Source organism: Salvelinus alpinus, chromosome 12, assembly GCF_045679555.1.
Source record: "Salvelinus alpinus chromosome 12, SLU_Salpinus.1, whole genome shotgun sequence".
NCBI lineage: Eukaryota > Metazoa > Chordata > Actinopteri > Salmoniformes > Salmonidae > Salvelinus > Salvelinus alpinus.
The window spans coordinates 14,793,524-15,054,110 of record NC_092097.1 but is presented as its reverse complement, the minus strand read 5'-3'; the positions used below and the strand labels follow the sequence as shown (position 1 = coordinate 15,054,110).

General features: G+C 41.4%; 9 protein-coding genes, 1 long non-coding RNA gene and 2 pseudogenes across 38 annotated transcripts; 10 read left to right on the top strand and 2 right to left on the bottom strand.

The window, feature by feature from the left end:
* Positions 1-28,588: 28,588 nt before the first annotated feature.
* On the top strand, positions 28,589-31,090 carry LOC139536551 (red-sensitive opsin-1-like; annotated as a pseudogene).
* Positions 31,091-44,479: 13,389 nt separating this feature from the next.
* On the top strand, positions 44,480-54,940 carry LOC139535583 (transcription factor E3-like). 5 transcript variants are annotated; one of them, XM_071335141.1, is made up of 10 exons: positions 44,481-44,788; positions 45,882-46,145; positions 46,351-46,562; positions 46,721-46,945; positions 47,587-47,682; positions 49,289-49,400; positions 49,625-49,675; positions 49,811-49,886; positions 50,074-50,221; positions 52,640-54,940. In XM_071335141.1, the coding sequence occupies exons 3-10, from the start codon at positions 46,371-46,373 to the stop codon at positions 53,084-53,086; spliced, it is 1,347 nt and encodes a 448-aa protein (XP_071191242.1). In that variant the 5' UTR covers positions 44,481-44,788; positions 45,882-46,145; positions 46,351-46,370; the 3' UTR covers positions 53,087-54,940. The 5 variants fall into 5 exon arrangements, with proteins under 5 accessions (XP_071191244.1, XP_071191242.1, XP_071191241.1 ...); XM_071335140.1 differs by having other exon boundaries at positions 44,482-44,788; positions 45,882-46,003; XM_071335142.1 differs by lacking the exon at positions 45,882-46,145 and having other exon boundaries at positions 44,482-44,753.
* Positions 54,941-68,307: 13,367 nt separating this feature from the next.
* LOC139536547 (CXXC-type zinc finger protein 1-like) lies at positions 68,308-84,610 on the top strand. 9 transcript variants are annotated; one of them, XM_071337151.1, is made up of 14 exons: positions 68,308-68,374; positions 77,694-77,806; positions 77,900-78,000; positions 78,094-78,236; positions 81,179-81,334; positions 81,456-81,602; positions 81,756-81,863; positions 82,073-82,248; positions 82,335-82,542; positions 82,684-82,794; positions 83,143-83,192; positions 83,289-83,385; positions 83,507-83,659; positions 84,181-84,610. In XM_071337151.1, the coding sequence occupies exons 2-14, from the start codon at positions 77,742-77,744 to the stop codon at positions 84,325-84,327; spliced, it is 1,662 nt and encodes a 553-aa protein (XP_071193252.1). In that variant the 5' UTR covers positions 68,308-68,374; positions 77,694-77,741; the 3' UTR covers positions 84,328-84,610. The 9 variants fall into 9 exon arrangements, 8 of the variants coding, with proteins under 8 accessions (XP_071193252.1, XP_071193247.1, XP_071193245.1 ...); XM_071337146.1 differs by lacking the exon at positions 68,308-68,374 and adding an exon at positions 70,433-70,552; XM_071337144.1 differs by lacking the exon at positions 68,308-68,374 and adding an exon at positions 70,433-70,552 and having other exon boundaries at positions 77,876-78,000.
* Positions 84,611-84,871: 261 nt separating this feature from the next.
* LOC139536538 (uncharacterized) lies at positions 84,872-103,098 on the top strand. Of its 12 annotated transcripts, none has more exons than XM_071337126.1 (19): positions 84,872-85,891; positions 87,304-87,479; positions 87,566-88,844; positions 90,222-90,938; positions 91,467-91,610; positions 91,905-92,043; positions 92,163-92,485; positions 95,000-95,082; positions 95,259-95,308; positions 95,506-95,646; positions 95,730-95,783; positions 96,003-96,023; positions 99,392-99,490; positions 99,772-99,936; positions 100,135-100,344; positions 100,497-100,568; positions 100,878-100,964; positions 101,120-101,296; positions 101,538-103,098. In XM_071337126.1, the coding sequence occupies exons 4-19, from the start codon at positions 90,454-90,456 to the stop codon at positions 102,012-102,014; spliced, it is 2,727 nt and encodes a 908-aa protein (XP_071193227.1). In that variant the 5' UTR covers positions 84,872-85,891; positions 87,304-87,479; positions 87,566-88,844; positions 90,222-90,453; the 3' UTR covers positions 102,015-103,098. The 12 variants fall into 12 exon arrangements, with proteins under 12 accessions (XP_071193227.1, XP_071193231.1, XP_071193222.1 ...); XM_071337130.1 differs by lacking the exon at positions 84,872-85,891 and adding an exon at positions 85,898-86,027 and having other exon boundaries at positions 100,156-100,344; XM_071337121.1 differs by lacking the exon at positions 84,872-85,891 and adding an exon at positions 85,898-86,027.
* A 149-nt stretch (positions 103,099-103,247) lies between these two features.
* On the top strand, positions 103,248-129,976 carry LOC139536540 (coiled-coil domain-containing protein 120-like). 2 transcript variants are annotated; one of them, XM_071337136.1, is made up of 11 exons: positions 103,248-104,534; positions 121,724-121,887; positions 121,979-122,081; positions 122,549-122,667; positions 123,506-123,610; positions 123,715-123,835; positions 124,390-124,449; positions 124,881-125,037; positions 125,149-125,250; positions 125,606-126,634; positions 126,737-129,976. In XM_071337136.1, the coding sequence occupies exons 3-11, from the start codon at positions 122,033-122,035 to the stop codon at positions 126,831-126,833; spliced, it is 1,839 nt and encodes a 612-aa protein (XP_071193237.1). In that variant the 5' UTR covers positions 103,248-104,534; positions 121,724-121,887; positions 121,979-122,032; the 3' UTR covers positions 126,834-129,976. The 2 variants fall into 2 exon arrangements, with proteins under 2 accessions (XP_071193237.1, XP_071193238.1); XM_071337137.1 differs by lacking the exon at positions 121,724-121,887.
* On the bottom strand, positions 117,490-120,601 carry LOC139536546 (uncharacterized). The gene is made up of 3 exons (XR_011667322.1): positions 120,409-120,601; positions 118,033-118,086; positions 117,490-117,857 (listed from the first exon to the last, which is right to left on the bottom strand). It is a non-coding gene; the product is annotated as an uncharacterized lncRNA (long non-coding RNA).
* Positions 129,977-131,416: 1,440 nt separating the features above from the next.
* Positions 131,417-142,555, top strand: LOC139536541 (SRSF protein kinase 3-like). The gene is made up of 15 exons (XM_071337138.1): positions 131,417-131,869; positions 135,085-135,445; positions 135,555-135,663; positions 135,784-135,871; positions 136,059-136,146; positions 136,273-136,379; positions 136,523-136,688; positions 136,945-136,970; positions 137,117-137,173; positions 137,780-138,152; positions 138,883-138,980; positions 140,772-140,879; positions 140,960-141,029; positions 141,156-141,248; positions 141,443-142,555. Exons 2-15 carry the CDS (start codon positions 135,196-135,198, stop codon positions 141,625-141,627), a joined length of 1,818 nt encoding a protein of 605 aa, XP_071193239.1. The 5' UTR covers positions 131,417-131,869; positions 135,085-135,195; the 3' UTR covers positions 141,628-142,555.
* Positions 142,556-142,751: 196 nt separating this feature from the next.
* LOC139536543 (catechol O-methyltransferase B-like) lies at positions 142,752-151,369 on the top strand. Of its 3 annotated transcripts, none has more exons than XM_071337142.1 (6): positions 142,752-142,885; positions 144,819-144,990; positions 147,646-147,763; positions 149,816-150,009; positions 150,159-150,290; positions 150,634-151,369. In XM_071337142.1, the coding sequence occupies exons 2-6, from the start codon at positions 144,820-144,822 to the stop codon at positions 150,814-150,816; spliced, it is 798 nt and encodes a 265-aa protein (XP_071193243.1). In that variant the 5' UTR covers positions 142,752-142,885; position 144,819; the 3' UTR covers positions 150,817-151,369. The 3 variants fall into 3 exon arrangements, with proteins under 3 accessions (XP_071193243.1, XP_071193242.1, XP_071193244.1); XM_071337141.1 differs by lacking the exon at positions 142,752-142,885 and adding an exon at positions 142,893-143,353; XM_071337143.1 differs by lacking the exon at positions 142,752-142,885 and adding an exon at positions 145,150-145,175 and having other exon boundaries at positions 144,853-144,990.
* A 302-nt stretch (positions 151,370-151,671) lies between these two features.
* LOC139536539 (metabotropic glutamate receptor 6-like) lies at positions 151,672-189,235 on the top strand. The gene is made up of 11 exons (XM_071337135.1): positions 151,672-152,208; positions 153,358-153,968; positions 180,016-180,232; positions 180,389-180,524; positions 180,673-180,827; positions 180,972-181,112; positions 181,227-181,427; positions 182,201-182,340; positions 182,596-183,219; positions 183,393-183,704; positions 188,996-189,235. Exons 2-11 carry the CDS (start codon positions 153,426-153,428, stop codon positions 189,233-189,235), a joined length of 2,709 nt encoding a protein of 902 aa, XP_071193236.1. The 5' UTR covers positions 151,672-152,208; positions 153,358-153,425.
* A 2,131-nt stretch (positions 189,236-191,366) lies between these two features.
* Positions 191,367-196,975, bottom strand: traip (TRAF-interacting protein). Of its 2 annotated transcripts, none has more exons than XM_071337140.1 (16): positions 196,865-196,975; positions 195,685-195,796; positions 195,477-195,534; positions 195,248-195,334; positions 195,073-195,112; positions 194,828-194,955; positions 194,636-194,730; positions 194,402-194,515; positions 193,720-193,807; positions 193,523-193,612; positions 193,294-193,382; positions 193,023-193,178; positions 192,859-192,910; positions 192,599-192,706; positions 192,318-192,368; positions 191,367-192,092 (listed from the first exon to the last, which is right to left on the bottom strand). In XM_071337140.1, exons 2-16 carry the CDS (start codon positions 195,780-195,782, stop codon positions 191,979-191,981), a joined length of 1,368 nt encoding a protein of 455 aa, XP_071193241.1. In that variant the 5' UTR covers positions 195,783-195,796; positions 196,865-196,975; the 3' UTR covers positions 191,367-191,978. The 2 variants fall into 2 exon arrangements, with proteins under 2 accessions (XP_071193241.1, XP_071193240.1); XM_071337139.1 differs by lacking the exon at positions 196,865-196,975 and adding an exon at positions 196,047-196,784.
* A 3,534-nt stretch (positions 196,976-200,509) lies between these two features.
* Positions 200,510-206,301, top strand: LOC139536545 (protein SAND-like; annotated as a pseudogene).
* Positions 206,302-212,521: 6,220 nt separating this feature from the next.
* LOC139535582 (macrophage-stimulating protein receptor-like) lies at positions 212,522-245,825 on the top strand. Of its 2 annotated transcripts, XM_071335138.1 has the most exons (22): positions 212,522-212,726; positions 214,825-216,145; positions 226,173-226,349; positions 226,494-226,616; positions 226,722-226,892; positions 227,214-227,374; positions 229,004-229,139; positions 229,371-229,507; positions 230,836-231,015; positions 231,153-231,252; positions 231,365-231,583; positions 231,742-231,885; positions 232,156-232,309; positions 236,084-236,173; positions 236,411-236,629; positions 236,834-236,914; positions 237,180-237,361; positions 237,504-237,613; positions 237,808-237,973; positions 238,154-238,290; positions 241,041-241,288; positions 241,647-245,825. In XM_071335138.1, the coding sequence occupies exons 2-21, from the start codon at positions 214,928-214,930 to the stop codon at positions 241,270-241,272; spliced, it is 4,137 nt and encodes a 1,378-aa protein (XP_071191239.1). In that variant the 5' UTR covers positions 212,522-212,726; positions 214,825-214,927; the 3' UTR covers positions 241,273-241,288; positions 241,647-245,825. The 2 variants fall into 2 exon arrangements, with proteins under 2 accessions (XP_071191239.1, XP_071191238.1); XM_071335137.1 differs by having other exon boundaries at positions 241,041-245,825.
* The last annotated feature ends 14,762 nt before the right edge of the window (positions 245,826-260,587 follow it).

The following is a 260,587-nucleotide window of genomic DNA, read 5'->3' as shown; positions in this document are numbered from 1 at the left end:
GAATTTTGGGAGAAATACGGATCCATACATGATCAGGTAATGACTACAGATATAAATATCTGAAAGTACAGTACCAGTCAGAAGTTGACACCAACTCATTCAAGGGTTTTTCTTTAAGACATCAAAACTATGAAATAACACATGTAGTAACCAAAAAAGTGTAAAACAAATCAAAATATATTTCATATTTGAGATTCTTTAAAGTAGCCACCCTTTGCCTTTATGATAGCTTTACACACCCTTGGCATTCTCTCAACCAGCTTCACCTGGATTGCTTTTCCAACAGTCTTGAAGGCGTTAACACATGCTGAGCACTTGTTTGCTGCTTTTCCTTCACTCTGCTGTCCAACTTATCCCAAACCATCTCAATTGGGTTGAGGTCAGGAGATTGTGGAGGCCAGGTCATCTGATGCTGCACTCCATCACTCTCCTACTTGGTCAAATAGCCCTTACACAGCCTGGAGGTGTGTTGGGTCATTGTCCTGTTGAAAAACAAATGATTGTCCCACTAAGCGCAAACCAGATCGGATGGCGTATCGCTGCAGAATGCTGTGGTAGCCATGCTGGTTAAGTTTGACTTGAATTCTAAATAAATCACAACAGTGTCACCAGCAAAGCACCATCACACCTCCTCCTCCATGCTTCATGGTGGGAACCACACATGCAGAGATAATCTGTTCACCTACTTTGCGTCTCACAAAGACATGGCGGTTAGAACCAAAAAATCTCAAGTTCAGACTCATCAGACCGAAGGACAGCTTTCCGCTGGTCTAATGTCCATTGCTCGTGTTTCTTGGCCAAAGCAAGTCTCTTCTTCTTATTGGTGTCCCTTAGTAGTGATTTCTTTGCAGCAATTTGACCATGAAGGCCTGATTCATGCAGTCTCCTCTGAACAGTTGATGTTGAGATGTGTCTGTTATTTGAACTCGGTGAAGAATTTATTTGGTCTGCAATCTGAGGTGCAATTAACTCTAATGAACCTATCCTCTGCAGCAGAGGTAACTTGATGGTTTTTGTGACTACACTTGAATTTTTTTTTTAAGTTCTTGCAATTTTCCGGATTGACTGACCTTCATGTCTTAAAGTAATGATGTACTGTCATTTCTCTTTGCTTATTTGAGCTGTTCTTGCCATAATACGGACTTAGCCCTATTTGGTAAAAGACCATCTTCTGTATACCACCCCTACCTTGTCAACACAACTGATTGGCTCAAACGCATTAAGAACAAAAGAAATTCCACTATTGAACTTTTAACAAGGTTAATTGAAATGCATTCCAAGTGACTACGTCTTGAAGCTGGTTGAGAGAATGCCAAGAGTGTGCAAAGCTGTCATCAAAGCAAAGGATGGTTACTTTGAAGAATCTAAAATCAAAATGTATTTTATCTATGAGATTCTTCAAAGTAGCCACCCTTTGCCTTGATGACAGCTTTGCACACTCTTGGCAGTCTCTCAACCAGCTTCAGCTGAAATGTTTTTCCAACAGTCTTGAAGGAAATTAGATTTTAATATCTATAACTTTTTGGGTTACAACATGATTCCATATGTCTTATTTCTTAGTTGATGTCTTCACTATTATTCTACAATGTAGTTAATAGTACACATAAATAAAAACTTTTGAGAGGTACTGTATATGTTTAAAAATATATAAATAACATTTAATAAAAGTTATGTCCCCCCCAGTTCCCTAGACTTAAACAGATCATTGTAATTCAATAAGCTTGTGTTTGTGTCAACATACACTGAGTATACCAAATATTAGGAAACCTTGTCTCAATGCTTAAACATCATTCTTCAATGCCTAGGTTTACCTCCACTGTACTTACATCCTACCATACACTTGTCTGTACATTGTGCCTTGAATCTATTCTTACACGCCCAGAAATCTGCTTCTTTTACTCTGTTTCGAACGCACTAGACAACCAGTTCTTAGTCTTTAGCCTTATCCTACTCCTCCTCTGTTCCTCTGGTGATGTAGAGGTTAACCCAGGCCCTGCAGCACCACTCCCATTCCCCAAGCGATCTCATCTGTTGACTTCTGTAACAGTAAAAGCCTTGGTTTCATACATGTTAACATTAGAATCGTCCTCCCTAAGTTTGTTTTATTCACTGCTTTAGCACACTCCGCCAACCCGGATGTCCTAGCCGTGTCTTAATCCTGGCTTAGGAAGGCCACCAAAAAGCCAGAAATTTCCATCCCCAACTACAACATTTTCCGGCAAGATAGAACTGCCAAAGGGGGCGGAGTTAGCCTGCAGAGTTCTGTCATACTATCCAGGTCTGTGCCCAAACAATTCGAGCTTCTACTTTTAAAAATCCACCTTTCCAGAAACAAGCCTCTCACCGTTGCCTCTTGTTATAGACCCCCCTCAGCCCCCAGTTGTGCCCTGGACACCATATGTGAATTGATTGCCCCCCATCTATCTTCAGAGTTTGTACTGTTAGGTGACCTAAACTGGAATATGCTTAACAGCCCGGCCATCCTACAATCTAAGCTAGATGCCCTCAATCTCACACAAATTATCAAGGAACCTACCAGGTACAACCCTAAATCTGTAACCATGGGCACCCTCTTAGATATCATCCTGACCAACTTGCCCTCTAAATACACCTCTGCTGTCTTCAACCAGGATCTCAGCGATCACTGCCTCATTGCCTGCGTGCTTAATCAGTCCGCGGTCAAACGACCACCCCTCGTGAATATCAAACCGTCCCTAAAACACTCGAGCGAGCAGGCCTTTCTAATCAACCTGGCCCGGGTATCCTGGAAGAATATTGACCTCATCCCGTCAGAGGATGCCTGGTGGCTCTTTTAAAAGTGCTTTCCTCACCATCTAAATTAAGCATGCCCCATTCAAAAAATGTAGAACTAAGACCAGATATAACCCTTGGTTCACCCCAGACTTGACTGCCCTTGACCAGCACAAAAACATCCTGTGGCGTTCTGCATTAGCATCGAATAGCCCCCGCGATATGTGACTTTTCAGGGAGGAAGTCAGGAACCAATATACATTACACAGTCAGTTATGAAAGGTAAGGCTAGCTTTTTCAAACAGAAATGTGCATGCTGTAGCACTAATTCCAAAGAGTTTTGGGACACTGTAAAGTCCATGGAGAATAAGAGCACCTCATAAAAGCTGCCCACTACACTGAGGCTAGGAAACACTGTCACCACCGATTTTAAATCTGCGTTAATCGCTAATTTCAATATGCATTTTTCTACGGCTGGCCATGCTTTCCACCTGGCTACCCCTACCCTGGCCAACAGCTCTGCACCCCCTGCAACAACTTGCCCAAGCCCCCCTCACTTCTCCTTCACCCAAATCCAGACAGCTAATGCTCTTAGAGCTGCAAAATCTGGATCGCTACAAATCAGCTGGGCTAGACAATCTGGACCCTCTTTCTAAAATGATCCGCCGAAATTGTTGCAACCCCTATTACTAGCCTGTTCAACTTCTTTTGTATCGTCTGAGATCCCTAAAGATTGGAAAGCTGCCGCAGTCATACCCCTCTTCAAAGGGGGAGACACTCTCGACCTAAACTGTTATAGACCTATATCCATCCTGCCCTGCCTTTCTAAATTCTTCGAAAGCCAAGTTAACAAACAGATCACCGACCATTTCGAATCCCACCGTACCTTCTCCACTATGCAATCTAGTTTCCGAGCTGGTCATGGCTGCCCCTCACCGTATTCTTATCGGCAGACTCAACAGCCTTGGCTTCTCAAATGACTGCCTCGCCTGGTTCACCAACTACTTCTCAGATAGAGTTCAGTGTGTCAAATCGGAGGGCCTGTTGTCCGGACCTCTGGCAGTCTCTATGGGGGTGCCACAGGCTTAAATTCTCGGGCCAACTCATTTCTCTGTATATATCAATGATGTCGCTCTTGCTGATGGTGATTCTCTGATCCACCTCTACGCAGACAACACCATTCTGTATACATCTGTCCCTTCTTTGGACACTGTTAACAAACCTCCAAACGAGCTTCAATGCCATACAACACTCCTTCTGTGGCCTCCAACTGCTTTTAAATGCTAGTAAAACTAAATGCATGCTCTTCAACCGATTGCTGCCCGCACCCGCCAGCCCGCCCAGCATCACTACTCTGGACGGTTCTGACTTAGAATATGTGGACAACTACAAATACCTAGGTGTCTGGTTAGACTGTAAACTCTCCTTCCAGACTCACATTAAGCATCTCCAATCCAAAATGTAATCTAGAATCGGCTTCCTATTTCGCAACAATGCCTCCTTCACTCATACTGCCAAACATACCCTCGTAAAACTGACTATCCTACCGATCCTTGACCTTGGCGATGCCATTTATAAAATAGCCTCCAACACTCTACTCAGCAAACTGGATGTAGTCTATCACAGTGCCATCCATTTTGTCACCAAAGCCCCATATACTACCCACCACTGCGACCTGTATGCTCTCGTTGGCTGGCACTCACTACATATTCGTCGCCAAACCCACTGGCTCCAGGTCATCTATAAGTCTTTGCTAGGTAAAGCCCCGCCTTATCTCAGCTCACTGTTCACCATAGCATCACCCATCTGTAGCACGCGCTCCAGCAGTTATATTTCACTGGTCATCCCTAAAGCCAACACTTACTTTGGCCGCCTGTCCTTCCAGTTCTCTGCTGCCAATGACTGGAATGAATTGCAAAAATCACTGAAGCTGGAGACTTATTTCTCCCTCTCGAAGTTTAAGCATCAGCTGTCAGAGCAGCTTACCGATCACTGTACCTGTACACAGCCAATCTGTACATAGCCCACCCAACTACCTCATCCCCATAGTGTTATTTATCTTCTTGCTCTTTTGCACCCCAAATTCTCTACTTGCACATCATCATCTGCACATCTATCACTCCAGTGTTAATGCTAAATTGTAATTATTTTGTCTCTATGGCCTATTTATTGACTTACCTCCCTACTCTTCTACATTTGCACACACTGTACATATATTTTTCTATTGTGTTATTGACTGTATGTTTGTTTATGCGTAACTCTGTTGTTTTTGTCGCACTGCTTTGCTTTATCTTGGCCAGGTCGCAGTTGTAAATGATAACTTGTTCTCAACTGGCCTACCTGGTTAAATAAAGGTGGAATGAAAAAATTCTTTAACCCGTCTCCTTCCCTTCATCTACACTGATTGAAGTGGATTTAACAAGTGACATCAATAAGGGATCAGAGTTTTCACCTGGTCAGTACATGTCATGGAAAGAGTAGGTGTTCTTAATGTTTTTGTACACTCATTGTATATACCCATACAAAAAATATTAAATATAAATAATAATTTCAAGACAGAAAATACATTCATAACAACAAAATGAATGGAACAATTATTATAATAAGTCAGGCTGGTATTAAACACCCACAAAGCAGACAAGTGGAGTAGAGGGAAAAGAAAGGATGCCACATTCGGCAGAATTTGTCAAAGGAACCCTGTACGTAGGGTAGTATGTGTTTAGTCCAGTGAGTGTAGTGGAGGATTTTACATCTATACATAGAACAGGAGTGGACACAGTACAGAAAATCTTTCCATGTGTCATTAGTAAACTCATCAACTAGATATTTTTTACAATTTAAGTTTGAATAGCTGTTAATGAACGATTGTGAAGAGAGTAGGTTTTATCATAGCTATAAAAATGATTACCTTTTATAGTTGGGGATGGTGTCAAAAATGCATCAGTGGAAGGGCCCACAGGAAGACTGGGGAATTGAGAGGTCATGTCACGGACAAAGCTGCTCACCTGTAAATAACTAAATGACTATTTTGAAGGTAGAATTTTGCTGAGAGTTGTTGGAAAGATGCAAATGTGCCGTCACAATGCATCAAATCATTCAATGATTTGTAAAAGTTAAACCACATGGAGAAGGCTCCATCTACTACGGAAAATGTGATTTCTGAGTAGAGGGGCCCTTAATGATGAGGTTTGTAATCCAAAGTTTTACGTCTAAACTGGTTCCAGCTCTTGAGGGTGGTTCTTACATAAATGTTTTTGGCTTGGTTATAACCTGAAGTAGCAGAGTTAATAGAGGAGTGGCCAAAGTATTGCCTTTAAATTGTTTAACATGGGTCAAACGTTTCGAGTATCCTTCCACAAGCTTCACACAATAAGTTGGGTGAATCTTTGCCCATTCCTTCTGAGAGAGCTGGTATAACTGAGTCAGGTTTGTAGGCCTCCTTGCTCGCACACACTTTTTCAGTACTGCCCACAAATTTCAGGGCTTTCAGAGGTCAGGGCTTTATGATGGCCACTAATACCTTTACTTTGTTGTCCTTAAGCCATTTTTCCACAACTTCGGTAGTATGCTTGGGGTCATTGTCCATTTGGAAGACCCATTTGCGACCAAGCTTTAACTTCCTGACTGATGTCTTAAGATGTTTCTTCAATATATCCACATACTTTCCTCCCTCATGTTGCCATCTATTTTGTGAAGTGCACCAGTCCCTCCTGCAGCAAAGCATCCCCACAACATGATGCTGCCACCCCCGTGCTTCACGGTTGGGATGGTGTTATTCGGCTTGCAAGCCTCCCCCTTTTTTTCTCCTAACATAATGATGGTCATTATGGCCAAACATTTATATTTTTGTTTCATCAGACGAGAGGACATTTCTCTAAAAAGTATGATCTTTGTCCCATGTGGAGTTGCAAACCACCGTAGTCTGGCTTTTATATGGCAGTTTTGAAGCAGTGGGTTCTTCCTTGCTGAGCGGCCTTTCAGGTTATCTCGATATAGGACTCGTTTTACTGTGGATATAGATACTTTTGTACCGGTTTCCTCCAGCATCTTCACAAGGTCCTTTGCTGTTGTTCTGGGATTGATTTGCACTTTTCACACCAAAGTACGTTCATCTCCAGGAGAGACAACGCGTCTCCTTCCTGAGCGGTATGATGGCTGCGTGGTCCCATGGTGTTTATACTTGCGTACTATTGTTTGTACAGATGAACGTGGTACCTTCAGGCATTTGGAAATTGCTCCCAAGGATGTACCAGACTTGTGGAGGTCTACCATTTTTTTCTGATGTCTTTGGCTGTTTTCTTTTGATTGTCCCATGATGTCAAGCAAAGTGGCACTGAGTTAGAAGGTAGGCCTTGAAATACATCCACAGGTACACCTCCAATTGACTCAAATAATGTAAATTAGCCTATCAGAAGCTTCTAAAGCCATGACATCATTTTCTGGAATTTTCCGAGCTGTTTAAAGGCACAGTCAACTTAGTGTATGTAAATGTCTGACCCACTGTAATTGTGATACAGTGAAATAATCTGTCTGTAAACAATTGTTGGAAAAATTACTTGTGTCATGCACAAAGTAGATGTCCTAACCGACTTGCCAAAACTATAGTTTGTTAACAAGAAATTTGGAGTGGTTGAAAAACGAGTTTTAATGACTCCAACTTAACTGTATGTAAACTTCAGACTTCAACTGTACTTCAGCCAATCATGTTGCAGCAGTCTGTTGTTTACCCTTGGTTGAACGCTGTATGCAATGTCAGGAAGTAGCAGTAGCCACTGTAGTATGGTGGTGAAAAATTGTGTTTTATAAAGCAAGTATGCATTTTTTTTTTCGCCTCCTTGCCATTGAAATCAAGGTAAGGAGGAATTTGATGCCTTTGCACCCTGAATGGAGAATGTTTTATGTACCAACGGGTCCACGGGGACTGCGAATGTATAGATGGCTCCATGCATTCCCTTTGGATTGTAAAATGAAACGACTCAATATCACCATTTACCGGCCTTTTGGCTACAAGTACACCTTGCGGATCCTTGAATTTTGTTTATTCCAAGGGAACCCTGAGATAATCCCATCGAGTTTGCATAATAAATGTTTTTTTTATATACATTGAAAAAAGTAGGAGAATTTTGGAAGGGTATTCATTTTTACAGAGTTAATTCGACCAGCTAATGATAGGGGGAGTAGTGGTAAGTATATAGTTTAGGTGACATCAGATAACTTGGAAACTCTCCCACTCTGTCCCCTCTCATATGTCTCCCCGCTTTCTCATACCTTTGTCTATTCTTATAAAACCATATAAAATACAAAAGTGGAATTTCACTCTCCTGGGCGGCAGGTAGCCTTGCGGTTAGAGAGACAAGCCAGCAACCGGAGGGTTGCCAGTTTGAATCCCAGGTCTGACTGAAAAAAATCTGGTGAGAATTTATCTGGCAACGGGAGGGTTGCTGGTATCAAATCCTAGATGCCATTGCCTGTCGGTGAGCCATTGAGCAAGGCACTAAACCCCTCACAACAACTGCTCCACATGCACCCAGTGTGGCAGCCTCCTGCTCCAACCTCTCCGACCTGTATGTGTGTCTTTCGGAGCGGTTAGGATGAAGTGAAAGTAACATTTTGGTTGGACCTTCAGTGTACAACTGACAAATATAGTGATCTTAATCTCTTAATCTTAAAAAAAGACAGCCTGAGGTCATTGTGGTCATGATGTTTTTCCTTCATTAAAAGGCTTTTGTTCCCACCTTCTGAAAGAAAAGCGATTTATTTCAATAAGTATTAAAATCAAAAGGCTAAACAGATTAAAGCATTATCTTCATGCCTCCTTTACAGTAAAAAGCAATTGGCAACGTCTGCACCGTAATTACTCTTAGTCCTTAATTACTTAATTAGTCCGTAACGGCTCTGTCCTTAATTCAGCTATGCAGCCACAGGTGCATACAGACGCATGCCCCCTCAGATTTATCATGTTTAAAGAATACAGTATATATACAAAGGTATGTGGACATCCCTTCAAATGAGTGGATTCCGCTATTTCAACCACCCCATTGCTGATGTATAAAATAAATCACACAGCCACGCAGTCTCCATAGACAAACATTGACAGTAAAATGGCCTCATTGTAGAGCTCAGTGACTTTCACTGTGATGGTGCCATGTTCCAACAAGTCAGTTCGTCAAATGCCCTGTTAGAGCTGGCCCGGTCAACTGTAAATGTTGTTATTTTGAAGTGGAAATGTCTAGGAGCAACAGCGGCTCAGCCACGAAGTGGTAGGCCACACAAGCTCACAGAACGGGACCGCTGAGTGTGGAAGTGCGTAGCGCGTCTGTCCTTGGCTGCAACACTCACTACCGAGTTCCAAACTGCCTCTGGACGCAACGTCAGCACAATAACTCTTTGTCAGGAGATTCATGAAATTGGTTCCCATGGTTTCAATATTAATGTCCATGATTTTGGAATGAGATGTTTGACGTGCAGGTGTCCACATACTTTTGTTCATATAATGTATATCTAGTTGTTGTTTCTCTGTAATGCTACTAGCCAACAAGGAATTTTATGAATTTGGCTTCAGCTAGCACAGATAGGTTCCCAATCTCCCAACCTCATAACTAGCTATGAAGAAGCAATTTCTGACTATCAATCAAGTTAGAGTAGCTAGCTTTGTCTATCTCTTTTAGCTGGCATTCCTGCTGGCAAAGTTGGTAGACTTTAGAAAAGCAAGCAATAACTAAATGTACTGAATAAGGCTCAAATTCCTTTCAATCTTTTACCCAGATTTTAACAGAGAAGAATATTTAGTTTCTTTAAAAGAAAATAACAACAGTCAGGCGGATACAGACAGCTATAGATAGGTATGCTTACATAAGCAGAAAAATATGCTTCTTTTTTTTATACATAGAATGAATCATAATTATGTCCCCATATAACAGGAAAAAGTTGTTTCAGGTGTTTGAAAAATGCTAAATTCTTAAATTTATGGTCGGTGGCCTAGCCCCCCTTCGGATCATCCCCCAACCATCCTCAGTACTTTGTGCCCCCTCATAGACTACAGTATTTAAAACATAGAATCATAGATCCTTTATAAGGTATACATTGTTGGGATAAAATTGCCTAATAAATAAGGATATTTAAATGATAGTATGATGAAATTAAAAAAAAAAACTACCTGGTTTTCCCCATGTACTGTAGGCTACTGCAAAATCTGTCAAAGAATTTACCCTAGAAAAATATTGATTGTAATGGAGGATATTTCTTCCAGAACAACAGCAAAAACAACACAATTCTTCCAGAACAACAGCAAAAACAACAACACAAATATTATCAATAAGTATTCACACATTATAAAGTAATATGCTAAAAAAAACAATACCAACAAATTAGGCTAATTAATGACAGCAATACTAGTAATACCACCAATAGAAGGCTAATAATAATAATTTTTAAAATAATTAGAAGTAGTGGTAGTATTGTTACTATTAGTATTATTATAAAAATACCGAAGTAATATGATTGAAATTAAATCATGAAATGATGTAAAACGAACACAAGGCCACACAAATACAATTTGCAACCCATGTTCAGATCACACCACGTTTACATGATTAAAAGTCCATTCTATCCCTGTAGACCTACATTAGTCTTTCATAAACAACAAAGACAATTCCAAAATCACAATTTACACAAGAGCATTATTTTCGCCTCTGGTCAGATTTCTTGAAGAATGTCGGGGGCAAATCCGAGTTCTGCTAGTAGTGAACTTTTACCAATCACGAATAGTTCAGAACTAGCGGAATTCCAGACTTACCCTCGAAGCGATGCAGCATCTTATGGAGGAGCTCGATGAGGAGGAGATGGCAGGTAGGCTTTACAAGACGTTCCTTCAATTTAATGGTTTAGTTGTGCTATAGGCCCCCCAAAAAAATTATTTGCGTAACAGGATAAAGGAGCACAACGTAACACAGCTAAGAATAGTGAAAGTAGAACAAAAAGACACAAAAGAAAACACAGAGGTAACACTTTAACAGACTGTTCTTGCGTGTCATCGTGTTTACTGCTTCCATCCTCTCCCATTCTTGGAGGTCTTCTGAAGTCTGTTAGTTAAACGTCTCATTTAACAACTCTAGAAAACGGAAAATGATACCAGGATTTAAATAAAACCCTTCACCATGCGTGTGTTCTACGGCGAGGGATTCTGTTTTTTGGATAAACACCGCATCGACAAAATTAACCATCAATCAGAGAGATTAAGACGTTTCTAGCTGGATTCCTGTCAATACTAATTAGACTTTTATTGGTAGTCTAAATCCTGCAGAACCCCATTTGTCCAAATAAGCTGCTTTAGTCCGAAGACAAATCCCTCCATGCTTACATCTGTCTAACCCACATACAGTGCCTTCAGAAAGTATTCATACCCCTTGACTTATTTCACATTTTGTTGTTACAGCCTGAATTCAAAATGTATAAATATATTTTTTTCTCTCACCCATCTACACACAATACCCCATAATAACAAAGTGAAAACATGTTTTTAGAACTTGTTGCTAATTGGTTGAAAATTAAATGAACAGAAAATCTAATTTACATAAGTATTCACACACCTTTGGCTATGACATTCCAAATTAAACTATACCATGAAGTCCAAGGAACTCTCCATAGATCTCTGAGATATAATTGTGATGAGGCATATACGGTCTCTGGGGAAGGGTATAAAACAATTTCTAGATTGTTGAAAGTTTCCAAGAGTACAGTGGTCTCCATCGTTGGTAAACTGTAAAAATATGTAACTACCCAGACTCTGCCTAGAGCTGGCTGTCCGACCAAACTGAACAACTGGGCAAGAAGGACCTTGGCCAGGTAGGTGACCAAGAACCCAATGACCACTCTGATAGAACTACAGAGTTCCTTGGCTGAGATATGAGAACCTGCCAGAAGGACAACGGTCTCTACAGCACTTCACTAATCTGGGCTTTATGGAAGAGTGGCCAGACAGAAGCCACTCCTGAGAAAAAGGCAAACGAAAGCACGTCTGGAGTTTGCAAAGGCACAGCTCATCACCTGTCTTACACCATCCCTACCGTGAGGCATGGTGGTGTCAGGATCACGCTATGGGGATGTTTTTCAGCGGGAGGGACTGGGAGACTGGTAGAGGGAACAATGAATGGAGCCAAATATAGGTCAATCCTTGATGAGAACCTGTTTCAGGGTGCAAACAACCTTAGACCGAGGTAAAGTTTTCCGTTCCAACAGGACAATGACCCCAAGCATACAGCCAAAGTAACGCTGGAATGGCTTCATAACAAGAATGCGAAAGTAATTGAGTGGCCCAGCCAAAGCCATTAATTGAACCCTATTGATAAATATGTGGAAATACTTGAATATTGCTGTTCACAGCTGCTCACCATCTAGTTTAAGAGTTTGGAAAAATCTGCAGGGGAAAAATGGGAGAAAATCCCCAAATCCAGATGTGCAAAGCTGATACAGACATACTCAGTAGTATAAACTACTTAAGTAAAAATACTTTCAAGTATTAAGTCATTTTTGGGGGGTATCTGTACTTAGCTATACATTTTTTTGACTACTTTACTTTTTACTCCATACATTTTCACTGACACCCAAAAGTACTCGTTACATTTTGAATGCTTAGCAGGACATGAAAATGGTCCAATTCACATACTCATCAAGAGAACACATGGTCATCCCTACTGCCTCTGATCTGGCGGACTCACTCTGAGTGTTGGAGTGTGCCCGGGGCTAGCCATACATTTTTTAAATAATAAAATGGTGCTGTCTGCTTTGCTTAACATAAGGAATTGGAAGTGATTTATACTTTCACTTTTGATACTTAAGTGTATTTCAGCAATTACATTTACTGTTGAAACTTGAGTATATTTAGAACCAAATACTTACAGTAGTATTTTACTGGGTGACTTTAACTTTTACTTGAGTAACTTTCTGTTAAGGTATCAATACTTTAAGTATGACAATTGGGTACTTTTTCCACCACTGGACATACTGTACATACCCAAGACGACTCAAAGCTGTAATCGCTGCCAAAGGTGTTTCTACAAAGTATTGACTCAGATGTGTGAATACTTAAACTACCGGTCAAAAGTTTTAGAACACCTACTCATTCAAGGGTTTTTCTTCATTTTTACTATTTCTACATTGCAGAATAATAGTGAAGGAATCAAAACTATGGAATAACCACATATGGAATCATGTAGTAACCAAAAAAGTGTTAAACAAATCAAAATATATTTTATATTTCAGATTCTTCAAATAGCCACCCTTTGACTTGATGACAGCTTTGCACACTCTTGGCATTCTCTCAACCAGCTTCATGTGGTAGTCACCTGGAATGCATTTCAATTAACAGGTGTGCCTTCTTAAAAGTACATTTGTGGAATTTCTTTCCTTCTTTATGCGTTTGAGCCAATCAGTTGTGTTGTGACAAGATAGGGGTGGTATACAGAAGATAGCCCTATTTGGTAAAAGACCAAGTCCATATTATGGCAAGAAAAGCTGAAATAAGCAAAGAGAAACGAAAGTCCATCATTACTTTAAGACATGGAGGTCAGTCAATGCGGAAAATGTCAAGAACTTTGAAAGTTTCTTCAAGTACAGTCGCAAAATCCATCAAGCATTATTATGAAACTAGCTCTCATGAGGATCGCCACAGGAATGGAAGACCCAGAGTTACCTCTGCTGTTCATTAGAGTTACGAGCCTCAGAAATTGCAGCCCAAATAAATGCTCCACAGAGTTCAAGTAACAGACACATCTCAACATCAACTGTTCAGAGGAGAATGTGTGAATCAGGCCTTCATCGTCGAATTGCTGCAAAGAAACCACTACTAAAGGACACCAATAAGAAGAGACTTGCTTGGGCCAAGAAACACAAGCAATGGACATTAGACCGGTGGAAATGTGTCCTTTGGTCTGGAGTCCAAATTTGAGATTTTTGATTCCAACCGCTGTTTCTTTGTGAGACATGGTGTGGGGGAACGGATGATCTCCGCATGTGTATTTCCCACTGTAAAGCATGGAGGAGGAGGTGTTATGATGTGGGGGTGCTTTACTGGTGACACTGTCTGTGCTGTATTTAGAATTCAAGGCACACTTAAACAGCATGGCTACCACAGCATTCTTCAGCGATACAGTCCCACTAAGCCCAATCCAGATGGGATGGTATCATTTGTTTTTCAACAGGACAATGACTCAACACACCTCCAGGCTGTGTTAGGTCTATTTGACCAAAAAGGAGAGTGATGGAGGGGTGCATCAGACCTGGCCTCCACAATCCCCCGACATTAACCAAATTGAGATGGTTTGGGATGAGTCGGACTGCAGAGTGAAGGAAAAGTAGCCCTCAAGTGCTCAGCATATGTGGGAACTACTTCAAGACTGTTGGAAAAGCCTTCCAGGTGAAGCTGGTTGAGAGAATGCCAAGAGTGTGCAAAGCTGTCATCAAGGCAAAGGGTGGCTATTTGAAGAATCTCAAATATAAAATACAATGTAGAAAATAGTAAAAATAAAGAAAAACCCTTGAATGAGTAGGTGTTCTAAAACTTTTGACCGGTAGTGTATGTAAATGAGATATTTCTGAATAAAATTTTCATTAAATTAGAAAACCTTTCTAAAAACATGTTTCCACTTTGTCATTATGGGGTATTGTGTGTGTATATGGGTGCAAATTTTTAATTCAGACTGTAACCACCCCTGTCTATATAAGGTCCCACAGTTGACAGTGCATGTCAGAGCAACAACCAAGCCATGAGGTCGAAGGAATTGTCCATAGAGCTTCGAGACAGGATTGTGTAGAGGCACGGATCTGGGGAAGGGTATCAAAAATGTCTGCAGTATTGAAGAACCCAAGAACACAGTGACCTTCGTCATTCATAAATGGAAGAAGTTCAGAAACACCAAGACTCACGTCTGGAGGAAACGTGGCACCATCCCTACTGTGAAGCATGGTGGTGGCAGCATTATGCTGTGGGGATGTTTTTCAGCGGCAGGGACTGGGAGATTAGTCAGGATAGAGGGACAGATGAACATAGCAAAGTACAGAGAGATCCTTGATGAAAACCTTCTCCAGAGTGCTCATTACCTCAGACTGGGGCAAAGGTTCACTTTCCAACAGGACAACGACCCTAAGCACACAGCCAAGACGACGCAGGAGTGGCTTCGGGACAAGTCTCTGAATGTATTTTAGTTGCCCAGCCAGAGCCCGGACTTGAACCTGATCAAACATCTCTTGGAGAGACCTGAAAATAGCTGTGCAGCAACGCTCCCCATCCAACCTGACAGAGCTTGAGAGGATCTGCAAAGTAGAATGGGAGAAACTCCCCAAATACAGGTGTGCCAAGCTTATAGCGTCATACCCAAGAAGACTCGAGGCTGTAATCGCTGCCAAAGGTGCTTCAACAAAGTACTGATTTAAAGGGTCTGAATACTTATATAAATGTGATATTTCAGTTTTGCAGGTCTTGTACAGGTCAGTACAGTGCCAGCACTGTTATTCCAATGTGCAGGGGTACTGGAGAGATTGTACATGTAAACAGAGGTAAAAGTGTCTGGTAGCAGGATAAATACTAATGATAATAATAATCGTAATAAACAATATAGTAGCAATGAATGGTAATATTAATCACTATATTAAATACATTTATTTTGGCAGTAGGGTATGTGGTGCGTGCATGGTAATGAGTGAGTGTGAGTTTATCAATGGAGGCTCCTCAGAAGAGGAATAGGAGGATCATCCTCCTCAGTGAATTTCATAAAAATAAAAATTGTAAAACATTGAAAAAGTTATACTTTTTATCTAAAACTATACTAAATATATTCACGTCACCAAATAATTGTTTAAAATACACTGTTTTGCAATGAAGTTCTACAGTAGCCTCAACAGCACTCTGTAGGGCATCACCATGGTGTAGCCGGAGAACAGCTTGCTTCCGTCCTTCTCTTGGTACATTGACTTCAGTACAAAACCTAGGAGGCTCTTGGTTTTCACCCACTTCCATTGACTTACACAGTAATTATGACAACGTCCGGAGGACGTCCTTCAACCTATCAGAGCTTTTGCAGCTTGAACTGACAAGTTGTCAACCCGTTCAGAGAATGAATCTAGTACTGAAAGCATAAGCTACAGCTAGCTAGCACTGCAGTGCATAGAATGTGGTGAGTAGTTGACTCAAAGAGAGAGAAAGACAATAGTTGAACAGTTTTCAACAAATTAGTTTCTTCAAAAATGAAGAAGAATCGAGTAAGAGACAGAGAGAGAGAGATTTTGTCTTCTTTTTTTCACTTTCTTAGCTAGCAAATGCAGCTGGTTAGTTACTTAAACACACGGCTCAAACAGAGGGATGCTATGTTAGCTAGCTGGCTATGACTATCCAACACAACTGGAACTCTTCCAAGTCAAGGTAAGCTTTTTTATTTATTTTTATTTATTGCCACTGGGGCCCGCCGGTGTAACTGCTTACTGACTATACACTGTAACGTTACTGCATGATTGTAGCAGGTTTACTAACGCATTAGTTGTATTAGCTATGTTGACTAGGACGTTAATTTAGCTAATATGGGGATAACGATGAAGTCTGTGTGTAGCGGTTATGACAAGGTTTGGCTTGGAAAGTTTTTTTTCACCTGGTCACATACAGCTGATGTGTTGTTCATTGAAGTCCATAAACAAAGGGAAAAGGTGAGAGGAGGAGAGTGCATAGAGGCGGGAAGGAATAAAACATGGCTGCTATGAAAGTGAACTGTGTTTATGCGTGATTATGAGTGTTTCCATTCCGCCGATTCTGTTTGAAAACGGCTTCTTAAACGGAAGCAAACGAAACGGGGATCAAAATACCTGAATTTGTCCAATGGAAACTCTCGTTTGCAACTGTTGGACTAATGATTACACCCTAGATAAGTTAGATGCATACAAGAGTGTGCAATGCGTTATTGAATGTGTCAATGTCTGTCCACGTGTCACTGTCATCTCAAATGTTTGTCTCGACCTGTCTGCACCTACGTTGTGAACTTCATTCATAGGTGATAGGAGAATTTTGTTCTCCGGGTTCGTAACCCAATTTAATGATAATACTCAGTCTGCAAACCAGAATTTGTAAGATCCTGGTCAAATGAAACAGACGGAGGCCCAGCTGAAATAGTCAAAAAGGTTTATTCACGGGAACGTTCGAAAGTCAAGAATACAAAACAATTAATTTTATACTGACTTCTCACGCCCACACATTCACACAACCATACGCACACACACACACACACACACACACACACACACACACACACACACACACACACACACACACACACACACACACACACACACACACACACACACACACATGCACACACACACAAACAGACGCACACACATGTCCTGCTACCCAGCCGACAGAGATTAGTGACCTTGTTCTTGACACGTATCCCTGTTCTCTCCCAAATCTCTAGTCAGGTCGGCACCAAGCTCAGACAGTCTGTGTTTATAATACCATAAAGACATATTGTCTTTACCCTAATCCTGACTAGGACTACACATTTATTGATTATGATTTTATACATTCTAATCACTTCCATACAATTATATGTTTCAGGGCGGAATATTCTAATCATTCAATTAACAGATAATTCTCACCTAACAATAGGTGAGGTTGTAGCAACCCCATGATGGGTATAGGGAACATTTGAGTATCATGTAGTATCCTAAACCTATCGATGTTACATTGAAATGGGTGAACGGAATATGAATGACAGTCATCCAACATGCTGTAATAGAAATAAGGCCATGCTCATGAAGAAAGAAATTGTCCTCCCTCATCATAAACGACAATGACCACCACTGGTGTATATGTAAGGTGTCAGTAGTGAATGTGTGAGAATGATTGAATGTAATTAGTGTCAATGTAGGTGTGTGTGGTTGAGTGGTAGAGACCTGAGGATGGGCATAGGGTTCGTGCAGATAGTCTGTGGGACAGAGGGATGACATGGGTAGTTAGCTATTAAACAGTTTTATACTATTCAACGGTCTTATGGCCTGGGGAAATAAGCTCTTTCGGGAGCCTGCCGGACAGGAGAAGAGAGAACAGTCCATGGTTCGGGTGGCAGGAGTCCTTTGCAGTTTTTTTGGCTTTTCTCAGACACTGCCATGCATGAATGTCTTGGATGGCTGGGAGGTCGCCCACTTTTGCAGTGTTTTAAGTACATTTGCTGCAATTCTACACATTTTGCCATGAGGTGTAGAGAAAGTGTTGCAGTTTTAAAGCACATTTTCTGTCATTTCTTCACATTTTGCATTGGGTGGAGAAACATTTTCAGTTTTAAAGCTAATTTCCTGCAATTCTTCACATTTTTCCATGAACTGGTGAGAAACTTTGGCAGTTTAAAAGCGAATTTCCTGCCATTCTAGACATTTTGTCATGGCTTGTACCATGTTCATACAGTGGCGATTTTAGCATGTAAGTCTTGGTGCTGAAAAAAAAAGTGTGATGCATGCCAGCAATGCCACTATACAACACAACAATAAACAATAAATTCATTGCTCTATAACGGTGACAAACGGTGCCCACAAACTGTTAGAGCCTACATAAAGCTGTCCCAACAGGAGAGTCCCAACATCAGTCCCAACACCTTACCACTGCTACACCTGGCTATCACTGGAACCTTGTCTGGCAGCGAAACAGTTCATTCAGCCTCATTTACAGCCTTTAAAAAAACATAGCTGATATGGCCGACTTGCTGAAACAAATGTGGTTTCTACTGACAATTAAGATGTACAAACTACGGCACAAGGGGATGACAAGCGGATAAGAGGCAATCCGTAATTGAGATTAAGACATTAATGAGTGAGCTAGGACGGATGTAGCCAATATAACTATTTGTTCAGCACTTTTGAAATGTACAGCGACAGAATTCAGAACAGCCGTTCTTACAGTGTTCTCCCTGTACACCAAGTCAGAACTGTAGGATAAATAAAGGGGGCATATAAGCAGACAATGAAAGCTCTTACAATATTCAATGATTACATTTCTCAAAAACAGGTTATAGGCTACATGTGCACCACCAAGTCAGAACAGTAGGTGAAATTAAGAGGTGAAAATATACCAAATTATTAGGGTGAGGCAAATGGGCTACTAACAGCTTACTACACAACATAAACTTAATATTAATTTCTTAGCTGCAGTATACATATCCCCCTGGCATATTACATAATTTATGCAGCAGCATACAAGACATTTTTGGACTCACCTTGTGGTGCTGTGCTCACTTGAACAGGAAGGTAGCACGGCAGTCCTTTGTGGGCAATTTTTTTAATCAAATTTTGTCATCAAAGTCTGGCATTCTCTGGACTTATAGTGCTTTCAAGACAACTGGAAACTCGAAGATTTTTTTTTTTATCCTTATGACATCAGGGCTCTTCAGGTCATAGCTCTAGAAAGAGGCCTGAGTTCCCGATTTTACAATTCCGAGTTGGATGAAAGTTCAAAAGGTATTTTCCCAATCGTAGCTAATTTTTCCAGAGTTCCCAGCTGTCTTGAACTCACTCAAGTCAGATTTTGCAGTTCAGAGTTAACAGTTGTTTTGAGCGCGGCACAAATCATGCTTCATTGACAGCATGGCCAATGTTGAATGTTTATCATTTTTAACTAGGAAAATAGACCCTTAATCTTAGACTTGGGACTACACAGCCACTCCACCGAATAGCAGGCTAATGATTGCTTTGCAATACTTGCAGTTAGCCACTGATTCCTTCCAAACCACTCACTGTTGAATTTGCGATTTCAAGCTTGTTGTGTAATGTTTGTCCAATGGCCGATGAGCACCGATATCTGTAATTTCTCTTCATATGATAAGGATTAAAAAGGATTTGCCAGTAGATTGTCGACTTGATTCATGATGATGACTGCTAGCTAAGATTTTGAAAGTATGATGTTGACATGATCAGTCCAATCAAACCTACTGTAGATATAATGTGATTTGATGTCATTTTATCTGTGGCCAATTACCTTGAGCCTTCTTGAATGGGCACTTCTAATGTAAATCTATGGCAGCACCCAAGGGGCTTGAATTTTCAAGCTCTACCCTTAGACTTGGAGGTGACGTAGTGTCCCCATGAATGACAGAACACTGAGCCAATCACAGCGCAATACTTCCTATTTTCTGCTGGCTTGCCCTGCATTTTGGAGCTGCCTTACTCAAGAAAACAAAAAAGAGACCATGTTTGTATGTAGCTTTATTAACTCAATGATATATATACAGTGGGGAGAACAAGTATTTGATACACTGCCGATTTTGCAGGTTTTCCTACTTACAAAGCATGTAGAGGTCTGTAATTTTTATCATAGGTACACTTCAACTATGAGAGACGGAATCTAAAACAAAAATCCAGAAAATCACATTGTATGATTTTTAAGTAATTAATTTGCATTTTATTGCATGACAAGTATTTGATACATCAGAAAAGCAGAACTTAATATTTGGTACAGAAACCTTTGTTTGCAATTACAGAGATCATACGTTTCCTGTAGTTCTTGACTAGGTTTGCACACACTGCAGCAGGGATTTTGGCCCACTCCTCCCTACAGATCTTCTCCAGATCCTTCAGGTTTCGGGGCTGTCGCTGGGCAATACGGACTTTCAGCTCCCTCCAAAGATTTTCTATTGGGTTCAGGTCTGGAGACTGGCTAGGCCACTCCAGGACCTTGAGATGCTTCTTACGGAGCCACTCCTTAGTTGCCATGGCTGTGTGCTTCGTGTCGTTGTCATGCTGGAAGACCCAGCCACGACCCATCTTCAATGCTCTTACTGAGGGAAGGAGGTTGTTGGCCAAGATCTCGCGATACATGGCCCCATCCATCCTCCCCTCAATACGGTGCAGTCGTCCTGTCCCCTTTGCAGAAAAGCATCCCCAAAGAATGATGTTTCCACCTCCATGCTTCACGGTTGGGATGGTGTTCTTGGGGTTGTACTCATCCTTCTTCTTCCTCCAAACACGGCGAGTGGAGTTTAGACCAAAAAGCTCTATTTTTGAATCATCAGACCACATGACCTTCTCCCATTCCTCCTCTGGATCATCCAGATGGTCATTGGCAAACTTCAGACGGGCCTGGACATGCGCCTGCTTGAGCAGGGGGACCTTGTGTGCGCTGCAGGATTTTAATCCATGACGGCGTAGTGTGTTACTAATGGTTTTCTTTGAGACTGTGGTCCCAGCTCTCTTCAGGTCATTGACCAGGTCCTGCCGTGTAGTTCTGGGCTGATCCCTCACCTTCCTCATGATCATTGATGCCCCACGAGGTGAGATCTTGCATGGAGCCCCAGACCGAGGGTGATTGACCATCATCTTGAACTTCTTCCATTTTCTAATAATTGTGCCAACAGTTGTTGCCTTCTCACCAAGCTGCTTGGCTATTGTCCTGTAGCCCATCCCAGCCTTGTACAGGTCTACAATTTATCCCTGATGTCCTTACACAGCTCTCTGGTCTTGGCCATTGTGGAGAGGTTGGAGTCTGTTTGATTGAGTGTGTGGACAGGTGTCTTTTATACAGGTAACGAGTTCAAACAGGTGCAGTTAATACAGGTAATGAGTGGAGAACAGGAGGGCTTCTTAAAGAAAAACTAACAGGTCTGTGAGAGCCGGAATTCTTACTGGTTGGTAGGTGATCAAATACTTATGTCATGCAATAAAATGCAAATGAATTACTTAAAAATCATACAATGTGATTTTCTGGATTTTTGTTTTAGATTCCGTCTCTCACAGTTGAAGTGTACCTATGATAAAAATGACAGACCTCTACATGCTTTGTAAGTAGGAAAACCTGCAAAATCGGCAGTGTATCAAATACTTGTTCTCCCCACTGTATATTGTTTTACCCCTGTTTGCAAACTGATATGTGACACGTATTAATGCCAAAATAACATGCAAAACATGCACGCCCATTTGCTAAAAATGTGGGGCTCTGCACCAGCAACTCTGAATGACGGGTCGCCCACTGTGTTCATATGATATCTATGTGAGAGTGACTAACAAAATCAATGGGGGCCTCCTGGAGGTCAGGTCCCCTGAGCACATGCCCTGCATGCCCGGTTGGTAATTTGCTACTGGCAAGATTTAGATAGCTGGCTAGACTACCTTACCAAGCAATCAACAACAAAAAAATTGCTGACATGAGCTAATTTTGTGACTGACATAACAAGTGGAAAATGGTTAAGAAAAGACAATCAAGTCCATTCCATTACACAAATTATTACATGGCCCTTGTGCCAACTCTGCACTAATTCCTCCAATGCCATAATCCTTTCAAAGACCCAAAGGATGGTATATAAGCCCTAGGTTAATTGAGAAGAATGGATAGGGCTTCAGCAGTCCACTTCAGGAACTCCTGTTAACCAGTCCAGGAAGGCAGAGCTAGAAGTGTTTGCTGCCAGGGGGCACGATGATACAATGAGAGAATCAGGCTTCGCCTACACTAACAGCAATCACACCGAAGGTACAGTACATTTTGTACAGTTTAGTGCCTTGGTTGATATAATTTGGGAGTATTGAAAGAGCCTAATTCTGTGCATTCCCCAAAATATTGTAGTTATTGTAGATTTACAGAGGGTAATGGTCAGAGGTGGGACCAAGTCATTGTTTTACAAGTCTCAAGTCTTAGCACTAGAGTCCCAAGTCAAGTATTTATTACTTTCCAAATAAACTCTATATTCCCATGGAAATACATTGGTAGCCATGAGAAAGACCCCCCCCCCCCCCCATAGCGATCGACTATTGAGGATCGCTATGGGGGCGCAATCGGGCGATGTAGGCTTGTACACAATCGCCCAATCTTAACAAACACACACACACACACCCTTTCTGTGTGTGGTTACAGTAGGCTAACGTATGTCAATTGTTTTAGGAACAGAAGTAACATCAGTCAGGATTTAGGCTACTAACTGCCTAGCCAGTTGTAGCTCAATCTTGGGTGCAATAATCACGTTCCCGCACTGACTGACTTGTTGGAGGCTCATTGATTTAATATTACGTTAGCCTACATGCTACACTAGCAAAGTTATAAATTATATACAGTGGGGAGAACAAGTATTTGATACACTGCCGATTTTGCAGGTTTTCCTACTTACAAAGCATGTAGAGGTCTGTCATTTTTATCATAGGTACACTTCAACTGTGAGAGACGGAATCTAAAACAAAAATCCAGAAAATCACATTGTATGATTTTTAAATAATTAATTTGCATTTTATTGCATGACATAAGTATTTGATCACCTACCAACCAGTAAGAATTCCGGCTCTCACAGACCTGTTAGTTTTTCTTTAAGAAGCCCTCCTGTTCTCCACTCATTACCTGTATTAACTTCACCTGTTTGAACTCGTTACCTGTATAAAAGACACCTGTCCACACACTCAATCAAACAGACTCCAACCTCTCCACAATGGCCAAGACCAGAGAGCTGTGTAAGGACATCAGGGATAAAATTGTAGACCTGCACAAGGCTGGGATGGGCTACAGGACAATAGGCAAGCAGCTTGGTGAGAAGGCAACAACTGTTGGCGCAATTATTAGAAAATGGTAGAAGTTCAAGATGACGGTCAATCACCCTCGGTCTGGGGCTCCATGCAAGATCTCACCTCGTGGGGCATCAATGATCATGAGGAAGGTGAGGGATCAGCCCAGAACTACACTGCAGGACCTGGTCAATGACCTGAAGAGAGCTGGGACCACAGTCTCAAAGAAAACCATTAGTAACACACTACGCCGTCACAGATTAAAATCCTGCAGCGCACGCAAGGTCCCCCTGCTCAAGCCAGCGCATGTCCAGGCCCATCTGAAGTTTGCCAATGACCATCTGGATGATCCAGAGGAGGAATGGGAGAAGGTCATGTGGTCTGATGAGACAAAAATAGAGCCTTTTGGTCTAAACTCCACTCGCCGTGTTTGGAGGAAGAAGAAGGATGAGGACAACCAAGAACACCATCCCAACCGTGAAGCATGGAGGTGGAAACATCATTCTTTGGGGATGCTTTTCTGCAAAGGGGACAGGGCGACTTCACCGTATTGAGGGGAGGATGGATGGGGCCATGTATCGCGAGATCTTGGCCAACAACCTCCTTCCCTCAGTAAGAGCATTGAAGATGGGTCGTGGCTGAGTCTTCCAGCATGACAACAACCCGAAACACACAGCCAGGGAAACTAAGGAGTGGCTCCGTAAGAAGCATCTCAAGGTCCTGGAGTGGCCTAGCCAGTCTCCAGACCTGAACCCAATAGAAAATCTTTGGAGGGAGCTGAAAGTCCGTATTGCCCAGCGACAGCCCCGAAACCTGAAGGATCTAGAGAAGGTCTGTATGGAGGAGTGGGCCAAAATCCCTGCTGCAGTGTGTGCAAACCTGGTCAAGAACTACAGGAAACGTATGATCTCTGTAATTGCAAACAAAGGTTTCTGTACCAAATATTAAGGTCTGCTTTTCTGATGTATCAAATACTTATGTCATGCAATAAAATGCAAATTAATTACTTAAAAATCATACAATGTGATTTTCTGGATTTTTGTTTTAGATTCCGTCTCTCACAGTTGAAGTGTACCTATGATAAAAATGACAGACCTCCACATGCTTTGTAAGTAGGAAAACCTGCAAAATCGGCAGTGTATCAAATACTTGTTCTCCCCACTGTAGCTGTCGGCTACCGACTTACCGTTCTTTGTGCAGCTTCAAATGTCGGACAAAGTTGGAAGTTGTTGCGCCTCCATCTGTCATTTTCTTCACACATGTTTTGCAAGTTCAGCCACGTCTCAGCCAAGCTCAAGGTCCTAAATGACATCATAACCGCCATCGATAAGAGATATTACTGCGCAGCCGTATTCATCGACCTGGCCAAGGCTTTCGACTCTGTCAATCACCACATTCCTAATGGCATACTCGACAGCCTTCGTTTCTCAAATGATTGCCTCGCCTGGTTTACCAACTACTTCTCTGATAGAGTTCAGTGTGTCAAAACGGAGGGCCTGTTGTCTGGACCTCTGGCAGTCTCTATGGGGGTGCCACATGGTTCAATCCTCAGGCCGACTCTCTTCTCTGTATACATCAATGATGTTGCTCTTGCTGCTGGTGATTCTCTGATACACCTCTACGCAGACGACACCATTCTGTATACTTCTGGCCCCTCTTTGGACACTGTGTTAACTAACCTCCAGACGAGCTTCAATGCCAGACAACTCTCCTTCCGTGGCCTCCAACTGCTCTTAAACGCAAGTAAAACTAAATGCATGCTATTCAATCGATCACTGCCCGCACCTGCTCGCCCGTCCAGCATCACTACTCTGGATGGCTCTGACTTAGAATACGTTTACAACTACAAATACCTAGGTGTCTGGTTAAACTGTAAACTCTCCTTCAGGACTCACATTAAGCATCTCCAATCCAGAATTAAATCTAGAATCGGCTTCCTATATCGCAACAAAGCATCCTTCACTCATGCTGCCAAACATACCCTCGTAAAACTGACCATCCTACCGATCCTCGACTTCGGTGATGTCATCTATAAAATAGCCTCCAACACTCTACTCAACAAACTGGATGCAGTCTATCACAGTGCCATCCGTTTTGTCACCAAAGCCCCATACACTACCCACCATTGTGACCTGTACGCTCTCGTTGGTTGGCCCTCGCTTGATACTCGTCGCCAAACCCACTGTCTACAGGTTATCTACAAGTTTCTGCTAGGTAAAGCCCCGCCTTATCTCAGCTCACTGGTCACCATAGCAGCACCCACTCGTAGCACACGCTCCAGCAGGTATATCTCACTGGTCACCCCGAAAGCCAATTCCTCCTTTGGTCGTCTTTCCTTCCAGTTCTCTGCTGCCAATGACTGGAACGAACTGGAAAAATCTCTGAAGCTGGAAACACTTATCTCCCTCACTAGCTTTAAGCACCAGCTGTCAGAGCAGCTCACAGATTACTGCACCTGTACGTAGCCTAAATCTATAATTTAGCGCAACTACCTACCTCATCCCCTACTGTATTTATTTATTTATTTTGCTCCTTTGCACCCCATTATTCTACTTTGCACATTCTTCCACTGCAAATCTACCATTCCAGTGTTTTACTTGCTATATTGTATTTACCTCGCCACCAAGGCCTTTTTTTGCCTTTTACCTCCCTTATCTCACCTCATTTGCTCACATTGTAAATAGACTTATTTTTCTACTGTATTATTGACTGTAAGTTTTGTTTATTCCATGTGTAACTCTGTGTTGTTGTATGTGTCAAATTGCTATGCTTTATCTTGGCCAAGTCGCAGTTGCAAATGAGAACTTGTTCTCAACTAGCCTACCTGGTTAAAAAAAGGTGGGGGAAAAAGAGTTGCAATCCGTTTTTTTTTGATACAGCGTAGTCTTTATATCTGAAAATAATAATTCTGGGTATCATCTTTCCAAGGGCTCCATCTGAATTCACCCGCCGACGTTCCTCTGCACTGCCAGGCGCAACTTTTTCTCAGCTGGCACAATTTGATTGGCTGCTGCCCAATTCAAACTGTAATCCTTTAAATGAAGAGTTGATGCGCTGCACACATTTTAAAATAGCATAATTTTTTATATTTGGCCTTGGGGAGGGTATCAAGTCAGTTCGAGTCAAAAGGCTCAAGTCCAAGTTAAGTCACGAGTCATTGGTGTTAAAGTCAAAGTTGAGTTGCAAGTCATCATATTTGTTACTCGAGTCTGACTCGAGTCCAAGTCATGTGACTCGAGTCCACACCTCTGGTAATGGTTTCCTTTTTAAACTAAATTGATGCTGCTAAAGGATCTTTTGTTGCAGTGTAGTCTTGTATAAGTTATTTCACAATCAGCAGACCTGCCATTTGTAACTGGCACTGGCAATAAGCACAATACATTTGGTTGTATAATATTTCAAGACTTTGAATGATCTTCGTGGTCATTGCCTTAGTCTTCACCAATGGCCTGGAAACAAGTCCTACATGATTACTCTCATGATTACATGCTGCTTCCTCCTCCTGGCCGTGGTAATTTTCTGCTACATTTCCGTGTGGCTGTCCATCTGTGATATTTAAAATATACTATACTGTAGCAAGCAACTATGTTGTTCAATACAGCAATGGTCAAGTGTACCTTTTGGAAATGCATATTACAGGGAAAAATCTAACCATTTGCTATTCCTTCTGAATGGCCACAGGTTACCGCGCAGCAGAAAGGCTGAAAATGAAAAATTAAGCATCCAGGATGGTTGTTGTCATGATTATCACTTACTGTGTATGCTGGGGACCTTATACCTGCTTTGCCTGCTTTGCTGCGGCTAACCCTGGGTATGCTTTCCACCCTCTGGCTGCCACAATCCCTGCCTACTTTGCCAAGAGCGCCACCATCTACAATCCAGTTATATATGTCTTCTTTTTTTTCTTACTGATTTCATGTTACAAAGCTTTAACAATACAAATTTTTCTAAATGTTTCACAAATGCCTTTCTTGTGTGCATTTATTTTATTTTAAAAAGCATCAGATGACGATGTGTTCGCTCACTTTGTAAATAGACATTCAATTTCAAAGTCTTCTTATGTTTAATTATTCCTCTCTCTCCAGTTCCGTACTTGCACCATGCAGCTCTTTGGCAAGGCAGAAGATGATGGCTCTGAAGTGTCTACATTAAAAACAGAGGTTCCCTCTGTGGCACATGCATAAACCCCAGACAACCTCTTGGAAACAAATGTACAGTATATCCTCTTGTGTTTCTTAAACAAATCATTTCCCACAACTTTTAGGAGATTATTAAGCTTTAACTCATGTGCAATGTGTGTAAAAAACCTTACCCACAAAACCTAAATTGCTATGGACCACCCCTTGGAGTTTTTTTTAATCCATGGTCTTCGAAACAACCAGAGTCATACTATAGCTATTGTAGTGGTACATTATGGGAATATGTGTATATATAGTATAGTATCAATGTCTCTTCAAGTGGCAAAGAAAAAGTTGCCATCTTGGAAGGCATTCCCTTCACTCTTCAGTGGCTAAACTAGACAGCATCACTGCTAAGGAGAACTGAAATGAACTGCCATTGGAAATCTGATAATTTCAAAACTATGTGAACAATTTATGGTTTCAAAACCTCCCACTTTCAAAGTAACTTGTGAGGTAAACATTTTGTTTGCCCTCTTGCAAAAACAAACAAAAAAAGAATACATGTAAATAGATAATTGTGTATATATACAATGTATTTAACAATGTTTTTTTCTGCTTAAAATAAACGTCATGCATGCAGCAAAATGAAAATACCTTCTGGTCTCACTTTCTATGTTTTTCAACTGTATATTCAATGTTTATTCACTGCTACCTGTTATGAATGATTGTTTAAAGACCAAACTCACATGACACACACCATATGAACTCTCTTGTAAAGCGGATAGGATAGAGATTAACTCTCCAATCAGCCTAAAGAACCAAAGTGATCCACTTTCCTCATTATTGGTTTGTATTTACAGCAGGAAAAGCTTGAGCATAGAATGAAGTAAATGTAATCAGCGTTTGATTCTCAAAGACTACTTCCCTTTTTACTTCTTTATAGTAAAACCATTTGTATTGTCAAAATACGTTTTCTCTAAGAATAATTGTTAAGTCAACTATTTTCTTGCATGAAGAGGATAAGCAATTTCGCCTGAATGCTGAGGAACGCGACACCAAAAGCACTTCTTATCCAAGAAGGATTAACCTTAAATTCAAACCTTGGTCTTCAGTTCTTCCGGGTCAGCATACAGTAATTCAACTTTGTGTGTGTGTGTGTGTGTGTGTGTGTGTGTGTGTGTGTGTGAAACCATTTCTGATTTAGATCTTAATCTCGATGAGGACATGGCTGGTATAAAACCCCACAGATTGGGGTACACCATTTTGTTGGTTGCTAACACCACAACAGGTGAAGAGCAAGAGAAGCAAGCCAGAAGACAGAAAAAGCTGCCAACAGGTAAAGGCAAAAAACACGACTGTGGCAACAAACAACTGGCAAGGTGAACATTTTAGAACAATTTAATGACTGAAAGGGATATAATATATTGTCTTCTTGATTTGCATATTCTTCAGATTCCTTCTCAGAAATGGCAGAGGGTTGGGGAAATGCAGCTTATGCAGCCAGGCGCCATAACGAAGAGACAACGAGAGAATCGTCCTTCACCTAGACCAATAGCAATAACACCAAAGGTGGGAGAGAACAAGCAACTGCTTCTGCCTTCCAATTCATATATTTTATTTTATTTAAATCATGAGGTTATGTTTCCTGTATGTATTTATGTTATATACAACATAGATGGCATAAGTGAAATTGTGCTTCATACATAATCATTTTAATGAATTAATATTATTGATGTAATTTGCATTGCTTTTGCATCTTCACTGATCATTTAAAAGCATGTAGCTCATCTAACCAGGCACTTGCACCTGTCATTCTCTTCTTCTGACAAAATTATTTTCAATTTTTTTCTCTCAGATCCCTTTGAGGGCCCCAACTACCACATTGCTCCAAGATGGGTGTACAATGTTTCAACACTTTGGATGATCATAGTGGTCATTCTCAGTCTTCACCAATGGCCTGGTACTGGTGGCCACTGCAAAATTCAAGAAGCTCCAACACCCTCTCAACTGGATCTTGGTCAACCTTGCTATTGCTGACATTGGGGAGACACTTTTGGCTAGCACCATCAGCGTTATCAACCAGGTTTTTGGCTACTTCATTCTGGGACACCCAATGTGTGTCTTTGAGGGATTCACTGTCTCCACTTGTGGTAAAATGCAGTTTTACATGGACAACAATTTGATCTAATATTTAACAAGGAAATTCTACATTTCTACATAGTGCTGAGAAATAGTATTTGGCAGTTGCTAGAGCACCATAGCATAGTGACAGTAATCAGAATGTCTCTTTTGTCTAATGTATATGTAAATCTTATAAAGGTATTGCTGCTCTGTGGTCTCTGGCTGTCATCTCCTGGGAGAGATGGGTGGTGGTGTGTAAGCCCTTTGGAAGTGTAAAGTTTTATGCCAAATGGGCCATGGGAGGCATTATCTTCTCCTGGGTCTGGGCTGCTTTCTGGTGTTCTCCCCCCATCTTTGGCTGGAGCAGGTGGGGATTTCTCTTCTTATTGCACAGAGGATTCAAGTTCAAAACATGTAATTATTTAACCAAGTTCTCTATCTCTCTCCCTCCACCAGGTACTGGCCTCATGGCCTGAAGACTTCATGTGGACCTGATGTCTTCGGAGGCAATGAGGATCCTGGAGTCAAGTCCTACATGATTGTTCTCATGATTACATGCTGCTTCTTCCCCCTGTTTGTGATCATCTTCTGCTACATCTTTGTTTGGCTCGCCATCCGTGCTGTAAGTGATATTTTAAATATATTATAATGTAGCAAGCAGCTATGTTGGTAAATACAGTAATGGTCAAGTGTACCTTTTGAAAAGGCATATTAGAGGGATAAATCTAACCATTTGATATTCCTTCTGAATGACCACAGGTTGCTGCACAGCAGAAAGACTCTGAGTCAACACAGAAAGCTGAGAAGGAAGTGTCCAGGATGGTTGTTGTCATGATTATAGCTTACTGTGTATGCTGGGGACCTTATACCTGCTTTGCTGCGGCTAACCCTGGGTATGCTTTCCACCCTCTGGCTGCCGCAATCCCTGCCTTCTTTGCCAAGAGCGCCACCATCTACAATCCAGTTATATATGTCTTCATGAACAAACAGGTAAATCGTAACAAGATTCTCAGACAGTTTTTTTTCTTACCGATTTCATGTTACAAAACTTTAACAATACACATTTTTCTAAACGTTTCACAAATGCCTTTCTTGTGTACATATATTTTATTTTAAAAAGCATCAGATCACGATGTGTTCGCTCACTTTGTAGATAGACATTCAATTTCAAAGTCTTCTAATGTTTAATTATTCCTCTCTCTCCAGTTCCGTACTTGCATCATGCAACTCTTTGGCAAGGCAGAAGATGATGGCACTGAAGTGTCTACATCCAAAACAGAGGTTTCCTCTGTGGCACCCGCATAAACTTTCCCTATTCATCAAACCGATCTGGAAACAGACATGTATGAAAGGAAACAAAAAGGAACTTCTCTACATTGAACTTGTATGTATGTTTTGCTGCCATGTGTTTAATCTATTTCCAAAGCTAGTACAGGCTCAAAACATCCTTTGAATCAATGTTGATCTGGGGAGAATTGTACATATTAATTTGTAGATTATTTATACCACACTGAGAATTAAGCATGCATAAATTTGTTTGTTCATTTATAAAATTTCTGCCATGAAGCAAACCTTTAATTTTAGACAGACTTGCAAATACACAACATTTATAAAAAAATTATATTTGTATGTTATGTTTTCATTTGACTGTTTTATGATGAAAATAAAATATGCAGCAAACTGGAAATGACAATTTTGTTTTATGTCGTTTATATTACAATACGATAACCAATGATAACCCCCATATGCTACCTTCTCATAGTAAGCCCCTGGAAATGATATCATACATACAGTATACAGTATATAGGATTTTTATGTACATCAAAAACATAAATGTGAATCAGAGACGGACTCTGGTACAATTAGGATAATTTCATATCTCACAAACAAGCACACGTCCTTTTTCAATTCAATATCAATACTGAGATGGTACAAGATGAGTTAGAATTTAAAGTGAATGCGTGATTTCTAAATAACTGATTTGGTATGGAGTCTGTAAATGTAAAGGATTATACAGTGACATTGGATTGGTCATACCAATTGAAGTGGCCATAATCTTGACCTTAGAAACTAAAGTGGATGGAAAGGTGACCCGTACTGGCCGGTTAAGTCACTCCTTATGCAAGTATGCTTGATCTGAAAAGTCATTAGGTTAATTCCCCTTTCAAAGAACAAAGTTCTCAAGCTTCAGACAAAAAATGGTCTGGTCTGTTTACCAGGCAGTGATCATCCTAACTCTCCTCAACAGCTGCAAGACCTGGACCGTCTACAGTCGCCACATCCATAGCCGCGGGAAGTAGAGGGGCTGAGTTGCAGCACTCCCCTGAAAAACCTGGATAAAAAATAAAATAAAAGTTTTTCACAAAAGTAGTGCACTGGACCTTTAATAGTCCTTTTCTTTGTATGGTCGACTGCACCGGGGCCACTGCTCTACAATGTGCTACAATGATCAAATAAAGACTGTAATGAAAAAGTACAGCATTAACCCTACTCAGATAGAGGACACACGTAGCAGTCAGACGTCTTTGTCTTGTCCCGTCCCAGGTATATATCGTTTTTCTTCGTGTATATATTTTTAATATTTTTTATCTCAATTTCAACATACTCTCCTGCAACCCTCCTCACCCAATGTGGTATGGATCTGCTATTTTTTATACTTTAGAACCGGAACCCCTGACAGAAGCTAGCCAGCTAACTAGCTACTAGCTAGTAGTCAGTTAGCCACTGCTAGTGGTCATCACCGTTAACTCGGACATCAGCCAGCCTCAGCACGGTCAATTCCTGCCAGTCTGCACAGCGCGATATCAACCCAGAGCATATCGGACTGCTTTTTCTCTACCACATCTCCGGATTCCTACCCCAAGCTCTGAACCTTTACACCGGATCATCGCAGCTAGCTTGCTGCTATCCGAGTGGCTACTCCTGGCTAACGTCTCTGTCCCGAAGCAAGCACCAGTTAGCCTTGAGCTAGCCTGGAGCTAGGCCAATCTCCCTGCTAGCCGAAGAGATCAATCAGACAATTCCTGGGCTTCAATACCTCTTTTGCCAATTGGCCTGGACCCTTTGCTGCTGACACGGAGTCCTGCCGATCCATCACGAATGGTCTGCCGACGAAACCGTTCGAGGGGGTTTCAACAGGCTCTTCCGTTGCGACGTCCCCCTGAGGCCCATCTGCTAGCCTGCTAGCCCCGGCCTGCTAGCTGTCTGAATCGCCATGTCTCCAGCTCCCTAGCTACTCACTGGACCATATGATCCCTCGGCTACACATGCCTCTCCCTAACGTCAATATGCATCGTCTATTGCTGTTTGGTTAGTGATTATTGTCTTATTTCACTGTAGAGCCTCCAGCCCTGCTCAATATGCCTTAGCTATCCCTTTTGTTCCAACCCCCACACATGCGGTGAACTCACTTGGCTTAAATGGTGCCTCTAGAGACAAAACGTCTCTCATCGTCACTCAATGCCTAGGTTTACCCCCACTGTACTCACATCCTACCATACCCTTGTCTGTACATTATGCCTTGAATCTATTCTTCCGCGCCCAGAAATCTGCTCCTTTTACTCTCTGTTCCGAACGCACGAGACAGCCAGTTCTTATAGCCTTTAGCCGTACCCTTATCTTACTCCTCCTCTGTTCCTCTAGTGATGTAGAGGTCAGCCCAGGCCCTGCAGCCCCCAGCACCACTCCCGTTCCCCAGGCGCTCTCATTTGTTGACTTCTGTAACCGTGAAAGCCTTAGTTTCATGCATGTTGACATTAGAAGCCTCCTCCCTAAGTTTGTTTTATTCACTGCTTTAGCACACTCCGCCAACTGAGATGTCCTAGTCGTGTCTGAATCCTGGCTTAGGGAGGCCACCAAAAATTCTGAAATTTCCATCCCCAATTACAACATTTTCCGACAAGATAGAACTGCCAAAGAGGGCAGAGTTGCAATCTACTGCAGAGACATCCTGCAGAGTTCTGTCATACTATCCAGGTCGGTGCCCAAACAATTCGAGCTTCTACTTTAAAAAATCCACCTTCCCAGAAACAAGTCTCTCACCATTGCTGCTTGTTATAGACCCCCCTCAGCCCCCAGCTGTGCCCTGGACACCATATGTGTTACGTACTGTTAATATGCTGTTACGTGTTTAGAGTTTGCTATAACCAATTTATTGATGTGATCATGATATGCTATAGGTCAGGCCATATTGTACCCTATTCAGACGGGATTAGTTTTACTGGGTCAGGTCGGGTAATGCAATTGTGTACACGAGCACAAAACCTCACATCTGTAATTTTAGTCCCGTCCTCTGATAATACTGTGAATCGACATCCCTGTGTTTTGAGGGAACGAGTTTGACAGGTGATTCGCTGGGCGTAAGCTATATGAAAGGCCTACATGTAGCCTGTCAACTTTCAAAGTGAATGCTTTTGTGTATATGTTTTCTGCATAAGAATTGAATATTGCCAAATGCCTCAGTAAAAAATATTGAGCATATTTAATGCAACCCTTGCTGTTAATAGATTGCAAAGCCGCATACAACTGAAATAATGGAAATTATAAATGTACTTTCTCATCCATAGACTTAACGCGTCTCAAGTGCAATGTTTATCATCTGAAGACTGGAGGGCATTAAGGACGCACTGCAGATCACTAAAATATCCTAATGATTATGATCACACTTCCTCAATTCAAATATTATGGCGACACTAGACCAAAGATGGTTTGGTATGGTTTAGAAACTTGGGAACCAAGCTCGAATTATCACCTGTACATGTTGAAATACTGTATCTTCACGACTATAATAAAAACCTCCAGGATTCGATCATAACTGTCAATTTATATACATATATTTAATAAAAAATGATTACAGGGGGCAGTTTGGAGAAAGTTGATCCCATCTGAATTGTCCTCTGGAATAATGGGAATTCTGGAGTAATAATTACGTAACCAACGTTCTCTAGTAATACTAGTCCTGTGCAAATAGGTCTTTGGTCACGCGTATGCGATGCGTACATGGGTCACGTAAAGAGAGCAAGGGTTGAGGGAATATGGAGGGATTTCGGTAACAGAACTTTTGAGTCAGAAATGGCTGTAATTTATGTTCCGTGAAAAACGATTTGATGTTCTGTGGTGGTTGCTGCAGTAGGGAGGTGAGCGAGAACGGGTGCTAGTTAGTCACTCGCTGTCTTTTTTTACATTTCTTATTTTTTTTACACAGCTCAAAGTCTGAGCCTGACCTGGCAAAATCAATTGCTGGTCGGACTCCCTCTAGTCATTTGTTTGTCTTAATTATTTAATCAAACTGTGCTTAAAGCATCAGACAAGTTCAGTGAATACACATTTAAAATGTCAACCATTCGATTGGTCAGGAGTTATTTTTTGTCGGACAACCCTGCACTGAACACAACCCAGATGATCATGTATTGTTTCATTTTTACAGTAGTATTATGACTTGGGCTGGGGCCTACTTCAATGTCCTTTGATGAATTGAATCTTAATATATCTTTATTTTTCTGTCACACAAGTTCAGATCTATGACTGTGGAGATAAAAGTGCAAAGGGCAAAGACGGGTGGTTCAGCTGATGCTGCTGCCTCCAGGGCCGTGGATTTAAAGGATATTTTGAATGTTATATTTTGCCTTACCTCTCTTATCCTACCTCATTTGCACATGCTGTATATAGATGTTTCTACTGTATTATTGATAGTATGTTTGTTTATTCCATGTGTAACTCTGTGTTGTTGTATGTGTCGAACTGCTTTGCTTTATCTTGGCCAGGTCGCAGTTGCAAATGAGAACTTGTTCTCAACTAGCCTACCTGGTTAAATAAAGGTGAAATAAAATAAATAAATAAATTCAGCAGGGCCAAGCACTCATGGCTGCTGGGAAGAAAAGGAAAAAACAGCAGAAAAGAGCAGGTATGTCTTATGTTCTAACATTTTGTTGGGCAAATCCTTGGTTTGTAGATCACATGACAATCCTATTTTGTTACTTTGAAGTTCGTTTTTTTGTTTGTTATTCTACTGTTAGTACTGTAATTGATAGGTTGATCTGTGAGTTTATCCAATTTCCCATTTCTCACCATTTTCTTTTCAGACAAAATTGCTACCGAACTCTGACAGCCTGACAACAGGAATGAACTTTGCATTTTCTGATGGATGAAAAATAAAAGGTCATCTAAGACAGGGTGTTTAAAAAAATATATAATAATAATGATATCTGTTCAGTCGATATTGTTATACCCTTTTCACAACATCCCCTAGTGGTAGCATGACGTGCAATTCAGTCAACATTTTACATATCAAAACTTGAGTACAGATAAAGACTTGTTGGTATATCAAAGGCAAAAATGACATTAGTAGCCATGTGAACTTGAACCTCACCGGCATATCTAAAGCGTGTGTCAGGCCGTGCATACGGAATATATGATCCTAATATTTTTGACCAACCTTTACTTGGCGATACTTAATTCACTCTCGATTTGGAAGGAACCTGTGTCAAACAAACTGTTTCTTACAGGTGGAACTCGGATAACTACAGAAATTACAGGCTAAGACTAGACAGAGAGAGAGGCCTATGCATTAATCTTATATTTCTCCAATGCCAAATCAGGAAGTGCCAACATTTTGTCTTCTCACCGTGGTCCCAGTTCCATTGATTTCTTTACAAATGTCAATGTGAGGGATTAATTTGTGCACCCAATGATTACAGTAGAACAAGCTAATCAATTCAAGTCTTGAGTGACCACCTGTTAAATATTGGTGCGTGAGCAGTTTACTAATACATAAAAAGACCCCCTGAGGCGCCACCACACCTTTGAATCGCCACCACAGGATGCAGTTAGCAAACCTTAGAGCTATGAAGGACCAGAGCTTTCCCTATTGTTGTCAGTCTTTGTGGCCTGCGGTTAGTACTGAACCTACAGATGACTCAAATGTTGGTGAAACAAAGGGGCCTACAACCAAACGTAAACAAGGGATGTTTTGGGGAAACGAACTTGTGTGAGAAAACATATTAGACCAAAAAAATTGTCTACCATGTCATTATTATACTTTTGGAATGGTTTTAGATTTATTTTCTGAACTGTATTATACTCCTGAAGGTTTTCACTCCAAACGAGCAGACCTGCATGAGGGTAAATATCCATTACATTTACATTACATTTAAGTCATTTAGCAGACGCTCTTATCCAGAGCGACTTACAAATTGGTGCATTCACCTTATGATATCCAGTGGAACAACCACTTTACAATAGTACATCTAACTCTTTTAAGGGGGGGGGGGGGTTAGAAGGATTACTTTATCCTATCCTAGGTATTCCTTAAAGAGGTGGGGTTTCAGGTGTCTCCGGAAGGTGGTGATTGACTCCGCTGACCTGGCGTCGTGAGGGAGTTTGTTCCACCATTGGGGTGCCAGAGCAGCGAACAGTTTTGACTGGGCTGAGCGGGAACTGTACTTCCTCAGAGGTAGGGAGGCGAGCAGGCCAGAGGTGGATGAACGCAGTGCCCTTGTTTGGGTGTAGGGCCTGATCAGAGCCTGAAGGTACGGAGGTGCCGTTCCCCTCACAGCTCCGTAGGCAAGCACCATGGTCTTGTAGCGGATGCGAGCTTCAACTGGAAGCCAGTGGAGAGAGCGGAGGAGCGGGGTGACGTGAGAGAACTTGGGAAAGTTGAACACCAGACGGGCTGCGGCGTTCTGGATGAGTTGTAGGGGTTTAATGGCACAGGCAGGGAGCCCAGCCAACAGCGAGTTGCAGTAATCCAGACGGGAGATGACAAGTGCCTGGATTAGGACCTGCGCCGCTTCCTGCGTGAGGCAGGGTCGTACTCTGCGAATGTTGTAGAGCATGAACCTACAGGAACGGGTCACCGCCTTGATGTTAGTTGAGAACGACAGGGTGTTGTCCAGGATCACGCCAAGGTTCTTAGCACTCTGGGAGGAGGACACAATGGAGTTGTCAACCGTGATGGCGAGATCATGGAACGGGCAGTCCTTCCCCGGGAGGAAGAGCAGCTCCGTCTTGCCGAGGTTCAGCTTGAGGTGGTGATCCGTCATCCACACTGATATGTCTGCCAGACATGCAGAGATGCGATTCACCACCTGGTTATCAGAGGGGGGAAAGGAGAAGATTAATTGTGTGTCGTCTGCATAGCAATGATAGGAGAGACCATGTGAGGATATGACAGAGCCAAGTGACTTGGTGTATAGCGAGAATAGGAGAGGGCCTAGAACAGAGCCCTGGGGGACACCAGTGGTGAGAGCACGTGGTGCGGAGACAGATTCTCGCCACGCCACCTGGTAGGAGCGACCTGTCAGGTAGGACGCAATCCAAGCGTGGACCTTGCCGGAGATGCCCAGCTCGGAGAGGGTGGAAACATCCAGAAACATGTATGGACTACCCTGGTGTAAATAGTTTATCAAGTCATTCCGATTACACAGACAAGGTAAATTAAAGGTTTATTGTGAGAAACAAGTCTCGTGACTTTCATTAATCTGATGACTATTTATTTAATCCACTAACTATGTTTAATTGTTACCTGATTTAAATTAATCATGTAAAAAAATTCTCATTAGGATTTGGGGCACCAAGGAAGAGGTTGTTTAGAGTTATCATCTCCCGAATTAAACACTATAACGTGTATATATCTATTTCATCGATAAACAGTCATCTTATTAATCATTATCTCTTGTCATAGCATCATTCTGACCAGTTGTTGTCACGGTTGTCGTAAGAACGGGACCAAGGCGCAGCGGAGGTTGAGTTCCACATATTTATTTCCAAAGTGAAACTTAAAGCAAAATCAATAAATCAATAAACGAACAACGAAACGTGACTACGTGGTGCACAGGCACAAACACAAAACAATATCCCACAAACACAGGTGGGAAGAATAGCTACTTAAATATGATCCCCAATTAGAGACAACGATTACCAGCTGCCTCTAATTGGGAATCATACAAAACACCAACATAGAAAATATAAACTAGAACACAACATAGAAATTATAAACTAGAATACCCCCTAGTCCCGCCCTGACCTACTACACCATAGAGAAACAAGGGCTCTCTATGGTCAGGGCGTGACAGTCGTAACCTTCTTGGATCTGCAAAAACCCCAGCCTTGCTCATGATTCAGTACTACACCAAATTGTTTAATTATTTATTTACTAGCTAACTACATAATAACACAGAATAAACATACACCCTTCACATGAGATAAAGGTCCCTAGTGGACGGACAAGATATGTCTTGCTCCCCCGAGATGGAGAGGGGAAAAAAAAGAGAGACAGAGAAAAGGGGACACTTAACTTGGACACATTCTATTTTGGGTAACTATTCTGATACCCGTTTGGAATAAGAAGTCATGAATGTACAGTTGAAGTCGGAAGTTTACATACACTTAGGTTGGAGTCATTAAAACTCGTTTTTCAACCACTCCACTAATTTCTTGTTTACAAACTATAGTTGGTTAGTCGGTTAGGACATCTACTTTGTGCATGACACAAGTAATTTTTACAACAATTCTTTACAGACAGCTTATTTCACATATAATTCACTGTATCACAATTCCAGTGGGTCAGAAATTTACATACACTAAGTTGACTGTGCCTTTAAACAGCTTGGAAAACTCCAGAAAATGATGTCATGGCTTTAGAAGCTTCTGATAGGCTAATTGACATAATTTGAGTCAATTGGAGGTGTACCTGTGTATGTATTTCAAGGTCTACCTTCAAAGTCAGTGCCTCTTTGCTTAACATCATGGGAAAATCAAAAGAAATCAGCCAAGACCTCAGAAATAAATTGTAGACCTCCACAAGTCTGGTTCATCCTTGGGAGCAATTTCCAAATCAATCAATCAATCAATCCATTTTATTTTATATAGCCCTTCGTACATCAGCTAATATCTCGAAGTGCTGTACAGACACCCAGCCTAAAACCCCAAACAGCTAGTAATGCAGGTGTAGAAGCACGGTGGCTAGGAAAAACTCCCTAGAAAGGCCAAAACCTAGGAAGAAACCTAGAGAGGAACCAGGCTATGAGGGGTGGCCAGTCCTCTTCTGGCTGTGCCGGGTGGAGATTATAACAGAACTATGCCAAGATGTTCAAAAATGTTCATAAGTGACAAGCATGGTCAAATAATAATCATGAATAATTTTCAGTTGGCTTTTCATAGCCGATCATCAAGAGTTGAAAAACAACAGGTCTGGGACAGGTGGCGGTTCCATAACCGCAGGCAGAACAGCTGAAACTGGAATAGCAGCAAGGCCAGGCGGACTGGGGACAGCAAGGAGTCACCACGGGCGGCAGTCCCGACGCATGGTCCTAGGGCCCAGGTCCTCCGAGAGAAAGAAAGAGAGAAGGAGAAAATTAGAGAGAGACAAGATTTTCAAAATTTCCATAAATGACAAGCATGGTCAAATAATAATCAGGAATAAATCTCAGTTGGCTTTTCATAGCCGATCATTAAGAGTTGAAAACAGCAGGTCTGGGACAGGTAGGGGTTCCATAACCGCAGGCAGAACAGTTGAAACTGGAATAGCAGCAAGGCCAGGCGGACTGGGGACAGCAAGGTGTCATCATGCCCGGTAGTCCTGACGTATGGTCCTAGGGCTCAGGTTCTCAGAGAGAAAGAGAGAACGAGAGAATTAGAGAGAGCATACTTAAATTCACACAGGACACTGGATAAGACAGGAGAAGTACTCCAGGTAACCAACTGACCCTAGCCCCCCGACACAAACTACTGCAGCATAAATACTGGAGGCTGAGACAGGAGCGGTCAGGAGACACTGTGGCCCCATCCGAAGAAACCCCCGGACAGGGCCAAATAGGAAGGATATAAAAGGATATAAATGCCTGAAGGTACCACGTTCATCTGTACAAACAATAGTACGCAAGTATGAACACCATGGGACCGGCAGCCGTCATACCGCTTAGGAAGGAGACGCGTTCTGTCTCCTAGAGATGAACGTACTTTGGTGCGAAAAGTGCAAATCAATCCCAGAACAACAGCAAAGGACCTTGTGAAGATGCTGGAGGAAACAGGTACAATAGTATCTATATATACAGTAAAACGAGTCCTATATCGACATAACCTGAAAGGCCGCTCAGCAAGGAAGAAGTCACTGCTCCAAAACCGCCATAAAGACAGACTACAGTTTGCAACTGCACATGGGGACAAAGATCGTACTTTTTGCAGAAATGTTCTCTGGTCTGATGAAACAAAAATAGAACTGTTAGGACATAATGACCATCGTTATGTTTGGAGGAAAAAGGGGGAGGCTTGCAAGCCGAAGAACACCATCCCAACCGTGACGCACGGGGGTGGCAGCATCATGTTGTGGGTGTGCTTTGCTGCAGGAGGGTCTGGTGCACTTCACAAAATAGATGGCATCATGAGGCAGAAAAATGATGTGGATATATTGAAGCAACATCTCAAGACATCAGTCAGGAAGTTAAAGCTTGATCGTAAATGGGTCTTCAAATTGGACAGTGACCCCAAGCATACTTCCAAAGTTGTGGCAAAATGGCTTAAAACCTCTTGGCGCACAGATCCCTTTAGCGGGATCATGTTCGTCAACATCTGCTGAATTGCAGAGCGCCAAATTCAAATTAAATTACAAAAAATATTTCATTTCATGAAATCACAAGTGCAATATACCAAAACACAGCTTAGCTTGTTGTTAATCCACCTGTCATGTCAGATTTTGAAAAGAAGCTTTACAGCGAAAGCAAACCAAGCGTTTGTGTGAGGACATCGATCAGTAGACAAAACATTACAAACAGCTAGCAGCAAAGTAGCTTGGTCACGAAAGTCAGAAAAGCAATCAAATTAATCGCTTACCTTTGATGATCTTCGGATGTTTGCACTCACGAGACTCCCAGTTACACAATAAATGTTTGTTTTGTTCGATAAAGATTATTTTTATATCCAAAAAAACTCCATTTGGTTGGCGCGTTTTGTTGAGTAATCCGCAGGCTCGTGCAGATCATGACGGGCAGACGAAAATTCCAAATAGTATCCGTAAAGTTCGTAGAAACATGTCAAACAATTTTTATAATCAATCCTCAGGTTGTTTTTAACATAAATAATCGATAATATTTCAACCGGACGATAAACTATTCAATACAAGAGAGAAAGAAAATGTCGAGCTACCACTGTCGAGCACATGAACTAATCGAAGTATATCTGGCAGTCCACTGACGCGATGTGATAAATCTCGCTCATTTATCAGAATAAAAGCTTGAAACTATGTCTAAAGACTGTTCACACCCTGTGGAAGCAATAGGAAAAGGAATCTGGTTGATATCCCTTTAAATGGAGGAAAGGCAGGCAATGGAACAGGGATTTTTCAAAATAAGAGGCACTTCCTGGTTGGATTTCCTCAGGTTTTCGCCTGCAAAATCAGTCCTGTTATACTCACAGACAATATTTGGACAGTTTTGGAAACTTTAGAGTGTTTTCTATCCTAATCTGCCAATTATATGCATATTCTAGCGTCTGGGCCTGAGAAATAGGCTGTTTACTTTGGGAACGTTATTTTTCCAAACATAAAAATACTGCCCCCTAGCTTCAAGAGGTTATTAAGGACAACAAAGTAAATGTATTGGAGTGGCCATCACAAAGCCCTGACCTCAATCCTATAGAAAATTTGTGGGCAGAACTGAAAAAGCATGTGCGAGCAAGGAGGCCTACAAACCTGACTCAGTTACACCAGCTCTGTCAGGAGGAATGGGCCAAAATTCATCCAACTTATTGTGGGAAGCTTGTGGAAGGCTACCCAAAACGTTTGACCCAGTTAATCAATTTAAAGGCAATGCTACCAAATACTAATTGAGTATATGTAAACTTCTGACCCACTGAGAATGTAATGAAAGAAATAAAAGCTGAAATAAATCATTCTCTCTACAATTATTCTGACATTTCACATTCTTAAAATAAAGTGGTGATCCTAACTGACCTAAGACAAGGAATTTTTACTAGATTTAAATGTCAGGAATTGTGAAAAACTAAGTTTAAATGTATTTGGCTAAGGTACTGTACATGTAAACTTCCGACTTCAACTGTATTTACGTATGGGTGTCTTTGTCCTGAACAGAACTACAGAGTTCACTCTTCCATTCCCTTCTGAAGCTGCTTATTTGAAGATAAGCCAGCCGTGCCGATGATTCCAGTGGGTTGATTTGAGACTCGTAGTAGGATGGGATGGTTTGAAGAGTTCAAGATATTTGACTCAGGACAGCTAATCAGCTGTACCAGTGATTGTCTGAGAGGGGAGTTTGTCCTTTCTCCCTCGTGGATTATTCAGGGTTAAGGATTCAGACCACTATGGACATGAGCTGCAGCTCTTCGTCTCTCTGGTCTAAAGGAAGGTGAGTTTATTTCTTCACCTTGTGTTGAGGTTTAAAGTTTCAACCATTTCAAACATGTAGCTAATGCCTCGTTTCCTGGTCTAATGTTAATTTCGTTACCAAGGCTTTTTATGCAATCTGGCCAAAGGGGACGGCTCCGTTCGCCTGACATGCTCTCCGACCTCACTTGGGCCGTGGCTACAGTTTTTATCGGAGAGAGTTTCTCTTATACTTACTAAAATCACATCTGATCTTAACAAAAATACTTTCATTATTTTCATATGCAGAACGTATTGGATGGAAACTTGATAAAGGGGATGTACTTTCCAAGTTACAGTATTTCATCCATACAGTGTTTAATGACATCACAATATGAAAAACAATATTACATTATTTTTTCCATAGTTTCCCATTGACCATATCCCACATTATGTTAGAAATATTGTTCCGGTATTCACTTCCTCCACCAAACTTTTCAGTTGGTACTATGCATTGGGGCAGGTAGAGTCCAATGGCGGGAAGCCTTACACTCCAGCCGATGGTTGCCATTGCGCATGTTGATCTTAGGCTTCTGTGCGGCTGCTTGGCCATGGAAACCCATTTCAATAAGCTCCTAACAGGTATTGTGTGGCCTACCACTTCATGGCTGAGCTGTTGTTGCTCCTAGAGATTTCCACTTCACAATAACAGCACTTACAGTTGACTGGAGCAGTTCTAGCAGGGCAGAAATTTCACGAACTGACTTGTTGGAAGGGTGGCATCCTACACTATATTAAACTGATGCATTTGGCAAAGTTCAACTTCAATTCACTGGCACTATGAAGAATAGCTTAACCATACTCATTGATAACCTATTATACTTTAGTTGAATTTACGAGGCATTGCTAGATTACCAGACTACCAAGATATAGCCTATGCGCACGGTTCTGATCCCTCGCCTGCTCCTCTTTCTCTTCGCTATAAAAAAACACTAGTGTGTTTGGTCTGTTGCGTGTCAAATAGCTCAGCCTACTCATTGATAACCCCTACTTTAGTGAACTTGCTCAAGACATTGTAGGCCAAGAAATAGCTAAACTTATCATTGCTATAGCTTACATCTGTTGATTACTGATGCACAGTTCTGACTCTGCCTTGCCATCACTAGCACATTAGAGGCTGCTGCCTATAGGCATAGACTAGGAATCACTGATCACTTTAAGGAATGGAACATTAGTCACTTTAGTAATGTTTACATATCTGGTATTACTCATCTCATATGCACCTACTGTATTCTATACTATTCTACGGTATCTTAGTCCGTTCTGCTCTGATATCGCTTGACCTTATGTGTATATAGTCTTAATCCATTCCTACTTACATTTGTGTGTATTGGGTATATTGTCGTGTAATTTGTTAGATATTACTGCATTGTCGGAGCTAGAAGCACAAGCATTTCGCTACGCCCGCAATAACATCTGCCAATAACGTGTATGTGACCAACACTATTTTATTAGTGTCCGACATCCCAGGCTGTGCCCCTCCCATCTCTCTTTATTTGCTGTGAAAGATTCGAGAGCTTGGGTTTTCGAAGGAGATTACGGAAAATAGTTTAGTCGTTGCAAAAAATACTGAATCGTAGGAGTCGATTGAAGCTTGACACCGGGAAATGGGAGTAGACGGGCAAGAACTCGAGGAATCGATTGTTTTTGAAGCGACTCCCCACCACTACTAGTTGCTGGCATTTTCCGCAATTGGCACATTATTAGTTAGATACTGTATCTAGCTCGCCAGAATTCAAAATGTCACGCTAAATGCAGACATGACAGGGAACGCGAATTCTCCAGTTGTTATTTTGACAAACTAATTGTCAAGTTTGACAACTTCCTGCCCCCCCTCCAAAGAAAACTCCCAGCTAACGTTGGCTAATGCTGCTCACACACAGGTGCCTCATTCTGAATTATTTGAACTGAAGTAAAGGTATGTTTTGTCTTGTTTATAAAAGTGTTGAAGTGGTAACACAATTGTATTATAGTGGCCACACTGACCCAACTTGTCTTGTTTGTTGTCGAACACTTTGGAAGCGTAGCTGTTTTCTCCGTAACGTTAGCAGTTAGCTAACAAGCTAATATGTCCACACATCTTTACATAAGTCGTCATTATTGTGTAACTTTAGCTAGCTAGCCAGCCAACGTCGTTATGGTCTAGCTGTCCACTGCCTTTAATAGAAAAGGAGTAAGCAAACTGAAATGTACAGGCTTTAATCTGATTAACAGTTGGGGTGAATTCCATTTAAATTCAGTCAATGCAAGAGCTTTCCAATACAGATCGTTAAATTCTTGAACTGGACTCAACATGTTGGTAAACAGCAGAGAGGAAGCGAGAGGCCCAACTCGTCGGAAAATCTGTCTCCCTCCTTTCGCCCACCAAGGAAGTTGTTTTTGTATGGAGGTCAATGGGTGTCGAATTTGGTCAACAAAAAATAAATGGCTTATTTGTTACGTGAGGTTTATTTGATCGAATAAAAGTTTTGTAATGTTTAAGTTGTTACGAGTGTGCTGATATATGCAACTTTGAGGAAAAAAGGTTTATCGGAGATGGCGAGGCATATTGATGTCATGAGGATAGTAGCATAGTGTCTTCTCTCGCCATTGAATACTGGCGGTTGACGCCAACAACCCTCATCGAATATTTTTTTAAAGTATTACAATGAGATGTATCCACTAATCTTAAGAACTAGACAGCCCACCGCGCAGCTGTGTGGACAACGTCTCCCATTGTTAGGGCGGAGAGACGTGTATCTTGTCAGTATATCCATACTCTAAGTTATTGGCATGGCTGTTTTGACCTTTTGCTTCTGGGGCAGTGGTATTCAAAGTCGTGATCGCGGGGAACTTCAGAGGGGACGTAAAATATATATTTTTTGTAACAAAATTAAGAGTACAGATTATTTAATGGGACAATATACAAACGTTTTTGAGAAAGATAATTTGAAAAATAAAATGTTATGTATTTATTGGTTTCTTTGATTAACATGTAATGAATTGAAGGTTATTTGTTGATGTGTCATTAGATTTGGGGTGGAAAAAATGCTGTCCCCAGAAACTGACTGGAAAAAAATGGGGTCCCCACTGAACAAGTTTGAATACCACAGCTCTGGGGACATGTATCTGTAGCCAAAAGGGGTTGACGGAAGTAAGGCCCATAAGTTAAGTCATTGGTCAGGAAGAACTAGAGTAAGCAAACTAACCATATGAGACCCTGCACCAATGACTGCATTACCTACACAGAGGGGTAGTTATACCACAACGCAGGATCAATGAAAGGAGCCCAGCAAGTGAGAATGTTGAACAAAATCCCATTTCAATTTATTCTGCTGGTTCATCTGGGTGTTGGAAATATAATCTTGTTCAGTAGTCTGACTTCCAGGGCTTGCTATCTGAGGATGAAGTAGGCCTATGCAGCCAAGCCATATAAAAGCCAGAGCATATCGTACATGTATATATTGTTACCTCTCTCTTCCCTCTCCTGTTTGAATGGAGGCGTACAACCCAACTGAGCCATGTCGTCGCGTGTGCTGCTTCGGCAGCAGCTGATGCGGGAACAAGCCCAGGAACAAGAGAGACGGGAGGCCCAGCAGCAGGACTCTGTGGCTCAGCTCAGGGCAACTGACTCCACCCCTGCCATCTATGTCACTCTGCCCCCAATGGCTGCTCGCCCTCCACCCGCACAGGTGCCCGTGGAGGTGTTGAAGGTGAGACTCCACTTCTAATGGCTTCTCTCCAGAGGAACTACACTTGCATGGCATTCCACACCATGAAATGGTAGCTTATAACCTCCATATTAAATTGGCATGTTACAAGTTGCATTCTTAGTTGGCTGTTTGACTGACATGTTCTTTAAATCTATTAGGTGCAGACCCATCTGGAGAACCCCACCAAGTATCACATCCAGCAGTCTCAGAGGCAGCAGGTGAAGGAGTATCTCTCCACCACCCTCGGCAATAAGGTGGCACCTCAAATCCTAGGTGTATCTCCCTTGACACTGTCTAGCTCTGCCCCTGAGATGGCTCCCACAGCCCTCAGTGCTCCAAACAGCCCAATGGCTTTACTCAACCTGGGATCCAACAAAGAGGAGGTATGTGGTATGACTGAAGACCGCATTATACTGCAATACACCACTCACATTGGCTTGATGTCTTAAGTGGGATGGTATCATGCTACAGTTTGTATGGACCTACTGCCTTTTGCGGCAGGCATCAAATTAGTTACAAATCTGAACTCCCACAATTTACAGACGTTTTGTTTAGTCTAAGTGGAATAAAGCTATGGGAAGTCCATGGATAAAGCTCACAATTGAACGGCTTCTCATTGTCTATTCCCAGACATATTTTCCATGAAAGTTTAGGTTGAAGGCCTAACCTACTGATCACTTAATTACTTTTTTGTTTGTTCTGTAATGCCTCTTGTCATGTTGCCATTGTTGGCTTAGTTGCACAGTCTGCTGTTAAATACTACACTGGCAGATTAATGATATCTGCACCTCTCTTAGACACATGCCTTTTCTTTTGAAATCATTCTTCATTAGGGCAAGATAATTACTTACTTTGTGTCATTGTACCTTCTATATATATATATATATATATATATATATACATTTCAAGTAAGTAATGTAATACAGTTAAATTCAAGCTGTCCTTTAACTTTCCACATTAAAAAATATTTTATTAGCTGTTCTATTAATGTAAAGCTAAGTTGGGTGTCTGTGTGTCTTTCCAGATAGATGGCGTAATTGACGACATCATCAGCCTTGAATCAAGTTTCAATGATGACTTCATGACGTTAATTGACTTGGGTCTACAGCTGCCTAGTACAGTATGTGGAAATCTGGAAATGTGTATTTGTCAATTGCAATTGGGCTAATCCGAAAACACAAGTATGGACAAATGTATGGATCTGTCAAATTAGTGACAATTATGCAGTGAAATTCAATTAACAACTAGCCTATCATTTTTGGAATTATCTTGCTATATCTGTTTTGTCTTGGTTGAATTTCTCAAACTGGAATTCAGTGGTGCTGTAGGAGTAAACATACTCTTCTGGAACTTAACTAAGACTCGTCAGGCCAGTGTTGTCTGGGTGGGGTAGCAACCAGGAGAAATGGGAGAGGAGGACAAGGCATGCAGGGCATGGCAGTATGTGAAATTGGAATGGTGGACAATTCAGAGGGTGCTCAAAATACGTTTTTAACAGTTGAGTTGTTAGAGGGAAAGAGATTGAAGAGATTACGTCCCGCATCAGAAAATTGGGATTTTGGTTTTGCTTCAGGAGCATGAAAAGAAAAGAAAGAACATTGAGGTAAATCAATCGGGTTGTTCGGCAGCACATGGCAGAGTGGCCTTGTTAAAACTTCTTCAGGATTGGTGGGTCCCCTGAGGAACGGTTGAGCTAATGTAGGCTAATGCAATTAGCATGACGTTGTAAGTAACAAGAACATTTCCCAGGACATAGACATATCTGATATAGGCAGAAAGCTTAAATTCTTGTTAATCTAACGACACTGTGCAATTTACAGTAGCTATTACAGTGAAATAATACAATGCTATTGTTTTAGGAGAGTGCACTGTTTTGAACATGAAAAGTTATTAATTAACAAATTAGGCACATTTGGGCAGTCTTGATACCACATTTTGAACATAAATGCAATGGTTCCTTGGATCAGTCTAAAACTTTGCACATACACTGCTGCCATCTAGTGGCCAAAATCTAAATTGCACCTGTGCTGGAATAATACATTCTCTTGCATTTCAAAGATGATGGTACAATTTTTTTTTTTCCTTTGTATTATCTTTTACCAGATCTAATGTGTTATATTCTCCTACATTCCTTTCACATTTCCACAAACTTCAAAGTGTTTCCTTTCAAGTGGTACCTAGAATATGCATATCCTTGCTTCATGGCCGGCGCTACAGGCAGTTAGATTTGGCTGTCATTTTAGGTTGAAAATTTAAAAAAGGGGGAATAGACATTTGGCAATATTTCTCACATTTATAAGGATTTATAGCCTACCGCAACACATGTCAGATTTGTTTCAAATGCGTTAATGCTTTTGGATAACTTTTCCTTAATTGAAGGTTCAACAAGGTATTAGGCTTATAATAAATTGTGATGACTTGCTTGAAATTATATTCCATATAAGCCAGCCAACCTGTCGTATGGTAATTTAGTATCCTTGTGTACAATCATTGAAGGTCAAATATAGTACAGTATGCTACGAGGCTACGAGACAGCCTGTTTTGAAAGTTATGACAGTTAAATGAGTATTCTGATACATGTAGAACAAGAAAATGTATGACAATAGAAAATATATTGAGTTGAATTTTTATGTTTCATTAGTTTCTCCTGGAAGCTTGTCCAGGTTGTCAGTGTTAAACTTTGCTTGCTTTGATGTTAATGCAGTGGTTTCCCTTGCCTCTTACAGCTCCCTGGGAACCTCCTGGATATATACCATAGTCCTGGAATGGCAGCACCTACCCTCACTGTCAGCAACTCCTGCCCTGCGGATCTGACCAATATTAAAAGGGAATACTCTGGTATGGCCTTGTTCCTTTCCTCCTGTACTAGGTCCATGATCCTCACTGTCCAGTTCCTCCTTATTTTATATAGCTCTGGAGATAAGAATGTTTTTGGGGGGGATTATAAACTTCTTATGTTATGTCCTATGTAACTTTCCATTTTGTTAAATTGTAAATTGTAAAAATGGATTTTTAGATTGCACAGCAGCACCTCTAAAGTATATGTTATGTTCAATATGCAGATACCAAAGTGCTGGTGAAAGAGAGACAGAAGAAGGACAACCATAACCTCAGTGAGTCATACCTTTTTTATTTATTTTTTTCACTTCTGTATTGTTCTTTACCCTCTATGATGCTAGACAGCTCTTGTTCCTCTTGGAGTGTGAGTTTCATTTCTAAATCTCTTTCCCCATTGTTTCTCTTGACAGTTGAGAGGAGGCGGAGGTTTAACATCAATGACCGCATAACGGAGCTGGGGGCCATAATACCCAAGTCAAGTGACCCGTGAGTTTGTGTCGTTATTCTTCTCTTATTCAGGGCATTTTACTTTGGATGACTTGATCAGTGGTGGTATTGACACAAATTAAATCTCAATCAGATTTTACATTTTGGGAATGAAAAGCAATATTACATTTGTATCAGATTTGATATTCCTCTCTAACAACCTTCTCTCTTTTTCTCATGGCTGTAGGGAGACGCGCTGGAATAAGGGCACCATTCTGAAGGCCTCGGTGGACTACATCAGGAAGCTGCAGAAGGAGCAGCAGAGAGCCAAGGAGGTAGAGATGCGTCAGAAGAAGCTGGAACATGCTAACCACAGCTTGATGCTGCGCATCCAGGTCAGTTATTGGACATACAGTGCCTTCAGAAAGCATTCACACCTCTTGACTTTTTCCACATTTTGTTGTTACAGCCTGAATTTAAAATGGATTACATTTAGATTTTTTTGTCACTGGCCTACACACAATACCCCATAATGTCAAAGTGGAATTATGTTTTTCAAAATTAACTAATTAATTAAAAATTAAAAGCTGAAATGTCTTGAGTCAATAATTATTCAACCCCTTTGTTATGGCAACAAATTTGCTGAACAAGTCACATAATAAGTTGCATGGACTCACTCTGTGCAATAATAGTGTTTAACATGATTTCTGAATGACTACCTCATCTCTGTACCCCACACATACAATTATCTGTAAGGTCCCTCAGTCGAGCAATGTATTTCAAACACAAAGACCAGTGAGATTTTCCAATGCCTCACAAAGAAGGGCACCTATTGGTGGATGGGTAAAAATAAAAAAGCAGACATTGATGATCCCTTTGAGAAAGGTGAAGTTATTAATTACACTTTGGATGGTATATCATTACACCCAGTCACAACAAAGATACAGATGTCCTTCCTAACTCAGTTGCTGGAGAGGAAGGAAATCGCTCAGTGGTTTCACCATGAAGCCAATGGTGACTTTAAAACCATTACAAAGTTTAATGGCTGTGATAGAACTGAGGATGGATCAACAACGTTGTTACTCCACAATACTAACCTAATTGACAGAGTGAAAAGAAGAATAAAAATGTTCAGAATAAAAATATTCCAAAACAAGCATCATGTTTGCAATAAGGCTCTAAAATAAATTAACTTTATGTCCTGAATATAAAGCGTTATGTTTGTGGCAAATCCAACACAATAAATCACGCAGAACCACTCTTCATATTTTCAAGCATGGTGGTGGCTGCATCATGTTATGGGTGTGCTTGCCATCGGCAAGGACATTTGTTAGAATAAGAAGAAACGGAATAAAGCTAAGCACAGGCAAAATCCTAGAGGAAAACCTGGTTCAGTCTGCTTTCCAACAGACACTGGGAGACATTCACCAAATCTACCCTGGAGTTGCTTACTAAGACAACATTGAATGTTCCTGAGTGGCCTAGTTACAGTTTTGACTAAAAGCGGCTTGAAAATCTATGGCATGCCTTGAAAATAGCTGTTAAGCAGCAATGATCAACAACCAACTAGCTTGAAGAATTATAAAAAGGATAATGTGCAAATATTGTGCAAAGCTCTTAGACTTACCCAGAAAGACTCACATCTGTAATCACTGCCAACGGTGATTCTTAAAAAAAATATTTTAATCACACTTTTTCAATCCACACCATTCACAAAAAGCGATCGCTCCTACAGACCGTGAGTCACGTGGCCTTGGCTTGCCATATAACGCAGGCAGATAGGCATCGAAGCATTCATTTACTGTTCGATTGATTGTTAGAATGGGCAAAACTAGTGATCTAAGCGACTAAGCGTGGTATGATCGTCGGTGCCATGCACGCCGGATCCAGTATCTCAGAAACAGCTACCCTCCTGGGTTTTTCACACACGACAGTGTCTAGGGTTTACCGAGAATGGTGCGACAAACAAAAAAAACATCCAGTCAGCGGCAGTCCTGTGGGAGAAAACATATTGTTGATGAGAGAAGTTGGAGAACAATGACAAGAATCGTGCAAGCTAACAGGGGGGCCACAAACAGACAAATAACGGCGCAGTACAACAGTGGTGTGCAGAACGCATCTTGGAACGCACAACTCGTTGATCGTTGTCACGGATGGGCTATTGCAGCAGACGACGACATCGGGTTACACTCCTATCAGCTAAAAACAAGAAGAAGTGGCTCCAGTGGGCATGCGATCACCAACACTGGACAATTGAGGAGTGGAAAACATTGCCTGGTCCAACGAATGCCGGTTCCTGTTGCGTCATGCGGATAGTCAGGATTTGGCGTCAACAGTATTAGTCCATGGACCCATCCTGCCTGGTGTCAACGGGACAGGCTTGTGGTGTACTGGTGTGGGGAATGTTTTCCTGGCACACTTCAGGTCCCTTGATACCAATTGAGCAACGATTGAATGCCATGCCCTGACGAATTCAGGCTGTTTTGGAGGCAAAGGGTCCAACCCGGTACTAGATGGGTGTACCTAATAAACTGGTCACTGAGTTTATATATTTTATTTTTTATATTTTTATTTTTACAAATGTAAAAATGTTTCTTCCACTTTGACAGAGTGTTTTGTGTAGATCGTTGGCAAAATAATTGAATTAAATCTATATAAATCCAGCTTTGTAACAACAAAATATGGAAAAGGTCGAGGGGTGTGAATACTTTCTGAAGGTACTATAGTTATCATGACTATAAGGAGAGAAAAAATCTAGAAATGTTATCATAAAAATAATAATCTCTAAATATATTGTTTGTTCTTATGTGAAGGAGTTGGAGATGCAGGCTCAGCTCCATGGCCTCTCCAGCCTGATGTCCCCTGGCCTGAGTTCAGACCCCTCCCTCCGTCAGCAGCAGCACCTTCAGCAGGGAGACCATAAACTGGGGCCCAGCTCTGGAGAGGCCTGCTCCCAAACCTTTCTCAGCCTGGGGGCAGCAGCCATGGCGCAGCCTGTCCTTACCTCCTCCCCACCTTCCTCTGACTCCCCTGTTGTTGTGACCATAAGCAGCCCCCTGGACCTGGGCAGTGTCAGCTTCACCGAGCTGGATGACCCCTCCAATGCTGGGATGTACCTAGACGTGGGGTTAGGGGACATCATCATGGATGAGGGGTACACACTGTCCCCAGAGAGGGTGGACCCACTGTTTTTCGTGTCACCAGGTGCCTCAAAGACCAGCAGTCGTAGGAGCAGCTTCAGTATGGAGGAGGACTTGTAGCAGAGACATACTGGGGTCAAACTAGTAGAGAGCGACCAGGGAGTTGGGTAATGAGAGGGTTGGGGAAAGAAGGAGGAGCACTGGAAAATAAGAGCTAGAACACTGCATATGGCACTGGACAAACAGCCAACGGTTTCACAAAAAATGACTTTGATCTGAATCAGTCCAAAATAAATGGCTACCCTTTCCTCCCTTACCAAGTTAATATTGGTCCCTGAACTTAGAACCCCCCCCCCCCTTTTCAGCACACCATCAATGATAAATGCAATCATTTTCAAGTGGAACATAGTAAAATTAGGATATGGACATTTGATTAAAAAAAAAAGCCTCAACTCAACCAAGATTTCCCTGCACAGACATTAAAGAGGAAATAGAGTGGTGGTTTAGTTATGTACAGTATATTATTGCTTCATTGTAGAGTATATACTTTGTGCACTTTGTAACTTTTGTGGGAAGGTTCTTGTCTATTTTGTGAAATTGGCATGAACAACATAACAGGTGCTTTATTGAATTTAGGTATTTTTTTAACTGAGTTGAAAATCAGGATTTCTATAGCTTAAAGTACATAAGTGAATGCATTTTACAGATCTCCTGTTTGTCTAACAAAAATGTACCAAAGGGATATTTTATTAAATATATAAGGCACATAGTTTGTGGTATAAAAAAATGATTTGATAACCTCTAAAAACAAAAAATATATATTTACTGTATCTTACATTTTTTTTAAATATTTGTGAACTTTCAAAACATGTTTGTTGCACCTTTTCCTGTTGTCTATGCATTTTTAAAAAGCTTTTGTCTGTTGAATGGCTATACAGCCGGTATGTAACTGAACTTACAATGAACAAAATAAATATAGAAGTAAAGCAAAAGATGCTGCAGCTAGTCAGCCAAAGCAGGCCACCTTTCACAGAATGATCATAGATTTAAGTCTTTATACGGGTGCATTATATATATATTTTTTATAGTCAATGGAAGTATAGCTTTAACGTTTGGCACTAATCTCTGAAACACTGCATGCTGTGTGTGTTGCAGAAACGTACTGGGCTATGCAGTATATTTCTTAGACGGTCATATGGTAATTTGTGATGATAATAATATGATTATGTTGACTAAGATTTCTATAGCGATTTTCCAAGGCTTTGTCACATAGACTTGACTTCTAGCTCTAGACATACAGTTACCTTTTTCTGAGTCATCTAATCTGAAAATGTGTAACATTCCACATGTTTTTCCAAGAGACTGAAGTCCGTGCATGGTTAGTGCGTATCACTCCTCTAGCCCTCAGTCTTTCTTTAATTTGTATTGACAAGCTTTTCAAAGAAAAGTACGTTCGTTAGCAGTATATGTTAGGGATCTGTTTTTCCTATGTATTGTCAATTGATGCTTCCCAGATGCTGTTGAAACATTTGTGCCTTTCCTCCATGTCAAGGAAGATGGATGCAGAGTCTACTCTCCTAACAGGCTTTTATTTAAAAAACATAAAAAGAGATGAAAATGTTTGACACATGAACTCAAAAAACAATGCAATATGTCTGATTATCTGAATGTTTTTTTTAAATGCAGTTTAGTGTTACTTGAACTGCGGCTGTGGTTTGATATGACATCCTCTATTTTGAATCATTTAGAAACATATATATTGCTGTTCTGATTTTCACTTATGGTTCTGCGTTTACTGGAACACAAACCTTTAACGGCTTTAAAGGGAATATATTGTTGGCCACTTTGAATTATATTTGAAAGTGTATTGAATTACTTGCTTTTTCTATACTCAGCAATATTAAGCAATCTGTCACTCTTTACTGTTTTCTGGTATGTTTTATTTTAACCAAAATAAAAATGTAGAAAACATTTGCTCATGTTTTATGCTTTTCACTGCAGTGATGAAATTTCAATTCCATGCTTTGTCTTGTTGATCATGATATTTCACAATGGACAAAGTAAAGGGTTTTCAGAGTGCAATGTGTCTCAATGGTTGGGCTTCATTGTTCCAAACACCCTTTCCTTGCATACCCACTGCTTTCTCAGACTGGTATTTGATATTTTATTAGGATCCCCATTAGCTACTGCTAAAGCAGCAGCTACTCTTCCTGGGGTCCACATAAAACATGAGGTAATGCATAACATTAACAGACAAGTACATCACAAGGACAATATATTTGAAAATGTCTTTTAAATTCTGTCATGGAAATTATTGTACAGTTGAAGTCGGAAGTTTACATACACTTAAGTTGGAGTCATTAAAACTTGTTTTTCAACCACTCCACAAATTTCTTGTTAGCAAACTATAGTTTTAGTAAGTCGGTTAGGACATCTACTTTGTGCATGACACAAGTCATTTTTCCAACAAATGTTTACAGACCGATTATTTCACTTATAATTCACTGTATGACAATTCCAGTGGGTCAGAAGTTTACATATACTAAGTTGACTGTGCCTTTAAACAGCTTGGAAAATTCCAGAAAATGATGTCATGGCTTTAGAAGCTTCTGATAGGCTAATTGACATCATTTGAGTTAATTGGAGGTGTACCTGTGGATGTATTTCAAGGCCTATCTTCAAACTCAGTGCCTCTTTGCTTAACATCATGGGGAAAGGAAACCTGTACAAAAGTATCTATATCCAGAGTAAAACGAGTCCTATATCGACAGAACCTGAAAGGCCGCTCAGCAAGGAAGAAGCCACTGCTCCAAACCCGCCATAAAAAAGCCAGACTAAGGTTTGCAACTGCACATGGGGACAAAGATTGTACTTTTGGAGAACTGTCCTCTGGTCTGATGAAACAAAAATAGAACTGTTTGGCCATAATGACCATCGTTATGTTTGGAGGAAAAAGGGGGAGGCTTGCAAGCCGAAGAACACCATCCCAACCGTGAAGCACGGGGGTGGCAGCATCATGTTGTGGGTGTGCTTTGCTGCAGGAGGGACTGTGGTGCACTTCACAAAATAGATGGCATCATGAGAAAGGAAAATGATGTGTATATATTGAAGCAACATCTGAAGACATCAGTCAGAAGGTTAAAGCTTGGTCGCAAATGGGTCTTCCAAATGGACAATGACCCCAAGCATACTTCCAAAGTTGTGGCAAAATGGCTTAAGGACAACAAGGTATTGGAGTGGCCATCACAAAGCCCTGACCTCAATCCCATAGAAAATTTGTGGGCAGAACTGAAAAAGCGTGTGCGAGCAAGGAGGCCTACAAACCTGACTCAGTTATACCAGCTCTGTCAGAATGAATGGGCCAAAATTCACCCAACTTATTGTGGGAAGCTTGTGGAAGGCTACCCGAAACGTTTGACCCAAGTTAAACAATTTAAAGGCAATGCTACCAAATACTAATTGAGTGTATGTAAACTTCTGACCCACTGAGAATGTGGTGAAAGAAATAAAAGCTGAAATAAATCACTCTCTCTACTATTATTCTGACATTTCACATTCTTAAAATGAAGTGGTGATCCTAACTGACCTAAGACAGATAATTTTTCTTAGTATTAAATTTCAGGAATTGTGAAAAACAGAGTTTAAATATATTTGGCTAAGGTGTATGTAAACTTCCGACTTCAACTGTATATCCTATTACCACGTTACGGTTTCTATTTCTTCCGTTTTCCATGTGGGCCAATTCATCAGTGATATTGGTTCTTGTAGAATCCATGACATTTTCTTCCATGTTGTTATAGTGTTCTTAATTATGAAGTTGTTAATGTTCTTAGCTTCATCCTTTGAAAACCGACACGTGAAAAGATTCTAAGGATGACTTTGTGTCTCTTCATTATGTACCCATTTTTCCTCTTTAGTGCATTTAACAATATGTCGCTAGTAAAAGGGTGACTTGGGTGGCGAGTTGATACAATTCCAAATCTGGAAGGTTAAAACCACCCTCAGATGTAAGAACATGTACCATGTTTAAGAACATGAACTTTCCTATTTGTTCTATGAGTTTTATTTTCCCATATGAAGTCTGTTATGGCAGGGTATACTTTTTTAAAGCATGTTTTCAGTGGGTTAATTGGTATTACTGAAAATAAATATATTAACCTTTGGAGAAATGCCATTCTAACGAGGTTCAAAATATACACAAGATTTACCTGAACGATTTATGGGGAGATTGTTCCATTTAGTTAGATCTGTTTTCATGTTGTTGAGTAACGGGATAAAGTTATCTTTATATATTTGTTGTCACTTATCAAGCATTCTAAGTATTTAATATTTGTTGTGGTCTACTTAAAGGATTGCTGTAGATCATGAGTTATTAAATTTTTCTTATTGCAATTATTTCAGTTTTTTTTCACGTAACTTTTATATCCTGATATTTTAGAGTATTTTGATAATATATATTTTTTGTACAATATATATATATATATATATATATATATATATATATATATATATATATATATTATTTTTTTTACAATTTAACAATCATCAAAATATGACACAGATAATGCCCCGTTATTCCTTCCATCTACACAAAACACCATGCTACATGGGGGCACATCGTGCAAAACCCTTCCCTCCCTAACACAGGAACACCCCCCTACCTCCCCTCTACCGGTATTAGCTTAACTTATTATCAACAAAAAAAGAAACAGAATGACCTTCACATTCCATGCTAGAAAATAAATTTTTCAACACAAAAACAAATAATAATAATACATTAATGAAGAAAGTAGTAATGAGGCAGCTAAAGTGACGTCTTTAGAAACTGCTGAAAGTCCCCCCAGACATCAGTAAATTCAAAGGGTTTATTACGTAAATTGTATGTTATTCTTTCAGATGGAATATAGGAAGATCTTTTAGCCACATCTGCTTGCTTGGCGGAGTGCCACTCTTCCATATAGTAGCTGTGCATTTATTGGCTGCAATGACTGACAATTTAATGAATCTGGTTTTGCTACAAATATTAACTGGTAGAACAGAATCATCTCCAAGAAGTATAAGGGAGAGATCTAGTGGTACTGTCATATTAGTAACCTGTGATAAGATCTGAATAATGTCTTTCCAATAATTGCTTAGTTCAGGGCAGGACAAGAACATATGCATAAGTGTGCCCACTCCCGTTTTACACCTTGGGCAAAATGTTGAATATTTAGAATTGATCTTATACAGTCTCTCTGGTGTAAAGTAGATCCTATGTAAAATATTGAATTGCATCAACTTGTGCCTTGTGTTAAATGGTAGATGCTGAGCATCTAAAAAGAGCTTTCCCCAATTCTCATCCTCAAAAATGAGACCAAGTTCATCATGCCACTACATGTAAGCTTTCAGAGGTTCATCATTCCCCAACAGAGCTTGACCAGAGTACATGTAGGAAATGAAACCTTTTACCCCTTTCCTTTCCTTGTTAATATTTTTAACAAGGAGTTGCATTGAGTTTTCAATATTAGTCAGGTATATCAGGAGATCGTCAGCAAATAAGTTTAGTTTATATACATGTTTATCAATACTGATACCCGTTACGTTTGGGTCCTGTCTAACTCTATAAGAGGTTCAATTGCCAGTGCAAACAGCAGGGGGGAGAGAGGACATCCCTGTCTTGTGCAATGTAATCAAATCATGTATTAAATCATGTATTATTTGTGTATATTTTTGCTTTAGGTGATTAAGATAATATTTTTATGACATTTATTATTTCAGCTGTTAAGTTTAATGCTTCCAAAGTTTTGAATAGAAAAGGCCACTCAAAGGGCCTCCTGAGTGGCACAGTGGTCTACGGCACTGCATCGCAGTGTTGCGGCGTCACTACAGCCTGGGGTCCGAACCCAGGCTGTGTCAAAACCGGCCGTGACCGGGAGTCCCATAGGGCGGCGCACAATTGGCTCATCACGCTCTAGCGACTCCTTGTGGCGGGCCGGTCGCCTGCATGTTGTCTTCGGTCATCAGTTGAACGGTGTTTCCTCCGACACATTGGTGCAGCTGGCGACTGGGTTAAGCGAGCGGGTGTTAAGAAGTGCGTTTTGGCGGGTCATGTTTCGGAGGATTCTTCCGAGCCTGTTGGAGAATTTGCAGCAATGAGATAAGATCGTATTCAGAGAATTGGGGATAAAAAGGGGGTAAAAATTAAAAAGAAATGCAATAAAAAAAGTCCAATCAAGACTTTTGCCATTCTGTTGCTTATGAGTTTTGTTACTATTTTATTGTTGTAATTTATTAAATGTATTGGTCTGTAATCTGCAGGGGACTCTCCAGATTTTCCTAGTTTTAATATAACTTAAATAACTGTTAGATACATGGAACTTGGAAGCACTGAATTGAGTGACGTGTGTTGTAATTTGAGTAAATAGGGGAGATACATAATATTAAATAAAATTCTATGGGAAAGCTGTCCATCCATGGTGCTTTTCTCCACACAAATGTTTTAACAGTGTCCAATATTTATTTTTGAGTGATTTCCGTGTTTAGTGATTAAGATTTTTATCTGCTTCAGGGTTATTGAGTCTAAGAAGGCTGTAAGATCAGTCCAATTCTGGTTTATATAGATTTTCATAGAATCTTTTAAAATTGTTATTAATTGCGTTGCTATTTCTAATTAAAGCATTTGTATCCTTATCTTTTATAACTGGTTTGGTGTGTATTCGTTTTGTGAGGTCTGCGAAAGGATTTGCAAGGTTTATTTGCCATTAAATTGTATGCTTTATTTGAGTTTAACCTGTAGTTGTTGGCTCTCTTCAAAAGTAAAAGGCCATATTCCTGCCTAAGTTCAGAAATTGTATTATCATCTTTTCCTTGTAAAGATTTTTATGGGCTTTTTCTAAGATAGTGATTTCTTTTTCATTTTAAACTCAGATTTAACTTTAGCTGAATATGATATTATCATTCCCCTAATGTACGCCTTAAAAACATCCCAAATGAAGTCAGAGGTCAGCTATTCTCTGTCCTCTATGTCTACATTTGTAATGGTAAAGGTCTTTATTTTTTCATTTACCTATTTAATAAATTTCAAGTCTTGAAGATGTGCTCTGTTCATTATCCATATTCTGTCACTAAGTGTATTTACTGTTGGTGTAATTAAGCATGATACAGGAGAAAGATCTGATATCACTATATCATGGATTTTAGATGTTTGTTAATTGTGTTTTTTTTTAAATAAAAATGCAGTCAATTCTTGAGTAGGTTTTCTTACTTTGAGAAAAAAAGGAGTAGTCTTATGTAGTTTGGAATAATAATCTCCAGGTGTCCTGTATAAAATTTGTAGAATTAAAATGTTGAGGCTCTTTGAAGACTCCTTAAATTTCCCTTTTTTTATTGCTATGTCTGTCTAACTTGCTGAATGCTTGATTTAGGTCACCTGCTAAAATAATAGTTCCTGTCTGGGGTGGATCTAATATAGCTTGAATTCTATCTAAAAACACCAGGTTTGCCCCTGGGATATAAAATGAAATCAATGTGTATTTTTCGCCATGTAAGGTATAATTCAAAATTAGAAAAGGTCTTTCTTGGTTTGTGTGCTGAAATAAAGGTAAAATTAAATTAAATATAAGGGGAAAGGGTGTATTCATATTTATCAGAATGCCTACACCTCTGTTGTTACTACAGTAGGTGGCAGCACAGGCCTCTCCAACCCAGCTTCTCTTTAAATAATACATTTCTCCTCTTGTAGCTCTTGCAGGAAAACCACATCGGCTGACAATCTCTTTAAATGTTCAAGAACCATGCTTTTTTTTGCCATCATGAAGCCTGTGCACATTCCATATAATAAGTTGGATTTGATTAACTTGTATAGAATAGAATCAAAGCTAACATGTACTGTTCCATCTGTTATTGTAGAACCAGATAAAACATTTTAGCAGACATGTCACATGACCTCCGAAACATGACCCGCCTAACCGCGCTCCTTTATACCCGCCACCTTAACCTGGAAGCCTGCCGCACCAATGTGTCAGAGGAAACACCGTTCAACTGGCAACTGGGGTAAGACCGCAGTCACCCAGACCACCACAAGGAGTCGCTAGAGCGTGATGAGCCAAGTAAAGCACCACCGGCCAAACCCTCCCCTAACCCGTACGACGCTAGGCCAATTGTGTGCCATCCTATGGGACTCCCTGCCAAGGCCGGTTGGAAATAAATCTGGTCTATAGTAACGCCTCCCGCTGATCCACTCGGTAGGCCACACCCGCTGGCTTTCTGTCCAACTCCCATCTCCTACCGCAACTGGTCCCGAACCCAACCGCAGTCTACCAATGTTATTTTAGGCGTATGTGACGACGCAGCTCACTTGCCAGCCATGGGGCATTTTTTTTTTTAAATAGCCACAGATTCCTTCCAAACCACTCGTTGTTGAATTTGCGATTTCCAACTTGTTCTGTAATGTTTATGTCCAATGACGGATGAACACCGATATGTTCTATTTATAATTTCCCTTCATATGACAAAGATTGAAAAGGATTTGCCAGTAGATTGTCGACGTGGTTCATGACGATGACTGCTTGCTAGCTAAGATTTTGAAAGTATGATGTTGACATGATCAGTCCAATCAAAGCTACGGTAGATATAACGGGATGTGACGTCATTTTATCTGTGGCTAATGACCTTGAGCCTTCTTGGATGGGCACTTCTAATGTAGCTCTATGGCAGCGCCCAAGGCGCATGAATATTTGAGCTCTCCCCGTAGATTTTGCGGCGATGTAGTGTTGCCATGACTAACCGAACACTGAGCCAATCACGGCCCAACTAGAGAACATTACCGAGCCCTACGCTCCGTATTTTCCGCTGGCCTACCTACCCTGAATGACGGGTTGCTATTGCAGTGGTGTCAAACTCATTCCAAACTCATTTCAAAGTCATTCCAGGTTTTTGTTTTTTCCTTTCAATTAAGACCCAGACAACCAGGTGAGGGGAGTTCCTTACTAATTAGCGACCTTAATTCGTTAATCAAGAACAAGGGTGGAGTGAAAACCTGCAGACGCTCAGCCCTTTGTGGAATGAGTTTGACACGTGATCTACACTGATTGAAGTAGATTTAACAAGTGACATCAATAAGGGATCATAGCTTTCACCTGGATTCACCTGGTCAGTCTATGTCCCTCAAACTCCACTCTGGACCTCGAAGCCAGTGCCACTGCTTGTTTTCATTGTTCCCCTATAATCGGGGACTGATTTAGACCTGGCACATCAGGTGGGTGCAATGAATTATCAGGTAGAACAGAAAACCAGCAGGCTCTAGACCTCTTAGGGTAAGAGTTGAATACCCCTGGTCTATGTTGTGGAAAGAGCAGGTTTTCCTAATGTTTTGTACACTCAGTGTAGGTTAGATTACAAAAATTCTCATGTGGCCCATTATATTAGGCTATCAGTACTGGGCTATATTGACGAATAAGTTAGAGAGCTGAGTTGGAGAGACTTGCATTTTCTCTTGAGCCATGTTTTATAGCCTACCTTTTAGGAGTGGGACAATTTTCTGATGGAGGCAAATATGGGTGATCAATATAATTTTTGCCCTCAGAACAGCCTCAGTTTGTTGCGGGCATGGACTCTACAAGGTGTCGAAAGCTTTCCATAGGGATACTGGCCCATGTTGACTCCCAATGTTTTATCAAGTTGGCTGGATGTCCTTTGGATGGAGGACTATTCTTAATACACACAGGAAACTGTTGAGCGTGAAAAACCCAGCAGTGTTGCAGTTCTTGACACAAACCAGTGTGCCTGGCACCTAGTACCATACCCCGTTCAAAGGCACTTAAATATTTTGTCTTGCCCATTCACCCTCTGAATGGCACACATACACAATCCATGTCTCAAGGCTTAAAAATCCTTCCTTAACCTGTCTCCTCACCTTCATCTACACTGATTGAAGTGGATTTAACAAGTGACATCAATAAGGGATCATGACTTTCACCTGGTCAGTATATGTCAATGAAAGTGCAGGTGTTCTTAATGTTTTGTAAACTCAGTGTACTAGGCACACTTGATCTTGCATGCCCAACTAGGAGAGGTAGGCTACTTCACTTGAAGCAGCAAATTCTGAGAGCGTGAATAATACGACAAAGATGTGTTCTTAATAAAATAGGTAGGCTAATGTATACAAAGCCATTTCTAAATAATCTGCTGGACATCCCAACCGCAGCATGAAATATGCTGACCGCACCATAATGATCTCTGTTGTGGCTGCAGCCCTCTATCTTGAGCCTTGTTACAGTCTATCACCCTTAACGGGCTTTAGCTGTGGTATAGTGTAACGTGTTACAGTTACCACCCATAATGGTTGTATGAGGTATTGTGCTGGGCTTTTGAACAAGGTCCTACTGCTCACGTCAAATGAACCAGAATCAGATGGGAGTTTCAACTATGGTCCTTGGCTCCCGCTGAAGCTACGTAGTTTTTTAAATTTTTGAATTTAAGGGTTTTCACCGCCATTCCGCTACACCACATTCACACCAGGAGCGTCCACCAGTCACAAACATACACACATATCAGTACATACTTAGGCATCAACTGGCACATGGATTTGGAATGTATTCAATATAGTAGTGTTGTGGATCCCCTTAACTTTGCAGGAAATTATACTGGATTTTCACAGATCGCATGAGAGTGCAAGGAGGTTTACAGCTTTATTTTCCCAAACGACTGTAATTAAATTGCTGAAGTGTCGGAAGTTATTGTGTCAAGATGGAGAGTATACTTAGTGCAATCTCCAAAAATACAGATATTCAATACATGAGTGCAATTGTCTAGAGATACTGTTTCTGTGTAAGTGGGTTAATTTTAATAACTTTAATTCCATTATGAATATTTTTTCTTGAACACTAAGAATATCAACACTAATTTTCTATAAATGTATACAGTGTACCTAAGAAACTTCTGAATATCAAGTCATACTGAAAATGTGCCCTATACTACAAATATATTACATTTGTAGAATTCATACTCTTTACTGTCCATAATAATATTACCATGCTGTTGTTAACTTTTCATTCTCAGTTGTCTTTCTAAATGCTGATGCCTTCCTTGCAGTTAAGAATTCCAGATATTTTACCCCACCCCCACCTCACTCCCCACTTAGGGCCACTTTGCTCTGAATTAAATGTACATTTGTATATGAGCAGATGTATGATTTAGTTCATCATTAATCTCAATGAATTTCAAGTGCAGTGGTACCCTCTCAATAGTCACACTCACTTCCTATCCTTTCTCTCTGCTGCCAATATCGAGACAGCTATAAACAGCAATAAATGATCACAGAGTTGTCTGTATGTGGTTACAGTGAGCTCTCTTTTACATTGTGGTTCACCTTGAGTCATTGGTTAGAAAATCCGGTTGCCAGTGCAGACTTAGAAATACAAAGAACCAAGTAGACATTGTCAGTTACCCCAAGATCTAAATGCAAAACCACAGGAGGTTGGTGGCAACTTAATTGGGGAGAACGGGCTCGTAGCAATGATTGGAACGAAATCAGTGGAATGGTATCAAATACATCAAACACATAGTTTCCAGGTGTTTGGGGCCATTCCATTAGCGCCGTTCCGGACATTATTATGAGCCTCCACTGTACAACACCTACATTTGTTAGATGATTTAGCGGATCCATTATTGTCCTTTGAGTTTGGCCCACACAATCTCTACAATATCTGACTCTTTACAGTGTTCACATTCGTTTGACACTGATCTGGTTAGTGGAAGAGCATTTGTGAGATCTCCATGCCTAGATCCAGACACTCTGTGGCATGTATGCATGTATCACAGACACAGCACTCAAATCCTGGACCTCCACACAGGCAACAGTGGGCATCCAGACACCCACAGCAGCCACAGTGATGGGATGTGTCCAGCAGAGGCTCCAGGGAATCAGGCTCACAGCAGCACACTGTGGAGCATAGGGAAGAGCACAGGGACGAGGCACAGACATGGCATCCTTTCCCCGTGGCCAGTAAACAGTCCCAAGGCTGGCAGAACAGACATGCCAAGAGGATGGAGGCACACAGGCCTAAAGGTGTGATAAGACAGGAAGCAGGGAAACATGGATTGGAAGGGCAGAGGCATTTGGAAAGTACAACACTATAAATAAAAAACTAGATTTATGCTATCTAAATCTATAAGTAATTAATTGCTTCACATTCAGAATAGGCTCTCACCATCTCCATCCACTTGGTGGATCTGTGCAGCAGAAGTTTTGTGGCTGCTCGAAGTGGATGGCTGTCTCATTTGGTATGGTGGACAATGGTTTGTGGGGGTCAACTGTGGGGAAGTAAGCTGTGGTTGGTATTTTGCCACCGACAATTGTTGTGCTTCATTCGTGTCGTCTGCTGGGAAGGTTATATGGATGTTCTGGTGATGAAATTCAGAATTCTCATCAATAGGAGTTTCTGAATGTGACAGACCTGATATGAAATGAGATCAAGACATAAGTGGTGGTCAGTTACGTTTTCAGCTAATGCAATGTACAGATTGTTTCAATCTTCATTCAAAGTGATACCTAATCTTTTTGTTGGTAATACAGAATAAATAGGTAGCAGGTAGAAGCTCTCATTGGCAGAGACTTCAGTCAAAGATAGTTGACTGTCATTTTGCATCTGGTCTGACAAAGTCAAAGATTCTTTGATTGGGAAGAAATGACCACATACAACATGCAATATTTGTTTCCTGGGTGAGGGGAAGAAAACATAACACATAGCTATGAAATTACAATACACCCAGAAATACTGAACATTCACTTTGGAAGGCTAGCAATCTGTACACATGAAGCACATGAAGTACCTGTGTGGTCCAATCCATTAGGAGCATGTTGTGCACTTAGGTCGTCTATTACATAGCACAACTCTGATCTCTTTTTATTCACATCTCCAGACTCAAGGTTCCCATCCATGGCATCAGTCATGAAACATTTGCTGTCTCCAAAGCAGCTCAATCAATTTTAAATCTAAAAGGCATGAAAGAGACAAAGGATATTTCAGCTATTCACTAAATTGGTTGGAGGCAGCAGTTTCAGGTACTTTAATTTACAATCAGGACCTGGTGGAAATGCACAGATACGCAACAAATAGCATAGTTAATCTATTATTAATCTACATTTTGAAAAAGACATCTGGATACTGGCCAGGATGAGGAAATGCTGACATCCTAATGAAAGTATAAGAGCACACAATTTGCCTTTGCTAGTAATCAGCAAGGGTTTGAGAGTTCTGTAAGTGTAATAATTGACCGTCACATCAGCACAACCCCCTTCCCTGGCCAAGAGTCTCTTTTGAGGTACGAGTCTTGACCACCAGGCCCAATATATGGCCCCGATCAGCCAGCAAACTTAATCTGTGCATGTCATTGATAAAAACAAAAAACAAACATGTATTCATGAATTTGCTTTGACTACAATGAACGATAGAGTAGAATCCACATCACATTCAGAAGCAATTATATTTTCATGTTTTTCAAGACATAATCCCAAAGTATACTAAATGAAATATTGAAAAGCATATTGGTTTTATCAAATGCATAGCAAATATATTTTACTTATTGTGAATCTATTTCTAAATAGATTGAGAATAATTTGTTTGTACGGGACAGCAGTATCACACACGGCAATGAATTTTACTAATAGATTAATAAAAACTTTGCAATGCAACCACTGTAATTACATATTCTGCAATAACGAAATGTACCTACATTAGAAGCCTTGGCATGGATAGAAGCTCTCTGGCATTGTAGTTGAAAGTGGATACAGCCTACTGTACTAACAACCTAAACAACACTGAGGACTACCTCTCCCCTCCCTCCCATGCTTCTCTCCTTGGTGTTTGTTTGTATGTGTGTGTGTGTGTGTGTGTGTGTGTGTGTGTGTGTGTGTGTGTGTGTGTGTGTGTGTGTGTGTGTGTGTGTGTGTGTGTGTGTGTGTGTGTGTGTGTATGCATGCGCGCGCGCTTGTGTGCGAGAGAGAGAAGTGACTGATGAGATTAAATAAGAAATGACATAAAGTGGGATTAGAGACTAATATTTGTAGATACTGGATTCAGAAACAATATATGGGGTGTAATGCTGCTATCTTGAATGTTACCCAGCCAAACAAGGTAAAATGTTTTACATTTGAATGCACCTGATTAAGTGACACCTTGATGAATCACCGAAAGAGATTGACTTAACTGCGCAGGTGTTCTGTTTGAAACTGACAGCATGTCGGTTGAAGATAAGAGCACAAAGAATGAGAATGAGTGGGCTACAGTGGCGAAAAAGAAAGTTAACAAGAGAAGTAAAGTTGCGCTGGAAATTAGGAAATCCAAAACTAGTCTAGATGTGTTTTTAGTCGGAGTGAGGGTTCTAGACCAGTGTTATCTGGGAGCAGAGTGCCTATCAAGGGGGTTAGCGCATGAAGTGCATGCAGATTAAATACATGAGGAAGTAGGTGACCCGTCATTTCACCCATATGGTGGATGGATTGAACAAATTCACTTCATCCATACTTTTGTTCTTTGATGAAGAGTCTCCCATCTCATTTAAAAATAGGGGTTATGAGATACCCTTAAAGAGTGACTGCCTTTAAAAAGCAACGAATCCCTTTGAAAACGGCCTATGTGGCATCAATATAAATCAGAAACAGTTATTCTAGTGTCAAAATTTACTACAACGTGTTTTTTTATAAAGTCAGTATCGTCTAAAACGATGTTTGGAACATCCGTGTGTCACAACGGGTAAATGAAGGTTTGGTTTTGACTTGACGATGTCCATTTGCCCACCAACATGAGGTGAACAGCTGCGCTGATTGCTCTCTATGCATAGACAGTGAGACAGACCTGCCCAGAAGCTCTGACTTTGTTTACTTAAGACAACACGTTGCATATTTTTTTTACTTGAGAAATACTGCACCAAACACCTTAGATGTAAAATTGTGCAACTAAAACATGGCAAAAACTTCAACATTAATTACAGATTTCTTGAGTTACCTTGATTAATTATAGGGATTTTAAAGAAGGGAAATAGGCTTCCGCATCTAGTGTCTCATGGGGAACAAACATCATTAACCAAATGCAGAATCGGTCAGGAAACACACATCCAAGACTGAAATTTCGTTTTTCTAATGAGCAACAGAAAAGCACATGTGCTAGTCGGTGTGTTCGGTGGCTTTTTAACTTTTGTGCATAAACCCTCTCAGTGTCATAAGTGCAAAAGATTTGGTAATGTGGCAAGTGCATGCATACGGGAAGAGTATTGAGTGCCAGCGGAGGTTATACTGTGTGTTGCAATTGTGGTGACGAACATGCACCCGAATTTCCTGATTGCCCTGTTAGGCTGAAGTAGAAAGATGTGACAAGAGTAAGGGCTGGCCAGCGTGTCTCCTATCTGGAAGCGAAGAAAAGAGTCGAAAGAGTGAGTAATGTTGATGATGCAATGGTAGTAGAGCCTGCACCAGTGAATGTTTCTAGGCATCTGAAGGATGCTAATATAATCCATGTTAAAAAGGTGGACTTTGTGTCATTTATTGCAATGGTCATAAAATGATCAGCGTAAACAGAGAAGAAATCCGAGAAAATTGGTATCAGCTGAACGTTTTTTAGGACTAAATGTTTTACAAACTGAGGCATTGCTAGGAATCCTGTTGAAGAATGTTCCACTCTCACAAGCCCCTGAGCCTGTTGGGATGTGATTCGAGTTGGACTGTGACTGAAGGAGTGGGATGATTTTTTTAATGTGTCTATTTTTCTATTTTGCATGATGTCTCCACCCCCCCCCCCCCCCCCCCTGACCTTTCGTGCAAATAATTGTTTTCTATAGTTTACTACACCATACAGTAGGTGCCGGCAATAGACCGTATCGGTTGTAGTCTGCCAATAGACCTCAAAGAAGAAGAAGAACCAACTAATGGCTGGAGGAAAAAAGGAAGCGTGATTGTTGGTTTGATGAAGTTGGTTGAAAATGGAGGCGAGTAGTGTGGACAAAATGGAGGAAATGGAGAAAAGGTTGGAGAAGAAAGAGCTGTGCTGGATTGTGAACAATATGGGTGTCAGTTCTGATGGTATGGAGTGGGAGGATGAGGGTTGAGGACCGGAATGGTCGGTAGTGGAAAGACATACGTAGAAAAGAGATCATGATACAGAAAGCAGTGGAGTGTCTAGTAAAGAAAGCATAAAGAGGACCAAGGTAGGAAGCAAGAGTAATAATGTGCCGGAGTGGAGAGTGGTGATGGTGTTTGAGACCACAGGGCCTCATTTACACCCTATCCGACTAACCAATGCCATAGAGAAAGAGAGGTGAAGTCAAACTAGCCCGGTTCATTGGACATGGTAGATTGTTAATATTTTGTGGTAGTCAGGCTCAGCAAGGGAAGATTCTGCAAATAGAAAAGCTTCATGGGAAGAAGATTAAAAGCCATGTCCCTGGTGCTTATGCTAGATTGAGGGGAGTCATCACTGGGGTCCCAATATCAATGTCCACAGTTGATTTTAAAGAAAATATGAAGGGAAGCAGAGTGATTGAGGCCAAAAGGTTGATCAGTAGGAAAGAGGGTCAAAAAAGGGAAAGCTTATCAGTGCTGCTGAGGTTTGATAAGGTTTTGCCTGGGAAAAAGTACAAATTGGATTCCTTAGTTTCAATATCAGAGAATTTGTCCCGTCCCCATTGCAGTGTTTTAAATGCCAAAGAATGTGACATGTTCAGTGTAAAGGAAAGACTTGTGCCAAGAGTGGAGGGGAGTATGATTATGGTGAATGTGGGAGCAATGTGAAGGTCAAGTGTTGTAATTGTGTGTGTGTGGGGGGGGGGGGGGGGGGAGACATAGTGCAGAATTTGGTTGATGTCAGGTGCAGAGAGAATCTAGAGAGGCTCAGCGATATAGAATCAGTCATGATGTATCATATGCAAAGGCTGTAAGACAGATTGGTGGAACTACAGTGCAGGCTGATGGAGCTTCCATGGCTGCTCCTGTACTAAGTGGACCTAATGTGGTAGCTGGTGCTTCTGCTGGTCCTGGCATGGTTTCGAGACCTGTTCAGAAATCTTGTGCTCATGAATGTGCTGTGTCAAAGGACACTTTGATAGTGAAATAAAGTTCATAGCTTTCATTTCATTTTATCAACACGCCTCAGGTTGCGGAGAGCAGAAATTGGAGGTTATTGTGGATAAGGCAAAATAGTTATTCAGGGTAACAGATGCTACTGCCGAAATGGTTGTTGACATGCTGAATAATCCTTAGGGGGGATTGTTTCATCATGATATCAGGTCTAATGGTTGGGGGGCTTGGGAGGTTTTTTGTTTGGGGGGTATACATTAGTAGGGATTTATCTGGTTTTTACATTTTCTTTTCTTAGTAGTACAGAATTAGGCAAGCCATGATTGATTGCACACTCCAGCACATTACACGTTTGTTTGCGGACCGCCACCGCCATGGCATCATAGAAGAAGAAGACCCAACCAATGGTTGGCCAGCTATATGCCGAATCTATCCGAGTTCAGCCGATGATTTCCGGCGTCGTCGAACCAGATTTTGACACTGAGCAGTTGTTTACTATCGTTGAAATTTGATCGAGGATTGCAAAGACATCGCAAATGGTAATGTTGGTTAGCTAAATTAATAAAGAGAGGCGTTTTATTTTATGTGAATTTCACGGTTAGTTGCCTAGCATTGAGGTAGATTCGTGCTAGTGCCTGGCTAAGGTAGGTAGTTAGCTAGCCAGTAATTTTGGGTATTAAGCAAAGATGGTGGATAAAGGAATATAGTTCACCCTGGCCGTTTACCATTGAAAAAGGTAAGTTCCGGTCTACTTAACTGGGTGTGTCTCCCCTAGGCACCAATGCAATGAACCAGAAAAAAACAGCGAGTGTGTTGTCTCGCTTCATTTTTCGTCTGTGGTATTATCAAGAGCCATATTACTAGCGAACTTGCCATCTGGAACGCGGCAGAATTCGTTTGTAAACAAATGTCTCATTGCGCAGACTAGTACGACTCGATGTAGAGAGTAAGTAAAATAGTAGATATGACACAATTTAAAATGTTTATGTTGTGTGTGCAATCAGGGTAGTTGTTAAAAAAAAGAAAAAAAGATTAGCCGATCAGATCGAAACTCCAGCGGTATAGATAGCTTTGCCCTACCCAACGATAGTATATTCTGACCCGGGGTGTTTTGTTAAGAGCCCAGAGGCTTGGTCTAATCCAGGGATGAGCAAATGGCCCACGGACCAATTAAAAATAAATAAGTAAAAGTGTCGTAATTGTAGTGTACATGGAGCCAAATGTGGGTGAATTTAATGGCTTTAAACTTTGCCCCAGTATCTTGCTAAAAGTTGGAATTCAACTATGGCGAGAGCACCAGCCTAGTTATGGACACATTAATACACTGTGATCAATTGGCGGTTAACCTAAGGATCGGACCCTTTTTTTCAATTTTCGCCAAAAATGACATACCCAAATCTAACTGCCTGTAGCAAGGATATGCATATTCTTGATACCATTTGAAAGTTAACACTGAAGTTTGTGGAAATGTGAAATGAATGTAGGAGCATATAACACATTAGATCTGGAAAAGATAAAACAAAGAAAAACATGAGTTTTTTTTCTCTTGTTTTTGTACCATCAACTTTGAAATGCAAGAGAAAGGCCAAAATGTAATATTCCAGTTTAGGTGCAATTTAGATTCTGGCCACTAGGTGGCAGCAGTGTATGTGCAAAGTTTTAGACTGATTCAATGAACCACTTCTGTTCAAAATGTTGTATCAAGACTGCCCAAATGTGCCTAATTGGTTTATTAATACATTTTCAAGTTCATAACTGTGCACTCTCTTCAAACAATAGCATGGTATTATTTCACTGTAATAGCTACTGTAAATTGGACAGTGCAGTTAGATTAACAAGAATTTAAGCTTTCTGCCCACATCAGATATGTCTATGTCCTGGGAAATTGTCTTGTTACTTACAACCTCATGCTAATCACATTAGCCTATGACAACTATGTGAGGGGAGTTCTTTACTAATTAGTGACCTTAATTGATCAATCAAGTACAAGGGAGGAGTGAAAACTCGGAACACTCGGCCCTCTATGGAATAAGTTTGACACGTGGTGTAGGGAATCATTGTACCATCTAAATCGCTGTGAAATATATAACAAATATATATTTTTAAAGCTGTTTGAAGCTGATGGACCAAAGCTAAAAAGTTACTGTCGGTTTTGGACCACCAGCTTCAAACAGCGGTTTTTGTCCACCAGCAAAAGATACACTTACTGTAAGCAGTTTAGGAAAGTTGCACCCGGCTGTATTTTGAGAAACACCGTAAATGTGGAATGGAATAGTCCAATGGAAATGCGAGCGCAAGGTGAGAGGATGCGTAGTAGCCGAGGCGGTGTGTGAAACAGCCGGGTGCAACTTTGCTAAACTGCCCACAGTAAGTGTATATTTTGTATCTGAAAGAAGATTTCTCGTTTTTTATGAAAAAGTTAAGTTCCAAAGGTTTACAAAGCTGTATTGCAAGTGAGGTGTATTTGCGTTTAGACAGAGCGTTGGGATTAAATAGTACGTCCGAATTGTAGTTCACATGGAGCCAGCTGTGGTCCATACGATCAGCTGGGTATACCCCCCTTGAGTACGAGAACTATAGCTAAACTAGCTTGTTCTGGAGGTCGAACCGATGGGCTATTGAAAGCATTGTACATTTATTTTCAACCAACCTTTACTTGCCGAAACTTTCTTAATTCTCAATTTGGAAGGCACGGGTGTCTGTTTCCAGTTGCAGGTGGAAAAATAAATGATAGTGCCACTAAGCCCAAACCAGATGGGATGGTGTATCGCTGCAGAATGCTGTGGTAGCCATGCTGGTTAAGTGTGCCTTGAATTCTAAATAAATCACAGACAGTGTCACCAGCAAAAGCACCCCTACACAATCAAACAACCTCCTCCATGCTTCACGGTGGGAACTACACATGCGGAGATCATCCGTTCACCTACTCTGCGTCTCACAAAGACACGGCGGTTGGAACCATAAACCTCCAATTTGGACTCATCAGACCAAAGCACAGAATTCCACCGGTCTAATGTCCATTGCTCATGTTTCTTGCCCCAAGCAAGTCTCTTCTTAATGGTGCCCTTTAGTAGTAGTTTCTTTGCAGCAATTCGACCACAAAGGCCTGATTCACGCAGTCTCCTCTGAACAGTTGATGTTGAGATGTGTCTCTGTGAAACATTTGGGCTGCAATCTGAGGTGCAGTTATTCTGGGTCTTCCTTTCCTGTGGTGGTTCTCATGAGCCATTTTCATCATAGCACTTGATGGTTTTTGCGACTGCACTTGCAGAAACTTAAAGTTCTTGAAATTTTCCGGATTGACTGACCTTCATGTCTTAAAGTAATGGACTGTCGTTTCTCTTTGCTTATTTGACCTGTTCTTGCCATAATATGGACTTGGTCTTTTACCAAATAGGGCTATCTTCTGTATTCCACCCCTACCTTGTCATAACACAACTGATTGGCTCAAACGCATTAAGAAGGAAATTAACTTTTAACAAGGCACACCTGTTAATTGAAATGCATTACATAAAGCTGGTTGAGAGAATGCCAAGAATGTGCAAAGCTGTCAAAGGCAAAGGGTCCTCTTCATGCGAATGACGGGGATTTGGGCCGGGAGGAGCCATAAATCTTTCACCTCCGATTCTTTGAAGAAAGAATCTTTGTCCAGCCCGATGTGAATAATCCCTGTTATGATGTCCTGAAGTACATTATGTACAAAAAAAGTTACAAACAACGCAAAAACACACAGAATAGCACAATTGGTTAGGAGCCTGTAAAACAGCAGCCATCCCCTCCGGCGCAATTATACACTCCCTTTTATGAATGCCCAGGGTCGACATTATGGGCAGCCTTTAGGGGCCTGCCCTATCGTATCTCCTTGCCCATAGAAATAAAATGTATAAATTGTTTGACCGAGATGCACACCGACAGAAAGACGTATTAATTTCAGTTAAATAATCTCTGCATGTGTACACCATGTATCTGATGCTGTCTGGATGAAAAGAGTGTGATATGTAATACAATTTCTGGCCAGACGGCATCAGATATGGTCTCTCCAGAGATGTTTCGATTGGGTTCAAGTCCGGGCTCTGGCTGGGCCACTCAAGGACATTCAGAGACTTGTCCCGAAGCCATTCCTGCGTTGTCTTGGTTGTGTGCTTAGGGTCATGGTCCTGTTGAAAGGTGAACCTTTGCCCCCAGTCTGAGGTCCTGAGCACTCTGGAACAGGTTTTAAATCAAGGATTTCTGTACTTTGCTCTGTTCATCTTTGCCTCGATCCTGACTAGTCTCCCAGTCTCTGCCGCTGAAAAACATCCCCACAGCATGATGCTGCCACCACCACCATGCTTCACCATAGGGATGGTGCCTGGTTTCTTCCAGACATGACACTTGGCATTCAGGCCAAAGAGTTCAATCTTGGTTTCACCAGACCAGAGAATCTTGTTTCTCATGGTCTGAGAGTCTGTAGGTACCTTTGGGCAAACTCCAAACGGGCTGTCATGTGCCTTTTACTGAGGAGTGGCTTCCGTCTGGCCACTCTACCATAAAGGCCCGACTGGTGGAGTGCTGCAGAGAATGTTGTGCTTCTGCAAGGTTCTTCCATCTCCACAGAGGAACTCTAGAGGTCGGTCAAACTTCTTCCATTTAAGAATGATGGCGGCCACTGTGTTCTTGGGGACCTTCAATGCTGCAGAAATGTTTTGGTACCTTTCCCCAGATCTGTGCATCGACACAATCCTGTCTCGGAGCTCTACCGACATTTCCTTCGACCTCATGGCTTGTTTTTTGCTGTGACGTGCACTGTCAAATGTTTTACCTTTTTATAGACAGTTGTGTGCCTTTCCAAATCATGTCCAATCAATTAAATTTACCAAAGGTGGACTCCAATCAAGTTGTAGAAAAATCAAAGATTATAAACGGAAACAGGATGCACCTGAGCTCAAATTCGAGTCTCATAACAAAGGGTCTGACTAGTTATGTAAATAAGGTATCACTTCATTTTTTTAAATAAAATGTGCTAAAATTTCTAAACCTGTTTTCGCTTTGCCATTATGGGGTTGGGTGTGTAGATTGCTGAGGATTTATGATTTATTTAATCCATTTTAGAATGAGGCTATAACGTAACAAACTTTGGAAAAAGTCAAGGGGTCTGAACACTTTCCGAAGGCACTGTATACTAAACAAAAATATAAATGCAACATGCAACAATTTCAAAGATTTTACTGAGTTAGTTCACATAAGGAAATCAGTAAATTGAAATACATTCATTAGGCCCTAATCTATGGATTTCACATGACTGGGATTACAGATAGCTTTTTTTTTTAAAGGGCGTGGATCATAAAACCAGTAAGTATCTGGTGTGCCCATCATTTGTCTCATGTAACACAACATCTCCTTCACATAGAGTTTATCTGGCTGTTGATTGTGGCCTGTGGAATGTTGTCCCACTCTTCAATGGCTGTGCTAAGTGGAATACGCTGTCATACATGTCAATCCAGAGCATCCCAAACATGCTCAATGGGTGACATGTCTGGTGAGTATGCAGGCCATGGAAGAACTGGGACATTTTCAGCTTCCAGGAAGTGTGTACAGATCCTTGCGACATTGGGCCGTGCATTATCATGCTGGAACAGGAGGTGATGGCGGCAGATTAATGGTACAACAATGAGCCTGAGGGTCTCATCACGGTATCTCAGTGCATTCATAATACAATCAATAAAATGCAATTGTGTTTGTTGTACGTACCTTATACCTGCCCATACCATAACCCCACCACCACCATGGGGCACTTTGTTCAAACGTTGACATAAGAAAACAGCAGGCCCACACGACACCATACACGTGGTCTGTGGTTGTAAGGCAAGTTGGAATTACTGCCAAATTCTCTAAAATGACAGGCGGCGGCTTATGGTAGAGAAATGAACATTAAATTCCCTGGCAACAGCTCTGGTGGACAATCCTGCAGTCAGCATGCCAATTGCATGCTCCAGGATCATTCGCTTCTTAAAAAAATAAATAGCTGTGGGTTGTTTCAAATCACAAATGTGTAGGCCTATGCCTATTTGGGAAGGCCGCAATTTGGGTAGTGCCCGTGGCAATAGGTCTAGCTGATTGAGTTGCGGCTGTCAGTGAAAAGCGTCTAAAATATACTGGACAAAAATATAAATGCAACATGCAACAATTTCAACGATTTTACAGAGTTACAGTTCATATAAGGAAATCAGTCATTTGAAATAAATAAATTAGGCCCTAATCTATGGATTCCACATGACTGGACAGGGGCATAGCCATAGGTGGGCATTGGCCCACCCATGGGGGAGCCAGGCCTAGCCAATCAGAATTCAGTTTTTCCCCACAAAGGGGCTTTTTAACACACTGAAACACTCCTCTGTTTCATCAGCAGTCTGGGTGGCTGGTCTCAGATGATCCTGCAGGTTAAGAAGCCGGATGTGGAGGTCCTGGGCTGGCGTGGTTACACGTGGTCTGCGGTTGTGAAGCTGGTTGGACGTACTGACGAATTCTCTAAAACGACGTTTGAGGCAGATTATGGAGAGCAATGAACATTAAATGTTCTGGCAACAATTCTGGTGGACATTCCTGCAGTCAGCATGCCAATTGCATGCTCCCTCAAAACTTTTGGCATCTGTGGCATTGTGTTTGACAAAACTGCACATTTTAGAGCAACCTTTTATTGTCCCCAGCACACTTGATATGCCACATCTGTCAGGTGGATGGATTATCTTGGCAAATGAGAAACTCTCACTAAGGTTTGTAAACAAATTTGTGCACAGAATTTGAGAGAAGTAAGCTTATTGTGCGTCAGGAAAATTTCTGGGATATTTTATTTCAGCTAATGAAAAATGGGACCAACACTTTACATGTTGCATTTATATTTTTGTTCAGTATGTGTGTGAAGATGTGTCTTGAGTGTCATTTAAAATATTGCATCAAGAAGATGGAGGGGTGTGTGGCAAAGACATGGTGCGTCTCTTCAGAATGCATGCATATGTAGGAAAGTGACATTGTCAATGTCTGTCTTAAAATCCCCACATACACCACTAATAAATTGAGCTTCTCAGTCATTTTCTCTTCACCTCACACAAGTAAATAAAGTCTGTTTTTTAACATCCATTGAGAATGATAGTTCCTCAGTATTTGAAAAATCTTTCCAACACTGCCGGCCTCGATAAATCAACAAGCCTCGGTGTGAAAGAGAAAAATATCATGATCTGATGATCCCACATATCCAGTGGCTGTCCCGAGCTCACTGGCACATCAAACTCTGAGGGCCCTGAATAGGCTAGTTAATACAATGTTGCCATTCAGCTAGCTAGCAACAGGCCCGACCCAGTGATAATTTGATGCGTTGCACTTCACTAGCAATAGCTCAAATCAAGACAGATTGAAAGAGAGGCAGACAGGCGTAGTAGAGAGATTAATGTAATTGAAGGAACACACATTTTCACCCGGATATTTTCTACTGTTTTTATTTTTTTGACTTTAAGTCCATGTATTTCAAGTAGTTGATGTAAGGTATAGGCCCTACTGCTGAATTGGCCATAGGCTATCTCTGAGTTCCTTGCTCTCATTTCTTTAATTATTACCGTCTATTGAATGGGCTAGTTTAGCTATGCCACTGGAGGTTTGATCTGATTGGCGAGATAATTATGATCTTCTGATGTTTATCTCTTCCAGGACAGTGAAGTGTCAGACTTCGAGCCTGCACCGGGGCTTGTGAGCAGTATGGAGGGGGAGAAGGCACCGGTGTACTGCATTTGTCGAAAACCTGACATCAATTGCTTCATGATGTGAGTTTAATCAGATGATCATACAAGTAAACATTAAATGACTTTGAAGCATTAACCTTGGTTTCATAGGGCTCACATCTGTTTTTCTTGTAGTGGTTGTGACAATTGCAATGAGTGGTTTCATGGTAACTGCATCAATCTCACAGAGAAGATGGCCAAAGCTATCAGGCAGTGGTACTGCCTGCGATGCCAAGGTGAGGTTTTAATGGTTTACCATTCACTATCATTCACATTGGGTACTCACATGTGCTTTCTAACCTCACACAATGTCTGTTGCTTTTGATTAGACGACAACCCATCGTTGGAGATAAAATACCGTCCAAAGAAGAGCCGTGAAAAGGAGGCAGAGAGCCAGAGAGAGCCAGAGAGAAATTTTGAAAGACAGAACAGCACTCCAGATTATACATCTGAAAAGCGCCGTGGATCAAATGTTAGTTATTTTACATCTAAACGTTATGTCCCCACTTTCTTTCAATGTATCTTTGGAGCTACTCTGTTGGCAAACATACAGTGCTTTCAGAAAGTATTCATACCCCTTGACTTATTCCACATTATGTTGTGTTACAGCCCGAATTCAAAATGGATCAAATAAAATGTTTCTCTCACCCATCTACACACAATATCCCATAATGACAAAGTGAAAACACGTTTTTAGACATTTGCGCACATTTATTGAAAATTAAATACAGATATCTAATTTACATACGTTTTCACACTCCTTTGGCAGTGATTATAGCTGTGAGTCTTTCTGGGTAAGTCTCTAATAGCTTTCCACAGCTGGATTGTGCAGCATTTCCCCATTATTCTTAAAAAAATAAAATCAAGCTCTGTCAAGTTGGTTGTTGATCATTGCTAGACCAACATTTTCAGGTATTGCCATAGATTTTCAAGTAGATTTAAGTCTGTAACTGTAACTCAGCTACTCAGGAACATTCACTGTCTTCTTTGTAAGCAACTCCAGTGTAGATTTGGCATTGTGTTTTGGGTAATTGCCCTGCTGAAAGGTGAATTCCTCTCCTAGTGTCTGATGGAAAGGAGACAACCAGGTTTTCCTCTAGGATTTTTATTGTGCTTAGCTCCATTCCATTTATTTTCTATCCTGAAAAACTCCCCAGTCCTTAATGATAACAAGCTTACCCATAACATGATGCAGCCACCACTATTCTTCAAAATATGGAGAGTGGTTCTCAGAAATGTATTGGATTGGATTTGCCCCAAACATAACACTTTGTATTCAGGACAAAAAGCTTTGCCACATTTTTTGCAGTATTACTTTAGTGCCTTGTTGCAAACAGGATGCATGTTTTGGAATATTTTTATTCTGTACAGGCTTCCTTTTCACTCTGTCATTTAGGTTAGTATTGTGGAGTAACTACAATGTTGTTGATCCATCCTCGGGTTTCTCCTATCACAGCCATTAAACTCTGTAACTGTTTTAAAGTCACCATTGGCCTCATGGTGAAATCTCTGAGCAGTTTCCTTCCTTTCCGGCAACAAAGTTATGAAGGACGCCTGTATCTTTGTAGTGACTGGGTGTATTGATACACCGTCCAAAGTTTAGTGAATAACTTCATCATGCTCAAAGGGATAACACTATTATTGTTGAACTCTATTATTGCACACAGAGTGAGTCCATGCAACTTATGTGACTTTTTAAGCAAATATTTATTCCTGAACTTATTTAGGATTGCCTTAATAACTTCTTATGGCTGGGGGCAGTATTGAGTAGCTTGGATGAATAAGGTGCCCAAAGTAAACTGCCTGCTACTCAGTCCCAGAAGCTAAGATATGCATATTATTAGTAAATTTGGATAGAAAACACTCTGAAGTTTCTAAAACTGTTTGAATGATGTCTGTGAGTATAACATAACTCATATGGCAGGCAAAAACCTGAGAAAAAATCCAACCAGGAAGTGGGAAATCTGAGGTTTGTAGGTTTGCCTATCCAATATACAGTGTCTTTGGGGTCATATTGCACTTCCTACGGCTTCCACTGGATGTCAACAGTCTTTAGAACCTTGTTTGATGCTTCTACTGTGAAGAATGAGGGAAGGAGAGCTCTTTGAGTCAGGTATCTGGCATGAGCTGACCACGCGCGCTCCCGTGAGAGCGACCTGCGTTCCATCGCATTTCTGAAGACAAAGGAATTCTCCGGTTGAAACATTATTGAAGATTTATGTTAAAAACATCCTAAAGATTGATTCTAAACATCGTTTGACATGTTTCTACGGACTGTAATATAACTTTTTAAACTTTTCGTCCGTACTTTCCGCGTCATCAATTTGGATTTTGGAACTAAACGCGCAAACAAAAAGGAGGTATTTGGACATAAATTATGGACGTTTATCGAACAAAACAAACATTTATTGTCGAACTGGGATTCCTGGGAGTGCATTCTGATGAAGATCATCAAAGGTAAGTGAATATTTATAATACTATTTCTGACTTCTGTTGACTCCACAACATGGAGGATATCTGTATGGCTTGTTTGGGCTCTGAGCGCTGTACTCAGATTATAGCATGGTGTGCTTTTTCCGTAAAGTTTTTTTAAAATCTGACACAGCGGTTGCATTAAGGAGAAGTTTATCTAAAGTTCCATGTATAATACTTGTATCTTTTATCAATGTTTATTATGAGTATTTCTGTAAATTGATGTGGCTCTCTGCAAAATCACCGGATGTTTTGGAGGCAAAACATTACTGAACATAACGCGCCAATGTTAACTAAGATTTTTGGATATAAATATGAACTTTATCGAACAAAACATACATGTATTGTGTAACATGAAGTCCTATGAGTGTCATCTGATAAAGATCATCAAAGGTTAGTGATTAATTTGATCTCTTTTTCTGCTTTTTGTGACTCCTCTCTTTGGCTGAAAAATGGCTGTGTTTTTCTGTGACTAGGTGCTGACCTAACATAATCGTTTGGTGTGCTTTCGTCGTAAAGCCTTTTTGAAATCGGACACTGGCTGGATTTACAACAAGTTTATCTTTAAAATGGTGTAAAATAGTTGTATGTTTGAGGAATTTTAATTATGAGATTTATGTTGTTTGAATTTGGAGCCCTGCACTTTCACTGGCTGTTGTCAAGTCGATCCCGTTAACGGGATCTCAGCCATAAGAAGTTGCCTTAACAAAGGGATTGAATACTTATTGACTCAAGACATTTCAGCTTTTCATTTTTTATTATTTTGTTAAAATTTAGAAAAACAAAGTTCCACTTTGACATTATGTGGTATTATGTGTATGCCAGTGACACAAATCTTAATCAATTTTAAAATCAGTCTAACACAACAAAATGTGGAAAAAGTCAAGGGGTATGAATATTTTCTGAAGGCACTTGTATCTTTGTCTCTTTTCTGTTTCTCAGGTTAAGCGCTCCGCTCGTATGTGTGGGGAGTGCGAGCCCTGCTTGAGGACTGAGGACTGTGCCACATGTGACTTTTGCAAGGATATGAAGAAATTTGGTGGTCCCAACAAAATAAGACAGAAGTGTCGATTTAGGCAGTGTGATGTCCGAGCCAGGGTCAGTTTCCTAATGAGACTATGCCATCAATCTTATTTTTCCTCCTAACTTATTTTCACCTGGTCAAAAAACAGTTGTAGTCTTGCAAACAATGTGACATAATGTCTCTTATTCTCTGCAGAAAATGTTGCGTGTAAAGGATGAAGAGTTTAATTTGCGTGAAAGGAGGGACAATTCCTACCACCGGCGAAGACGATATTCAGATGACTACGATAGTGAGGCAGAACTCTACGAAAAGTACAAGGCGGCAGGATACGACGAAAACATGGTATTACAATATAATTTTCAGCCTAGTTTCTCATTTATCTAACAACAACAACAAATTGAAATGCATTCAAAATACACACAGATCATCTTTAGCTTGGGCAGCACTTTTAAGTATTTTGAATGTGGGTTCATCTATTGTTTTTGTTTAACCCAGTCATGGCTCAGTAATGAGGATGACGGCCCTCCCTTCAGCCCTGTCCTGCGAAAGAAAGCTGTTAAGGTCAAGCATGTGAAGAGACGGGCAAATAAATTTGACAAGAAAGTAAGCTAATTTTATTTTTAGATCTAGCACACAAAGATTATTGTTACTTGTTGCCGTCCACATCTACCAAATATTTGAATATTTCAGCTTTTGTTTTTTATGGCATCATGGGAATATTACTGTTATGACAAAATACATCAAAGTGGAATGATTTTACATGACAATATAATATGTGTGCAATGGGATTTGTTTTTGTGAATTTACATCAGAAAGAGTCACGGCGGCACAAACAGAAGCAGAAGCACAAGGACAAACTTAGGCACAACAATAAGGGCGATGCCAGAGATGGAGGGCAGCGGCAGTGCCTCGGGCCCAGCTGTGTGGAGGCAGCACGAGCCAACTCCAAATACTGCTCAGAGGAATGTGGCATAAAGCTGGCTGCCAAGTAAGAACACAAACTACAACACTGACCCAATGCAACAGTAAGAAAATGTGTCAACTGTAAAATACTTTCTGTTTCTGTTTGTGCAGCCGGATCTTTGAGATTCTCCCTCAGCGTATCCAGCAGTGGCAGCAGAGCCCCTGTGTCGCTGAGGAGCAGGGCAAGAAGCAACTGGAGCGGATCCGGAGGGATCAGCAGAACGCCCGCATACGCCTCACCGACATGGAGAAACGCTTCCACGAGCTGGAGGGCATCATTGCCAAGGCCAAGCAGCAGGTGGTACAGCAGGACGAGGAGGTGAGCCCCTTCAGTATAAGAATTTTTGTTGTTGCCCACTGCAGTATTTATCCAGTGAGGTCGAAGCTCCTCAACTAGAGATATGTTTTTCCCATTTGGGTTAAAATCTTTCTTTTGTTAATCTTTTGGTTCCTGTTTCAGGCGAATGAAGGGGAAAATGAAGAAACAGATCTGCTGATTTTCTGTGTGTCCTGCAGTCACCCTATCAACCCAAAAGTGGCATTGCGACACATGGAGAGATGTTATGCTAAGGTGAGTCTGTGATCATCATAATATATGCGCTAACGTTTTTGACTGGGAAACATGCGACAGGCTTCAGACAGAGACTTCCTGTTTAGTTTCTCTGATCTTGGTTCTGACAGTTTGTGGTATACATCCAGACTGCAGTGCACTTGCCTGATAAGTGTCTGCTTGCAGTTGCTGCAACATCCTATATGGGGAGAAGATGAAACGTACAGAATGAACACTTAATATAGAGTACTAACAATACGAATATATAAGTTGCAAATATGCACTCCTACCAAAAGGACCAAGGAAATGTGTACTCTTTACTGTATAAACTGATAACATTCTGTATTTCGCTCTCTTTTGCGTTGACAGTATGAGAGCCAGACTTCTTTTGGTTCCATGTACCCAACTAAGATTGAAGGGTAAGAGAGTCAAGCACTTTGAATGGGTTTGCTAGAAGTGGACTTTGTTTCCATATTGTTTCACCAAGGTATTCTATGTGCTTTTTGTTTTCTCAGAGCAACAAGACTGTTCTGCGATGTGTACAATCCCCAGAGCAAGACCTACTGCAAGAGGCTTCAGGTCTTGTGCCCAGAGCATTCCAGGGACCCAAAGGTCGGTGATGATTGGCAAGTCAAATCCAAAGAACTTTGTCATAAAGCACACTAATTGTCCTGCTGTTTGACTTATGATTTGTACCTTGGCTTCTCTTGCCCTTCTCATGTTTTGTGGGTAGGTCCCAGGGGATGAGGTGTGCGGCTGTCCTCTGGTCCGTAATGTGTTTGAGGTGACGGGAGAATACTGCAGGGTTTCTAAGCGCAAATGTAATAAGCACTACAACTGGGAGAAGCTCAGAAGAGCCGAGGTGGACCTGGAGCGTGTCCGAGTGGTTAGTAGTGGAATGCACCACATCAATCTCTTATTTTAGGCCACTTCATCCAGGTTGGGGTCAATTCCATTAGAATTCCTGTAGATTAGAATCAGAAAGATCCCAGAATTCCAGTTCATCTTTTGATTTCTAGCTAACTTGAATTGGAATTGACTAAGACCCTGGTTATAACAAACATATTTAATTTTAATTTTACCTTTATTTAACTAGGCAAGTCAGTTAAGAACAAATTCTTATTTTCAATGACGGCCTAGGAACAGTGGGTTAACTGCCTGTTCAGGGGCAGAACGACAGATTTGTACCTTGTCAGCTCGGGGATTTGAACTTGCAACCTTTTCGGTTACTAGTCCAACGCTCTAACCACTAGGCTACCCTGCCGCCCCACTAATTGGTAGTGGTAGTTGATACGATCGTGAAAGTGAATTTTAAACAACATTTGATTTCAAAGACAGTTTTCAAAAATGATTTTAGTATATTAATCATTACACCTTGCTTTTCTCCCAAAATGTATTTGTGAACAGTGGTACAAACTAGACGAGCTCTTTGAGCAGGAGCGCAACATGAGGTCTGCTATGACCAACAGGGCAGGTCTACTTGCTCTCATTCTGCACCAAACCATTCAGCACGACCCCCTGACAACGGATCTCCGTTGCAACAAGGACAGATAGACAGCCACATCTGCATCTTCATGTTATTTCTGAGTGGCATTTTTGTACATTTGTCAGATTTATAGTATATCTTAGAATATAATCCTTTCCCTCTTTTTGTAGAGACTTTGGCTATTTTTATTTAGGATTTTAAGACCTTTGTGCTTAAATTGATGAACTGAAATATTTGAATGGTAAATGAATATATTTTTCCTTGTGTCCAGTACTATTGCTGCACTGTCACTGCTGGTATCTCTCTAGTCAAAAAAATAAAGGATATGTGTACAACACAAGAAGTTGATAATTTTCTGTTGCATTTATATTTGTTTTGAGTATTTTTCTTTGTATCTTTGTTTGACGTTTGTCTCACCATGTGTAATATCATTCTATTAACGCACCCACTAAGAAACAGGTACACCAGTGGTTTCAAACCTTTAGTTGCACTATACCACAGCCAACTGTTAAGTTGTCATGAGATGGAATATTCCACACATTCACACGACAAGTTAGTTTAGTAGTCGTTAGCTAGATACTTTTTTATTAAGAAATATAAAATATACAGTCATACTTTACAACACCGTATACCAACAAAAAAAGACAAACGCGCTAGCTACTAAAAGCAGGCATTTCACGCGAGCGAGAAAGGATACGTCTAAACGGTATCATTGGGACGTCCCAACTCTGACGTCGCCCCACTGAAGTTCGGTTAAGCGAAGCGAGAGGTTTTACTCCACCCAAAATCTGGCAAAAGAAATAAGCCCACGAAGTGAGGAATTTTTGTATGGAGGTCAATGAGTGTCGAATTTGGTCAAAAATACATTGAATTGATCAATTTCTACGTGAGGCTTATTTGGTTGAATATATGTTTTGTAATGGCTAGGTTGTTATGAGTGGATGCACGTGGCATTTCGGCAACTTTGGGGGAAAAAAACTTACTTTTGGAGTTATGTCTGTTGTCATGGAGATATAGGACTGAGTCATCATGGACATAACCTGTTTTAACATTGACATTGCCATTGAGGGGTTCCACCATTTCAAAGTAGTCAACTGCGTGGCTATTCCTATGATTTTCAAGCAATCAGCAAATGAAGAAGAAAATGGACTACTTTAAAATGGAGATAGTCTCTGGCACTGCCCATGCTGTAGAAGATGCTATAATGTCACAGATACAAAGATGAGTCCTTTATTCAATTCAAGGGGCTTTATTGGCATGGGAAACATATGTTTACATTGCCAAAACAAGTGAAATGGATCAACAAAAGTGAAATCATCAAAAAGAGAGCAGTAAATGTTAAACTCACGCAAGTTTCAAAAGAATAAAGACATTTCAAATGTCATATTATGTCTATATACAGTGTTAATAGTTGTTAATAAAGTGTTAATAAAATAAATACATGTTGTAATAACATATATCTATCTCTACGGCATGTTGGTCACACAAGAATCTGTCCTCTTATTGGCTAGAATGGTCCCACCTGATTTCACCTCCTCCCGCCTGCCGTCCATCTTTGAGGACATGAATTTCCATTGTTGTAGCGGTCACGCGAATGTCTTGTCAATGTAATATACACTGTCTTAGGTTAAGGTAAGGTAGGGGTAAACTAACGTAGCAGTAGAAATAGTCAAGGGTAGAGGGTAGGGACGACCCAAGCATCCATATTTGCGTTTAATTTGTGTTTCCTGTTATGTTGCATGTAATTTCCGGTTCTTAACCGTCGATGGTAAGTTTTCGATATTTGATGCTGTTTTGAAAATATTTATGCTGTTTTGTTTTGGAGCTGCGTCCATTTATCACATGTATGTCTCTCCTCGCAAGTGGTGGGTTAGCTCGTTAGCTCTGTCCAATAAACAGCTAACGACGTTTTTTCTAGCTAATGTGGCTAACTGATCTAGCTATACTTCCGCTAACAAGGATTATATGAATAGGTAACGTTATCTAGCTAACGTTAGCCCTAATATGTTTCATTTGTCTGTGGTATCTCGGTAGCTGTTTCGCGGTTTTGGTTTTAATATGTGAATGTGTTTGAAATGACTTTAGTCTTTTTGCCATGGTGGTCGTGAATTGTCGTTTGCTTGTTAACGTTAGCTGCTATGTTAACAAGCTAGGTATCTAGCTAACGTTAGTTAACAATCAAAAGGCGACGAAGTATGGTAGCATTAGCTAGCTAACGTACGTTAACTAGCTTATCTGTGTGATGCTACTAGCTAACACTTATGTCGTTCTTACCAAATATCTGGTAACGCCGTCACTAAAATAATCAATACATAGGGGAGAGGAGCATTTGTTAACTGTTACATTGTTAGAGTTATTGAATAACGTTGGTTTGATTATTGTAGCTAACGTTACAGTAGATAGGAATTGACATGTCTGAATTTTTTTATTTTATTTTACCTTTATTTAACTAGGCAAGTCAGTTAAGAACAAATTCTTATTTTCAATGACGGCCTAGGAACAGTGGGTTAACTGCCTTGTTCAGGGGCAGAACGACAGATTTGTACCTTGTCAGCTCGGGGATTTGAACTTGCAACCTTTCGGTTACTAGTCCAACGCTCTAACCACTAGGCTACCCTGCCGCCCCTCAAATATATTTATATTTGACATTGTGGAGGATGCAATGTCTTGAATGATGCTCCATCTCGTTTCAAGTGTAAAAAAAACCGTAGAAACAATAATATGGCAAATACTGTCAAATAATAATATATATATTTTTTTTTATTAACAACAAAATAAAGTTGGTGTACAACTACTAATAGCCATACAACTAATAAAAACGAAGTACCTATTATTTTCATATAAATCTCCACATGATGTTTCTAATTGTTAACTAAATTTACACACTTTCAATTACCGGACAGCTGACTGTCAAGCCAGAAATATATTATGAGTAGCAGTCTCTGGCAATAGCAGACTGTCAGTCAAGCAAGTATCATGATTATGATTTTACATGACAATATAATATGTGTGCAATGGGATTTGTTTTTGTGAATTTACATCAGAAAGAGTCACGGCGGCACAAACAGAAGCAGAAGCACAAGGACAAACTTAGGCACAACAATAAGGGCGATGCCAGAGATGGAGGGCAGCGGCAGTGCCTCGGGCCCAGCTGTGTGGAGGCAGCACGAGCCAACTCCAAATACTGCTCAGAGGAATGTGGCATAAAGCTGGCTGCCAAGTAAGAACACAAACTACAACACTGACCCAATGCAACAGTAAGAAAATGTGTCAACTGTAAAATACTTTCTGTTTCTGTTTGTGCAGCCGGATCTTTGAGATTCTCCCTCAGCGTATCCAGCAGTGGCAGCAGAGCCCCTGCGTCGCTGAGGAGCAGGGCAAGAAGCAACTGGAGCGGATCCGGAGGGATCAGCAGAACGCCCGCAGTCATACTTTACAACACCGTATACCAACAAAAAAAGACAAACGCGCTAGCTACTAAAAGCAGGCATTTCACGCGAGCGAGAAAGGATACGTCTAAACGGTATCATTGGGACGTCCCAACTCTGACGTCGCCCCACTGAAGTTCGGTTAAGCGAAGCGAGAGGTTTTACTCCACCCAAAATCTGGCAAAAGAAATAAGCCCACGAAGTGAGGAATTTTTGTATGGAGGTCAATGAGTGTCGAATTTGGTCAAAAATACATTGAATTGATCAATTTCTACGTGAGGCTTATTTGGTTGAATATATGTTTTGTAATGGCTAGGTTGTTATGAGTGGATGCACGTGGCATTTCGGCAACTTTGGGGGAAAAAAACTTACTTTTGGAGTTATGTCTGTTGTCATGGAGATATAGGACTGAGTCATCATGGACATAACCTGTTTTAACATTGACATTGCCATTGAGGGGTTCCACCATTTCAAAGTAGTCAACTGCGTGGCTATTCCTATGATTTTCAAGCAATCAGCAAATGAAGAAGAAAATGGACTACTTTAAAATGGAGATAGTCTCTGGCACTGCCCATGCTGTAGAAGATGCTATAATGTCACAGATACAAAGATGAGTCCTTTATTCAATTCAAGGGGCTTTATTGGCATGGGAAACATATGTTTACATTGCCAAAACAAGTGAAATGGATCAACAAAAGTGAAATCATCAAAAAGAGAGCAGTAAATGTTAAACTCACGCAAGTTTCAAAAGAATAAAGACATTTCAAATGTCATATTATGTCTATATACAGTGTTAATAGTTGTTAATAAAGTGTTAATAAAATAAATACATGTTGTAATAACATATATCTATCTCTACGGCATGTTGGTCACACAAGAATCTGTCCTCTTATTGGCTAGAATGGTCCCACCTGATTTCACCTCCTCCCGCCTGCCGTCCATCTTTGAGGACATGAATTTCCATTGTTGTAGCGGTCACGCGAATGTCTTGTCAATGTAATATACACTGTCTTAGGTTAAGGTAAGGTAGGGGTAAACTAACGTAGCAGTAGAAATAGTCAAGGGTAGAGGGTAGGGACGACCCAAGCATCCATATTTGCGTTTAATTTGTGTTTCCTGTTATGTTGCATGTAATTTCCGGTTCTTAACCGTCGATGGTAAGTTTTCGATATTTGATGCTGTTTTGAAAATATTTATGCTGTTTTGTTTTGGAGCTGCGTCCATTTATCACATGTATGTCTCTCCTCGCAAGTGGTGGGTTAGCTCGTTAGCTCTGTCCAATAAACAGCTAACGACGTTTTTTCTAGCTAATGTGGCTAACTGATCTAGCTATACTTCCGCTAACAAGGATTATATGAATAGGTAACGTTATCTAGCTAACGTTAGCCCTAATATGTTTCATTTGTCTGTGGTATCTCGGTAGCTGTTTCGCGGTTTTGGTTTTAATATGTGAATGTGTTTGAAATGACTTTAGTCTTTTTGCCATGGTGGTCGTGAATTGTCGTTTGCTTGTTAACGTTAGCTGCTATGTTAACAAGCTAGGTATCTAGCTAACGTTAGTTAACAATCAAAAGGCGACGAAGTATGGTAGCATTAGCTAGCTAACGTACGTTAACTAGCTTATCTGTGTGATGCTACTAGCTAACACTTATGTCGTTCTTACCAAATATCTGGTAACGCCGTCACTAAAATAATCAATACATAGGGGAGAGGAGCATTTGTTAACTGTTACATTGTTAGAGTTATTGAATAACGTTGGTTTGATTATTGTAGCTAACGTTACAGTAGATAGGAATTGACATGTCTGAATTTTTTTATTTTATTTTACCTTTATTTAACTAGGCAAGTCAGTTAAGAACAAATTCTTATTTTCAATGACGGCCTAGGAACAGTGGGTTAACTGCCTTGTTCAGGGGCAGAACGACAGATTTGTACCTTGTCAGCTCGGGGATTTGAACTTGCAACCTTTCGGTTACTAGTCCAACGCTCTAACCACTAGGCTACCCTGCCGCCCCTCAAATATATTTATATTTGACATTGTGGAGGATGCAATGTCTTGAATGATGCTCCATCTCGTTTCAAGTGTAAAAAAAACCGTAGAAACAATAATATGGCAAATACTGTCAAATAATAATATATATATATTTTTTTATTAACAACAAAATAAAGTTGGTGTACAACTACTAATAGCCATACAACTAATAAAAACGAAGTACCTATTATTTTCATATAAATCTCCACATGATGTTTCTAATTGTTAACTAAATTTACACACTTTCAATTACCGGACAGCTGACTGTCAAGCCAGAAATATATTATGAGTAGCAGTCTCTGGCAATAGCAGACTGTCAGTCAAGCAAGTATCATGATTAATGTCAGTGGCTTGATTAGGCTGAAACTTCTTGAACAGCTCAGCTGACTGTATTGGGATGGTGTTATGATGTGGATGCATTGATTCAGGGTATACCCATGTGAAATTCTGCTAAAAGCCTGCATAAAGCCAATGCTGTTATTTCTCAACTTTATCTTTTCAGGTCCTATACATCAATGGGAAGACTGAAGTTTTTGGGAAGCCCTGCGGGAATGCAAGCACATATACAGAGAAGCAAAGTTTATGCTTGAGTTACTCTAGAACCCCACTGGATGTGAGCACTCCTCTGTATTGTTATGCAAAGTCTTGGATGTGTGAACCTTGGAAGTCGTTGTTCAAGAACATTTTGGAGAACATTTAAACCTGTGGCTTCATGAGTGTATAGAGCCCCAGAAATGAATGAAGGACTGGTGGATAACCTAGGTTCCGGGAGAGGGCCAGGAGAGGAAGACATGGAGATAAACGGAGAGGTACTAAAACCTACAAATGATCTACTTATAGAAAGGGAGGAGAGGACTGAGGTCGGGGACAATGAGATGGAGAGGACCTCTCAGGTCCTATCGCCACTGGAGGCCCTGGCTCCCTCGGACAGCCTTGACATTCAGGACCATGCCACCTCTGTTCCTGTGATGACAGGCCATGGGCAGACAGAGAAGATCCCAGGGGGAGTTGCTGAGGAACAACCTGTAGACTGGTTTGAGCCCCTGGAGGATGACAATTATGAAGATGACACACAGGGTTGGAACTTGGGCCTTGCGATGGGGGAGCGACGCGTGAATGGCAAAGGGGATGCCGAAGAGGAGAGTGTTGCAGGGAGCGAAAGGAGCGAAAGGAGCGGTAGCGTGGCAGGCCTTGAAAAGAAAATCAACAGCAACAACCTGTATGTTGAGTGAGATGTGACACTTGATTTGACTAGCTTTGGCTGCTGTTGTATCAATGTTATTAAAACATGTCAGGATTTCTAGGGCCCATAAATCAATACAGAAGTTGGCTAATTTACTCCCCAACATAAAAGTACCCTACCTTTTTTAAAGAAGGATTTATCTGGGGCAGTGAATTGGGGCAGTTTAGTTTTCTTTTTTTGTCATGAATCTTGTACTGGAGGTTAAAATCAAATTTTAACATTAAATTAAGACCTAAAGCACATTTTTATTTTCATATTTTTTGCAATATAGACAATTTGGTCTATGCAGTTGGCCTATCAAGCAGAAATTGCTCAGTTCTGCCTCCAGGGCAAGATTCATCACAATTAACGTCAACCTGCTGTAATGGGCCCCAAATGTTCTTTCTTGTAGCAAATATGTAGACGGTCAAACTATACAGACTAGCCAGTCGATATGCTCTGCTGTTATGTTTTATGCTCTTATGCTGATATACTTTGCTGACACTTGTTTTTATTTTATGCCAGGTTTTCTGTTTATAGACGGAAGAAAAGAGTAACAGTTGAAGAGGGCTGGGAGGACTGGCCGGCACTTGGAAAGGGGTGGAAGCGCAAAGCGGTTGTTCGTCGTTCAGGTTCTAGTGTTGGACAGAGTGACGTTTATTACATGAGGTAAAAACATTCTGGCAAAACTCAATTCATTTTTAGACCAAGGTCCAGTCTAGATTTTTAACCATTGGTATTGTCTCATGACATGAGGTTCATTGTTATTTACGAGAGCTCACTTGCTGTACCTGTTTGAATAAGCCGTTGGTTTGAAATAAAAACGCGGTAATACCAATTTCTTAATAATACAGGCACATTAATTTCATTGTCAGTATTATATGCTTTAAGTTAACTTTTTATAAAACATTGATGCCACTAATGGATCACACTATCTTTATTCCCTTCTCTGTGAACCTGAAGTCCGAGTAATGAGCGTGTGAGAAGTAGGGTTGAGCTTTCCAAAGTTCTGGCAGATACTCAGGACATGACAATGTTTGATTACAAAGCAGGGGTGTTCAGGGGTGCTGGACAACCCAAGCCCTTGCGTGCGAGAAAGACGGTAATAATAATAAAAAGCTCCCAGTATTTACTTGAAATTATACCTTTTCTTTCACTTCACTAATTTGAATGTATTTTCTAACAAACATATCTTGTCTATTCTAACCCATGGTCTGTTAGAACATACAGAAGGATCCTCCTCCCTTAGTGGACTGTGGATTTTCCTCAGAGTCCAGCTTGAAGGACAGAGGGGACCGGGCAGACAGTCCTGACTCCCATCACAGACTGACCCCTCTGAGTCGCAGCTCTATGGGCACGCCAAGCAAAGACCTCCAACATACCACTCCCCCAAGAACGAACTCGTCTCTTGCTAAGATTAGTTCAGCTTCTGTCGCTCATGATGTGGAAGGTATGAAGCAAAATGCAACTAAACTGCCCTTGAGCCCTGCATCATCACTTTCAGTCTCCATCAATGGGATGGCTGGTTCAGAGCCCTTCTTTTGGTGAGTCAAATGCTCCTATGTTATCCTATAATTTTATCTCTGAGAATTTAAATGTACACATTCCTCATACATAATCAGGGTTTAGGCTATATATACACTGAACAAAAATATAAACGCAACATGTAACATGTTGGTCCCATGTTTCATGAGCTGAAATAAGAACCCAGACATTTTTCCATAAGCACAAAAAGCTTCTTTCAAATTTTGTGCACAAATTTGTTTATATCCCAGTTAGTGAGCATTTCTTCTTTGGCTAAGATAATCCATTCACCTGACAGGTGTTGTATATCAAGAAGCTGATTAACTTCTCTGGGATATGTGGGACGGTAGCGTCCCACTTGGCCAAAAGCCAGAAAAAATGTAGCGTGCCAAATTCAAATATATTACTATAAAAATCAATCTTTCATGAAATCACACATGAAAGACACCAAATTAAAGCTACACATGTTGTGAATCCAGCCAACATGTCTGATTTCAAAAAGGATTTACGGGGAAAGCACACCAAACAATTATGTTAGCTCAGTACATAGCCACAGAAAAACACAGCCATTTTCCCAGCAAAAGATAGTCACAAAAAGCAGAAATAGAGATAAAATTAATCACTAACCTTTGATGATCTTCTTCAGATGACACTCATAGGACATCATGTTACACAATACATTTATGTTTTGTTCGATAATGTGCATATTTATATCCACTAATCTCGGTTTACATTGGCGCCATGTTCAGAAATGCCTCCAAAATATCCGGAGAAATTGCAGAGAGCCACGTCAAATAACAGAAATACTCATCATAAACTTTGATGAAAGACACATATTTTACATATAATTATAGATACACTTGTTCTTAATGCAACCGCTGTGTCAGATTTCAAAAAAACTTTACGTAAAAAGCACACCATGCAATAATCTGAGACGGCGCTCAGATATAACAATATTTCTCCGCCGTGTTGGAGTCAACAGAAATACGAAATTACATCATAAATATTCCCTTACCTTTTATGATCTTCATCAGAAAGCACTCCCAGGAATCCTAGTTCCACAATAAATCGTTGTTTTGTTCGATAATGTCCATTACTTATGTTTAAGTAGCTACTTTTGCTAGCATGTCCAAACGCTCGCGCAGATGCAGGCGAACTTGGACGAAAACTTCAAAAAGTTATATAACAGGTTGAATAAACTGGTCAAACTAAGTAGAAAATCAATCTTCAGGATGTTGTTATGATAACTATCCAATAACCTTCCAACCGGAGAATTCCTTTGTGTCTCTAGAAGTTATGGAAAGCAAGACGATATCGTTTGGAACGCGCGTGAACAGGAACTGGCATTCTGCCAGACCACTGACTGAAACACCTCCCATCCGGCCCCACATCACACTAGAGGCTTCATTCCACGTTCTACAGACTGTTGACATCTAATGGAAGGCGTAGGAAGTGCAAACAGATCCATATCTTACAGGGAATTGAAAAGGCGATGAGTTGAACATCGACCAGCCTCAGAATTCTCACTTCCTGTTTGGAATATTTCTCAGGTTTTTGCCTGCCATATGAGTTCTGTTATACTCACAGACATCATTCAAACGGTTTTAGAAACTTCAGAGTGTTTTATATCCAATAGTAATAATAATATGCATATATTAGCATCTGGGACAGAGTAGGAGGCAGTTCACTATGGGCACGCAATTCATCCAAAAGTGAAAATGCTGCCCCCTATCACAAAGAAGTTAAACAGCATGGTGCACCTTGTGAAGGGACAAGGAAAGGCCACTCTAAAATGTGCAGTTTTGTCTCGCAATACAATGCTACAGATGTCTCAAGTTTTGAGGGAGTGTGAAATTGGCATGTGGACTGCAGGAATGTCCACTAGAGCTGTTGCCAGAGAATTTAATGTTAATTTCTCTACCTTAAGCCGCCTCCAACGTCATTTTAGAGAATTTGGCAGTACGTCCAAACGGCCTCAAAACCGCAGACCACATGTAACCACGCCAGCCCAGGACCTCCACATCCGATTTCTTCACCTGCGGGATCGTCTGAGATCAGCCACCCGGGCAGCTGATGAATCTGAGGAGTATTTCTGTGTGTAAAAAAGCGCCTTTGGGGAAAAATCATTCTGATTGGCTGTCTCCCCAGTGGGTGGGCCTCTGAGGCCCACCCATGGCTGCGCCCCTGCCCAGTCATGTGAAATCCATAGATTAGGGACTAATGAATTTATTTAAATTGACAGATTTACTGTATCTCAGTAAAATCATTGAAATTGTTGCATGTTGCGTTAATATTTTTGTTCAGTACATATTTGTTTATTTGCTTATTTGCCCTATTATACGCATGTGTGAATTGGAAATGTTTTTTTGCATGTCTGCTTGAGTGTTTTCCCCTGATATAGAGCTTTTTTTAATGTAAAATAAGCAAAGAATACATGGGAGTGATTGTAGGGGTTGATGTTAATATCTTGAGAATGATTGTGATATTATGCACTTGGTACCTTAGGTAACTTGCTTCGATACTCTTTATTTCAGCATCTGTGCCATTTGTGGTAATTCATATACAGGCTTAGAGTATGAAAGGCAGATGAAGAGTCCCTGTTGCTCCATATGCAGGGGTATGTCAACTCTTTAGTGTCAATCCAATTAAAGGAAAACCATTTTACAAATTTGTTTTAAAGAGGAACAGAATTGACATATTTTTAAGTTTAAAAACATTGTAAATGTGCCTGTTTTTACTGTTTATGAAGTATATGTTTAATATTGTGTTAACAGTATCCCTCTTTGCTTTTAGCCAACAATCCAGCTATAGCCAAGTTTCCACTTCATCAAAGATTCAGAAAGGTAAACAGGTTTTCCTCAACTAACGAGTCTACTACTCCCATTTCTGTTTTTAACATGCGTGCATGCTCCTCGACTTCCTGTTTTGTATTTTTGACTCTTTACTTATTTCAGTTTTACGTAGTTAAACAATGATTTATCAGCATAGGTCTAAATGGATAGGAATACTCTAACTCCAGAATTCCGTATGTCTGTTTTAGTGGATTCCTTGTGGTAACTGTAGGGCTTGCCTTACCACAGAAGATTGTGGGAGTTGTGCCAACTGCAAAAAAACACTGAACCCTGACACCAGAAAACGTGTCCGCTGTCAGAAACGCAAATGCAAATGTCCTATCCTCAAGGTACAGACTGACCAAAGAACAGACAGAGATTGAAGAAATCCAAGTGGTAGTTTATTTTGATTGTTTATGTATGTGTATTTCAGTATAAACCTGATGGTCCCCAAATGTTGGATCCCTATCCCATGGCGAATTTTAAGGTAATTTTCTAGAATCCCATTACCTAGGATATCTTAGTTTGCATGTATATGACAAATGCAGAAGGCTATTGTCTATTCATATCTCTTATGCTTATGCTTACTCAATATAGAGCAGTATGTCCCACAAGTCCACATATGAACATTGGCAGTGAATTTGGAATATTCTCTTCACCTCCATGAAAAGCTCCCATAACTGAATGTAAAGCATTTGTTTTGCAGATTGACAGCAGAGAATTGCAGGTAACAATACCCAGCCCTCTCTAATAATACTCCTCTAATCCTTATCTTAGTAATCATTTAATATGCAAAGGAAACTATGAATGTAATTTAATAATAATGTTTTTTTTTTTTCTCGCGTTGTTTGCAACTTATATTGTACATAATGTTGCTGCTACCGTCTCATGACCGAAAAGAGCTTCTTTAATGAGTCCGACGCGAAGGATATACTGCTTCCACGAGACCAGGCCCAAATCCCCGTCATTCGCGTGAAGACGGAAATACAGGTGGCCGAGGATGAGATGCCTTGCTAGAATTCATCGGCGAGTGGGTAAACCGCCTCTGCCATCCGTTCTATTGGCAAACGTGCAATAATTGGAAAATAAACTGGATGATCTATGATCGAGACTATCCTACCAACGGGACATTAACTTCTTATGGCTGAGATCCCATTAAACGGGATCGACTTGACAACAGCCAGTGGAAGTGCAGGGCGCCAAATTCAAACATAAATCTCATAATTAAAATTCCTCAAACATACATGTATTTTACACCATTTTAAATATACACTTGTTGTAAATCCAGCCACAGTGTCCGATTTCAAAAAGGCTTTACGACGAAAGCAAACCAAATGATTATGTTAGGTGAGTGCCTATTCACAGAATAACAGCCAAAGAGAGGATTCACAAAAAGCAGAAATATAGATAAAATTAATCACTAACCTTTGATGATATTCATCAGATGACACTCATAGGACTTCATGTTACACAATACATGTATGTTTTGTTCGGTAAAGTTCATATTTATATCCAAAAATCTGAGTTTACATTGGCGCCTAACATTCAGTTAAGTCACAAAACATCCTTTGATTTTGTAGAGAGCCACATCAATTTACAGGAATACTAAACGATACAACTGTTATGCATGGAATTTTAGGTGCACTTCTCCTTAATGCAACCGCTGTGTCAGATTTCAAAAAAACTTTACGTAAAAAGCACACCATGCAATAATCTGAGACGGCGCTCAGAGCCCAATCAAGACACAAATATAGCCGCCATATTATGCAGTCAACAGAAGTCAGAAGTAACAATATAAACATTCACTTACCTTTGATGATCTTCATCAGAATGCACTCCCAGGAATCCCAGTTCCACAATAAATGTTCATTTTGTTCGATAATGTCCATCATTTATGTCCAAATTCCTGCTTGTTGTTCTAGCGTTCAGTACACTTTCCAAACTCACGACGCGCAGGCAGGTCCAGCGGAAAGTACGGACGAAAAGTTAGAAAAGTTATATTACAGTCCGTAAAAACATGACAAACGAAGTACTGAATCAATCTTTAGGATGTTTTTAACATAATTCTTCAATAATGTTCCAACTGGAGTATTCCTGTGTCTTCAGAATTGCGATGGAATAGAGCTCGCTCTCACGTGAACGCGCATGGTCAGAGCATGGTCACTTCATGGCAGACCTGACTCATTCCTCTCTCCTTCAGCCCCACTAAACAGTAGAGGCATCAGACAAGGTTCTAACGACTGTTGACATCTAGTGGAAGCCTTAGGAAGTGCAACATTACCAATATCCCACTGTATCTTCAAAAGGAGCTGAGTTGAAAATCGACCAACCTCAGATTCCCACTTCCTGGTTGGATTTTTTCTCAGGTGTTTGCCTGCCTGATGAGTTCTGTTATACTCACAGACATCATTCAAACAGCTTTAGAATCTTCAGAGTGTTTTCTATCCAAATCTACTAATAATATGCATATTCTAGCTTTTCTGGCTTTGTAACAGGCCGTTTACTCTGGGCATGCTTTTCATCCGGACGTGAAAATACTGCCCCTACCCCAAAGAAGTTAAACAGGTCAACATTCACAAGGCCGCGGGGCCAGACAGATTACCAGGATGTGAACTCGGAGCATGCGCGGGACCACCTGCCAAGTGTCTTCACTGACCGAGTCTGTAATACCTACATGTTTCAAGCAGACCACCATAGTCCCGGTTCCCAAGAGAGCGAAGGTAACCTGCCTAAATAACTACCAACCCCGTAGCACTCACGTTGGTAGCCATGAAGTGCTTTGAAAGGCTGGCCATGGCTCACATCAACACCATCATCCCGGAAACACTAGACCCACTTCAATTCGCATACCGCCCCAACAGATCTGCAATCTCAATCGCACTCCACACTTCCCTCTCCCACCTGGACAAAAGGAACACCTATGTGAGAATGCTGTTTATTGACTACAGCTCAGCGTTCAACACCATAGTGCCCACAAAGCTCATGACTAAGCTAATGACCCTCGGACTAACCACCTCCCTCTGCAACTGGATCCTGTACTTCCTGACGGGCTGGCCCTAGGTGGTAAGGGTAGGCAACAACACATCTGCCACACTGATCCTCAACACTGGGGCCCCTCATGGGTGTGTGCTTAGTCCCCTCCTGTACTCCCTGTTCACCCACGACTGCGTGGCCAAGCACAACTCCAACACCATCATTAAGTTTGCTGACACAACAGCGGTAGGCCTGATCACCGACAACGATGAGACAGCCGATAGGGAGGAAGTCAGAGACCTGGCAGGTGTGGTGCCAGGACAACAACCTCTCCCTCAATGTGACAACAACCTCTCCCTCAATGTGACAACAACCTCTCCCTCAATTTTGTGGTATCCAGTTGGAAGTTAGTCTTGCCTCATCGCTGCAACTCCCGTACGGACTCGGGAGTGGCAAAGGTTGAGAGCTGTGCGTCTTCCGATACACAACCCAACCAAGCCGCACTGCTTCTTGACACAATGCCCACTTAACCCGGAAGCCAGCCGCACCAATGTGTTGGAGGAAACACTGTACACCTGGTGACCGTGTCAGTGTGCACTGCGCCCAGCCCGCCACAGGGGTCGCTAGTGCGCAATGGGACAAGAACATACCTGCCGGCCATACCCTCCCCTAACCCGGACGACGCTGGGTCAATTGTGAGCCCCCCCATGGGTTTCCCGTTTGCGGCCGGCTGCGACAGAGCCTGGACTCGCACCCAGAATCTCTAGTGGCACAGCTACCCTTTTTGTTTTTACTCTGCTGCTACTCACTGTTTATTATCTATGCATTGTCACTTTAACCCTACCAACATAGTCAAATTAACTCGACTAACCTGTACCCCCGCACATTGACTCGGTACTGGCACCCCCTGTATATAGCCTCGTTATTTTTACTTTTTGTTTTATTTTTTAGTTTATTTAGTAAATATTTTCTTAACTCTATTTCTTTAACTGCATTGTTGCTTAAGGGCTTGTATGTAAGCATTTCACAGTAAGGTTGTATTTGGCACATGACAAATAAAATTTGATTTGGTATTCAATAAAGAGGAGAGGGCAGAATAGATAAATCTCATTATTCCCACAGAACTCCACTTCTCAATACAGTGACCCTGAGGACTTCTCTGTGAATGTCGATATAGAAGATGACGATGAAGAGTTTGATGGTGATGATGCTGACTATGAGGTGAGCTCTGCTTCAAGATATCTTACCCCACTTCTATCTAGGAGTGCCCTCTGCTGGCCAATTACAGCCTCTCCCACATTAAAACCCTGTTCTTCCTAGTGAGGTCTCCATCTGAATTTGGTCACAGTTTGGGCCAACAAGCTACCTTATATCGGTCCACTGAATATCTAGACAGTGACATGTATTTGTTGGAATAAAAAATTTAAAAACATTTAACGATAGTAGTACAAATAATGATTCGTAATTTTTTTAAACATTTTAATTATCATTCTGACTTTCAGGCTTGGGTGAGGAAACGTAAGCGGCGCTCCTGTGGGAAGTGTGAAGCCTGTAATAGTAGGACAGACTGTGGCACTTGTGATTTCTGCATAGACAAACCCAAGTTTGGAGGCAGCAATAAGAAGAGACAGAAGTGCCGTCTACGGCAGTGCCAGAGACAGGCCATGGTAAGGGTTGATTACTCACCTATGTTTAAATAATTGTCAGTCATATGAGCATTTTGAGGGTGACAATATTTTTTGAAAGTACCGTTTGAATTAGTCCTTGTTTGGAATTAAGCAATGGCCGTACTCATTGTTATGCCATGAATGGACTCCTAACAACGCTTTCAATGGTGCTCTTATGTGTATGTATGTGTTTGACAGAGACACTTGTTGCCCTTTCAGTTGGGCCAGACTGATTTTGGGTCCCAAGAGGGGTGGGTGCAGCTTGGCAGGCCTAGGCCTCACTTTACATACAGTCGCAAGACAACCCCAAAGAAAAGAAAAACACCGCATCTGGAAGTGGACATGGAGTTCACTGATGATGAAGACGAGCCACTGCAGGAAGAAGAGGATTATCGCTACATGGAAACAGTGAGTACTGCTATGTGGAGATGGCACGATAGGGAAAGGCAATGTTTAAAAAGTTGTATTATTGTTGTCCCATCTTAACGTCACATTGTCTTGAGTACAGGATTCCATGCAAATACTGATATGTGCATTAATTGTGTCTGTTATTGTTGTAGGCACATTGGCGCCCTATGCTTCCCAGCAAACTCCAGGATGAGAACTTCAGAAACCATATACCGACAGTCCAGGTTGGAATCAAACTTAAAGAGAACATCAACACAAACCTATCTTTTGGTCTTTTTTTTCTCTCATTAGTCCACTGTTGATCCCAAAAATGTTATGCATGTCAGCAGTCAGGTTTTCAAGATCTAGGACTTTCAAGAAGCAAAGTGTCACTGGCCACATCATGATGGTGCAAAATGCAATGGTTTTTCCCTTTTTAAGCTTCTGTTTAGGTTTACTTTTGTGGCATTTGCCTTTTGGCATTTTATATTGGTTAAAAATGCTCTTATCTTTCCAATGCACAATATTTTCAACAGATTTTTCATATTTTACAGGCTCACAAAGAGACTGTGGAAATTGTCAAAAATAATTCACTTCTGGAGCATGTACCAGATATCCTCAACCTTATAAGTTCTCCAGCAGTGAGTCACCCTTCTCTACCTTATTGAAATTCTCTTAAGCATGTAATGTTTTACAGTATAATAAAATCCCATGACTAGTGTGCTCTTCAGTGTTTACCTTTTTAATATTTAGACTGGAGTATGGTATAATGGTGTATTTCTTTCTTATTGCCCAGTATTGCACACTGTTCAAACCGGCAGACCCTGCGGTGAAATATGTTGAACCCCCAGTTGAGAATACGTCCTCAGCAGCTCCGGACAGACAGAGTGGAATGAACGGAGGAAGGCCAAGTGTGGACACGGATGTAGAAACGCCGTCTGGGGAGCCAGAAGTGGAGGAGGTCACACCTATGGTAAGTGACCACTTCCTGCTTTGGTGCATAAGTACACTTTACAACATTGTAACTGATATTTAAGGCCAATAATTACCTTTCAATTTCAAACTACAGGAAGTTAGGGATTACAATTATGCTTGGATTTTTCATTTTAAAATATTCTATAGGAGATACATGTGAAAGTAAATCTGTAATTGACTCGATTTGGAGTGGAATTGATTCCAACTGTATTTTGTTACCCCTATTATGTTCTGTGTAGATCACTCAGATCTTCAGTCTGGCTGACAGTGCAGGAACAAGTGGGATCGACCAAGAACATGAGCTGTTAAAGCTACTGAAGTCCATTCACAGCTCTGCACTCCCCACACTCTGGTTTGCCATAATGGTGGAGGGCCCGACACTACAGCTACTGCAGTGCTCTAAGCTCTCCCACATGGTGGACACAACCGTGCAGATTGACCCGAGCTTCTACTATCAGATCTGTGTACAGGGCCAGCCGCTGCTCCTCACCCACCCGCTGTATGAAGCTCACCCATCCTGCTTGACATCTGTGCCCCAGGTGGCGAACCTGCTCCTGGATCTGGAGAAGTACAGCGTGTGCCAGGGGGTCCCGACCAAGGAGCAGCCATTCAGCCAGGCTCCAATCATCATTGAGCGGGCATCAACCTGTGACTTTCTGGTACTTAAAGAAACAGAGCACTGTGCGAGGTGTAAGGCCTTATCCTGCAGCTATTAAGGCCAGACACCACACCGTAATAGGGATTCCCCCCGTTAATCATATCACAATCAACTTTCTACAGTTGAATGTAGACACAAATAATATTTTTTGTATTACAATTTCAGATTTAAAAAAATTTAAATATACAAATTAGGTGACATCTCATTTAAATATTTACATATCCAACACAAAGAAAAGTCTGGACACTGGATTAAGTCAGTCTAAATATTTTTGGTTTCGTATTGTTAAGACACTCCAGGATCGGACTTACTCAGTGCATTGTGGACAAATACTTAAAAAATATTTTTATCTGTAAAATACTAAAGATATGAAAGTAAAATGCATTTTGGCACATAAAAAAAAGCATATTCAATTCCCTCTGGGCAAGTATGAGAATATATCTAAGGTTCACTATTTGGTGAATACAGATGCTTCTGAAGCTGGGAGAAATTAGTTGGCGTGTGGGAAGAGTCTTGACTTTTCGGAATTGGCAGTTAAAGACAAGGACACTGAATTTAGACTAACAAACACCTATTTAGACCCAATCACCATCTCTTCAAAGTAAGTTACTACATATAGTTCAGTTTTTTTACATTTTCTATGAAATGGGTTTATAAATTGTGTAATCCAATGTAGTGGGCTTTGAAATGATGGATGTATGTCCATTTTAAAGTGGTTAACATTAATGACATTTTGATGACTGTAGTATGATAAACTAATGAAAATATGCATTATTATCAAGATTGTCATTTTTGTTTACTTTTTGAAAATACTAATATTAATGGACCAAAATACCAACAAATCTAAAAATTGATAGGTAGATGCTGTGATGTAATTTCAGCCTGTGGTGCCTGGCCTTAAGAACATTTGGTGCCGCAGCGCAGGGTTAAGAGTCACCAGCACTTAGCAGTGTCACAGTACAGAGCATCACAGCTCTGCCCTTACAGAACATCTCAAGTCTGCTGGCGATGGACAACCAGGACTGTCTAGTATTTTACGCTTTTACCACTAGACTTTGCAATGATATTTGTTAAGAAATTGAGGGACGTGTTTTTTATATCCCATTTTGTTAGTCTGTCTTACAAATAAATGTACAAATCATGAGGGTTTAAAGCCTGCTTTTTTCCAATAGGTGTTCAGGTCGATTGGAGAACTAGTACAAAATACAGATATAGCTTTCAGCTGCTCTCTGACGTCCAATGTGAGCCGTGTGTCCTGTTTATTTTTCTTCTGTTTAGTGCTCGATGTGGACGGTCAGTGCGTCCACATTTCCTCATGTAGATAAACCACTGATTATCTTGGGAAAGTAAGAAACCTTCAAACAAGTTATTGACCATTAGCACATGAGTATTGTTGGATTAGATTATTGATTTGCAAATCAATATGTGAAACCAATGCCCCAACTGAAGACCTACATGGATGGGATTCACAGGAGGCTGCAGAGGGGAGGACAGTGCATAATAATGGCCGGAATGGAGCGAATGGAATGGCATCAAAAACCTGTATTTGGTACCGTTTCCCTGAATCCTCTCCAGCCATTAGCACGAGCCCATCCTCAAATTAAGGTACCACCAACCTCCTGTGATGGGATTATCACATTGTCAACCATATAACACAATGTTGTTTTGAGAGAAGGGCTTCCAGAACCTCTTCTAGAGGGTGACAGACAGTGTGATAATTCTCATAAGCATTATCTTCCTATTGCCACTGTCAATCATCATCTGAAGAGAACCACAGCCAAATGGCTTGCTTGATTTGAATTAAGCATGTTGTGCTGTATCTTTCACAGTGCTCATGGAAACGTTGCTACGTAACTACAGTCAGATCTCTCTCTGTTGAAGATGTACTCTTCAGATATACATCTGAAAAATACAGATGTGCTAAAATTTAAGCACTATTTCGTTTTCTGTACAGCTATTTTTGAAAACATTTTATTTCTATAAGTAATATTTGTATTTAAAAAATCATAATTAAACCCCGAAATTATTCTATCATGATTTTTTAAAATCCCTTTAAAAAGCCCCTTGTTTGAAGCATGTGAATTCTATTCCTATGGGGCTGATCAGTGCATTTTTTCCCTTCTACTTCAGACAGTTATTCCATATGGTTTCTTTGTAACTGTTGGTATCGTGGAGAAATATGCATCTGTAAAGTGGGGAAATGCTGGTGATATAATAAAGCCCCCCCCCCCCCCCAAAAAAAGTGATGAAAATATAAGTATTTTGGCCATTAGTTTTGTGGCTGTGATCCATTATACGAATTTATATATTATTTAGGGCAAATACATTTTTTTTATCAGGATAGGATTCATTGTAAAATGTCAGTTAGGCTACAACAGGAGGCAGTGAAGGACCGTATGAAAATAAAAACTTGGTATTCTAGCTACAAGCCTATTTGGTTCTTTATCAAGGTTTGAGCACGTTACTAATTTACATACAAGGTGTGGTGGCCATGGTTTGTGAATTTAGCAAACAGTATAGGCTATAATGTAGGACGACACGGAGCGCGCCACGGATTGGAAATGTAGGCAAAACGCAGGTATTTATTTAATTCTGAAACATGACCGATAGTGAAATTATACTAATAGGTCTGTGTGATATGAAACCTGCTATTCAAAACGTTCTATATCTTGTCCGTTGCACTAGGTAGGACAACCTTTTCCGTGAAGACAGATTTCACGTTTGAGATGCGGAAGGCGTCGACGCAAGGGAGAATGGGGGTTGTAGACGCGCGAGAAAGGGGCAGCTGATGCATTTCAATTGGAATATGGAGCCACATTGGATAAGCAGAAGAAGAATATCGTGAAATTGTAGCGAATGGTCCATTGATTGCTACACTGTGACATTTTAGTCAAAGAACATAACCTCGAGCGCTTTGATCGGGCCGTCTCCCGTGGCATTACCAGATTGAACAGCACCATGGAGACCTCCGCACACACCGGTCATACTCCCAGTGATGGGGATTCTATAGGCTCTAATATGTCCTCTTCGTTGTAACAGTGTAGTCAAGTGTACATCATGGAAAATATTAGCCTATAGCCAATAATATACTCAAGCCATGAGTTCATGGAACGTCTTAATTAATTTGAGATTCAAATCTTCGTCATCACGGGGTTCCCTTTCAGGCAAGTAAAACCTTCTGCAATATCATTTTGTAGAATTACTTTAGAACAAAAACGTGCATTCAAAGTCTTTCCTGACGCAATGCAATTAAGAAATGCAATATGAGATGCCTTCATCAACCCACAGCTGTTTTTGATTAGGCTGTACCAGTCTAATGTGTCCATCTGCAGCATCTATGCAGATGTAGGGTAGGCTACTGCTATTTTAGCCTTTTAAGCTGGGCTTAATTGAATGGGGAGGTGGCCACATGTAGCATGCTCTTTTTTAAATATCATTTTTATAATTATATATCTTCTATTCAACAACCTCACCGTTGCTACTGTAATATTTTTGTAGCCTTCCCACTGTGTTCTTGTCACATGAAAAACCAAAACACCTATTTTGGGTTGTGATTTCTTCTGGTTGTACCTTACATTTTGACATTTCATCATGACACATTGATGAATTCCCATATCATGTTGGACACATTCTAAATTTCAAAAAGATATCAAGATTTTATTCGGGAAATACTACGTTTGTAGAATTTACTGAGGCACATGTATGATGGGGGGGCTTTAATGTCCTCGAGCTGTTGCTGCATATGATGATGATATGGAACATACATACACTGGGCCCATCAATAGTTTATACAGTTACTACCTAGAGCCTTTACTTGTTGTTCTCAAAAGCTATTTTCATGTAATCTGTCCCTGTTATTGTCTGACTATCCAACATAATTAAATATTTCTTTATTTTCTCAACCTTTAAGATGGTTAATTATGTTATATATATTTATAATTTCAGCTTTAACAGTGGAGTTCTTAGAGACAAGGTCTGTAGGTTGTGCATGTTCCCACACTCATTGACCGGCACTGATATTAACACTATTATAAAAACATTCATGAACAAGGATATCCAGAGTTGCCAGGATCTGAGGTACTTGTCCAAATCTGTTCACCCGGACAGCGCCTCGGGGTAATTCACTGCTGCTGCCGCTTTGGTCTGTCTGGGAACACTGCAGTGTTCTCAGAAAAGGATTTTCTATATTGTTGCAAATGCAGTGATGCTTGGCACTGATCACTTTAGAAGTTATCCTTTTCACATGGTCTTTGAGTTCATTGAGCATGACCATTAGAGGATGTCACAGTACATCCATGAAGTTAAAGAATGGTCTGGAAATCAGTGGGCGGCAGACGGTAAACCTTTTTGAATGCTTGTCTAGGAGTATCGTTTGTGCACACTGTTTTCTTGTAGCCAAAGTTAACTAAAGCTGCAGGTTGGTTTGTCCTTCTTGGTTTGGCCTTCCTCATGTCATTGTTTCATATAAATCAAGTATAATTATTATTCTACTTTTCTATAAAGCATGCTCTGACCTTGTGTACAGTCAATTCCACTTCACAATGTGTGGAAATTGAGTTTTCAGACTCAGGTGAACACAAACATTATAATTGGCTGTTGCGCCAAGGAGACACCATGTCCATGCCATTTATTGGATGTTGAACTGGAACGGACTGACAGGATTTGAGCAGCTGGCTTGATGTTCCATGAATGTAGTTATCAGCTACCAGACATACACTGAGTGTACAAAACACGAAGGACACCTTCCTAATAGGGATGCACGATATATTGGTGAAGATATCGGAGTCGGCCGATATTAGCTTAAAATGCCAACACCGATGTCAAAGCTGATGTGCATACCTATATAACGTAGGTACATGACGTAATGACGCCACGTAAAATGTAGTGCTATACATGCATTCCTAACCTAGCCAACAATGTCTGCTGTGTGGATCGAGCAGTCAACAAGTTGAGCAGTCATTTGAATGAGTAAGAACATTTCAGCGAGACAACTCAAAGGCGAAATCCATTAAAGCCTTGACAATCAACCGTTCTCTGTCGTGGGTGATGTTGGCTCGCCGACTGGTCGAGCACCGGTACACACTAAGTTACCAAGTGTGCTATTTATCAGATGTTGCCCTACCGGCGTTACACAGTAATAGCGTCACTGCTATTAGCTTCATGATTGACATTTGGACCAGCGATATCAGCCCCATGAGCATGCTGAGTCTGACAGCATAGTGGGTCATCGAGGATTTCGTACTGAGGAAAGTCATATTTCATGCCCATGAATGTGCTGGTTGTCATACCGCTGCTGCCATTTCAATGCATTTGAGAACATGTTTGAAACTTGGAAACATGAACACACCAGCTAGGTCCATTCGAACAACTGACTCAAGAAATAAGCTCATTAACTGCGCCTGCAGCAGACGTGATACCCTCGGTCATGGCATTGAAACGCCTGCTCAACAAAACTGGCGACAGGCTGTGAACAAGCGTTTCGGTGGCATTCTCTCTTCACTGTGTCGCCACCATGCTCGTTGCTATGTACAAGGACCGCTACTTCGATGCAGACAAGAAACAGGGTTTACGTGAAATGTTACATACACAGCTGGACAAGATGGAAATGGACACAGTGCGTACCGAGGAAAAGAGGCCACGGACAGACAGAGCTGAAACTTCACTGCTTGACATGTATGATGAAATCCTGGTTGAGAATGAAACGACTGAACAAATGAACAGGGAAACAGCACAGGAAGTAAGTGAAATAAATAGGTTTTGTTTATGTTTTACTGGTAATGGGGACATACGTAAATGCCAACAAAATAACTTTTTGGTCAGAGTGGTGTGTGTGTGTAACCTTTATTAAATGAGGCAAGTCAGTTAAGAACAAATTCTTATTTACAATGACGGCCTACCCCGGCCAAACCCGGGCGACGCTGGGCCAATTGTGCGCCGCAATATGGGACTCCCAATCACGGGCCGGGATTCGAACCAGGGACTGTAGTGACGCCTCTTGCACTGAGATGCAGTGCCTTAGACCGCTGCATCCATGTATGTGTGTTAACTATTTAACTGTACTAGAATCCTTAAAAGGCCGCAACATTTTTAAATATCGGTTATCGGTATCGGGTATTTTTTTTTGCCAAGGAAAATATTGGATATCGGTATTGGCCAAAAATGTCATATTGGTGCACCACTTTTGCCATCAGAACAGCCTCAATTCTTCAGGGCATGGACTCTACAAGGTGTCGAAAGCGTTTCACAGGGATGCTGGCCAATGTTGACTCCAATGCTTCCCGCAGTTGTGTCAAGTTGCCTGGATGTCCTTTGGGTGGTGGACCATTTTTGATACAAACGGGAAACTGTTGAGCGTGAATAATCCAGAAACATTGCAGTTCTTGACACAAACTGGTGCACCTGGCACCTACTACCATACCCCGTTCAATGGCACTTAAATCGTTTGTCTTGCCCATTCACCATCTGAATTGCACACATACAGTGCCTTCGGAAAGTATTCAGACCCCTTGACTTTTTCCACATTTTGTTAGTTATAGCCTTATTCTAAAATTGATTCAATCGTTTTTTCCCCTCATCAATCTACACACAATACCCCATAATGAAAAAGCAAAAACAGGTTTTTAGAAATTGTTGCTCATTTATAAAATGTTACATTTACATAAGTATTCAGACCCTTTACTCATTACTTTGCTGAAGCACTTTATGCAGCAATTGCAGCATCAAGTATTCTTGGGTATGACGCTGCAAGCTTTGCGCACCTGTATTTGGGGAGTTTCTCTCATTCTTCTGTGCAGATCCTCTCAAGCTCGGTCAGGTTGGATGGGGAGTGTTGCTGCACAGCTATTTTCAGGCCTCTCCAGAGATGTTCGATTGGGTTCAAGTCTGGGTTTTGGCTGGGCCACTCAAGGATATTCAGAGACTTGTCCCGAAGCCACTCCTCTGTGTTGTCTTGGCTGTGTGCTTAGGGTCATGGTCCTGTTGTAAGGTGAATCTTCACCCCAGTCTGAGGTCCTGAGCGCTCTGGAGCAGGTTTTCATCAAGGATCTCTCTGTACTTTGCTCCGTTCATCTTTCTCTCAAACCTGACTAGTCTCCCAGTCCCTGCCGCTGAAAAAAATCCTCACAGCATGATGCTGCTACCATCATGCTACACTGTAGGGATGGTGCCAGTTTTTCTCCAGACGTGACGCTTGGCATTCTGGCCAAAGAGTTCAATCTTGGTTTCATCAGACCAGAGAATCTTTTTTCACATGGTCTGAGAGTCTATAGGTGCCTTTTGGCAAACACCAAGCGGGCTGTTGTGTGCCTTTTACTGAGGATTGGCTTCTGTCTGGCCACTCTACCATAAAGGCCTGATTGGTGGAGTGCTGCAGAGATGGTTGTCCTTCTTGAAGGTTCTCCCATCTCCACAGAGGAACTCTAGAGCTCTGTCAAAGTGACCATCGGGTTCTTTGTCACCTCCCTGACCAAGGCCCTTCTCCCCCGATTGCTCAGTTTGGCCGTGCGGCCAGCTGTAGGAAGAGTTTTGGTGGTTCTTAACTTCTTCCATTTAAGAATGATGGAGGCCACTGTGTTCTTGGTGACCTTCAATGCTGCAGACATTTTTTGGTACCCTTCCCCAGATCTGTGCTTCGACACAACCCTGTCTCGGAGCTCTACGTACAATTCCTTTCAGCTAATGGCTTTGTTTTTGCTCTGAAATGCACTGTCAACTGTGGAACCTTATATAGACAGGTGTGTGCCTTTCCAAATCATGTCCAATCAATTGAATTTACCCCAGCTGGACTCCAATCAAGTTGCAGAAACATCTCAAGGATGATCAATGGAAACAGGATGCACCTGAGCTCAATTTTGAGTCTCATAGCAAAGGGTCTGAATACTTATGTAAATAAGGTATTTCGGTTTTATTTTTTATAAATGTGCAAACATTTCTAAACATGTTTTTGCTTTGTCATGATGGGCTAGTGTGTGTGTGGATTGAGGAAACATGTATTTAATCCAGTTTAGAATAAGGCTGTAATGTAACAATGTGGAAAGGTCTAGGAGTCCAAATACTTTCTGAATGCACTGTGCCTTAAGAAAAAGGGCCGTGGATCAGAACCTGTCAGTATCTGGTGTGACCACCATTTTTGTCATGTAACCCGACACATCTCCTTTGCATAGAGTTGATCAGGCTGCTGATTGTGTTCTGTGGAATGTTTTCCCACTCTTCAATGGCTGTGCGAAGTTGCTGGTAATTGGTGTCAACTTGAACACGCTGTCGTACACGTCGATCCAGAGCATTTGTCATTATGGGGTATTGTGTGTAGATGGCTGAGTACATGTTTATATTATTTTAGAATACTTTCCAAAGGCACTGTACACAATCCATGTCTCAATTGTCTAAAAGCTTAACAATCCTTATTTTAGCCTGTCTCCTCCCTTTTATCTACACCGATTGAAGTGGATTTAACAAGTGACATCAATAAGGGATCATAGCTTTCACCTGGATTCAAATGGTCAGTCTATGTCATGGAAAGAGCAGGTGTCCTTAATGTTTTGTACACTCTGTGTAAAGTAGCCTACACAATAATATTCTTGGGTCCCACCCACACACCGACCCAGACTCAGCTGGATAGGTAAAAGTGACGAAAGTGTTACCTTGTGTCATTCACATTGTGATGTGTCAATGAGTCTCTGTGTCATCCAACAGCGAGGATTTGAACCAATATAAAGGGCTTGGGGATTAGGACAAAACATTTTCACTGCAAGGATTTGGAATAGATACAGAGATCCCTTCATGTGGGAAAACAGTATAGTAATAATCTCAATGGACATAGGGCCACATTCCATTTTTTATTACATTCTGTTCTACCTTGAACCTACCAGAAATCTAGTAGTAGGAGGAATCACCAGATTGCTTTCACCTATACTGTTGTTTCAGATCTGCCTAGGGTAGCGAGCCATCAAGGGCAGAGTGAAGGGAGCAGGATTTCAAAATGGGAATACTGCGCTGGCCATAGGATTGGCCACCACGTGCTAAGCTGCTCTGGGTCTTGCTGATAAGCATGTTATAATCAGTAGTTCAGAGAGTGAGACGATATCATATTGGAAGGTCACCTGACCCTCCATAATCTCTCCACAGGGTCCAGCTGGTGGCTGGCTGTTCAGGTGCAGCTTGTTGAATGAGACAGAATGACTGTAATAAATCCTGAAGACTGTATTTACAATATCTTTTTTACATCGAAGCCTCACTCACCCCCCAACGAAATGGCTTCCCTCCCTCTGCCTACAGTCGTGGCCAAAAGTTTTGAGAATGTCACAAATATTAATTTCCACAAAGTTTGCTGCTTCAGTGTCTTTAGATATTTTTGTCAGATGTTACTATGGAATACTGAAGTATAATTACAAGCATGACACTTATGACAAAGGCTTTTATTGACAATTACATGAAGTTGATGCAAAGAGTCAATATTTGCAGTGTTGACCCTTCTTTTTCAAGACCTCTGCAATCTGCCCTGGCATGCTGTCAATTAACTTCTGGGTCACATCCTGACTGATGGCAGCCCATTCTTGCATAATTCTTGCCTTACAAAATACTTTTAAACTGGAAGAACTTGTCCCGATTGGTATTTTTTAATCACTGATGAATGATCTTGAGACTGATTCCCTGACCTGTCAATGTTTTTAATTTGCTGTTTTTGATTTTGTTATACTCTTGTGAATTCTGTTTTTTTTACTAGATTACTTGTAGTTTTTCATGTTGTTTGTCTGTCATTTTTGTAATGACTTGGTGCTGCCTATCTTGGCCAGGACACTCTTGAAAAAAAGATTGTCACGACTTCCGTCGAAGTCGGTCCCTCTCCTAGTTCGGGCGGCATTCGGCGGTCGACGTCACCGGCCTTCTAGCCATCGCCTATCCACTTTTCATTTTCCATTTGTTTTGTTCCTTGTCTTACACACCTGGTTTCAATCTCCCAATTACTTGTTCATTATTTAACCCTCTGTTCCCCCATGGTTGTTTGTGAGTGATTGTTTGTTTGTAACACGGTCCGTTATTGTGGGCTCGATTTTATTGTGTTGTATTTGTGAATATTTGAGTAAATTACGTTTATTACTCATATCTGCTGTCCTGCGCCTGACTCCTCTACACCAGCTACACACAGACACTATTACAGAATCACTCACCAACAACCATGGGGGAACAGAGGGTTAAATAATGAACAAGTAATTGGGGGATTGAAGCCAGGTGTGTAAGACAAGGACAAAACAAATGGAAAATGAAAAGTGGATCGGCGATGGCTAGAAGGCCGATGACGTCGACCACCAAATTAATGCCCATGATTTTGGAATGAGATGTTCGACAAGCAGGTGTCCACATACTTTTGGTCATGTAGTGTATCTCTTGCAAACGCAACAGGAATCAGGGACGTTTAGAGGGGTACGCAAATGAAAATGACAATAAAATGAACTAAACGGAAAACATATTCTCGGCCAAAATGCATATGGTAAGATATGCATTTCAAACTCTGCATTTTCAATTGAAGTTCCTTCCCAGGTGTGGACATTTCCTGTTATATTGTTAACTTTCTATCCCCCACCCCTTGTGTTATGCTAATGGTTTAGTCTCCATAACTGTCCTCCAGGAATACTGCATACTTACTATACTATTATTATCGGAAGTCAAGTCAGGAAAGTTACACAAATGAACATAGAGAAAATGTGGCAGAGCTACAGAAGAGAGCAGGTAAATTCAATATATATTTTTGATACAGCTTACTTATAAGAGAGATCTCTTCAAAAAAAAAAAGGGATGCTGGTCCGTTTAAAAAAATACAATTGGTTAGTTATTATTAAATTCTGATGCTGAGTATATATATTTATGGTATATCTGTTGAGGTGAGTTTGTGTGTCATTTGACAATTCATGACAGGAGCAGGCAGCAGCTGTGTAAACAATGGTTGTAGCCACCACCAGGATTGAGTGTGTCACCGATGGTATATCTGCACTGGAGCCGAGGACACATTTCAGCTGCTCTTCTTTGAGTCTCTGCTAGTAGCATCAAAATCATAATGGTATCAAAGCATTGGGTTCCTATAAATCAGAAACAATTTCCATTTGGCAAAGATATAGTAGCCCACATCACAGTATTCAAAGTAGTATGCACGAAAATATGCAAATGAATACGTATTTGGACAATCCATGCTACAGAAGAAAGCCATTTTGGTATCTTTAAATGGGCTGGAATGACGCATTGTTTACTGAGCTGTGTTGGATTTTTGCCTGCCCTGCAGTGGTGGGGCTATACGGCCTGTGAATATTATCATATAATAGGCTAAGCTTGTAAAGATATGTGGTGTTGTGACGGTGGACATAGTAGAACAGAAAGAGAGGCCTGCCCTGCAGCATTGACTATGCGCCCCCCCTGGACTTGAATATTAAACTCCTGGCTGATTTGCATTTTGCATGCGTGTGATGCGAGCTGCACAGGGGCTGCCTGCCTGCGCTCACAGCTCATGTTTTAATCAGCGTGTTTCTCTCCACAGCTCATCTGTATCTCGATAACCATTGTCTCACTCCTAGCATATTCTGGCTGGGTCTCCCAAGTGTCCATCTCGTTCTTATACTGTCAATAGTCACTCTCTCTTGTTTCTCTGATCATCCCACTCATCTCACTGTCTCTTACCTCATTTGGTCTGACTGATGATTTTCCTCTAAACCTTCTTTCTTTCCCGTAGGATTCACTCAGGAATGTGAGTTTAGTGCTGAGTTATTGTACCTGTGTCTCTGAACACATCTGACCTCCAGATGTGCCAGTAGTTACCTCTGACTCACACCATGGGATCAGCAGTCCTTTCAGGTGTGCTTTATTTGGTTCTAGGTTCAAAAGGCAGTAAATCCAGAACAGTAAGATAGGAGTGCTGTTGTATTTTACCAGCTCACCCGCTCCTCATCCCTCTCATGCCATGTTTCCCTTGATTATTTATGAACGTACCTTCATTATTTATGAACTTTCTAAACTGATTGTGGAAAGTAAAGATCTAGCTGCTCACACTGCCTTTCTGTGCTGTGTATTATTTGGTTTGTGTGGAAGAAAACATTCCTAGATGACGTGCCTGCCTTATGGCTCCAGGCATCAACTCACCACTTCCATCCAAGAGGACACCCAACGGTTCCTGTTGGGAGTGGACACCCAACTGTTCCTGTCTGTCTCGCCATTTTTCCTATCAATCTCTGTCTTGCCCCTTTTCCCCATGTTTTTAGACTGTTGAATGGTACATTATTAATAATTTTGGTCGAAGTTTGGTACACCACCTCCCTCTGGTCAATAACATGAGTTAAATGAAGAATAATCAATTGACTAGGACTGGAGTGGATTCATGTGATGGGTTGGGTCAGGCCACCAGTGTCAATGGACAGTGAATCATTACTGTGTCAGTTGTTTGTTTAAGAGGCTCCTCTGTGTCTATCAATGTGAAGTCACACAAGGGGAATTTCACACTAGTACGTGCAAACAGGACCGTCTCAACTCCAGGACTGAACCCCATGTTAAATGTGTGAGGTATTTGAAGCATGCATCTCCCATATAGTATGACTGAGGTGGTAGATACATGTTCTTTTTTTACGATGATAATATGGTGCCGTTCTCTGTACACATCTTAAAAATGTTCCAACCTTAGTCTTAGCCCTTGAGGCATTCTGTGTTGTTGATGGTGTTTTGCTCAGGAAAGAAGGATTTGGTTATTTAGTAGACTGCAAGGAGCTGCCTGTTCTTTATGACTAAGATTCTGGAGTGAGAGATGCTCTGGCACTGAATAGTATCACTATTGTTTGTTCTCTATGCAGCGTAAGGGAATAAGGCCTGATTTGGAACAAGCTTGCATGGAATTTTGAATAATACCACAAAGAAAAATGACAGGCTACCCCTGACTTCTTTAGACTGAGATGAGCAACCTCCTGCTTTGGCCATTGCTGGCAGGCTTTAAAGTCCAGGCAGTAGATTACGGACCTTATCTGATGTTTATTTAGTTGGTGCTGTATATGAACTAATATACATCAGTGGCGGTCGGTGCCATTTAGAGGATTACATTTTTTTTTATTACAACATATTGGATAACTGTCATTCATATTCCATTCACCCAGCTCAATGTAACATCGATAGGTTTAGGCTACCAGATGATGCTAGAATGTTCCTTGTACACATCATGAGGTTGTGACAACCTAGCCTATGAATAAAAGTTGACAACGTACAGTTGTCAACTCAAAAGCTGAGTTTAAATGTTTCACAATTCCTGACATTTAATCCTAGTAAAAATTGCCTGATTTAGGTCAGTTAGGATCACCACTTTATTTTAAGAATGTGAAATGTCAGAATAACAGTAGAGAGAATGATTTATTTGAGCTTTTATTTCTTTCATCACATTTCCAGTGGGTCAGAAGTTTATATACACTCAATTAGTATTTGGTAGCATTGCCTTTAAATTGAAAAAAGTACGATCTTTTATCCCCATGTGCATTTGCAAACCGTAGCCTGGCTTTTTATGGTAGTTTTGGAGCAGTGGCTTCTTCCTTGCTGAGCGGCCTTTCAGGTTATGTCGATATAGGACTCATTTTACTGTGGATATAGATACTTTTGTACCTGTTTCCTTCAGCATCTTCACAAGGTCCTTTGCTGTTGTTCTGGGATTGATTTGCACTTTTCGCACCAAAGTACGTTCATCTCTAAGAGACAGAACGCGTCTCCTTCCTGAGCGGTATGACTGCTGCATGGTCCCATGGTGTTTATACTTGCGTACTATTGTTTGTACAGATGAACGTGGTACCTTCAGGCATTTGTAAATTGCTCCCAAGGATGAACCAGACTTGTGGAGGTCTACAATTTTTTTTCTGAGGTCTTGGCTGATTTATTTGGATTTTCCCATGATGTCAAGCAAAGAGGCACTGAGTTTGAAGATAGGCCAGGAAATACATCCACAGGTACACCTCCAATTGACTCAAATGATGTCAATTAGCCTATCAGAAGCTTCTAAAGCCATGATATCATTTTCTGGAATTTTACAAGATGTTTAAAGGCACAGTCAACTTAGTGTATGTAAACTTCTGACCCACTGGAATTGTGATACAGTGAATTATAAGTGAAATAAGCTGTATGTAAACAATTGTTGGAAAAATTACTTGCGTCATGCACAAAGTAGATGTCTTGACCGACTTGCCAAATCTATAGTTTGCTAACAAGAAATGTGTGAAGTGGTTGAAAAATTACTTTTAATGACTCCAACCTAAGTGTATGTAAATTTCCGACTTCAACTGTAGGTGCACAGGTCGAGAGAATTTTGATTAACCAAGGTGACAGACAGTGACACATTCACACTCTTGCCTGCATCTAGTTGATCTAGGGTGTAATCACTAGTCCAACAGTTGTAAACGAGAGTTTCTATTGGAGAAATTCAAGTATTTTTATCCCCGTTTGCTTCCGTTTAAGAAACGGTTTTCAACAGAATCGGCGCAATGAACACACCCTTGATCACACGCAAACACAGTTCACTTTCATAGTAGACACATACAAGTAGCTCGTTGTATATATCGTTCCTTCTCGCATCGATTTACTCGCTGTCCTCCTCTCACCTTTTCTCTTCGCTTGTGGACTTCAGTGCACAACACATCAGCTGTCTGTGACCAGGTGAAACAACTTTTCCAAGCCAAACCTTCATATCATGACCAATAACCGCTACACAGCCTACATCATTGTCACGTCATAGTCAACATAGCTACTAGAACTAACGCGTTAGTAAACCCGTTACAATCATGCAGTACTGTGTACAGTCAGCAGCAAGCAGTTAAACAGTTACACCGGCGAGCCCCAGTGGCAATAAATTAATAAAACCAAAAGCTTACATTGACTTGGAAGAGTTCCAGTGTTCGACAGCCATAGTCAGCTACAGCGAACTAACATGTCATCCCTCTCTGTTTGAGCCAGGTGTTTGTGTAGGCTAAACTAGCTAGCTAAGTAAGTGAAAGTTAAAAAAATATATACTACGAAATATAGCAAGCTCTCTCTCGCTTCTCCTTAATTTGTTCAAAACTGTTCAACTATTGTCTTTCTCTTTGAGTCAACTACTCACCACATGTTATGCACTGCAGTGCTAGCTAGCTGTAGCTTATGCTTTCAGTACTAGATTAATTATCTGATCCTTTGATTAGGTGGACAACATGTCAGTTAATTCTGCAAGAGCTCTGATAGGTTGGAGGATGTCCTCTGGAAGTTGTCATAATTACTGTGTAAGTCTATGGAAGGGGGTGAGAACCATGAGTCTCCTAGGTTTTGTATTGAAGTCAATGTACCCAGAGGAGGACGGAAACTAGCTGTCCTCCGGCTACAACGTGGTGCTACCCTACAGAGTGCGGCTGAGGCTACTGTAGATCTGCATTGCAAAACATTGTGTTTTAATCAATTATTTGGTGACGTGAAAATATTCAGTAGAGTCTATCTAAAAAGGAGAACTTTAATGTTTTACTATTTTTATTTTTCACTGAGGAGGATGGTCTCCACTCATATATATACAGAACAAAAAGATACATGCAAAAATTTCAATGATTTTCCTGAGTTACAGTTCATACAAGGAAATCAATCAATTGAAATAAATAAATTAGACCCAAATCTATGGATTTCACATGATTGGGCAGGGGCACAGCCATGGGTGGGCTTGGGAAGAAATAGGCCCACCCACTTGGGGAGACAGTTTTTCCACACAAAAGGGCTTTATTACAGACAGAAATACTCCTCAGTTTCATCAGCTGTTCGGGTGGCTGGTCTCAGATTATCCCGCAGGGGAAGAAGCCGGATGTGGAGATCTTGGGCTGGCATGGTTACACGTGGTCTGCGGTTGTGAGGCCGGTTGGACGTACTGACAAATTCTCTAAAACTGCGTTGGAAGCAGATTACAGTAGAAAAATGAACATTAAATTCTATGGCATCAGCTCTAGTGGACATTCCTGCAATCCACATGCCAATTGCATGCTCCCTCAAAACTTGAGACATCTGTGGCATTGTGTTGTGTGACAAAATTGCACATTTTAGAGTGGCATTTTATTTTTTACCTTTATTTAACCAGGTAGGCCAGTTGAGAACAAGTTCTCGTTTACAACTGCGACCTGGCCAAGATAAAGCAAAGCAGTGTGAGACAAACAGCACAGAGTTACATATGGGATAAACAAACGTACAGTCAATAACACAATAGAAAAGTCTATATACAGTGTGTGCAAAGGTAGTAAGATTAGGGAGGTAAGGCAATAAATAGGCCATAGTGGCGAAATAATTACAATTTAACAATCAACACTGGAGTGGTAGATGTGCAGAAGATGAATGTGCAAGTAGAGATACTGGGGTGCAAAGGAGCAAAAAATAAATAACAATATGGGAATGAGGTAGTTGGGTGGGCTATGTACAGGTGCAATGATCGGTAAGTTGCTCTGACAGCTGAAGCTTAAAGTTAGTGAGGGAGATATAAGACTCCAGCTTCAGTGATTTTTGCAATTTGTTCCTGTCATTGGCAACAGAGAACTGGAAGGAAAGGCGGCCAAAGGAGGAGTTGGCTTTGGGGATGACCAGTGAAATATACCTGTTGGAGCGCGTGCTACGGGTGGGTGCTGCTATGGTGACCAGTGAGCTGAGATAAGGCGGGGCTTTACCAAGCAAAGACTTATAGATGACCTGGAACCAGTGGGTTTGGCGACGAATATGAAATGAGGGCCAGCCAACGAGAGCATACAGGTCTCAGTGGTGGGTAGTATATGTGACTTTGGTGACAAAATGGATGGCACTATGATAGACTACATCCAATTTGCTGAGTAGAGTGTTGGAGGCTATTTTGTAAATGACATCGCCGAAGTCAAGGATCGGCAGGATAGTCAGTTTTACGAGGGTATGTTTGGCAGCATGAGTGAAGGATGCTTTGTTGCGAAATAGGAAGCCGATTCTAGATTTAATTTTGGATTGGAGATGCTTAGTGTGAGTCTGGAAGGAGAGTTTACAGTCTAATCAGACACCTAGGTATTTGTAGTTGTCCACATATTCTAAGTCAGAACCGTCCAGAGTAGTGATGCTAGACGGGCGGGCGGGTGCGGGCAGCGATCGGTTGAAGAGCATGCATTTAGTTTTAAGAGCAGTTGGAGCCCATGGAAGGAGTGTTGTATGGCATTGAAGCTCATCTGGAGGTTTGTTAACACAGTGTCCAAAGAAGAGCCAGATGTATACAGAATTATTGTCCCCAGCACAAGGTGCACCTGTGTAATGATCATGCTCTTTATTTAACTTCTTGATATGCCACACTTGTCAGGTGGATGGATTATCTTGGCTAGGAAGAAATGCTCACTAACTGGGATGTAACCAAATTTGTGGACAGAATGAGAGAATTTAACTTTTTGTGTTTTTGATCTGGGATCTACATGTTGCGTTTATATTTTGTTCAGTATACATGCGTTCTAACTTGAAAATTATTTGTTAGTTTACAAATTGTACAATTTATGCTCCCTGCATATAAAAACCATGTAGACTGCCGGAAAACCCCGAACGCAAGATTGTAATTTCTATGACTCAAACGGTGGAGGAACATGTTGCCTGTACATGGTAAACTGGGGCGCACCAAGTGGAACTTCATTTTTTTGTATGTAAAATGGCTCTGAGGATTTTCAACAATATTCACAACATATTGATACAATTACAATCTTTATAGAATAAAAATATAATTTCAATAATTAAATGTGTAAAAACATATTTGAGTGAACATCAGAAAGCCAGCTGCAGATGAAACAGAACGTGAATTCTCCTCTGTCTCTCTAAGGGTTTAGCTTGCAGCCATCACTGTTCAACTGGCTAGGTTTAAGGATATTTACTAGCCCATACCAGTGATAAACTTAGCTATGTTATCGACATATGGTAGTACACAAACAAAATCTAGCTCACTTATTTTGTCAGCTAGAAAGAAAGACAAAAAGTCATCCAGAAATGGAGTAAGAGGATAGCAAGCTAAAAGTAATCTGCTGCCTCTTCAACAAGAAACAACTGTGACTACATTGATCCTAAGATCCAAAAATAAACTTTCCCATGGACCAAAATCTATCCCACAAAAGAAAACATGGCTCCGGGGCTTATCTGAAGTGACACCTGATCCGCGGTCCGAGCCATGGCCAAAGCATAGCATTTCAGTTTAGCCCGCACTCAGCAGGCCGTATAGAAAACTCCCCCAGAGCCACAGAGTGACGAATTACCGCAACACAGCAGCCCCCCAAAAGACCTTAAACGACTCTTTCCCATAGTAAAAGCCTATCTATGACAGCAACAGCAGTTAGATGGCAGACATTTACATGTGCGTAGTTTTATCAGTGTTTAGATAAAAGATTTCAGCTAAATGCGGTAGCTCTATGGCTAGCTAACGTTAGCATAGAGGTAGGATGCTAGCTTGCTCTTTCAATTACCTGGTTCACTTCCATGCCAGTGATCATACTTGCGGTCTCTGCTGGTGTTGCTAGCTGTCTGAGATGCTTAAGAAGCAACATTAATGGTAGGTGCAGCATCCACTTTGAGAAGCACATTTTTGCTGAAGCCCTCCTTCCATTGTTGATTGCCATGGAAGTTCTCGGATGAAATGTGCCCGCAGATTGACGAGTAGACGCCCAATTCGCCCGCCTAACATTCACAAATTTATCCCACTTTTTAGAAGTTTTTCATTCACCGAGTGATGCTGACTGCAGAGCGTTGTGGGATTGTTTCTGAAGTTTGATTTAGAGAACCTCAAACCCACCTTCTGGAACAACATTACAATATTATAACAATTCATTTAAGAGTTTGTCATTTGAGAACGTTTTATTGGGGTGCTCTAAATTACTATTATATGTGTTTCTGGCATTGGAAAATAGGTGCTAGACTGCCTTTAAAGGTTCTGTTGAGATGTCAGCTAAATATCTTGAAGCAATGTTTCCAAAATGATGAATCAGGACCCACTTGTGGGATGTGTTCCTGGGTTTCTGACTAGAAATGTTGTTTTTGAGTTATTGGGTGAGTCACAAGAAAATCCTGAAGGTTCAGCTCACAACACAAACAAGTTTGGGAGCCACTGTTTTAGAGAACGTGTGGAGAATGCTGTCACTTGAAATAAACTGTTGGGTGTAAGTTGTCTTCACTGAATGTGTGCAACTGTGCATAAACAGAGCAGGTTGTGTCTTACTTTCAGTGCAAAGTTATTGCTGTTACTTTTGGTTCATTATTTTATATTGTGTTGGTTACCTTTGGAAATTGAGACATGAAACACAGTTTAGGTTTCTCTCCATCTGTTCTTCTCCATACGTTATTAATTCTGTTTCACTCTCACTCCTCTTCAAAGACATGATTGTCAGAGCTAAGAGATACATTTTATGCAGGCAGGCCTACGATCGCAGCACAGCAGTGCTAAAACAGTTGTTTACCATGCCCTCGTGTACAATTGCTTTAATATTATTTATTATGTTGGCACAGTCTACACTATCATGTTAAATACTTAAGTTATTTAATTTTTGAATCACTCTATTAAGCACACTTTTGAATGAACCTGTTAACATGAAGCCATCCTATGCCACCAAGCATACATTTTATATAATGCAAATACGATGGGCATAGACAGGCTAGGCCTGATAGTCTATCATTGAAACAACACACACGGTTCTTATTCTATATTAACTGTAGGCCTATTTGTTTTTAGTCACATTTAGTCACATTTAGTCACAAAAATTGAAACTCTCTGCCTCTCTGTTACAGGATTTAGCATTAGACACCTGAAAAGAGTCACAGAGGCTCCCCCCACTGGCGGTGGCTGGGATCACTTTACTGTTTTTTACTAGTGGAAGACACACATTCTTACTGGTTTAACAAAAATAGATGCCTAACCAAACTACTGGAGAACACATGCTTGAGGTTGCTAGGTAAGATGAATGTATTTAAACCAACCTGTGCTCTAGGCCTACATTATTTGTCCCATTTCTATTAGGTAATCACAGTGCTCTCTCTCAACAGGTGAGGTTTTGATTGGCTGAGGTTTGAGAAGCAAGACCTCACAAATCAGACCACATGGAGGTCAAAGGGCGCCTAATCACATCCATGGGTGTGGGGGCTCCAGGTGAGTTTTACACCTCCACAAAGAGATTTGGGGGTACTTACTAATCTCTTGTGGACAGACGCATGTAACATAAGATGGTATCGTAGCATCTGTCAACAGCCTGTGGGATGTAACGACTAACAACAAACTTTGTTCCGGTGCACAGATTTTTCCGTCACTGATCATTCGGACAAATCCCAATTTCGCAGGTGTTCACATCTTTCGGGGAGGGGACAATTTGGTCCACAGACTTGCCGGAACTTGCAGAGACAGGGGGGTGGAACTACCGCCCTGCTTCCGCTCCTCGTTCTAGTATCTTTTCTAACACATCTGCCCCCAGAATTTAATTGATAATCTGATGCAATTACACAATATTTTAAGTACTCAGTAATACTGTAATTACCTAGTAACACCATTGTTGCTACAAAGTAATTGTATAAATGGTTGTTGTCTTAGCTGCATGTGTTGATGTGTGTGTTGGTGTGCAGATCAGGACAGCAAGCTGCAAGCTGAACGCATCTCCGCACTGCAGGAGAGAAAGCAACTCCTGGAGGACCTCCTCAGCAGCCGAGTGGGAGAGCTGAGACAAGTGTGTCTGCTGGAGGCGGTCAGTTCCTCTCTCCTACCTTTTAACCATTGTAGGTCTCAAGGCAAGTTAGAGGGAATGGCTCCAATCACCCAAGCCATGATATAGAGACGTGTGCTTTATCAGATTATTGAAAAGCATAAACCAACTTTGGGTTTGTTTTCTGTATCTGACTCAGTACGGAGTAGCTCTAAAGCCCTGTAAACCTCAACCACCTGAAATTGTAAATCAGGCTCACTGAGTTTGGCTACAGATGAAAGAACAACATTTGGCAACTTTTGTTACATAGCGAAGTTTAAAGCTTTCCCCTTCCAGAGCTGCATGAGTCAAGAATATGTAGCGACAGCATATCAATGTTAGCCTGATTTCTCCAGAGGCAGAGCCAGACATACCAGGCAGCAGCTCCAGCTTTTCACTCACAGCTGTTTCACACATCCCCCTGCTTTTGGTTTGAAATTGAACACAGATGTGTCTCAGCTTCTCTCTAGAATAAGATTATTAATGCATGGAAACGCTCTCTATATACTCTCTATATACAGTACTTTTGATTTGGTGGTCGGATGTACCACCATTCAAATGATACTATTCTTGACCAACATAGTTTAATCTTCATTGGACTATTATCACATTAGTTCTAGCACATGTATTCCAGCGCAACAATCAACTATTTTAAGATACAAAGACCGGAGACTGTAACAGTATATGTATCAGTGTTTATTACATTTGTTTCTATTGCTCAATTATATAACTATATTATATAACAGACAGTATGACATTTGACTTGGCATTGGCTACATGAAAACAGTGTTCGCTTTTTAATCTAACTAGGCTAATTCTGTGGCATGTATTTTGTCTGCAGGAGCTGACCGGGAAGGTCCCACATGCTTTCCCCCTGGAGACAGGAGAGAGAGCTCCCGTTGTACAGCGCAGGGCTGGCCTGCCACATAACAACACCAAGGGAGAGGTCAGAGGACTTTCTCAAATACTATGACACTGATCACAGAGGTCCTGTATGTCTGTTAATACTGGTTATCAACACATAACTGACTAAGTTATTGCTTTGTGCAGGATGAGACAGGTCAGCGAAGGCAGATGAAAACCATCTTCAGTGGTGCTCTATACAGGCACTCAGAGTCAGACAGGAATGTCCCAAACAGCAAGAGGACCGTTCACCGGGGATGCCACACAGGTAAGGCAGTGCTGTGTACAGCAGAGTTCAAAGACGTGTTAACAGCTATACATACATATCTTGATCAATGTTTCCATGATATCTATCTAGGCCAAACAACTGGGTACTGGGTAGCCCTTTCCTGCAGTCAAATTACCTAGTGGCTTCATTGGTGGAATGTTAATAAAATAAATACAAATTACTGCCGGAAATCCGGTGTTTCTATGTCAAACGGTTTTGTTATATTTCAATCTTCTGTGATGTACTGTATATAAAGTGTAATATTGGGATGCAAACTCAAAATGTAATACATTTCAACTCTATATCCGACATGGTACAGGTGTCTTCTTGTTTTAAAGCCTATACCCATGTGTGTCAGGTGTATTTGTTTAAGACTACCAAGAAACTCTCTATGTGACCCTGATTTAGCCCACTGCAGTGAAAGGTTAACCTCATAGAAGTTCACTTTGATATGAGCCAGTTTCCTTTCCTGTCCCCTCCAATGATGTGATGGTATGTGTATTTGGTCTCTACTCCCTGTGATATAAAAGAGGTTGTGTTTGTTTTTCTTGCAGAGGACACGGTGATGTCAGAGAGCACTAGCTCCATGTCAGATTCAACATCCCATGACAATGGTGAGTCAGCCAGAGCTGCAAAAACAATCATAACAACCGAATCTGTTAATGCTAGTGGGTAAAAATCATTGAGCAGTTATCTTTGTCTGTTTCGCCCAAACACTGAAGTCTTGCAAAATATTATCCAAACGTCTAGACAGAGTTTGTTTTCATTGCATTATTCGGTGAGGCTACAGAAAAAGAGAGATTGGATGATTGGTACTGTGCATATTCACAGTTTATAATCAGTTACTAGATGACAGATCACATTTCAGTACCTATCGTAAATATGAGAAGAGTGAAGAATTACATTTGTCTTCCTTAAATTCAGAATTATACGGCTGCTGTCTGATTATGGTCATGAAAGAGAATGTTCTGTTTACTGTATTTGCGTGTCGATTGTGAGTTAGAGTGACTCAAGTTGACCAAACCCCATCTTCTCCCTCCCTTAGAGGAGTCCTCTCCCAGTGTGGCAGCAGACCACCGCTCCATGTCCCAGCCCCGTCTGTCCCTGGGCAGCCCAGACCACCAGGTCTGTAGGAAACTGTCCCCAGTGGAGATATACTATGAAATGAGGACGCGCCGTAACTCTGTGACCAGCTCCATCAGGTATTGTCAGTGTGTGTGTGTGTGTGTGTGTGTGTGTGTGTGTGTGTACACTCGTGTAACGCACTCCTTCTTCTTGTGTCTAATGCAATGAACTCATGTTCTTTTTCCTAGCCCAAGTCATTCTCTACCAAGGAGTACATCTAATGTTGAAGGCAGAAGTGTTCCTGCTACCCCCCTCATCGCCCGGACTGCCCCAATCAGTGTTCATGTCAGGTAATATTCCTCCTCTGGTCCAGTGCTTCTGCTTAATGCAGCACATCCACTGCTACCCACCCACTATGATGACAGAGAGGCTGACAGAGTAACAGATGAGTGTAGCAGGTAATTAGACTACAGAACATGCCAGCCATGGTAAACATTGCATCAACATTTGCATCAACATTTTATCATCAAAGCTCACAAGATGATTTATTTTGTGAGAAGTCAGATGCTTAGTGCCATAGATACTTATATCATGCTCCCTTTGATATCACACATTCAATCAATGGAATATGAAATGTAAAGATACTGTGTTTACATTAGGACTAACCTATTACAATAAGCTCGTTGCTCTCTTTCTCTCCTTCAGATCGGATGGCTCTGGTGGGATTGCACTAAAGCAGTGGTCTGGCAGCCTGGATGTACCTCATATGGTGCCCTTAACCCAGGAAGGCTCCTCCTCGGAGCGCAGAGGCTGCCCGTACAGCTCCCGTGCCCGGCGGAGCAATAGTTCTGAGGCCTTGCTTGACCGCTCCAGTCTCCCAGAGGACCCAGGCCCCAGGAACGGGATGCCCCCCAAAGGAGGGCCTTACAAAAGCTCTGAGACCCTCACTGATGGCAAGCTGAGGCACATCCACCTGAGCAGTCCTGAGAGGCACTTGGACGGCTCTGTGGAGCAGGGCAACATGCGGCTGTCCATGGGTGGGAGAGGAGAAGCAGGGGGAGGGGGTTACAATGAGCTCCTAATGGATTACATCTGGGGGAAGCAACAGAGGATTCAAGTGCAACACCAGCTGTACCAATCAACAGGTAGAATCTGGCAGGACATTTCCTCTCCTCGATCGTCCACTGCTGCAGTGCCTCCTCAAGCCAACGGCTTCTCCCTATCCCAGGTGCATCTACCCAGTGCTGCCCCACCCTACAGCCCCATGGTGATCCGTGGCTCCCAGGCTGAGCCTCACAGAGTCAAAGTCACGCGGACCAAGTCCTGTGGACCCTTCATCCCCCTGCAGCATGACACCATCCTGCTCTCTGCCTATGAGTCTCCCCACCCTGCCCCAAGCTCCACTACCTCCTCCATTCCCAACCTGCACCCCTACCAGACTGAGCTGTCCGGCCCCTCATTCAATCACAGGCCTCCCCAGTTCTCTCGCCCAACACCTGAGGACTCGACGAGGAGTCTACATAAAGCCCTGGCGCTGGAGGGTCTCAGAGATTGGTACCTGAGGAATGCCCTCGGCTACCCTACTACCACGTCAAAGGGGCATGATGCAGGGGTCTCCCGCCTCTCACACCCTCACCCTTTGGTGCACCAGGCTCAGTCTATACAAGGTGATCCACTCCATAGGTCCCAGATGTCTCAGTCAGCCAGCTTCCATGGCCACCCACTGCATGGAAGGTGAGTATTTCTGTACTTTGTAATGATTGTTGGTAACATTCACACAGGTGCAGATTACGGTACTTTTGAGTGCTGTGATGATTTGTGCCCTCTCTATGGCAGGTCAATGGAGTTCTCACTCTATCAAGAGCCCGTTCATCCTCAGATGCAAGACATGACTCCGAAGGAGCCCAGCGCTGACCCTGGCACGTTGGTCTAATGGAGCTGAATCCGTTTTTAACACATACTTGCACACACTCACACGCACACGCACACATACACGCACACACACACACACACACACACACACACACACACACACACACAGACACGCACACACAGATCCAAACAATGTAAAAGGAGCTGATATAAGGTGACCTCACAAGCTAAAAAAAACACATTACAACCCAGCAGAAAAAGACTGTAAAGCCGTTCTGAATGCCCTGTTATTCTGTAGCTACCGTATACTGTATTGTATTCTATCGTTGGTCAGACCCAAGCCACATGTAACAAACATCCTCCTTGTTTAACCTAACAAATCTCCCAAGATATAATTTTTTACAGAATATAGTATATGTATTCTAAATTACTATTTTGTATCTTATGAGATATAAAGAATAGATATAGAAGAGTTCATTTATTGCTCATTAGTCTTGTGATTTACAAAAATATGTAATGAACTCAATTGATCTAAAAAGTATTTAGACACCAGTGAATGTGTAAATGTACATGTTTGTAAAGATGAATATATTACATCTGTCTTATCTTTTAATCTGTCCATCAAACATGCATTGGCTTGCTATTTCTCATTTTTGTTAAATGAATGGGGACTTAAATTGCAATATCGTAGACTGAGGAACAGGAGCTGTGGCTCTGTGTTTAAAACAGAACCCTACCTTTAGTAAAAACATGAGTTATTTCTAATAATCTGCAATGCTAACACAAATCCTTTCAAAGCTAAGTCTTCAATCAACAAATGAAAGTAATGCCTGTTGTTGCCAAATTGAGTTGTTTCATGCAATCAAATTTTTCTGCATTTGAGTCCAGCTGCTGAAATGTCATAATAGTAACGTTCAGATAAACACCTGAGGGCTTTTAGTGGTCTAGGACAGTCGTTTAATGAACTTTCTAGTCATTTCCATTCATTCAGTTGTGTAACATGTTTTCCTTCAGAGCACTTTATGAATGTCAAAAGCCTTAACCCCTCAAAAGCAAGTAGAACAGTGGGATGGGACATTTCCCCCAAGAGAGAACACTTGAAAACCAGAAAATGGTTGACAGGGTATCAAGTTTGAGCAAATAAGAAAATGTTTGTGGCCCAATTGGACATTCAAGATCAACAATAAACCACATATTTGGATCTGTATGTATCATGATAATAAGAAAGATTTGACAATAAATTCCTTTTAAAGGGGTCTAACAAGAACAGGGCTAGGGATGGCACTGCTGAATGATGGCATGAGCAGGCCTTATGTCAGAACTGTGCTAGTAGGAGATTCCATTTCCAATGTATCATGTTGTCATACGCTACTCCTAGTGTTGGCACAATGTTATCATAATGATAAAAAATATTTTAAGTCATTAATGCCACCACAATTCAAGAACGACCCTTTTATAAGCTTCCCATGATACGCTACGTGACCAAAACTATGTGGACACCTGCTAGTCGAACGTCTCATTCCAAAATCATGGGCATTAATATATTAATAGATGTTGGAACATTGCTACTGGGACTTTCTCCCGTTCAGCCACAAGTGCATTAGTGAGGTCGGGCACTGAGGTTGGGCAATTAGAATTGGCTCGCAGTCGGCGTTCCAATTCATCCAAAAGGTGATCGATGGGGTTGACGTCAGGCCTCTGTGCATACCAGTGAAGTTCTTCCACACCAATCTCGACAAACCACTTCTGTATGGACCTCGCTTTGTGCACTAGGGCATTGGCATGTTGAAACAGGAAAGGGCCTTCCCCAAACTGTTGCCACAAAATTGGATGCACAGAATCGTCTAGAATGTCATTGTATGCTGTAGCGTTAACTGGAACTAAGGGGCCTAGCCCAAATCGTGAAAAACAGCCCCAGACCATTATTCCTCCTCCACCAATTTTACAGTTGGCACTATGCATTGGGGCAGGTAGCGTTCTCCTGGCATCCTCTAAAACCCAGATTTGTCTGTCGGACTGCCAGATGGTGAAGCGTGATTCATCACTCCAGAGAACGCGTTTCCACTGCTCCAGAGTCCAATGGTGGCGAGCTTTACATCGCCCTAGCCGAAGCTTGGCATTGCGCGTGGTGATCTTAGGCTTGTATGCGGCTGCTCAGCCATGGAAACCCATTTAATGAAGCTCCAGACTAACACTTATTGTGCTGACTTTGCTTCCAGAGGCAGTTTGGAACTCGGTAGTGAGTGTTGCAACCAAGAACAGACAATGTTTATGCGCTATGTGCTTTAGCACTCAGCGGTCCCGTTCTGTGAGCTTGTGTGGCCTACCACATCGCTGCTGAGCCGTTGTTGCTCCTAGACGTTTCCACTTCACAATAACAGCACTTGCAGTTGACCGGGGCAGCTCTAGCGGGGCAGAAATTTGATTAACTGACTTGTTGGAAAGGTGGGATCCTATGACGGTGCCTCGTTACTGAGCTCTTCATTAAGGCCATTCTACTGCCAATGTTTGTCAATGGAGATTGCATGACTGTGCGCTCGATTTTATACACCTGTCAGTAATAGTTGTGGCTGAAATAGCAGAATCTGTTAATTTGAAGGGGTGTCCACATACTTTTGTAATTATAATGTATGTGCTTGTCTGTTCTTGTGTATCATAGGTTCATGATTATACCATTATAAAAGTGCATAATTAACAAAAATTAATGGTAGGAAAGGAATACCTCTGGAATAATATTGAAAGTGTACGTGTATTTCTTTATTGATCATTACGGTGCAAACTGTCATCTGAAAACAAAAAAGTATGTACGTAGCTAATAATGATCTTTCATTTTAACTGAGGATAATAGACTCATGAATGCCATGGTTTTTCATCTATTGGCATGTTTTACAGCTGAAAATATTCCTTTTCTCTCAAGTACCTTTAGTGGAATGTTATATGGTTTTAAGTGTTGCTGTTTTTCCATTCAATAGTTAGTGTGTGAAATTCTTCCAGCTAGTCTAAACCTGAAACTGATGACCAAACTGCTGTGCATTGGGGGTCGTAAATGTATTTTATCAGGTGATGTAACTTATGTCTGTAAAACACAAATTAATATACACTTAGCTCTAAGCAAATTTATCCAGAATATATATTGTATATTTATGAACTTATAATATTTTGTATCTTTTTGTGAAATACACTTCTGTCATAAAGCCCATACAATTCTCAGCACCAGCAAGATAAGTGTGGTGTTAATTGACATTTACAAATGTATTCGTTTTCGATTTTTGGAGTAATGCCACAAATGAGTTCTATTGATTGACTGGAATGAGTTGAGACATATTTTTTTCATCCCATTACGCTATGACCATATTTCAAAGGGGTGAGACATACTGTACATTTTCTGTGTGAGGAGGATGGGGTACATTCATTGATCTTTTTTTAATAAAGTGTAATCATGATTAATTAAACATGTTGAAATGGAATCATTCAAAAAGAAAACTACAGTATATTGATTTTCATGTATGTACAATGTAATGACTGTGAGTGATTTGCCTCAGTTAAATACAACATGTATCATCAGTTCATCCTTATTATCCTAATTCTAATGGCTTTGCTTGAAGAATGACACAATTTGACAGATTACTTTTTTCCAGAGGTGCAAAGTAACTAATTGCAAATACTCTTGTTACTAAAATTGAATAGCTTTTCTGAGTAATTTTACTTCTACTTGAGTAAAATGTTATTAAAGTAACAGTACTTGAATAGGATATTTCAGTACTCTTTCCACCCCTGGAGGGAGTTTGTTTTGTATTTTTTTGTATTTTTTTTTTTTTTAAAATTTTATCCCCTTTTCTCCCCAATTTTCGTGGTATCCAATCGCTAGTAATTACTATCTTGTCTCATCGCTACAACTCCCGTACGGGCTCGGGAGAGACGAAGGTCGAAAGTCATGCGTCCTCCGAAGCACAACCCAACCAAGCCGCACTGCTTCTTAACACAGCGCGCCTCCAACCCGGAAGCCAGCCGCACCAATGTGTCGGAGGAAACACCGTGCACCCGCCCCCCTCGGTTAGCGCGCACTGCGCCCGGCCCGCCACAGGAGTCGCTGGAGCGCGATGAGACAAGGATATCCCTACCGGCCAAACCCTCCCTAACCCGGACGACGCTAAGCCAATTGTGCGTCGCCCCACGGACCTCCCGGTCGCGGCCGGCTGCGACAGAGCCTGGGCGCGAACCCAGACTCTGGTGGCGCAGCATAGCACTGCGATGCAGTGCTCTAGACCACTGCGCCACCCGGGAGGCCTGGAGGGAGTTTGTGAGTGGGGAAAGAGCGCGTGAGTGAGTTAAAATGTTAAACCTAACCTTAACCCTAACTTTTAACACACTGCTAACCTTATGCCTAACCCTGACCTTAAATTAAGACCAAAAAGCATGAATCTTTATAATATAGCTAATTTTGACTGTGTGGCTGTGTTATCTAGTGCAGGGGTTTTGCCCAGGGAAAACAAATCTTGCCCAGGGAACCCCTCCCAGGCAAACCAGCGACCCTATCATATGTTTTCTCATCAGGTGAATGATAATGGGAAGGAGAAGTAATCCACATTTTAAAATGAATAGATTTGGTAGACAGTTTTTCATTATTTTAACCACCCCACATTATAATTGAAATCAGAGGTGTACACTCTAACATAGCCTATTAGCTAGAAAGGTAACTCCAAACACATTTTCACTAAGAGCAGCTGTTTAGCTGGTTAAACAAAGGTCAGCCATGTGTTGGCAAAAATGTATGTCCAAGGTTAAGAAAGCTTACCAGCAGGCAGCGGCACATGCACTTGTTTGTAATTCCAAATGAATGTATTCTGTTGTTTCTAGCGATATTCATAAAAACACTGAAACCCCCTACAGCGGAGACCCAGTTGAATACCACTGATTCTAGTGGAAAGTGGAAACCAGTGTCCTGCCAGCCACCAGCACAGCTCAGCGCATGTCATTTTCAAAACATGTGCTGTGCTTATGGGCAGGCAGGCACGCACGCTGAGTAAACATTGACGAGGAAAGAACGGTCCCTCAGCTGCCAGAGAAATCGGAGGACACCGTTTTTCACTATTATATGTAAGTATTTGGGTAAATATTAAAAAAAATATTTCACTATTTCACTGTAATAATGTTTAGAACCAATTGTTATTTAATATGTCACCTTGTAATAACTGCATGAACTTGAAGTTGTTCGCTGATATCAGCTTCAAAGCAATGACAAACTGCAACAAATAAACAACTTTTGTCGAGAACAGACTCAGGCAATCTAACGACTATTATTAGCACGCTAATTTCCGTTTTGCCTTAGTTACTTTTATAAATCAGTTACACAAATGTAAATCATCTGTTACATTTAAAAAAATATATATATATTTAGAGGACAGGTTTGCTGTACTTGGCAGTGCTGAAGTCTTACCAAACAACTCAAACTGGAGGTTGTGTTTGACACCTTCATGACTTGACTGAGAGAATTACTTGACAGACGGCCCTATCTAGCTATAGTTGTGACATGTTTACAAGAAGGACTCTGCTAGAGAGCATGCACCCAGTCAATAGTTAAAGGCCAGCTTTGAAGAGCTATTTAAGTTGACAAGCCATTCATCGAAACCCAGCTAAAAATAAACTGTCTCTTGCACATTCACTGGACCCTGAAAATGTAATTGCAGACAGTATCTAGAATGATAATATTTACTAAATGTAGAATTTGAATAGGCTTTACTCTTTTGTAGATGCAGGTAAGTGCCAAAATAAAGGAAATACTTCAGTAAATGAGGAATACGAAGTACTGTAACGGTCTTTCTCCTCCTCTTCGCTTGAAGAGGAGGAGTAGGGATTGGACCAAAGTGCAGCGTGGTTATAGGACATAATGAATTTATTAAAGTAAAAGACGAAAACACGAAATACACTTGTGAATATTACAAAACAACAAAACGACGTAGACAGACCTGAACTGGAAAACTTACATAAACACGCAGAACAGGAATAGACTACACAAACCGAAACAGTCCCGTGTAGCGCGACAAACACAGACACGGAAGACAATCACCCACAAACAAACAGTGAGAACATCCTACCTTAATATGGTTCTCAATCAGAGGAAATGTCAAACACCTGCCTCTAATTGAGAACCATATCAGGCAACCCATTTAAACCAACATAGAAACACATAACATAGAATGCCCACCCCAACTCACGCCCTGACCAACTAAACACATACAAAAATAAGAGAAAACAGGTCAGGAACGTGACAAGTACAGTGCCTTCAGAAAGTATTCATACCCCTTGACTTACTCCACATTGTGTTACATACAGCCTGAATTCAAAATGAATAAAATAAAAATCTCACCCATCTATACACAATACCTCGTAATTACAAAGTGAAAACATGTTTTTAGACTTTTTTTGCAGATTTATTGAAAATCAAAAGGAAATATCTAATTTACATAGTTATTCACACCTAGGGCTGTTGTGGTGACCATATTACTGCCACACCTTGTGCCACCAGTCATGAAGGCAGTCAAATTCCACGTGACCTTTCAGTCACTGTTATTAGGCTTCTCCAAGCTCTGATGCTGCTGATCATTAGTAGCCAAACAAACTTGCTTACTGCCTTTCTAAATCAAAGGTAATTTCACACATATATTATTTAATATATGTCAAGACAAGATTTTTGTGTGACTGTTTCGAATCAGAGTCGGACACCTCATGTAGCCTAACCCATAGGCCTATATGTTTTGACAAGGTTTGTATCACTACTAAAGTGGCCAAATAACTTCTTAAAATGAAGCACATTAATCCTCTTTACAAGGGGTGTAGAGCCTAACGGGCATACATACTGTATGCATCGCTTGAGTTTCAAGTTTGGGAATGATCATTTTCACCATAAAAATGCACCTTTATAATTAAGGCATTACATGCATAATCGCATTCATGGTAACTTTTGATAATGGTCTTTCCCCGCTAATGGAACATTTGCGCGTATAACCTACTGCTGTGTGCGCATTACTGCACTTATAATGGGAAGAAATAGCCGAATAGTTTATCAAAATTTTTAGCTAAATGTTCTGATCTGTTGCGTCAGCCTCATTGCGTAAAAAAGTTTTTTTTGATGCTAGTGGTTATATTAATTTGGGATCTATCACGTCTTACAACTGTCCCAGAATATGTTTGGAATATGTATTTATCCCACAGAGTAGAATTTGTACTATGGGGGATAGTAGATTGACATAGGCTAGTGCTTTTGCAGTTCGTTAAGCCTATTCATCCTGTTGGCTATATCTTCAATATGCACCTCGAAATTGGATAAGGACGCGTAAAGTTGCGTCCCCGGTGCTTCTGATTTTAGGGTGCATTATCGCCACACAAAGGGGAGGCCGCAGGGAAATTCGAGGCATAATCAAGTGCTTCTCAAATTGTAATTTAGAGACTGACGAAGAGTGTACAGACTGCGCAAAAAACAAAGCAGAGCTCATGCCTTTCAAGCAACTTTTTTCAAATCATCATTAGAGTCGCATCATTCAGCCTTACAATGTATTAAAAATCCAAACATATATCCCAGCGTTTGTAGAACAACTAAAGTTACATTAATAACTATAAATAAGCATATAGGAGTACATATTTCTTTGTTAACCGCTCAACAGAATATTTGCATGTGTGCACTCCCTCAAATCGTTTGGAGAAAATATCCTGTCTATTTTATTCAGCTTTGTTCAATTGTATTCTTCATATTATAAAATAATATTAAATAATGCCACAGAATTCTAAGCAAGTCTGTTAAATGAACTAGTGTAGCCCACAGCCATTTGGCATAGCCAGATCAGGAACTAATTAAGGACAACTCAGAGTATGCTATTCATTCTTCTGAAATAGATGACATTTTCTTCATACCATGTTTCTTTAGACCTGTCTAAAATAAATAATGGATTCATTGCGAAGGTGTAGGCTATATTACATGGATTTATTAGACTTTTTAAAATGTAGATGTTCCAAAGGTCTGCATCAGTTGCTTGTAGGCTTAGGGTAATGTATGAAAATGTCCATTTGCCCATTGTTTTGACTACCATGGCTAGAAGAGATCTCACGACTTTAAAAGAGGGGTTTGTGGTAGCCCAACACCCTATTAAAACACTTTATGTTGGTGTTTCCTTTATTTTGGCAGTTACCTGTACATTGGCCATGTTGTGTTGCCTGATTTAACCTCATATATCCTATGTATGAATGCTTAGGATGTCAATTTATAATAGTGTGAAAGTGTTTAATGAACAGTTTGTCTGTTTTTCTTTTTGCCGTAGGCCTTCTGCGTGTACCATCTTCATCTCCATTATCTTCAATCCTACACTTGCATGACCTGTGCTGTCTAGGCTAGAAGGCGTCGGCTCCCTGTTCTATTGTGTCCTTTGACAATGTCCAATGTGCCTTCATCTAGATATGCTGCTGCAATATCAGCCCTTTCCCTCAGTTTACCTGCTGTTAACTCCAACCCACCGCTTACCCCCAAATCATCCCTTACCCTCAAATCCCTGACCCCTAAACCACTAGTTGACCCTACCCCCAAACCACCCCTTACCATCAAACTATCATCATATCCCCCTTCACCTGAGATTTTTGGGTCAGATGATGAGGAACAGGAGAATCCATCTGAATACTGTATAGGTACTTCACCAGTGTGCCAAATATCACCAAACAACAATACAATAATGTGTGGTAGGAGTTTTTATACAGTTTATTGTTGATCGGAAAGAGGTTTCAATGTTCATTGTAGGTGGATACTACCCGGTGGAAATTGGAGCAATATTCATTGACCGTTATCAGGTGGTGAAGAAGTTGGGATGGGGCCACTTCTCCACTGTGTGGCTAGGCTGGGACATTGAGTAAGTATAATAGTTACAGTATACTGATAACATTGTTTTTGTTATTGATTGACCTTCGGTTTCATATTGTGATTATGACAGTTAAAGCAGGTGATTCACATTTTTTATTTGTATGAGCAGGAAGAGGCGTTTTGTGGCTCTGAAGGTGGTAAAGAGTGCTCCAACCTTCACAGAGACTGGTTTGGATGAGATCAAGCTTCTGAAATGTGTTAGTATTGTATACCCATGTTCAACCTTTTATTCTCTGCTACATAGGCTTAATCAGTCTACCTTGCTTGTTCATCAACCAGAGCCAAGCTTATTAGGAAATATTGCCTTTTATTTGTAGCACAATGGTGATAATGAAAAGTCACATGTTTACTCCCCAGTTATGTCCCGTTATCAATTGCATTTAGGTAAGGGACAGTGACCCATCTGACCCTAAACGAGACACTGTTGTGCAACTTATCGATGACTTCAAGGTCTCTGGAGTCAATGGGGAGCGTATCCTTTTAAAAGTCATCCATGTGTTATCATTTTACCCATGATCTATTTCTCATACAGTATGTGTCGTATGTTAACTTGCACATTTGAGTGAAATGGTTTCTCCTTAATTCAGCTATGTGTCAGATGTATGCATGGTTCTTGAAGTGCTGGGTCACCAACTGCTGAAGTGGATCATCAAATCCAACTACACTGGCCTTCCCCTGCCCTGCGTTAAGAGCATCCTCAGACAGGTGGTGTCTTTCCCCTGTGATCTCCAAATCCTGTCTCTACCGTTTTATCATCCAGACCAGCTTTTGTGAAAGGATGATCTCCTTTGTGTGTTCCCTGGTGTCATGTAGCCACACTATATCACCACTGTTGTCTCATATCACAGGTTCTCCAGGGCTTAGATTACTTGCACACTAAATGCAAGATTATCCACACAGACATTAAGCCAGAGAACATCCTTTTGAGAGTGGATGATGTTTACGTCCAGGAGCTGGCAGCCGACACCAACCTACAGGAGCTGCCAGTTTCTCCTGCTCCCACAAGCTGTTCAGGTTAGGATTGCTCTTTATTCCAAGTTGGCGTACATGTGTCATTAAGTACAATTCCCTCTGTCTTTTTTAAACTTATTTTATTTTTAGATGGAGGGAAATGGAAAAGATTTGTTACGGAGAGATAGAGATGCAATAACAATGCTGAATATTAGGCGTCGAAGTATAATATTACCTAATGCTATTATTTTTGTTCTCTATGATTTGATTTCATGCTCTCTTGTGCCTTGCTGATCTCTTCATCTACTACTGATGCCAGAAAATACCAGTCTAAGAGAGAAGCAGGTATGGCAATCAACTCTTTGTCTTGTCTCAAATCATGAACCAACCATATTGCTACAAAGGGGGAAACATAGTTTCTGGTAATCTTTTGATGACCTCATCTGTCACCTATGTCTCTCTGACCCCTCCTATCATAATTTGGGTATTAGATTGTGTCAAACCTGTTGGGGAAGTTGACTGTGGCTTTCCAGACTCTTGGGGTTTGGGTAAGATGGCCTTGGCATTGTGAGTGTGTGCTGATTCACTGCATCTTGGCCCTAGGAAGGTTCTTCTGGAGGAAAGCATTGATCTGTGAATCTGGCTGTTGTCAATAGTTACAGTATTGTTTCAGGTTTTCTACTCATTCAACCATTAAAACAGCAGTTGTGTGTGTGTGTGTGTGTGTGTGTGTGTGTGTGTGTGTGTGTGTGTGTGTGTGTGTGTGTGTGTGTGTGTGTGTGTGTGTGTGTGTGTGTGTGTGTGTGTGTGTGTGTGTGTGTGTGTGTGTGTGTGTTATAACAAGTGTGTATTAATCATTAACTTGCACATGAACAGCATTTCTGAATGAAGATGCACAGTTTACTAATTGCTATTTATATTCATTCTGTATGTATAACTATACCTTTGCGTTTGTAGTGAAATTGTTCACCTTGATCAATTCATTGAAAATTAGCATGCACTGCATGAAAAAGGGATTTGTGGTACTAATATTTAAAGAAATGTACCTTATTTGCAGAGATTGGTTTAAAATATTTTTAACACTGTTGCATGCTGCAAAATGAGAGACGTCTCAATTTAAGTTTCCCAACAAAGTCCTGTGCCTGTGCTCATAGACCGGAAAGGTTTCCAGGATCCCGAGGGCCAGGTTGTCGAGAAAGGAGAACAAACATCAACAGCCGCAGCAGGGCGAGGACACTTTAGTTGACCGTCAGAAGAGGGCAAAACCTCATGTGTCATTCTCCAATATCACCACTCCCTGTAGCACTCCCAATTCCACCTCTCCCCCTAAGCCTTCAGGTCCTGTGCGTACTACTTGGAGACGGAACCTGCTGCATGAAGAAGCAATGGGCTCTGACAGCAAGGAGTCAGTCTCGTCACCAATAGAAGATGCACCATCATTGACTACAATGTCTCACTGCTCTAGACAATCTACAGTGTTGCATCATTCTACCCAGAGAGACAACCAGCCCTTATCATCATCACATGGTCAGTCTTGATCTGGAGCCGGCTGTATAGAGTATATTGTCACAGCATATTTCCGTGTAGTATATGTCAGAATACCTGTCCAGTGTTTCAATTGAACTTTCATGATTTGCATTATAGTATTTCATGCATATGCGGATGATTAAGTTTAATTATACTAAGTGTACAAAACATTAGGAACACCTTCCTAATATTGAGTTGCAACGACTTTTGCCCTCATAACAGCCTTAATTCTTTGGGGCATGGACTCTACAAGGTTTTCAAGCATTTCACAGGGATGCTGGCCCATGTTGACTCCAATGCTTCCCACAGTTGTGTCAAGTTGGCTGGCTGTCCTTTGGGTGGTGGACCATTCTTGATACACACAGGGAAACTTGAGCACGTTTTTGCCCATTCACCAACTGAATGGCACACAAACACAATCCATGTCTCAATGGTCTCAAGGATTATAAATCTTTCTTTAACCTCTCTCCTCCCCTTCATCTACACTGATTGAAGTAGATTTCACAGGTGACATTAATAAGGGATCATAGCTTTCACATGGATTCACCTGGTCAGTCTATCTATGTCATGGAAAGAGCAGGTGTTCCTAATGTTTTGTATGCTCAGTGTATATGAATGATATTTATGTTGTAATACATCATACATAGCATCCATTTTACACCAGAGCACTCACGGCGCATCCATCATCCACAATATCTATCTGCGCCATCTGTCTTGTATTTTGTTTCAGGGTTCAGTGAAACAGATATGTTGGTGAATCTTCTGAAGCCACAGAATGCTGATGAAATCAGCATCAAGATTGCAGATCTGGGCAACGCCTGCTGGGTGGTGAGATACTATCTGACAGACATTATGTATATGAATGAATACAGTACCAGTCGAAAGTTTGGACACACCTACTCATTCCAGGGTTTTTCTTAATTTTTTAAAACTGTTTTCTACATTGTAGAATAATAGTGAAGACATCAAAACTATGAAATAACACATATGGAATCATGTATTAACCAAAAAAGTGTTAAATAATTCAAAATCAAAATATATTTTATATTTGAGATTCTTCAAAGTAGCCACCCTTTACCTTGATGACAGCTCTGCACACTCTTGGCATTATCTCAACCAGCTTCACCTGGAATCCTTTTCCAACAGTCTTGAAGGAGTTCCCACATATGCTGAGAACTTGTTGGCTGCTTTTCCTTCACTCTGCGGTCCAACTCATCCCAAACCATCTCAATTGGGTTGAGGTCGGGTGATTGTGGAGGCCAGGTCTTCTGATGCAGCATCACTCTCCTTATTGGTCAAATAGCCCTTACACAGCCTGGAGGTGTGTTGGGTCATTGTCCTGTTGAAAAACAAATGATAGTCCCACGAAGCGCAAACCCGATGGCATGGCGTATTGCTGCAGAATGCTGAGGTAGCCATGCTAGTTAAGTATGCCTTGAATTCAAAATAAATCACAGACAGTGTCACCAGCAAAGCACCCCCACACCATCACAATAAATCACTGACAGTGTCACCAGCAAAGCAACCCCACACCATAACACCTCCTCCATGCTTCACGGTGGGAACCACACATGCAGAGATCATCCGTTCACCTACTCTGTGTCTCACAAAGACTGGAATCAAAAATCTCCAATTTGGACTCATCAGACCAAAGGACAGATTTCCACTGGTCTAATGTCCGTTGCTCATTTGTCTTGGCCCAAGCAAGTCTCTTATTGTTATTGGTGTGCTTTAGTAGTGGTTTCTTTGCAGCAATTTGACCACGAAGGCCTGATTCACGCAGTCTCCTCTGAGAACAGTTGATGTTGAGATGTCTGTTACTTGAACTCTGTGAAGCATTTATTTGGGCTGCAATTTCTGAGGCTGGTAACTCTAAATCTAATGAACTTATCCTCTGCAGCAGAGGTAACTTTGGGTCTTCCTTTCTTGTGGAGGTCTTCATGAGAGCCAGTTTCATCATAGTGGTTGGTTTTTGCAACTGCACTTGAAGAAACTTTCAAAGTTCTTGACATTTTCCAAATTGACTGACCTTCATGCCTTAAAGTAATGATGGACCGTCATTTCTCTTTGCTTATTTGAGCTGTTCTTGCCATAAAATGGACTTGGTCTTTCACCAAATAGGGCTATCTTCTATATACCAACCCTACCTTGTCACAACACCACTGATTGGCTCAAACGCATTAAGAAGGAAAGAAATTCCACAAATAAACTTTTAACTTTTAAGGCACACCTGTTAATTGAAATGCATTCCAGGTGACTACCTTATGAAGCTGGTTGACAGAATGCCAAGAGTGTGCAAAGCTGTCATCAAGGCAAAGGGTGGCTGCTTTGAATATTCTCAAATATAAAATATATTTGTTTAACACTTTTTTGGTTACTACATGATTCCATATGTGTTATTTCATAGTTTTGATGTCTTCACTATTATTCTACAATGTAGAAAATAGTGAAAATAAAGAAAAACCCTAGAATGAGGTTTGTCCAAACTTTGGACTGGTACTGTATAGGTATTAAATATGGTACCTTAGATGACAAAATACATTAATATAACATTCAACAGGCTAATATCAAGTAATTGCTCATAGTATTGAGGGCTAATTCTTCATGTCTGGTCTCCAGTACAAACACTTCACAGAGGACATCCAGACCTGTCAGTACCGCTCTGTGGAGGTCCTGATTGGGGCTGACTATGGCACTCCTGCAGACATCTGGAGCACAGCCTGCATGGTGAGAACCCAGGAGCACCACATCCACCCTTATGACTGTCTATAATATCTATTACTAAGAACTCTAACATTTCCATACAGGCATTTGAGCTGGCCACTGGGGAATATCTGTTTGAACCCCATTCAGGGGACAACTTCTCTCGAGAGGAAGGTAAGCCTTGTTCTTTCTCCTCTGTCCTGTGTTTTTCCTGGTGATTGGTCTTGCTCATAAAAAAAAAGAAAGAAAATAAATGCTATAATATTTATTTCACCAGCATAGTCCAATGTCTCCTTTCAGATCACATTGCTCACATAATTGAGTTGCTGGGACCCCTTCCATCCCAGTTTGCCCTCTCAGGGAGAAACTCCAGGCGATATTTCAATCACAAAGGTATATCTATTCACAATGACTTGTGAAATGTTGTATACACAAATAGTTTCTTGTAGCATATGATTCATATTTATGTGAAAGAGCACCCTTATTTTAATTTCACCCACACAATGACTATCAAATTCCTTTTACATATCCTGTTCAGTCAATACTTAGTGTAATTATGTAAGACTCTTTCCCTTGTTTGCTAACAGGGCATCTGCGGCGCATCTCAAGGCTGAAGCCGTGGAGTTTGTGTGAGATCCTGCTGGATAAATACGAGTGGCCACGGGAGCAGGCAGTCCAGTTCAGTGCCTTCCTCCTCACCATGCTGGAGCCCCTCCCAGAGAAGAGAGCCACCGCTGCCCAGTGTCTAAAACATCCCTGGATCTCCTCATAGACATCATACCTAGTGTTATCTAGTGGTGGCTCTATCTACCATGTTACCTAGTGTCTGAACCCCTCTGGTATCCTCATGGACACAGAGTCGCCACCACTGCCCAGTGTCTGAACCACCCTGGATTACATCATAGACAGCCGTCTCACCGAGGCCACAGAGGTTACACAGGTGAAGTCCCTTAATATGATGATGATTTCAAGGGCAAATCCACCAATTTTAAACCTCATGTCATTATCTCTAGCACAATACCAGTGTCTACATATGTGAAATATGTGTATTTCTACTTTTTGTAGAACAAAATATACATTTAAAAAGTTAAACCCGATGACATCATCAAAAGTTTAAACATTTTTTTTTAAATGTGATTTTCTAACACTGTGAGATACACGGCGACGTGGGGAGCAAGACCTTCCCTCTGACTAGAAACTTGTTGCAGGTTTAGAAAATCAGTTTCTCTTACTTTTAATCCTACCCTGTGATGTCACAGAGAAGTCTTTTTTAGGACCTTATCTGTTTAACCACAGATCATAGAAACGTGCTGTTTTCACATACCGTATGTAGACACTGGTTTGGTGCTGGTGATAATTATGAGGTTGAAAAGTGGCAGAATTGCCATTTAAGTGGAGGGGGGGGGGGGGTTTGTGGGTCACGTATGAAATGATATTCTGCATGTGCTATTTTTCTGTTTGCTCTGGGAGAGCAATCAATTATCACTATATTTTGTCGGGTGATTTGAAGCGTTTGATGTGGAGAAAATAACTTTTGATATGGAGAGATGACATGATGATGAAACAAATCCAGTTTATGTAAAACTGTCACTGTTTAATTTTACAGCTCTCTTTAGATATTCATTTGATATTCCACATTATTTCTGATGTGATGGCCTGTGTTCAGATTATTCAAATTTGAGCACATCAATGACCAAAATCATAAAGAAGGCAAGACTTACTGGAATACTGCCTTTTCAAAAGGACACTGGGAAAATTACTTTTGTTTTTGTCTTTCTTTGAATAAATGTTATTTGTTTATACAAGGCTTTCATTATCTACCGCGTTTCTTAAAATAATGAATAGAAATCGGATTAGAATTAGACGTTGTGTTAATTTAGCCAATTCATGCATGAATTCATAATACTCTGATTCACCTGACTCCTGTTATGAGACCTCGTGGAATGACAGAGAAGGAGTGGCTTCAAAGGGGATTTGGATACTGATGAGTAGGGTTCAAAACTACAGCCCGGTCACCCAGTCCATGCAAGGTAAGCCATACCTCCCCTCCTTTCATTGCTTCCTTCTGTGTTGTCCCTTATGATCTAACTTATGTGTGAGTAGGCTGTGAGTGTGTTGATGACTGAAAGTGGGCTTTCTCTAGTGAGACCTCCACATCCCACTGGGCACACACTGGTTGATTCAACGTTGTTTCCACATGTCAATGAAATGATGTCGAACCAACGTGGACCAGATGTTAAATTGACGTCCGTGCCCAGTTGGATTCCCTCTCTGTTCACACTAAGGGTTAGCTATAATTCAGCAGCGGAAAGAGAGGGGGAGGGTTGGCAAGTAGGGAGGGGTTAGTCTCGTGAAAATGTGCGCTGGTGTGTGAGACGAACTGTGCTGGAAGGTGTGAAACAGTTTTATGGCGAGAGAGGTGGCATCAAGAAGGAGAAGTGTAAGTGAAGAAAAGGAAGAATATCTCCATCCTGATTGGAGACTGACAAGCTTCAGATGTAAGTATAGCCATGTTATTTTGCCATTGACATGTCTTTAATCTATCTTTGCATGCTGAAATAGTATAGTAAATAGCGGCTACTTTTTGCATGCTTACATTGTTGGTTTCAACTGTGGTTTCATAATAACAGTGCAGTAAATTGTCTTCTCCCTTTAAAAAGCTTAAGATTTTGCAGAGCATTCTGAAGTTTGACTGACTGAATTGTGTAGATTTCAATGGAACTGTTTAGATTCCATAATTACATCAGTGGGGATTGGGTTAAATACGTGTGGCATGTTTTTTCTATCATCTGATTCACATGCCCCTCTTCTCCTCATGATGTCTTGGAACGATCTTCAGAGTTGTTTTATTGAGCTCTCTCTCTGTACACTGCAGTTTATAATTATTTAGTATAAGCGGATGCTAATATTTTGTCTTTATACATTTTATTTTGTCTTTATACATCTCAAGCACCTTGAGGGTGTAATGCCCACTGGAATATGCTACAGTTAATCCGCTTCATCAAACAATTGACTGTATATTTGCCATCAAATTAAGGCACTCTCTCAAAGCGCCTGACTACATTTCCAGAAGCTTTTATGTATGTAGCTACAGTACACGTGTAAGAAAGCCTAAGTAAAGATGGTCTCAGCCCAAGTGCCATGGGTTCTGTCTCACAGCTTGACCTGTTCTGCCCGTTGCTATGCAACACAAAGCCCATCTCGAGGCATTACCTCCGCTCAGCCTCTCCTGGGCTTATAGACATGAGTTGCATTCTCTATGAAAGGTTCAAGAGTCCACCCCCCCACCCCCCGCCTCCATGCATGCAAATAATTTGTTTTGTAGTGGATTTAGGCTTAGTTCTTATCCCCTTTTTGCACTTTTCTCAACTCAACCACCATGTTTCAGAGGTGTTTTTGATTTTCAATATGAGCGCTAGGTTGTTGACTGTCTTTCCTTCATGAATAGACACTTGTTGTATTTGTTGTTACTTTGTCATAGTCCAGTGTGATTTAGTTAGTATTATTTTGAAACACATGGACACATGAATGTATTTGTTGATAATATTAGTATAAAGTGCCAATCATGTAATACATTTCCCCTTGATGAGAGATGGTGAGAGTGATGGAGAGTAATGAGTGGATATGACAACAGTGGTTGAATGATAATGAGAGGAGGATATGTTTGAGTGTCATCTGCTGCATAGTAAATACCCATTTCATTAGCCTAGTACAAAAGGAGGAATGAAAGGAGAGATACAAGATCAGATGGACGTGGGCATTGATTTCCATAAGTATTCATTTCATTATGATCACACAGATTTCTTGTTGTTTATAAGAGGACATACTGTATTGCAAAATCTTTTAAAATGGGTACAGTGTGTCTATGGTTATTTATTTGTTTATCCGTCTTCATAACTAAATTAGAAATAGTTTATATTACAGTGAATTCATTTTTATGACAGCCATCTTTGTGTGTCCTAGGATGTTGCTGAGCCTTCTTTCTGGTTTGATCATGGGAGCGGCTGTCCTCTTTGTTCTTTACCGCTGGGTGATCCCCACGGCTGTGCAGTATCATGGAGGACTGGCACTACTGTGGCATGATGTCATCGTGGAGCGTGCACTGGACACCTTGACCCGGACTTCACGTCCTCAAGTGAGCTCTCCAAACAGATGTATAGTTCAGTCTTTGGTGTTCACCATTGTTACTATAGTATTGTGATTCTTCCAGAGACCTGTCATGAAAGGTATTACGACAGCGTTTCCCTTTGAGAGTTTTCAGAGTGAAATGACAGTGTGTGTGTCATCCCTTTAGTGCAAACAACGCAATTATCACAACATGTAAGTTGTAATATGTTGTTTGGGGGGGGGGGGGGGGGGGCTTGGCTTCCACAGTGATTTTACCCATGCACTGCTACTGATTTTTGCATGAGTTAATATTAAATCTATATGAGAGGTTATAGACCTACAGTACCAGTCAAAAGTTTGCACACTCTTAGCATTCTCTCAACCAGCTTCATGAGGTAGTCACCTGTAATGAATTTCAATTAACAGGTGTGCCTTGATAAAAGTTTATTTGTGGAATTTCTTTCCTACATGCATTTGAACCAATCAGTGGTGCTGTGACAAGGTAGGGGTAGTATACAGAAGATAGACATATTTGGTAATAGACCAAGTCCGTATTATGGCAAGAACAGCTCAAATAAGCAAAGAGAAACGACAGTCCATCATTATTTTAAGACATGAATGTCAGTCAATCCAGAAAATTTCAAGAACTTCGAACATTTCTTCAAGTGTAGTCGCAAAAACCATCAAGTGCTATGAGGAAACTGGCTCTCATGAAGACCGCTACAGGAAAGGAAGACCCAGAGTTACCTCTGCTGCAGAGGATAAGTTGATTAGAGTTAACTGCACCTCAGATTGCTGTCCAAATAAATGCTTTACAGAGTTCAAGTAACAGACACATCTCAACATCAACTGTTCAGAGGAGACTGCGTGAATCAGGCCTTCATGGTTGAATTGCTGCAAAGAAACCACTACTATAGGACACCAATAAGAAGAATAGACTTGCTTGGGCCAAGAAAAATGAGCAATGGACATAAGACCAGTGGAAATCTGTCCTTTGGTCTGATGAGTCCAAATTGGAGATTTTTGGTTCCAGTCTTTGTGAGACACAGAGTAGGTGAACGGATGATCTCCGCATGTGTGGTTCCCACCGTGAAGCATGGAGGAGGAAGTGTGATGGTGTGGGGGTGCTTTGCTGGTGACACTGTCGTGATTTATTTCGAATTCAAGGAACACTTAACCAGCATGCCAAGAGTGTGCAAAGCTGTCTTCAAGGCAAAGGGTGGCTACTTTGAAGAAACTAATATCTAAAATATATTTTAATTTGTTTAACACTTTTTTGGTTACTAACACATGATTCCATGTGTTATTTCATAGTTTCGATGTCTTCACTATTATTCTACTGTCACGCCCTGGCCTTAGTATTATTTGTTTTCTTTATTATTTTAGTTAGGTCAGGGTGTGACATGGGGTATGTGTGTGTTTTGGGTGATTATATGGTATAGGGGGTGTTGGTTGTAGTGTATGGGTTTGTGTTGAGTGTATGTGTCTAGGTATGTCTATGGTTGAGTGTAGGTGTTTAGGAAAGTCTATGGTTGCCTGATTTGGTTCTCAATCAGAGACAGCTGGTTATTGTTGTCTCTGATTGGGAGCCATATTTAAGGTAGCCATAGGCTTTAGGTGTTTGTGGGTAATTGTCTATGTTGAACGTTTGTTGCTTTTTGTGTGCACTAACGTTTATAGCTTCACGGTCATTTGTTGTTTTGTTTTGTTAGTTTGTAAAGTGTTTTGCTTCGTTTTTCCTTCTTCAAATAAAAAGATGTCTTATTTTTCACATGCTGCGTTTTGGTCCGTCTCTCCTCCACACGATCGTGACATCTACAAGGTAGAAAATAGTAAAAATAAAGAAAAACCCTTGAATGAGCAGGTGTGTCCAAACTTTTGACTGGTACTATATATGTGTATATATATATATATATATATATATGGTCAAGTCCCGCAAAGAAGGACATAGGCAAATTACAGTTGGCCCAGAACAGAGCAGCACAGCTGGCCCTTAAATGTACACGGAGGGCTGATATCAAGAACATGCATGTCAATCTCTCCTGGCTCAAAGTAGACGAGAGATTAACTGCATCACTACTTGTCTTTGTCAAAACTATTGACGTGTTGAAAGCACCCAACTGTCTGTTCAAACATCTAACAAACAGCTCAGACACCCATACATGCCCCATAAGACATGCCACCTGGGGTCTCTTCACAGTCCCTAAGTCCAGAACAGAGGCTGCGAAACGTACTGTACTATAGAGCCATAATTACATGTCACACTCTTCCACATCAGGTTACTGAAGCTGGCAGTAAATTCAGATTTAAAAAAATGATAAAACATAGCGGACTGTGAAGAGACACGCGCACACACCCATTGCCACTGATGCACGCACACACACCCACACATTGTATTTGTGATATTGTATTGTTGTAATGTTGTACATGTTATATTGTACGTTTGTTATGGTGGACCAGTGTAAATGTGTATAGTGCACAATGTATTGTGTGATGTGTTGTTTTATTTATGATGTAGAGTAGACTATCGTTTTGTTGTGATGTGTCGTTTTATTCTTGTTTGGACGCCAGGAAGAGAGGCAGCAGCTAATTTGGATCCTAATAAAATAGTAAATACTAAATGTAATGTAGGCATCATCATAGGTACAATACCATCCGTAATTTTCCCCTCTGAAATATCTAGCGTATTCTGAAGGCAGTGCAGAGGAAAGCCACTGTAGGAGACCCCCAGAGTGTGATCACAGCCATCGACCACTTCTGCAGACATAGAGAATGGGCCATGAATGTGGGGGATGAGAAAGGTACTCTACATGTGCTTTGAATGGGTTATTAATAATCATAATAAATGCCATTTAGCAGACACTTTTATCCAAAGCGACTTAGTCATGTGTGCATACATTTTATAATCGGGTGGCCTCAGATAACCAGCTAAATGAGAATAAAAGTATTTAATTGATCTTTATCCTATCATTAGTCTGCCTGGTATTTAAAACCTAAATAATAAATATACAGTGGGGAGAACAAGTATTTGATACACTGCCGATTTTGCAGGTTTTCCTACTTACAAAGCATGTAGAGGTCTGTAATTTTTATCATAGGTACACTTCAACTGTGAGAGACGGAATCTAAAACAAAAATCCAGAAAATCACATTGTATGATTTTTAAGTAATTAATGTGCATTTTATTGCATGACATAAGCATTTGATCACCTACCAACCAGTAAGAATTCCGGCTCTCACAGACCTGTTAGTTTTTCTTTAAGAAGCCCTCCTGTTCTCCACTCATTACCTGTATTAACTGCACCTGTTTGAACTCGTTACCTGTATAAAAGACACCTGTCCACACACTCAATCAAACAGACTCCAACCTCTCCACAATGGCCAAGACCAGAGAGCTGTGTAAGGACATCAGGGATAAAATTGTAGACCTGCACGAGGCTGGGATGGGCTACAGGACAATAGGCAAGCAGCTTGGTGAGAAGGCAACAACTGTTGGCGCAATTATTAGAAAATGGAAGAAGTTCAAGATGACGGTCAATCACCCTCGGTCTGGGGCTCCATGCAAGATCTCACCTCGTGGGGCATCAATGACCATGAGGAAGGTGAGGGATCAGCCCAGAACTACACGGCAGGACCTGGTCAATGACCTGAAGAGAGCTGGGACCACAGTCTCAAAGAAAACCATTAGTAACACACTACGCCGTCATGGATTAAAATCCTGCAGCGCAGGCAAGGTCCCCCTGCTCAAGCCAGCGCATGTCCAGGCCTGTCTGAAGTTTGCCAATGACCATCTGGATGATCCAGAGGAGGAATGGGAGAAGGTCATGTGGTCTGATGAGACAAAAATAGAGCTTTTTGGTCTAAACTCCACTCGCCATGTTTGGAGGAAGAAGAAGGATGAGTACAACCCCAAGAACACCATCCCAACCGTGAAGCATGGAGGTGGAAACATCATTCTTTGGGGATGCTTTTCTGCAAAGGGGACAGGACGACTGCACCGTATTGAGGGGAGGATGGATGGGGCCATGTATCGCGAGATCTTGGCCAACAACCTCCTTCCCTCAGTAAGAGCATTGAAGATGGGTCGTGGCTGAGTCTTCCAGCATGACAACGACCCGAAACACACAGCCAGGGCAACTAAGGAGTGGCTCCGTAAGAAGCATCTCAAGGTCCTGGAGTGGCCTAGCCAGTCTCCAGACCTGAACCCAATAGAAAATCTTTGGAGGGAGCTGAAAGTCCGTATTGCCCAGCGACAGCCCCGAAACCTGAAGGATCTGGAGAAGGTCTGTATGGAGGAGTGGGCCAAAATCCCTGCTGCAGTGTGTGCAAACCTGGTCAAGAACTACAGGAAACGTATGATCTCTTTAATTGCAAGCAAAGGTTTCTGTACCAAATATTAAGTTCTGCTTTTCTGATGTATCAAATACTTATGTCATGCAATAAAATGCAAATGAATTACTTAAAAATCATACAATGTGATTTTCTGGATTTTTGTTTTAGATTCCGTCTCTCACAGTTGAAGTGTACCTATGATAAAAATTACAGACCTCTACATGCTTTGTAAGTAGGAAAACCTGCAAAATCGGCAGTGTATCAAATACTTGTTCTCCCCACTGTATATATATACACATAAACACAGTATATAGTAAATATTTTGTATGTTTATTGGATAGATAGAGGTGAAAGGTAGAGGAGAGTGCTGAAAGAGCAGTCGGATTGAATTAACCCATGTTGCAGCCGTATATACAGGATGTGTTCTTAGACCTCTAGACCACCCCAGGCCACATGTCTGCCTGGTCTTGACTGTGTCCACATCTTTGTGTGTGTGTCTATATATTGTGTGTTCATTACAGGCTCCATTCTGGACTCGGTGGTCATTGAAGTGAGTCCAGTCACTGTCTTGGAGTTAGGCACTTACTGTGGCTACTCAACAGTACGCATAGCCCGCCTATTACCCCCTGGAGCCTGTGTCATTACCTTGGAGTTCAACCCAGATTATGCTGCCATTGCTCGTCAAGTCATCAAATGGTCAGGACTGGAAGATAAGGTAAAAGGCGATTAGCATAGATTAATATAATTACATCTGATGATGAACGTGATGTACATTCATGTAAATATGGGTGGGTAGTAGATGTTAAAAGATACGGGTCAGTTGTAACTCAGGAGCTTAGATGAGATCTCATTACTGTTGTCCAGGTGCAGCTAGTGGAGGGAGCCTCAGGAGACTGGATCCCTTGGATGAAGGAGCATTTCGGGGTCCAGGCGTTTGACTTAGTTTTCCTGGACCACTGGAAAGAGCGCTACCTTCCTGACACAAAACTGCTGGAGGTAAGTAAGAGAACTAGTCTGATCATCCTGTGATTATAGTGAAGCATTGATAGTCCTACACTCTTACACCGATATGAATAATCAAAACACAAAACACACGTCATTCTCTCTTTTCTCCCTCTTTCTCCCATTCTTCCAACTCTATCTCTTCCCATCTCCCTCTCTTTCTCCCATTCTTCCAACTCTATCTCTTCCCATCTCCCTCTCTTTCTCCCATTCTTCCAACTCTATCTCTTCCCATCTCCCTCTCTTTCTCCCATTCTTCCAACTCTATCTCTTCCCATCTCCCTCTCTTTCTCCCATTCCCCCAACTATATCTCTTCCTATATCCCTCTCTCTCTAGGAGTGTGGTCTCATACAGAAAGGCACAGTGCTGCTGGCAGACAATGTAATCTGTCCAGGAACCCCTGACTATCTGGAGTACGTCCGCAACAGCCCTCACTACAACAGCCAGTACTACAGATCCCACCTGGAGTACACCAAAGCAGAGGACGGCTTGGAGAAGTCTGTGTTCTTAGGGTACTAGCCAAACATTGAACCTCTTGTTTTAAAACACTGTAACTCTCTTTGTAATGTATTATTTGTTTGTTTCTATTCTAAGCGCTGCCTTATATCTGAGTTATGACATACTGTAACTTACTGTGCTAAGCATTTCTTTCCCTGTATAATTTATCTAGAGTAAACCAATATGTCTTTGAAAAGTATTTCTGTGTGTTTTGACTTTGTCACAATGCTATCTAGCTATGCAAATTGTTAAAATGTCAGGTCTTAACAGTTACATTTAGTGCTGTCAGTTTTACCGCCGCCGGATTACGGTAGTGTGATGTCAAACATGGATCTAATACACTAGGTGGCAGTAGTGTGCCTTTTTAGAGATTCCAATCAAACAACTGAAAAGCAGCTTGCAAAGTGGCCCCATCATATCTTCATAGCATGAATAGTCTTCTTTCCGGTGTAGGCAGACAGAAAACGGACTAAAATCTTACACCATATCTAGCAACTGTAAATAATGATTTATGTTTTGTTATGAATCTGTATCAGGTCTACATTTAGTTATTAAAGATTCTGTGAGAAAGGTCTGTTGCACCAAAATCTTTGATTTGATCAAATCCAATGGGTATCAAACAGATCACTAAAATATCACCTTAAGCCGGGTATTAACAGTACTGATTAATGTGACTGATCCTGGAGATGCTATAGAATATGATTTTGTATATACTGTAGAGAAACAGATGCATCTTTATAATTTGCATGTGATTGTGAATCACTATTGTTTTAGTTGAACATGTTTCAGTTGTTAGAACATGATATTCTACAGGTGTGTATGAGAATGTATTCTCATATCACTGCCTTTCTAATCTCCCCGGCAAAGTGACGGAGTTCCATCATAAAAGGGGGAGGGTACTACATATAGTACAGCTGCATACAAATATAAAGGCTAGTCCACCTAGGGCTTTCTTCACAGCCGGCCGCATGATAATCTCAATCTGTGCCCATTAGTGCACTGAGAGAGAAGAGGGTTCTACACAGAGAGCGAGGCAGTGACATAAACAGAGTGCAAGTGGGAGAGAACTTTAAAGGGATTTGGCAGTGATTTGTAGAATCTCAGTGGCATAATATTGTGCTTTTTCTACTTTTCCGTGATTCAGACGATGCTATACACTAAAGCCTCAAAAGCCAAAATGTTCTATGCTTTTTTGCTAACTAAAACAAATGTTATGTTATTGAAGGATTTGAGTCCATTCCAGTTATTTTTAGAAAATACATATAATATCTGAGATGTTAATGGATTTACTTTTTGCTAAAACAATGAAGAATCTGGCACTGAACATCATCACATATTGAATATGGGAACAGACCTGTTTGGGAGTGTTGGAGTGATGGATGAAATCAAGACTGGTCCAAATGGAATGTTCAGGTAAGCAGTCAATTCTTATATTTATTACACCCATAAACCTCTTTTCAGATTTTAAGTACCTAGGTCACATTTGACTCTTTTATTATATGTGTCATATACATGTTAAGCTTGCTACCCATACTGTGTATTTAACATTTAATCTCTGTGAGGCATATCTCTATTTCAATGCATTGCATCATTTGTGTAAACTTCAGGCCAGTATCCAACGCAGTTTTTTCATTGTTTGCACAATATTGATATGTTGCATCAAATGATAGAATATGATGTATGGTTGGATGACAATCATACAACTAAGATAAAACTCTGTTTTGCAAAAAAACATGAACAGACACAACTTTAATTAAACTTACTCGGTGGAACATCATATTTGTAATTTCAATATCTTTAGTCGGATTTGTCTTAAACCAAATCTTTTACATCATATACCAATTTCCAATAGTGTTATAACTGAATTGGATGACACAGTGAAACTGGATAGACAGTCAAACTGAGCTCTAAATATTTCAGTATATATTTATATTCTTAGCTTCATATCAGGATGAAATTAATCAGGATAAGACTTGTTCTTTGTGTAACACAAATTTGTATCTTGAACATGCCCCTTAATTATATTTCTCACCCCTATGTTTCCCTTATGTTTCATTAAACCTGAATACTATTACAGAACATGAAAAACATTCATAAAACACATATCTGTCCATGTTAGCCTTTGTGCAATATTTATGAGATGTTATCACTATGCTCTTTGCTGCTCTCTTGGCTGTGTTTTACTTGTCCAACCTTTTCCATGAAGATACCCTTTACTTAGAATACTCTTTGCTGTGGGGTTTGAGTGTGACTATGTTTAAGTCTAGAAGCAGTAGATCTTCTCGGACACAGACACATATTTTTATACCCATTTGGAGATTGTGGTGAAGAACTGAAGTGGCATGTCCTATATTGTCCGCTTGAAAGATAATGTTTGGTAATATGCCATTGATGCCAAGACATACTGTATAGTAATTTCTGATGTCATAGTAAGAGCGCTTGCAGATCAATTTGTATGATTAACAGTTATTTTATTCACTCAGTGTTAGTCTAAAATTGATGTAACAAAAGCTATACCTGAACTTAAACCAAAGACCAACATGTCCTCATTACTGTTCACAGGTATCAAATGTAGAGGGAGAAGCCTGGTACTTTAACACTGGATACAGGAACCTTTGGTGGCCAGAATCATGATATCACAGTGCCACACATCACAGTTCTGTTGTCGGTTTGGTCCACTGTTTGGATGCCATGTAACAACATTGCTCAGGTTACTGTGGATGCTGTTTCTGGGTCTAAGTCCAGAGTCATGGGCTCAGCAGGGCACACAACCACACTCCATCAAGATCAAGGGGGACATCACCCTGGGTGGCCTGTTTCCAGTGCACTCCCGTGGGCCTGCCGGTGTGCCCTGTGGGGAGATCAAGAGGGAGAAGGGGATCCACCGAATGGAGGCCATGCTGTATGCGCTGGATCAGATCAACAGTGACCCTGACCTCCTGCCTAACATCACCCTGGGGGCCATGGTCCTGGACACCTGCTCCAGAGACACCTACGCTCTGGAGCAGTCACTCACCTTCGTCCAGGCCCTCATCCAGAAGGATAACTCAGACGTGCGCTGCTCCAACAATGAGCCACCCATTATTCGCAAACCAGAGAGGGTGGTGGGAGTAATCGGAGCATCAGGCAGCTCTGTGTCCATCATGGTGGCCAACGTGCTGAGACTCTTTGCGGTGAGACTCCTTCCTGTGCTGTGCATTTTTAGCCCCCCCCTATACTATAATCCCATGCTGAATTCTCATCTTCACACACTTACATTTTCTTCATCAGAGTTAATATACAGTACCAGTCAAAAGTTTGGACACACCTCCTCATTCATGGGTTTTTCTTAATTTAAAAAAATGTTTTACACTGTAAAATAGTAGTAACACAAAAAAGTGTTAAACAGATCATCAAAATATATTTCAGATGTTTCAAGTAGCCACCCTTTGTCTTGATGACAGCTTTGCACACCCTCAACCAGCTTCATGAGGTAGTTATCTGGAATGCATTTCAATTAACAGCTGTGCCTTAAAAGTTAAAAGTTCACCATTGTTACTATAGTATTGTGATTCTTCCAGAGACCTGTCATGAAAGGTATTACGACAGCATTTCCCTTTGAGAGTTTTCAGAGTGAAATGACAGTGTGTGTGTCATCCCTTTAGTGCAAACAACGCAGTTATCACAACATGTAAGTTGTAATATGTTGTTTTTTGTGGGGGGGGGGGGGGGGCTTAGCTTCCACAGTGATTTTACCCATGCAAGTTTGCACATGCCTACTCATTCAAGGGTTTTCTTTCTTTTTACAATTTTCTACATTGTAGAATAATAGTGAAGACACCAAAACTATGAAATAACACATAAGGAATCATGTAGTAACCAAAAAAGTGTTAAACAGATGAAAATATATTTTAGATTTTAGTTTCTTCAAAGTAGCCACCCTTTGTCTTGAAGACAGCTTTGCACACTCTTAGCATTCTCTCAACCAGCTTCATGAGGTAGTCACCTGTAATGAATTTGAATTAACAGGTGTGTCTTGTCAAAAGTTTATTTGTGGAATTTCTTTCCTTCATGCGTTTGAACCAATCAGTTGTGCTGTGACAAGGTAGGGGTAGTATACAGAAGATAGACATATTTGGTAAAAGACCAAGTCCATATTATGGCAAGAACAGCTCAAATAAGCAAAGAGAAACGACAGTCCATCATTACTTTAATGCAGGGGTGGGCAACTCTAGTCCTCGAGGGCCTGATTGGTGTCACACTTTTTCTCCATCCCTAGCAAACACAGCTGATTAATCAAATTGCATTCTAAACTGAAGATCATGATTAGGTGATTATTGGAGTCAGGTGTGTTAGCTGGGTCTGGGGCAAAACTGTGACACCATTCAGGCCCTCGAGGACTGGAATTGCCCATCCCTGCTTTAAGGCATGAATGTCAGTCAATCTGGAAAATGTCAACAACTTTGAAAGTTTCTTCAAGTGCAGCAAAAACCATCAAGCACAATGATAAAACTGCCTCTCGTGAGGACCGCCACAGGAAAGGAAGACCAAGAGTTACCTCTGCTGCAGAGGATAAGTTCATTAGATTTACCAGCCTCAGAAATCAGCAATTTACTGCACCTCAATGCTGTCATCATGGCAAAGGGTGGCTACTTTGAAGAATCTCAAATATAAAATATATTTTGAATTGTTTATAACTTTTTTGGATACTACATGATTCCATATGTGTTATTTCATAGTTTTTATGTCTTCACTATTATTCAACAATGTAGAAAATAGTAAAAAATAAAGAAAGATACTTGAATGAGTAGGGGTGTCCAAACTTTTGACTGGTCCTGTAGTTTAGAGAACATTTAGAAACAACATTAAGAACATTAAGAAATATTAAGAAACAACAGTACTTCAGAATTTCAGTACTTCAGCATAATGTTTCCACATGGTTCTATTTAAAGTCATGTTCTCATTGTACCAAGAATGTTAAGAAATAATGTTCTTCTGTGGGAATTTCAGTACTTCAGTATAATGTTTCCTACAGGTTTCTTCATTGTTCTATTTTAAAGTCATGTTCTCAAATTGTTCAGAGAACGTTAAGAAAACTATCCATAAAAAAGAAAACTTTAATAACGTTCAGAGAACGTTCTAAGAATGTTATATAAAAACATATACATTCCTTTCTCAGCATCAACAAAACTCTGTCTATCCTCTAGTTTGAATAAACTAAAATAAACAGCTTTGCATGCGTAAGAAAACATGGCATGGTAGCTCTATTCTGGTGGTGCAGTGGACTAATTCCACAGATAGAGACCAGAAGATTATAGGTTTGAATCTCAATCATGCTGTTTCACAATAAAAAAGAAATGTGTTTGCAGGAAACGTATTATTTAGTTACCCCAACCAATGTGAAACCAAAAACATATTTTCCCATAACTTCCAAAGAACCAAATGTGCTAAGACAATATTATGGAAAACATATGTGGCTTTTGGACACAAGTGACAAATGACACGTAAAAAAACCACAATATATATTTATATATCTTTCACATGAGTCAGACACGTGGTTTTAGGACATGTGAAGTTCCACATGGATTTTCACATGCAATCAAGTTAATCGTAGGATTTGCTGTGATTACTTAAGATTAATTGAAAATTCAGAGTTTGCTCATTGCACTGTAATTTTAAGATGTAGTTTTTATATAAAAAGCATTAATCAATACTGACGTTTTTGTCCAAAGTAACGGCTAGCAAAATTAGGTAAATTTATATAGTACACGTTCTTAACCTCAATGCCAATGCCATTGTTGTTTTTAGCTGTATAGATTATGTAAAAGTATATATTTACATTCAGTCCAATAGCAAACACTTTCACATATTTTCACATACACTGAACAAAAATATAAACGCAACATGTAAAGTGTTGGTCCCATGTTTCATGATCTGAAATAAAAGATCCCAGACATTTTTCATACACACAAAAAGCATATTTGTTTAAAACGTTGTAAACAAATTTGTTTACATCCCTGTTAGTGAGCATTTCTCCTTTACCAAAATAATCCATCCACCTGACAGGTATGGCATATCAAGAAGCTGAAGCATGATCATTACACAGGTGCACCTTGAGCTGGGGACAATAAAAGCCGCTCTATTATGTGCAATTTTGTCACACAACACAATGCCACAGATGTCTCAAGTTTTGAGGGAATGTGCAATTGGCATACTGACTGTCAACCATAGCTGTTGCCAGATAATTGCATGTTCATTTCTCTATCATAAGCCGCCTCCAAAGTCATTTTAGAGAATTTGGCAGTAGGTCCAACCGGTCTCACAACAGCAGACCACGTGTAACTATGCCAGCCCAGGACCTCCACATTCAGCTTCTTCACTATTGGGATCATCTGAGACGAGCCACCTGGACAGCTGAAGAAACTGTGGGTTTGCACAACCAAAGAATTGCTGCACAAACTGTCAGAAACCATCTCAGGAAAGCTCATCTGTGTGCTTGTCATTGTCACCAGGGTCTTTACCTGACTGCAGTTCGGTATCATAACCAACTTCAGTGGGCAAATGCTCACCTTCGATGCCCACTGGCACACTGGAGAAGTAGGCTCTTCTCGGATGAATCCCGGTTTCAACTGTACTGGGCAGATGGCTAACAGAATGTGTGGCGTCGTGTGGGCGAGAGGTTTGCTGATGTCAACGTTGTGAACAGAGTGCCCCATGGTGGTGGATTGGGTTGTGGTATGGGCAGGCATAAGCTACGGACAACAAACACAATTGCATTTTATCGATGGCAATTTGAATGCACCGAGATACTGTGACGAGATCCTGAGACCCATTGTCGTGCCGCCATCACCTCATGTTTCAGCATGATAATGTACGGTCCCATGTCGCAAGGATCTGTACACAATTGTCGCAAGTAAGATGGAGCCGGAGAGGATGGCTGCCGTTTCATGGGCTCTTAACCAACCGTGCAATTTTGTTAGTTTTTTCACATTTTTTGTAACTTATTTTGTACATAATGTTGCTGCTACCGTCTATGACCAAAAAGAGCTTCTGGAAATCAGAACAGCGATTACTAACTTTGAACTGGACAAATAATAAATTTTTAATGAGTCGAACGAGAGGGATATACTCCAGACACTCGAACAGGCCCTCATCCCCGTTATTCGCAGGAGAAAGAGACGGAAAAGATATCGCGGAAAGAGATCGGGGTGCCTTGTGAGGATCCGCCAACGAGTGGCTAATCTGCCCTTGCCATCCGAACTACTGGCCAACGCACAATTGCTGGATAATAAATTGGATGAGCTAAAAGCATGTATATCCTACCAACGGGTCATAAAAAACTGTAATATCTTATTTTTCACCGAGTCATGGCTGAACAACGACATGATTAACATACAGCTGGTAGGTTACACACTGCATTGGCAGGATAGAACAGCAGCCTCTGGTAAGACAAGGGGTGCGGTCTATGTATATCTGTAAACAACAGCTGCTGCACGATATCTAAGGAAGTCTCAAGGTTTTGCTCGCCTGAGGTAGAGTATCTCATGATAAGCTGTAGACCACACTATCTGTATTTTTCGTAGCTGTCTACATACCACAACAGACCGATGCTGTCACTAAGACGCACTCAATGAGCTGTATACTGCCATAACCAAACAGGAAAATACTCATCCAGAGGCAGCGTTCCTAGTGGCCGGGGACTTTAATGCAGGGAAACTTTAATCTGTTTTACCTAATTTCTATCAGCATGTTAAATGTGCAACCGGAAGGGAAAAAACTCTAGACCACCTTTACTCCCCACAGAGACGCGTACAAAGCTCTCCCTCGCCCTCCATTTGGCAAATCTGACCATAATTCTATTCTCCTGATTCCTGCTTACAAGCAAAAATTAAAGCAGGAAGCACCAGTGACTCGGTCAATAAAAAAGGGGTCAGATGAAGCAGATGCTAAGGTACAGGACTGTTTTGTTAGCACAGACTAGCACAGATATGCACAGACTAGCACAGATATGTTCCGGGATTCTTCCAATGGCATTAAGGAGTACATCACATCAGTCACTGGCTTCATCAATAAGTGTATCGATGACGTCGTCCTCACAGTGACTGTACGTACATACCCCAACCAGAAGCCATGGATCACAGACAACATCCGCACTGAGCTAAAGGGTAGAGCTGCCGCTTTCAAGGAGCGGGACTCTAACACGGAAGAAGAAGAAATAATAAGAAATAAGAAATCCCGCTATGCCCTCCGACGAACCATCAAACAGGCAATGTGTCAATACAGGACTAAGATCGAATCATCAAATCAAATTTTATTGGTCACATACACGTGATTAGCAGATGTTATTGCGGGTGTCGCGAAATGTTTGTGCTTCTAGCTCCAACAGTGCAGTAATATCTAACAAGTAATATCTAACAAATTACACAACATATACCCAATACACACAAATCTAAGTAGGAATGAATTAATAAGAATATATACATATGGACGAGCGATGTCAGAGCGGAACGGACTAAGATACAGTAGAATAGTATAGAAAACAGCAGTATATACATATGAGATGAGTAATGCAAGATATGTAAACATTATTAAGTGACTAAGATATCGTAGAATAGTATAGAATACAGTATATACATATGAGATGAGTAATGCAAGATATGTAAACATTATTAAGTGACTAAGATATCGTAGAATAGTAGAGAATACAGTATATACATATGAGATGAGTAATGTAACATATGTAAACATTATTAGTGACTAGTGTTCCATTCCTTAAAGTGGCCAGTGATTCCTAGTCTATGCCTATAGGCAGCAGCCTCTAATGTGCTAGTGATGGCTGTTTAACAGTCTGATGGCCTTGAGATAGAAGCTGTTTTTCAGTCTCTCGGTCCCAGCTTTGATGCACCTGTACTGACCTCGCCACTGTCTGTGTGGGTGGTCCATTTCAGTTTGTCAGTGATGTGTACGCCAAGGAACTTGAAGCTTTTCACCTTCTCCACCTCAGTCCCGTAGATGTAGATAGGGGGGAGCACCCTCTGCTGTTTCCTGAAGTCCCCGATCATCTCCTTTGTTTTGTTGACATTGAGTGAGAGGTTGTTTTCCAGGCACCACACTCCCAGAGCCCTCACCTCCTTCCTGTAGGCTGTCTTGTCATCGTTGGTAATCAAGCCCACTACTGTTGTGTCGTCTGCAAACTTGATGATTGAGATGGAGGCGTGCTTGGCCACGCAGTCATGGGTGAACAGGGAGTACAGGAGGGGGCTAAGCACGCACCCTTGTGGGGCCCCAGTGTTGAGGATCAGCGGAATGGAGGTGATGTTTCCTACCTTCACCACCTGTCGGTGGCCCGTCAGGAACTCCAGGACCCAGTCGCACAGGATGGGGTTCAGACCCAGGGCCTCTTAATGATGAGCTTGGAGGGTACTATGGTGTTGAACGCTGAGCTATAGTCAATAAACAGCATTCTTACGTAGGTATTCCTCTTGTCCAGGTGGGATAGGGCAGTGTGCAGAGTGATGGCGATTGGATAGTCTGTGGATCTATTGGGGCAGTAAGCAAATTGAAGTGAGTCTAGGGTGGCAGGTAAGGTAGAGGTGATATGATCCTTGACTAGTCTATCAAAGCACTTCATGTTGACAGAGGTGAGTGCTACGGGGCGATAGTTATTAAGTTAATTTACCTTTGCCTTCTTGGGCACAGGAACAATGGTGGCCATATTGAAGCATGTGGGGACAGCAGACTGGGATAGGGAGAGATTGAATATGCCCGTAAACACACTAACCAGCTGGGCTAGGGATGCTGTCTGGGCCGGCAGCCTTGCGAGGGTTAATACGTTTAAAACTTCTTCGGGAGGGGTGTCCCTTCCACGGGACGGTTGAGCTAACGTAGGCTAATGTGATTAGCATGTGGTTGTAAGTAACAAGAACATTTCCCAGGACATAGACATATCTAATATTGGCAGAAAGCTTACATTCTTGTTAAAACCTGTTTGGGCTGCAATCCCCACACAGGTACACCTATGACAACTGCCATTTCAAGTGCATTCCGCGAAATTCAAAATCTAGTTTGTTAAAATATTTAACTTTCACACATTAACAAGTCCAATACAGCATATGAAAGGTAGACATCTTGTGAATCAAGCCAACATGTCCGATTTTTAAAATGTTTTACAGGGAAGACAAAATATGTAAATCTATTAGCTAACCACGTCAGCAAAAGAGAGCACTTTTCTAACTCCATCAGTTTTTTACTCCGTCACTAGCTATCACTAATTCGACCAAATAAAGTATATATAGCCACTAACCAAGAAACCACTTCATAAGATGACAGTCTGATAACATATTAATTGTATAGCATATGTTTTTTTTGAAAAATGTGCATATTTATGGTATAAATCATAAATTACATTTCAGCTACAATCAGAAATTGCACCGAAAGCAGCCATAACATTTACAGACACCAACGTCAAATAACTAATTACTCATCATAAAACATATCTGAGAAATACATACATTGCAGCAATTGAAAGACAGGATTCTTGTGATTCCAGACAATATTTCCGATTTATTAAATGTTTTACAGCGAAAACAAAATGTAGCGATATGTTAGCATAGCCACAATAGCCAGACACACTTGGGCGCGCACGACCAGTTGACATGCACGACAGATATATGAAATAACATTATAAATTGGGTCTTACTTTGGCTGATCTTTCATCAGAATGTTGATCAGGGTGTCCTTTGTCCAGATGAGTCGTTGTTTTGAGTCAGGATGGCAACTTTCCCTTCTCACTTAGCATTGGCACTGGTCGACTGGCACGGATTTGTCCAACGTTAAAAAAATCAGAGACCGAAACACGGCAAAACTCCCGAAAAAAATTCAAATAATCTGATTAAACTATATTGAAAAAACATACATTACGATGATATGGTCTCATTTATCAAATAAAAACCCAGCCGGAGATTGTTCCCGTCCAAAACAGCAGCAAAACAGAACACAATATCACTCCCAAGACGCGCGCTTCAGACTTCCGGAAGTGGTCGGTCACGTCAAAGAAATAGCTCTTATTCAACCTCTGAACAAGATATTCACTAAATTTCTTCTCTCATACCCTCTTGACACCCAGAGCAAGGCGTACGGAGTATACGTAGGGTCTTACGTATAATGACCATGTATAGGCATAACGTTGAAGCGAGCATAGATTTCTGACATTCTACTTCTTGGTCAGGGAAAGTGCTGCCAAATGACTTCTGTACCACTCAGAGAAAAAATTAGAACGGTTTTAGAAACTAGAGATTGTTTTCTATCCAATATTAATATTAATATGCATATTGTAAGAGCAAAAATTGATTAAGAGGCCGTTTGAAAATTGGCACATATTTTCCAGTTTTTCCAATACGCCACCTGCAGCCATAACAGGTTTTAATATAACTGCACTGTCCAATTTACAGTAGCTATAACAGTGAAAGAATACCATGCTATTGTTTGAGGAGAGTGCACAACTTTGAACATGAACATATATTATTAATCAAATTAGGCACATTTGGGCAGTCTTTTAAAAATTTTGAACAGAAATGCAATGGTTCATTGGATCAGTCTAAAACTTTGCACATACACTGATGCCATCTAGTGGCCAAAATCTAAATTGCACCTGGGCTGGAATAATACATTATGGCCTTTCTCTTGTATTTCAAAGATGAAATACAAAAAAATTCAAATAAAACGGTTGGTTTTTTCTTTGTTTTATCTTTTACCAGATCTATTGTGTTATATTCTGCTACATTACATTCACATGTCCATAAACTTCAAAGTGTTTCCTTTCAAATGGTACCAATAATATGCATATCCTTACTTCAGGGCTTGAGCTATAGGCAGTTAGATTTGGGTATGTCATTTGAGGTGAAAATTGAAAAAAAGGGTCATTTCCTTATCCTTTAGAATTGTTAAATGTTTTACTCACGTTGGCCACGGACAAGGAGAGCCCACAGTCCTTGGTAGCGGGCCGCGTCGGTGGCACTGTGTTATCCTCAAAGTGTGCGAAGAATGTGTTTAGCCTGTTCGGAAGCAAGACGTCGGTCTCTGCGACGTGGCTGGTTTTGCTTTTGTAGTCCGTGATTGTCTGTAGTCCCTGCCACATACGTCTCATGTCTGAGCCGTTGAATTGTGACTCCATTTTATCTCTATACTGACGTTTAGCTTGTTTGATTACATTGCGTAGTGAATAACTATACTGTTATATTCGCCATATTACCAGTCGCCTTGCCATGGTTAAATGTGGTGATTCGCGCTTTCAGTTTCGCACGAATGTTACCATCTATCCACTGTTTCTGGTTAGGGTAGGTTTTAATAATCACAGTGGGTACTACATCTCCTATACACTTCCTTATGAACTCAGTCACCGTATCCGTGTATGCGTCTAGATTATTTTCGCAAGCTACCTGGGACATATCCCAGTCCACGTGATCAAAACAATCCTGAAGAGTGGATTCAGATTGGTCAGGCCAGTGTTGAATAGTACGAAGCACGGGCACTTCCTGTAAGTTTCTGCCTATAGAACGGGAGGAGCAAGATGGAGTCGTGGTCAGATTTTCCAAAGGGAGGGCGGGGGAGGGCCTTGTAAGCATTCCAGAAGTTTGAATAGCAATGGTCGAGAGTCTTAGTAGCGCGAGAAAGACAGTCAATATTTTGATAGAGCTTCGGCGACCTAGTCCTCAGATTTGCTTTGTTAAAATCCCCTGCTACAATAAATGCAGCCTCAGGATATGTGGTTTCCATTTTGCATAAAGTCCAGTGAAGTTCTTTGAGGGCCGTCAAAGTTTCGGCCTGAGGTACGATGTAAACGGCCGTGGTGATGATGGAGGAGAATTCTCTTGGGAGATAATATGGTCGGCATTTAATTGTGAGGTATTCTAGGTCGGGTGGACAAAATGACTTGAGTTCCTGTATGTTCCTAGAATTACACCATGAGTCGTTAATCATGAAACACACCCCTCCACCCTTCTGCTTCCCGGAGAAATATTTATTCCTGTCTGAGCGATGTACTGAGAATCCTGCTGGCTTTACCGACTCCGACAGAGTATCCCAAGAGAGCCATGTTTCCGTGAAACAAAGTATGTTACAGGCCCCGATGTCTCTCTGGAAAGAAATCCTTGTTCTAAGCTCATCAACTTTGTTATCCAAAGACTGAACATTGGCGAGTAATATACTCGGAAGCGGTGGGTGGTATGCGCGAACCAGCAGGTCACCTCGAGTGCCTCTCCACTGCCGGTGATGTTTTGGGTCGGCCTCTGGAATAAGTTAAATTGCTCTGGAGAGAGTGAACAAAGAATCTTCTCCATGGAAGTTGTATTCCTGGTCATAATGCTGGTAGTTCTGGTGAGTTACCGCCGCTCTAATATCCAATAGTTCCTCCCAGCTGTATATAAAGACATAAAACATTTCCTGAGCTAATAGTGTAAAAAATAGTACAAAAAAAAACAAAACACTGCAAAGTTTTCTAAGAGCTAGTCGCTATGCTGCCATCTCCGTCGGCGTCATCATACTACACCGGCTCCGACGCCGGTCGGATGTTTCTGGATTTGCAAACAATTACAGACTAGAAAGGGAAGCACAGACGAGAGCTGTCCAGTGACAGGAGCCTACCAGACGAGCTAAATTACTTTTATGCTCGCTTCGAGGCAAGTAACACTGAAGCATGCATGAGAGGACCAGCTGTTCCGGAAGACTGTCTGATCCCGCTCTCCACAGCCGATGTGAGTGAGACCTTAAAACAGGTCAACATTCACAAGGCCGCAGGGCCAGACGAATTACCAGGATGTGTACTCCGAGCATGCACTGACCAACTGGCAAGTGTCTTCACTGACATTTTCAACCTCTCCCTGTCTGAGTCGGTAATACCAACATGTTTCAAGCAGACCACCATAGTCCCTGTGTCCAAGAACACTAAAGTAACCCGCCTAAATGACTCCCGACCCGTAGCACTCATGTCTGTAACCATGAAGTGCTATGAAAGGCTGGTCATGGCTCACATCAACACCATTATCCCAGAAACCCTAAACCCACTCCAATTTGCAGACCGCCCCAACAGATCCACAGAGGATGCAATCTCTATTGCACTCCACACTGCCCTTTCACACCTGGACAAAAGGAACACCTATGTGAGAATGCTATTCATTGACTACAGCTCAGTATTCAGCACCATAGTGCCCTCAAAGCTCATCACTAAGCTAAGGATCCTGGGACTAACCACCTCCCTCTGCAACTGGATCCTGGACTTCATGATGGGCCGCCCCCAGGTGGTAAGGGTAGGTAACTACACATCCGCCATGCTGATCTTTAACACGGGGGCCCCTCAGGGGTGCATGATCAGTTCCCTCCTGTACTCCCTGTTCTCTCATGACTGCATGGCCAGACACGACTTCAACACCATCATTAAGTTTGCCGATGTCACCAACAATGACGAGACAGCATATAGAGAGGAGGTCAGATACCTGGCCATGTGGTGCAAGGACAACAACCTCTCCCTCAACGTGATCAAGACTAAGGAGATGATTGTGGACTACAGGAAAAGGAGGACTGAGCATGCCCCCATTCTCATTGACGGGGCTGTAGTGGAGCAGATTGAGAGCTTCAAGTACCTTGGTGTCCACATCACCAACAAACGAACATGGTCCAAGCACACCAAGACAGTTGTGAGGAGGGCACAACAAAACCTATTCCCCCTCAGGAGACTGAAAAGATTTGACATGGGTCCTCAGATCCTCAAAAAGTTCTACAGCTGCACCATCGAGAGCATCCTGATTGGTTGCATCACTGCCTGCTATGGCAACTGCTCGGCCTCCGACCGCAAGGCACTACAGAGTGTAGTGCGTACGGCCCAGTACATCACTGGAGCCAAGCTTCCAGCCATCCAGGACCTCTATACCAGGCGGTGTCAGAGGAAGGCCCTAAAAGACTCCAACCACCCTAGTCATAGACTGTTCTCTCTGCTACCGCACGGCAAGTGATACCGGAGCGCCAAGTCTAGGTCCAAGAGGCTTCTTAACAGCTTCTATCCCGAAGCCATAAGACTGCTGAACATCTAATTAAATGGCTACCTAGAATACTTGCATTGCCCCCCCTCTTTTACGCTGCTGCTACTTTCTGTTATTATCTATGCATAAGTCACTTTAATAACTCTACCCACATGTATATATTACCTCAATTACCTCGACTAACCGGTGCCCCCGCACATGACTCTGTACCAGTACCCTCTGTATATAGCCTCGCTATTGTTATTTTACTGGTGCTCTTTAATTATTTGTTACTTTATTAATTTTTTTGGTGATATTTTTCTTAAAACTGCATTGTTGGTTAAGGGCTTGAAAGTAAGCATTTCACTGTAAGGTCTACACCTGTTGTATTCAGTGCATGTGACAAATACAATTATTTGATTTGATTTGAAACCACTCAAAATATATTTCAGATTCTTCAAAGTAGCCACCCTTTGCCTTGATGAAAGCTTTGCACACTCTTGGCATTCTCTCAACCAGCTTCACCTGGAATGCTTTTCTAACAGTCTTGAAGGAGTTCCCACATATGTTGAGCACTCGTTGGCTGCTTTTCCTTCACTCTGCGGTCTAACTCATCCCAAACCATCTCAATTGGGTTGAGGTCGGGTGATTGTGGAGGCCAGGTCATCTGATGCAGCACTCCATCACTATCCTTCTTTGTCAAATAGCCCTTACACAGCCTGGAGGTGTGTTTTGGGTCATTGTCCTGTTGAAAAACAAATAATAGTCTCACTAAGCGCAAACCAGACGGGATGGCGTATCGCTGCAGAATGCTGTGGTAGCCATGCTGGTTGTGTGCCTTGAATTCTAAATAAATCACTGACAGTGTCACCAGCAAAGCACTCCCACACCACCACACCTCCCCCTCCATGCTTCATGGCGGGAACCACACATGCAGAGATCATCCATTCATCCACTCTGCATCTCACAAACACACAGCGGTTGGAATCAAAAATCTCACATTTTCACCAGTCTAATTTCCATTGCTCGTTTTTCTTGGACCAAGCAAGTCTCTTCTTCTTAGCAAGATGGCGCCGACAGAGAGGGTCGCCTCACTTCTAGTCCTTAGGAAACTATGCAGTATTTCGTTTTTTATGTATTATTTCTTGCATTGTTAGCCCAGAAAATCTTAAGTATTATTACATACCGCCGGGAAGAACTATTGGATATCAGAGCGACGTCAACTTACCAGCACTACGACCAGCAATATGACTTTCCTGAAGCGGATCCTTTGTTCAAACCACCTAAGGCATTCAAAATGTTTCCAGAGGCTGACCCAAAACAACGTTGCCGCAGGAGAGCGGCCTTCTGGTCAGATTCGGAGACGCGCACACCACCCACCGCATCCGAGTATCTAACTCCCTAATGTCCAGTTTCTTGATAACAAGGTAGACGAAATTAGGGCTAGGGTTGCTTTCCAGAGAGACATCCGGAACTGTAACATACTCTGTTTCATGGAAACATGGCTCTTTGGGGACATGCTGTCGGAGTCGGTACAGCCACCGGGATTCTTTGTGCGTCGCGCCGACAGGAATAAACATCTCTCAGGGAAGAAGGGCGGGGGTGTTTGTTTCATGATTAACGACCCATGGTGTAATTGTAACAACATACAGTACAGGAACTCAAGTCGTTCTGTTTACCGGACCTAGAATTCCTCACAATCAAATGCCGTCCGTATTATCTCCCAAGAGAATTCTCATCGGTTATTGTCACTGCGGTGTATATCCCCTCCCAAGCAAACACCACGACGGCCCTCAAGGAACTCCACTGGACTCTATGCAAACTGGAAACCATATATCCGGAGGCTGCTTTTATTGTAGCTGGGGATTTTAACAAAGCAAATTTGAGAAGAAGCTTACCTAAATTCTATCAGCATATCGATCGTATTACCCGGGCTGGCAAAACACTGGATCACTGCTTCTCTAACTTCCGCGATGCATACAAGGCCCTCCCCCGCCCTCCGTTCGGCAAATCCGACCACGACTCCATTTTGCTTCTCGCCTCCTATAGGCAGAAACTCAAACAGGATGTACCCGTGACTAGGACCATTCAATGCTGGTCTGACCAATCGGAATCCACGCTTCAAGATTGTTTTGATCACGCAGACTGGGACAAGTTCCAGATAGCCTCAGAAAATAATATAGATTTATACGCTGATTCAGTGAGTGAGATTATAAGGAAGTGCATAGGAGATGTTGTTCCCACTGTGACTATTAAAACATGGCCGAATACAAACAGTATAGTTATTCCCTCCGCAAGGCAATCAAACAAGCGAAACGTCAGAATAGGGACAAAGTGGAGTCGCAATTCAACGGCTCAGACACGAGACCTATGTGTCAGGGTCTACAGGCAATCACGGACTACGAAAAGAAAACCGCCACGTCACGGACACCGACATCTTGCTTCCAGAGAAACTAAACACCTTCTTTGCCCGCCTTGAGGATAATACAATGCCACCGACGCGGCCCACTACCAAGGACTGTGCCCTCCCCCTCTCCTTCTCCATGGCCAACGTGAGTAAGACATTTAAATGTGTTAACCCTCGCAAGACTGCGGCCCAGACGGCATTCCTAGCCGCGTCCTCAGAGAATGCGCAGACCAGCTCGCTGGTGTGTTTACGGACATATTCAATCTCTCCCTATCCCAGTCTGCTGTCCCCACATGCTGTCAGTCTGCCCCCAGTCTGCTGTCCCCTCACAAACTTCTTCAGATGCACAATTGAGAGCATCCTGTCGGGCTGTATCCCCGCCTGGTACGGCAACTGCACCACCCACAACCACAGGGCTCTCCAGAGGGTGGTGCAGTCTGCCCAACGCATCACCGGGGGCAAACTACCTGCCCTCCAGGACACCTACAGCACACAATGTCACAGGAAGGTCAAAAATATCATCAAGGACATCAACCACCCGAGCCACTGCCTGTTCACCCCATTACCATCCAGAAGGCGAGGTCAGTACAGGTGCAACAAAGCTGGGACCGAGAGACTGAAAAATGGTTTCTATCTCATGACCATCAGACTGTTAACAGCCATCACTAACACAGAGAGGCTGCTGCCTACATACAGACTTGAAATCATTGGCCACTCTAACAAATGGATCACCAGTCACTTTATTAATGTCACTTTAATAATGTTTACATATCTTGCACTACTCATCCCAGATGTATATACTGATTTTATACCAGCTGTTGCATCTTGTCTATGGCGGTCGGTCATGGCCCATCCATATATTTATATGTACATATTCTTATTCCATCCCTTTACTGAGATTTGTGTGCATTAGGTAGTTGTTGTGGAATTATTAAAATATTTGTTAGATATTGCTGCATTGTTGGAACTAGAAGCACAAGGATTTCGCTACACTCGCAATAACATCTGCTAACCATGTGTATGTGACCAATACAATTGTATTTTATTTTATTAATTGTTGTCCTTTAGTAGTGGGTTCTTTGCAGCAATTCGATCATGAAGGCCTGATTCACACAGTCTGTTAATTCTTTTATTTTATTTAACCTTGATTTAACTAGGCGAGTCAGATGAGAACAAATTCTTATTTACAATGACGGCCTACCAAAAGGCAAAAGGCCTCTTGTGGAGTTGTGGGCTGGGATTAAAAATAAAAATAAATTAAATAAAAATATGACAAACCCACTTCACGACAAGAGAGACAACACAACACTACATAAAGAGAGACCTAAGACAACAACATAGCATGGCAGCGACATATGACAACACAGCATGGTAGCAACACAACATGACAACAACATGATAGCAACACAACATGGCAGCACCACAACATGGTAGCAGCACAAAACATGGTACAAACATTATTGGGCACAGACGACAGCACAAAGGGAAAGAAGGTGGAGACAACAATACATCATGCAAAGCAGCCACAACTGTCAATAAGAGTGTCCACGATTGAGTATGAATGAAGAGATTGAGATAAAACTTTCCAGTTTGAGTGTTTGTTGCAGCTCGTTCCAGTCACTAGCTGCAGCGAACTGAAAAGACAAGCTACCCAAGGATGTGTGTGCTTTAGGGACCTTTAACAGAATGTGACTGGCAGAACGGGTGTCACCCGATATGGATGAAAATACCCTCAAATCAAAGCTGACAGTCTGAACTTTAACCTCACAGTCATCGTATACGTTCTAATCCAATGTACTGGAGTACAGACCCAAAACAACAAACAAATGTGTCATTGTCCCAGTACTTTTGAGGCTCACAGTTCATAAACACAATGTGATCCTGTTAACCCACCCCTTTTGCTCATGTTAGCCCAACTTACAGTATATTAGGTTGCCTTGGACCAGAAAGGACACATTTACGTCTGCATCAATGCCATATCGCTGACTCTACCTTTAAAAGTGACATTTAAATAAACAAATTCTAGAAAGTTTTTTCAGTCTTAGCCTCTTCCCTGGGTGAAACAGTGGGAGTTCCCATCAGATCTAAGAACCTGTATTGTACTGTATTACTAGGCACCGCTCTACATGCTCCTGCTTAAACCTGGGGTGGCATCGGTAGTCAACACACTTATCCCTCTACAGCTAAATATATACACTCAGTTGACAGTTTATTGGCCACACCCATCTAGTAGCGGGTCGGACCTGCCTTTGCCTCCAGAACAGCCTGAATTCTTTGGTCCATGGATTCTACAAGGTATGGCATTCAAATATTGCTCAATTGGTATCAAGGGACCTACGCGTGCCAGGAAAACATTCCCCACACCATTTCACTACCGTCACCAGCCTGTACCGTTGACACCAGGCAGGATGGGGCCATGGACTCATGCTGCTTATACCAAATACTGACTCTGCCATCAGCATGACACAACAGGAACCGGGATTCGTTGGACCAGGCAATGTTTTTCCACTCCTCAATTGTCCAGTGTTGGTGATCGCGTGCCCACTGGAGCCGCTTTTTCTTGTTTTTAGCTGATAGGAGTGGAACCCAGTGTGGTCTTCTGCTGCAATAGCCCAACCATGATAAGGACCGACAAGTTGTGCTTTCCGAAATGCCGTTCTGCACACCACTGTTGTACTGCAACGTTATATGCCTGTTTGTGGCCCTCCTGTTTGCTTGCATGATTCTTGCCATTCTACTTCGACCTCTCTCACCCGCAAGCTGTTTTCGCCCAAAGGACTGCCGCTGACTGGATGTTTTTTGTTTGTCTTCACATTCTTGGTAAACCCTAGACACTGTCGTGCTTGAGAAGCCCAGGAGGCCGTCCGTTTCTGAGATACTGGAACCGGCACGCCTGGCACCAACGATCATATCATGCTCAAAGTCTCTTAGGTCACTCGTTTTGCCCATTCAATCGAACAGTAATGGAATGCATCGATGCCTGTCTGCCTGCTTTATATAGCAAGTCACAGGGATGGTGTACTTAATGAACTGGCCAAATTAAATTAAATACCACAGAGAACATGTAGTTCAGACCTGGCAGAGTACACAACTTATGATGTTGGAACTGGCACCTAGATCAAAATCAATGAAAGAAAATGTATAAATATATTTGTAATTCTTGCCATTTTGACCAACTGTCATCACAGGAATAGCAACACAACATAGCTCACACAGATGTTTATGTAAATGATTAATGAGATACACAGAATGAAACAGCATGGGAATGGCAATATTTTGGGGGCGGTATTAGCAATACATTCAACTACAAGTGCCATATAATACTAACCTAGAGACAGCAGTCAGGATTTATTAAATGACATCAGGAAAGGGTAACACAACATGTAGGCAACATGTAATTAATTAATCATTAGTTCATGATAAAACAGTTTCAATCAATGTACTTTTTTCACAGTTTTTAGTCGACCTTGTGAGGGATTGTTCTGGTGGTTTCCTTTTGATAAACACCTTGTCAAACAGACAGCCTCTTATGTAATTGTGTATTTTCCTGTCAGTGTGGAGACAGTTCTAGACACAACATGGACCAAAGCTGCAGCCACCTCTCAGTTCAGCTTGAGTTAATGGTGTGGCATCCACCAGGCTCACTCATGCAAAATAGTAACAAAAAAAATCAGTACGTGTCAACACAGTGATAATGAGAGCATCAACATGTTTTGCAATATTTTCCAGACTAAACAAAAGTTGTGGGTCTACCTAAAAGTTGGCAACAGTAGTTAGACAAATGTAAAATGATCAACATGGTAACTGGGTGATTCTGCAACATCGGGCACTTTGGCCCTGCAAGATTTCAGAAATTAAAACTTATTGAAACACCATTTTACCAGTTTTATAATTGTCTTTGATTTGTCTAGAAACAATATCTGATAATGGCTGCGATCATACTATTCAGGAATTTATATATTTTTGTCGTTTTTCCCATACAGCCATGGACAAATGTCAATTCCATCATGTCATTAAACATCCATTTTAGTTGAAAATGAAATATCATACAATTTATTTAGAACACATTTCTTATACATTTGTACATGAACTTGTATTGAATATTATTTTAAGTGATGTTTAAGGTTTTCCTAATAGTAATAATACAACACAACCCCTGAATGTATGAACTTGCCTTGGTGACAGCTGAAAGGTTTATTTATCATGAAAAATAAAATATTTCCACACAACCTTTTTGTGAGATGATATCTACCACCTATCTAACACTAACCAATCAATGTAAATTATACATACTATACTAATTTACCCAGAAAATATGGGTGTGGTGGAAATGACATCTACAGTATGTTAAAACAAAACGAATGGAAATAATATTTTATTGTAAACATTTTGAACAACAACCATTGTTAAACATTTAATTAATATAAGATTAATATAAGACAAAGTAAGATTCCAGAAGAAGCCGATGGCAGAGCTCAAGGAAGTAGGCCAGTGTTTCTGAGTGATGGGCCCAGATAGCTGAGGGGTCATGCCGCATAGAACAGCTCAGTGAGCAAAGTGAAACTGTATAGTTTGTGGTATATCCAAAACAGGTGTGGAGGGTCACCTGCTTGTGAGAATCACCAACGTGAACTGCCTGGATTTCACTGGTGTATTTACACAAGTGGTTCTCTGCAAAGTCAATATGCACAATGATCTCCTCTTTATTGGTGTCGAATATTGTACACGTGTTTCCCAAAGCTCTCTTTCATTCCCTCGGAGAAGTCCTCCAGTAGAATATGCAGTGTGCCACACATTTTATTTTACTGTCAAATGTACAGTGAACCTCTCCATGTTTCCCTCTTTGTTTGTCTTCTCTCTCTCTTCAGCTTTGTTTTTCCACCTAAACCAGCATGTCTGCTCACCAGCATCAAAGTCAGATGTTTAAGCTCTTTTGCTTGGCAAAGGGAGTACTCTGTGTACATGCACTCTTTCTTTAGGTCCTCACAGCAGAAAGACTCAATAAGGTTCTCAATGTTGTTGCAGCTGATCACATTGTGATCCTGTCGTTTGTCCACGATGAACTGGAGGTTGACATGGATTTTGCAGAGGCATGTGTCCCTATCCTGGACTGTTGGCTTGACAACCCAAATTCTTCTTTTGAAGAATTCATAGTAGGACATTTTAATCTCTGAATATTCCCTCTTAAACTTCTGATAAAGGTTCTGAATTGTACCATTCAAGAAGCCCTTCTTTTTCTTCTTGTTCCTCGTTAGTGTGTCCTTTTTCCTGGATGTTGCTCTGTTGTCATCACGTTCATAGAATCTAGTGATTTTGTCCTCTGTGGCTGTGATAATTCTGTTACACTGCTTTTTAATGGAGTATTGAAGACTTGTTGGCCTGTTTCCCTTTTCCCTCATTCTCTGTTTGTGGCTTTGACCAGGCCATACTTTCTCAGGATGTAGCCTCTGAGCATTTTTGAAGCCACTTGTTTGTCCTTGGCACTGAACATGTTTTGATACTTTTGCTTTAACTCTGCAATGATGGAATCTTGAAACAATTAAATCTTTCTCAAGTTATTCAGAGTTCCCTTCATTTGCTGTTTTGTCTTTGTCTTTGGGGAATACCTTTTTTGTATTTCTCAGCTTTCCGTAAAGCATTATCAAGTTTGAAATTTGTCATGCAAAGATCTCTGTATGTTTTTCTTTGTCTTTGGGGAATACCTTTTTTGTATTTCTCAGCTTTCCGTAAAGCATTATCAAGTTTGAAATTTGTCATGCAAAGATCTCTGTATGTTTTTGAGCGACCTCTTCCAACCTTTTTCCTTCCTGCGAGTATTCGACTTTTCATTCCTCTTGCAGACAATGAGGAAGTGGTATCAGGGCATGCATCGGGGTAGGCAAGTTAGGGGCAGTTATGTTGACCTCTGGCTGCAAGTCATCTGGTGACTGAGGTGGTGTGTTGCCTGATAGGTAGGTCTCCATTGCAACTGTTCTCTTTAAAGGCTGTCTTCTATTCCATTGGTTGCATTTCCGTTTTCTTCGCTTGCTTCTTTGTTCTCGCATTGTAAGCTCAGAGATAGATTTCACTTCCCCCTTCTCTTTTTTCTTCCAGTATCTCTTCCTGTCTTTTTGCAGATGTTCCTGGTATCATATAGGATCCTTTTTTATTTTGTTTCTATGTCTGTGCTGTTTTATGTGGCATCTTCTAATTAATCTAAAATATGATTAAATAAGCCTAAAGTAAATAACATAATGGATCATTTGCACCACGTTCTGTCATTTCCACCACAGTTAAGTTTGTGACGGAAATGACTGTGGTGGAAATTATGCTTAATACAGTTTTTGGAGAAAAATGACAGGCTGTTTAACATGCTTTGGCTAGTATTACAACTAGCATATCGTTTACAATAAATACATAAAATATACAAAATTCTACCACAAATGAAAGAAATTATAGCCTGTATGGAAATGTCTGACAAAAAGAATATTCTCTACACAAGCAAACGTCTGGACATCACATCTGGAACAAATGTCCGCTGCAGCCATGTGCTTTAGTGTCACATTAAGTTTCCATGGTAACATGCTCTTGAAAAAAGTTTATTAATGAGTTATTTGTCCTCAGTGGTGGAAATGACACCACTACCAAAGGACAGGTATATTTTGTGTGAAAAAATATATAAAGGGCATACTCAAAATAAATATTGATATAGATTTTATGCCATTGACTCTTTCTATAGTAGATAACATTATATAATGTGTAATTATTAATGTCTTCTCATAGAAAAACATAGTAGAAGCTCAAATGTCTGGGTCAGGGACAAGAGCAAAACAGTGAAATGTAGGTATAAAATGGATCTGAGAAGTAGCTAAAATACTTGATAGAAAGGTGTTAAAAATGTCTGGGGTGATTGTTGTGTGAACTTAACATATACAGTACCAGTCAAACGTTTGGACACGCGTACTCATTCAAGGGTTTTTCTTTATTTTTACTATTTTCTACATTGTAGAATAATTGTGAAGACATCAAAACCATGAAATAACACATATGGAATCATGTAGTAACCAAACAAGTGTTAAATAAGTCAATATTTTTTTTTTCATCCCATTTGGTTTGCTCTTAGTGGGACTGTCATTTGTTTTTCAACAGGACAATGACCCAAAACACACCTCCAGGCTGTGTAAGGGCTATTTGACAAAGAAGGATAGTGATGGAGTGCTACATCAGATGACCTGGCCTCCACAATCACCTGACCTCAATCCAATTAAGATGGTTTGGGATGAGTTGGACCGCAGAGTGAAGGAAAAGCAGCCAACAAGTGCTCAGCATATGTGGGAACTCCTTCAAGCTGGTTGAGAGAATGCCAAGAGTGTGCAAAGCTGTCATCAAGGCAAAGGGTGGTTACTTTGAAGAATCTAAAATATATATTGATTTACTTAACACTTTTTTTGGTTCTACATGATTCCATATGTGTTATTTCATGGTTTTGATGTCTTCACAATTATTCTGCAATGTAGAAAATAGTAAAAATAAAGAAAAACCCTTGAATGAGTAGGTGTGTCCAAACTTTTGACTGGTACTGTGTATGAAGAAAGAAAAAGTGAAATAAAATCCTCAACATTTACCCCGAGGACATAGAAGTGTCCGTAGTTGCAGAATCACCCAACTAAAGTCCCCTCTCTCCACTGGGATTCTCTGCCTCTAACCCTATTACAGGGGCTGAGTCACTGGCTTACTGGTGCTCTTTCATGCCGTCCCTAGGAGGGGTGCGTAACTTGAGTGGGTTGAGTCACTGATGTGATCTTCCTGTCTGGGTTGGTGCCCCCCCTTGGTTTGTGCCGTGGCGGAGATCTTTGTGGGCTATACTCGGCCTTGTCTCAGGATGGTAAGTTGGTGGTTGAAGATATGGCAAAGTGGGTGGGGTTATATCCTGCCTGTTTGGCCCTGTCCGGGGGTATCATCGGATGGGGCCACAGTGTCTCCTGACCCCTCCTGTCTCAGCCTCCAGTATTTATGCTGCAGTAGTTTATGTGTCAGGGGGGCTAGGGTCAGTTTGTTATATCTGGAGTACTTCTCATGTCTTATCCGGTGTCCCGTGTGAATTTAAGTATGCTCTCTCTCCACCCGGCACAGCCAGAAGAGGACTGGCCACCCCTCATAGCCTGGTTCCTCTCTAGGTTTCTTCCTAGGTTTTGGCCTTTCTAGGGAGTTCTTCCTAGCCACCGTGCTTCAACACCTGCATTGCTTGCTGTTTGGGGTTTTAGGCTGGGTTTCTGTACAGCACTTCGAGATATTAGCTGATGTACGAAGGGCTATATAAATACATTTGATTTGATTTGATTTGATCACTGTAAAGTTATCTCGTACCCTAATATTGGAAAAATACATGCTGAATTGAATGGTAAACTGCCTTGCCTCGTCGGTGGTTTATCAAATTATGTTTTGACATTGAACATTTATGAATTGGAAACATTAGAACAAATAACACATTTTAACATAGCAAAGAGCCAACTGGCTACATGGACAGACTGGAATACAAATAACTAGGCTAGATGAGTAGGGTCTATCTGTGGACCGCAGACAGGGGTACACGGCATGTGGGTCGCAATGTGTAGTGATAATCAACTACACACCGTGCCCGCCAAGTAGTGCCAAGCAAGAGTTGGGTTCAGTAGGGTCTGGCTCAAGCACATATGTGTACTAGCGAGTGTTGTACTAGCTAGATATCAAGTGTTGTATAGTGTGTTACTAGCTAGCTAACCAAACCCAACTTAACTAGCAAGTGTTGTATTGTGCTAGCTAGACAAACCCAACTAGCTGGTGTTGCATTGTGCTAGCTAGCTATTGTGTACTAGCTAGCTAGCCAAACCCAACTAGCTAGTGCTGTATTGTGCTAGCTAGATAGCTAGTGTGTATTAGCTAACTAGCTAACCAAACCAGTATGATTGTTAGCTAGCATGCTAGCTAGCCCAACTGCTACAACCAAAACAAATGTTTGAAAGAATAACAATCGAATTTGATCTGAAGGAAAGTCTTAAACAATAGTCCAAAACAACATATAAGCCTATAAAAAAAAGTATATATATATTATGAAATGTACAGGCAAAATGCAAATCCCTGCGGAATCGGTCCAGATCTGGTTACACTTCCACGTCCAATTGAGCAGTGGCTCTCTCTGACTGAGACGTCCTTGCGTCCCGCGCAACATCCACTCGTGGGCTCCAAGACGGAATGTATAGTGCAGGGGCAGTCCACGAGTGGGGCAGTCCACGAGTGGATGTTGAACTGGATGCGGAACTGCATCCAGTTCAACATCCAATCGAGGATTCCTCCTGTCGGGTCCGTCCAGTTGCTTGCTATACTGTCCATCTAGGTGCTCTATACAGTCTGTCCCCGTACAACTCAGAGTTATAGCTGACTCTATAATTTTACATTAACCTAAACATGATGGAATTCATTGCTGAGTTAACTCAGAAACCACACTTGTGTGGAAACACCTGTGGTTTCAATATACTTTCTATCCCTCATTTAGTCAAGTGATTCCTTTATTTTGGCATTTCCCAGTAGGCACTTTTTTAGAGTATGCACAGTTACTCAGTTAAGATCTGACCCTTTTTTTCAAGTCTCATCTAAAATGACATACCCAAATCTAACTGCCTGTAGCTCAGGACCTGAAGCAAAGATATGCATATTCTTGATACCATTTGATACCACTTTGAAGTGTGTGGAAATGTTTGTGGAAATTAATGTAGGAGAATATAACACATTCGATCATGAAAAAGATAATACAAAGAAATAAACATGCTTTTTTTTGCACCATCATCTTTGAAATGCAAGAGAAAGGCTTAGGCCTTGTGCTTCTACACCTGCATTACTAGCTGTTTGGGGTTTTAGGCTGGGTGTCTGTACAGCACTTCGAGATATTAGCTGATGTACGAAGGGCTATATAAAATAAAATTGATTGATTAGGCGCAATTTAGAATTTGGCCACTAGATGGCAGCTGTGTATGTGCAACATTTAGACTGATCCAATGAACCATTGTATATCTGTTCAAAATGTTGCATCAAGTCTGCCCAACTGTGCCTAATTGGTTTATTATATACATTTTCAAGTTCATAATTGTGCACTCTCCTCAAACAATAGCATGGTATTCTTTCACTGTAATAGATACTGTAAATTGGACGGTGCAGTTAGATTAAAAATAATTTCAAGCTTTCTGCCCATATCAGATATTTGAATGATTGTTCTCTTTAATCACATTACATAATATTCTAACATGACATCTGAACTAAATGTTCTTTGTGGTATTTTATTGAATTTCAGCACAAACATTTGAATTGTGACTACACAAACATTGAGATTGAATTGTAAGAGCTATGGGAAGGGGCTGGAAGTAAGACAAGGCAGGGTCCAGGGACAGTGCAATTATAGAGCTGGATTCTATAAATGGAGAGTGCTAGTGCACCTACTAAACAATACTTAGCCTACTGATGCTTTGCCATCAGTAATTTCAGTATATTCTGAATGAAAATGGTTTACACAGAAGAGGAATGTGTCATAGCACCTTGACATAACATGTCAGCTACTCTAAGTCAGTTAAGTTATGAGTGTTTTATGCCAATGATAAGGATTACAACTACGTTTGAATGGAAATCTAGATAATTATGCTCTAAATGTTCCTGTCAGAAAAAGGTTAGGTTTGTCTATGGGGTAGAGGTCAGAGATCCCTGGATATGTCATTGAACTCAACACGCATGGCACTGAAATGTACATGGCTGGGCCAAAGAACCAGTTAGGGTTGCAACATAGCATAACAGTCTACAGATGTAATTTCTTTTTTTATGGACTGTCTAATAGCCATAATTAATTGATTTTGAAGATAAATTATGGCATCCTTGTATTTTGGATTAAAGGAGGCTGGCTACATGTTGCTTTAGGAATTAGTGTTGGAATGTAAATATTTGAAAATTATGTTATCATTGATCACATCAATGTTTGGTGTATAGAATTTCACCCTCCCAGACAGAAGATTATAAACTAGTAGGAGCCATACATATCACAGTAATAGATGAATGTTCCCACTAGAGAGAAAGAGTTCAAGTAAAGCAGCAAATTTAAGTTGCACGTGACCATCAGAATTAAATATACTGTATGGCTTACAGCTGAGATATGGTAACCTTGTCTCTTGATCTCGGTCTCTGTCCCTCTGTGTTCAATGTAATTTGACTAAAACCCATATAATCCTTCCAGATAATCTGTGAAATGGTTCTCTCCCTCTTCTCTTCTTCTCCATTCACAACCCTTTGTGTGTCTACCTTTCTCTACTCCCTCTAAAGAACCTCTCATCAAGCCATGGGCGGGCATTAGTGGGATCAGAGTCAAGCCCACTCACATAAACTATGTCATTAAGGAAGTAGCACACCAGTAAATTAATCCTCTCATCCATTAATTTTTTTCAAACAAATGCTTTTACAGCAGTGAAATTTACCATCTGTATTTCACCATGACGTTGGTTTTTATGGCCGACATAGACCAGTAGTAAAGCTCTAGAAAAATTACAGTGGATGAATGTCGCCATGTCCTAGTGGATTACATTGGCTGGACATGTGAGAACTATTCAGTACTCTCAATTACTGGCAACGTGTCATCATAAGGTATTATGTGGTTAGTTTACCAACTGTGTCTGATTTATCCCGACAAAGATTGATTTGATAATAACACATGGTGTCTGGTTCAGTAGCTGTCCAACATCCATTAGCCCTCCTTTTGAATCTAATGACTGTCTCCGGTCTCTTCTTAAAACCATGCAGCCGTTAACATCATGTAACGTCTGTATCTTTCAGATCCCCCAGATTAGTTATGCGTCCACGGCTCCAGAGCTGAGTGACAAAAGTCGTTATGAGTTCTTCTCCCGCGTGGTCCCTCCTGACTCCTACCAGGCCCAGGCCATGGTGGACATCGTCAAGGCTATGGGGTGGAACTATGTATCTACACTGGCCTCAGAAGGAAACTACGGTGAGAGCGGCGTCGATGCCTTCCTCCAGATTTCTCGAGAGGCAGGTTTGTACTGAATTTAGTGGTGAACTAAAATGTTCTGGTGTAGCCTAACCATGGCCAACATGGTGTTAGAACTGATGGTACTATATGGGGAGGACATGACGTCCAATGGAGGAGCAGCCTTGGTTTGGGTCTTGTCTTTCTTCTCCCTTCATTCAGGAGGTCTATGCATCGGCCAATCCATCAAAATCCCCCGAGAGCCGAAACCAGGTGGGTTTGATAAGATCATCAAGAGACTAATGGAGACCTCTAATGCTCGTGGGGTCATCATCTTTGCCAATGAGGATGACATCAGGTTAGTGGCAAACTAGTTCCTTTCCCTAGGACTGTTGTCACATAACCACCATGCTACTTGTTCTCTAAGCACCACAGTACCAAGTTCCTATATACTCTAGAGCTAATGAAGGTCCAGTGTGCTAATCCATTATCACCACTTATCACAGACGTGTCTTGGAGGCAGCAAAGAGGGCCAACCTGACGGGTCACTTCCTGTTTGTGGGCTCTGACAGCTGGGGGGCCAAGAGCTCCCCCATCCTGGACCAGGAGGATGTGGCTGAGGGGGCTGTCACCATCCTCCCCAAGAGGGCCTCCATCGATGGTAAGACAAACACATGAAAAAGATATTGCAGAGATACATTGTATTTTGGTGTTCAATATGAATTTAACTTTAGTGGGGGATGGGAAAGTCTGGGAAAGTCTTAAACATAAGGTGATAGTGATGCTCTGTTGGTTCTTTGCCCAGGGTTCGACAACTACTTCACCTCGAGATCTCTGAAAAACAACAGAAGGAACATCTGGTTTGCAGAATACTGGGAGGACGACTTCAAATGTAAACTCACTCGACCAGGTATCAAGTACGACCTTGGTAGAAGAAAATGTACAGGTAGGAAAAGAGGTTATTTCTGACATATTTCAAAGGTTTATCTCAAATAAGCAGATTTACTTACAGGCTACACAGGTTTTATCCATTGTATGCCACCCTTCCTCCCTTCTTCAGGGGAAGAGAGAATCGCACAGGAATCTCAGTACGAGCAGGAAGGGAAAGTACAGTTTGTGATAGACGCGGTGTATGCCATGGCCCATGCCTTACACAGCATGCACCTGGACCTCTGTCCGGGCTCCATGGGCATCTGTGAGAAGATGGACCCAGTGGAAGGGAGTCAGCTGCTCCATTACATTCGCTCAGTCAACTTTAATGGTGAGTTGGAAATGTACAGACCAGGGATTGTTAAAAAGGGTCTTGAGCAATTCCATTGGAGCAGCAGTTAATCAGGTCTGGGAATGTTCAATAAACTTTGTTTGGATCGAGTTTGAAAATGAATCTTCTATCCTGTCTTTTCTTTTTGTTGTGGCTGTCAAATCAGATAATACTCTTGATAATTGAAATTATATATATTTTTAATTAAAGCCCAAACAGAGGTAATGTCCTGGTTTCATGAAGCCTTTTCCACTACTGGTTACCATCACATCCCATCAGAGAGGTTAGTCTGAGAGGTCAGTCACTCCAAAAAAGTGTGGATGGATGTCAGTCTGAAGACATCACTGCACACTGCGTTAACTTCTTCAATGCACCATTCTTCCCCAGGGCAGCCTCCATTCTTTCTTCATACACAAGAAACACTCCTCTTTTCATCTCCATCTTTCATGAAAAATATTTTTCTTGGAGTCCAAGGAGCTTTCTATGAAAAGCAAAGCTATTTCCTTTTCCCTGTTTGTGGATGACCTTTGCTTGTATGGAAGCCCTCTCTGATTGAATGCTTGAAGGGAACAGAGAGTACAGAAAGAAAATAGCATCATGTATGGAAAGGAACCCTCAGCAGGAAGAATCTTATGCTCAGCTTTGCCCTGGTTGCATAAGACATGAGCTTTAGGTTCACCGTAGTTTTCATTTTTCTTTGTTCAAAGGTAAAAGCATTGCACGGCCCACTAGCGGGTAGCCCTGTTAAAAATCCTTGCTCCTCTATCCAACAGGCAGTGCAGGGACTGGGGTCATGTTCAATGAGAATGGAGATGCTCCTGGTCGCTATGACATCTTCCAGTTCCAACTTTCCAACACCACCAACCCTGGCTACCGGTGTATTGGCCAGTGGACAAACAATCTGCGACTCAATGTAAACATTTGTTTTGGTCTATTTTATTTTTCAATGATGATGTTCACTTTATCAGTGTTGCTATTGCATTGAGGAATGTACTGTTTGTGTTTTGAGTTAACTACCTTTCAATTTAACCAAACTCATTCCAGTTATTCATGCACTTTTATTTAGCTCCATTTAGTCATTCATTCTCTTTTCCCCAGTAATGACATAATGTGACATCTTCAGGAGTTCACTTGATGTTCTTCAACATTGTCTCTGTCTCTGTTAAAGGCTGAGGAGATGCAGTGGTCGGGTGGGGACCGTGCAGTCCCTGACTCTGTGTGCAGTTTCCCCTGTGAGCTAGGAGAGAGGAAGAAGATGGTGAAGGGTGTACCCTGTTGCTGGCACTGCGAACTGTGTGACGGATATCAATACCAGCTGGATGAGCTAAACTGTGACATGTGTCCCTTCGATATGCGTCCCATGCCAAACCGAACGGGCTGCCGGTCCACACCCATCATCAAACTGGAGTGGAGCTCCCCCTGGGCCATCATCCCTGTGTTCCTGGCTGTCCTGGGCATCCTGGCCACCTCCGGATGCATCATCACCTTCATCCGCTTTAATGACACCCCCATCGTCCGAGCCTCCGGTCGGGAGCTCAGCTACGTTCTCCTGACAGGCATCTTTCTCATCTATCTGATCACCTTCCTCATGATCGCAGAGCCCAGCGCCCCAGTGTGTGCATTCCGCAGGCTGCTGCTGGGCCTGGGCATGTGTATTACCTACTCAGCTATGCTCACCAAGACCAACCGCATATACCGTATCTTTGAGCAGGGCAAGAAAGCAGTCACCCCACCTCCGTTCATCAGCCCTGCTTCTCAGCTGATCATCACCTTTATACTCATTGGAGTGCAGGTGAGTGAGTTGCTGCCTCTCTCCTATTGCGTTTGATGAAAACAAGGCAGTAATACAACAGTGCTTGTTAAAGACACAGGAAATGGTATCTGGAATGGTATACAGGAGAATTAGATTGATCTGCTGAATCATGGGCCACATCAATCTTTGGATCATTCTCTGTATCTCCACAGTTACTTGGCATTTTCATCTGGTTCGGAGTGGTGCCCCCACACACCATCATAGACTATGAGGAGCAGCGGCCGCCCAACCCAGAGTTTGCACGTGGGGTCCTGAAATGTGACATGTCCGACCTGGCCCTGGTCCTCTGCTTGAGCTACAGTATCGTGCTGATGGTGACCTGCACTGTGTATGCCATCAAGAGCAGAGGGGTGCCAGAGACCTTCAACGAGGCCAAGCCCATTGGCTTCACCATGTACACCACCTGTATCATCTGGCTGGCCTTTGTGCCCATCTTCTTTGGTACAGCACAGTCTACTGAGAAGGTTTGAAAATCAATCACATTTCTATATTTGCTGGTATTCATCCATTGGCAGAGAAAGTCAATTTTTTATATACTTAAAAAAGCAACCCTAGAACCACAGTATGTTTTCTAGAATAGGTTCTAGACTGTTGTCAAATGCTAGTTTGTTACCTTTAATATCATCTTTTTTTCCCATGAGGCACTCACAGTATGTTCAGCATCCTCTTCATTGACTGACAGCGGAACAATGGTCAGGATTTAAAAGAAGGAAGTACACTATATATACAAAAGTATGTGGACGCCCCTTCAAATGAGTGGATTCGGCTATTTCAGCCACACCCTTTTCTGACAGGTCTGTAAAATCGAGCACACAGCCATGCAATCTCCATAGACAAACATTGGCAGTAGAATGGCCTTACTGAAGAGCTCAGTGACTTTCAACGTGGCACCATCATAGGATGTCATCTTTCCAACAAGTCAATTCCTAACATTTCTGCCCTGCTAGAGCTGCCCCGGTCAACTGTAAGTGCTATTATTGTGAAGTGGAAACGTCTAGGAGCAACAACGGCTCAGACGCGAAGTGGTAGGCCACACAAGCTCACAGAAGGGAACCGCCGAGTGCTGAAGCGCGTAGCAGGTAAAAATCGTCTGTCCTCAGTTGCAACACTCCCTACCGAGTTCCAAACTGCCTCTGGAAGCAACGTCAGCACAATAATTGTTCGTCGGGAGCTTCATGAAATGGGTTTCCATGGCCGAGCAGCCACACACAAGCCTAAGATCACCATGTGCAATGCCAAGCGTCGCCTGGAGTGGTGTAAAGCTTTCCACCATTGGACTCTGGAGCAGTGAAAATTCGTTCTCTGGAGTGTTGAATCATGCTTCACCATCTGGCAGTCTGATGGACGAATCTTGGTTTGGCGGATGCCAGGAGAACGCTACCTGCCCGAATGCATAGTGCCAACTGTAAAGTTTGGTGGAGGGGGAATAATGGTCTGGGGCTGTTTTTCATGGTCTGGCTAGGCCCCTTAATTCCAGTGAAGGGCAATCTTAACACTACAGCATACAACGACATTCTAGATGATTCTGTGCTTCCAACATTGTGCCAATAGTTTGGGGAAGGCCCTTCCCTGTTTCAGCATGACAATGCCCCCGTGCACAAAGCGAGGTCCATACAGAAGTGGTTTGTTGAGATCAATGTTGCAGAACTTGACTGGCCTGCACAGAGCCCTGATCTCAACCCCATCGTACACCTTTGGGATGAATTGGAACACCAACTGCAAGCCAGGCCTAATCGCCCAACATTAGTGCCTGACCTCACTAATATTCTTGTGGATGAATGGAAGCAAGTCCCCGCAGCAATGTTCCAACATCTAGTGGAAAGCCTTCCCAGATTAGTGGAGGCTGTTATAGCAGCAAAGGGGGGACCAACTCCATATTCATACCCATGATTTTGGAATGAGATGATCAACAAGCAGGTGTCCACATACTTTTGGCAATGTAGTGTATGTTCAGACTAGTAGAGTGTGTTGTTAAATCAGTCAGCCTAAATTAAGTATTTAAAGTCTTTTCACCTCTGCAAATCGAAATGAAATGAATCAAAGAGGTCAGGTAAGCTCAGTGACAAAATGGGTCTCTGAGAGACAAAAAAATATCCACTACATGCTATTCAATTACACATTACAGCTTAGAACATCTAAATATAGCATCAATAACATTTAGTTCTCAGATCGCATTAGTTGACATTTTTGACCAGACAGTATTACAACAGTACAGTAACTGTGAAGGAGTGTTATTAGATAGGATGCAAGGGTATTGATGCATTAGACTTTGAGAGGTACTCAGAAAAATGTAAAGAATTGCAAGTTGATCAATAGGGAAGTGTGAATGGAAGGTGCTGGCAAACTTAGGGGGTTGGCTATTTTTCTTACATTTTTCTACTGACTTCCCTCAATGTGTGAATTATTATATATATATATGTTTTTTTTACTTTACCCCCTTTTTCTCCCCAATTTCGTGATATCCAATTGGTAGTTACAGTCTTGTCCCATCGCTGTAACTCCCCTACGGACTTGGGAGAGGCGAAGGTCAAGAGTCATGGTCCTCTGAAACACAACCCTGCCAAGCCACACTGCTTCTTGACACACCGCTCGCTTAACCCAGAAGCCAGCCACACTAATATGTCGGAGGAAACACTGTCCAACTGGTGACCGAAGTCAGCTTGCAGGCACCCGGGCCCACCACAAGGAGTTGCTAGAGTGCGATGAGGCAAGGAAATCCGGCCGGCCAAACCCTCCCCTAACCCGGACGACACCGGGCCAATTGTGCGCCACATCATGGGTCTCCCAGTGACACAGCCTGAGATTGAACCCGGGGCTGGAGTGATTGAACGCCTCAACTTCTGTGATGCAGAAATGTGTGTTGTTTTGGTGCAGATGGTTGAATTGCTTGATGATGCACCTGACAAGAAAAGATCCCTTTTTGTTCTGGATTGCCTAAGTCTCATTAGAACTGTTGCCTGTCATACTTCAATGCCACTTTGGCAGCGTTTAGACAGGCAGCCCAATTCTGATATTTTTTCACTAATTCATCTTTTGACCAATCAGATCAGCTCTAAAAAAGATCTGTTGTGTAAAGAGCTTATGTGATTGGTCAAAAGACCAATGAAAGGGAAAAAAAGACCAGAAGTGGCTAAGGCATACATATACTGTACCTAGCACTAGCCTGGAGTCAGTAATGTCTTTAATGGTAAACTCTTCAAAATGAAGTTGCAGCACCGCAGATATAGAGATGAGCGAGTTGCAAGATTTTGCTCTCACACAGTCTCACACACAGTATCTGCACCTGTGCACAGGTTCGCTTCACGCTGTTACAGCGTGGTAGCCAGGGCACCAAAAGAGTGGAGAAGTTGAGCCTCTCGCGTCACCGCTCTTAATTGTTGTGGAAATTGATGCAATTTGTTATCTACACCATATCGCTGAGTCTACCTTTCATATGAATGGCTGTGATGAACAGTGCTCCCTGGTCATCCATGCGTTGCCACATCAGTGCTGGCCAGGACATTGAGAGCCAATAAGAAACATGACAAAGATGAGGACAGAGAAGATAAGGGATATTGTGCTATATAGCTACAGTGCATTTGAAAAATATTCAGACCCTTGACTTGTTTCACATTTTGTTATGTTGCAGCCTTTTTCTAAAATTGATTAAATCAAAAATATTCCTCATCAATTCTACACACAATACCCCATAATGACGAAACAAAACTTTTTGTTGTTGAATTTTTTGCAAATTTATACAAAAACAGAAATACCTTATTTACATAAGTATTCAGACCCTTTCCTATGAGACTCGAAATTGAGCTCAGGTACGTCCTGAGCTCAATCCTCGAGATGTTTCTACAACTTGATTGGAGTCCACCTGTGGTAAATTCAATTGATTGTACATGATTTGTAAAGGAACACACCTGTCTATATAAGGTCACACAGTTGACAGTGCATGTCAGAGCAAAAACCAAGCCATGAGGTCGAAGGAATTGTCCGTAGAGCTCCTAGACAGGATTGTGTCTGGGGAAGGGTACCAAAACATTTCTGCAGGATTGAAGGTCCCCAAAAACACAGTGGCCTCCATCATTCTTAAATGAGCAATCGGGGGAGAAGGGCCTTGGTCAGGGAGGTAACCAAGAACCCGATGGTCACTCTGACAGAACTCCAGAGTTCCTCTGTGGAGATGGGAGAACCTTCCAGAAGGACAACCATCTCTGCAGCACTCCACCAATCAGGCCTTTATGTTAGAGTGGCCAGATGTAAGCCACTACTCAGTAAAAGGCACATGACAGCCCACTTGGAGTTTGCCAAAAGGCACCTAAAGACTCTCAGACCATGAGAAACAAGATTCTCTGGTCTGATGAAACCAAGATTGAACTCTTTGGCCTGAATGCCAAGCCTCAAGTCTGGAGAAAACTTGGCACCATCCCCACAGTGTAGCATGATGGTAGCAGCATCATGCTGTGAGGATTCTTTTCACCGGCAGGGACTAGGAGACTAGTCAGGTTTGAGGGAAAGATGAACGGAGCAAAGTGCAGAGAGATCCTTGGTGTAAACCTTATCCAGAGCTCTCAGGACCTCAGACTGGGGTGAAGGTTCACCTTCCAACAGGACAACGACCTTAAGCGCACAGCCAAGATGACACAAGAGTGGCTTCAGGACAAATCTTTGAATGTCTTTGAGTGGCCCAGCCAGAGCTCGGACTTGAACCCGATCGAACATCTCTGGAGAGACCTGAAAAAACCTGTGCAGCGACGCTCCCCATCCAACCTGGCAGAGCTTGAGTGGATCTGCAGAGAAGAATGGGAGAAACTCCCCAAATACAGGTGTGCCACGCTTGTAGCATCATACCCAAGAAGGCCTGAGGCTGTAATCGCCTCTAAAGGTGTTTAAGAGTAAAGGGTTTGAATACTTATGTACGTCTGATATTTTTTATAGATTTGCAAAAATGTCTAAAAGCCTATTTTTGCTGTGTCATTATGGGGTATTGTGTGTAGATTGATGAGGGAAAAAACACAATTCAATCAATTTTAGAATAAGGCTGTAATGTAACAAAATGGGGGAAAAGTCAAGGGGTCTGAATACTTTCCAAATGCACTTTAGGTCTTTGTTTATTTTATTTTTTATGGCATGTATTTCTTCATTTATTCATGACATGTACTGCTTTTGAATTGTCAGTGCATCGGACTCAGATCACAAGTCTGTTCTCAGTATTGTTGTTGCCAGCCTGACAACAGAGGAACAACACGTGAATAGACATGCTGATGGCCCATAAATAGAGCACCACTCCTCAGTGCTTATACTGGGATATAAATCATTCATCCCAGGCTAAAAACACAACTGTCTCCTTGAACATTCAGATGAAGAAACAACGTCTGTATACTGTGTACCTCCTATTTCACCTCCTGTTGATTCTTCATACAATAATTAGGTATAATACAGGTATGTCATGGGGATTGCCATGGAAAATATTATGTAAGACAACCTTCATACATTATTATTATTATTTATTGAATGTACAGTTTTACTGTATTCTCAGAATATTCTCAGAATACTATATTATCATTCTCAGGGTATTATCAGATTAATAGATGGAAGGATAGGCATAGGATAGAAAGGAAAATTAGGAAAATGTATATTTTGAATTGTGAACGCAACACAGACAATTCATGTAGTACTCAGCCAGGCAATCCAAACCCTATTGTAAAATGTCTAGGTGTATACTCAGGTATTTATTATTAACCTTCACCCTGCTTTCCCTCTGCTCTAGATGTTCATCCAGACCACCACCCTGACGGTGTCCATGAGCCTGAGTGCCACTGTGTCCCTGGGCATGTTGTACATCCCTAAGGTCTACGTCATCATCTTCCAACCGGAGCAGAACGTACAGAAACGCAAGCGCAGCTCCAAGGCTGTGGCTTCCACAGTGACCTCACAACTCTCCCAGAAAGACGACAAGCAGAACGGAGAGTCCAAAAGTAGTGCCATAGTGCCTGACCGATCACAGTGAGTAAAGCAGCGGCGGTATCGACTGATCCCTCACCTGTGCTACTGTATGTATTCACAATGATATAGAAACAGATTAGTGTTCATTTTTCACTAAAACAATTGGTAATTGTCTCTCTCTTCAATCACTTTAGATAATCCAGCATGAAGCCATAGATGAATACGACACCTGGCACCTAACAGATGACAGTTTATAATGGTCTCTCTTGGCAAAGCACTCCCTGACATGCAGAGAGGGGGCTCCCGAGTGGCGCAGCGGTCTAAGGCATCACTACAGACCCTGGTTCGATTCCAGGCTGTATCACAACTGGCTGTGATTGGGAGTCCCATAGGGCGGCGCACAATTGGCCCAGCGTCGTCCGGGTTAGGGTTTGGCCGGGGTAGGCCGTCATTGTAAATAAGAATTTGTTCTTAACTGACTTGCCTAGTTTAATAAAGGTTAAATAAAACAATTAAATAAATAAAAGGAGCCAGCTTTTGATCAGTGGTGAAGGCTACATTGTCTCATGGGTGGAATGGAAATAAAGGAAAATGGAGATGCTACCTTTTCTGTAATTTGAAATACACACTCACTGACTCGCCACAGATGCTGTGACCTGACTGTAAATGGAACAGTCGACGCATTGGATCATCCTGGATCATCCTGATTCCTGAACAGAACACAATGAACATTGTGGACAGCTTTGCTAGATTTCAGGACAAAGTCTCCTTTTACATTAGGATATGTCTAAGCGACCATGGAAATTAATTAGTTCTCTTTGATTTCTCTCCTCAGGACAATTAGTTGGATCAATAGTTAATAAAATGTTAAACCTTTTCCTGACTGGAGGACCTAAAGTAGGATCCTTTGAGAACAAGCTTTGTTGTTTACTTGATTTATCAGCACTGCATGCATGGGTTGTGAGTTTGTGTGTACATTATACGAATGATTCCACAGTACTGTTTGTATGGGTGTCACAACTTTGACGCGTTGTTATTTTTTACTGATTACACTGGAAGGAACTAGCTTTTCTATGCACCACTTAATCCTGGAATAACTAGTGTAGGGTTCTTGAATGACATAGTGGTAAAGAGAAACAACTGTAGGGAATTCTGATTACCGACATCAATACTGCCAGATCTCATGTAAGGTACCATTTTAACATTTTCTGTTATGCTTTGGTTTAGTTTGCTGTTAATTGCTTTAGCAGTAATAACTTCTATACGATGCTACTTTCTAAATTGGAAACCAGTGGTTCTGACCAGGATATTGTGTTCTGAGAAAATTGTTGTTAGAATCACAACAACGTATGGTAGACACTAGACAGCAACGTATGGCATTTCCGTAGATTGTTCCTAATCTCTTTATAGTGCTGCTGGTGTTGCGATTATGAGAACAGTTAATGGTAACACTTGAGTTCACTGAGAATATCACTGGTTTTAGCATCAATGAGCACTTGTGTTCTTCAATATTGTGCCATTAAATCACTGTTTTGTGTTCTCAAAATGTATGTAATGTTACAAGTTTCCCTTAAAATAAAATCACTACTATATCATTTCAATTATGTAAACGTATTGGAAAATGAATACAGTGGCACTGTAATGGTCCACAAAATGACGATAGCCCAGTTCAGGTCACACTCCAAGATCGCATAACGCATGCGTGTAGCATTCACTCTGTGCCGAGCGGTATTGCGTTCTGATTTTGTCAGAACAATGCAGTGGAGGCGGCACAGTTTCCATTATGTTATTTGCAGTAAGATTATTTTTTGGTTTGGCTGGGATTATGCTCAAGTTCAGAAAACATTTTTTTTTTTTTAAATGTAATTTTAACTTAAAATACTGTGAAAACGAAAATATAGATAAAACCCAATAATTCCACCTTCGTACTATTGTACTTCTGTAACTGTAGCCATCGCGAGGCTGCCATCATGCTTACACTACCCCCTGCTGGAGATTTATTAAAAGTGTACAGTAAAACAGCAACACGCTGGCTAAGAAGCTTAACCATTCTGTAGCAAGGAGTGGACTGTAGGGCACATTACTGGACCATGCTGTGGAGAGGACATCTCTGGTACAGTATCATAGTGAGATGCATAGTGTGTAGACTTAAAAAAAATATATATATATATACATTAACACACCCCACTCAACAGTTAAGGAAACTATAGTTTATTATTTCAAAAATATAAGAGATCTTACGCAATAATCACAAGTAAAAGTATGTATCTAAAATAAATAGCACTAAAAACAAGAGGATGATGTTCTGGGGAAGTGGAAAACAAATATTCAATACAGTGCTGTATTACAATATTCAGACAGTGTTAGTAAAACAATAAATGTTCAAGTGCGAAAGAGATGTTTTTTGTAATGTGCAATAGTCAAATGGCTGACATTTCACAGATGCTCATAATGCAGGAAAGTTCCCAGAATAACTCTGTACCGCACAGTTAATTACAATTAGATGAAACAGAAACACCTCAAAACAAGATTACTACACACAGATCGAGTTTCATGATGAGACAAAAGAAGTCTCAATACACCAAAACAAATATTCTACACCAAACCATCTGCTGTGCCCATTCATGCCCAAAGCTTGGAGCAAGCCCTCAAGTAAGAAGTGCAAACCAAAGTAGACCATAGTCCTTTTACTTGACCGGTAAACCTATTCAGGTTGCTCCTCTCTCTATTGTTCCAGACCGGCTGGCCCCTAGTGTCAGAGGTGCATCTGACACGTCTGTATTAGTCAGGGATGGGCAGGTCATAGGTCACTCCAGATAACTGTCCAGAGTAAGACAGGTGGAGATCTTGGGAGGAGCTGGTCGGGAAACCTTTTTTCTCTTTGCCTTCATCATGAGCGGGCGAATATCTGACAAAGGAGACTGGTGTGGGTGGCCGAATTAAGGAAAATGGCATTCCATAACAAATGGCATTTTTCTGTTCCTCCCTGATTGTTTCCTATGAGATTAGTTACAGCAATGTATAACAGACATTTATCAATAGACATCATAGAGGATATAATTCAGTCACAATATGTACTTCAACACCCACTTCAATGAGAAATACTAGTCAGGAAACCTGAATTGTACGGTTTAAGAAAAGGATACAGGTTGGAAGAATTTGGTTCTCCCTCCAAGTCCATCATAACCACTTCTGACCTGGAATATGAGATAGTGATACATTTTGTCATATCATTGACAGGAACAAGACAGGAAAGCAAGGGCAATTGTGGGTCATGTTTTGGAAGTCATTAGGTGGAATGCACTGTACTTCACTGTAATTGATGGTGTGAAAAATGTGGAACAGGCTCATAGTAAGAAAAACACCAGAACAATCATACAGTAACTGCAGTGTTGTGAGGGAAAGAGAATAGAGTCAGGTTACTTACAGCTCCCAGTTTACTCCTCTGGGGGTCCAGCATGCTGCCAAAGGTCTTCTTCCTGAACAGAATGGAATTACGGAAGAATGTACCCATTGGCGCTGCCTCCTCTCTGGCCTGGGAGAATTCATAAACACAGAAGCTTATGGCATGCCATGCACACTAAAGTACAACACGTCTAGCTTTAAAATGTATCCAGAGCAATGTGGTCAACACAAAATCAGCACCTGGTGCATGTGTTAGGTGAACCCTTGGAAGTGGTAAAATACCTTGCTTCCAAACAAGGCGCTGTCACGGTGTTTGGTTGGCGAGGACGACAACCTGAGAAAGAAAGAACATAAGATAAATATGATCAATACTTCAGAAACGTTTAACAAATAAGTGTCAGGAGCATATGTCCCTCGTCAATGACACACTGTAGAGGGAGACTCACGTGGCTGGATCCAGACGCATCTTTTTGGATGGGACCTGTGATGCCCTCTTATCCACCAGGTCAGGTGTGGTGATGTCAAAGGTCATGTTAAGGTCAATGTCCTCACTGTTGGCAGGCTGGTGGAGACGGGGCTGTTGCAGCTCCACTGGGGCAGGGCTGAAAGACAAAGGGGAAAGACCCCAATCAGTGACTAACACCAGATCTACCAAGAAGGTATCTATATACTAAGTAGCATGCTCTGTGTAGAAAATCAATTGGTAAAGTGACAAACCTCTCGAAGACTAGTCGGCTCAAGGCTTCGTTAGTGCGGGTTGGTGTGCTCAGGGTCTTTTGAAGAATCTCAACTTTTTTCTTCAGACTCTAACAGTGTTAAAAACACAAAGTAGTGGAATAGTAAACTCAGATTTGGAATAGTAAACTCAGTATTTTTATTACCCAAATATGACATAGCTTTGCAAATTGTATAGTGCTCATCATTTCTAGAATTGAGGGCTCCTTACAGTGATCTCTTTGTCTGCGTTGGTCAAGTCATTTTGGACAGCTTTCATGTCATCATTGGTCCTGTTCATCTCCATTGTGGCTTTCTGCAACTACAGAGATATGAGAAACTGTGTCAGTCTCAGATTGGAAGTAGGTGAGACATCCCACATTATCACAGAACAATTGAATTAATGTGTTTTTTTAATACATATATTACCTTGTTGTTTGAAGCAAACACCTCCCTTTTGAGCTTTTCAGACATTTCATTTGAATATCGGAGGCTCCCTTTTAGGTTTTCATACTCTCTGCAAGGGATAATAGGAATTACTTGATAAATATCCTTACAAAACACAGTTGCCCTGACAATGTAAACTGAGTATGCAAAACATTAAGAACACCTGCTCTTTCCATGACAGACTGACCAGGTGAAAGCTATGATCCCTTATTAATATCACTTAAATCAGTGTAGATGAAGGGGAGGAGACAGGTTAAAGAAAGGTTTTTAAGCCTTGAGACAACCAAGGCATGGATTGTGTATGTGTACCATTCAGAGGGTGAATGGGCAAGACAAAACATTTAAGTGCCTTTGAACGGGGTATGGTAGCAGGTGCCAGACGCAAGAACTGCAACGCTGCTGGGGTTTTCATGCTCAACAGTTTCCTGTGTGTATGAAGAATGGTCCACCCCCCAAAGGATATCCAGCTAACTTGACAACTATGGGAAGCATTGGAGTCAACATGGGCCAGCATCCCTGTGGAACGCTTGACACCTTGTAGAGTCCATTCCCTGATGAATTGAGGCTGTTCTGAGGGCAAGGGAGGGGTGCAACTTGATATTAAGAAGGCGTTCCTAATGTTTGCTATACTCAGTGTATAGTGTAAAAGTTTGAAATTCCTTACTTCTTGAGAGAGATGCAGTAGATGGAGAGCTGCTCCACGGCAGCCTGGCCAACACCCATGTCACTGATCATGGAATCCACCTCAGCCCTCTGACCCTGTAACACCACATCCAGACTGGGAAGGACAAGGATACACACACACACACACACACACGTAAAATATACAAGCCAGCACAGTATGGTTTGGGTTGACACAAAAGTCAGAAAATTATTATTGTGTGAGTCTGTGTGCTACCTCTCATATGTTTTCATTTTGGTCCTGAGTCGTCGGGCCTCCTCCTTAGCAGCCTGAGTCTCACTCTGCTGGTTCTCCAGGTATTTCATCTGTTTCTGAAAGTTCCAAAACCCTCAAAATGTTAGAGACATGTCAGGTAGAAAGGAGCATGTAAATACATTTTGCTTTATGTTTGACAACTTAACATCCTACCCTGAGAACTGAGCAGAGCATCTCTTTCTCGCCAGTCTCCTTCCTAACACTGTCCAGTTCTTTCTTCTGCCTGTCCACAGTCTCCTTCAAGCCCTCTACCATATTCAGTCTGTCCCTCCAGTCTCTCTCTGAGGATAGAAATACAAGTCAATGTTTCAGCCATCCAAATGCCAAAAATAGTTACACCATCATAATGACACGTGGTCTATCAAAGCAAGCATCAGTTGTGTTCACTGGCCTCTTACCTTTGGTACTTAAAACAGCTTTCATTCTATCAAGCTCGTTCTGCAGAAGAAAAAAATGAAACACTGAATAAGCGACATCATACAATAATATCCCCAATTCACATGCCATGACAATGTTCTATTCAATGTTGCCACAACGTGAGTCAAGATGGTAGTCCTCCTGGTGTAGGCCTACCTGCAAACACTCTGGATCTGCAGAGGATCCCTCTCCTTCACCACCAATGTCAAAGAACAACTTGTTGATAATGTGTCTGGTGCTAACCTGAGGGGAGAGTCCAGACAAAGATAAACATGTAGAAAAAGTATTTGTAGGGTTATTTTGAGATGAATGGGATTGATGTAATGTGCGCAGAATGAAACACCAGTGTTCAGAAGGGGTCAGCAGTATAGCAAGTTAGTCCTACCTGTTTTCTACATTGTGGACATGTCTTGTTGGGGGCAGTCTGAAACCACTGAAGAAGACTGTAAGCAGAGGAAGGTGTGAAAAGTTACACACAACTGACATTTAACAATAGCTAGACTACTACAATTGGCTAGGGCCACAAGTACTGGCTAGTCATAATATTTCGTTAATGTAGAGACTGATTCATCTGACAGTCATTGGTAACTCACCATTCATAGTGGAAGGTGTGCCCACAGTGGATGGCAGCCACATCTCTTGAGTGATCGAAGAAATCTGAACAGATGGTACAGTAGGCACGAATAGGCATTTTTGAAGAAAACCCTGTCAAGAAAAAAGCAAGTTATCATGTTTGTGTTCAACATAGTCATGTTTGCTGGTTCTAATGTTGATATCAGCTACTGGTAGCTAAGTTGCTAGCTAGCTAGCTTTGTTATTATTGCCAATAGTTATCTAACCAATAGTTAGCAACCTAGCTAGTTGGCTAGCTCGCGTTAGCCAACTAGATAGCTGTTAATCCTCATTGTCACCTACGATACAGCCGGTTGTGTTGCATACATTCGCCCGTATTTACCTTAAAGTTATTGAGGATTTGTTACATTAGTACGTATATTATTCATTGCAGTTCGAATAATTATCGAATCCTGTTTACACCTAGCTAGCACACACAACACTCGCGCCGCGCAGTTCGAACGTAAAAGTCCCCGCCCCTTGCGTGTACGTAATCATCAAAATGGTACGTTCAGATATCTTCCTGTATGCTTTCTTTCAGTCTGAGTTTTGCCGTGAAAGAGATTACTCCGAGATAAACCGTGGCATTCTTTAAACCCTGAAATAGTGTTAACCGCAACACAAATAGCGAGCTAGGCCCGTTGAAAATATGAACGAATCTGTGGCAATCAAGGCCATGCAAACCCTCGTGAAGTGAAAATATACGCATTCGGGAACGTATCCAATACGAGCGAAAATGTGGAGAAAATACTTAATTCCACAAGATTCAATGATAGCGAAACAACTGGGGCATATTCATTACGCCGATTCTGTTGCAAAACGTTTTTTAAACTGAACGACATACGCGAATTTGTCGAAAATAAACTCGTTTCTGTTGCAAAATGAAACTGTGTACTAATGATTGTACCCCTGTACCTTCTCTGTCAGAAAATTATGTGCTAGCCAGCCCAAGCGAGTGGTATTATTTTACACAGTGACAGTAAACGGTTTATGATAACGTTACAACATTCAATATGCATTTTAACTCGACTCGAAGAAATTAGAGGTAGCTATGATTTAAGAATATTTTGTGTAACGTTACACGCAGGAAAATTCCCCAGCTTCTTAACTATCCTATTTAGCTGCATATCTAGCAGCTAAGTGATGATGTTCATAACTAACTCGAGATAGACCACGGCCTGTCGTTTCCAATGTGAACAAATTAGTAATAGTGGGCAGAACAAGCAAGGAGAGGGGCAGAGCCAAGCAGGAGCTAGCGAGATCCTATTTGGCGCGTTACAGGATGTATTGGCATATTTCCGTTAGGGAACTCTTACTTTGTGAAGCGCATGTGTGCAATAACTCAATTCGCCCTTGTACTCCTAAACAACGCAATTTTTGGAAACTTTGGCTGAGTAAAGTCTACAAAACGGTCCACTCTGTTCGTAACAGATTTGATTTTTGGAAACAGAAAACTGTATTGAGATCACATGTTTCATCAATGAGGACATTTGAAGAATGTAGCAAGGCCAAAGTCCCATCTCGTTCCATCTTCTCCCACTGCCGGCAACTGGGCTTCCAGTTGCCGGCAGATATTTGGTAGTGAGTGGAAACGCCAATCGGATGCTTCACATACATCTGGTGAAATATCTGTCATTGTTCTATCTGTTTGCTGTCTCAGCAGATCAGGAACAGCTCAAAGAAGTTCAGCTCAAGTTGTTAACATTGTGGTTTTACATTATTGCCATAGAGAATGATAGAGGCCTCTAGTGGCCAAAAGGCTGTATTAGCATTGGCACCGCAGCGCCATTGAGCGCTTCCAACATTTTAATGTAGTCAACAGTGTGGGACTTCCAACTTCATTGGCTGATCCCTCCTGGTGACCCTGTTGGAGTCATGTCCAACCGGGTCATCAGGAGGGATCAGCCAATCGTGAAGAAGAAAATGTATTACTTAAAATGGAGATAGGCTCAATGGCACTGCTCATGCTGTCACATACACCATAATGGCACAGGCACAATGATGAGGCCTCTTTCCATCTCTATGACCATAGCCATTGACGGAAGAGTGTTGTACCAGTCATATTTCTCTTTTATCTGTATCATGATAGCAACATAGTCACACAGAAAAACTGTCAGTGTATCAGACTCAAAACTTTGAGGCAGGATGCACAACAACACTATTGCTCATACGGAAACTCACTGTTTTGTAAGCAAATGTTGACCATCACCCCCTCTGTGATGTTGACAGACTTGGTATCTACTATCTTGTGTTTCAGGTGGTTCTCCCGGTAGTTACTTAGGTAGCAGTGATGGCTGGAGACGTCCACAACAGGGGTGTACCATGGGAGATCCAACAGAATGGCACCAATGGACCGTCTCTGCAACGAGAGGACTGAAAGCCCCACCACAGGCCAGGTGGGCAAGGCAACTATAATGGTGGCATTGTGCTCCAGCAAGCAATGTCCACTTGTAGTCTACCTACTGTAGATGTCATGTTACTACAGAACAGTTCCCTTGTCGGGAATACAAAATCCAGTGATTGCCCTGAACAATGAAAATGAATAGTTCTCTAATTGAAATATGTGGCCACTTGAACATAGGCTAAATTGGCTGCTTCAATAATTTCCTCCAATGAAAACAGGAATTAGAATAATTATTTGGATATTGGATATTTCGTTATTGGAAATCGTTTAGAATAAATACTGTACAAGCCACATTCGCTATTGATTACGCTAACGGCTCTCGCTGTGTCATAATTTCCCAAGAGAGACAGCAGCAGTGAAAGAACTGTTGCATCCATAGTCGCCTGAGTAATGGAGCAAACGGAGCAGCTGCTTCCCAACTTTCAAAATAGTTTTTAATCAGAAAATCCTAATCCATTGTGTCATTTGTAATTTTCTAATATGAGTAATGTTTTGAGCTAGTATGTATTAAAATGGATAATTAACAGATTGCATTTTGCACCCCGTCCCCCGTCGCCTCAAGATGAATGGTTTTGACCACTGGAATGTTTTGCTTCACTAGCAAGCACCACGATTTTAGTTCAGTGCAATTAGAAAGCACTAGTTGCGCTGCTGGTGTATAAAATGAAAAGGCACCTGCAAAAGAAAATAGTTAAAAAAAAATCTATTTTGTTGTGCTGTTGTTACATTTGTATCGTTGTTTCATCATTTGAGCAGCGTGCATCATGAGCCAATTCATTGTATAATTTCACTTTGACTGTAGCTATGTATTCGCGTAAATGGGCCAAATGAAAAAGCACAGGATAATTTATACCTCGTTAAAACAAACTGTGCTGCTTGGCTTGGTAATTAATATAGAAAAAATAAACAATTTCTACCCTCTTTGCATCAAATATGTATGCTACTGAGACAAGTTCATTTAAAAAATGTTCATGGTGACTGTAACAGTGCTTAAAACAAAAGTGCCAAAAAAAGTCAATGTTGGGGGGAAAACAGAACGGTCAATTAATGTGCTTGCTGAGAGTGAAGGAGTGCTGCATCAGATGACCTGGCCTCCACAATCACCCGACCTCAACCCAATTGAGATTGTTTGGAATGATTTTGACCGCGGCGTGAAGGAAAAGCAGCCAACAAGTGCTCAGCATATGTGGAACTCCTTCAAGACTGTTGGAAAAACATTCCAGGTGAAGCTGGTTGAGAGAATGCCAAGAGTGTGCAAAGCTGTCATCAAAGCAAAGGGTGGCTACTTTGAAGACTCTCAAATATGAAATATATTTGTTTCACACATTTTTGGTTACCACATGATTCCATGTGTTATTTCATTGTTTTGATGTCTTCACTATTATTCTACAATGTAGAAAACAGTACAAATAAAGAAGAACCCTGGAATGAGTAGGTGTGTCCAAAGTTTTGACTGGTACTGCATATATAGCTGCCCAAAAAATGCTCATTTGATACTGATAAATTAATAATTTGTTAGCAATATTGATCAATGACCAAATTTAATTTGCAAAACTCCACAGTTTGTATTTTCAAGTTGACAGTTCTTGTTCAAAGCCCTTCCAGATAACACTGTCATATTGAGAAAGAAAATAGTTAAAAGATAAATCAAAGTTCACATTTGTAATTGTAGTACATTATTGTGATCGCATTATTTGTGACAAAAATATGAAAAGTCAATGTGCAATTTAACCACTCTGCCTACATATACATATTACCTCAATTACCTCGACTAACTGGTGCCCCCGCACATTGACTCTGTACCTGTACCCCCTGTATATAGCCTCGCTATTGTTGTTTTACTGCTGCTGTTAATTATTTGTTACTTTTATTTTCATTTTTTTTTACTTATCTATTTTTTATTTTAACACTTTTTATTTTCTTAACTTCTTAAAGCATTGTGGGTTAAGGGCTTGTAAGTAAGCATTTCACTGTAAGCTCTCCCTGTTGTATTCGACGCGTGTGACAAATAACATTTGATTCTTCTTGACCTACCAAGTGCAAAACTCTAATATTATTATTACAATATTATTCCTCCCATTTTTTAATTTAATTTCCTCATTGTTATGTGTTATCCTGGCCACATTCTTAACAGTTTGACCTGTCAATTGAGCACTGTGGGTGGGGATTGTCAGAGGAGGAGCAGGATATTTGTGACAGTCACTGAGTTGGTAGGGTTTTAGACCTGTCAATCAATCACTATGGGTGGGGTTTTCAGGGAAAGGGTGGGATGTTTGAGTCACTGGGTTCGTAGGGTTTCAGACCTGTCAATTCATTATTAGGGGTGGGATTTTCAGGGAAGGGAGTAGATTACCAATCTAGTCATTAAAACACGTTTTCAATATAATTTAGTTTGACAAAACCTACGAAAAATTATTGTGTTCTGTTCATAAATATGGATTCCCCCTGTTAAGAAACACTGTAGAATTACAGTAAGTTTATTAAAAAAATGTTATGGGGAGGTCCTTTTCATAACGGAGTTATCTCAAAGCTCTACTGAGGTAAAAACAAATAAACATTATATACAATAAAAACAACATACATTTAGAATCAAGGCAGGTAAAATAGCAATAGTGCGCTAGGTGCTCAATACATTTTAGATTGAGACTAGGTAGCAGTGATGGCTGGAGACGTCCAGTAGAAATGGGTTTTAAGGCCCGTTTTAAAAGTTCAGAGTGATTGTTCAGAGTGACATTTTACATTGAGACTAGGTAGCAGTGATGGCTGGAGACGTCCATGAAAAACAGTCAGTAGAAGTGGGTTTTAAGTCCCGTTTTAAAAGTTCAGAGTGGTCAGGGAGAGCATTCCATAGGCGAGGGGCAAGGGAGCAGAAGGCTCGGTCCTTCATAGTTTGGAGACGTGTTTGGGGACTTGAAGCAGTAGGGAGTGGCTGGAGTGGAGAGTGCAAAGTAGCTCGCTGATTAAGATATGGTCGCTGATTTGCTCACCCTCACCCAGCTCAACCACATCTTCCATCACAAGCAGAACTACGACCTGGACCGCCTACTGACAGGCTCCGAGCATCTCACGGACAACCTGCTGCGTCTGTTGGACCGTGACCCGGGCCTGCTCGTCAGCACTGTCACTTGCCTCCCCCTTGCCAGCTCCACCAGCGACTTGGTCTCCTCCAGCCTGCAGGCTGCCAAGACCAAGAACCTGATCTTCTCCATCCTCCTAGCTGGGGACTGCCTGGGCACCCTGGTACGCAAGAAGGACCAGTACCTGCACCATATGGACCTGCACCTGCTCTTCAACCTGGTGGGCGTCATCTTTCCGCGAGGGTGAAGGCTGGACGCCCATCTGCCACCCTAAGTTCAACACTGCTGGCTTCTTCCACACCCACATCTCTTACCTGGAGCCGGCCTCTGACCTTTGCCTCATCCTGGTGTCCGCCGACCGGGAGGACTTCTTTAACCTTTCTGATTGCAAGCACTGCTTCCTGGAGCGGCTGAGCCAACGCACTGCCTACAAGGCCTTGAAGGAGGCGTTGAAGTGCCCCAGCTACTCTGTCAGCCAGGTCAGCATCCCAGAGCTCAGGCACTTTCTGTACAAGTCCAAGACCTCTGGAATCTACACATGGTGAGTATGGACGGTTTATGTAATGTACAACAGGGGTTCCCAAAATGTTTCACTCAGGCCCCCCTTTCAAGTATTGGGGAACATCCCTCGCCCCCCCCTGCATGCCATGTCTATTTCTATGGGCACAAGCACTTTTCATGGTACAAACTGTTCACACCCCTCATGTTGGTGAATATATATTCCTGCAATTCTACACATTTTGTCATGGGGTGCAGAGCAAATGTAGCAGTTTTAAAGCAAATTTTCTTGCAATTCTATACATTTTGCGATGTCTAATGTGTGATATTAAAGTGACTCAAACATTACAACAAATTCTATGGGCTAAAAAACCTAGCTAAAAATGTTAGCTGACATGGACTAGTTGATGTGGACATTTCTGACAAGTTATAAATAGCTCTCTATGGTATGTATGACTGACATGACAAGAGGATAACACTACCCAATTTTGAAATTGCTCATTGTGCATTCTACTATTAAAACTTTCAAGAGTAAGTTGAAAGCCGGACTGAGTTCCTTTAAAAAATAAACAATAATACAAATATTTTTTGGGGGGGGGTTGGGGAACCACAGTTTGGGAGCCACTGGTGTACACCATCACGGCATATACGGTTTATAGTCCTTGATACCCGTTTTACCTTTTTTCCCCCATTCTGTTTCTGTGTCTTCCACCAGCCCTGAGCTGCCCCTGCTATACCAATCTGTAGAGGAGCAGGAGAGGCTGATGGGATTGTACCAGTACCTCCACAGCCGCTTGCACCACCCGACACGCCCCCTGCGCTCCATCTACCGCTGTGGAGAGACTGAGAACCTGCTGGCCTGGGTAAGCATAGTACACTGGTTTTATACCATTGTAGCTGATCTTAAAATGCACAGTCTTGTAGTGTAGAAGGAAGATGTTTGTCCATGCGGCTCTCTTCAGAGGATATCTGTAGTACCATGGTTATTAATCTCTCCTCTAAACCCTCTTCCTCTACCCTACCTCTCCTTCAGGTGACAAGTGGCATTGAGCTCTACCTCTGTTTCAGTCCCCTGGGAACCAAGGCCGTGGCCGTGGCTGCTGTTAATGAGGGAGGACGACTGACCTAGCTACAGTACTAAGAAACCCTGGCCCTCTAAACCTGCTGCCTCGTGACGTTGAAGTCGGATGGACACTATTGTAGGTCATGGATGTAATGCCAACAAATCATCATGCATCACTTTTGTGCATATGCAGTCTGTTTGCTCTTTGCAGATTCTTCAGTCTATGGTCATCAGGGGGTAAAATTAGGTAATCACAATGAGGGTAAAGCTATGTTTTATCAAACATCATTTCATGATTTTAATTGGTGGTTGACCTATGGGAATTGAGAGATATCAAATCAAATGTATTTATATAGCCCTTCTTACATCAGCTGATATCTCAAAGTGCTGTACAGAAACCCAGCCTAAAACCCCAAACAGCAAGCAATGCAGGTGTAGAAGCACGGTGGCTAGGAAAAACTCCCTAGAAAGGCCAAAACCTAGGAAGAAACCTAGAGAGGAACCAGGCTATGAGGGGTGGCCAGTCCTCTTCTGGCTGTGCCGGGTGGAGATTATAACAGAACATGGCCAAGATGTTCAAATGTTCATAAATTACCAGCATGGTCAAATAATAATAATCACAGTAGTTGTCGAGGGTGTAGCAAGTCAGCACCTCAGGAGTAAATGTCAGTTGGCTTTTCATAGCCGATCATTAAGAGTATCTCTACCGCTCCTGCTGTCTCTAGAGAGTTGAAAACAGCAGGTCTGGGACAGGTAGCACGTCCGGTGAACAGGTCAGGGTTCCATAGCCGCAGGCAGAACAGTTGAAACTGGAGCAGCGGCACGGCCAGGTGGACTGGGAACAGCAAGGAGTCATCATGCCAGGTAGTCCTGAGGCATGGTCCTAGGGCTCAGGTCCTCCGAGAGAGAGAAAGAAAGAGAGAAAGAATTAGAGAGAGCATACTTAAATTCACACAGGACACCGGATAAGACAGGAGAAGTACTCCAGATATAACAAACTGACCCTAGTCCCCCGACACAAACTACTGCAGCATAAATACTGGAGGCTGAGACAGGAGGGGTCAGGAGACACTGTGGCCCCATCCGATGATACCCCCAGACAGGGCCAAACAGGAAGGATATAACTCCACCCACTTTGCCAAAGCACAGCCCCCACAGCACTAGAGGGATATCTTCAACCACCAACTTACCATCCTGAGACAAGGCCGAGTATAGCCCACAAAGATCTCCGCCACGGCACAACCCAAGGGGGGGCGCCAACCCAGACAGGGAGATCACGTCAGTAACTCAACCCACTCAAATGACGCACCCCTCCTAGGGACGGCATGAAAGAGCACCAGTAAGCCAGTGACTCAGCCCCTGTAATAGGGTTAGAGGCAGAGAATCCCAGTGGAGAGAGGGGAACCGGCCAGGCAGAGACAGCAAGGGCGGTTTATTGCTCCAGAGCCTTTCCGTTCACCTTCACACTCCTGGGCCAGACTACACTCAATCATATGACCCACTGAAGAGATGAGTCTTCAGTAAAGACTTAAAGATATGCAGCAGACATTTCTATTAATAACAATGCCGAAATCTGTGATGGTGTCCCAATTGCTATAAGATGATGATTATTTGAAACTGTAATAGACCTGTCATTGATTTGCCATATGTTAATAATTATAATGTGCCCTGCCAACGTATTGCCACGGTCCGTGCCATGGTAAAACGTGCACTCCTGTAGATCTAAAATAATTGCATAGTGAACGTTTTATCTAGGTGAGCCACACAACCAGAAAAACAAGGTGAAGCAATTCAGGCATTATTGAAAGTCAGGACAATCCCTGTCCAAGAAGAAACATAATGTATATAGTTGAGAAAATAGATTAAGCAAGCAGTAGGGATTTATAATTAAATGTGGAGTGGAGCTTTAGCTATAGGTACGTGATTACAACGTGGACGGGTACCTTCAAAATTATTCAGCAATCATAATTTATTCGAAAAACAGTTTCCATCATCATTTGTTGCAATTAAGAAAGCCAGACAAAATAAGAATCCACCCGTTGAGCAGATAAAAATGTCGATGTTTAGAACAGTTCTCTTATAGTTGCCGTTTCTATTACACGTCCTAATGTTGTTGTTTTTTTTGCGACTTGCTTTTGTCAAATAAACGTGGGTCAATGGAAACCTGCCTTATATTGTCAAAAGAGTCCCTAATGGTTAGCCCATTAATTGATGAAACCAAGAAAGATTAATCTCACTTTCTGACTGTAATGCAGTTAGCCCCATGCACTCTACTTACAGTATATGCACCTACTTTAAACACGTACTTCTATTAATTCCACTCTTTTGTTTATCAGCATACTCAAATGGGAAAAGTCTACAATGATTACTGTTGTGTTGCTCAGAAGAGTTGTTTTAATTATTATTTGTGTCTTTATTTGTTGCTTGGGTTTTGGATCAAGGATTTCACTGTCAAAGGTGATGTGCTTGGGAAAGTATCTTTATTTTAAGATGGGAATCTCTGAGTTGTCTGTAATAGTAGGATTTTTTAGTTTACATGCCTGCTCTGCTTGGTATAGTCGGCTATCAAAAAAGCTGAAAGAGAGAATGCAGGTCATGCAAAATAATGTTATCAGGTTTATGCTGAATGTCCCCGCTAGGACCCACATAGGGGTGCAGGAGTTCCGGGAGGTGGGCATGTTGCCTTTTGAGTCCAGAGTGGACCAACTTAAACTTAATCATATGTTTGACTTCTTAAATGATCGTGCCCCAGGTTACATGAAAAACCACATTGATATGGTCTATAACCAACACAGTCACAATACCAGAGCTCGTGTTATGTCTTGTAAACTCCCAAGAGTAAACAGTACTGTGAGGAGCACGTTTTTCCATACAGGCATTTGTCTATGGAATAGCTTTCCCTTCGAGATCAAGCACATAAAAAGTAAAAGTAGCTTTAAAAAGCAGGCATCGTTTTTCATTTGGACAAGGCTGTCTAAGTAAGGGAAACCACTCCACTGCCCCTTGTGCCCCCTACTGCTGGTCAGGTGTATTTATTTGAAGGATCGATATGATGTGAAATTAATAGATTGTTTTAATGTGAAATTAATATGGTTTTGTAAGGTTAGGGAGAAGTGCAGTGAATAGTGCCACATTTTAGGATGTCAATATAAATGAATGTATTTATGGTTGTTTGTAATTTGTCTTTTCTTTTAATCATTATATGTGTTATTGTTTATACCATCGAGGACCACTTTAGAACAAGCGTTTTAATTAACACTTTCAAGTGATATCCTCTGGGTCCACATTGTACATTTTGTTGTATATGTCTGTTGCCCAAAATAAATTCAATACATCGGGTTGATAAATTTTGACATTCACAGTCAAGGTGATTCAAAAGCTTTCCCTTACTTTTCATGCCAAATTGCCTTTATAGTTGTGCTAATGGTGTGTGATGGCTGGAGCTTGTTAGAGTTTTATGGTATTGTAGCTGCTTCAAGTCTAGCTCCTAGATCTAACATTTTACCCATTTGTCTAGAGATTAATTGTCTAATATTATGATAAATAATCAAATAAATTATGACATTTCATGTGTACGTGTTCATCTCTGAATACAACACAGTGTGAGGATTTTGTCTGTAGGCTATCATAAGACAACTGGCATCAGATATGACCTTTGGTTTGATTTAGTAACTATTTAAGCGGCAATCTGCTTGCCTGGCTACCAGACTCCTTGCTCCGGCCAAACGCTAGGCTACGCCCAGAGACGTTAGTTTCTTCTACGCAATGAGCCTTGATCTGAGTACCTCTCCGACCCTTCACCGAATGCGAACACGTTCTGGGCCATCTGATTGGTCCAGAAACCGATGGGTTGGGCCATAGCCAGAACACACGTGGGAAAAGTGGTGGTTTGAAAATTCTTCATTGGCTTTGATACTCTGATTGGTTAGAGACGATCCAATCGCTGATTAATTTGTTTTGTACAACGCCCTTCTTGCCCTTCATCACCACAAACAACTTCAATGATGGCAGTCTCAGACTAAAGTATGTAGTGAACGACAGAGCAGCGGAAGATTTTAGTGTGAGTTGTCAGGCTAGCAATCTGCAGTAGCTACATCCATTTTTGGACTTGTAATATGAATGATCTGTACCCATTGATTCTTAAAGAATTTAACTTATAAATGCCCCATGAGCTTAGTTCAACTGTCGTATTCAATCTGAACACAAACTATACGCTTGTTTTACTCCAATGTTTCTAAACAAAGTAAATGTAAACAAACACAATATAGCTTCAAAACGTGGTTAAAACTATAATTTTGATATCATGGATGGTCAGTCCTTGCATCCATAGCTCTGTCTATAAATGTGATAGTGGTTACATTTCTCTCCTCAGCTTTTTAGCGAAGCAGTGGCAGGGGACACTTATTATTTTATCTGCTGTTGCCGCTTTAACCACATAGGCTACTTACAAGAGACAGTATAGACTTCATATGGGCAAATAAAATTCAATCAATAAAAAGGAAAGTTTTACATCTTCTTAAGTCTGAGGGTGGTTGTAACCTTCCAGACTTGGAATGGTATCAACATGTCACCCAAGGCTTTTACTTGCGACATATAATTAAATGCACTAAAGAGGAATAATGGGTACATATTGAAGATGCGCATGCTCATCCCCAGGATCTTTTTATGTGGATAAAGGATAAAGCTAAGAACATTAACAACTTCATAGTTAAGAACACTATAACAACATGGATGAAAATTAAACGTATTCTCAAAAACCAATATAACACCCTAAAAACAAAACCTTAACAAAACCTTTCAGAATTCCCCAATACATTGGTCCACATTGAAGACTAAAGGCATAGAATCCGTAAATGACTTGGTAACAGGAAATACACGTATTTCCATGACAGAATTAAAAAGTAATTTTGGACTGACCAATAGTTTCAAATATTGTACATGCAACTTAAAAGTTACATATCACAATATTTTGATTGGAAATCTTTTGGACAACAGAGCAACCTTGAGGGACTCTCCAGAGGAGCAATGGAACTTCCTGTACTACTCTTGGCAGGAATCCAGATTATTTTAATGATTCTTATTCCTGTGTATATGAAGATACAGTATAAGTTAATGTATATTCTATATGTGATATGATCTTTAGATGGTATTTTTCATGATGTACAGTGTGACCTATTAAATGGGTCAAGATTGGCATCATACTCCTCAAGTTCATGAAAGGCATTCAATTGAACAGTTTTTGGGTGTCATCCATTCTCTTGCTGACTCGGGGAGTAGGCTAGGTATAGTAAGAGTCAATTGAATTCCGTGGTGGTGGTAAGTCTAGGATTATGTTTTCTCTTACAGTAAGTGCATGGACATGACAAGGATGTCATACAAAACCAGGGTGTCAGAGTTTAAGGGTCTGTATTTAATCAAGCAATGGTTTGTCTCAACCTGCTCAATTTGGTTTACACAGGAGCAGAGGAGGGTTTATTTTGATTCCAACATACAATAATCACTTATCACTAAATATATCCTTTAACTGTGTTTTCATGTGCAAACAGGTATCTAGACACAGATAAATCCATTGACCACATAATGCAAGCTCCACAACATTTTTCTGGCCTGGAGATACATGTATTGCCCAGTCCAAAGCAGAGACATTATTGTGTGTTCAAGTTATTTTTCTTATCTGCTTGGGGGTAGTTGTCACGCCCTGACCTTAGAGAGACTTTTTTATGTCTCTTTTTGGTTTGGTCAGGGTGTGATTTGGGTGGGCATTCTATGTCCTTTATTTCTATGATTTGTGTTTCTATGTTTTGGCCGGGTATGGTTCTCAATCAGGGACAGCTGTCTATCGTTGTCTCTGATTGGGAATCATACTTAGGCAGCCCTTTTTCCCACCTGTGATTGTGGGTAGTTATCTTCATTAGTGGCACTATAGCCCTGTAAGCTTCACGGTTGTTTCTTCGTTTCTTGTTTTGTTGGCGACATTTACTAAAATAAAATAAAATGTACGCTCACCACGCTGCACTTTGGTCCACTTCTTTCGACGGCCGTGACAGTAGTTGATCCCATTTGCACACTTTCTTTATATCTCACATGATCCAGATTACATATCCATAAAAGGGTGATTTAGGCTTCATCAAAATTCTTTAGTTGTCACCTTATATTTAGCAGTAAGCCAAAAGTGTCTTTGAAATCTTATTTGAGTCAGAAAAGGATGTTCATATGATAGGGAAGATATATAAAATCTTGCAGAGAGCATATCCAACTAACAATATCTTAGAACAAATATATAAACTATTGGAACCAAGACTTAAAAAGAACTGATGTTGGCACAAGATGGAGGGAAAGTTGGAACATTTTATCCAGTATAAACTAATGTATAGAATGTATTATACAAGAGACAAAATTCACAAATTCTACAGCACACTAGTAGTAATGTCTTAAGTGTAAAACCAATAATGACTCAATAATCCATGCTTTCTGGGAATGCTATAAAGTCTGGAAGTTGTGGGTGGAGCTAGAACGTTGGCTGTCAGAAGTATTACCAAAGATATTTATCGCTAACCTAAGACAGTTCACCTGTGTCATTTACTGTGGGAGAAGCATAGTGAGCAGAACAACAAGGAGGTGGGCAAAGCCAATCACGAGCTTCTGAGATCCAATTGGCGTGTTGTAGCATGAATTGCATATTTCTATTAGGGAACGCCTCCTCAGTGAAGTGTAAACTTAATTCAACCTTGCACTCCTTCTAAACAACAATTGTTTTTTGTTTTACTTTGGCAAAGCGTCAAGTCTATAAAACTTAATGCACTGTGTTTGTAACAGTTTCTAGTTTTGCAAACAGAAACATTTATTGAGATCAGATGTTTCATTGATGAGGAGATTTGCAGAATGTTGGACCAGTTTCAACAAAATCCATCCTCTCCCATTACCTGGGACTGGACTTCCTCTCACTACCATATTTGATGGTGAGAAAAAACTTTCTTCTGCTTTGGGACTGGACCCCATTCCACTATTTAGCCCTATCTAATCCTATTCCAGGCCAATGTTCTGCAAGGACAGAACACTACCACTTAACACCCCCAACAAATCTTCTGCAGTAAAACTTTGCAATCCCAAGTAATTGTCTACAGCTGCCACCACAACCTCAACCTCTATAGTTCGATTTCTGCAGTACTGTTGACAATCATGGCTATGAATGCTAAGAAACCCACCTGACCGAAGCACATATTATTCCCATCCCTCTCTATTGGTTCTCTGACTATTCACAGGAATCCTTTCAGGATCCCTTACCCTGTACCCATCTTCCTCTACCACTCTCTTCACTGTTTCAGTATATGACACTTTCTGTACTACTCTGACCCTGGTAACCTCAACCTGCCTTTCCCTCACTGGACACCTCTGATCTCCAGCCCCATGGGTACCCCCACAGCTTACAAACACACAACTTTCTCCACCGATACTACAAATTCCTTAATCTCATGCCCTTCCGCACACTTCTCACATCTAGTAATCTCCCACCTGCACACTGCTGCAACATGAACATAAGCATGGCACCTAAAACACTGTAGTATTTTCGGAACAAAAGCTCTCACAGGATAACGAGAAAACGTTCTAAACGGATGCTTCAGCTTTATAGCCATGTGACCTGTCTGGGTTACCCCTTCTGTCTGTGGTATTACAATGCATATTTCAAGACATGGCATATGGGGGTGTAGTGAGATACCCAATGGGCTGGATGATTTTCTTCTCATCACACATCTTGAAAAAACTTTTACAAAAAACTTGGAAGTCAATCAATCCGCCATCATTGACACAATGGAAAATCTAATGATTTATTATTGAAATATTGAAATAGCATGAGTGGCCAAGGAAAAGTAATTGGTACAATTTAAGGCCAAGTGGCAAACAATAATGCAGGCACTAGTGATAAGGGTGTTTAGGATATATGTATGTGTATATATATTATTTATTAGAAAAATAAATAAAAACACATTTCAACCACACATGTGGATACAATGTATGTAAAAACCATTGAATTTAACACAAAAAAGTGTTGAAACGTATTTACATTGTGGTCCTCTTGTTAACAAACTACATCATCCATCAATGAACAACAAATTAAATATAGAAAACGAATGGAGTTGAGGCAGCTTGGAAAAGTCAGTATGGCTTGAGCAGAGGGTGCATCGATGGTAAACCTACATTAGAGCCATGGAGCAAGTCAGTCTGTCAGACAAGCCAGGAGCTCTTCATCAGGGCCCATGGCTTTGTCCAACATTCCCAGTTCCTTCAGTACCGCTCCTCCCTAGGTAGCTGATCCTTCATTGCCAACAGTAGCACCCAACTGGGTGATTTATCGGCTGCAGTAAAGAACCAGAAATTCAACCACACATCAGCGGTGGTCAGGAACAGTTCCTCTGCCTCTCTAACATCTCAGACACAGCCACAGCCATCTTCACCTTCCAACCAGCAGGTGTGACAAAGAAGCAACAGCTGGTCAAATGGATTTAACATGAAAGTCTTTTAACTTTGACATTGAAGACCACCACATATCAAGACAGATGTTTTTTTCTCTAAAAAATAAAGTCAAAATAAAAACAAATAAAACTAAGTTTGAATGATACTGATGGTAACGTTGTTACATCTAATGTCTGTTTGCCTGAGGCTGATGCCGTGTAGGTGTTTGTACACTTGTACACATGCATATACACACACTCACATTCAAGCGCACACACGTGCACATGCACAGACACACATACAGTACACACATGTAAATAGTGTCATACATGCACTGGAGCGTATTCAGTTGGCCTTGCTGTTAGGGTTTTTGCAGTCCTTCATGTTTTTTGTTTTTGCATTGTTTTATGTTTTTCTTAGTTTTTCTCTTTTTTCTCTTTTGTTCATTTGTTGGTATGTTGGTGCATTGTGGGACGTGGCTGGGAGTGTCTTGGAGCTGGGTAATGGATTCATTATTTTGGGGGGGGGGGGGGGGTCTCGGTTGGTTGAGGGGCAGCTCTCGGAAACTGTGGTGGGGGGGCTGGTGGTTTGGAGCTTTGGCCTGTGGCCGATAGGTATTTTTGATCTTGTGGGAGATCTGTCGACGTGCCCTTGAGCAGGGCGTTGACCCTGGATGCTTCTGTGGGTCGCTCTGGATGGGAGTTAGATGACTGAATGTAATGTAAATGTTGAGTGACTTCACTGCAAGTAGATTGTATGTTTTAATATTCAACAAAAAAGAGATTTAGCAATGAAAAAATTATGGATTTGAAAGTTTTACAATTTTCTTTTTACAAGAGCTCTCAGCCTAGCTCTAGGCGATCTCATGGCACCATGTCAACCACCGAACCCAACGCATGTAAGCATGCGTGTCCGGCCAGATGAGATGTAGTCATTGTTTGTGTGTCTGTAAATTGTTGTTCGTTTGTATCTGGAGTGTAACAAACTATTATGTAAAATAAAAAGAAATCGTATAGATTTTGTTTCTTTTTTTGTAAGATTTTCATTATTCAAACAACAAGACCGAAACAAAGTACAGTAGGCTTATAACCATTTATGTCCAACCAAAATGTCCGAATATATCCAGCAAGAACTGGCAAAAATGACAATTACTATTTTAGAATAATGAAATTGGAAATAAATGTTTTAAGTGAAGTGGCAAGCTGCATTATCTACTTCACTGTCATTTTATGCACTTGGAAGTTGGCACGCTGTATTATGCGCGAAGAGGAAGTGAATGCGTGCGCTCAGTTGAGGAGTACAGCAGACCATCTGGTGCACCGCAGTCTATGATTCACCTTTCGCCTGGAAATAAAAACTGTTTTCATTGTTTGAAAATAGCGTAGGCTACGCATACAGCTAATTCTCCATGAAAATAAATATTGGTGAAGGGAAAACTTTTCGAAGTCCGCGCGTGGTCAAGGAATTGTCAATTATGCTGTCAAGAGGACAAATCTGAGATTCGTGACGTTTGTGCATTACCTCAAACAGGTAAGTAGCGAAAAGTTATGGTTTAGTAACATGCATTACATAATTTTGCAGAGAGTTCTGAGTTTCCTCGTTCTTTGTGGTTCTCACCCAAATACTATATTGTGATTTTTAGACATCATCGAATATATTCAACTTTATAGTGGATTAAAATGTATATTGTGAACACTGATTGATTTAATAATCTGAAACATTTCCTACATGGGGTGCTTCAAACGTGTCTACTCCATTCTTTCTGTTTATATGGTATTCTATATTCTGTTTATATCTACTCCACTTGAATGACAGAACATTTATTCGGTTTGTTGTTTTTGTCAGTGTTTGAATTTGGGTTGATAGTTGCTGAAATCCCAAAATTATATATTATCAGTGTATTGATTACGACCGTATGTGTCGACCTGGATTTATGAGGAATTGTGTACCTTGTCATAACTGTTTCAATATGATATACACATGGCATTTCCTGCAAGCCAGATAAGCTCATATTGCGTTGTTCCATGTTTAACAGGGTGTCTGTGTGGAATTATAAACCTATTAATCACGTCTCTGTAGTTTTGGATAGCTAAAACATGCATTAGCGCCATTGGACATGTTCACAGGCTCAGACAGTAGACCAAGCTGCAGAGACAAATCATGGGTTTCTCAGAACTACTGAACTCCACTCTATTCATTGATACATATTGAAATGCTCTACTCTTCAAATGACCTTTGTAGAAAGCACCTGAATGAAGATAATGCTATTTGTGACTTTTCAATGACCAAGACCAGATTGCAATGCGTTGCATGCCTACCTGTAAATGGCAATGAATGGAAACTACATTTCAAACCTTTGGTTTATTAACCATGAGCATGAAGAAAGTCACTCAGTCCTTACACCCATGTCCCTGCTGCTTTTAAACACTAAACCTCTGTTTGTTTGACATGACGTTGCAGGTGTTAAAATGTAACATGTATGCCAATGCTATTCTATGAATTATTGATGTTGTGTATACTGTATATGTATATATATATAAATTAAGATTTCCAACTTTTCATCAAGTCTAAAGGCTAAAAACTTTATTATAGGTATTTTTTTTACTGTATCTTGAAGACTGTTATATAACCGCATTATAATGCTTCTGTTGTTGAAATTCTACAACTCGTTTTTTGAGAAGTCCCGCTTTTCATGTCTGACTTAAGAGGCACGTATTGTATGACCATCAGTCCGTGTGCATCTTTTCCCCAGAAAGGCATGTAGTGGTTGTGACAGGAATGCAAAGTAGAGAGGCCCAGGTCCCTGAGTGCTACCTGTAACCTGGCTGTAATATGTCCGGTTAATCATCAACCCAGGGGATGTGGCTCATTGCAAATGCACAATGTCAGGGACATGGAGTGCTCTGGTCAACTTCCCGGGACATGGAGTGCTTTGGTCAACTTCAGCAGTAGCTACATGTATGTCATGTCATGGCTCAGTATTGATTGGCAATTAGAATGTGTTTAACCCATTCATCATTCGAACGTAAAGACCTCTAGGGAAATTAAAGCTTCTAGGGAAATTGCTATTCTCTTGCATTAGAAGATGTCTGGATTATTGATCTGTATTGCACTGGAAAGACAGAGGGTTTGAATTACTTTTACCTGCTTTGTATGAGAACATGGCACAATTTGGGGTAGATGCTTCGACACTACTAGGGCTTTTACATTATTAGGTTGTGCTTTAGCAATGCATTTTCAAGCTCAAAGGACAGAGCATGACATTTTCAGGCACTTTGAAATACTTCAGATTGTTAATTAAAATAAAGGCTTTCGTATGTCATGATGGAAGAAGTTTCACAGACACATACTGTGTAATACCAACACAGCTCTCTTTGGCTACCGGTATCTAAACATTTCCTATTAGGCTGTTGTTTACTATGAGACAGCGGAAGCTTTTAACATTGCTTTCTTATGACCACATCTCTTCATCACTGTCTCTCTCATACTTGTCTCGACCAGAAAGTACTATACTCTACGTTATTTTAGATAGAATCCCATTATGTTTATAGCTTAGGAATCATATTGATTTCAATCTTGTGGACAGTCAGGACCACTTTAATCATTTATAATTTTTTATTTTCCTCAGAGATCTGCAGCTGGTCTCAATAAGGATGACATTGTCCAACAATCAGACCTGGAGGTAACGCAAGGACGTCAGTCTCCCCTTCTCTCTGCATCTGAGAGTGGAGATGGTCCACTGGGCCACACAGTGGTTGACATGTGTCTGGCTCCAGACTGTCTTGACCTCCACATTGGACACCTGCCCCTCCACAGCCCCTAGCCCTGTCAACTTCTCTGTGGTCTACACCATGCCCTTCTTCCAAACAAAGAGCCCCATCCAAAACATAGTGACCAACTCAATGTACCAGGAAGTGTATGTGGCATCTCAGAATGTGATCGAGGCTGTGAACATGAGTTTGGAGAAGGTGTGGGAGCTTCCTACAGGCCCAGTGGGCAGCCCTGAGTGTAAGATTTGTGATTTGTGTGACGTTGACAAGGATCCCAACTTCCTAGAGAACACTGACAATGAGGTATTGTTGTTGGATACATTCTTTATGTATTTATACTCTTGTGGGAGTTCTCAATATGGTGTATGCCATTTCCACCAACTTAAGACAGATGGACAACCACCCAATAAGAATTCATCAAAATGTTTATTCAGAAAAGAATCTAACTCTGCTGCCTATTGTCCTGACTGCCTTGCCAGCCCGCTGGGCACCAAAGTCACCATGGTGGAGGAGGGACAGACTGTATACTTTTTTGTGGCTTCCACTGTAAATGACAGCGTGACACAGAGATATGACAGGAAGTCCATATCAGTGCGCCGACCATTGGCGTCAGAAGACGGTTTTTACAATGACGTGCGGGGACTGACCGTTCTGCCTAGCCTGCGCAGGACCTACAACATTGAGTATGTCTACAGCTTCTTCACCCAGGAGTTTGTCTACTTCCTGTCCGTCCAGAGAGAGAGCCCTGACCAAGAGTTCTCCCCGTTTCAGACGCGGCTGGGCCGCCTGCCGAGGAATGAGTGGGAGATGAGGAGGTACCGGGAGGTGGTTCTGGAGTGCCGGTTTGAACCCAAACGGAGGAGAAGGAACACGGTAAGCGGGAGTGAGGCCTTTAAGGATGTGGTGTACAACGTGGTGCAGGCAGCCCACTTTGGGAAGGCAGGCAGTGAGCTGGCAGATGAACTAGGGGCAGAGGAAGAGGATGACATCCTGTATGGAGTGTTCGCTGTCACAGATGACAATGGGGTCACAGAGCACGACTCAGCCCTCTGTGCCTTTCCAATGGACAACGTGAACAAGGCCATCGATGACGGGGTGGATGACTGCTGTAAGTCCGGCCCAGAGCAGCTGTCCCGGGGACTTTGCCACTTCCAGGCCTGCGAGAGCTGTCCTCATGAGGTGAGTCCACCAGCCCACCAACTCAACACTCACTCACACAGGTTGATCCAGAGAGGTGTTGGTAAATTGTGTTATATACATTATGCGTACACAGTCTGTTCAGGTTGTCTTCACAATGCATAGATAGCATGAGAGTTATTCCCTTACTTCACTTTAATATTTGTGACAGACTGGGTAAACGTTAGTTAGGCTACTTAATAGGGGTGAAACAGTTCACAAAACTCGGTTCGGTACGTTACTGTACTGTTTTTACATGGTTCGGTACGGTTTCGATACATCGACAAAATAAATGCCTGAGAAATATGTAATTTGTATTTAGATTTTTCATTTATTATAATAGTAAACATGGGTAGCTTGAATTCCCAGGAGAATATGGAAACAAAGGGACAACAAAAAACAGCAGTGCCTGCCTTATAATATGAAATAATATAGTCATTTAAAACAGAACTTCAACAAGACTGCTTAGTCCAGCAGCATATATCAACATTAAGTCACATAGCAGTGCTCTAAACAAAATAGGACCACTTGAGACTGGTTACTTGAAAAAAATATATATATCAGATTTTCTAGTTTTTATTTAAGAAGATTAGTCTATCCACATTATCTGTAGTGAGCACAGATCGGCTTACTGTGACAATGTCAGCTGCTGTGGAGAATACCCTCTCGCTAGGGACAGAGGTCCCAGGCACAGCCAGGTAGCGCCTTGCTAAAATGGCAACATGAGGGTATGTTAACTCTTTGGTCTTCCACCATGTAAGTGGATCAGTATCCAGAGGAATAAGGTCCACTTCACTGTATGAGGTCACCTCCTCCTCTATGACCTTGACCTTTGACTTGGTTCCCTGCTCCTGGGTCATGAACAAAAAGCTCAGCCATGGCAGACTTCTTTTCTGGAGGAGAACCCCTGTTGTCTGTTATCTCTGGAGAGGGGTTGGCTCCTGTGGTATCTGTGGCTTGACCCTGCAGAATTAAATTAGATGAAAACCTCTGAAGTGGCTTTAAAAATATGATTTGTTGTTAGGAATATATATCAGACACTATTATGACAATTACAATTATTACTTTATAATGAATTGTTAAATCACTAATTAATAAAATAAATGTCACATTAACAAAATAAATACAATACCTGTTGTATATTGGTCACAATCTCTGCTGTGAATTCATTGTAGACTCTCAGACGAGCAGCAGCATCCAGGTGCAGCAGGGACTTGAACCGGGATCCAAAGCGGTGCTCTTGTGTAAGAAGTCTTGAACACCAGGGTCAGCATACTAGGCTCCAGGTTAACTCTGATAGCAGTCTTGACATCCCTTACTGTGGGTTCATCTTCCTCAGATGCCACCATTGATTTCAGGATCATTGTGTTCATAGGCAGGACCATCGAAACTGATGGAATGCTCTCAGTGCATATCAGTGTTGTGACTGTTTTGAGAGGTTTGCACACTTTGATAACTTCCTCTGCTAGTCTTATGTCATTTTCAGACAAGGTCACAATATCTTTGACATTCTTCCTCACAGCTTGATCAGTCATTGTAGAATACACCGCAACTCTCTGCTCAAGGTATCTCTCAAACATGTCATGGCTTGAATTCCATCTAGTAGGGACATCTTAGATTAGTTTGTGGTTTGGCAGCTCCAGCATCTCCTGTTTTGTCTTGAAAACATGTGCAGCAGTTGTGCTTTTATAAAAGAAGGATACCACCTTCCTGATCTTTGCTAGGAGGCGAGAGACTGGATTCACTGACGTTGCTTTTTGAGATGCAGATTAATAACGTGAGCAAAGCATCCCATCTGTGGCCCCAATCCAGCTAGTGCAACTGCATTTACAATATTTCTAGTGTTGTCAGTGGTCACAGGAATCGTTACATTATCCCTCTCCAACTTCCACACTGCAACTACTTCCCTTAGCTCTTCCCCCAAGTTTACACTGGTGTGACTACTCTCAAGGGGACGTGTTTGAAGGACATGGCTTTTTATCTCCCACTCTGCCGTAATTAAATTAGCCATTACAGTAAAATAGCTCTAGATGTCCAACTGTCTGTGGTTAGAGCTACAGACCACGTTTCTGACAACTCGCTCTCAAGTTGTTTTTTTGTTTTTTTGTGTAAGGCAGGTATTAATGTCTGGGCAAAATGTGTACGGGAAGGAATAGTGAAGTGCGGCTCGACCACTTTAAACATGTTTCTGAATGTAACGGCTGTCGTAGTCGTTCTCCTCCTCGGACGAGGAGGAGCATGGATCGGACCAAAATGCAGATGGGTAAGTGTTCATTATTTAATGACAAAACAACAAAACACTTCAAAATACAAAAACAACAAATGTGACAAACCCGAAACAGTCCTGTGTGGCCCAAACGCTGACACAGGAACAAACGAACGAGACAGTACTGTGTGGTGCAAATAAACACAGACACAGCGACAATCACCCACCAACAAACAATGTGAAACCACCTACCTTAATATGGTTCTCAATCAGAGGAGATGAAAACCACCTGCCTCTAATTGAGAACCATATCAGGTCACCCATTTACCAACATAGAAACACATAACATAGAAATGCCCACCCACACTCACGCCCTGACCGACTAACACATACAAAACAACAGAAAACAGGTCAGGAACGTGACACTGAACCCTGCATTCTCTACCACAGAGAAGGGTCTCATATCTGCCGCTATGAATTTGCGAAGGGAGTCGAAAAGAGAACACACAGAAGGCTGTTGTATAAAACACCTGTCTCCGGATACATCTTCAAACTAAGGACAACCATAGCATCCATGACAGAGAGGGAGAAGCGTTCATCCATGTATACGGGTAAAATAGTCTAGCTAGCTACATTATCAGATATTATGTTTCTAATTTGGTCAGAAAGTCGTTTTCATTGCAAGTTAAAGCGTACTGTTAGCTAGCTAGCTAACGTTAGCTTGCTGGCTCGCTAGCTAACGTTACGTGTATGATCTGTGTAGTAATATTATTCGTATCTCAGAGTCATTTGCATTTCTAGTTAATGTAAACTCACCCCATTCCGTACAAATGTGCGTAACCGCGACATTCAAACGAGGCTACAAAGAAAACTAATGGGACTAATGTGTTGACTTCAAAATCTGGGGTGTGAACTACGTTTCTATTCAAGCGTTGATTGACATGGTAATGGCTCTATAGTATTGGAGAAAAGTTGAAAAAAACTGACCCTCCGTTACATCTTGATGTGTCATGTCGTAACGTACAGCACGCATAAAGCAACTATTTCTGTCTTACAATCTCTCTCCACCAGGTGTAGCACATCTCTCATCGTTTAAAAACAAGAAATGGACAGTGACGGGGGTAAGGGGGGGATACCTAGTCATTTTTTTCGTCATCATTGCATGCGATCATCATTCTCAAAGCCGCTGTTTACTTCTAAGATCACTTTAGCACCGCCCTAAAAAAACGATTCAAATTCGACACAAACCTTCAAATAGGTACAGTGGGGCAAAAAAGTATTTAGTCAGCCACCAATTGTGCAAGTTCTCCCACTTAAAAAGATGAGAGAGGCCTGTAATTTTCATCATAGGTACACTTCAACTATGACAGACAAAATGAGGGGGAAAAAGCCAGAAAATCACATTGTAGGATTTTTAATGAATTTATTTGCAAATTATGGTGGAAAATAAGTATTTGGTCAATAACAAAAGTTTCTCAATACTTTGTTATATACCCTTTGTTGGCAATGACAGAGGTCAAACGTTTTCTGTAAGTCTTCACAAGGTTTTCACACACTGTTGCTGGTATTTTGGCCCATTCCTCCATGCAGATCTCCTCTAGAGCAGTGATGTTTTGGGGCTGTTGCTGGGCAACACGGACTTTCAACTCCCTCCAAAGATTTTCTATGGGGTTGAGATCTGGAGACTGGCTAGGCCACTCCAGGACCTTGAAATGCTTCTTACGAAGCCACTCCTTCGTTGCCCGGGCGGTGTGTTTGGGATCATTGTCATGCTGAAAGACCCAGCCACGTTTCATCTTCAATGCCCTTGCTGATGGTAGGCTTTGTTACTTTGGTCCCAGCTCTCTGCAGGTCATTCACTAGGTCCCCCCGTGTGGTTTTGGGATTTTTGCTCACCGTTCTTGTGATCATTTTGACCCCACAGGGTGAGATCTTGAGTGGAGCCCCAGATCGAGGGGGATTATCAGTGGTCTTGTATGTCTTCCATTTCCTAATAATTGCTCCCACAGTTGATTTCTTCAAACCAAGCTGCTTACCTATTGCAGATTCAGTCTTCCCAGCCTGGTGCAGGTCTACAATTTTGTTTCTGGTGTCCTTTGACAGCTCTTTGGTCTTGGCCATAGTGGAGTTTGGAGTGTGACTGTTTGAGGTTGTGGACAGGTGTCTTTTATACTGATAACAAGTTCAAACAGGTGCCATTAATACAGGTAACGAGTGGAGGACAGAAGAAAATAAGTTACTTAAAGAAGAAGTTACAGGTCTGTGAGAGCCAGAAATCTTGCTTGTTTGTAGGTGACCAAATACTTATTTTCCACCATAATTTGCAAATAAATTCATAAAAAATCCTACAATGTGATTTTCTGGATTTTTTCCCTCATTTTGTCTGTCATAGTTGAAGTGTACCTATGATGAAAATTACAGGCCTCTCTCATCTTTTTAAGTGGGAGAACTTGCACAATTGGTGGCTGACTAAATACTTTTTTGCCCCACTGTATGTAATGACACATTATATAAACTCTTTATAGTGTTTTATTTACATTTTAGAGGCGATAAGGTGATAAGTTGGACAGATCGAGTGAAAAAAGCAATTTTCCCACACGACATCTGTCCTTCTCACTATAACGCATTAGTTTCGCTTCCCCACCCGCCATTTTTAAAAAGACCGCTCATTGCCTGCTTGAATTATGCAGAAACGGGCAGTGTTTAGGTCATGTAATTGATTTTGTTGGAAAGGGGAGAAATTGTGCTTTACAATGGTATTGACATTACAGTTGATCTGGAAGTATTACGTTTTGGGGGCGCTAAAATAAGGGCAATTGTACGGACCAAGGCGATGTACGAGTTTACGTGAGTTTACGTTACATGTATAAACAAAAGACTCCATCCACTATGCAAGTAACCATTTCACTGTACCGTTTACACCTTCTGTATCCTGTGCATATGACAAATAAACTTAGATTGTATTTGATATAGTGTGTGTTTACCATAGAAGGTAATGTGAAGAACAACATGACCTGCACCAAAGTCAAATTAGGATATAACGTTAGGTCAATGAGACAGTGTCCAAGTTCTAAAATTCTCCGGTAGGATGCCCTGCTTATATTTAGTCAGTCAACACCTTTTAAAATTTTACTACATAAGACCGAATCGAGACGGTCGGTCACAAATGGTAGGCTTACCACATAGATCGGCATTCCTAAAATACTTTTGAACGTCTTTTTTTGGTGCATTCCGGACAGGCCTTGACTTCCACGTTTCGTTCAGATTTTGTCCGTCTGGACCAACCTTGATTTGGCCCAAACATAGATGTCTATAAATGGCGTCTTTTCAGCTTTTATTGAGAACTGAAAATGAACCTGATTTCAACGTCTGGAAAAATATTTTCACATTCATTCAGAACCTAAAGTGAACCCAACTTTAATATCTGGAAAAATACGTATTTTAGATATCTTTTCAAAGTCATTTTGCTTACTAGTAGGGGCGGCAATATATTTGTCTTGACTAGGACGGACCGGCCCTGAGCCTAGATGCGTTACGTACATGTCTGGCTGGACTGGTTAAATGGAGACTTGGATGTCTGTTTGTGATCCAGTGATAAAATAAAAAAAACAACTGTACAAAAGTATGAAGGATAATGAGTGCACCAGGAGACAGGTGTGAGCTATTTTCCAACCAGGAAGAAGTGGACTCTCCAGAGGAGCAATGGAACATCCTGTACTACTCTTTCGGCAGGAAACCAGATTATTGCAATGACTCTCATTCCTGTGTATCAGTGGAGGCTGCTCAGAGGAGGAATGGGAGAACCAGGCTCCTCAATGAATTTCATAAAAATGAAAATAGTGAAACATAAAAAATATGTCCTTTTTAGATATCCTAAATATACTCACGTCACCAAATAATTGATTAAAACACACTGTTTTGCAATGATGGTATACAGTAGCCTCAATAGCACTCCGTAGGGTAGCACCATGGTGTAGCCAGAGGACAGCTAGTTTCCGTCCTCTGTGTACACTGACTTCAATACAAAACCTAGGAGGCTCGTGGTTCTCTCCCCCTTCCATAAACTTACACAGTAGTGATAACAACTTCCGGAGGACGTCATCCAACCTATCAGAGCTCTTGCCCACCCAATGAAAGGATCAGATAATTAATATAGTACAGAAAGCACAAGCTACAGCCAGCTAGCACTGCAGTGCATAACATGTGGTGAGTAGTTGACTCAAAGAGAGAGAAAGACAATAGTTGAACAGTTTTGAACAAATTAATTTCTTCAAAAATGAAGGAGAAGCAAGAGAGAGAGAGAGAGAGAGAGAGAGAGAGAGAGAGAGAGAGAGAGAGAGAGAGAGAGCTAGCTGTATTTCGTATATTCACTTTCACTTTCTTAGCTAGCAAATGCAGCTAGCTTGTTTAGCCTACTCAAACACCTGGCTCAAACAGAGAGCGATGCTATGCTACCTAGCTGGCTATGGCTATCCAACACTGGAATTCTTCCAAGTCAAGTTAAGCTTAACTTTAATGCATTGTCACTGGGGCCCGCCGATGTATTGTAACTGCTAAACTGCTTGCAAACTGTACACTGTACTGCATGATTGTAGCGGCTTTACTAACGCATTAGTTCTAGTAGCTATGTTAGCTAATATGGTGACCACGATGTAGGCTGTGTGTAGCGGTTAGAGGTTATTATATGAAGGTTTGGCTTGGAAAGTTTTTTTTTGCCATGTCACAGACAGCTGATGTGTTGTGCACTGAAGTCCACAAGCGACGGGAATAGGTGAGAGGAGGAGAGCGCGTAGATGTGAGAAGGAATTATCCCAATGATAAAAGGAATCATGCTATTTGTATGTGGCTGCTATGAAAGTGAACTGTGTTTGCGTGTGATCAGGGGTGTATTCATTCTGCCAACTCTGTTGGAAAAAAGTTTCTTAAACGGAAGCAAACGGAACGAAACGGGGATAAACATATGTGAATTTGTCCAAACGGAATGAAACGGGGATAAACATACGTGAATTTGTCCAATAGAAACTCTAGTTTGCAACTGTTGGACTAATGATTACATTCTAGATCAGCTAGATGCAGGCAAGATTGTGCAAGGCAGTATTGAATGTGTCAATGTCTGTCACCTCGATTACTCAAATTTCTCTCAACCTGTGCACCTACACTGAACACTTTAATTCATAGGCTCGTTTGTCACAACCTCATGATGGGTATAGACAAAATTTGAGTAGCATGTAGTAGCCTAAACCTATTGATGTTACATTGAACTTGGTGAATGGAGTATGAATGACAGTCATCCAGTATGCTGTAATAGAAAGAAGGCCATGCTCCCAAAAAATAATTGTCCTCCCTCATCTTATATGACACCGACCGCCACTGTAGGCTAGGTATAGTAAGAGCCAATGGAATTTCTTGTGGGTGGTAAGTAAAGGATGATGTTTTCTCTTACAGTAAGTGCATGGACATGACAAGGATGTTAAACAAAAGCAAGCATGTCAGAGTTTAATGGTCTGTATTTAATCACGCAATAGGTTGTCTCAACCTGCTCAAATTTGGTTTACACAGGAGCAGAGAAGGGTCGAAAGGAAGGAGTTATTTTCATTCCGACAGCAATCCCTAATCACAACAACAAAAAATCCTTTATCTGTATTTTCATGTGCAAACAGCTATTTACGCACAGAGAAATCCATTGACGTCATAATGCAATTGCTCCACAAAATGTTTCTGTATTGCCCAGTCCAAAGCAGAGACTTTATAGTGTGTTCAAGTTATTTTTCTTCTCTGCCTTGGGTAGTCGATCCACTATGCACACATCCTCTATATCTCACATGATCCAGATGACATATCCATAAATAGGAAACTGTGATTTAGGCTTAATCAAAATTCTTTAGTTGTCAGATTACATGTATATTTAGCAGTAAGCCAAACAGTGTCTTTGAAATCTAATTAGGCTGTTATCCTTTTTATCAGGTTCAGGATAGACAAGGCCATGACACAGTTGTAACATGATTCCTGTAGCAACCAATAGCATTCACTGGCTCTTGACTCCTCTAGAGAGCAATCCATGTGTTTGGAAGCTTTTTTTGTGGGATGGAAAACTGCTTTATGGAAAAAACACACAACATTTTGCCAACAAAAGAATTCAGCCAACACAAGAAAACAGCTGAAAAAGAACATGATTTTGGACAGAGGCCAGCGTATTTGGGAGTTAGTTAGCTTTTAAACTCGTTTCTGGATATGCGTCTTTGAATAAACCTCTCATGGAAAGGTGCTTTTGGCAATGTTTTATTGTCAGTCAAATGAATTGTATGCATCATTTATCTGGGAATGAACATGTTTTAATACTGTGAAATTGAACTGCGTGTCTGCCATAACGACCATTTACATTTTTGACTGTTCTTTTTACATTTTTTATTTACTCAGCAAATAGCTGAAAACGTGCCAGTGAGTGTTACTACTATGAGATCACATTTGACTCCCCAAATATTCCCTGACCTCTACAGATCTCTGGTTCTGAGATTCTTTATGGGGGCTAATTTGAATTGGCATCAACAGCAGATTTTGAGGGATTTTTACACCTGTACCCCAGTCGACCAACGTAACCGCAGTGAACGTGACTCCGAGAGGGATTATTGTTTCACAGTACTTGGCTGTTTCTTTGTGTTTTCACAATTCAGGACAGGAGTGGCCTGCCAGCTGGAATTTACCGGAATCTCCCTCCCTCTCCAACATTAGCTCACAGCTGCTACCAATAACCCTGCTTCTCACAAGAACAACTACACCTCCCATGAGTGTCATTGTCTATGTAATTATTGTATAATTTGATGCCTATTTATGTGTACCTTTACTGGCTCCTGGCATTGAGTGCTTATTGTTGTCTGGTCTTTGCTACACTGTCTACCTCCAGCATGCACAGATGTTATGAAACCATGGAAACAAATCCTCCTTCGCCAACCTTTTTTTAGTACAGTATTGTGGGAGAAAACATATACATATAGACAGTCAGAAAAATACACTGATAAGGCATATTCCATTTTGGCATCATTATCAGTAGTACAGATTCTGATTCCCAAATAGCACTAACAGTTCTGTTGAACCTGAACTAAGTAGCGAGAGCTATGACTCACCATGGGTCTTTGGCATCTGAGATCGGACGCCATTGTGGTTCATTCAGGAAGCTGAAGCAGAACAAAGGTTTCCTGGTCCCATGAGGAAGGTGGGCAAAATCAGTCAATATAGTTGTACAGTCTATAGCTGATATAATACTATCAGAGCTGTGGAGGAACTCATTGGTCAGTGTGTTCTCAAAGTGTTTCCTTATAAAGCATTACACAAGCTAGGGTGCATTTGCTTTAAAACCTTTTCTTCCTTTTTCACTTGGCATCAGGTAAACTGCTCACCCACTTCCTTGTTCCTAGAACATCTGTTTACGAAACAACAGCAGTAGGCTATAGTGCCTCAAGGCCTGATGTCAAGTACCAGATATAATACCCTACATTTACTATTGCACTTTAACAGGTTGTAGCTAGAGAGCTTTAAAAAAATAAATAAATATGAACACATTGTACATGGATCAAGATAACACTAAATTACCAAAAGCAGAAAAAGTATTATCTAAGTATTGTGTAAGTAGTTTTGAATATGTTATTTGAATAGCACAAGTAGATTTATTTACACATGCCCCTATGAGTCCTTGGTTTGCAGCCCAGAATTATTCTGATTAATCTTGACCAGAAAAAACTCTGGGAGCTAGGGCCCAATTATTTTCCTGGCCCTACTCAGAACGTACATCATCTCCCTATTTACTATTCCCTATCTCCCTGTGACCAGAGCATGGAGAACAACGCCACCTGCAGGGACCACCCCACCATGGTGTCTAAGCCCTATTACAGAGTGGACCTCTTCAACAGGCAGATGAATGACATCCTGCTCACCTCCCTGCTTGTCACCACCATAGAGAACAAGACAGTGGCACACATTGGCACCTCCACTGGACGGCTCCTCCAGGTATGGAGGGGGACAGCTCACAATAGAGTGTGATCCGGATCCATATGATCTAATCCAAGATGGAGTTAAATGAAAAATGTGAACATACTATAGTTCTGCTCTTCTTCGATAGATTATTAACGATCTGCTCTGTCTTTTTGGCAGCTTGTTTTGAGAAGATCAAGCCCTATTATCTTTGCCAATTACACCTTGGTAGAGAACCAGAGGGTCTCCTCAATTGCTGCTGTGTACTCGTCAGAATCTCTACTGTTTGTTGTTGGAGACAAGGTTTGGAAAAGCCAGTTCAAAATCAGTTACAGTTAGCAAACACAGCAATCAAAGTGACTCTTTGATTGAATCAAAGTTAATCAAATCGCTCTCTTTGGCTGGCAGTTGATCCAGGTGCCTCAGAGGGGGCCAGGCTGCCAGCACTTCATGACCTGTGCCATGTGCCTGATAGCCCCTGAGTTTATGGTCTGTGGCTGGTGCTCTGGAGAGTGTTCCTGGGAGGAAGAGTGCAGTGGCCGCTGGAGGAACGAGTCTTGCCCCCCTGGTATTACCGGGGTGAGAAGAACTGGGGAGAGGGATGTGTTTGTTTTGTGCAGGGAGGTTTGGATTGGAGAAATTAGCTACCCTACCATACAATGGATCTTACTGCTGGCTAGGTTCTATGTGGAATAATGTGTTGATGAATTCAAAGAAATGCCATTAGTCATATGCATGTATGGTTATCATAAAGATATGTTTGAGATTGTCCATAGTCACAGATTACCTGGGCATAACCATAACGTGACCATAACTTTGTATAGTATTTGTATGTTGTGACGATGATAGGTTGTGATTGAAAGTTCACATGCTGAATCTGTTTGTTCCTGTTTGGCCTAGTTCTTCCCTAAGACAGCTCCCCCTGATGGTCAATCAGAGCTGACTCTGTGTGGCTGGGAGTTTCAGTCTCCCCTGAGACCTGCCATCAGCTCCAGAACCCACCTGGTGAGACTGGGACAGACAGCCTGCGCCGTGCTGCCACTGAAGAGCAACAACACACAGTGAGTACCACTCACAATGACAGAGGGTCGGCAACATCACATCCACCACGCTGACTGTCAACACGGGGGCCCCTCAGGGGTGCATGCTTAGTCCCCTCCTATACTCCCTGTTCACCCACGACTGCGTGGCCGCGCACGTCTCCAACACCATCATTAAGTTTGCCGACGACTTGATCACAGACGATGATAAGACAGCCTATAGGGAGGAGGTCAGAAACCTGGCAGTGTGGTGCCAGGACAACAACCTCACCCTTAACGTCAGCAAGACAAAAGGAGCTGATTGCAGACTACAGGAAATGGAGGGCAGAGCACGCCCCCATTCACATCGATGGGGCTGTAGTGGAGCGGGTCGAGAGCTTAAAGTTCCTCGGTGTCCACATCACTAAGTATCGCTCATGGTCCAAACACACCAACACAGTCGTGAAGAGGGTACGACAACGCTTTCCACCCCTAAGGAGGCTGAAAAGATTTGGCATGGGCCCTCAGATTTTCAAAAACTTCTACAGCTGCACCATTGAGAGCATCTTGACTGGCTGCATCACCGCTTGGTATTGCAACTGCTTGGCATCCGACCGCAAGGCACTACAGAAGGCAGTTTTTAAGGCCCAGTACATCACTGGGGCCAAGCTCCCTGCCATCCACAACCTCTATACCAGGCGGTGTCAGAGGAAGGCCCTACAAATTGTCAAAGACTCCAGCAACCCAAGTCATAGACTGTTCTCTCTGCTACTGCATGGCAAGTGGTACCAGAGTGCCAAGACTGCTGAATGGTTAATCAAATGGCTACCCGGACTATTTGCATTGACCACCTTTTTATTTGCACTAACTCTCTTGCACCGGCTGTATGCACACTCCCCGGACTCTAACCACACACTCACACATACAACACTGAGACGCCAACACGCACGCACGCACGCACGCACGCACGCACGCACGCACGCACGCACGCACGCACACACACACACACACACACACACACACACACACACACACACACACACACACACACACACACACACACACACACACACACACACACACACACACACACACACAAAACACATGCATATGGACACCACACACACACTCACACATAGACACGCTTTCACACTCTTCACATACGCTGCTGCTACTCTGTTTATTATCTATCCAGATTGCCTAGGGACTTTTACCCCTAACTACATGTACATATTACCTAAATTACCTCGACTACCTCGTACCCCTGCACATTGACTCAGTACTGGTGCACTTTGTATATAGTCTTGCTATTGTTATTTTATTGTATTACTATTTCCTTTCGATTTTGTGCACATTTTTCTTACTTTTTAACTCTGCATTGTTGGGAAAGGGATTGCGAGTAAGCATTTCATGGTTAAGTCTACACCTGTTGTATTCGGCTCATGTGAAAGTTGTTAATTGTTATGAGATACACAGTGGATCATATTAGTCATATTGACATATAGGTTTATTATATGTACAGGAGGTAGGTTTTACTCAACTAGAATCGGCCATTAAGGAAACATACTGTAGATGTTAACTCAACTGAAACGGGTTGAGGTCTCATGGTGATTTATGCTTCATTTTTTAAATTTGATGTTAGTTTGACACTGTTGTTGTGCCGCTCCTTAGCCTGGTGTGTAAGATCCACTCTGGCCCCATTGAGCTGTCCAAATCAGTTAACATCACTGTGGAGGTGCTTGAGGAGAAGGTGGAGGGCCGCTACTCCATCGACGGGAAATCAGAAATGCCAGGATTTACCTTTGTGGTAATTTGAATCTACAATTGATTGCACTACCTAGTTTCAGTTGGGTGACTCATTTGATTATGTCTCTGTTAATAATAAGATGTATTATTGCATGTAACAGAGACATACTGTAAATATCAAGTGAGTTTGGAAGTATCCTCTGTTGTACATACAAAGTCACCACCACTCTTTCAGGGGCAATTTATGAATGGCTTTAGGATTAAATTGGTGACATTTTGCTCCCTCTGGCAGATTCCCAACATCACAGAAATCCAGCCCAACTACGGGCCTCGTGTTGGGGGAACTCTGATTACTGTGACTGGGCCTCACCTGGACGCTGGGAAGAACAGGAGGGTCACTCTGAATGGAGATCCCTGCCCAATCACCAGGTGGATGTAGTTGGGTCGTTCCACCAATTCGGTGCATTTTGAGATGTGTAACTTGGTGAAAAAAACTGTTGATTTCACAAATGTTTTACATTGTCATAAAGCGCATGTTCAACTGAATGAAAAACAAGTTTTTCCATCTCAAGAGGTTAAATAACAAAGTTACTATAAGAAGGGCATATTAAATGCCAAATAAAGTAACAGGGTTGACTGTAACAGGGTTGACAATTTCATCTTAAATCAGCCCCTTGTGATAGGGGAAATGGAAGCTTGTGATGTGCAACAGGGAGGGAAATTGAATCCAAGCTTCACCCCAAAAATGTAATTGTTAAAATATTTCTAGCCTGTCTGTCTATGGGTAACAGGGTTGACTTGTTATGCTTGGCCCACAATGTTTTCCACCACAAAACACCAGAAAATTGACAAATTAGTTCACCTGCTTTTACACTATGATTTGACTATTAGATGTTCAATGTTTCTTTTGAAAATAATATTTAAAATGGAATCGTTTAACCATATTAAAACGAGAGTTCAATTCACGTAACATGGTTGACCTTAAAAAATGGGATGAATCACTAATCAAATGAATCATTAATCACATGAAAGAAATAATAATCTTCAGAAATTACTTTGTCAAAGAAACAAAATAACTAAGGCTTTACAATTATGATTTTGGCCCGTTAGCAAGTCTTTATTCAAATTAAATTAAATTTTCCATGTGGTCTATGTTAAAGGGCACTTAGTTGAATATAACAGGCTTTTAATTTCAATTTCAATTTAGGTGCAAAATGTCTAATTAAAATATCAAAGGATGCAAAGGCACTCATTTCGTGGAAGGATCCAGTTATTGGTTTTGTCATTATGGCTCTCCTCCCAAAGCCTGTTTCCTCTAACCTGTACTTCTAAAATACCTGCCTGTATGACATCATTTACTGTCGACTATTTACATGTGTGAGCCCCATGCTTGTCCCAGCATGTGTGTGTACAGTAATCGCAAACTGATCGCAATCTGACTGTGCTCGGACAACTGTATTATTATATATATATATTTTTTTAACCGTTCAATTACAGGGAGTGAATGAAAAACTAGTGGTTGTGATGACTAACTCAGTGTGGTGTATCCTTTTTTTTCTTTTTACATTTACGTCATTTAGCAGACGCTCTTTCAAAATATACATATCTTCTAAGTAGTCTTTTTCATGTTGTGGGGTGATAATGTGGGGTGATAAACACATAAAGCCACATGTGGAGTGGGGTGACCATAAGTCCTACAGTATGACCTGTAGGAGTATACTAACCCTGGACTTCCTCCCTACTTCACCTGCCTCCAGTGTCACAGCACCCAGAGGGAACATGTCCTCCATCATCTGTCTGTCTCAGCCCATCGCGGAGGTGAGGGACGTCCCTCTCAGTGTGTTCATAGACAAGTCCCCTGTCCTCACCACCAAAGTTTTCTACTACAAAGAGAACCCAGAGGTCACAGCCGTCCTCCCAGACTGCAGTTTCGACAGGTAGGCCAGCCTTTACAATCTGTCACCATCTCAACCAAAATAAAAGGTGGATAGATCTAAGCCCTGCTGGTGGGTTTCTGTAGAATCTGTTATTGTCACTCGCTCCACTCTCCATTGTTTTTCTCTGTCGACTCCAGGGGGTCAAAGATAATCATTGAAGGGAAGAACTTGGACTCTGTTTACAGGACCATCATCCGCTTTAAGCCCAATGAGGGCCACCTGAAGCCTGTCATCAGAGTACGGGCCAATAAAATATTATACAACCACATACTGTATACATGATAGAGATAAAACATATTTTTTTTCTCATGTAATCAGATGCATACAACTCTTTTATAATTCCCTCCAGGTGTGCAAAGGCAAGTCTTTGCCTACACGGATGGAGTGCATAACTCCTGCTCTCCCCCGGGAAGAAACAGAGGAAGGGGAGCTCTCCTTTGATATGGATGGAGCTGTTGGACTGTGGAATGGAGAGTTCTCCTACCACCCCTATGGCGAGCCCATACCCTTTGAAACTGATGGCCATGTACTTAGGCTGTACCATGGACAAGATGAAGTGTCACTGCATGTAAGTGCAACAGTGCCATAACAACACACCTTATTAATGTCTATTTGACTGCTACTTACTGTCAGAAGGAGTAGGAATATAGTTTTATATTGCTTACATATTGTTTAAACATTTTCAAGAAGGAAAACTCAGAAGTCTCATTTTCTTCCTCATCACAGCACCAGAAACTGAACCTTGTGAGTTCCTGCATGACAATCACTATGACAGTGGGAGGAGTGGATTGTGACGCGAAAGTCCTGGACAATGAAATCACCTGCAGGATCCCCAGAAACGTAACCATCAGTGAAGGACTGCCTGTGAAGGTTTGTTGGTTACTGGACACTATGTTGTGCATTCAACATAGAGTATGTTAACAATAAACATCCTACTATTGGGCTGTACTTGGTTGTTTTCCATACATGTGTGGTGAAATTACAGGAAAACAAGACAGCGGTCTCTGGCAGTAGTATCTGACCATGCCGACCATAACTTAGTTAAAAAAATATATGTCTGTATCTATGTGTGAATGTGTTTTTTTAACTAGGAAATAAAATCAATCAATCAAGACCCACCCACTGTCTCTCCTTCCCCAGATCTCCATCAATGGGCAGGTTCACAACGTTGGGGCTGTGGTCCTGGTCAGTAATCACTACATGGTGGGCATCGTACTGGGGATACTGGGGGCCCTGGTGGCGGGGGCCGTGCTGGCCTTCGTAGTCATGAAGCACCTGAGGAAGCAGAAGAAAGGTGGGGTTCCCTGTCTGTCTGGACTTTGATCAGGTCATCTTACACAACCCCATGACTGGTAATGAGGATGTCTTATGCAACTGGTTTAACGTAGGACATCTACAGCCTTGCACAGTGACAGTGGTAGCTAACATTGTCTTGCTGACTTTTGATGCATTTTCCTACTCCCGTGGTGTAGTATCCTTAAAGGCTTCTTAGAGTTACGACTCATGAGACTTAAGTACGGTTTAGTATTTAATTGTAACTTAGAATTACATTCTCCAATGCACCTGGCTTAAGCTACCTGAAGCTTTCTTAATCATAGTAATATAGGCAGACATAGGAAATAGCTACGGATAGCGGGAAGCAAACCCCCGTCTTGAGTCAATACTGTCATCTATTGGTAAACATAAATATACCAGGTTACTACACCCCCCCCTTTAAAGCTAATAACCCAATTTCATTCCTTTCTGAGCTATGCTATTTTCTTATTTACATTTTTTCAAAAATGATCTCCTTTAGGATCTGAAAAAGTCTGGCGGATGTCTCTCTCTAATAGAGCGTCTCAGAGGTGGTGTAGCTGGTGCCACCAGATCTTCACCCCTTGATGGTGAAACAAAGTCCTTTTGTGGAGACTTCACAGGAGGAGGTCGTCCCGGACTGGTGCTCTCAGGAAGTTGAGCATTGTTGGTCTCAGGTGGTTTGTCGAACTGCAACTCTGGGGAACGTTCCAATGTCCTGTCCTGCTCGTTTAAGAATTGATCCAGATCTCCGGATGGAACTGGAATTTGAGCTCAGATCTGATCCACGTGTCTCCTTAGTCTTTGTCCACTTCCGATGATCACAGTATAAGATACTGGTCCTGAGCAATCCTCAATGGTAGCTGGAATCCATTTAGGACCAAACCCATAGTTTCTTGTATAGACATCATCTCCAGGTGAGAAACTTCTGAGTTTGGCTCGGGTGTCATGATTACATTTTTGATTCCATTGCTTTTGTTGTATTTTCATTTTCAGGTCTGGTCTGATGAGATCCAAGGTTGACCTTAACCTCCTTGACATCAACATATCTGCAGGTGACAACCCAGTCGTAGCTTGAGTAGTAATCCTGTAGCTAAACAAGAATCTTGACACCTTTGTTTCAATGCTGGGCCCTTGCATCTTCCTCATCCCCTCCTTCAAGGTCTGAACTGCACGTTCTGCTAATCCGTTTGAAGATGGGTGAAAAGGGGCCGACGTTACATGCTGAATTCCATTTTGTTTCATGAAACTTGTGAATTCAGTGCTTGCAAAACAAGTAGCATTGTCACTAACCAATATTTGAGGCAATCCCATAACACTGAAGCTTTGTCTCAACTTCTCAATCGTAGCGTACGATGTTGACGTGTTCATGGGGTAAACATCCATCCACTTTGAATGAGAGTCAATCAGCACAAGGAACATTTTTCCTAGGAAAGGTCCAGCGTAGTCCACATGTAGTCATGTCCATGGTTTTTCTGGCCATTCCCATGGATGTAATGGCGCGGTGGGGGGGTGACTTCCTGTTACTCTGACAATCTGCACACCGGCTAACCTAATCTTCCACATCGTGGTCCATCTTTGGCCACCAGACATATGACCTCGCTAGGCCTTTCATTCTCGACATACCTGGATGCGACTGCTGCAACAACTTTAGTAGCAACCCCCGCCCTTGTGGTGGGATAACTACTCTTGAACCCCACAGAACACATCCATCTAGAACACTCAATGCCAAGCGGCGAGTGTAGTAAGGCATGATCTGAGGCTCGGTCACTGTAGGCCATCCTCTCAGGATAAATTCATGCACTTGTGATAGCGTCACATCCTTTGAAGTCCATTGCCTGATTTGTGCTGTTTTCACCGGTGCATCATCCAACACATCGATCATCAAAACCTGGTCATTTTCTTCTTCTTGAATGATGATTTCTGGAACGGGCAGCCTACTCAGAGCATCAGCATTCCCATGGTATCTACCTGGTTTGTAAATTATTCTGTACTCGTAGGCCCTGAGCCACACAGCCCAACGTTGAACTCTTGGAGAGACCATTTGTGGTACTGGCTTTTGTTCATGGAACAGAGAAATCAGAGGCTTATGATCCGTCACAATAGTGAATGTTCTCCCGTACAAGTACTTGTGGAATCTCTGTATTCCGAATATGACAGCCAGTCCTTCCTTGTCCAGCTGAGAGTACTTTTTCTCCGCTGGCGACAACATTCTTGACATGAACCCGATAGGTTTCTCTGCACCATTCTCCATCCGGTGGGATAGCACTGCCCCCACACCATACGATGAGGCATCACACGATAAGATGAGATCTCTGTCTGCTGAGTAGTGCACTAGCACTTCAGCTGATTGAAGTAACACCTTTGACTTTACAAAAGCTTCTTCCTGTCTTTCTGACCATTTCCAGGCCACACCCTTCCTTAGCAGTTGATGTAGAGGAGCTAAGAGGGTAGAGAGGTTCGGGAGGAAGCGATTATAATAATTCAGTAAGCCTAGATAGGCTTTCAGCTCTGTAACGTTTGTCGGAGCTGGAGCTTCCACAACAGCCCTCACTTTAGCTTTGACAGTGTGTAACCCCTTGGCATCCACCTTGTGACCCAGGTACTGCACTTCATCAGCTAACAGTGTACACTTGCTCCTCTTCAGCCAGAGACCGGCGTCCTCCATCCTCCTCAAAACTTTACCTAAGTTTCTGAGATGTTCCTCCTTCGTGACTCCCGTGACAAGAATGTCGTCGAGGTAAACCGCTACCTTGGGTATCCCCTGCAGAATTCCCTCCATAGTTCTTTGGAAGATAGCTGGTGCAGAAGACACCCCGAAAGGTAAGCGTTTATAGGTAACATCCCTCTGTGGGTGTTTATGGTCAGGTGCTTCTGTGAAGCTTTATCCATTAGCACTTGCTGATATGCGTGACTCATGTCCAGTTTTGTAAACTGTTGCCCTCCAGTTAACGTTGAAAGCAAATCCTCCACTTTGGGTATGGGGTACTGCTCCATAGAGAGGAGACTCTATTTACAGTCAGCTTATAGTCACCGCATAATCTGATTGAACCATCTGGTTTTAGTATGGGAACAACTGGTGCTGCCCACTCGGAAAACTTGACAAGTACAATCCACTTTAGGCTTCATGGCATATGGAACTGATCTTGGCCTATAGAATCTGGGAGTAGCATCAGCAGCAACATGAATGGTAGCTTGGACCCCTTTTAATGTCCCTAGCTCTTCTTTGAAAACACACTCATGCTTTGAAAGCACCTGCTGTAGTGTCAATGTCTCTGTGGTGACATGTTTGATTTCATCCCAGTTCAATTTTATTTCCTCCAACCACCCTCGTCCTAGTAAGCTGGGGCCAGTACCTTCCACTACTAAGAGAGGCAGACTTTTCTTTTGTCCATGATATTCCACTTGAACATCAGCAACTCCAATCACAGTGATCTTCTCCCCTGTATACGTTTTGAGTTTAATGGGGGTGTCTCTCAGTTTAGGCACTTCAACGGTTTTCCACTTCCTATAGAATTGTGACCTGTTCATCAGTGTGACACTACATCCTGTGTCTAGTTCAAACGGTACCTTAAATCCATTTATTCCCAATTCCACAATGAAAGGCTTCACCTTCTTCATATTCGCCCCCTGTACACTGTACATTGAGAATGCTTGCTCTGCGTCTGCGCACTCACTTTCTATCACTTGATTAGAGCGGTGTCTGGAGGTATTCGGTTTTCTGTCCGTTCTCTTTTCTGCAGCTGACGACTGAAAACTCTTGTGACATTTCCAGACTCTCAGGTGGAGACCCGTTTGGCCCAAAACCACAACCGCTCCAACAGCAGTAGTGTGGAACTGTCATCTGTAGCTGACTACAGAAGAGGTGAGACTCTAATTGGCTAATATACGTATGTTGTGTCTCGATCAGTTTCTATTCTTTGGTTTCAACAACAGTGGTTGAAGTCTACAAATACTGATGCATGTGCATTATCTACACATACTAATGTATGTACTTTATCTACACATACTAATGTATGTACATTATCTACACATACTAATGTATGTACTTTATCTACACATACTGAAGGAACTCTACTGACCTTGCCCTTTTCCACTGTAGTAGTCATGCCTCAGAGGCCAAGTTCGGCTCTGGGAAGCCCAGTGGTGTTCCCCAGTCTGGCCTACCCTGCAGGCAGAATGGACCCCACACTCACCCCCCTCCTGCCCCCTGAGAAGATCTCCATCTCCAGCTTCAGACCAGAGCTCCTGGACGAGGTGAAGGATGTACTGATCCCAGCAGACATGCTCATTGTCCAGCGTTGCCAGATCATTGGCAAGGGTCAGTCTCATTATAGTGTGTACAGCACTATACATAGAGTGCTTTTTAATTGCGTTTTTTAGACAACAATCAAATGCACATAGGCTACTACTCCCATACCTTTTAGTCTCTGTTATTATACCATATAAATCAAATTGGCCATTTTAAATAATAGGGACTTAAACCCATCTCATTCCAATTATAATGTTGTCTTATCTCCCTCAGGTCATTTTGGCACAGTTTACCATGGCTACTTCACAGACCACAACAACAGAGAAATCCATTGTGCTGTCAAGTCATTGAACAGTGAGTATCTCCTTCACAATGTTCTAGAGCTGAACCAGGTGGACTGAGCATTAGTCACCTGTACATGTGACCAGCTGGGTAAACATGAAACAACCCTGCTCGTGTGTGGGGATAATTGAACATGCAAACTCGGTTAAATGTGGTTTGTTTAAGGTTTTTAAGCTTTATCTGTAAATGTTGACTGTTCATAAGAAGTTTTTACGTTAATATGTGTGTGTATGCCCTGCGTACGTACATGCGTGTGTGTGTGTGTGTGTCATATCAGGGATAACAGATGTAGAGGAGGTAGAGCAGTTTCTGAAGGAGGGCATCCTGATGAAGGGGTTCCATCACACCAACGTTCTCTCTCTGCTGGGCATCCTGTTGCCTCAGGAGGGGCTACCCCTGGTGGTGCTACCTTATATGAAACACGGGGACCTCCGCCACTTCATACGCTGTGAGAAAAGGGTAAGGAAGCGACAAAACAATAACTACCACCTGTTCACTTTGACCAGCATACAAGGGATTCCCTTAACACCTCAATGATACAGTGTGTCTCAAGGCTTATGTGACAGACATTATTCTTGTGTGGTATTGATTCTTCCTGTAGAACCCCACAGTGAAGGACCTGATTGGCTTTGGGCTTCAGGTTGCCAAGGGGATGGAGTACTTAGCACATATGAAGTTTGTGCACAGAGACCTTGCAGCACGCAACTGCATGTAAGTCAGGGTTGAGCAATCAGTTCAGTTCTCTGTAACTGGGGCTAGTCGCCAATTTAAACTATACATTAGACCTGACATAAGCAAACTGATTATATTTTACTTAGTAATGCTACTGTACTATAGTTGCAGGCTTGCTTTCACAGATCACCAATCTGGGGCCCTTCTGTTTGCCCTTGTTATTGTCTGTGCAGGCTGGATGAGTCGTACACAGTGAAGGTGGCAGACTTCGGCATGGCCAGGGATGTGTTTGATAAGGAGTACTACAGCATTCAGGACCACAGGAAGGCTAAGTTACCAGTCAAGTGGATGGCCATCGAGAGCCTCCAGACACAGAAATTCACTGCCAAGTCAGACGTAGTAAGTGAAGGAATTACTTTCTGATAACACAATAAGAATTAGGCAGCATTTGTGGAATTAGGACTGACAATGTTGTTACTTGAATAATTATAGTGTTTATACACAGTAATAAGAGCAACTTTATATTACCCCCAAATCATTTGTCAACAAGCTAAGTTTCCCATCATGCCCCCCCTGCAGTGGTCCTTTGGTGTGTTGATGTGGGAGATGTTAACGAGAGGAGCAAGCCCCTACCCAGAGGTGGACCCCTATGACATCACACATTACCTACTGAAGGGCAGGCGACTCCCCCAACCACAGTTCTGTCCTGACCCTTTGTGAGTAGTGGTAATGATAGTCTAGTGACATTTCATTTAGTTGAAAATTCCTCATATTAGAAGTCAAAAGAAGAAGAAAAGCCCTGTTCAAAGTAAATAAATATGTCTATAGTAAATATTGTGGAAACAAACATGGGTCTCAATATCTCAAATATGTAAAAGCCATAAATCACCTCCATATCGCTTTTGCTTAATCATTTCGGTCTGTAAGTTGAAATGAGTACATAGCCTGTACAATACTATTTTATTTCAGTTAAGCATTTTGTAGGAATTATACTCCTATTGCTATAAGAAAGCACCACATTACAGTTTCTCTCAAGACAATGTTTTGGAACAATGTTGTTGATTTTCATTTAATCAAAAGAAACTGTATGCAAAAAGATTAACGCAACCATACTTATCTCTTGAGTCCAAGCAGACAAAACAGAAAGTTAGTCTCACTTTTTAAAATCCCAGTAGATCAATACATTTTCTTTGCAGTCACTAAATCATTTGATGATCTCCCGAGTGGCGCAGCGGTCTAAGGCACTACATCTCAGTGCTAGAGGCGTCACTACAGATCCTGGTTCGATTCCTGGCTGTATCACAACCGGCCGTGATTGGGAGTCCCATAGGGTGGCGCACAATTGCCCCAGGTTTGGCCGTGATTGTAAATAAGATTTTGTTATTAACTGACTTGCCTAGTTAAATAAAGGTTAAAATTAAAATAAAATAAAAAATGATAAAAATTGAAAGTACAACTATCCAAAGGTGCAGAATTATGGGCAATTACTCTCCTTTTTAGCATATTTCACTTAACAATTTCGAACATATCAAATGTAATATTATTCCTGGTAAAAAAATAAAAATAAATAAGCACATTGGGTAACTTTTTACATTAAGTTGCCCCTGTAAGGCCACATAGTAGTTACATAGGTATTACTATGTAATTGCATGGTAAAAGGGTTGTAGCAGTATTACACAATTGGAACAAGGAACGTGTAATTACACGTCCACTTGCTGAAAGGTTATTCCACATGTGTAATTACACGTCCACTTGCTGAAAGGTTATTCCACATGTGTAATTACACGTCCACTTGCTGAAAGGTTATTCCACATGTGTAATTACACGTCCACTTGCTGAAAGGTTATTCCACATGTGTAATTACACGTCCACTTGCTGAAAGGTTATTCCACATGTGTAATTACACGTCCACTTGCTGAAAGGTTATTCCACATGTGTAATTACACGTCCACTTGCTGAAAGGTTATTCCACATGTGTAATTACACGTCCACTTGCTGAAAGGTTATTCCACATGTGTAATTACACGTCCACTTGCTGAAAGGTTATTCCACATGTGTAATTACACGTCCACTTGCTGAAAGGTTATTCCACATGTGTAATTACACGTCCACTTGCTGAAAGGTTATTCCATATGTGTAACGGCAGCCTTCCTCCTCTTCACGAGAAGAGAGGGTGTAACAGGGATCGGACCAACACGCAGCGTAGCCAGTGCTCAACATGTTTAATAAAACGAAACTGTGAACACTTACAACGATACAAAATAACAAAATGTGGCAAACCGATACAGCCCTATCTGGTTCAGAGAAAACACAAAGACAGGAAACAACCACCCACAAATTCCCAACACACAACAAGCCACCTAAATATGATTCCCAATCAGAGACAACACAAAACACCTGCCTCTGATTGGGAACCATATTAGGCCAAACATAGAAACAGACAAACTAGACACACAACATAGAATGCCCACCCAGCTCACGTCCTGACCAACACTAAAACAAGCAAAACACACAAGAACTATGGCCAGAACGTGACAACATGTGTAATTACACGTCCACTTGCTGAAAGGTTATTCCACATGTGTAATTACAGATGTTATTTACTGAGCCTGCGCAATACTATTTTATTTCAGTTAAGCATTTTGTAGGACTTGTACTCCTATTGCTAGAAGAAAGCACAGTACAGTTGTTCTAAAAAAAACTATTGTTTGGAACAATGTTGTCGATTTTCAAAACACAGAACTCTGTGGCCTTTTGCAAAACAGTAAATGCGTTTTCAAAATGTAGTTGCCTTCTCAAAACAGAAATACATTCATCAAAAATATATTATACTGTTAAAATTGCAAATACATTAATCAAAAGAAACTGCATGGAAAAAGATTAACACAACCATATTTATCTCTTGAGTCCAAGCAGACAAAACAGAAAGTTAGTCTCTCTTTTTAAAATCCCAGTAGATCAATACATGTACATATTTAGATATAAATGTATTTACTTAATAATACATGTATTTACTTACAATACATACCCAGCTCAACGGGTATACTGAATAAAGTGAAATGTAAGAACAGTGTAGTTACATAAGATATACTTGTCATTTTCATGTACCAACCCAGGAGCTAACAACTTCCAATGTAAAGTGAAACCCAGTAGGGTATAACCTTTATAATTACTATGTAGTTAGAATGAAACAACCTTTACCAACAATAAGATAACGAGGAGAAATTAAGGGACAGGAGAACATTATTTAAAACCCTTTTAGTTACATTGTACTTACAATATAACAATCTTTAACAACCAACTCTGTAATTACAATGTTGTTGCAATGGATATACACGTATATACTAGGTACTTACCCAGTAACAAGCAATTTAATGTAAGTTGTATAGTTACGTTTCAACACAGATCCAAAAATGCTTGTACGCGATTGAGTAAAACTGTAAGTGCTATATGTAACTCTCTCCAGGTATGCCATCATGCTGCAGTGTTGGGACCCAGACCCAGAAGTGAGGCCCAGCTTTGCCACGCTGGTGTCTGCTGTCCTGACCATCCTGTCTGGCCTGGAGGGGGAGCACTACATCAACCTCAAGGTCACCTATGTCAACCTGGACCAGCCGCGCCCCTATCCCGCCCTCACCGAGTCCGCAGACGAGTGTGATTCCTCAGACACTGAAGACACACGATCAGTGTCCTCCTGATGTCACATCAGGACAGGTACATGTAGTATGGTTTGGTGCTATGAGCACAAGGACCTCATAAAGTCTAACTATAGATTGTTGATTATCTTTAACTACCTAGTGTCGATAGAAAGCAGCTGCAATGCACAAAGTCTAAGGGACTTGAAAGTTCCTCCCCAACTCACATTATAGTATACTACCTGGCAAAGTTTTTAGTATTATAAGAGCGGATGTAATGTCCATATGTTTTCTCTTAATTGTTTTTGAGATAAAGTAATTATACTGTATCATTTGGATCATACTTTTGCAAAACAAAATGGACCCTAATGTTTTAACAGTGACCTGTCATTGTTACTTTTATTTCATGTGTGACCTTCCTGGTCCCGTCCCTCAAGTCAGTGAGTCAACACAGGAAGGAGCAATGGATGGATAGTTCATTTATTTTCAAAGCTGCAATGATGGGACACACACAGTATGGATGAATGGTCAGTAGTCTACGAGATATAAATAGCACTCCTAAAGAAGATGCATTTTCGAGTTAGCTACCAACGTCAAAGTGGGAATTTTAGCTAGCATAAAACCCACATGGAAAACTGAGATTCCGCAAATAACAAATATAGAGTGGCTTATTTAATGCCAAGCCAACAACAGTAGTTACTAATAACAAAAATTGCTTGTGTACGATGTAAAATCTGGATTTTCTTATGTAATGTCAACTTTATACATTTCTATCCCGGGAACATTCAATTTAACTCACCCACAGAAATTCTCCATAAATCTGCTGTGGATTAACCAGAATCCCATGCATTTATCATTGAGTGTATTAGACAATGTAAACACACTAATCTACCGGGAGGTGGCGTAATACACATTTTATTCAGGAATTTAACAATTGAATTGCACCTTTACACATGCACAATGTGTTTTAGATAGAGTGTAATAAATTGACATATTTATTCTAGATTCTTCGTCTGTCAATTAAGTAGTATTTATTTTTTAACATGAGCTTCTTCCCATGTGGCGGCTTCATCCATTGTTACTGTACACTTACAGTAACAGAGACAAATGAGACTTGTGTAAACCATCACTGGCAAACCCTCATGAGTTGTCCATCAGGACTGTCATTGAGCAAGACTTCCACTAGAGGCTAGTGTTGTACTAGATTTGTAGAACACCGGAGAACTATGGCAAAAACACAGCACTTTAATATGTAAATCACACATTTTCTGAACACCATAAAGTAAAATAGAGACATCTCACTGAAAAACATGTATTGGTGTACATTCCATATGCATAACATCCTTTCCTTACTCTCAAATTGCATATCTATCTATCTTTAAGACTGATCACAGTGGTCAGTAGCTCATGAGTTGTTTTTGTAATGAATAAATGGGAAGAATAACCATAAACCACTCATCCAAAGACGAGCTGACTTTGTGGAAAATAGCAGCAAAGTTGAGAAAGAAGTCACAATAATCCCGCTTCTTGCACACAAAAATAATCAAAGACAAATAAAACCAGAGGGAAATAAACATCATAAAGTTTTCTTTATTTCCAAGCTACCAAAGAACAAAAAGTGAATTCCCAGATGGCGGGGACTTTGATTCGTTCTGAGAGAAGTGCACATCGTCGAAAATGTGTCTGGGTACTGTGGAGGGCAGAACCCTGGGTTTTACAGAAGGAGGGGATGAAGAGCCTGCTCTCTCTCTCATCGCACTGCCTGCCTGCCTGCTTGCGTGCGTGCGTGCGTGCAAAGAGTTACAGTCAGTGTCAGAATGGGTAATTATTAATAAATGGGTCTTAAATACATCTAAAACCAAAAGCATTGTATTTGGTTCAAAGCATTCTCTTAGACTTAAACCTCAACTTGAGTTGTGCATAAAGGGTGTGGCCATTGAACATCGCATCCTAGGAGTAACAGTGGATGGTCAGTTATCATGGTCAAGTCATATTGACAAAGTTGTAGTGAAGATAGGGAGAGGTATGTCTGTTATAAAAAAGACGTTCTGTGCTTTTGACACAAAGATCAACTTTGATTCAGGCTTTGATCTTGTCCCATCTTGATTACTGTCCAGTAATATGGTCAGGTGCTGCAAAGAAAGACCTAAAAAAGTTGCAGCTGGCTCAAAACAAAACAGCACGCCTTGCCATTAACTGCAAACACAGAACTAACATCAACAACATGCATAATAGTCTTTCATGGTTGAGGAGAAATGTACTTCTCATATAGTCTTTGTAGCCTGTTCCTGCAGTCAATGGCCTCACGGGTGGAATGTTGTTCATATTTTTCATAGTTTCATAATTAATACAGATTACCCCCCCAAAAAAAATCTGGTGTTGATGTCAAATGGTTTTGTTATATTTCTCTTCTTCTGTGATGTATATAAAGTGTAATATTGGGATGCAAACTCTGTCGTAGTACGGGTGTCTTCTTTTTGTTAAGCCCAAAACCATGTGTGAGGTGCATACTTTTGTTTCAAAGTAGATTTGTTTAATCACTCTGTGTCACCCTGATTTATCCCACTGCACTAAAAGGTTAAGAAACATTTGAGTGTTGAAAATGCCTAACTACTTGTATAATCCAATTGCATACACTTCAAACAGACATACATACCCCACCAGACATGCCACTATGGGTTTCTTCATGGTACCCAAACCAAAAACAGATTTAATGCGTCCCTCAGTTATCTATAGAGCCATGCCATCGTGGAATGCTATGCCACCAGAGGTTACTCTGCCACCAGAGGCAAGTTTAGCTTTAAAAAACTGATAAAATCATCTTGTGTCACAGCGCCTCTCCACTTTCTAAATACCTAATTTAACTGTACAGTTACAGTGCATTTGGAAAGTATTCAGATCCCTTGACTTGTTCCACATTTTGTTACGTTACAGCCTTATTCTAAAATTGATTAAATTGTTTTTGTTCCTCAGCAATCTACACACAATACCCCATAATGACAATGTGAAAACAGGTTTTTGGAAATGTTTGCAAATGTATTACAAATAAAAACCAGAAATACCTTAATTACATAGCTATTCAGACCCTTTGCTACGAGACTCGAAATTGAGCGCAGGTGCATCCTGTTTCCATTGATCATCCAATGTTTCTACAACTTCATTGGAGTCCACCTGTGGTAAATTCAATTGATTGGACATGATTTGGAAAGGCACACACCTGTCTATATAACATCCAACAGTTGATAGTGTATGTAAAAAAAAAAAACAAGCCAGGAGGTTGAAGGAATTGTCTGTAGTATCGAGGCACAGATCTGGGGAAGGGTACCAAAACATTTCTGTCGCATTGAAGGTCCGCATGTACACAGTGGCCTCAATCATTCTTAAATGGAAAAGTTTGGGATCCACCAAGAACCTTCCTAGACCTGGCCACCTGGCCAAATTGAGAAATTGGTGCAGAAGGGCCTTATTCAGGGAGGTGACCAAGAACCCGATGGTCACTCTGACAGACCTCTAGAGTTCCTCTGTGGAGACGGGAGAACCTTGCAGAAAGACAACCATCTTTGCAGCACTCCACTGATCAGGCCTTTATGGTAGAGTGGCCAGACGGAAGCCACTCCTCAGTAAAAGGCACATGACAGCCCGCTTGGAGTTTGCCTAAAGGCACCTAAAGGACTCTCACACCATGAGAAACAAGATTCTCTGGTCTGATGAAATCAAGATTGAACTCTTTGGCCAGAATGCCAAGCGTCAGAATGCTTCATCCCTACGGTGAAGCATGGTGGTGACAGCATTATGCTGTGGGGATGTTTTACAGCGGCAGAGACTGGGAGACTAGTCAGGATCAAGACAAAGTTGAACGGAGCAAAGTGCAGAGAGATCCTTGATGAAAACCTGCCCCAGAGCACTCAGGTCCTCAGATTGTCGCGAAGGTTCACCTTCCAACAGGATAACAACCCTAAGCACACAGCCAAGACAACGCAGGAGTGGCTTTGGGACAAGTCTCAATGTCCTTGAGTGGCCCAGCCAGAGTCCGGACTTGAACCCGATCAAACATCTCTGGAGAGACCTAAAAATAGCTTTGCAGCGACGCTCCCCATCCAACCTGACAGAGCTTGAGAGGATCTGCAGAGAAGAATGGGAAAAACTCCCCAAATACAGGTGTGCCAAGCTTGTAGCGTCATACCCAAGGAGACTCGAGGCTGTAATCGCTGCCAAAGGTGCTTCAACAAAGTACTGAGTAAAGGGTCTGAATACTTTTGTAAATGTGATATTTAAGTTTTTTATTTTTAATAAACTAGCAACAATTTAAAAAAAAATGCTTTGTCATTATGGCTTATTGTGAAAAAGTGGAGTGGAGTCTGAATACTTTCTGAAGGCACTGTGTAAGAATATTAATATGTATAGTGTGTAAAAAGTATTTTGGATGTCTCTTGGTGTCTTTACACTATATAACTGTCTATTGTTTATTTTGAATTTAATGTAATATCTTGTGGTGTTCTTGCCTATAACTGTTCTGTACTTTGTCATGTATTTGTACATTTTATGTGGACCCAAGGAACAGTAGCTGCTGCATGTGCAGTAGCTAATTGGGATCCTAATAAACTAAACTAAACAGATTCACTGTCACGATCGTCTAAGGTGGAAACAGTAGACCAAGGTGCAGCGTGGTGAGCGTACATACTTCTTTATTGTAAGATGTCGCCAACAAAACAATAAACATCAAAACGAAAACATGAAGCCAATGTAGTGCTCACAGGCAACTATACATGGACAACTACCCACAAATACAGGTGGGGAAAAGGCTACCTAAGTATGGTTCTCAATCAGAGACAATGATAGACAGCTGCCTCTGATTGAGAACCACACCCGACCAAACACAAAGAAATACAAATCATAGAAAAGGGAACATAGAATGCCCACCCAAATCACACCCTGACCAAACCAAAATAGAGACATAAAAAGCTCTCTACGGTCAGGGCGTGACATTAACCCTCCTGCTGCGTACCGATCGAATTGGACTGATTTACAAGTTTTCTCGGTCATTTAATCTGATTGTTATATGGTTCCATGACTTTGTCCACACAGGGCATCTGAACACACAAAATACATTTATGATTTTCATTACATTTTGGGTGTTTTCTTAACTTTTGTACACCTGTGGTGTTCCCGGTCAAAAATTACCAGTCATTAGAAATTAATGGGTGAGACTACAATTAGTGTATACAATTGAGTTCAGGCACATGCCCATTCATCAGATGGGCACACTTCCTCTCCCAGACCCCCACATGCATGTGTGTTTGAGCGCATACGGGCACACACACACAACTCCCTTTCGTTGATTCCATGGCAACCCCCATAGGAACCTTTCCCCAATTGATTTTTTCCCCCACAGGAACCACACCTGTTGGCATACTTACAATCGCAACATTCTTTCAATGATATATAGAACTTTTCTCACAGCTCTTGTGTATAAAGCTTTTTTGAGGACTTGCTCACAATTCATTCTGTGGCAGCACAATGACCAAACGATATACTGTATGTGAGGCTCTTGATCATATCCTTGATCATAAGTCAGTTAAGAACAAATTCTTATTTACAATGACAGCCTAGGAACAGTGGGTTAATCGCCTTGTTCAGGGGCAGAACAACAGATTTTTACCTTGTCAGCTCAGGGATTCGATCCACCAACCTTTCAGTTACTGCTCAGCCCAACACTAACCACAAGGCTACCTGCTGCCCCAATCATGACATTGGTGAGGAGGAAAGAGTCCTTGTTAAACTTTGACACAAAGTAGTCTGTGATAAATAGCACAATATGTTTCATCTGAGTTCTTGTTATATATTTTTTTATTTATATATATTTTTTATTTAACCTTTATTTAGCCAGGTAAGCTAGTTGAGAACATGTTCTCATTTACATCTGCGACCTGGCCAAGATAAAGCAAAGCAGTGCGACAGAAACAACAACACAGAGTTACACATGGAATAAACAAGCGTACAGTCAATAACATAATAGAAAAAAAAGTAAGTCTATATACAGTGTGTGCAAATGGCATGAGGTAAGGCAAAGTAGCAAAGTAATTACAATTTAGCCGATTAACACTGGAGTGATAGATGAGAAGATGATGTTGAGCAGATGATGTTGTGTAAGTAGGGATACTGGTGTGCAAAAGAGCAGCAAAGTAAATAAAAACAATATGGGGATGAGGTAGGTAGATTGGGTGGGCTATTTACAGATGGACTATGTACAGCTGCAGTGATCGGTTAGCTGCTCAGATAGCTGATGTTTAAGGTTAGTGAGGGAAATGTAAGTCTCCAACTTCAGCAATTTTTGCAATTTGTTCCAGTCACTGGCAGCAGAGAACTGTAAGGAAAGGCGGCCAAAGAAGGTGTTGGCTTTGGGGATGACCAGTGAGATACACCTGCTGGAGCGAGTGCTACGGGTGGGTGTTATCGTGACCAGTGAGCTGAGATAAGGCGGAGCTTTACCTAGCATTGACTTATAGATGACCTGGAGCCAGTGGGTCTGGCGACGAATATGTAGCGAGGGCCAGCCGACTAGAGCATACAGGTCGCAGTGGTGGGTGGTATAAGGCGCTTTGGTAACAAAACGGATGGCACTGTGATAGACTGAATCCAATTTGCTGAGTAGAGTATTGGAAGCTATTTTGTAGATGACATCGCCGAAGTCGAGGATCGTTAAGATAGTCAGTTTTACTAGGGTATGTTTGGCAGCATGAGTGAAGGGGGCTTTGTTGTGAAATAGAATGCCAATTCTAGATTTGATTTTGGATTGGAGATGCTTAATATGAGTCTGGAAGGAGAGTTTACAGTCTAGCCAGACACCTAGGTATTTATAGCTGTCCACATATTCTAAGTCAGAACCGTCCAGCGTAGTGATGCTAGGCGGGTGGGCGGGTGCGGGCAGCGAACGGTTGAAAAGCATGCATTTGGTTTTGCTAGCGATTTAAGAGCAGTTGGAGGCCACAGAAGGAGTGTTGTATGGCATTGAAGCTCGTTTGGAGGTTAGTTACCACAGTGTCCAAAGAAGGGCCAGATGTATACAGAATGGTGTTGTCTGCGTAGAGGTGGATCAGGGAATCACCCGCAGGAAGAGCGACATCGTTGATAAATACAGAGAAAAGAGTCGGCCCGAGAATTGAACCCTGTGGTACCCCCATAGAGACTGCCAGAGGTCTGGATAACAGGCCCTCCGATTTTACACACTGAACTCTGTCTGCGAAGTAGTTGGTGAACCAGGCGAGGCAGTCATTTGAGAAACCAAGGCTATTGAGTCTGCCGATAAGAATACGTTGATTGACAGAGTCGAAAGCCTTGGCCAGGTCGATGAAGACGGCTGCACATAACTGTCTTTTATCGATGGATAGTCAAAATAATTCAAACATTACGCTTTTTTTACTCAAAAATTAGTTGTATGAGCTCAGGTCAATGAGGCCTACAGGCCATAAATAGCAAATAGAAGTTCAAAACGTGTAATGGTCACAAGAACTTAAGTTGATAAAAAGATCTAACACAACATTAGATGATAATATATGTATTATTATGGATTTATAATCAGCTATAATGGGGCAGTCATTTTGGACCGGGAACACAGAATGAATTAACATGAAACGAACACAACAGAAGGGTTAAAGAAGTAGGTTACTTAAGACAGAAACGATAGGAGGGAGGTTGGTCAGGGAGGATGGGTGGGCATATATAGGTTGTACAATATCTTTAATGATTCAACAAATGCTATAGACATAGTATCATGCACTGCAGTATGATTATAGCGTAAGCTAGTGTAAACACTGTCAGGAATGGAGGTTAGTTAGGTAAGTAAGTGCTTAGGTGCACAGGTAAAAGGTACCCTTCCACATCCACATCTAGGAGTCAGCAGCCAGCAACTACCCGTGATAAGTGAATAATTACGCACCATGCGGGTGATTGGGGAGTGTTAGGTGAATGCAGAGCAGTGAGGCTGAAGAGTCTCTGGAACTTGGCTTTGTTTATATCTTCAGTGTCAGAATGCCATCTTTTTGTTTATTTGTTTATTTTTTATTTTATTTAACCCTCATTTAACTAGGCAAGTCAGTTAAGAACAAATTCTCATTTACAATGACGGTCTACCCCGGCCAAACCCTAACCCGGACGACGCTGGGCCAATTGTGGGAGCCGCGCTATGGGACTCCCAATCATGGCCGGTTGTGATACAGCCTGGAATCGAACCAGGGTCTGTAGTGGCGCCTCTAGCACTGAGATGCAGTGCCTTAGACGGCAGCGCCACTCGGGAGCCCAATATTGTTTTATTGTCACCCAACTGAACATAACCTGCTTGGGTTTCCCAACTGTTGGAGTCCGGACAGAGCTGTCCATGGACCCTGGTGAGTAAGCTGTTGGCTAGACACATGCATCTAACACCCTGTCCCCGGACTCTTACTTTAACGTTTTAAATGCACACATTCAGACAGGTTCAGTTAGTTATGCCTAGAACCCTAGACACAGCGAGAGTAGACATTTCAGAAGGCTGGCTAGCTGATTTCGTAACAATAATTCCACATTATCCATGCGTTTGGCCAGTTCCTGGTAAATCAAGGTTAGTTTCTTGCGGCACAAAGCAATGTGTCAGAATAGAAGTCAATAATGTAAGAGGTATGGTGAGTGACTGACAGTGTTGATCCAGCTGTCCATCAGTAGTGTATAGGCCTCTGACAGAGCCTGCCTAGCTCTGCTGATTGGGGCTTGAGCTCAACAGAGCAGATGAGAAGAATGCACACTGTTAGGACTATGTCAGTACTTCATCTGGAAGAAGACTTAACTCCCCAGAGAGATCCAGTCTGCATCTTTAATACAAGCCATGAATAATTTACACATTTTTTGAAAGGGGAGCAAAAAAATCTAACCTTTTCTCTCCAGACCGTGTTGACAGCAGAGAGGAAATTCACTCTGACAAGCCGATATTGGTCCAGGGTCCGGGAAGATGGGTTTGAAATATGGTGATGTTAAAAGCTATTGATTTCACAGCAACATGTCTGAATTATTTGCAGCAAGAGGTCAATAAATCGTATTGTTAATTTCTTTGGAAACACTTTGCATGGATTGAGAGAGAAGAGATGTAAAAACAATTAAAAGTGTAAAGAATCCGGTTAGGAATAGTGTTTGGCACCTAGAGCTTTAGGAATATACATATTTTCTTTGAAATGTTGCATTCTAGGTGAAAAAAACATAAACAGTATGATTTTGGTGAATGGAAAGACACTGTTTGCTTAGTGTTTGCAAAGTTCCAAATTATATTTTGTCTCAGCTTTTGAAAGTAGTTTTCATTTTCCAAATTGATTACCTTTGAAATCCTGCTCATTACAGTTAGTGGATTGGGAAATTGGAATCCTAAAAGCAGACACAGACAAATCAATGATTAATACCGTCTCTCCCAAGTAAATTATTGCTTATGGTAATACAACTTATCTGATGCATTCCGAAGAAGTACCATATATTTTCCTTAAACAGAAGGTCTCTCAGTGGTTCTGACCCATCTGTCCTCCAACAATACTAGTCAGAGTTGAGCATTTTCCTCCTCTTTCCAACCCTCAAATGGACTTGGCCTGGGACTTCATGGTATGTCCCAATCGAAGATGGAAGAGCAGGGCTAATGATTTCTTGCTGACATCAGTCTTTAACAAGCTTCATCCCTGGACAGCAGTAAATCCTCCACAAGAGTGTGAATAGTTATTCAGGCCGATTCTCACCTCAAGTAGTAGTGTTTAAGAAAGAACATGGGTTGTGTTTAAAACACTGCTGTGTCTGACTCACTGTAAGAGAAGGGTTTAAATCCAACCAAAGCTCATGAAGTTTTGACTGCAAGTTTCTGCAGTTGCTCTTCACCAACTTCATCCTGCTGCCATCACCTGCATTGTGGGAGGCTCTATTGTCAACCGATCATTAGGGTGTTTTTGTTTGACTCACGTGAACGTGACCAAAGACATGACTGAAACAAGAACCAATTTGCTGTGATGTGTACAGTTGATATATACTAATAAATGTGATATGAGGTTCTCTCACTAATTGATTGTACAATGTGTACACATAATATTATATTATGATTTCAGTTTGTGAGTATGTGATATGGGGGTTAGAACAGCGATTTTTCAAAGGGGGTGCGGGACCTCCATTGTGCATAATAGTAAAGACGTCATTTAACTGTAAAAAAATCTATTAACTTTTGGCATGAACAAAACGAGGCATGATGTTTTCATCTGATTGTCAAACAAATCACTTCAAAAAGTAGGCTACCTGCGCACGTTCAATCCACTTTATATTGATTCCAGCATCTAAAACAGTGCACTGTGCATCCGCCATTCATCTTAGAACACTGAAAGTGTAATGACATTCGGCAATTTCATTAGGCATACTTGTATTCTGAATTGATTTATGTGTCCACTGCTGTCTGCGCTCGTCATGGTCCCAAACCAAATTTTATTTGTCACATGTGGTGAATACAACTGGTGTAGACTTTACCATAAAATGCTTGCTTAGGAGCCTTTCCCAATGATGCAGAGTTTAAAATAGTAACACTAGAGGAATAAAATAAAATACACAAGAAGGGAGCTATATACAGGGAGTACCAGTACCAGATCTATGTGCAGAGGTACAAGGTATTTGAGGTAGAGATGTACAGTACATGAAAGCAGGGTAAAGTGACTAAGCATCAGGATAGATAATGATAAGAGTAAAATAAAGAACAGAGTAGCAGTAGCAAATGATGAGTGTAAAAACTGTTTGCGTGTGATTGTGTGTGTAATGTGTATGAATGTGTGTTTGCATTGTGTCAGTATGTGTGGTGTGTTACAGTGCCTTCAGAAAGTATTCATACCCCATGACTTATTCCACATTTTTGTTGTGTTACAGCCTGAATTCAAAATGTATAATATACACATACATACATACATACATACATACATACATACATACATACATACATACATACATACATACATACATACATACATACATACATACATACATTACATACATACATTACATACATACAGTTGAAGTCTGAGGTTTACATACACCTTAGCCAAATACATTTAAACTCAGTTTTTCACAATTCCTGACATTTAATCCTAGTAAAAATTCCCTGTTTTAGGTCAGTTAGGATCACCACTTTATTTTAAGAATGTGAAATGTCAGAATAATAGTAGAGAGAATTATTTATTTAATCTTTTATATCTTTCATCACATTCCCAGTGGGTCAGAAGTTTACAAAATTCAATTAGTATTTGGTAGCATTGCCTTTAAATTGTTTAACTTGGGTCAAACGTTTCAGTTAGCCTTCCACAAGCTTCCCACAATAAGTTGGGTGAATTTTGGCCCATTCCTCCTGACAGAGCTGGAGTAACTGAGTCAGGTTTGTAGGCATCCTTGCTCGCACACGCTTTTTCAGTTCTGCCCACACATTTTCTATTTGATTGAGGTCAGGGCTTTATGATGGGCACTCCAATACCTTGACTTTGTTGTCCTTAAGCCATTTTGCCACAACTTTGGAAGTGTGCTTGGGGTCATTGTCCATTTGGAAGACCCATTTGTGACCAAGCTTTAACTTCCTGTCACGCCCTGACCTTAGAGATCCTTTGTATGTCTCTATTTTGGTTGGTCAGGGCGTGAGTTTGGGTGGGCATTCTATGTCTGGTGTTCTATGTTGTTCTATGTTTTGTATTTCTATGTGTTTGGCCTGGTATGGTTCCCAATCAGAGGCAGCTGTCTATCGTTGTCTCTGATTGAGAGCCATACTTAGGTAGCCTGTTCCCACCTGTGTTTGTGGGTAGTTATTTTCTGTTTAGTGTTTGTATCACCTGTCAGAACTGTTTCGGTTATTCCTTTTGTTATTTTGTATTTAGTGTTCAGTTTCAAATAAATAATATGAACACGTATCACGCTGCACCTTGGTCCTCACCTTCTTCCTCTGAATGCCGTTACACTTCCTGACTGATGTCTTGAGATGTTGCTTCAATATATCCACATAATTTTCCTTCCTCATACCATCTATTTATTTGAGACACCTGAAACCCCACCTCTTTAAGGAATACCTAGGATAGGATAAAGTAATCCTTCTAACCCCCCCCCCCCCCCCTTAAAAGAGTTAGATGCACTATTGTAAAGTGGTTGTTCCACTGGATATCATAAGGTGAATGCACCAATTTGTAAGTCGCTCTGGATAAGAGCGTCTGCTAAATGACTTAAATGTAAAATGTAATCTATTTTGTGAAGTGCACCAGTCCCTCCTGCAGCAAAGCACCACCACAACCTAATACTGCCACCTCCGTGCTTCACGGTTGGAATGGTGTTCTTTGGCATGCAAGGCTCCCCCTTTTTCCTCCAAACATAACGATGGTCTATATGGCCAAACAGTTCTAATTTTATTTCATCAGACCAGAGGACATTTCTCCAAAAAGTACAATCTTTGTACTCATGTGTAGTTGCAAACCGTAGTCTGGATTTTTTATGGCGGTTTTGGAGCTGTGACTTCTTCTTTGCTGGGGCCTTTCAGGTTATGTCGATATATAGAAGACTTGGTGCTCCGGTACCGCTCCGGTACTGCCAAGCAGATTTAAGTCAAAACTAACTCGACCACTCAGGAACATTCCCTGTCCTCTTGGAAGGAAACTCCAGTGTAGATTTGGGCTTGTGTTTTAGGTTATTGTCCTGCTGAAAGGTGAATTTATTTCTCAGTGTCTGGTGGAATGGTCGCAATATTGGAGATATTTTGGTGAGATCTGACCTGCCCCCTGAGCCCACTCAGACACTCTTGACACCTATCCCAAATGGGAACTACAAATGTGGCTCATGCAATAGCACTATAAAAACGTCTTTCTTCAGACACCAACATACAGGTCGAAAAATCCCTGTTAGGGGTATCATCTCATGCAAGACCAAAGGAGTAATCTATCTCATCACCTGTTCATGTGGAAAAGCCTACAAAGGGAGGCTTACTGGATATCCTATCTAAAAACATTGACCCCTAGTGTTCTAAATATTGACTTTGATCTCAGCTTCTTATGAACAAATCTTTCTTTTATCAACAAGTCTTAGAAATTGATATATTCTTGTACGCTTATTAGCGTACATCTAATATGTTCCCCCTGTTGATGATGCTCATTATATATTAAGGTTGAACCAAAAGATTACATGTACCAAATATGAAATGTGAAATTATTTCACAATTATGTGAAATTGAATTAAACAATAATGTATGTTGATGCTAATATGATGTACAATATTAAATTATGTTTCTATATGATAACAATAGCATAATACATTTAATATGCCATCATTAAAAAAAAAACATTTTCACTAATTCATTTCAATTAACTTAATCATTATGACACACCCTCACTATTGTCATTGGTTGCACTAATTGTACTGTTTGTTTATATAACCTGGTTCAAGTATTCATGACATTACCCTGAGGAAGGCACAGTGATGCTGAAAAGTTGGTAAATATGCATTAAATTGCTGGTATGGAGTGTGCGACTTTATTTTTGATAGCTTATAGTTTATTCACCGTTAGTCAGCGCCTCCACACAAGCACATTTTTCTGGGTGTGCGCCAGCTCATGTTTTTTAATCTACAAGCATACCCATAACATGATGAAGTTATAGTCAAGGAGTCAAGGACCATATCACCTCCACCCTACCTGACACCCTAGACCCACTCGAATTTGCTTACCGACCCAATAGGTCCACAGACGACGCAATCGCAACCACACTGCACACTGCCCTAACCCATCTGGACAAGAGGAATACCTACGTGAGAATGCTGTTCATCGTCTACAGCTCAGCCTTTAACACCATAGTACCCTCCAAACTCGTCATCAAGCTCGAGACCCTGGGTCTCGACCCCGCCCTGTGCAACTGGGTACTGGACTTCCTGACGGGCCGCCCCCAGGTGGTGAGGGTAGGTAACAACATCTCCACCCCGCTGATCCTCAACACTGGGGCCCCACAAGGGTGCGTTCTGAGCCCTCTCCTGTACTCCCTGTTCACCCACGACTGCGTGGCCATGCACGCCTCCAACTCAATCATCATTTGCGGATGACACTACAGTGGCAGGCTTGATTACCAACAACGACGAGACGGCCTACAGGGAGGAGGTGAGGGCCCTCGGAGTGTGGTGTCAGGAAAATAACCTCACACTCAACGTCAACAAAACAAAGGAGATGATTGTGGACTTCAGGAAACAGCAGAGGGAGCACCCCCCTATCCACATCGACGGGACAGTAGTGGAGAGGGTAGTAAGTTAAGTTCCTCGGTGTACACATCACGGACAAACTGAATTGGTCCACCCACACAGACAGCGTTGTGAAAAAGGCGCAGCAGCGCCTCTTCAACCTCAGGAGGCTGAAGAAATTCGGCTTGTCACCAAAAGCACTCTCAAACTTCTACAGATGCACAATCGAGAGCATCCTGTCGGGCTGTATCACCGCCTGGTACGGCAACTGCTCCGCCCACAACCGTAAGGCTCTCCAGAGGGTAGTGAGGTCTGCACAACGCATCACCGGGGGCAAACTACCTGCCCTCCAGGACACCTACACCACCCGATGTCACAGGAAGGCCATAAAGATCATCAAGGACAACAACCACCGAGCCACTGCCTGTTCACCCCACTATCATCCAGAAGGCGAGGTCAGTACAGGTGCATCAAAGCAGGGACCGAGAGACTGAAAAACAGCTTCTATCTCAAGGCCATCAGACTGTTAAACACCACTAACATTTAGTGGCCGCTGCCAACATACTGACTCAACTCCAGCCACTTTAATAATGGGTATTGATGGACATTATGTAAAGTAAATATGTATCACTAGCCACTTTAAACTATGCCACTTTATGTTTATATACCCTACATTACTCATCTCATATGTATATACTGTACTTTATACCATCTACTGCATCTTGTCTATGCCGTTCTGTACCATCACTCATTCATATATCTTTATGTACATATTCTTTATCCCTTTACACTTGTGTGTATAAGGTAGTAGTTGTGGAATTGTTAGGTTAGATTACTCGGTTATTACTGCATTGTCAGAACTAGAAGCACAAGCAGTTCGCTACACTCGCATTAACATCTGCTAACCATGTGTATGTGACAAATAAAATTTGATTTGATTTGATGCAGCCTCCACTATGCTTGAAAATATGGAGAGTGTCACTCAGTAACGTGTTGTATTGGATTTGCCCTACATAGCACTTTGTATTCAGGATATAAAGTGAATTGCATTGCCACATTCTTTTTGCAGTATTACTTTAGTGCCTTGTTGCAATCAGGATGCAAAAATCATGCTACCACTATTATTGTACACAGAGTGAGTCCATGCAACTTATTATGTGACTTGTTAAGCAACTTTTTTTTCTCCTGAACTTATTTAGGCTTGCCATAACAAATGGGTTGACTACTTATTGACTCAAGACATTTCAGTTTTAATTCATTTGTTTAAAAAAAATCTAAAAACATAATTCCACTTTGACATTATGTGGTATTGTATGTAGGCCAGTGTAATCGGCCTGTGTGTAGCTGGTGTGGAGGACTCAGGCGCAGGACAGCAGATATGAGTACTTTACTCAAGAATACAAATATATACAACACAATAAACTAGCCCACAATAACAGACCGTATACATACAAACAATCACTCACAAAAACTATGGGGGAACAGAGGGTTAAATAATGAACAAGTAATTGGGGGATTGAAACCAGGTGTGTAAAACAAAGACAAAACAAATGGAAAATGAAAAGTGGATCGGCGATGGCTAGAAGGCCGGTGACGTCGACCGCCAAACGTCGCCCGAACAAGGAGAAGGACCGACTTCGGGAGAAGTCGTGACAGCCAGTAACAAAAAAATCTAAATTGTATCCATTTTAAATTCAGGCTGTAAAACCACAAAATGTGGAAAAAGTCGAGAGGTGTGAATACTTTCTGGAGGCACTGTGTGTGTGCATATGTAGTGTATGTTAATGTGTGTGTGCATATGTAGTGTATGTTAATGTGTGTGGATTTTGTGTGGGAGTGTCAATTTAGTGTGTGTGAGTGAGTGTGTATATGGTGTGTATACTGTATATAGTCTAGTGAGTGTGCGGAGGAAGTAGGGGTGCGGTTATGCGGCAGCACCCCCTGCTGCCACATACCCGCACCCTACTTCCTTCTTCTCTGGGTAAAACATATGTTTATAAACAATGGCAACACTGCCATGTTGATCTGAGCCTTGCTGTTAAAAAACAGACTTTCGGCTGTCGCTGATGCACCTCCCCCGACTTCACTCCTCGACTGTTGTCTACAGTCGGTTGCTTTAGCCTTACCACTCAAATGCTCACAATATCTGCGGTGATGCTTGTGGCAACATCATGCCAAGTCGAGGTTTATTTGATCATTTAAAGGTAAATGTGCACCGCCTGATTCAAAAGCTTGAAAATACCATTAGAAAACAATACTTACACACCATTACATTTTGCCCCCCAAAAACTAAAACTGAACATAATTCATGATGGTTTTCATTATATTTTAGTTTGTTTTGGAGATAATCGTTTTCAAAGATAATAGTTTCAGTACGGTTTTAGTTTTTCAAACAGGTTTGTTAATTATTTTATTTCAGTTTATTTCAATTTTTTATCATGATTAGTTTTCATTTTCATTTTAAGTTTGCTATAATAACCTTGCTATACATGTGCTCAAATGGAGTCAAGGACAGGTCAAACTGACCACCTGGTTCAGTCTGCCCCTTGGTCCCAATCCATACACTCTTTATAATGTACACTGTATCTTGTTTATGATATGGCCGTGCAGCTCTTTATGTCATGAAAAGCCTGTTTTATTAATAATTACTGACACTGCTTACCGTCCATAAAGTACAATAACCCCCAAGCGAGCAGCGCAGCATGTAACTGTTTGGGGCACTGGAAGAATAATTTACAATGGCAAACACTTAGTCACTCACCATCTCATTGGCTTCACAGTGACCTAAAGGGTGGTGTTTGTCACAACAACAGGACTGAATCACCCCAGAGTAAATTATCTCGCAATAGCACCGTGAGACTGCCTGTGCTTCACACGAACTGAGCCAGAAGACATGTAGCTAACATGTGCAAAAATGTTGTCCCTGTGCTCATCCGATTATCTTTCAATAATTTTGTTCTACAATTAACACATAGGGATTCTAAGCTCTTATATACAAACTTGTGCACACAAGGGTCCAGTATGATAAGAGTTTAATACAATGGCAGCTGAAACCAGCTACTGAACAAGCCCTATAATTACAATCCAGTTTTTGAAGATACCTGTGCAAAATTAGACTTTATCACGGTACTGTATGTGATATGGTTCTCCTGTGATAAGTCAACCACTCCCCATCTCACAGGAAATGGTTTCAGTAGGCGAACAGAATTTGCAACAACATCCACATTATCCTCACATCACCTCAGTGCCAACGAGAGTATTTGCTAATGGATTATGTTGAGTAGCAGATACTCATCTGCTGTGCTGGAGGTCAGGGTTTGTTACAGAAATTGCATGTAGACAGTCAGCCTTAGCATGAACCTCCATCTTATTACAGTGAATCAGAATGACCTCAGGGAAAAATGTAAGAATGGAATTCAAATGTATTCAGCCAGTAAGACTTGATTGTTTCAGAGGCGTATGGGTATATTTGTTTGAGGCACTGGTTTGTTTTTTATCCTTTAGAGGCCTGCGCCTGTGGAAATATCTGTGGAAAAGTAAAGCCAGACAGTCAGCACTGCTCAAGGTTTCAGATGTTTTTCTGTAATCAAAAGAACTTGTGTGTCGGCATTTCAGAGTAAGAGAGAGTGAGAGGCAGAGAGAAACACCAAAAGAGTCTGCTGAATAAAAATGTTCTCTCCTGTACACCCTTTGACGAGCTGAGGCCAGAATGTTACTTTCCCTTCAAATTCATAGAGTGATTTAGGAAAATTACAATTGGCTCAGAACAGGGTAGAACAGCTGGTCCTTAAATGTACATGGAGAGCTAACATTAATGAGATGCATGTCAATCTCTCATGGCTCAAAGTGGAGAAGAGATTGACTTCATCACTACTTGTTTTTGTAAGAAGTGTTGACAAGCTGAATGTACCGAGGTGTCTGTTTAAACTACTAGCACATGCACTTTACACACACGTACATTGTAATATTGTTGTGTGGTGGTATCATACATTTTGTGTTTTGGATATGTGGTGGTGTGACCGTGTTACAGTGCCTTGCAAAAGTATTATCCCTCAGCGTTTTTCCTATTTTGTTGCATTACAACCTGTAATTTAAATTGATTTTTATTTAGATTTCATGTAATGGACATACACAAAATAGTCAAAATTGGTGAAGTGAAATTTAAAAAATAACGTGTTTCAAAAAAATCTAAAAAGATTCTAAGCGGAAAAGTGGTGCGTGCATATGTACCCTTTGCTATGACGCACCTAAATAAGATCTGGTGCAACCAATTACCTATAGAAGTCACATAATTAGTTAAACAAAATCCACCTGTGTGCAATCTAAGTGTCACATGATCTGTCACATGATCTCAGTATATATACACCTGTTCTGAAAGGCCCCAGAGTCTGCAACACCATTAAGCAAGGGGCACCACCAAGCAAGCGGCACTATGAAGACCAAGGAGCTCTCCTAACAGGTCAGGAACAAAGTTGTGGAGAAGGTCAGATCAGGGTTGGATTCTAAAAAAAATATCAGAAACTTTGAACATCCCAGAGAGCACCATTAAATCCATAAAAAATGTAAAGAATATGGCACCACCACAAACCTGCCAAGAAAGGGCCACCCACCAAAACTCAAGGACCAGGCAAGGAGGGCGTTAATCAGAGAGGCAACAAAGAGACCAACGATAACCCTGAAGGAGCTGCAAAGCTCCACAGCGGAGATTGGAGTATACGACCACTTTAAGCCATACACTCCACAGAGCTGTACTTTACGGAAGAGTGGCCAGAAAAGAATAAGCGAACATGTTTGGTGTTCGCCAAAAGGCATGTGGGAGACTCCCCAAACATCTCTGGTCAGATGAGACTAAAATTGAGCTTTTTGGCCATCAAGGAAAATGCTATGTCTGGCGCAAACCCAACACCTCTCATCACCCTGAGAACACCATCCCTACAGTGATGCATGCTGGTGGCAGCATCATGCTGTGGAGATGTTTTTCATCAGCAGGGACTGGGAAACTGGTCAGAATTGAAGGAATGATGGATGGCGCTAAATAGAGGGAAATTCTTGAGGGAAACCTGTTCCAGTCTTCCAGAGATTTGAGACTGGGACGGAGGTTCACCTTCCAGCAGGATAATGACCCTAACCATGCTGCTGAAGCAACACTTGA

Bases quoted from the DNA above. Each gene is read 5' to 3' on its own strand.
- LOC139535583 (XM_071335141.1), top strand. From the start codon at position 46,371: ATGTCGTCGCGTGTGCTGCTTCGGCAGCAGCTGATGCGGGAACAAGCC. The intron at 49,676-49,810 runs GTGAGTCATACC...TTCTCTTGACAG, and splicing joins GAAGGACAACCATAACCTCA to TTGAGAGGAGGCGGAGGTTT. The intron at 49,887-50,073 runs GTGAGTTTGTGT...TCATGGCTGTAG, and splicing joins ATACCCAAGTCAAGTGACCC to GGAGACGCGCTGGAATAAGG.
- LOC139536547 (XM_071337144.1), top strand. The intron at 81,335-81,455 runs GTCAGTTTCCTA...TATTCTCTGCAG, and splicing joins AGTGTGATGTCCGAGCCAGG to AAAATGTTGCGTGTAAAGGA. The intron at 83,386-83,506 runs GTCGGTGATGAT...TTTTGTGGGTAG, and splicing joins AGCATTCCAGGGACCCAAAG to GTCCCAGGGGATGAGGTGTG.
- LOC139536538 (XM_071337126.1), top strand. From the start codon at position 90,454: ATGAATGAAGGACTGGTGGATAACCTAGGTTCCGGGAGAGGGCCAGGA. The intron at 90,939-91,466 runs GTATGTTGAGTG...ATTTTATGCCAG, and splicing joins AAAATCAACAGCAACAACCT to GTTTTCTGTTTATAGACGGA. The intron at 100,345-100,496 runs GTGAGTACTGCT...TTATTGTTGTAG, and splicing joins ATTATCGCTACATGGAAACA to GCACATTGGCGCCCTATGCT.
- LOC139536540 (XM_071337137.1), top strand. From the start codon at position 122,033: ATGGAGGTCAAAGGGCGCCTAATCACATCCATGGGTGTGGGGGCTCCA. The intron at 122,668-123,505 runs GTCAGTTCCTCT...TTTTGTCTGCAG, and splicing joins AAGTGTGTCTGCTGGAGGCG to GAGCTGACCGGGAAGGTCCC. The intron at 126,635-126,736 runs GTGAGTATTTCT...TCTCTATGGCAG, and splicing joins GGCCACCCACTGCATGGAAG to GTCAATGGAGTTCTCACTCT.
- LOC139536541 (XM_071337138.1), top strand. From the start codon at position 135,196: ATGTCCAATGTGCCTTCATCTAGATATGCTGCTGCAATATCAGCCCTT. The intron at 136,971-137,116 runs GTATGGCAATCA...TTTGGGTATTAG, and splicing joins CCAGTCTAAGAGAGAAGCAG to ATTGTGTCAAACCTGTTGGG. The intron at 141,030-141,155 runs GTAAGCCTTGTT...GTCTCCTTTCAG, and splicing joins CAACTTCTCTCGAGAGGAAG to ATCACATTGCTCACATAATT.
- LOC139536543 (XM_071337141.1), top strand. The intron at 144,991-147,645 runs GTGAGCTCTCCA...TGAAATATCTAG, and splicing joins CCCGGACTTCACGTCCTCAA to CGTATTCTGAAGGCAGTGCA. The intron at 150,010-150,158 runs GTAAAAGGCGAT...ACTGTTGTCCAG, and splicing joins GGTCAGGACTGGAAGATAAG to GTGCAGCTAGTGGAGGGAGC.
- LOC139536539 (XM_071337135.1), top strand. From the start codon at position 153,426: ATGATATCACAGTGCCACACATCACAGTTCTGTTGTCGGTTTGGTCCA. The intron at 180,233-180,388 runs GTTTGTACTGAA...CCCTTCATTCAG, and splicing joins CCAGATTTCTCGAGAGGCAG to GAGGTCTATGCATCGGCCAA. The intron at 180,525-180,672 runs GTTAGTGGCAAA...CACTTATCACAG, and splicing joins GCCAATGAGGATGACATCAG to ACGTGTCTTGGAGGCAGCAA.
- traip (XM_071337140.1), bottom strand. From the start codon at position 195,782: ATGCCTATTCGTGCCTACTGTACCATCTGTTCAGATTTCTTCGATCAC. The intron at 193,808-194,401 runs GTAAGGAATTTC...TATCCCTTGCAG, and splicing joins TACTGCATCTCTCTCAAGAA to AGAGTATGAAAACCTAAAAG. The intron at 193,613-193,719 runs GTAATATATGTA...ATATCTCTGTAG, and splicing joins TGTTTGCTTCAAACAACAAG to TTGCAGAAAGCCACAATGGA.
- LOC139535582 (XM_071335138.1), top strand. From the start codon at position 214,928: ATGGTCCACTGGGCCACACAGTGGTTGACATGTGTCTGGCTCCAGACT. The intron at 229,508-230,835 runs GTGGATGTAGTT...ACCTGCCTCCAG, and splicing joins GATCCCTGCCCAATCACCAG to TGTCACAGCACCCAGAGGGA. The intron at 237,614-237,807 runs GTAAGTCAGGGT...TTGTCTGTGCAG, and splicing joins CTTGCAGCACGCAACTGCAT to GCTGGATGAGTCGTACACAG.